Source organism: Molossus molossus, unplaced genomic scaffold, assembly GCF_014108415.1.
Source record: "Molossus molossus isolate mMolMol1 unplaced genomic scaffold, mMolMol1.p scaffold_m16_p_23, whole genome shotgun sequence".
Lineage (NCBI taxonomy): Eukaryota > Metazoa > Chordata > Mammalia > Chiroptera > Molossidae > Molossus > Molossus molossus.
The window spans coordinates 7880299-8155472 of record NW_023425359.1 but is presented as its reverse complement, the minus strand read 5'-3'; the positions used below and the strand labels follow the sequence as shown (position 1 = coordinate 8155472).

Sequence of the window (275174 nt, the reverse complement as noted above, 5' to 3'; positions counted from 1 at the left end):
GAGAGTCACAGGTTCGATTCTGGTCAAGGGCAGTACCTCTGCTGCAGTTCGGTCCCCGGCCCTGGTCAGGTGGTGTGGGAGGCAACCAGTTGATGTGTCCCTCTCACGTCGATGTTTCTCTCTCTCTCCCTCCCTCTCTGTCTGAAGGTAAATGGAAAAATATCCTCAGGTGGGGATTAATAAAAAGGGGGGACTTACTAAGAAAATGGGGGGTGGGCTGCAGGAGCGGCACCTACTTCACCCCACACTTTTCTCTCCAGGCAGCACAAAGTGCTGAACTCGTGGGTGGGAACATTTGTCAAAACACGGGGCGGGGGGTGTGGAGGTCTGACAGCATGTGTGGCAGGGTAACAGTGCAGAACACACGGTTTTGAAACTCAGCGACTGAGACCTGCATGTCCAACTTGAAAAAAAATTATGTACACACACACACACACGCACATACACACATGACATGCACAATTAGGGCGTTAGTAGAGGAGACCTTAAAAGTTCCGAGTTTACCAAAGCAAGCATAATTTCATTCACTTATTCACCAATTCACTGTGCATTGAACATGTGCTATGTTCCAGGCACTGAGGAGACACTGGTAAAGAAGACAGGTGTGGCCCTGTCCCGGGCACGCTTATACAGAACAGAAGACAAACCAGAGCTTGGAATAAAAAGTCTTTAATTTTGATGGTCCGATTTACTAATTTATTTTGTTTCTTGTGTTTTTGGTGTCATATCTAAGACACTCTTGCTTAATCCAAGGTCACAAAGATTTGGCTTCCGTAACTTTAGCCCTTACCTTGAGATTTATGATCCTTTCGAGTTAATTTTTGCATGTGGTTTGAGGCAGGGGTCCAACTTCATTCTTTTGCATGTGAGTATCCAGTTTTCCCAGCACCGTTTGTTGAAAAGACATTCTTTCCTCCATGGGCACGTTTGTCGAAAATCAAATGACTTTACATGACAGAAGCCAATTCAATTAGAGTGATGAACCCCAAGTGAGGCAAGTGACACATGCGACCTGGGTTTAGGACAAATGCCTATCTCAAGGGGTTGCCCTGGGGGCCTCGGATGTGTGAGGCTCATTCTAAGAACCTTACAGACATGTCTCTTGTCAGCCTCAGAGCAATCCCGAGGGTGAGTACTGTTACTCTCTCCTACAGAGGGGGAAACTGAGGCACCGGGAAGTTAAGCATTTGGGGAAGGCCACTCAGCTGGTGAGAGGCAGAAGCCAGGAATCAAGCCCAGCAGTTCAGCTCCCAAGGTCGAGCTCCCTCCCACCACCCTAGGTCAGGAGCTTAGCACAGTCCCTGCCATATCTCAAGCTTTCAAAAATGTACCTGTTATTTGTAAAATGGTTTAAGGTTTAAGATACATATGTGCAAGGGCAGCTTTATAAACTGTGAAGTGCTGTTCACCTGTGTCATCAGGATCCTGCAGGACATAGGACCAGGGCTGCTGAGTTTCTCACTGGCCATACCTGTGACATGACCAAGGACTTCTGGTGGAGGGTTCTGCTGGCACAGAAGTGTTACCTGAAGGGACATATTTCGGGTTCAACCTGAAGCCAGCTGCAATGCACACAGAATAGAGCAGGTTGGTTGCTTTAAGGCCCCTCGATCTCTCGGGAAATGACTTTCCAGGCTGCAGAGTCTCTGTGGACAGGGTATTGTTCTCATCCTGATGGTCAGGAAACAAAGCCGCTCTGAACAGCAGAGGCAGATAATTACTGCCCTCCCGAGAGAAGCCAGCAAGAGGGCAGAGAGGAACGCTGGTTTGCTTCCTTCCGACTGAGGCCGATGCACATAATAAATCTGCTTTCGATGAGGAGGTGGTGGGGACCCAACATAAGCTCCAGTGTGAACTCCCCCGGGCACTGTGGTTGTAGCTCAGACCCCACAGAACACATGCCCCGCCACCCCGTGGCCCCTGATGCCTCTTCACAATGTTCAGCCGTGCCAGGAAGAGGGAAGCCAGCCCCAAAAAGGGGCCTTTTTCATAAGACACTTGTTTTCTATCACTGCTACAACCAGTGCCACAGACTTGGTGGCTGGATAATACGAGCACGTCGTCCTCCGTTTCTGGAGGTCAGAAGTCTGACGTGGGTCTCAAGTCACGGTGTCGCTGGGCTGCCTGTGCCTTCTTGGGGCTCTGTGGGAGGTGCACCCCCTTCGAGGCTGCCTGTGTCCCTCGGCTCCTGTTCCCTTCTGCAATGACACCAGTCCCACCTTGGCTCCCATCGTCACACCGCCCTCTCTGACTCTGACCCCTGCTTTCTCCCCGCAGGCCTCCTGTGACCACATTGGTCCATCCAGATTGTCCAGGGTCACCTCCTTAACTCGAGGTCCTTGCCTTAGTCGCATCCACAGCCATACCCTTTTGCCATCTAGGGTAGCAGGACAGATTCTGGAGACTAGTACGTGGACACCTTTGGGGGCCATTATTCTGCCTACTGCATCATTGTAGCCTTTCTTGCTTCCGAGGGAACAGGTAGGGAGCCCAGTTTGCTTGTCCCGATCTGAGGCGAGAGCGGAAAGGCGGTGCAAGGACCCTGGCCTCACCGGTCACATCACAGTGACGGCGTCTGGGAGTGACCGCTGACGGCTGTGCACCTCACGCCCCGCGAGGCTGTGCAAGGGTCAGCACGTTGATCCTCACAGCACTTCGCACATATTTTTCTTAGTTTATTGACAAGAAAGTGGAGCCTTAGAAGGGAACTCCCCAAGCTCTCACATGCCGTCTGTGGCCCAGGTGTCAGTGGGGTCACATGGTCCACTAAGACCCAGACAAGGTCTGGGACCCTCGCTCCCCCTGTGGAAACCCAGCATTGTCCCCTCACACCTCAAGAATGGAGATGGTTGCTGTTGTTTTTAATCCTCACCCAAGGATACTTTTCCATTTTTATTTTCAGACAGAGTGGGAGGAGGACAGGGAGAGAAGCATCAATGTGAGAGAGACACATTGACTGGTTGCCTCCTGCACAACCTCTACCAGGGGGACTGAACTGCAACTGAGGTGCGTGTCCTTGACCGGAATTGAACCCGTGACTCTCTGGTGGATGGCCACACCATTATTTCCTAGCTCTGCCTGCCAAGAGGACCTAGAAGCAAGGACACCCCGGTGCCAGTGAGCACCCCCAGTGCCCAGATCTTGGCTTCTAAATATCGTTCTCCTAGAAGGGACCAGAGCTCCGTGGAGAAACGGTTGGTCCTGTGGGCGAGAAGACAGGGAAGCGTCCGCGAACAGGTGCTGGGCGGGTCCATGGAAGCCACTGGAGAGTTTCTCATGGCCAGAGCCAGAGCGAGTTGAGCAACAAAATGAATAACACAGCATTGGATAATAACCCACATATATAAACACATGTAAATCCACAGTGGTGCCAGGGGTGAATTATTTATGTATGGATAAGTAAATAAAGGGGTGGGCAGGGCAGCTCCCCCTTACAAAGGATTCCAAACAGTATGAAAACCAGGGGTGGAGCCTGATCCCCTCCTTTAAGATCTAAGCCTGTGCTCCAGCCCTGGCCGGTTTGGCTCAGCGGTTAGAGCGTCGGCCTGTGGTCCGGAGAGACCCGGGTTCGGTTCCCGCTAAGGGCATGTACCTCGGTTGCAGTTTGTCCCCGGCCCTGGTTGGTCATGTGGGTGGCAGCCACTCGATGTGTCCCTTTCACATCGATGTTTCTCCCTCTCTCTCCCTCTCACTCTATCTGAACAAAAAAAAATGGAAAAAAAAAAATGTCCTCGGGTAAGCCTGTGCTCCAAAGAGTATTGTAGGAAAGTGAAAAATAAAACTTAGAGTGGAGAGAACTGGCAGACCCCTTGGCCACGTGATGAGGGTTAATGTCACCACGGGTGCCTTGCCGACCCCATGGGTCCCTCCGTACGTTGATGAGATTGGCACTTGGCCTCGTCAATATTTTTCTAAAATCCCAGAACCCCAGTCTGATCATGAGAACAACATCGAGAAACCCAAATTGAGAAACCGTCTACAAAATACCTGACTGGTACTCCTCAAAACTGTCAAGGTTACGTAAAACAAGAACTGACTCAGAAACTGTCACAGACTAGAGACTAAGAAAACGTGGTGAGCCCTGGCCGGTTTGGCTCCGCGGTTAGAGCGTTGGCCTGTGGTCCAGAGAGACCCGGGTTCGGCTCTCGCTAAGGGCACATACCTCGGTTGCGGTTTTTCCCCGGCCCTGATTGGGGTTGTGTGGGTGGCAGCCAGTCAATGTGTCTCTCTCACACTGATGATTCTCTCTCTCTTCCTCCCTCTCTCCCTCCCGCTCTCTCTGAAGATAAATGCAAAAATGTCCTTGGGTGAGGATTTTAAAAAAAAGCATGGTGACTCGCCCTGGCTGGTGTTGCTCAGTGGTTAGAGCATCCGCCTGTGCACTGAAGGGTCAGGGGTTTAATTCCAGGTCAAAGACACTTACCTGGGTTGCAGGTTCGGTCCCTGGCCCTGGTCAGGGCATGTGCCAGAAGACAAACAATATGAGTCTCTCTCACATCAGTTTCTCTCTTACTCACTCACTTTTTCCCCCCTCCTTCCCTACCTTCCCCCCTCCTTCCCTACCTTCCCCCCTCTCTGAAAAATAAATGGAAAAAATATCCTTGGGTGAGGATCAACAAACAAAACAAACAAAAAGCACATGGTGGCTGCATGCGGCCTCCTGGATGGGCTCCTAGAACAGACGGGGGCATTCGGGGGAAACAGGTGGTGCCCAGTCGCAGCTGGATTCAGTCCCTAGTCACACACCAAGGTGGCGACCGCACCGGTGATGTAGTACCGACAACAGGGGGGCGGGGGGCGGATATATGAAAGCTCTATGTCCTACCATTGCAACTTCTCTGCAAACCTAAACTTTTTCCAAAATAAGTGTTAATTTCTTTAAAAGCTCTAGCTGAGCTTTTAAATACTAATATCTCCTTAATGCATTCACACACGTGTGTCACACTTACCCTGTTCAAGGCGCTGTTGTGGGGCCGCGCCAGTGGTAACTCCTGACTCACATCGGACTCCAGCCTGGCCTGGGCTTTCTCTCTGTTCTCACCGCATCACCCAAAGCTGCTCTCAACCCTGCCTTGATCGTCACAAAAAAACTCTTCTAAACAAAAACACACGTACACAAAACCTGGGTGTGTACAGCTGACTCGACTGGAAATTTAGAGGAATGGAGAGTTCCTCCATTTCTGAGCTGAGCAGCAGCCGTCCCACGTTTAAATCAGTCTCTGGGCGTCTGTGCACGGAGCTGGGGGGGCGCATGTCGAGGAGGTTCGCCCCTCCTTCTGCTCACTGCCTGCTTCCCAGTCCCTGGGAGCGGGGAGAAGTCTCTCACCACTGACTGTCACAGTGCACACACTGGCCTGAGCCTGAGGTCCCTCACTTGGCAGGGTGCAAAGGGACAGCCAGGCACACGAGAAAGGCCCTGAATTAACTCTCTCCAGAGGCCAGGCCTCTGCCAACCACAGAGGATGCCAGAGCTTTGGGTGGAATCTGCAAGATCTGCCACAGGCCAACATGCACGCAAGAGCCTAGTGTGCCCAGGAGCCATGAGTGCTAACCCCAGGGCAAGAGGGGCCCTGGAGGTAACTATTGTGCTTCTTACGTTACAGCTGCAGAAGGGAAGGCCCCGAGAGGGGAGCACAGAGTCATGGAAGGACTGTCCCCAAGTCAGGTCAGCCTGGAGCAACAGCAGAGGCGGGCGCACCCAAGAGTTGTGAGAGCAGGCAACAGGATTGGCCTGGCAGTGCCCACTTTGGGGAAAGGCGCTGTTAAGACCATGACACCGCACGGATGTGTCGCGGGTAGGAAAGGGGACGGTCCCTCCAGCACAGCAGACTCTGTTTTTCCTGCAGCTTCTCGGGAATTGGCCTCCGGTGAGCGGCTCTCTGTGCGTGGGCTCGAAGCGAGGCTGGAGTGCCCACAGCGAAGGTCCCATCTCGTGCAGAACCCAGAGTGTGGCAAACTGAGTGAGTCCACGTCCGAAGAAGATAAGACTCGAAGAAGCTACGAGTGCTTTTTCAGATTCCGTCTATGGATCTGATAACGTCTAGCTCGCTGACATTTTTAGGCCCAGCTCTTTTTAGATTTGCTCATGCACAATTTATTCTTTGCAGCTCGTGAAGCGGAAGAAGCCTGGGAATAAAGTCAGAGACAAAGATTAATAAAGCTCTTTGCCTAGTAAAATAATAATAATGGTGATGAAGAACTCACAGCCGATCTGCTCAGCAGGCCGGGCGTGGCTCTCAGTCCCCCTAGAGGCGGGGCAGGCCGGCTCCCCCTGGCTGCAGGCAGAGGAGGGGGCCCACCTCCTCTTCTCAGGTGCCTGGAGATGCCTGCCTGTCCCTTCCCATCACCTTGGTGGCAAAGCTGCACAGCCTCTGTCCTCCCACCAGTCACCCCAGTGGTGTTGGGGCAGAGAGAAGACAGCACAGAGCCCACCTGGCCCCCGGGCAGGCCTCCAGGGCAGTGTGGTTCCAATTTCCAAAATTAACTCTCCTTGTAGAGTTAGGGCATTAACTGCCCCAGTAAACATGCCCATATGTTACCAGGGAGAGAACGCAATTAAGCCCCCGTCAGCCATGAACTAGGTTAATTTACAGAACAGAAATGAGCCGCTGGGGTGGGGGGGTGCGGGGGGGCAGCTGAGCAGGGCAGGCCCATGTGTGGGCTCAGGGCAGTTAAGAGACAGCAAGAGAGGCACCAGAAGACCAAAGGCAGCTTCTTCGCTGTGCCTAGAGGAGGCGATGGGCCTGCCCTCTCTGACGTCTGCCCAAGTTCAGGTTCGGGGACAAGTTCGCTTTGCAGCCGGGATTGGGTCCCACCCTCTGAGGCTCACCCATGGCTGCCGGAGTCCCTGGGACCTAATAATACACACAAATCAGAGCGCAGGCTGCAGGCCCTGGCCTTGCAAGGAGAGGCAGCGAGCTGGCACCGGCCCAGCCTGTCCCCGCCGGCCTTGCCCTAGGGCAGCAGGGTGTCTGGCCCCAGAGCCGGAGGCGCCCTGCCTGGTGTGCCAGCGGCACCCTATATCGAGAGGATGAGCGTGCCGGGGGGAATGGCAGGCATGTGGCCCAGCTGTCACGGAGAGCCCAGCCCAGAAAGGCTGCTCTGTGCCCACATCCTTCTTTTGCTCCAGGCTGCAGAGCCAGCAGCAGAACAGCGCCCAGCCTCCCCGGGCTCTCGGTCTCCATGCTCACGGCCCCGGGAACGGACACGAGGCCCAGAGAGTGAGTGGAGGCCACGTGGAAGACAGAGAAATTAGAAAGCTGCCCAAGGAGCTGGGCTCTGTCCTCATGTGACTCTGAGCGGGGTCGAGGAGGAAAAGGCCCCTTCGTGTTTTCCCCACCACCTCCCCCGACAATCCACGACTCCGGAGAAAGTCACACGCCGCAGACACGGGCTGCTCGATGCAACAGTAGCTTGGGATGAACGCTCAGCCTTGTTTTCTAAATCTGTAAAATGGTAATACTCCTAGATTTTCTCTTGAGCTGACTGCTCTTTGGCGACAGAGGACGATCCCCTCTAGCCCGGCCAGCAGGCAGTCCCTAGCCAGCCCCTGTGGAAGGAAACCAGGTGGGAGCCACATTATTGGGGGGGGGGTGGCCACTGTTCTCAGGGAGCACCTGAGATTGACGAGACCCAAGTCAGGCATTTACAGCCTGAGGAAATGTCCCAGCAGGTCAAGGCCAGGCTGCCCTCGACCCTGGGCTGGCACCCTGCCTTCTGCCTGGGGCCAAGGACAGGCACGCACAGGCTCTGCTCGGGAAAGACAAGCAGTGGAAGACACCTGGCAGGGAAATGGAGGCCTACAGCGAGGGGTGAGCTCCCTGGCAGGTTGGAGCCAGCGGCGCTGAGAGCAATGTGGATGAGAGAGGGGCCATGGGCTCCTGTCACAGAGCTCAGACGGGGTGGGGACAGCATGTGCACCGAGCCTGGCTGGCCCTTGTTCTTCCCTGGCAGCGTCTGGGTGCTCTTGTCTCTCCCCCAGGGCCCACCAGAGTCACCGTTGGCTTTCCAGTTTGAGTTTAAAGCTATGCTTACTTGTCCAAGGAGAAAAGGGAAAAAAAATCTGTCTGCTTGTCAGTGTCCCTCTGCTTCCATCTAGGGTCAGGCAGAGTGTGTGAAGGAGTGGACAGCTGCCTGTCCTGGGAGTCCCCAGAAAGGAGAACCCCGGGCCAGTGGCCAGGTGCCTTCCTGTAGGCACGACCCTCGGGCATGCAGAGCCTGGCTGGCCCAGCAGCTCAGCCTCTCTGGCCGCAGCCCCGGGCCCTGGGTGACCGGGGTCTTGTTTGGAACGTGGGGATTCTTCCCCAGGATAGACCAGGGCTGCTCGTGTCTCTTCTCCAGCAGGCTCAGGAGCGGGGAGACAGCAGCAGGGCAGGTGTCCACCCTGGGGCCACAGGGGACACGTTAGCTCTCGCTGTCCACCCCCAGAAAGCACACCCAGGTCCCCCTCTTCAGAGTACCCCAAAGGCACCAGGATTGACTTAATCAACATTCACCCTTTGATTTGACACAAACCAGCCAACGTCAGGAGCCAGCACCCGAACAGCGGCCTCCTGTCTGGATGCACCAAAAGCCAAGTTGTTGCGAAAACAGGACATTGGAGGAGGAATGTCACCTTGGAGATTATTCATGATGTCAGCTTCTTCCAGGTGTGGTGCTGAACCCCAGAGGGGTTCAAAGGCATGTGGCAGAACACCTCTTGACCCCTGCCAGTGACCTTGGAAAGGCTGTGTACCTATGCACCCATCACAAATCAGGGGGGGGCAGTGCTCTCGTCACAACCCCGCAAGTGGAAACAGCAGGTCTGCAGCTCGTCCCCATAGCGCACAGGGAGCAGTGTCTCTGGCCAGTCTGACATCACTGTCCTCCACCCCCTCGCAGAGGAGGAAACATTCTCAAAGGCAGCAAACCATTTGCACAAGGTAACAGGGCTTGTGGGATGGCGGCCCGGCTCTTACATTTCTGTCTGACCATCCATTGGCTGCTCCACTCCGAATGCCAGTGGCCTGGTCACACTCAAGTGCCTATTAACACAGCTTCCTCGAGCCCCTCCTGCAGTTGCCACCACCCTCGGGGCCAAAGCCCAGGCGCTTCTGGCTGCCGCTCTGCTCAGGCCCAGTGGCTACTGCTGGGGGGGTGGGGGGCTGGCAGCTCTCCACACCCCGTGCAGCTGGCCCGCCTGGTTATTGAAAAGATCTCCCAGTAAGAGAGAGGATGACTGTATAATTCCTACTTAGACTTCTAAATGATGCCCTCGGTCCTCATCCTCTGCCATCAGATTCTCTTCCACAGTTGGGAGGCTTATTGAACGAGTCAGATTTAAGCAGGCGCTGGTATAAAAATAGAGGCAGGCAGTGGGAGTTGGCACCGTGACTCACCGGGTGGCAGGCAGGCAGCCTGGCTGGCAGACAGCTGCGGCCTCCTCCCTCCCCCCTCCCCTCCTTCTCCTCTACCCCCATCTCCTTTACCTCCTCCCCTTCCCCCTCAGCAGCTACCCCTTTCCTCCCTTCTACCCCTCCTCTGCCCCTTCCCCTCCTCCGTCCTGCCCTCCCTTCCCAGCCCTGCGCACAGGTCCTCAGAGCAGAGGCAGGGAACAGGGTAGAGCACACTATGGAGGCAGGTTGCTCCAAGGCTCCTGTACCAGTTCCGATTCCCCTGCAGCAGTGCCTGAGGGGGAAATGCCCAGATAGCACAAACCCTCCTTCTCCAGGCTGCTGTGCCTTTTGCACGGAGAACACTGCAGTCCTAATGAGCCTCCTCACCGTGGGAATGAGCTTCCAGGAAGTGAAAGGGCTGCAGCCCAAGCCACACCCACATCTCAGGACCCAGGCTGCACCCCATCTCAGGGCACAGGCTGCACCCCATCTCAGGGCACAGGCTGCACCCCATCTCAGGGCACAGGCTGCACCCCATCTCAGGGCACAGGCTGCACCCATCTCAGGACCCAGGCTGCACCCCATCTCAGGGCACAGGCTGCACCCATCTCAGGACCCAGGCTGCACCCCATCTCAGGGCCCAGGCTGCACCCATCTCAGAACCCAGGCTGCACCCCATCTCAGGGCACAGGCTGCACCCATCTCAGGACCCAGGCTGCACCCCATCTCAGGGCCCAGGCTGCACCCATCTCAGGACCCAGGCTGCACCCATCTCAGGGCCCAGGCTGCACCCATCTCAGGACCCAGGCTGCACCCCATCTCAGGGCACAGGCTGCACCCATCTCAGGATCCAGGCTGCACCCATCTCAGGGCACAGGCTGCACCCATCTCAGGGCCCAGGCTGCACCCATCTCAGGACCCAGGCTGCACCCCATCTCAGGGCACAGGCTGCACCCATCTCAGGACCCAGGTTGCACCCCCACCTCAGGACCCAGGCTGCACCCATCTCAGGACCCAGGCTGCACCCCCACCTCAGGACCCAGGCTGCACCCCATCTCAGGGCTTCCCCCCATCTCAGGATCCAGGCTGCACCCCCACCTCAGGGCCTAGGCTGTACCCCATCTCAAGGCCTAGGCTGTGTCCCTACCTCAGGACATAGGTCCCACACCTCCATACAGGGTCCAGGCTGCACCCCATCTCAGGGCCCAGCCTGCACCCACACCTCAGGACGTAGGTCCCACACCCCCATCTCAGGTCCAAGCTGCAACCTTATCTGAGGCCATAGGTCCCACACCTCCTCCACACAGGGTCCAGGCTGCACCCCATCTCAGGGCCCAGGCCTGCTCCGTCCTCCCACCAACCGTCCCTGGCTCCCACCCCAGCCATACTCCCAGGCTCCGGGCGCCCCAGGTTTCAGTGAGTATCTGAATGTGAGTCAGGGCCCAGAGAGCTGCCTGGAGCTCTCCCTCCTGCCCCACAATGCCAGCTCTCTGCACTCCCCCCCCCCCATTGCTTTTGAAATAAAAAATACATATACTCAGCAATGAAGGGTCTGCTCAGGCTGCCCCCCTCTGCATCCTCAAGCCCATCCCCCTCCTCTCTGCCACACCCACCTCCTTTCAGAACTTGGGACCCCACCTGGCCCTGCAGGAGCTGTTGCTTCCTAGCTGCCTGTTCAATCCTACTGACCCTTCAAAGGTCGACCTTCACTTGCTCAGACCACACCCCCGCCCCCAAGTGTCCCTTGGCTTGTTCAGTGCTACTACAGGCCATGCCCCAGCTTCACAGCCTGTGCCAAATTCACAGACTTACACTGATAGGTGTCGGTATTTGATGAATATCTGTCTGCCCCGAGATGCTGTCAACCGGAGTCCAGCTGAGACCCTGACTTTTCTGGCTCACCATTTTATCTCCTAGCCCGGGGCCGGACCAGAGCTGGAGCTCAGGAAATGTTTGCTGAAGACGTTGGCAAATTAGCTGGTGGCTGGAGGGTGTGCCAATAAGCAGGGCAGGAGTGAAGTGAAAATGAGCTAAAGAATAATCAAGTCAAGGTATTGGGTGTCAGGACTTCCCAGGCTGAGGAGGACAGCTCCCGCGGTGCCCTTGGGTAACCGGGAAGATGGGGGAGGGAGAACACGCCCCTGGCTGTGTCCTCCTGCACTGGAAGGAATCTGTTTGCCTGGCAGTGCCCTTTGGAAAAAATATAGCCACCCGGTGGGGGGCTGGGCCTGAGGTCGGCCAGCGAGGCTCACACGAAGCCCCTCTGAGAAGGCGGTGCAGGTGTAGGGTGGGCCTCACCCTCCCTGCCCAGGCGGTGCATCTTCCCACATGACTCTCCCTGTCATTTCAGAGGTGCTGCCATGCCCAGCTTTCAAGTTCCCGGCCTCCACTGCCTGGTGATGTTTACCGAGCTCCTCCCAAGGGAGACCGACCCAGACTGGCAGGCTCCTCCTTGGTGTCCCTGAGATCTGAGCACACATTCTGTCCGGGGCCTGGCTCTACCCCACGGCCCTGCTCTCCACCTGTCTGCTTGGAGCACTACAAGCCTGACACGAAATTGCAGGAGAACCCAGATTCCAGAGAACCTTCTGGAGACAGGAGTGACACGTACTAGGTGCTCTTTTCAAGCATTTACTGGCCGGGCCGGTGTGGCTCAGTGGATTGAGCATCATCCCATGGACTGAGAGGGCCTGCTGGATTCCCAGTCAGGGCACATGCGGGGCTGTGGGCTCGATCTGAACACGTGCAGGAAGCAGCCGATTAATGTTTCTCTCTCTCTCTATCCCTTCCTCTCTCTCGAAAACAAATATCAATAAAAACATATTTTAAAGCATTTACTGGAGAAGTTCAAGTACAGGCAAGTTATTCCATCTAGTTCCTCGTGGTGCCTGCAATAGAAGAGATGTTCAGGAAGTAGGTGTGGATGAGCGGGCAGGATGAGGGACAGAAAGAGAGAGTGTTGAGCGCTCTCGCTCAGGAAGGGCAGACGTCAGGTGGACCCTTTGCAGAACTTAGCAGACCACTTGGGCATGGACTCTTCGGTGGTCCTGCAGCCTCACCTCCTAGCTGACCCCTTGCCCTGCACAGTGAGCTGCCTCGGAACAAGCCGTCCTTCATCTCTCGTGTTTTCCCACTGAGAACACTCACTGTCAGAGAAACGGGACCGGCAACATGTGGGTCTTCCCCTTTGTGTCAGAGATGGAAATCCAACATCATCAGCAGGATCAGGGCTAGAACTCAGTCTCTGGAGACCAGAGATTTTCTTCCCCGCTGTCCGCCAGGTTCGCGCAGGACTCCCCTGGAGCTCAGAGCAGACAAAAGAAAAATGAAAGCTGAGCCTGGCTGGTGTGGCTCAGTGGTTGAGCATCGACCCTGCACCAAGAGGTCGCCGGTCTGATTCCCGGTCAGGGCACATGCCCAGGTTGTGGGCCAAATCCCCAGTGGCGGGCACGCAGGAGGTGGCCAATCAATGTTCTCTCTCATTGATGTTTCTCTCTCTCTTTCTCAAATCAATAAACAAAATAAAGTTGAGCTCCTCTCAGCCAGTGTCACCTGGGGATCACACAGGACACAGCCATCCTCTGACCCACTGCCCACACGCAGAAGCTCCTCCACCCATCTCAGAACCCCAGCCTCTGGTCACAGCAGGGTCACAAAAGGAGGGTATGCCCAGACTCGTCCCTGCCGCCACTGAAATACCATTCAGGGCTGCTGGGATAGTAGGGCCTTTTCTTTTGTTTATTTTTTTATTGTTCACTTTAATATTCTTAATATTAACATAAAATGTATTTCTTGGGAGGAAAAAAGGTTGCAAGAAATATTAAAGTATAAAAAAGGCAGAAAAAATATCACTTGCCACCCTACCCCAAAGCTGTCGTGGTGACTTACCGCTTTAACCTACTCATTTTGTCCCTTTTCCCCTTCATGTTTTTATTTTTCACAGTCAGCCAACCCCTGGTGACACATGGCATCGGGCTGCAAGGGCTCCAGGCACCTCTGCCTCCCAGCTGGTGTCCTGTCATCCTCCGGAGCACTTCGGACCCCAGGAAAATACAGCAGCTTTAAAAAAAAAAAGGCAGCAGAATATTGAGCAAAATTCCTTGAGCCCATATGCGAGATTTGAGCTGTTTTTCAGGAGAGGCTAAAGCCAACGCCTGAGAAGTAAGAAATGTCGAGTTCCATTTTTAGGGAATATGACAGACTAAATTCCCCGAATCAACACTCCTGGAGAAAGCAGCTAAAAAAGCCAGATAAAGTACTTTACATATCTTACAAGCACTGAAGAGTTGACGAGACAGAAAAAATCACTGGGCCGGAGTCTAAGGGAAACCCGAGTGCGGGGTTCTAGAAACAGCTCTTGGCTCGGAGAGTGTTTGTTTATCTTTCCTTGCTCGTGAGTGTAACAGCTTTGTGAAGCCTGGGCCTCCCGACAGGAAGCTGGAACCTGAGGGTTACACCACAGGTGAGCCAGGAGTGACCCCGACCCCACACTGTCACTCAAATATCTGGGAGGTGCCGGTTTCTGGGGAACTGGAAACACACACTGAGTCCTCCCATGTCTGTGCCGTTCAAATGCATATCGCCTGGGGGACCAAGAGACCTTGGGCTGTGAATGTCCCTGAAGATCATCTCAAATGAGTAGTGTCCTAGGAGATCCCTGGCAGGAGCAAATACAAACACTTTCGGAAGAGAGTCACCTTTATTCTAAGTGTCTGACAAGTCATTCTTCAAGGACAGTGAGTGTGACAACCGGGTACACGTGGACAAGGTCCCGTAAGAACCATTACAGCCGGTAGAAAAACAAACCCCAAGCTTCAGATACTGGAGTGTTACATTCCTGTTACTGAAAACTCTGTGCTCTTCTACGGAGTAAGAGGCAGACTAACAAACATCCACAGAGAACTGTACAAGATAGGACCTAGTTGATTTTGAAAAAGAATGAAACGGAATTGCTAAAAACTTATAAAAGTGAAACATTCAGTAACACAAATGTAAAACTGAACAAAAGGGTTTAACAGTAGATTAAGTTAAAGAAAGAAGTTCTAAACTAAAAAAAACAAAACAAAACGAAACAACCCCCTATTAGAGGACATTACCCACAATGCAATTCAGATAAGTCTTCTAAAATGAAAAATACCACCACTACCCATTTTTTCAATGTAGAAGATATTAAAATCTCTGACATTATATTTTTTGTTTGCAATTTTTCTTTTGATTTAAATGTACATAAAATGAAATACACAAATCTTAATTGTACAGGCACTGAATTTGATCTTTGTAACACACTCTTTTATCAAGATATAGACTATTTCTATCACCCCAAAAAGTTCCCTCATGTCACTTCCCAATCTCCACCCCCACTCCCCAGAGACACCCACAGCTCTGTTTTTTTCTTATACCACAGAATAGTTTTCTATTCTAGAATATCATATAAGTGGACTATTACAGATACAGCAGTGCCCCTCATCTGTGGAGTGTGTTCCAAAACCTCCAGTGGACGCCTGGAGCCTTGGATAACACTGAACCCTATATATACGTGCTATGTTTTTTCCTATACGTGCACACCTCTGGTAAAGTTTAATTTATAAAGTAGGCACACAAGCGATGAATAATAATAACTAATAATAAAATAGAACAAGTGTAACAATATACTGTAATAAAAGTTATGTAAATGTAGTCCCTCTTTTTCAAAACATCTTCTCATACCGCATTCACTCTTCTTGCAGTGATGGAGGTAAAGCGAGGGGAGGGATGTAGGCATTGTAGCATAGCACTAGGCTACTATAAGGATTACCTGAACACTAGACTGTGTTATAGAGATCGTTGATCTCATAACCAGGGTAGCTACAGAGTGACTAATGGGCAGGTAGCATATACAGCTTGGCTACAGCAGGTAGTGTACACAGCAGGTGGATAGCATATACCACTGGACAAAGGGATGGTTCATGTCCAGGCAAGATGGAGCAGGCTGGCATGAGATTTTATCACTCTAATCAGATGGTGCACGACTTAACACTTATGAATTGTTTATTTGTGGGATTTTTCATGTAATATTTTCAGACCACAGTTGACTGAGAGTAACTGAAACCATGGAGGATGAAACCTTGGATAAAGGAGACAACTGTATATGCCTCTGTGTACATTTTATTTCCCTCAGCGAGATCCACCCATGTTGTGTGTATCTGTAGTTTGCTCCTTTTTATTACCAAATAGTATTCTATTGTATGGCTACATGAAGTTTGCTTATCCGCTTTGCTACTGATGGGTATCTAAGTTGTCTCAAGTTTTTACTATTATGAACGAAGTTGCTACTAGCATTTTTGTACAAGTCCTTTTCTGGACATGTTTTAATCTTAGTGGGCAAATTCCTAGGAATGGAATTATCAGATAGTAGAGCAGGTGTATATTTAGTTTTATAACAAATTGCTCAAATTAAAAAGACTGATAATACTAAATGTTGGCAAGCAACTGGAACTCTCATACTCTGAGTGGGGATATAAACTGGTACACCACTTTGAAAAACATTTCACAGATTCTTGTAACAGTACATATATAGTAGTATCTAATTGTTTTGTGTGGTTTTTTTTGTTTGTTTGTTTTTGCACCTGTCTGATGATTAAGACATTAAGCACTTTTTCATGTACTTATCTTTTTTTTATTGTGGTAATATATGCATAACACAAAATATGTCCTTTTAACCATCTTCAAGTGTACAATTCTGTGGCATTAAGTACATCACATTATTGTACAGCCGTCACCACTGTCCATCTCCAGAACTTTTTCATCTTCTCCAACTAAGACTCTGCAAAACAAACAAACAAACAAACAAACAAAAACACCTAATTCTATTAATACATATGAGAACCAGCAACATCATCCTTGCACCTTTCAAAATCTTTCTTTTGTTCACTTATCACCCCAGACACTGTTCAATATCAGGAAAAGCCATGTGGAAATTGATAAGGGGTAAGAAACTGATGCCCTGGCCAGTTTGGCTTAGCAGTTAAAGTGTCAGCTCCTGAATTGAAGGATCTTGGGTTCAATTCCTGGTTCAGGGCATGTACCCAGGTTGCAGGTTTGATCCCTGGCCCCAATCAGGGTCATGAGGGATGCAACCAATCAATGTGTCTCTCTCACATTGATTTTTCTCTCTCTCTCTCCTTCCCTCCCCTCCTTCCACTCTATCTAAAAATCAATAGGAAAATATCCTTGGGTGAGGATTAACAGAAAGAAAGAAAGAAAGAAAAGAAAGAAAGAAAGAAAGAAAGAAAGAAAGAAAGAAAGAAAGAAAGAAAGAAGAGAAAGAGAGAGAGGGAGAGAGAAGGGAGGGAGGGAGGGAGGGAGGGAGGGAGGGAGGGAGGGAGGGAGGGAGGGAAAAAGACAGGAAAGAAAGGAAGAAAGAAACTGATAAGGGGAGGGTTGTGGTCAATCAGGGGATCAGAGGGCTCAGGGCTCCTTCTTCAGTGATGGGCCCTCTAGCTTTCACCCCCAGTGACCCCCCCAAATGCTCTTTGTCCACATGCAGCTACCCTGATACCACCACTGGAGGTTGCAGCCCATGGCCTGCTTGGGAGAATGGCTCTGGTTGGCTATGAGCACACGGCGGACCTGGACCCTGCATGTCCCCACTGTGCTGCCTACTCACTAGAGAACCATCAAAGCCAGACTTTCTCGGCTTCCCGCTGAGAGCCACAGTTGGGCACGGATGGTCAGCTTGTGGCAATTCCTCAAAAGGACTATGACATAACAACACTGCTAAGGTGGATGCTTCAAAGGACAGTGCAGGGCAGAAAGAAAATAAAAGTGACAGAAATGAGACAAAAAGGAAAGGGAGGGAAGCAGGCAGGTAGCTGGCCACCCCAGTGCCCACATGGGCCGCGCCAGTGTATGCCATGAGCCCATTTCCACCTCCAGTCCTCAGGGCTGGGCACTCCGAGTGACAGGTGCAGGGCAGGCCTCCTTGAACACAGTGAGGGATACGTTCTCCCATAAGGATCAGTGTCTGGAACCTATCCAGCCCTGCCAGGAAACAATGCTGGGCCGGAGGGGAGCCAGCCTCATAGCAGCCAGCGGCTGACCAGGCCGAAACAGTGGCGATGTCCACAGTATCTGATGGTCCACGGTCCACCTGGGCCCTGCCTGCCTCACAGCCAGCAGCTCCTACGAGCTCTGTGGTCATCAGAGTCAAGGCACAAACGCCTGGTGATGGAGGGCACAGTGACAGCAAACTGCTGAGGACAGAACCAAACCAGCCTTCTCTCTGCGCCCTGCACTTAGTAGATGGGCAGGAAAATATTTCATTAACCCCTTGTGAGTTCTCCTGGAGTTGGGGTGTAAGGTCAGGGGACAGATGCAGCGGAGAGGAACCCCGACATTGAAAGCGGCAGTTGACAGTAGACATGTTGAGGTATTAGATCAGGGTGTGCAGAGATGTAGCTAAAGCCTTCAACTACATGTTTCCATTGTTTTTGCTGGCGTGTAGCTTATGGTCAAAGACTAGGACAGTATATTAGTCACGTGCTAGAGGTTTGCCTGTAAAGCAAGTTCCAGAAAAAAGAAGTGTTTAAAACTACACTTTGCTTGAGATAATAGAAAAAGGTAGCTAATTAAACACAACATAATGATAGCTTAAACAAAGCAATGGTCACAAGGTAGTTATTTTTTCTGTCTTTTGATTTAAAGATAACATCATGGGTGCACAATTTTGAGATATTTTGTAGAATTTGGGTTTTTCAATCTGATTTGATCAACCAACCACTGTGAGGAAGACAATAGACAAGATGATGTCAGGAAATGAATTAATCAGACTAAAGAAAACCACTGAAGCATGCATAAGAACTAACCAATCAGCTTCTCCAGTGACCCCCAAGCCCTACCCTCGGTCTTTGCCTTTAAAAACCCTTGATGAAAACCCATGGGGGAATTCAGATTTTGAGCTCTAGCTCTCTGTTTTCCTGACTCCACACTCTACCAATAAAATGCTTTCATTTATTCACTGCAGGGTTTGGCTTTACTGTGGGTCAAGTGGGTGGACACCCTTATTTCGTAACAATATTCCGAGGTCTAATTCTACCTGCCAAGGGTTTATACGATAGAAGCCAAGGGTGTACCAGGTCGCCGAACCTTTCATTTCCCACCCAACCCCAACCCCTCCTCTTAATCCTAGTACATTATCTCTTCCCATTTTCTCCTTCCTTCCTTCCTTCTTTAACTGGACACCAGTTACCTAGATTTGGTAGCAGAAATGGTGGAATGAGCTTCTGTGAGAAGGAGCAGTTAGATCCCTGATGAACCTGCTGCAAGTCTAAGGACGCACACCATGGTCAGTGGGGGACATTCTTGTTGCTTTTAATTCTCTCACAACCCCAAAACTGATTCTGTGAGATGGCTTTTCAGTGGGGGATGAGCTATAACATTATTCCTTCTAGTGCCAAGCCACCCAGAGCCGTCTTTTTCCTCACTACTGAGAAAACTCTTACAGCTGCTGGAAATTGTGATTTCTCCCCACACCCAGCACAGATACATGCATGTGTTCTAGATATCTATTTTTAAAAGATTAATTTTTTAGTGCACCACACCAAAAATCCTCTTTCAGGCCTAATATCCATGATACAACGTACTAAATACTAAATAAGAGAGCGGGAAAGATAGAGAACACTGATAAAATGCGGTGCTTGTTTCTTTTCAGAGAAGGAAATTTATATCTGGTACATTTCCAATGACACCACACAATTCATAATTTTTTCATGTTTTCAGTAAAAGAGTAATATCAGAGGTGATAGCCAGAAAATGCTACCAGATTATATCGAAAACTGTCAGTTCTAAAATATCATGAATCATTTAAAGTTATGATCATGGGAGAACTGGGTCATTACCTTCTTACATACTTTACTTAGATCCTAATTAAGTGACACGTAGTTTGGGTTTAAAAATGTTTAAAATGAATGTTAGCTAACTCCTTTAGTTCTGACATTTTCCCAGGGGCTGGGTGTACGAACTATTCAGGCTGTGTGTATACGAACTATTCAGGCTGTGTGTATACGTGTTGTGCTTGCTCAGATAGGCCAATGCATGTTTATTATCAGCAATAAAAGCCGAGTCCTCTGATAGACTAGAATTTAGCCCATTTTTAACCTTTATCCTCTCTGAGTGGAGCAAGATTACATGGTTTTCCATGGACATGGGATCATATACTTGTTTTATTAAAATCTTAAATTCTACTGAATGATTGATTTTTTTGGTGTCTGGATTTGGCAGTATTCACAGATTTCAGCTTTTCAGTAGGCCATAAAGAGGGAGGGGAGGGAATAAACATAACTGTGTGACATAACGTAGCTGGATTGTTCTTCTACTCAAACTTATTTCCAAAGGAGTTTATTACTTTCTTTGAGTCAGAATCTATTTTATTTAGGGACCACTGCTCTTGGAAATCTTGACTAGGAAACATTAAGCTTTTTTTTTTTTTTTACTCCTCACCCGAGGACATTTTTCCATTTTTTATTCAGATAGAGTGGGAGGGAAAGAGGAAGAGAGAGAGAGAGAGAGAGAGAGAGAGAGAGAGAGAGAGAGATCGACGTGAAAGGGGCACATGGAGTGGCCGCCACCCGCATGACCCAACCAGGGCCGGGGACAAACTGCAACCGAGGTACATGCCCTTAGCGGGAACCAAACCCGGGTCTCCGTGGACCGCAGGCTGACGCTCTAATCGCTGAGCCAAACCTGGCTAAGCTTTTTTTTTAAAACACAGATTTTGTGTGCTCCCATAAAAAGTCTCTCTGTTACTGACAAACCTCAGAGGGATGGAGGGTGGGAGGGTGGGAAGAGCTAAGCCAAAGAATTTATATGCATATTTGCACAACTAGGCTGGGAAGGCAGGAGAGGGGTGGGAGGGGGAAGGAGGGGGCCAATGGAGGAAAACGGAGGACATCTGTAATACTTTCAACAATAAAAAAAAGTCACTCTGTTAATATATTTTGTGCCTTTAAAACATGGCGTTGGGGGAGCCCTTCTCCCTTCTTTACTCTTCTCCTAGACACTGCCTCGCTGGACCGCTCGCCAGTGCCGCCCCGCCCAGCACTTGCTGTCCTGTCAATAGCGCTCCAGTGGCCCTTGCTCCCCACTCCCGTCTCGGGGCGCCGCTCTCCCAGCCCCGCACGCAGAGCGCTTCTTCACGCCACCATCGCCTGGCACGGAGCAAAGACTTCCCCGTTGGGAAGGGAAGCGACTGTCTTCACTCACAACCGAAAACTGGTTCGTTAACGTAGAACACAACGCCTTCGGTCTGAGCGCCCCGGATTCCGCGGGGAACGGGCCCTGTACCGAGACGCCGGAGGTGCGCGGAGCAGAGCTCGGTGGGCGGAGCAGAGCTCGGTGGGCGGAGCAGAGCTCTGCGGGCGGCGCTCGGGCTCAGCACCACGGTCAGCGCCCCGGCCGGGCGAGCGGAGTCGCGGCCGCGGCCGGGGGCGCGCGAGGCGAAAGGAAGGACGCCTGGGCTGTCCCGAGCCGGGCCGGCCCGACGCGCTGCCAGGGTTTGGGGATGGATGGGATCCAGAGGGGAAATCGTGACCACGGGGAGACCTAACGAAGGTCTTGCAAGGAGCGCACTTAGTATTGTGGAAAGTGACGTCAGAAAAGCGGTCCCCTCTTGTTCCCCTGCCCCCCCCCCCCCCCCCCCGCTCCCCACCCTGGCAAAGGAACACAACAAAGGACTTGACGCAGCATAACAGAATGGCTGAGTTTAATGCTTCAAGTTTTCCTTTTCCTTCCACAGGGCTTTGTTTTAAAAATAACAAAATGAGGTAAATAAGTTACTGTATGTACACGTTATAAACACTGTGTCGATTTGCGGCGGCAGCAGCGGAAGTTGCTGGGAAGTTGCTGCGCGGTGGCTCGAGGTCAGCCGCCTGCCACTGGAGCAGATTTGTCGTCCTGAGGAGAGTTGGCACGCTGTGGGGACGCGGGGTCTAGAAGCATTTGCGGTGGACGATGGAGGGGCCGGCCTCGTCGTACTCCTGCTTGGTGATCCACATCTGCTGGAAGGTGGACAGCGAGGCCAGGATGGAGCCGCCGATCCACACGGAGTACTTGCGCTCGGGAGGGGCGATGATCTGCAAAGACACCGCGTCAGGTGGGGGCGGCCCGCGGCCCGGGGCCCGCTCGCGGGCAGGGGCACGGGCGGCCACCCACCTTGATCTTCATGGTGCTGGGAGCCAGCGCCGTGATCTCCTTCTGCATGCGGTCAGCGATACCCGGGTACATAGTGGTGCCCCCAGACATGACGTTGTTTGCGTACAGGTCCTTCCTGATGTCGATGTCACACTTCATGATGCTGTTGTAGGTGGTCTCATGGATGCCCGCCGACTCCATACCTGGGGACCACGGGCGGGGGAGCGTCAGCAGGTGCGGGGGTGTGGGCTGCGGCGCTGCGGGACGGGCGGGGACGGGCGGGGACGGGCGGGGACCGGCGGGGCTCACCGATGAAGGAGGGCTGGAAGAGCGTCTCCGGGCAGCGGAAGCGCTCGTTGCCGATGGTGATGACCTGCCCGTCAGGCAGTTCGTAGCTCTTTTCCAGGGAGGAGGAGGAGGCGGCCGTCGCCATCTCGTTCTCGAAGTCCAGGGCCACGTAGCACAGCTTCTCCTTGATGTCACGCACGATCTCGCGCTCAGCTGCGGGGGGCAGGGGCCAGAGGGGAGCCTTCGACTCGAGGTTCCGGGGCCGGAGCGCCGCCCCGCCCGCCCAGGGGGCCCGGTCGCCGCGCACCTGTGGTCACGAAGGAGTAGCCACGCTCGGTGAGAATCTTCATCAGGTAGTCGGTGAGGTCACGGCCAGCCAGGTCCAGACGCATGATGGCGTGAGGCAGGGCGTAGCCCTCATAGATGGGCACGTTGTGGGTGACGCCATCGCCAGAGTCCAGCACGATGCCTGCACGGGAGCCGGGCGGGGAGTGAGCGGCCTCTCCACCCCGCGCGGGCGGGCGCAGCAGGACGGCCCCTGGGGAGGAGCGAGGCCGGCCGGGGCGCTCGGGCTGCGAGCCGGCGCGCATTGGGGGACAGGAAGGGGCTCAGCCTCGGGCGGGCTGTGTGGCTTCGCGGGCACTCACCGGTGGTACGGCCGGAGGCATAGAGGGACAGCACAGCCTGGATGGCCACGTACATGGCGGGCACGTTGAAGGTCTCAAACATGATCTGGGTCATCTTCTCGCGGTTGGCCTTGGGGTTGAGGGGGGCCTCGGTGAGCAGGGTAGGATGCTCCTCGGGGGCCACGCGGAGCTCGTTGTAGAAGGTGTGGTGCCAGATCTTCTCCATGTCGTCCCAGTTGGTGATGATGCCGTGCTCAATGGGGTATTTCAGGGTCAGGATACCTCTCTTGCTCTGAGCCTCGTCGCCCACGTAGGAATCTTTCTGCCCCATACCCACCATGACGCCCTGCGGAGTGGAGACATCGAACACTGTTACCTCGGTTCAGGGCGGTGCGCGGATGGGCTACGCGAAGACCCTGGCCCGGCCTCCTCCACAGAGGCGCAGCCTGACCTGGTGGCGAGGGCGGCCCACGATGGATGGGAACACGGCCCTAGGGGCGTCGTCGCCGGCAAAGCCGGCTTTCACCAGGCCGGAGCCATTGTCGCACACGAGGGCGGTGGTCTCGTCTTCGTCGCACATGGTGTTTGGTTTCTGCAGGGACAGAAAGGCCGTGGTGATGCACGGCGCGTCAGATCAGGAAGCCCCGCGGCCCGAGTGCCCTTCATCCCACGGGACCTATGGACACCCCCAGCCTCTCCACCGCACGCATCGACCTAGAGGACCGGCCGGAAGGGTGGTCTCTAGCGTCGCTCCCCCGGCTCGGGGCTGCTCTGAGCCTGGGAGAAAAACATGGGGTCATGGAGACCACACTGAGAATTTCTCCACCCCGGGAACCTTGGGACACAGTGTCCCCAGAGACCACTGTGCCTTCGCGGCAGGCCACCTGCTGCAAAAGCCAGGCGCTAGTGCCCACCCTCTCCGTGCCCGCGGTGGTGGCCTCACCTAGCGAGAGTAAGGCTTGAGATACCCACTCATACCCACTAGCTGGGCGAGTGTGAGGATGGAAGGAGCTTGTGGGAAGGGCCTGAAGCACCATCCGAGAAGGAACGGCTTATTCTGAAGCCCCACGACATTCCAGACTCACGACAGAGGCACCCCTTCTCCTGATGGCAGCCCAGGGAGTAATGGCCCTTGCTGCCCCTTGGCTCTGGAGCTGGGCTGGAAATTGCTTTTGGGACTACTAAAACAAAATCGTCTATATACCTGGGCACATACTAAATGCCAGGTAGAGCAGCCCAAATGGGGGATGAATTTAGAGAAATGTCCAAAGGCCAGTAGTCTCGTGTCTCCTCCTTAAGGAGCGTGTGGCTCTGGGGACCAAAGCGCAGGGCGCAATCTTGAGGCTGATCAAGTGAGTCAGTTGGGTCCTGTCCCCCTGTCCCCTTCCTACTCCTGCCCTACCTGGGCTGGTGGCTACACCTGCTGCTCTCCGGTTTGGGCCCTGGTCGCCACGGGAGGGAAGCGAGGCTTCTCTCGGCGCTGTCGCTGTGGTGGCCGATTGTAACCCCGCTGAGGTTTTATATAGCCCGCGGGCACTCCCCCTGCGCCGTCCCACAGGAATGTCGCTCCCCTTCTCGAGCCATATTTGGGTGTTGGGCACTAGAGACCCCTCCCCCCGGCCGGTTCGTGGCCTGGGCCCCCGCCCGGGTCCCTACATTGACCAAAGAAGGAGCGGCCTGGCCTGGGCCCAGGTAACGCGGGCCGGGCCGTATATGGAGTGTCTCCCCGGCTGGTCGGCCCCTCCCGACCCAGCCCAGTTCCCCGCCGGAGGGGATAGGGTGGAGCGAGGGTCACTGCTTGCGCCTGTGGCTAGGCTGTGCGCCTGCGCTCCCGGGCTGCACCTGTCCGAAAGGCCTCCCCACCCCGTCCACCCTGCGCGCAGTGGGCGCTCTGGACAGCAACTCGTACATTTTACCCACTTCGGTTCTTTACTCAGACCCCAAATCCTCCTTTGCAACTACTGGGACCAGGGCCATGTCCAAAGGGGGGCCTGAGGGGACGAGAGAAGCTGTCACACCTGGCGTCACAGGAAGGGAAGGAAGGAGACCCCTCCCCCAGGGAACTTCATCCTCCACGTCCACCCCTGAGCTCCCAATCCAGAGGGCTTGATCCAAGTTGTCCCCCACCCCCACCACTGAGAGGGCCACCGACGGTGGCGGGAGGGCTCGCAGCTGTCCCGGGACAGACAACTGGCAGCGGGCAGCGAGGGCGAGGAGGAGGCGCGGGGCTCCCGGGGACAAGTCCAGGCAGTGGCTCTGGCAGCTCCTGGCACAAAGCCAGAGCACCCAGAGCTGTCCGCCTGGGTGATGCGCAGTCCGCTCAGGGGTTCATGAAGAAAGTGATCTTACGGGATGTTATCTTCCTCACAGACTGAGCAGCCCCAGGGTGTTGTGGGCCCAGCTGGGTGCCTCACCCCCACAGCCTTGATGGGCCCACTAGGAGTGCCCTCCTGGGGCTCAAAGGGGGAGGGAGGGTCACAGCCCAGGACCTAGAGGTGCGTGCTCTTACTAGATGAAACCCTGCAAGTCTGTTCTCTCAATAAAGAGGACAAGGACATTGCACTGTAGGGCAGGTGGCAGTTTTCCTTCTGCAAAGGCTGAACAAACTCATCTTTATATTTAGAGGATGATGCTCGCCAAGGCCAGGCTGTTTCACAGTCCACCTTGGAGTCACCATCTACCAGAGCCTGCTGCAGCACTTCTATTTATACCACTGATACATGGACTCTGCCTTTCAATATTCCTAGGATTTGGATCTACGTACGGTAAGGTGGAGAGGGGGTCACAGGACGTTATTCAGTCAGTACCTCTCTCACGTGTTCCCCCTCCCCAGGACAAGAAGAGTTCTAACCTTGCTGCAGAGGCACAAGGAGACACGGTTTTCTGTGGTGAACTCAGTGACATGCTTTCAGGGGTACATCAGTGATGTGGTGCAAGCCAGAATGAAATCATTCATTTTTCTGATGTGCTTAAGTGTTCCCAAAATAGCTGCGATTCCCATTTGGTAGTGGAACTCAGCAACTGGGACAGGTGTGGCTCTCCTGGGGATATGAAAGCATGTGACCCTCCTCTGTAGCCACATCAGGTGGCATTTCCTAAAAATGATCTAAGTCAATCAAAGAACAAGTTGGGTTAGTGAGTTTAAGAGGCCATCAGTTAAATGCTACTATGGTTTCATATTTAGCCTTGAGATAGATAGATGATAGATAGATAGAGATATAATTTTTAATTGATTTTAGAGAGAGAGAGGAAGAGAAAGAGCGCTAGAGACAGGTGTGTTGTTCCCCTTACCTGTGTGTTCACTGACTGAGGCCCTGGCCAGGGATGGAACCATAGCCTTGGCATAGCAGAACCCCATGCTCTAACCAACTGAGCTACCCAGCCAGGCTGATATTTAGCCTTTTCAGTTATTTTAGAGAACAAGTGACTAATTGACAGAATCACATTTCATTTTTAATGCCTGTGTCCTGCTGTGTCAGTGGGTAGTGGACATGAGCGGGAAAAAGGGGGTGGTGGTGGAAGGGGGGGATAGCTTCAATTTTGGCCTTAAAGGTTGGAAGAAATGTGCTGTAATTCATGAAATACCAACAATCTGTTGACATTTTAAAGGGAAACGGGGCTGTCTGGCCAGTGTGGCTCAGTGGTTGAGCATCGACCCATGCACCAAGTGGTCACCGGTTCGATTCCCGGTCAGGGCACATGCCCAGGTTGTGGGCCAAATCCCCAGCGGGGAGCGTGCAGGAGGCGGCCAATCAATGTTCTCTCTCATCGATGTTTCTATCTCTCTCTCTCCCTCTCACGTCCTCTCTTTGTAAAATCAATAAAGGAAAAAAAATTATTAATAAAAAAATCAAGGGGAATGGGGCCAATATTTTCCAAAACTCTTGCTTAGGGCAACTCCTCTCTCCTATAGCAAGCTTTTCTAAGTTCAGAGTCCATTAAATTGAACATACATCGAAAGCTGGGAATAAACAACACTCATAGCTAAGAGAGGTCTGCTAGGACAGCACCCCTCAGGAAGACGGGGCCTGAGAACACAGGTCCAGGCTTCTGCTCTCTGCCCGCAGTCGGGGCTGGCTTATAGTCTCCGGCTGGTCACTGTGGGGCTGCTCAGTCCCACTCTGGTCTTGTTGAATTCTCAGTGGCTTAGGGAACAGACCTAAGAGCAGGTGGAAAGCCATCTCTACGCACGTACAGCTTCGGGGAGCACGCCCGTGCTGTGCTCTCACTGGAGTGAGTGGGCACGACCTGCAGAGCCTTGAACTCACATCGGCAAGGTCAGCATGGAGGGTTTGCCTGACAGCTCCTGCTTCTGTTTGCAGCCTCGGGTCTTGAGGACTCCAAAGGGGCCTTTTGCTACCAGCCAGCCAGTGTGCTCACACCTCCCTTCTCTCTGGCCTTGTGCCTCCTGTGCCTCGTCTGTAGACCGGATCTTGCTTAGTCTAAGCTTTCTTTCACCTATCGAGTTACACAGGACTTTGTAAAACACTTTACATGTTTCACGTTGTCACAGTTACACTTTTACTGCCCCGAGGCAAATAAGTCTATTCGTTCCAGTTTGGGAAATAAGAAAACCAAGGTTCAGTGAGTTCAACATGCCCCAGGTCCGCAGCAGCGAGGAAGGCTGTTTGGGCGCCCCACCCTTTCACGAGTGGTCAGAACCAGGCAATGCCTGCTTTCTCTCTCACTTCGATCTTCCCAACACTTGGTACAGCTCTGGAAACACAGCCCCTCGAAGGATCTTTTCCAGTGGTTGCAGGCGTCCTGAAATGAAGTCATGGCTTCATCTGCGACTCTCATCGATCAGCTCAGAGAGAATAGGGAGGGGGGCTGGCTGGCAACTGAACAAGGGAATAAATGAAAGAAACAGACTCATTCTCCATACAAGCCCCACATCTAAAATGTCAGGTAAACCCCCCCCCCCCCCCCGTCAGTAGAGGGCTTCCATCTTTTCTTTTCTTTTAATCCTCACCTGAGGACATTTTTCCATTTCTTGTTCAGATAGAGCGGGAGGGAGAGAGAGAGAGAGAGAGAAACATCGACGTGAAAGGGACACATCGAGTGGCTGCCACCTGCAGGACCCAACCAGGGCCGGGGACAAACTGCAACCGAGGTACGTGCCCCCAGCAGGAACCGAACCCGGGTCTCCCTGGACCGCAGGCCAATGTTCTAACCGTTGAGCCAAACCGGCCAGGGCTAGGGCTTCCACTTTCTACTGGTGAAGTTCTCACTCTGGCCTTCCTCTGCCTGAGCATCTCTAAGGGCCCGATGATGCCTTTGGAGCTGCCCCCACCCCACCCCCCTTTTTTTTTTTATCCTCACCCGAGGACATTTTTTGATATTTTGTTCAGATAGAGTGGGAGGGAGAGAGAGAGAAACATCGACGCGAAAGCGACACATCGAGTGGTTGCCACCCGCACGACCCAACCAGGGCCGGGGACAAACTGCAACCAAGGTACGTGCCCTTAGCGGGAACCGAACCCGGGTCTCTCCGGACCGCAGGCCGACGCTCTAACCGCTGTGCCAAACCGGCCAGGGCCCCACCCCCCCTTTTTATACTCAGTATAATAAACTGGTTAAAAGTTTGCACTTTGGAGTACAGCATCTGGGTGTACCTCCCCTCTGACTGGCTGTGACCTTGGACAAGTCACTTCCAGAAAGACTCAGCATTTTCAACTAAGGATACCACCTATTCCTTAAAACTGATTGAAGATTAAAACTAGGTAGGTGTCTGAGACACAAGAAACACTCAGTAAATGAAAGGACACAGCATCTTTCTTCTGTATTTGGAGGGGCTGAGAGGTTAGCAAAGCACAGTAAACTTATTAGATCTGTCCTGGCCGGTCTTGCTCAGTGGTTGTAGCGTTGGTCCGTGCACCAGTCTTGGGCTCAATTCCAGTCAAGAGAGTCAAGGGGGTCAAGGGCATGTACCTCAGTTGCAGTTTAGTCCCCGGCCCTAGTCTGGGTCATGTGGGAGGCAACCAGTGGATGCATCTCTCTCACATTGATGTTTCCCCCTTTCTCCCTCCTTCCCCCACTCCCATTCTGTCTGAAGATAAAAGAAAAATCATCCTCGGGTGAGGAATAAAAACAACCTTATTAGATCTGTTCACCAAATGTACATCAACATCACAAATGACAGGGAAGAATTTATCTAATTTTAAATGTATTTGGGCCCTGGCCGTTTTGGCTCAGCGGTTAGAGCGTTGGCCTGCGGTCCAGAGAGACCCGGGTTCAGTTCCCACTAAGGGCATGTACCTCAGTTGCAGTTTGTCCCTGGCCCTGGTTGGTCATGCGGGTGGCAGCCACTCGATGTGTCTCTTTCACATCGATGCTTCTCTCTCTCTCTCCCTCCTACTCTATCTGAACAAAATATGGAAAAATGTCTTCGGGTGAGGATTAAAAAAAAAAAAATGTATTTGGAGTACACAAAGATTTTTGTACACAGATTTATCAGAGTATTATTTAAAATAGAAAAAAACCAAAACCCCAAACCATTAGCCTAAGTGTTTTAAGACTGATATGGAGAAGGGGGGAAATGCTCAGTAATGGTACAGCCACGTGGTCAAGTGTCATGCAGTCATTAAAACATTGTCTTGAAAAAAATCTTAGGCATTACAATGACTAGTGGCCCCAAAAGGCCATGGTACATAAAGATATACAGTATATTTGTGGTATTAAACTTTGAAGGGGGGGGGGGGCAGAGTGAAGAGGAAAACATCATCTACAAAGGTTCCTGAGGAGAAATGGTAACGTAAAAAGGTTGAGAAACACAAATATGTTTTGTTCAACATTTCGCTGTAACATCGATGAGATGCCATAGGAACCTCCCTATGTTTCTATCAGTGAGTCTGTGGTAAAATTGGTTTCTTTACACGTTGTTTCACTGCAGATTTAAGAACCGGTCCACAGTAAGTGAGGACTCACTGTACTAGGTTAAGGACACGCAGAAATGCTTCCAGTATCTCCCATCAAAAGAAGCAGGTCACAGCATATAACAGTATACATAGTCCAAAACATCCTAAGATATATATATTTAAACCTCACCTGAGGACATTTTTCCATTTTTTGTTCAGATAGAGCGGGAAGGAGAGGAAGAGAGAGAGAGAGAGAGAAACATCGACGTGAAAGGGACACATCGAGTGGCTGCCACCCGCATGACCAACCAGGGCCAGGGACAAACTGCAACCAAGGTACATGCCCTTAGTGGGAACCGAACCCGGGTCTCTCTGGACCACAGGCTGACGCTCTAACCGCTGAGCCTAACCGGCCAGGACCTAGGATATATTTTAAAATGGCAACTGAAGTTATTTCTGGCTGGTGGAATTTATAGGGGTTTTCTTCCATACACTTAAAAACCTAGGTTTAATATTTTCTTTTTTTTTTTTTTTTATCCTCACCCGAGGACATTTTTCCATTTTTTGTTCAGGTAGAGTGGGAGGGAGAGAGAGGAACAGAGAGAGAGAAACATCGATGTGAAGGGACACATCGAGTGGCTGCCACCCGCACGACCAACCAGGGCCGGGGACAAACTGCAACCGAGGTACGTGCCCTTAGCGGGAACCGAACCCGGGTCTCTCTGGACCGCAGGTTGACGCTCTAACCGCTGAGCCAAACCGGCCAGGGCTAGGTTTAATATTTTCTACAGTCTTTTTTTTTTTAATGAGACTTACACAAGATTGATTTCTTAAAATGTACTTTGGTATTTAATGAGATTTACATCAGAAGACGTAAAGCTGTTTTCTCTTCAGGTATTTTCCCAATACAATGTCCAGGAATAAGTAGGTGTGGCTCAACTATCTAAATATACACATATTTGCAGTCCCATGTCCCTGGGGTGTGGTTTTCCTGCCACTGGAGTTGCTGGAGAAGACAATCCACCTCCAAGGACGCTCAGCTGCACACCCGATTCCTACCGGGCCCCAGGACGTGAGACCATGATGCTTCAGGAAAACTATGATCAAGACCCCAAAGTAAACAAGAACACAACCCAGTTGTTTTTTTTAAAATCCTCACCCGAGGATATTTTTCTATTTACTTTCAGACAGAGTGGTAGGGAGGGAGGAAAGGAGGAGGAATGGGGGAGGGGAGAAGAGAGAGAGAGAGAAACACTGATGTGAGAGACACATTGACTGGTTGCCTACCACACAACACTGACCAGGACCGGAACCGAACCGCAACCAAGGTACATGCCCTTGACCGGAATCAAACTCTAGACTCTGGTCCTCAGGCTGACACTCTAACTGCTGAGCCAAACTGGCCAGGGCCACAACCCAGTTTTTGAAAGCTTTCTTCAGAAACAAAATGCCTACGACAGAGAGTATCAGCAGCCTTCATTTCACTAGGGGCTCCAGCAAGTCTCTTGCTGTACATCTCAAGTTCTGCCTTAATCTTCCACAGTCACCAGCTCACAAAGCCTGCTACTCACTATCAAAAACACAGCCTTGCCCTGGCCGGTTGGCTCAGTTGGTTAGACCATCATTCCATACACCAAAAGGTTGCAGGTTCAAATTCCCATCAAGGCACATACCTAGACTGTGATTCGATCCCTGATCAGAAGCAGCCAATGGATGTTTCTCTCACATCCATGTTTCTCTCTCTCCTTCTTCCTCTCTCTCTAAAAATCAATAAACACGTATTCTCAGGTGGGGATTAAAAATAAATAAAAGAAAACACAGCCTTACCCGTTGCCTTAGTCACAGCCACAAACTGTCTCTTAGAACAGCATTCAGACGGGAATGGGAAAAAAGACCTTTTCCAAGTTAGGACAGTTTCTTTCCTTAGAAAATATACTCACCTTTATAGCATCTTTATAACTTGTCATTATCAATTATTCAATTTAAATAAAAAATCAATAATCCTTTGATAAAGGCTATGTTGTGGAACAAAGTTGAAAAGTTTAGAGGAAAAATATTATTCAAAATTTCAGTCCTAATTTCACGATTACTGCTAGTTCTTACCCGCCATCTGACAAGTCCCTCTTCCTACCTTCTCTAGGCCCCCTTCCTGTATCCTCACCTGGACCCTGACACTGTCCCAGCACACTAGCCACACACAGAGACAGCAGGCCACTGACACCCTTCGCTTGTTCACGTGAACGGCTCCATTCACCGTTCTTGTGACCCTCCGAAGCTGGACCTGCAGCTGGAGGAGCCGGCACGAAGGCGCACGTGCGAAGCCGGGACTGGACTCTTCACCGTATGTACCTTCTGACCCTTGCTGCTGCTGGGGCAAGTGCGCGGCTGCCCCTTCGGTGGGGCTGAAGAGTGACCATGCCAGCCACTCGCTGCCCCAGCTCTGATCTCCACGTAAAGCCAGACAAAAACGAGTGACAACCTTGGTCAAGACCAAGAGGCTTTGAGGGTCACTACTTTTCAGTTAAATCAGTTGTCATATTTTAAAAATCTAGAATGGTTTCTAGCATCACACACGCTTTCTATTAGCTAGACAGACTGTGGTCAAACTAGAATTCAGTGTAAACCATCCTAAAAACACATGCAGCTGACTGAATCCCGATACTAACTGGTTATAACTAATACTATAAAGAAAGCCACAAATGTTTTATCCACTAAAATACTTTCATTAATACTCTTATCTGGACGTTTAGTTTTCCCAATGAATGAATCAGTTACCAGGCTCACAAGAATTGGCCCACTCTGTTTTGTCCTTTAGTCCTACTTTATTTATAAGCCAGCAAAACTTGACACTTATTAGATCTTTCCAACTAGACACCAAACACTCCAGATTCTCTTCGGTGCATAGTATCCAGAGTCACAGCAGTTTCAGAGACAATCTGGTGCAATTACAGAAACTGAAGCCTACAAGTAATATGGCCATACAAGTAGTCAGAGCCAGGACAAGAACTCCAGAACCCTGGATGTAGCGACAGGAAAAATAATGGGTAGAAACTACGGAAACAATAAATTTCAGATGGAAAAAAGGAGAGAAAATATGTCATTAAAAACCAAAACTGTAGTCACACAGTTATTTTGTAGTAGCTTCCAAATAAAGTACAAAAAACTCATGAAAACACATTATAAAACTGTACAAACTGCTAGATGTGTGAGGCCTGACATCTTTATAAGAATATACATTTCAACAACAATGACCATTTTTAGAAGAAGTTACACTTGTCCCTGTACATAATATTCATAATTTGCTTTCAGAACAAACTCAAAGTAAGGGCTGGACCTGAAGCCTTCCAGCTGCTCTGCTTGCAGCAGGTCCTTCGCCTCTGGTAGGTATTCACTGAGCTGGATGCCTGCGGATGCAAACACAGAAAGTCATTTTTATTTTCATGAAACTCAAATGAATTAGGATGATTGATGATAAAAGCACCTGTGCTTCTATTTAAATTGTAATGTCACTGTGCTATTGGGAAATACTGTTTTAAATTCCTTCCATCTGTCAAACACATTTGCAAGTATAACCATATGACATTCTTAGAAGAGGCTGCTTGAGTGTTTTCCCCCCTAGTGGTCAAAATAGCCAATCTATTTAAAGTCTTTTCATTTTTTTCCACAGCTTAAGCCATTCCTCCAATGGGAAAGTTGTTTGTTTGTATGTACTTTTAAATTAATAATCATCTGAAAACAAGTATTTCAAACAGTTAGATATTCTCCTATTTGGGAAATAACTTAGTAGAAATACTTTCATGAAAGCTGGTACAGTATCTCCAAAAACATTCAACTTTAAATCTAAAGTTGGTAGGCAGGAGAATCATTTCTTCGTCAGCCCTCTATAGAGCCAGGAAGCCAGTGAGCACCGATTAAATGGGTTGTTTAAACTGAGATCTGGGTAGTTATAGGAGAGTATGTACATTTTTCTTCATCTGATTAAAAAAAGGGGGGGGGGGATTTTAACAAGACAATATTTTATAATTTGTTACATTACCATAAGGTCCTCAAAATCTTATCTTTTAATACTTTCAAAGTGCTTAGCACTTTTTTTCTACTTGTTATACAATAAAAATCTGTATTAATAATTATTATGAGGCTAAATCCAAATTACTTATATACATTTATTACCATTAACACTTTCAATAAAGCTGTTTTCTCTATAATACAGTATTACACTTGTAAAAATATCACACAAGACTTTTGTAAGACCTCAATTATAAAATGCTGGTGACTAATTAGAAAATCTTTAAACTCCATGTAATGACATGTACATTTTGTTCTGTAAGTATAACATACTTCAATAACATGTAAAAACAAACCAAAAAGCTCCATGTGAATAATTGAACTACATCTGCAGGATGAATTCTTGCACAGGCTGAAGTAATTATCAGACTGATAGGAATATGAAATACAATTTGAGGTTATCTACATCTCTCTACCTTCAGAATGTGTCCTTCAAAAACATTTACTATTGTACAGGGAAGTCATCTTTTCAAAAAGTTAAAAAATAAATGTCCTTCCCTGGCTGGTTTGGCTCAGCGGTGGAGCATCAGCCTGCAGACCAATGAGTCACGGGTTTGATTCCAGCCAAAGGCATCAGTTGCGGTTCGTCCCCAGCCCTGGTCAGGGTCATGTGGGAGGGACAGTCAATGTGTCCCTCTCATGTTGATGGTTCTCTCCTTTCTCTCCTTCCCTCCCACTCTGTCCAAAGATAAACAGAAAAATATCCTCGGGTGAGGATTTAAATAAATAAATAAAATAAATGAATGAATGAATGAATGAATGAATGAATGAATGAATGAATGTCCTTGCCCTGGCCAATGTGGCTCAGTTGGTTGGATGTGGTCATGTGCACCAAAAGGTTGCCAGTGTGATTCCTGGTCAGGGCATAAGCCTGGGTTTTGGGGTTGGTCCCCAGTAGAGGGTGTGCGGGAGACAGCTGATTGATGTTTCTCTCTCACATCGATGTTTCTCTCTCTCCCGCTCTCTCTTTCTCTCTAAAAATCAATAAAAAATCTAAAAAACAACAAAAAAATGTCCTTGGCTTGTTACAAATATATATAAAATAGTTTCTGCCCTTTGGTCAAAATTTAGTAACTCTTTTTTGTACAATTCTAACTTTCATTCCTGATCCCTTCCCATCCATGACTTATCTCAGAATAGCAAAAGCTGCAAAGTTACCTTTAACTAGCACTAAATGCTTAGACACAATTCAGTTCTGTGGTACTTCTATGAGAACTAACTTCACATGGAAAGCATTTGGGTCCTAATGCTTTCTCATCATCTATTAGGCTCAAATGGACAATCTTTCCACAGTACAGAGAAATCATACCCATCCAGTTATTTCTTCAAGGTTTAACCTTTGTGTTATTTGCTCATCTTTGAAAATAAAAGCTCTCATGAAATCTACTGTCAATGTAGGGTGATTAAGTATCAATTTTTCATAAATAAAAGTCCAGTTCTATTCTGAGCAAGTCCCAAGTAATCTAGTCACAGAATTGCATTTCCATTTAGTTACAAAAGGAGATTCAAAATCTGAAACATATGCTAAGAGATCAATGTAGAGAGACTCTAAAGTAGAAGTTTCTAGAACACAAACAATGAATTTGCTGCTCTTTAACTTCAAAATATTGGTTGGTGGTTAGTCCCACGGTACTTCTCTGAGGGTCCCCCTTCATTTCCCTTGGTTAAGCCAGTGATTCTACAATGGAGGACTATTGAACAGAATCCATTACAGAGACGTTGGGGCTATGAATCTGCAAAACAGTTCTAAACATTCAAAGAACAAATGTTTACTGAGTGGTTACTATGTACCAGGCACTGCGTTGGGCATATTTTATGTAGATTAAATAATGTGTATTGTAGACATAAGTATAAAAATTTTCCAAATGTGTGCAAATATCAGCAAGATGAATAAAATGCCCATCCAATTAGAACTGCTGAATTTACAATAGTTTTTTCATTGTGTATTTTTTCCAGTTGGTATTAAAGGGAGTATCCTTAATTTGAAAAGATTGGTAAACACTAAATTGGCATACTGCCTGGATTTAACATCATATATTTTGATCTAGTAATTCTATAATAAATATGAACCACACTTGTTTTTATGTATAAAACATGCAAAATCTTTCACCTCTGGTCTAACAATATCCAAATGTTAAGCTCTTAATAATATATACATATAAAAAAGGTTAAAGTAAGTATCCTCTAATTCATCTTTCCCAAGAATAAGCATTTTATCCATAAAAGCATCTTCATCTATTTGTGTCTTGAACAGGAAATGGATTTTGCTTACTGTTTTAGGTATAAGACAAATGTAAAACATAATTCCTTCTTGTTTCTTTTTATTTTGTTCCTAAAGTGAATTTAAGAGTGTCAATGTGCAAAATGGGTTTGCAGAAATAACATTTTATAATTTGTTCTTAAGCAAAACATAGTCAGTTTAGTAGAAGATATACCAAAAAACTTTATATCTAATTTCAAGTTTTCAATCTTCACAAGAGTTAACTGAAAAATTAAAGGAAATGGTTACTTCTATCATATAGATTTTCAGTGTCACAACCAAGATCTGCACCCATCCCTGGTCCATCGTGTATCAGCACGGCATCCTTACTCAGGGCAGTCACTGGGACCCACGTGGATGGAATGGAGACTTCACCTTGATACATGATCCCCCAATTGGAGAGGAAGGAAAAAAGCCCTTCCTTAATTTTAAACAAACCTGGATTTGACACCTTTGCAAATCCCTGTTATTCTAAAATTTCTAAAACTGAGGAGCAATGCTGTCATTTCCAGTATTAACAAATCACTCACCATCTTTTAAAAGTTTCTGTAAGATTTTCACAAATATGCTGTCTTTAGATACTTCAATTGGATCATCTTTACCATCTGAACTGGACCAGCTAGAAAACAAAATCCATATAAGGGGAAATGAAACCACGATATATCTGAAAAATGACTTCTGTTTGCTACTGTGGCGGTGTTGTGACAGTGGGGCTTAGGCACAGCAAACCTCGAGCTCTGTGATACGGTTTCAAATTTAAACATTTAAACAAGGGAGCCTTAAATGTTGACTATACCTATAGTCTTTATATTACATATAAGGTGCTACATGGAGGTAGCTATTCATATAACCATTATGTATTTGATGTCAAAACCAAGTAGTGAGTGAGGTATCTTTCCCAAGGAATTTCTATACCGAAGTAATAAACCTAATAAGAACCCCAAAGTATGATCTTTCAGAGCACAGGTAATAGTTACAATATGTTATAACATGTTCTGTTTTTCATAAAAGTAAAATCAGGTAACCAGTGCCTGGTATGTAAGTTTGCTTTATCTAGTTGAGATTATCTACTACTGAAATTCCAACACACAGAACCACTGCTTTGCAGTAATCAATAGATTTATCCCACATGCTAAACAAAAAGCCAGAAATTCTAGTCAAATGACAGCATATTTAATCATGCTTTGGAAGGAGAATCAAGTAGGCAGAGCTAGATGCTTCAAAGGGTGACCCCAATACCAAATTTAACAACAATTTTAACTATTTGGGAGTGATCAGAAGAAGAAATACTTTAGTAAAAATAGTTCTACTGCAATTTCTCAACACCGTAGCAAAAAAGAAAACTGTGAGTGGGGAAGGCTTTTAGCACCCAAGTCATGCTCTCTTTAAAATTCTTTTCCTGTAAACAATCCATCCCTACAACTGGTTATTCTTAGTCTTTCTCTGGCACCATCTAACACCACCATTCCTGTAGATAAAAACCCTCCCCTCTGCAAGGAGGAGATGAATGTGAACAGCAGGTCTCCATAACCTAGAGGAGGGCAATAACCCTCAAGTTGTAATTAAACTTTTATTAAAAAAAAAAAAAAAGTAGCCTCAGGTCTTCTATGGCAGAACTGGCCACACTTCTGTGAAAATAAGAAACATGTATTTCGGTGCAAATGACAGTTGAAACATTAAAATAAAAAATAGTGGTCCTAAGTCCTAAAGTTATTCCTTATTTATTGAATGAAAAATTTAGTATTACTAATGAAACCACTAAATTTTTCATACTATATTAGTATATGTTATAATATAATTACGTTACAAAACTATTTGATGTATGATATAATATTCCTAAAGAGTACTTTTCCAAAACCTTATTTTAGATCCATGCTATGAGAACTTACTTATCTCTCTGAAGAGCTTTGCAAAGGATTTCCAGTTTCAGATCATTTATATTTATATCTTCCTCCTTCACAGCAAAAAAAAAAATCCTCATTAAGTTCTGATTTGAAAAAATGCATCCTTAAATTTAAGTTATGTCAACTCCTAATTCTGCACAATCATTGCTTTGATTCATAATTTTTAAAAATTTCCCTTTCTTTAAAACATTAACACTACACAGAACAGTAAGCCAATTAACTTTTGAATTAGTTTCTGATTATTCTTTGATAATCTGATTTTATCAGAAACCTTGAAGTTTTGAACAAGGTAATGTAAAAGCCCAAACGTTGTATTCTTAAAAATATTTTTTTCTTTTAAAATTAAATTTATTGGGGTAACATTAGTTAATAAGATTACATAGGTTCCAAGTGTACATTTCTATATGATACATGATCTGTATGACACATTGTGTGCCCACCATCCAAAGTCAAGTTTTCCATCACCATGTATTTGACCTCCTTTACCCTTTACAACCCCCTCGCCCACACCACCTTTTCCTCTGGTATACACCATACTGTTGCCTATACATGTCTTTGTTTGTCTTGTTCATTTGTTGCTTTCAGTTTCATATCCCACATGAGTGAAATCATATGGATTTTTACTTTTTCCATCTGACTTATTTCACTTAGCATATTATTCTCAAGATCCATCCATGCTGTTCCAAATGGCTGCTTTTAAAATCTACCAAACTACTCTCAATCACAAGGCCAACTACTTTTGTATTGTAAAATTTTCATTACAATCTTTTTTTCCGAAGGCTGAGAAACAGTTTTTCTTAGAATAAATACTACCAAGAATAAATTAATAAAGCAACATAAATTGAGGAACTAATAATGACTTAATAAATGAAAGAGAAAAAATATCTCAGGACTTTGAAAAGCATTTTTTATTTGTGCAAAGGAAAAGGACATCGGGGAATGTGTGAGATCAGAAAACGAAAAATCTCCCGATGACAGCTTTCCAAAGAGCTGTACATAGCAATCCAAGATTCAGGGCAGCTTAACCAGACAGGTGTTTTCCCATTTTCATGACTGGCTACCTGAGGTGTATTCAGTTCTACAGAAATCCCTACATAAACTTGAAACTTGTCTGTAATCATATCAAATGACTTTACTTACCTCATCAATGTATTCCAGCAAGTCCAAAGCCTTCTTGAAATCATATTCATTAGCTCTTTTGTTTTCTTCACAGACATATAGCTACGGCAAATTAAAGTAAGGTTGAGGACTAGCTTAAGTAAAGATACAAGCAACACTAGAAAAATTTTTGGAGAAAAGAAGTCATTGTCTTTCAAGTAAGTTATAGGTATCTTTATAGTAAAGAAGAGTGTCACATTTACAAAGCATACTCCATCTACCTCACAGTAAACTATTTTTTAAATATGTATATGTTTAATCAGTAATTAATTCAACTAATTTGGTATATATACTTTTAAAATGTCAATAAATTCATATTTTTTGGTTCAAGGCAATATACACATTTCAGCATTCTTTAATGCATACTCTTTGCAATTAATTGCTGCCCCTACATTTTATTTTACTTATTTACTTATTTATTTATTTTAATCTTCACCCAAGGATATTTTTCGATTTATCTTCAGAGAGAGCGGGGGGGGGGGGGTGGAGAGAGAGTCAAAGAGAAACATTGATGTGAAAGAGACACATTGATTGGTTGCCACCCACATGACCCCAGCTGGGGCTGGGAACAAACCACAACCAAGCTACATGCCTTTGGCCAGAATCGAAAGCAGGTCTGCAGGCTTATGCTCTAACCGCTGAGCCAAACCGGCCAGGGCCTACCCCTGCATTTTTAAAGCTGGCTATAATGCTTGAAGCATTATAAAGTTGCCCTTCCAAATAGTTTTAAAAATTGAGATCTATCATAAAGCAGGCAGTTGGTCTATAGTTCACTTAACAGATAAGAAAGCATATAGCAACATACTACCAACAGTTATCCCTGGTTGGTTAGATCATAGCTGACTATATACTCATTTCTGTATTCTGCAAATTTCCTGTGACTTTATAATCAGAAAAACACTGGCCTTATTAAAAATATCAATTTGAATTTTTCCTATCATTTTTATAACAAATTTCATTTTTAGATATTATATATACTCCTTTGACAGCAAATACTCAAACCATTTCAGAAAAGAAAGCTATTTACTCATTTTTTTTGTCTTACAAAACTTAAAACACTTTATTTCATTGTTTCTGAACATCCTTTTTTCTCCACAATGTTAACATCTCTGAACTTGAAATGTGGTATTAAAACTGATGGTGCATTTGTAAAATACAGAGTAAAACTGGGACTACTTTTTCCTTCTTACTGATACATAAAATAATGGTGAGTCATACAAATAACGGCATCTTTGATTTTTAAATTAAATATGCTGCATCAGGAGAGGCAGTTGTGTTGTGAGCTCAATTATAAGAAATCTGTTACTGCCCTGACCAGTTTGGCTCAGCGGTTAGAGCATTGGCACACAGACCTAAGGGTTTTGGGTTTGATTTCCTGGTTGGGGACATGTGCCAGGGTTGTGGGTTCCATCCCTGGCCACAGTCAGGGTCGTGTGGGAGGCAACCAATTAATGTGTCTCTCTCACATAGATGTTTCTCTCTCCCTCTCTCCCTCCCTCCCTTCCATCCTAGCTAAAAATCAATAGAAAAATATCCTCAGGTGAGAATTAACAACAACAAAAAAGAAATCTGTGCCCTGACCGGTTTGGCTCAGCGGTTGGAGCGTCGGCCTGCGGTACAGAGAGACACGGGTTTGGTTCCTGCTAAGGGCACGTACCTTGGTTGCAGTTTGTCCCCGGCCCTGGTTGGTCGTGCGGGTGGCAGCCACTCGATGTGTCCCTTCACATCGATGTTTCTCTCTCTTCCTCTCTCTCTCTCCCGCTCTATCTGAACAAAAAATGGAAAAATGTCCTCGAGTGAGGATAAAAAAAAAAGGAAGAAAAAAAAAAGGAAATGTTACTAATAATAGCTAAAATATTAATGTTTTTTAATTTCTTCCTTTCTTTTTAATAACAGAGCAAATTCAAGGTAATCCTATAACATAATTCTTACATTTGAAATGCTTTCTTAAAAGGGAAAAAAGAAAAATAGAGGTGAAGCTACAAGTGTACATAACGACAGAACTATCTAGGCAGCCCACAACCAGTGATGCCCTTAGGCATGGGTTATGTTGCAGAGGAAAGGGGTGAGGATGGCAGTTACAAGCTATTAAATCCAGGTCCTTAAACCACTTTTCTTACAGGAGAGCCTGAAATTATCTCATGGTACATATCTGTCCTGTACTAAAAAAGTAATGTGTAACTAATTCCTCCTGTTCACATGGATAAGCATCTTTAGGAATAGATGGAGATCCACAGGGAGTCGGAGGCTTGTCCACTGCTTTCTGCTAACTGCTGTCCTGCTCCCAAGCAGCTTCTAACAACTTACTCCAGGGGAAAGTTACCAGGTAACAGGAAGTAGAAAGATGCCTACTGTTAGAAACCATACTACATGGCCCAAGAAACCTTGAGATTGTTTGGAGACGAAGAAATGGTACAAGGATTCGAAAAGCACATACACTGATGAGCTGCGGGGCAGTCAGAACTGGCATTGCACTGAGGCTTAGCTGTTTCTCCGCTAGCAGCTGTTCAGGCAGGGTCTCCTGGTGCAGTAGAAAGCGCTCCTGTTCAGCCATTTCTAAAATTCAAAATGAGAGGGGGTGGGGAGGGGAGTAAACGTTTATGTTTTTCTCTGTTATAAAACATCTGAATTTAAAAAGAAAGGGAGTATCTCTAAAGATAATCTCATTACTATTCAATGATCTTAGAGTGTTTTAATTCTACTTATTCTTGATTCCTGATTATGTTAAAACATATTCATGGCTTGATCCAAGTCATGTAAATTATCACAGCAACCAGAACTAGTTAAAAGGAAAGAGGAGAGGTAAGGAAATGCATCTTACTGCTTAAAGAAGTGGTAGAGAAATGGCTGTTTCGTGAGGCACAGCCCCTAAATCTGGGATCTCTCAGTCCCATTTTATGGTAACTTTTAAGTGCTTCTTCCCATCAGAGTTTCTAGTTAATTTCAATCACTAAGGGAAATGATCTATTAAAAGCCACCATAAGTCCAGCCAGTGTGGCTCTGTTGGTTGAGCATTGTCCTGTGCACCAGGAGGTTGCCGGTTCGATTCTAGGCCAGGCACATGCCCAGGTTGTAGGCTCAATCTCCAGTAGGGGGCATGCAGGAGGTACCCGATCAATGGTTCTCTTCCATCAATGTTTCTCTTTCCCTTTCCCATCCTCTCTCGGAAATCAATAAAAATATACTTAAAAAATAAAATTAAGTAAAAGCTACCATGAGTATATTACAGGAAAAATAAGACCTGGATGATTATGTGGCAAACTTCTTAACTAGCAATGGTAATCTCTAGAGGATAAGGTGACATGAACTATACAGGCTGCAGCCCCATAACCTGGCTTTGCCCATGAAAATGTGCTGGATTGTAGAAAAACAGAGTTGAGAACTGCTATGTAGCCTCAAAAACACAGCAGTCAAAGCAAAATGGAGTAACCAAAGCACAAATATACTCATTCAAATATTGGCCTTATTCCACAAGATCCCAATTTTGTAAAAAATTAAAACATTTTTGTTCAATTTCCATACTGAGAAAAACAGACTGAGAAAATAAAAAAACAGTAAAAGAAAACTTACACATTTCTGTAAGAAATTATTTATAAAACCAGAAATAAAGTCATTTTTAAAAACTTATTTCTTATGATTAGACACACTGTGGTAATTAGTCTGTAGGAAATTATTGAGACCTGACAACATTTCCATTGTGTTTAAGAGAGCAAAGCTAAGAAGCCATGAAATGCAAAACAATGACCAGAGTTCCAATAACATCAGGAAGAAAAAATGAGAAAGAATAAAGACTTGTGTTAAAATATTTTGATTAGCCCTGGTAGGTCTGGCTCAGCGGTTAGAGCGTCAGCCCTCGGACCAATGAGTCGCAGGTTCGATTCCAGTCAAGGGTATGTACCTTGGTTGCAGTTCGTCCCCAGTCCTGGTCGGGTGGTACAGGAGGCAATCAGTTGATGTGGCTCTATCACATCAATGTTTCTCTGTCTCTCTCTCTCTCTCTCCTTCCCTCCCTCCCACTCTATCTGATGATAAACAGAAAAGTATGCTTGGGTGAGGAATAAAAAAAAACATGATCTACTTCTGGCGGTCAGGCTAATACATGGCTGCACTCGGTTGTCATGCCCTTAGGCTCTGATCTAAGACAGCTTCCTGTCTTTTTGTTTTTGTCTTTCATGTTGCTGACTGGGCTGACTATACCGTAAAATGCCCCACAATTGCGATATATATATAATTGTTCCCTTGAGATGGGATTCAGGTTGAACAATTTTGGCAAGAATACACACAGGTGGTGTTACATATTACCAACTTATATCACTCCAGAAAGTATGTGATATGAATCTGTCTCACTGTTGGTGACGGTATCAGTTGGATCTGTGCAATAAGACTCTAAAAACATGAGGATATGCTCTTCCCCTAACCCCTATATTCAATGGTCCTAGCATGCTTTGATGACCCTATTCACCATGGTTGCAAAATGGTGACTTCCCCAGTCAATCATTCTTTCTATATTAATTAGTTGGCATTCTTTTTTGGCAAAGAAGCATTTTACTGACCCCTCCTCTTCTAGGTATCACTGTGGATTTATGAATTTTTCTTTCTTAAAACTGAAAAATCCTTTACCATCATTGTTTTGTTTTTTTCTTATCCTCACCCGAGGATATTTTTCCATTTTTTGCACAGATAGAATGGGAGGGAGAGAGAGGAAGGTAGAGTGAGAAACATCGACGTGAAGGGACACATCGAGTGGCCGCCACCCGCACGACCAACCAGGGCCGGGGACAAACTGCAACCTAAGTACGTGCCCTTAGCGGGAACCGAACCCGGGTCTCTCCGGACCGCAGGCCGACACTCTAACCGCTGAGCCAAACTGGCCAGGGCTACCATCATTCTTTATGGTATTTAAATTATCCCCAGATTTGGCCAGACCGGTGGGAGCTATTGTGTTGTTTGACATCTGAACATTAACCTTGCTTTCTGGCCCAACAGGACGTCCCAAGATCATTTCTTCAATAAAACATACTTCCTTTCAGTGAGAAATGGTAGTCAGAAACCAAACTACAGAAATAGGTTCATGCTCCTGGGGTGTCATGGCTTTTAGGTCTTTTCAGTTAATAGAGCCAACCAATTTTTAAATAATCATGATTCCATTTTATATTTCTAATTCAAATGCAATAATACAGGATTCGTCCCTCTATCTTTATATCTCCCTTCTTCTTGATTTAAAAAAAAAACAATATATTCGATCCTTTTCTCAATCTACAGTACACACAAAATAGTTTCACAATTATGATACCAAAAAGTTTTGAACTCGAAACCAAGAACTTCAGAAGGACCACTACCTACAACAAACCCCAGAGTAAGGGTGAAGATTTCTTTGCAGCTCATCTTAGAATATGAGTCACGAAGGGTGTAATCAGAGCACTTTGTTCAAATCATCTGAATGTATTCTTTAGGAATTCTTTAAAATACAAATTACTTTTTTCTAAAAAAAGAATCCCAAGTATATAACTAAATTATGATCTAAGGACACTGAACAGGAAGCACGGGTCCTATTTCTAACAGATTCCATTAAATGATATAGAAACATATCATAAGAGTGACTGATTTGTACATATTCTTGTTCAAATTCTCTTTTACCTTCAATTTTTTCCTGTAGTATATCTTCTGAAAAATCTGAAGCCAATGCTGCCAATTTACTCAAGCCAAGAAGGGTTTTTTTCTTTGCAAAGTAACGAGTTTCCATATTTGCCAAACCCAGAAGTGTTGCATGAGCCTTTAATAAACAAAATATGAAAACTGTGGTAAGATCCCAGTTACTAATTCAAGTTGAAATAAATGTTAAGTACAACTCACACTTCTCCCCCTAAGTTACATCAGTGAAAGATCAAATCTGTATTAGCAAATCTAAAAGCTGATGAGTACCATATATATGGAAAAGTAATTTCACAATATCAACCACCCACACAAATTATCGTGAAAAGAGACATGTATAAAGCATGTACTCTTAACAATTATATATTCACTTCAACATCCTGTCAAGAATTTTCAAATTAATTTGTGGACTACTTTTATTCATAATTTGAACATTTTTATTATAAGAAAATACTCATTACAAAAAAAAGGTTGAGCCCTGGCCGGTTTGGCTCAGCGGTTAGAGTGTCAGCCTGCAGTCCAGAGAGACCCGGGTTCGGTTCCCGCTAAGGGCATGTACCTTGGTTGCAGTTTGTCCCCGGCCCTGGTTGGGTCGTGCGGGTGGCAGCCACTCGATGTGTCCCTTTCACATCGATGTTTCTTTCTCTCTCTCTCCCTCCCCACTCTATCTGAATGAAAAATGTCCTCGGGTGAGGATAAAAAAATAAATAATAATAAAAAAAAAAAAAGGTTGAGTGTCATCTACATGTTAATCAAATTTTTGTGCTTTATTTTACTGCAATAGTCATCAAATCATAATGGACTACATTTTTTTTTTATTTTTTATCCTCACCCGAGGATATTTTTTTCCATTTTTTGTACAGATAGAGTGGGAGGGAGAGAGAGGAAGGGAGAGAGAGAGAGAAACATCGACGTGAAGGGACACATCGAGTGGCTGCCACCCGCACAACCAACCAGGGCCGGGGACAAACTGCAACCGAAGTACGCGCCCTTAGCGGGAACCGAACCCGGGTCTCTCCAGACCGCAGGCCGACGCTCTAACCGCTGAGCCAAACTGGCCAGGGCATGGACTACATTTTTTAATTGAGATATTAGAAGCAATGGCAACACTATCATAAATCAAAAATATTTAAATTATGTGAAAGACAAAGATACACATTTAAAATAATTTATAAGTAGTATTGTAATTACTGAAAACTAAAATAAAACCAACTAAAAATAAAGTTACCTATAACTGTTCCATATAACTGAATCCTTACCTTTTCTAATTCTTGGCTGTTAATTTCATGTAACCAGCTGAGATGTTCATGAGCTTGCAAAAAATCCGCCAACTGTCCGTGTTGAGCAATGGGCTGAGATAATAATTTGCCTCTCTTTCCTTTCTCCAGATACCAACGGAAGAGAAAGTCTGAAAAATTCTATAAATAACACAGCCAAGAATCCAATGCTATTTAGTAATACAGTTTTTAAAAATATATTTCTGATAATAATATATTAAATTTCTCCCAAAGGTCTTAGACTCCAGAATAGAAATCTTGTTTTAGTTTTTTGTTTTATCCTCACCCGAGGACATTCTTGCACTTATCTTCAGATACAGCAGGAGAAAGAGAGGGAGAAAGAGAAAGAGAGAAATACTGATATGAGAGAGACACATAGACTGGTCGCCACCCACAAGGCCCCAACCAGCGCCAGGGACAAACCACAACCGAGGCATGTGCCCTTAGTGGAAACCGAACCCAGAACTCTCTGGTCTGCAAGCCAATGCTCTAACTGCTGAGCCAAATCGGCCAGGGCTAGAAATCTTGTTTTAAACACTAATTTCCTGTTTTATAGGGTCCTAAAAAAATCACCTTATTGAATCACCTCATTTGACAAATGAAGACATTCAGATTCAGAAAGATCTTCTTGCTCAGAATCAGACAGAATCTAGATGTCCATTGTCCAAAATGGCAGACATGGTCACATATAGTTGCTTAAACTTAATTACAATTTTAAAATTCAGTTCATCGGTCACACTAGCCATATTTCAAGTGCTTGATGGCCACATGTGGCTAGAAGACTTCTTTTGGACAGCACATATAAGCCACATTTCCATTGTTGCAGAAAGTTACAGTGGACAGTCCCAAGACTTTTGTTTCAGAATAAAAGATTTCCAAGGTAGAACTCTGTGAGAAATGGCCATGTGGGATGGCATGAAAAATCAGACCGTAGAGAGGCCCAAACAACCAGTGAGCGAGTTTTCCCTGCAGGATATTTGCTGAATGCTGGGGTGGTACAGGACAATGGGCTGGAAAGGAAGACGAAAATGTCCTGCAGTCTCATAGTATTTAACAGAGATTTTCCCTAAAGGGGGAATTCTACAATGAACAAACACATCAGTCCCACAAGACTTTTGAAACCAGAATTGAAATAAATGTAACAAAAGCTGTAGCCGAACCCTGGCCCACCTCTGTTCTTGAGAAACTGAATGATCTGCTTCTCCTCTTATCTGTCTTCCAGGGGGAAAAACGGTATTGAGTTTCATCTTTATGGTTCTTTTATACACAATGTCCAAAATACAATAAAAAAATCACAAGACATCAGCAGAAAAATATGACCACTAAGCAGGCAACAGAAGCAGACCTAGGAATGATCAGATCTGTAGTACAAAAGGACTTTAAAATAACTACTAAAGCCCGGCTGGTGTGGCTCAGTGGTTGAGTGTCGACCCAGGCACCAAGAGGTCGCCGGTTTAATTCCTGGTCAGGGCACATGCCCAGGTTGTAGGCCAAATCCCCAGTGGGGGGCATGCAGGAGGCAGCCAATTGATGTTCTCTCTCATCAATGTTTCTCTCTCTCTAAAAATCAATAAAGAAAAAAAATTTTTTTAAATAAAATAACTACTAAAGAAAATTTTTTAAAAAAAGCAAAAATGGACGAAAATGTCAACAGGAAACTAGAATTCACAAAAAGAAAAAAAAAATGAACACAAAATAATTTATTTCAGCACTACTGTGAAATACTAGATAAGCCATGTCCAACAATTAGGGACTGATCAAATAAGACATGCTTATATCCAGCCTGCGAAATTATAAAACTATCAAAAATGTAGAATATTTGATGTTATGGACAAATGTCTATGACGTATTAAGTAAAATAAGGAGTTTACAAAACACGTTTGTCTGTAATGATATACAGTAAAAAGACTAGAAGAATATAAACCAAATGTTTTAAAGGGTCCTCTCTGGTTAGTGGAATTTATAAGCGATTTTCTTAATCCTCTTTTTGTTTATAGGGGTTTTCTGAATTTTATATGTCACTTTTATAGTAAGAAAAAATTCAGTTTTTACATAAAAATCAAATGACTGAATAAACTGGTTTTATTATTTTTAAAATTTTTATTTAGTTTTTTGGTTAATCCTCACCCAAGTATATTTTTCCATTTAGTTTTAGATAGAGTGGAAGGGAAGGAAGGAGAGGAGAGAGAGCGAAACATCAATGTGAGAGAGACACATTGATTAGTTGCTTCCCACATGACCCTGACTGGGACCAGGGACTCAAACTCAAAACCCAGGTATGTGCCCTTGACTGGGAATTGAACCCCAGACCCCTCAGTCTGTGGGCCGACACTTGAACTGCTGAGCCAAACTAGCCAGGGCTGAACAAACTGGTTTTATTTATTTATTTATTTTTTATTTTTTTCATCCTCACCCAAGGACATTTTTCCATTTTTTTGTTCAGATAGAATGGGAGGGAGAGAGAGAGAGAGAGAAACATTGACGTAAAAGGGACACATCGAGTGGTTGCCACCTGCACTACCCAACCAGGGCCGGGGACAAACTGCAACCAAGGTACATGCCCTTAGCGGGAATTAAACCTAGGTCTCTCTGGACCGCAGGCCGATGCTCTAACCGCTGAGCCAAACTGGCCAGGGCAAACTGGTTTTAAAGAGCAATTTAAACTCATCTATACAGTGTCATATTGGGAACTTTTTTCAAAAAAGAGAAAGCATGATTTCAAACAAGGTAAACACAACAATCTTAGGTGTATGGAAATCTGAAAAGTATCATCCTATGCTCCCACAATCTTCTATTCAAAAATTTAAAACTCTACCAATATACCTAAGTAAAATTTTCAGTAATGTTTATATATAAAGAATCGTCTACCAATTTACAAAGAAACATAAAATATAAATTGATATCTAAGGTAACCACAATAAGACAGTATCATCTTCCAAAAACCCCACATAAGACCGGAAGTGGCAAAGCCTTAACACAGGAGCCTACGCCCCAGCGTCTGTTACCTGGTCAGCAAACTGGGTCATGTAGTGCTGGAGTCTGGTCTGGTTGTTAGTCTGCTCACACATTTGAACTAAGATATCAAAGTCACAGTATTTTTCTGCTAACGAAGCAGCCCATGAGTACTGGCCTAGTGTGACTGTGGAAATGAAACCAGATGGAAAAAAAATCTTGTTAATGAAAACTTAAGATGGAATAAAAAATATTACTTGCAATTTTACCCTTATTCATATTATATACTAAAAATAATTAATGGAATAGAAACCTTTCCAGTTACTGGCATTTGACTTCAGAATCTATATAAAATCATTAAGGATGCAAATTCAGTCTCTTGGTTCATCACCACCTACCTCAGGTGCTATTCCCTTCCTCCACATACTACCAAAGCAAGCTACTTCTCCCAATCCTAATGAAAACAAGGTTGAATAAATGAACACAGAAAGCTGTACATATTTGCTTTAAGTTCTTCGCACAGTCAGATTAATGATATTATACTGAATACACTGCAGTAATGATCTGACTCCTTCACCTGTTCTGCAAATTCAGAGACCCATAGCCTTAGCTAAATACCACACACTTACGAAGTGGAGATAAGAGATCTGATCTTTTCTGTACATATTCAATTTCCAGATTGTTAAATCTTTCTTGATGGCTGGATCTGTCCAGAGACTTAAGCTGACAAGCATAACCATCCAGGAAGCAATCAATCAGTGCAACCAGCTGCTCTGTCAGAATGTTTCGAAGGTTGCTGTCTGCCTGAGGATAAACCATTTTCAGGATAATCCCATGCTGGCGTAGTATTGCTGTTCGGACGCCAGCAGGACCACTTGTTGCTGTGAAATCACACAAAATAATATGGTAAGTAAGGGTTCCAAAATAGCCAGGGGAAAGGACAACCATCTAAAAATTGTATCACTTCATCACTGCTGGAAAAATAAATCAAATAGGAGTTCGGCTGACCCCTCTTGTCCTGCTCAGACTCCATCTTCTCTATGTAGACTTCCTCAACAAAGCCAGAAAAACGCAATCCTGCCTTCCTTCCTTCTAAACTCCTTTCGTGCTAGTCAACTTACTTTCTTGTATTGAGTCAATATAAAATACAGGGCAAGGGCCTGCTTCTATGAATAACTATATGCATTAAAACCTAGTAGATGTATAATAAGTACTGGTTCAATAAATAAATTAAAGAGACCCATAAATTCTTCCAAGGGAATGAAGTAACTTTCATAAGAATTGCTCCTTTAGGAGACGGCACTTAAAAGTTCTTTTTCATTTCATTTACACATCTGCATTGATACAGCTTCCAAAAATAATGGCTCTTTAGAATATATTTTGAATAACTAGTAGTAAGTCAAGTATATTTGGGCTCAGTGTTTGCAACCTCACCTGTCCATGGAATATATTCAGGTTCTTTCCCTCGTGAGTCTTCTCTTCTATACAAGGAGTTTCTATTTTGTCGATAATGACTAGCAGCTTGCAGCATGTCCTGGAAAAAAACGAAATGCATTATCATATCATATGCAGAAAGTGACGAATCCCAGTATTTCTAAAGGTAATCTGAAACATAAAACATGAAACATCAAAAAACACTCAACATAAGTTTGTGAGCTAACTTTTTGGTTCTTTTTTCATTTGAAGTTTAACTCCGTAATATAACTTCAATTTTGGAAAACTATAGTAATCAAAGTAAAAAAACTGTTATTATAAAGTATATTAGCTAAAATTAAATGTAACATTTAAATCAATAAGTAGTGAACTTTTGAGTAATTAAAAAGTAAACTTATTTAGACGGTTACATTAACATTAATACATTTGTAATGATATATATATAGATATAGAATAGATATCTATACCCTTCTCTAAAGAAAAGGTTTACTCTACCAAACAGAACTTAGAATTATAGAAACTTTTAATATGCACATGGCAAATATTCAAAACAGTTGCTCAATGATTGATAAAAGGGTATTTTTCAATTTTTTTTTTAATTAACAAATGGCAAAACTCTTATAAATGAATGGTGACACAGAGTAGGGATACAGAAACCACTTTCTCTTTTATCCACACCCGAGGCTTTGATTTGCTAAAATCTTCACCGTATTTTGGTACCTTGAGAATGTTGTTCACATTGATCACTGCCTCAGCCCATTCAACTGATTCCATAGATGTATCCTTTAAGACTTGCTCCTCATATTCCAGTAAACACTCACAGATAGTATCTATCTGGGATACCTGAGGGAGTAGAGAGAAGTCAACCACATATAACAAAAATTATGGTAATGGGCAACAATTACAACTACCTAGAATCTACTCAACGGGCTTGTTTCATCACGTCACACCCTCAGCTCATTAATCAGAAAAGAACAGCTAATGGTGAAAACAGATTAAAAAAAAAAAAATCAAGAAAAGTTCAAATATCCTGACCTTTAAAAGTTACAGTGCTCAAACAACTAAGTCTTATAAACAAGTACATTCTGAACTACTACCAGATAGATTTTTCATTTAAATATAAAGTACAATCAGCTCTTTGTAGCTGCAGGTTCTGTATCTATGGAATCCAAAATATTTGGGGGGGAAATGTTACACTGTCAATGACATGCGCTATGCATTTAGGCCTACCATGGTTGCATATACAGACTTGTGTTTTTTCTTGTCATTATTCCTAAACAATAATAGTGTAATTATTTACATAGGACTAGGTATTATAAATAATTATATTAAATTATCTAGAGATGATTTAAAGTATACAGGAGGATGTGCACAGGTTATAAGCAAATACTATGCCATTTTATATAAAGAACTTCAGCATCTGTGAATTTTGGTATTGGGGAAAGGTTTCTGATACCAATCCCCTGCAGATACCAAGGGACAGCTAAAACTGAAATATTTTTTATTATAGCTATTAGTGCTCAATGCCACCTTTAAGTAGTATTAGGTTACAAATGATGTCATGTTACAGTGTGAAACACCCAACTAATGAATTAACTAATAAATTAAAATAATGACCCAAACCAAAGAACTTATATGCATGTATGCATAACCAATGGACATAGACAAAATGCTTGCAGGGTGGGGGTGGAATAGGGAGGAAGGAGGGTGTCTGGGGGGAAAAAAAGAAACATCAGTAACAAAAATAAATTAAACAAATTAATAAACTTGCTAATTTCTTTGAATTCATCTTCTTTAGACATAACAGAAATGTCTATAAAGTAGCAATAGCTATATAGAAAATAACTAACTAAACACATAACTTCGAATTGTTCTTTTTTTTGGTTATTAATTAGCACATGAAGGTAATGGTGCACTGAACCACTTATTTCCCGTTTCAGCTCACAGTTATGTTTTTCCCCTTTATTTATTAAGTGGATATTAGTATTTAGAGTTTACATAGCACTGGGCACTCAAGAGAGTTAAGAAAGAGAAATCAGATTTGTTGCCCTCAAGGAGCTTACAAAATAGTTCACAGAACAAAACACACACAGACACATGATGTGGCCCAAATAAAACCATCTGTCTTGCAAATCTGTTCTTCTTTGCATTTCTGATGTCAGTCCAAGGCATCCTAAGGACCCTAGCAAGAAACCTTTGGCATGTTCAATTTGTAAGATTAAACTTACCTTTTTTACACTCTTAATGGAAAATGATAATGAAAGCGTGTATGATTTAATAGGCAGATAATCATATAAAAGCAGATAAAATGCCCAAACACTCACTAACCACCCTTATCACCAGTTATGTACACAGTAGTCTCAAATACTGCTCATATGCTATACCAGTATGTTCTTTCCTTAAGCAGTTACCTTTGCTATACAGAGCCAGACTGGCGATAAAGTGGAGAGTACACCCTCAGGCAGATTCTGTATTATTTTACTTCCTATCAGGGCTGCCAGATCATGTCTCCCCTATACAGCCCACCAATCAGAGATTGATTTGGGTTAACCTGCTCTTCTCTTAAAATGCTAATACTTGTTGGTAAGTAATTTGCATTCCCAAGTGAATGGAGTAAAGAGAAAGAAGATTATTTATACATGTATCTGTCATTCTATTCAGGCATATCCTCTTTCCAGCTTTCTTTTTATTATGGTTCTGCCACATGGGAGGACCTTCAGAACCACACCCAAAGGGAGCTGAAGACCAGTAACCTTCATGAGAAATTAAGATCAATGGTGATGTGATATAAACATTCTTCCAATATTACCATTTCCACAGGGAACATTCTTTTGAGGAATCAATCTTTTTTAGTTTCATTCTACCATATTCTTAAGGTATTACTCATGAATTATTAATCCAACTGATAACTTCTTGACCCTTCCTTTTTTTCCCAGTTAACTGGAAAACATACATATACTACATTAACGAGTATGCTTTGTACTTTGATTCAAATGCAGAAAAAGGAACCAGGCTCTTGCTCAAGTCTTTCAAATAATTTGTCATTAATTATTTTTTTTAAAGTCTTTGTTTTACCATGAAAAATTACGTATAAATAAGACAAAAAAGAATGAAAAAATAAACAGTTTGACTGGTTAGATCATAAAATTTGAGGTGAATTATTTTTCTTTCTTTCATTCAGATTTTCGGCATATTTCCTAGTTTGAAATACAAAACAAAGTGCTTTGCCTTACATTCCTTAGAAAAACAACTAACAAATGGTATGAAGACAAGGCACTCATTAAACTAAATACACTTATGGCCCGGCCAGTGTGGCTCTGTGGTTGAGCGTCGACCCAGGAACCAGGAAGTCGCTGGTTCAATTCCTGATCAGTGCACAAGCCTAGATTTGGGCCCGATCCCGAGTGGCGGGTGTGCAGGAGATGGCCAATCGATGTTCTTTCTCATTGATGTTTCTACCTCTCTCTCCCCCTCCCTTCCTCTCTCAAAAAATCAATCAATCAATCAATCAATACATTTATGGAATCAACACGAAACCTGAACATAGTTCAGAGTCTTAAGTTTTTTTTAAGTTACAGTACATCAAATATTAAGAAAAAAGAGACTTCTTGGCACAGACTGTTAGATGCTAGCTTACAGCTAAACTGTAGGAGGAAGAACATAAAATTAGAGGCACCAAAAGACTTAAAAGTTCCCCAAATACAGAAAACAATTCCAAATTTCACAAAACTGGGGGAAGCACTAGCACTGTTTCTGAAACCAGATAATGCCAGAAAGGGAGAAGGGGACAGGCCTAGTTAAGGACTGCAGGGGCAACATACTGGCATGCCCAAAGTGGGTGCACTTAGTGCTGCCTCAGAACCAGGCTCTGTCGTCTGTTACCACAGTCAGACTCTCAGTGTTAACATCTTCCAAGGAGAGAGTCAAACCTCCCCATCATTCTCCAGGTTGGGAGGCATCCCCAAGTACGAGAGCTATGTACTACAATGTTCAGCTGCCACCAGCCAGCCAGCATCTTGATCTTTTCTCCCTCCGAAGTTTACAGGTTTTTCTTTTTCTCTGAAAATAAATCTGATTTTAAAAATTAGGTGTACAGCAGAATCCTAGCAGGCAGCTGAGGAGAGTTTAGTGAAGGGTCTGTTTAAAAATGCATGGGCAGGAGTGAGGGGACCAACAAGGGACTGTACAGCACACAGGGCTTTCAACAGGGGAAGCCACTGTGAAGCCCAGGCCTGCAGAGGCACCAGGAGGGAGCAGTTACTGGAAATGCAGAGAGAGCAGCCAGCTAGGAGCCTTGGTCTGAGAGGGCAGAACAAACTGAGGTGGAAGCAGGAAGCTGGGGGAATAACCACTCCAACCTCTGATAGGAAGCTAAAGGCAAGGGAGCCCCCTGGCAAGGTGCCCTCCCAGGGAAGAGTCAAAAGTGGATTTGGAGACAAAGGAAAACATCTAGCACAGGATAGGGAGGACTTCTTAGTCAATTCTGAAAGCATTAGGAAAGTGATAAATGAGTGATACTTTTTGAGTGATAATTTACCCAAAAATATCAAGTCCAATTTATTTATTTATTTATTTATTTATTTATTTTTTTTTCAAGTCCAATTTAAAATTTCAGTGAGATCTTTTGTCCTTAATCTTTTCCCTGCTTGGGGTATGAACAGTATGTAAATAGCACAGCTCTATGAAGTCATATTAAGAGAAGAAAGAAGACATGTCTTACCTCTCTAAAAAAGATGTCTGCGGGGGTTAGGCTGGATGGGATGTCACAGTCCCTTTTGTTTAAAGCAATCAATATTGCTGTGTTCACGAGGTCAGACAGCCGTGAATGGTGGTTCTTGAGAACAATAGCAGCTGACAACTTTTCTGCATGCTCACAGAGCAACAGTCGAGTTGCCATGGGCATCCCTCTTACTGGAAAAGTGCGTAGACGTCCAAATAGGCCAACCTTGCGAAGTGACAAACACACATATTCTTGGAAGGCATTTACAGTAACACACAAAATAATGCAGTCCCATTTCCAACAGAATCAATGGGGTACAGAGCCACTGCCCTAACTCTGCCCCAGAAAGTACCTCCAGCTGTCTCTCCTTTTGGCTATTTCTAACACAAGCACACACAATTCAGCCAGTACCACTAACACCTGTAAGAAATACAGACATTCCAGTTCTAAGATTAGGGTTACTCCAGAGTTCCTGTCCACTACTGTTGTCTTTACCTATCTTATTTCTCAAGTTATTGTTTCTGGTTATCAAAATGGTAAATCGCTCTTTCCTATCTGTACCCATTAACTCCCCTAGATTCCAGACCTTTGTGGGCTATTAACTTAGCAGTATCCATCTTCAACAACTGATTTCCAGAACCCTAAAGCCAGTGGGTGTGGGTATGTGGGTGTGTGGGGGGGAGTGAGAGAGTCTCCAATCCTTTGCATCTCCTTCCCCTGATGATTGCTTGATGCTCAGTTCTGGTATGTTACCAGGCTGTAAGAGTTTTTCTAAGCTTTCTTTGACAAAGCATTGCAATAACTTAAACTACAAGAAGCCAAGAGACAGACTTAAATAATAAAAACTCTTCTACATTTTCAGTATAGCCATTTCATTAATAAATGGCCTAATTCCTTATATAGTTTATTTTAAATACAGAAAAGTACACAGAAAACAAAAATAATCCAAATCCCCAAAGAATTCCTACTGACATGAGTAATAAATGTGTATGGCTAGAAAATTTAATGGTACAGAGAAGTAAAAGTCTCCAGTCCCCAGCTCAATTTTCTCCCTACAGTAATTGTAATTAAATTTTCTTCATAACTCTATATGCTTTCATATTATTTCTATGTCAGACGTTATCTTTTTAAAACACAAGAAGAGTCATACTATTATGTACTGTTCTGTTCCTTATGTTGATAGCATCCTATTTTTTCATAATACATTTAGATACTCATTTTTAATGCTATGAAATATTTCAATGAATCAACCTGGTTTAATAACCTGGTCAATGGCTGTTTTGAAATAAGAGTTATACGTTCTTCCCTGATCTGAACCCACTCCCCAGTTCCCTCAGATCCTGCAGGCGTAGTGTGACATGGGGGCCCCTGGCTGCCCATGACATCTCCTCCGTGTCCAGTGAAGGAGAGCCACACGAGGACATCACTCCAGCACAGGAGGAAGAAGATCCCGTGAACTCCCTGCTTCTGCAGACTCTGTGTGAGGACACAGGCTGCCCTCAATACCAGGAAGCTAGAGACGCAATACTGTCCCGTGGCACCAACAGTATCTCCCATCCCTCTGGAGTGAAGCCACAGCACTGCTGCTGCTGAGTTTGGCAAAAAGAAAGGAAGCGACTTATAGTTCCTAATTATTAATGTAAATTCCTCAGTGAAATAAGCTCTAAATATTAAAAGTTATACAAAGGGTAGCCAAAAAGGGATTTCAGATGATCACCTTGAGGCGAACATTACTAGCAACAACTGTGTGGCTCCCTTAGGGTCTCTGGAGCCCCGGGAGGCTGTGAGAGAGATGCCCAAGTGCTCGTGTCCACCGCTCTCTCACCTCTGATCAATGAGCATCCTCACTGTGGCATGTCAGGGTCACAAACTCCTCCCCTCCCAGAATACACCCCTTCTGCCTGATTTTGCCATTCCTCCCACTAAGAGGTAGAATCAATTTATCAATCCCTTCTGTCTGGGCTGGCCTTATGGCTTGCTTTGACCAATGTCACTCTGGTGGAAGTGACATTATATGATATCTGAGGGGAGACATTAAGAGACCTACAGCTTCTAAGATCATGCCCTTGGAGTGCTGCTCTGAGACCCAAGAAGCAGTCCAGCCTGAAGTGGAAGGAGAAACTCAGCGGAGAACAACCAAGTGGCCCCAGCTGACAGCCAGCACCAGCTGCCAGTCAGGACACAAGCTTGGGACCTTCCAGCTCAGCCACCTTAACTGTAGCACAAGGAATGGTCCCAGGGGAATCAGCAGAAGAATCGCCCAGCCCACAGAATTGTTGTAATTCACCTGCATTTTGGAGTGGTTTGTTATGTATTAACAGTTAATATTAACTAATAGTTAATACTCATACACTTTACTAATTAAACAATTAAATCAGGAGAAAATGTATTTTTTTTTCAATTAATCTGGAACCCACCTAAAACACTAGAAAAGAGATGAGCAGAGTTCTCTTGTCAAGACAACGAGAGCAGAAAGGAGCCAATCAAACATTACAAACCAAGCAGAATACGGAACTAGGAAAAATGAAGATATTTCTGAAACCATCTAAAACTGCACCATCCAATAAAGTAGCCAATATCCATCAAAGTGGAGATTTAAATGTAAGTCAATTAAAATTAAATTATAAAAAAATTACTCTGTTGCATCAGTCACATTTAAAGTGCTCAGCAGTAAACAGTGAGCTACCATACTGAACAGCAGACACAGAACATTCTTGTCACCACAGAAAGTTCTACTGGCAGCACAGACTATAATCTCTTTAACATGAAGGTATTACTAATTTTGGAAAAAATAAGCACAAATGAGATTAAGTTCACTCATCTGGACACGTGCATAAGAGCCACTACTGATGGCAAAATGGGTGCTTCTGTGTAACAATTCTGTCTAGCAGCAAAAACATTTTCTAATTTTATTTTAGGCTCAATATAAATGAAAATTTGATTCTAATGGCACTTCAAAATTAAAAATCTACAGATAGAAATCCTATTTTTATCACCTCATTGTTCTTCACTGTCTTTTTAATAATACAAATCTACTCATGAAAACCTAATTTTTATATAAAAGCACAGAGGAAGTCAATGAAAGGCAGGATATCATAGAATGTTACAAGAAAGACTAAAATAACACTTCTGCTGAAATACACTATTTTTCTACTTTTTATTTATTTTTCAATGCAGCTTTTACTCTTGGAGTAATAGGCCTCCATGCAGCCCTGGACTGACTGACTTTTAAGTCAGAGAAAAAATGTAAAATACCAATCATGCTCCCCCTACCAACAAAACATCTCTCCCACTGTCCTGGGACAGCAAAGCAAGTGTCCTGGGTCCCTATTCACAGTGACTAGGATGCTTACTTGGTGAATAAAGTCCATGAGGAAAGAATGGGCTTTCATCTTGTCTTCTAGTTGGTGAAGAATAATCAGTGATGTGTTGCTAAACCCAGGTGCTTCTGTTGAAACACAATAACAAAACTTAAAACACATAACATACTAGCTTTATAGTAATTACTGCTGTTAAAATAAAAAGTTAACCCCGGCCGGTTTGGTTCACTGGATAAGTATCGACCAATGCACCAAGAGGTCATCGGTTCGATTCCTGGTCAGGACACATGCCCAGGTTGTGGGCCAAATCCCAGGCGGGGGCCATGCAGGAGGTGGCCAATTGATGTTCTCTCTCATAGATGCTTCTCTCTCTCTCTCCCTTCCTCTCTCTCTAAAATCAATAAAGAAAAAAAATTTTAAGAAATAAAATGTTAAGAAAAATCTATATAAAAGGAAAACATCACCCAAGAGTTTCAAAAAGGTTAGTGGTTCTCAACCTTCCTAATGCTGTGACCCTTTAATACAGTTCCTCATGTTGTGGTGATCCCCAACCATAAAATTATTTTTGTTGCTACTTCATAACTGTCATTTTGCTACTGTTATGTCTTAGGCGACCCCTGTGAAAGGGTTGTTCGACCCCCCAAAGGGGTCGCGACCTACAGGTTGAGAACCGCTGGAGAGAGTTTGATACAATTCATACCATACTTATTCAAAACACAAAATACGTTACTACTAGCTTAATCATTTATTTTATATCATTCTAAGCTTGCCGGCTCAAAAGGAATAGTCAAAGAAAGAAGGTAAACACTGCTTTCTCCTAAATCTCTAATGAGTCTTAGCAAACTTGCTAAGTACAAAATTAGGGAGAGAATTAGATGTTTGAAACAGTTTCCTGGTACCTGGGAACCCCCAGAGTGCCGAGAGCTGCGGGCAGACGTGTCAGATGGACAGTCCCCAGGGCAGGCTGAAAAGCATCAGGCAGAAACACATGATGTGCCCACTCTACATGCTGGGACTTGTTGCTCACTGCCGCTTATAGGGAAATGTACAGTTTCTGTTTGTCAAATACAGCGATTATGCCAAAATTATCACTTAATTTGGGGGTCAGTGAGTGCCAGCTGCTACCTAAGACACCAGTTTCCTTTCAGAAACAAAATGTTGAGGCAGCTACAGGGCTAATTAATCATCTTCAGCTAGAACAAGTAGACTTGCCCCAGTGTTCCCTCGGTTTCTATTCTATCACGTAGATATGTTTGGAAACTTCTCAAATTCTACCATAAGAAAAGTTACAACCTTTTTAAAAGTACCAAATTACTATTATTGTCTCAGGACTTTAAAAATATGTTTTGAGAGACACTTTAACAAAAGAACCAGAATGTTCTTCTCAAAACATATCATTCCATAATATTAAAATTAGGATGTTCTTACCCTCAGGGACAGACTCTGCCCATCGTGGATCAGAGGCTGGGTAGTCATCCACCAGGTCCACACTGATTTGGGCAACAGCTCTGTCTAATTCAGAATCGGAATCCAAATCCGAGTGAGAGGAAAACAGTTCATCAACCATCATTTGAGCATGACCCAAATCTTTTCTGAAATAAAATTGGAAAACAAAAGTATTAAAGGCCGCAAAACATTTTCAATACTCACCATGAAAAAGTTAATCGTGACATTAAACTTGTATATTTTAGCCCAAAGTTACTTTTTTCTCCCCAAACAAATTCCTTTTAATAACATTTATTTAAAAGGAACAACTCTTATGCATTTGGTAATTCAACAAATATATGTTGAGCCCTGCCGGTGTTGCTCAGTGGTTCGAGGGTCGGTCCTTGCACTGAAGGGTTGCAGGTTCCATTCCCAGTCAAGGGCATGCACCTGAGTTGCAGGTTCAATCCCTGGCCCCAGTTGGGCTGTGTGCAGGAGGCAACCAATCCATGTGTCTCTCACATCGATGTCTCCGTCTCTCTCTCTCTTTCTCTCTCCCTCCCTCTCTCTCCAAAAATAAATGGAAAAATATCCTCCGGTGAGGGTTAAACAAATAATAAATAAAATAAATAAAAAAACAGTCCAAGACTTCACAAAGTCTAGTGTCATGAGGAATCCAACAATTAAACAAAAAGTTACACATACACTATGGCTGGGGAAGAACAGAGGGGAAACAAAACCACCAGAGGGCAAGAAAACTGAAGGCAGCCTCCACTCGTCGCACTTGCAGGGAGGACGAGACACACAGGTCTGAGAGGGAAAGATACATGCAGTAACTGCTGCAACTAGTGTACGAGGACTCCCACATCTCTGCCCTGCACAAATAAATGGGCTCTAGCACTTGTCACTGGAACGGGGGTAGAGAACGAGTAGCCTGGAGCAGACAGGTGCGGTGTTGGACACGCTGGAACCAGGGTGCCTGTGAAACACAGAGCTGCTTTTCCACATTCTTCCTTTGTGTGTGCAGGGCCCAGAGCATGGAAGAGCTGTGCTTCTTCAGCAAATGAAGCCACGGAAGGAGAAATGATCGTGCAGGGAGTAGAGAGAGAAAAAAATGGGAGACAAGAGCAAATCATCCACCAGACAACTTTTCAGGTAGTGTAGCTAGAAAAAGGAACAAAGAGAAGGGGTGGGAGCTCAAAGGCGGACACAGAGACTAACCTTTTGGAAAAAATGGCAGAGTAAATATGATTAATGGCTGATGAGGAGCCAGCACGAGAAAGGTCAAAGATATAGAAGAGGAAAAACTGGGAGAGTACAGTCTCAAGAGAAGCAGGAAACGGTGACATTCAAAACAAAGACAAAAAGCACCTCTTCTCACTTTACAGGGAAGGAAAGAGAGAAAGTGTTTGGATGCAGGTGAGTTCGTAGGTAGCTAAGCAAGGGGAGTTGTTCTCTGCAGGTTTCTGTTATCTTTGAAGTAGGAAACTGAGTCATCTGCTAAGGACGGGAGAGCGGGTAAAGAAGTGGCAAAGTGCAGACTGGAAAAGGTTTGAAATGGTCTCTTGGTAGAACAGGAGATAAAGCTGCCTAGAGTAACAGAAAAATTGCTTAAAAGTGTTAAAGACTGGGTTGAAGCTGGAAACCTAGTTGTGCTATAAGTTATGGGAAAACAAAGTTGACTATGGCAAGATCAATCAATAATTAACTATTTTAATCAAAAGAATAAGTTTCTTAAACTCTCAGAAACAAAAGATTTTCTATTTATAATGAGTTATAATAAAAACCAAAATAATACAAAAATTAACTTCAAAGAAACCATGCGTTAAAAATAGTAATATTGCCCTGGCCAGTTTGGCTCAGCGGTTAGAGCGTTGGCCTGTGGTTTGGAGAGACCCGGGTTCGGTTCCCGCTAAGGGCATGTACTTCGGTTGCAGTTTGTCCCCGGCCCTGGTTGGGTCATGTGGGTGGTGACCACTCGATGTGTCCCTTTCACATCGATGTTTCTCTCTCTCTCTCTCTCTCTCCCCCTCCCACTCTATCTGAACAAAATATCGAAAAATGTCCTCGGGTGAGGATAAAAAAAAAAAAAGTAACATTGCCTTAGCAAAAAACTAAATAGATAATACTCTTTAGAGGGCTATCAATCAATTTTGACTCCCAGGGAGCATTTGGCAATGTCTGAAGATAATTTTGGTTGTCACAAGTTGGGGGAAGGATGCTACTAATGCATCAGGGAGGAAAAGGCCAGAGACGCTGCTAACACTGTACTATCACAGGATAGCCCCACGACAAAAAAATCACCTGTCCTCAAATGTCAACAGTGACAAGGCTGAAAATCCTGCCTTAAGGTACCACAATTCCATCTGTGAAGCATCTCTTTTTTTTTTTGGTACATGCCCCTAGCGGGAACCGAACCTGGGACTCTCTGGTCCGCAAGCCAATATTCCAACCACTGAGCCAAACCGCCAGGGCTAATTCTTTAACTCTATTGGCTGACACTACCCTAGAAATGATTACTTATTTTTATTTTATTTTTTATCCTCACCCAAGGATATTTTTCGATATTTTGTTCAGACAGAGTGGGAGGAAGAGAGAGAAACATCGACGTGAAAGGGACACATCAAGTGGTTGCCACCTGCACGACCCACCCAGGGCCGGGGAGAAACTGCAACTGAAGTACATGCCCTTAGCAGGAACCGAACCTGGGTCTCTCTGGACCACAGGCCGACGCTCCAACTGCTGAGCCAAACTGGCTAGGGCCAGAAATGATTACTTATCACCCTCACAATACTTCAAGCATTCTAAAAAGGGTAAGTCAAAAGTATAGCTATGCTAGAGGCCCAATAATACTGTTCCCAAGGTTACTAGACTCTCAGGACTTAAGGACAGGAATCCCTTTTCGTGCTTAATAATCTTCTCCTGTAAACCATTTAGAAACTACTACACTGAGTTGAACAATGTTCCCTTCAAAATACATGTCCACCCAAAACCTCAGAATGTGATCCTTTTGGAAATAAGGTTTTTGCAGATATGATTAGTTATACTGGATTAGGGTGGGCCTAATGACTGGTGTCATCATTAGGAGGACATACAGGGAAAGCCGTGTGACAGTTGAGACGACTTATGGAATGATGCATCCATAAGCCAAGGAATGCCAATGACTGCCAGCAACCACCAGGCAAGCAAAGAGTCTTCCACAGAGCCTTTGGAAGGAGCACGACCCTGCCGGCACTGATTTCAGACTGCAGCCTCCAGAACCATGACAGAATAAATCCCCACCACCCAGTTTGTAATTTGTTACAGCAGCCACAGGAAACCAATACAATGACTATGGTGACTTGCTCCATTATATTTAAATTTTGAGATGCCACAAATCTGACAGAATTATTAATTAAAGGAAAACTTGTGCAAGATAAAATCATGGTATTTTAATCCAAATCTTGACAGGAAGATCGAACACCAAGCAACAGAACAAGATTAAAAGAATGCTATTTAAAAACAGAACCAAAAACTTCATTATCTAATGATGTCTTCTCCTGGACAAGAAACTAAGCTCAGCAGCTCTTTTGGTGGCACAGAATTTTAAGTCTAACTGTATCCCTTCCATGAGAGTGAGCCACTATGAGTAGGATTACAGATTGTGAGCTGAGAACTGGGGAACATGGAGGTAGCAAACCCTGACTATTTCTTCAAATCAAAGATCTGCTAGAGAAACTAATGAGCCTTCATGCATTCGAACTGCCACCCCACTCAATACTTTGCAAAGGAAGAAACAGAATTCCAGAAATGTTAATGGATCTGTCCAAAGCCTCACACAGCTAATTAGGGGCAGAGCAAGGACTGAATCACAATTTTCCCAAGTGTTTATTCAAATGTGAATTTACTACGCCTTTCGAAGAAGGTACCAGAAGAGATGATATGCAGAATATGTGTCTAGGACTAGCTGAAATGACCGAATTCATCTTAAAACCACAAGTCGTAGGTCAGACTAAGTACCACAGACTTAACGCAGTTATTCCCCTCCCTGTGTGTGCCCTCCCTATGACGTGCTCAGGCCAATGGGATATTAGCAGATGTGACCCAAGCTGACCCAAGCAGAGACCCAAAGAGTGCTTGTGCACTGAGGCTTACTCTCTTGCCACTTCTGGAACCCTGTGATATAAACAAGAGCAGGAGATCCTGCCAATGGGGAGAAGCCACACGAAGCAGATCGAGTTGATCATTCACCGCCCCCAAAATGTGAGTAAGTCTAGCTGGGACAGCTGGCAACTGACCACACACGGGACCAGTAAAACAGCCACCTAAGCCCAATCCCAAAGAGCCAGACCACAGAATCATGAGCTACATATTAAATAAGCCACTAAGTCCTGTGGTGATTTTGTACACAGCAAAACCCAACTAATAGGCCAAGTCTAATTCCTTCATCACACTGATAAAATGTTGTATTTGCCTTAACATTATACATAAAAGATGCCTACAAGCTGTCTTAATAATCATGAAGTGGAGAGGCTATATTACATCCTGTGTGCCCCCAGCCTAGCTGGAACCCTCTTGTGACTCCCAAGTTCAGAGTAACAGTTTATTAAAGAGCTGAAGTTTAAAAAACCATTTTCTCCTCAATGACATCATTCCTCCAACTCACTCCCACCAGTCAATAAATAAGTAGCATGTCAGAAAAATGTGTCCTCAGACTTAAGCTATAATTTAGAAAACGTGTTATACCTGCAGTATTGCAGAAAAGCAGCTTTTAGCAATCTGGTTTTATCTTCCTGGGCTATGGTTTCAGTCTTTGTAAAGGTCTCAAAAACCATACTCTGTAAAACAACAAACTATAATTTAGAGGTGAAGGTATCAGAATATTTTTAATTATTGGACTAAAAACTGGGCCCACATATGATAGCAACAACACAGGTACACCAGCTGTTTACCATACTTTCTATACCAATGGCTTATATACATAAAACATTTATTGAAACAAGATAAAATGAACCAAATGATCAACCAAAGTCCTATAGAAAAGGTATATATAATTGAGGGATTAGATTGTGAGTAAAATTATTTGGGGATTTCACCATAATGAACACAACCCTTTTATGGGTTTGCTCTTATAACTCATCACAATGTATATTACTAAGCATAATGGCTGATTTCAAGCTTAAACAGAGATTTGAAAATTTTAAAGAAATGGAATACTATAAGATAGCTTCAGAACATCAGCAGTATCACAAAATCCACGATTACAAAATTTAAAAATCATTACTTTTTGTTGAAACTGTACCAAATCACTTCAGTTTTGAATTATAAAAATAGTCTAAATATTTCACATACTACTCAAATGGAAATGATCCCAAACAGTATTATTTATAGTCTCCTGTAAAAGAATGATAAAAATCTTACAGGTCAGGAGAGTTCAGGTTTCAAGATGACAGAACAATAAAATTGATGATTTTTACCCAACTCTCCCTCTCAAAAACCATCCCAAAATAACAAGAAAAAGAAGCACAACCACCAAACATCTGTGATTTGACCCACAACACATGAAGACAGAAACCAGAAGAAGGAATGGCAAATGACAGAGCAGAGGGGAGACAAGGCCGCCCTCTGTCTGTGGTGCAGGGACAGGTCCTGAGGAAGGCTGAGGCCCAGGAAAAGGAAAGTACATGCAGAGCTTCCACAGATTGGACTGTGGGAAAACTACTGACAGGCACCTACAGCACCGCTGCAGTGCGTGGGAAGATTCAGCCAAAGTAAGCAAGCAAATATAAGCCAGTCCATTCCACACTCCAGAATCACATGACATCGTACAATAAAGGAAATGTAATCAGTATATCACTTGACTCATTGAACGGTAGAGCATATTCATATTGTCACTGTAATGGAAAATAAAAACTATACTGGGATGATAAAGACAGAGAAAGAAAGGTAAGTTACCCCAAATCCTCATCTTCTATAATAGAAAATCAGTGGATGTCTAAAACAGATGAATTCGGAGACAGCAATATGAGCATATTACTTAGAAATATAGAAAAAAATACCAGAAGAAACAGCTAAAAACACTTAAAAGTAGTTGCTTCTGTCAAACAGAAGGGGATGAGAGAGATAAAAGAACTAATGTTTTCATCACAACTCTTAAAACTATCTGACTTTTGAAAACATTTGTGGGAAATAGTCTGATAAAATTTTTAAAATCATATAGAACCACATTACCTCATTGCCTGGTCCAGCAATTGAAGATGCTAAAGAATCTTCAAGGTCCTCTGCTAATATGGACACATTTTCCCTTGAACTAATAGCCACCAATCCACTGTTCCGAGAGAAAAGGACAGGAATACCACCACAGGAACCAGCTCCTAAAATACTGTCCCCTGAAAGACAGAGAAATACACAATCAATTATACAGAGCCTGCTGCTATTTGAAGTAGCAGACTCTGTGTCCTTCAACTTTAGGACAATAAAAACTAGCCTTGTAAGACAGTAGTTGAATAAGCAAAAAGTAAAATTATTCATTCTGTAAAATTCAAAATAATAACTTTTGCAGTCCAATGGGGTCCTTTATCCAATTCTGCCTTGACTTACTGAGTAAGCCAATGGAGAGGGGGGTCTAAGTCTGCTCAATGCCTTAATACCATCCTGCCCACCCACGGTCAAGGCTCTCGTGCTGCGACTGTAAAATCTAGGTTCCAGCTTGTTGCCTCACCTGGATTCAGCACTCTGCTTCACCCCTCTAGAAAAATATCCTGATTAAACCATCTGCTTGGCTTTTTTCACTCCTGTATGCCCCACCCCATGTGTCCAACACCTGAGATTCTTCTTATCCAGGGGTCTGGATACACTTACTTAAAGAACAACTCAGAATAAGTCACGCTTACTAGCTAGGAATAAGGAATTCTTGGCGTTGCTTCTTTCCTTCTAGGCCTCTTGTGGAGAAAATGTTACTATATTTTTGCCCCCAATTATGAGTTTGGGAATTCTACTACCCTGTTGGTTTTTCAGTAGGGTTGTGACTTCAGCTATTATAGGTGTATGGTAGAGAATGTCTCAATAACACTTAGAGGTATCGTGCTTAAAGCAACACTTACAGAAAAAGAACAAAGACTAAGAATGACTAGTGAGTTCAGTTATCTTACTTTCTACAACTGCCACTGTACCTTGCGTATTAAAGACAAGCTTCTCCTGAGGAGGAGAAAACTTCCCGGTCCCTGTGGAGCACACGAAGACGGCACTTTCATTGTACAGATAGGCGGCCTGATTTGAAAAGTTTGGGACCATCAACCGACACATAATCAACTCTTCAGACTGAAAAGCAAATTTAAAATTATATTTAATGAGAACTGTAATAAAAAGCTTATCTGTATGATTTTATAATTCCTATTTTTGTACAACACCACCTCATAACAATGATAAAATAATTCAATGACTGTTCTTATGAAAACCTAAACACAACCCTATTTTATAAGATGACTTATAAAATAGGACAGAATATGTTTTATAATAAATATTAATTAGAGAAGTTCATTTGTTGAGCTGCAAATAATTAGCCAATTTTAAAAACATTTCCATGGTGATAAGATTTTTAACTAGAAGCCTATCAACAAATGTGAGAAAGAAAACAAAAGAACTAATTCATTATATTATTTATTTTAGAATTAGTAAATACTTTATAAATGACTCCTGATAAACATTTTGGTTCTTACTTCACTATCAAGATATCATGTACAGTAAAACCTCGATATAACAGTCTAATTTGGGTAAGGGGGAGTCCGTGAAAGCCGAAAGTCCCATTACATAATAAAGTAGGTTTTCTCAATGCATATGTTAAAAAATTGACAAATTAGTTAGTTCACCTATTTTTACTTATATAGACACATTTGTGTAATTAGAATTAAGTATGTATGAAAAGTTTAATTTCACAGAAAAGTTTTCTATATGCATTAATTTTAAATGTATACTGAATAGGTCTAGTAAATGTGTGAAATGTGTGCATTCACTAGTCACCGTGAGGAAAAAAACAAATAAAAACGGCTGGGACGTGGCTTACCGCACCTGGGAGCACCAGCCAGCACACATTAAAACTGCTGCAGAAAGTCACACCAATTACGGAGGGCAATGTGGTGTGATCTTGTGCTAAACATTCCCCGAACACTGTTTTTGAGTGGTGATTCTTGAATTGAAAAATGTAAACTATAGACTGGCCGGTGTGGCTCAGTGGTTGAGTGTGGACCCATGCACCAAGAGGTTGCTGGTTTGATTCCCAGTCAGGGTACATGCCCAGGTGGTGGGCCAAATCCCCAGTGCGGGGCATGCAGGAGGAGGTGGCCAACTGAGGTTTTCTCATTGATGTTTCTCTCTCTCCCTTCCTGTCTCTCTCAAATCAAAAAAGAAAACAAAATTTTTTTAATGTAGACTATAGTTGTAGATATGTAATACTTATTTATGTCAGCAAAATTACTACAGTGTTTTTTCCCAACATATGGCCTATTCGCTAAAATTTTTTAAAATAACAGTGAATTAACAACAACAAAATAACCTGTTAATTTAATTATAATCAAATCTTGGTTAAAAGCATTTTAAAATTAATAAGGTGTTAATTTTCATATGACATACAGACCAGAAATCTTGTCTGTTAATCTGAAGTCCATTAAATAGAAGTCTGCAAAATCAAGGGTTTACTGTACAAGAAAACTGAGTTAATTTGTTCACATATAAACTCAGAAGCAGAAATAGAAATAATACCTAATTACAGTTGACCTTTGAACAACATGGGTTTGAACTGCATGGGTCCACTTATATGCAATTTTTTCCATATTGCTGTGTAGCAATTGCATGGCTACCATAAAGCAATCATATTATTGCTTCTTTGTTAACAATGCATGAATCATTATACCTGCCCATAAACATAATTTTTCATTTTTGATGTCTTATGTTAGGAACACGTATAAAAACATCTAGTGTTTTGTAGTACATAAGACAATACTGATGTACGAAATAACATAAACACAATTCATTGTAACAGACAAATTTTCAATATTGATATATAGTACTGTTAAATATATTTTCTCTTATGATTTCTTAACATTTTCTTTTCTGAAGCTTACTTTATTGTACAAATACAGTATATAATACATATAACTTACAAAATGTGTGTTAATTGACTGTTTATATTACCAGTAAGACTTCTAGTCAACAGCAGTTTATTAGTAGTTAAGTTTTTTAGAAGTCAATAGTTATATGTAAATTTGCGACAGGGGTGTGTGTGTGTGTGTGTGTGTGTGTGTGTGTCAGTGCTCCTTGCCCCTGAATTGTTCAAAGGTCAATTGTAAATTAGCAAATGCTAAAAATAATTTGTTATTAAAGAAGCAATTTTACAAACAAAACATTAAAAGTGGGATCTTATCGTTTTCTATTAATTCCCCAATTGTATTCATTGTACCTGTTTGCACTGTCTGAAAATTTTAACACTGGGCATGTTTTTCTTGCATAATCAGAATACATGTTATGGTTTATTGAAATAAAAGAACAAATCAGAAGATTTCCTTACAGTATTCAGTTTAACAAGTTATATTAAGAATAAAGATTTAACAGAATTAGTACTACACAAGGTTAAATGAAATGAACTTACAACTGTTAAGGTTTTTCCTTATGAACATCAGTTATTAAACAATATGTCCAAATAGTATTAAGAAACTTAAAATTAGAGATCTTTTCATCATTTACAAGAACTTGGTTAAGTATCTAATGCCTACAAAAATAATCCTACTCTAAGCAGAAATGGAGTATTTCTATAATATACAGGGCTCAAAACCAAACCCTAATTCTTATCAGGTTTCTTCCTTATTTTTCATTCTGCATTTCACCATCAATATTTTCTTTCTACTCAATAAGGAAATGAGAAACTCTTCACAGAGCCAGGTGAGAAGAAACAAAGTGCTTGCTGTCAGTTGCTTCAACTCCCATTTCTCTTTAGCTAAAGCTGAGCAAAGGAACAAGTCTGAGATGGCTAATAAAAAGAAATCTCTAAAAAGTGTCTATTTGAAAATACATCCAAGCCCTGCAGATGAATCTTTCAAAGAATTTGACCCTGCAATGGTTAGGGAAAGAAAGCTCAGCATGTTATTATCACTTTGTGATTTAACTGAGATAGAAAGCTTACCTGAAAAGGTGGATTATACTGAGTGACTTCTACAGTTACTGCATCTGACATTTGGCAGCCATTATCTTCTACTGTTATCAGAGAGTAATAGGTGAGACACGGACTATCTGCTGGATGCCATGCTGCTGCCAAAACCAGGAGCCCATCACTAATCAATGCAAAAGAAAGATCAACAGTCTCTGGAAAACAGCCTGGAAGTTCCTTATAAACATACCCTTACCATCTGACCTAGCAATCCCACTCCTAGATATTTACCCAAGAAATATGACGCTGGGGTTTACACAAAAATCTGTGTGTAAATGTTTATTTGCTATCTTTATTTTTTAAATCTTCATGTTTTAAATATTTGACAAATTTTTACATGAGTACATATAAGGTACTACATTTTAAGATTTTAAAAATCTAAATTTTACATCTAAAATGAAAGTCTCTGAGCTTTGTATCAGTAATAATAATCTAATAAAAGACTTTATAAGCCTGTTCACAGAAAATATAAGCCTAGGTTGCAGCTCTGGTCAGAATGAGCAACCAATCAGTGAGTATCAGTGAGCATCAGGAAGATAAACACTGTTTTTAAAAAGCAGAAATCCGTCCAGATACAGAACACTCTGTAGGGTTCACCAGACCTGGAGGACATAGAAAGTGATGAATGGATAACTTGGAGTAAAGGTGGAGAGGAGGGTCAGAAAGAGAATGAGTGCTGAGTCTCACAGACTCATACGAATCTTGTTGGCTGCCAACACTGGGGGAGAGGAGCCCTGGGTCTGACCCGATTGAGTAATTCCTAAGTATGTTTCTCTTCTACCTTCTCAAACTATGTCTCCATTCTGAAAAATGTGAAAAATGTCATCATGTGCCCACAGTGAGCTGTGTCCAGTAGCAGTTCTAAATTTCTGAAAGTCTTACAATAAATAAAAGCTGGTAAACTGTATTTAATTAAACTGTTTATGGAAATTAAATATATACTATTATTTTTACTTCTTTGATAGTTTCTATAAGGTTTTCAGAAACTATAAAGAAGGATCCTACTGATAGCCTGAGACAGAAAAATTATACAGGACTGCAATATCCTTCCAAAAAACAAACAGATTTGTTCCACTACACTAAATTACTCTAAAACACATAAAAACCATCCTTAAATTCTGGGAAGTTTTGTTTTGAAGGCATACAAGCTACATATTTGCACTCATTATGAACTTCCACATTACATATGGTTTTTAAGTTTCTTTTTTTTTTAACCCTCACCAGAGAATACTTTTCTATTTCTCATCAGACAGAGTGGGAGGGAGAGGAAGACAGGGAGAGAGAGAGGAAGAGAGAGAGACACATTGACTGGCTGCCTCCTGCACAACCCAACCAGGGCCGCAGAAGAACCACAACCGAGGTACGTGCTCTTGACCCAAATCGAACCCAAAACTCTTTTGGTCTGCAAGCCAACGCTCTAACTACGGAGCCAAACCGGCCAGGGCTGGTTTTTAAGTTTCACATCACTTTTGGTTTTAAAGCTAAGTAATAATGTGGGATAAATTTGCTTTCCCAGACTAAACTGGGATCTTAAGCACCACTTAAGAGTTGTTTCTAAGAGGAAATTCACCCTGAGTACAAACCATGCTGGAGTGCTAACTTGTCCTGCTAAGAAAAAAACCTCATCCTGGCCAAGCCGGTGTGGCTCAGTGGTTGAGCATCAAGTCGCCAGTTGGATTCCTGATCAGGGCACATGCCCAGGTTGTGGGCCCAATCCCCATTGGGGGGCATGCGGGAGTCGGCCAACTGATGTTCTCCCTCATCGACGTTTCTATTTCTCCCTCTCCCTTCCTCTCTCTCTTAAAAAAAAAAAAGCAATAAATAAAAAGAAATTTAAAAAAGAAAAAACTTTACACTGTCCTTCCTTTACTCAATAAAGCCACAAACATAGGCTTACTCTCTAAGGCTCCTTTGGCAACAGAAAAGGGGCTGGAGAAGTGTTCCTGGTATCTCCACTGAGAGGAGCAAGGTGACAATATGAGCCCCCAGCAGTGGGAAAGGCATCTCTCAGCAGTGAGAGCAGAGAAGATGCATCTCTAACCAGGGCAGACACTAATGAAAGAATACACAGCTGAAGGTTAAGAACTGTTTATATCTCTCAAATGAACTAACATCTCTAGATAAAGAACACAAACAGATTTAGTAAGGCATAATAGTATGGTAAGATTAGCATCAGAAGAAGATATAGCAAGATTGTTCACCATTTTATAATAAACATCAATCTATTTTCCAAACAACTACCTATCTTCTTTATGACTAATTGCTTACCAGTTTTGCTTCAAATCCAAATACCGAATGTTGACCCCTTCTTTAATAGCTTCATAGTTACTTTCAGATCCCTATATGAAAACAATAGTACAAGCTCTTGAGTATGAGAATCATTTTTCACCTCTGCATCCCCCAGCACCTACAAAGTGCCTATCCACAGCAGCTCAAATAGTTACTGAATAAAATATACATTTAAAAAAATTTTAAGTAGCCCTGGACAGTTTGGCTCAGCGGTTGAGCGTCAGCCTGCGGATCAGAGTCCCGGGTTCGGTTCCTGCTAGGGGCACGTACCACAAAAAAAAAAAAAAAAAAAAAAAAAAAAGTAAATCACTGACTTGCAATATTTCTAGAGATTAAATACTCAATTTCTGTTTATCTGATGGCTAAACACTATGTTTGTATATTACATTAAAATATTTTCTTAAAACAAGTGAAGGAACAAACATTTTCATGTAACCATAAATGTGAACTGGAAATGGATATTACTGTTTCTTACCCAAATAGCATCAGTGATGTTTTCCTTCAGGGCTCTATTTATATCCCAACTACATATCTGTTTTTCTGAAGACTCATCTAATTCCCACTTGCTGATGTTTGAACTTGTCAGGCTATAAAAACTTGAGGTCTCTCTATCCCAAAGGACACTTGAAAGCTGTATGGAGAGGGAAGAAAAGTCAAGTTGTTAGATTAAGTTCTAATGTTAATAATAATTTTTCTGAAATTCAAATTGCATACATTTTATGATACTTGATTAGTATTCCTAGAAGAATTCTTCATTTAGGATTCAAAGGAAGGAATGATCCTGAAACAGACCTTGCAAACAAGGCAGGATTTCCACAGGCAGAAATGTAAAGGCAGAAGGCCCACGAAGAGCAGACTTGGGAGGCGGGAAAATTAAAGGGTCTTCAGAAAACTAGCAGTCCTATTAAATTAGAATGCAGACTATAACCAGAAAAAAGGCAAAAATGAGGCTCAAATGAGAAATTAGGGACACACAGCAGAGAATGTAAATTTGTAAATCTAGTAAGCACAGGAGATACTATCAATGGCTTTTGAACAGAGCTGTTACAGGAAAATGAATCTAGTAGGTTAGTCAGGTGGTTGCCCACCTTTTTGATGAGTTTCACCTCATCCAGGAAGTGGCTGTCCGGAAAGTCAGAGATGAGGATCTGGCAGGGTAGAACCCAGGGCCTGCAGATCTAAAAGGGCCTGGTTCAGGTTATTCTCTATGGCCACCATGGATTTCATGGCGTCCTGAGTTTTACCCCACTCACTGTGGGAAAGGCTGCAGCTTGTCCTGGAAAAGTACTTGGCCAACACACAGGTTTTGCATCATTAAGAGATGTTCAGCGCCTTCACGATTCTCCCTAGCCAACTTGTGGAAAAAGTGGTCCACATCCTCCAGAGCCACCACGCTGTGGTAGAAACAGAAGCCCAGAGAGAGGTAGAGGTAGGAGGCCTACAGATGCAGGTTGACCAGGTGGCTGATGGCAGCCTCCACCTTGGTGGAATAATTCTAATGAACCTGGGAGCTCAATGTTGTTCAGCAATAAAGAGTTAAGGGCCCTGGCCGGTTTGGCTCAGCGGTTAGAGTGTCTGCCTGCGGTCTGGAGGGACCCGGGTTCGGTTTCCGCTAAGGGCATGTACTTCGGTTGCAGTTTGTCCCCGGCCCTGGTTGGTCGTGCGGGTGGCAGCCACTCGATGTGTCCCTTCACGTCGATATTTCTCTCTCTCTCTCTCCCTTCCTCTCTCTCCCTCCCACTCTATCTGTACAAAAAATGGAAAAATATCCTCGGGTGAGGATAAAAAAAAAAAAAAGAGTTAAGGTAAAAAATGGTGTTGGTGTTGACTGGTCTCAGAGGCTGAGGATGGCTGAGGTGGTTCTGAAGGTGGTGACTGGAAAAGAGGTCGGAGGGTGAAAAAAGGGGCATCCCTGCCTCTGTTTCGTCCGAACACTGTTGAAGCAAGAGACAGATCCGGGGACCGCAGAGGGCACTGCCTATACATGAGTGTTTTGAGTTAAAACCTGAAGTGTCTCCAATTCTCCTACACTGTGACTCCAGCCACTAATGGGATAGTGGCAAAGTGAGTAAACTGGACTGGCACCAAGAGCTTAGGGGAAATTTACCAAGCAAGAGGGCAGATTAGGGTATAACAATGGAAGCAGAAAGATGTGGGTGGAAATGAGACATGATAGAAGTCAAATCTACAGCACCTGGTAAATAACTCATATATTACAAAAGGTGAGAGAGAGAGAGAGAGACTCCCCTTACCTACCCCCACCCCCCTGCCAAGTCAAGGTTTTATACTTAGGTCACGGATAAAGTGACAGTGCCATTAACAGAAAAAGGTCAAAAGGGAAATGAGTTTTGTAGGTTCATGTGTAATCAACAGGAGCGAAAAGAGAGTATGAGCAATTTAAACATGTTAAGTTTTAGGTTCAAAGACCATTCAAGGAAGCAGAGAGCAACCTGAAATTAGAGGGAAAAGGCACAGTAAAAGGAAGATGTGCTTTCCACTGAAACAGGCCTGGGCATAAATCTGCCGGAGTAGTTCTGTAACCCTGGGAAGTTTACTTGGTCTCACTGAAGCCACTGTCATCTGCAAACTGGAGAGAAATCTCTTTACATTTTAGGTTGTGGTAAAATAACAACTATAGAGCACCCAAAAGAGTAGATGCTCCATAAACGTCAGCACCCATCATCCTCCCTTCACTGTTCTGGAGCTCGAGGAAGCCCAGCTGACAGATCTAGATTTGAGTCATCCACAGCAAGCTGGAATCACGGAAGTGGAGAATACACTTTGTTTAAGTCTAGAAAGCAAAATTAGCTTTTAAACACATTTATACTTTTATATACTAGTTTTTTTATTTTGTATTTTTGTTCATCTTCACTCAAGGATACTTTTCCATTGATTTTTTTTAAGAGTAGAAAGGAGGAAGGGAGAGAGAAAAACATCAATGTGAGAGAAATACATTGATTGGTTGCCTCCTGCATGACCCTGACTGGGACCGGGGATTACACCTGTAACCCAGGTACATGCCCTTGACTGGGAATCAAGCCCAAGACCCTTTGGTCCACGGGCCAACACTCTAACTGCTGAGCCAAACTGGCCAGGGCTATACACTAGTTCTAATTCAAAGAACGCACTTAATAAATAATCTGTGTGCCTTAAGAATATTAATGTTACAGGGTATGTGAGGGGGTTAGTATAAACTCACTTGATCATCTTAATAAAAATGTTTCACTAAAAAGATCAAGGTTTTATTTCATGTACACTACTGTACATACAGAGGCAACACTAACTTCATAGGAAACTTCCAACTTACTGATTTCACCTAAGAAACAAGCGTATAAAACCAAGTTATTTTAGCCCAGCTAGTGTGGCTCAGTGGTTGAGTGTTGACCCATGCACCAAAAAGGTCACTGGTTCGATTCCCGGTCAGGACACATGCTCAGGTTGTGGGCCCGATCCCCAGTGGGGGGCATGCAGGAGGCGGCCAATCAATGTTCTTCTCTCTTATCGATGTTTCTCTCTCTCTCTCTCCCTCTCCCTAAAATCCAAAAAGGGAAAAAAATAAAAAAACCAACCAAGTTATTTTATCAACTTACTATGAGATCACTACTAGGAGACAGAATTCCCAAAAGAGAAGAAACCTTCCGACCAATCCCTGAAAGCACGCCTTGCCCTTGAGGCAGGATGCGCTGATGAATCTTTCCTAAGTTTTCAGGCGTCAGCCGAATCAGTTGGCTTCCCGTTGAGGACAAAATAAAACTTCCTCCCTGTGAACGAATATTGTGAAATTAATCAATTAAGCATCTAAGATAAAGAAAATTAACACAAAATGCTTCAACACAAAGAAAAATCATCTATAACGTAAAATAAATTTAAGAGAATAAAAAGGAACAATATTAAAATAATTTACTTATGAATCCATTCACTTAACATTATTAATTCTACATAGAAAAACTTTTGTTGCAGTTCTGCTTTTTTAATTGAGTATTTTTTTCTAATTTTGAAATTGCAGGTTCACCATATTGCAGTTCAACAAATTGGGCATCAGATTTTATTTCTTTGGTAAACCTGCAGAGTATACATTAGCAAACCATTCTTTATAGTATCTAAGAGTTTTTAAGTCACTCTTGTAAAATGTTCCTGAAAGAAATGAATACCAGTAGCTACTGTCCAGCACTGATATTTCAGAGCCCTATGAGAAGTGCTTTCCTTTTTCTAACTGTTCAAATCACAGACCCTTACTTCTTTCTTGTCTCTCTGATCATTCCCTGGCCTACATGGTCTATTCAAAACCCTGAATTTTTAGTCATTCAAATCCCACTTCCAAGCCACATCATAGCTTTGCAATAAATATGAAAGAATATCCATTGTATACCTGCACTGCTGTTAGGAAATTGTAGGTCTTATCACTTCCCAAATCTACGGAAGTCTCTGTGTAGGTGTCTTCACCAGCAAGACTTGGCCAATAACGAATGGATCCTTCTCTGGTGGCAACCATTACAGCAACAGACTGAAAAAAAGATCATAACACTTAGCAATCACAATAAAAGGACCCAATAACTGGGAATCTGATGAAACCGGTATTAAAAACCAGAGCAATTTCCCTGGCAGGTGTAGCTCAGGAGTTAGAACATGAGCCCTGGAACCAAAGGGCTGTGGGTTTGATTCCCAGTCAAGGGCAAGTACCTGGGTTGCAGGTTCAATCTCCAGCCCCAGTCTGGGTCATGTGGGAGACGACCAATCGATGTGTCTCACATCGATGTTTCTCTCCCAACCTCCTCCTCTCCCTTCCACTCTATCAAAAAAAAAACTGAATGGAAAAATATCCTCAGGTGAGGATTAACCAAAAAATAAACAAATAAAAATTATCATACAGTAAAAGTGACTTATGAATTTTAACACTTGTATAGACCCATGTTCACTACCACCACACAATAAGGACACAGAACAGTTCTATGAACCTCAAAATTCCCTAAACCCCTTCCTTTATAGTAAGGCTGTTCACCCCCAATCCTAACTTCTGACAACCACTGTTTCCATCATTATAGTCTAAACCTTCCCTGGATGTCAAACAAATAAAATCATATAGAATGCAATCTTTTGACACTGGCTTACCTCACTAGCATAATGTATATGAGATTCATCCAAGCTGTTGCATGTGTCAATAGTTCGTTCTTTTTACGGCTGAGTAGTATTCCATTCGATGGCTGAATCAGTTTGTTTATCCATTTACTTGCTAATAGACATGTGAGTTGTTTCCACCTTTGGCTATTGTAAAGAAAGCTGCTGCTATGACATATATATTTTGTTTTTTCTGTGTGTGAACAGAAGTTTTAATTGCTCTAAGGTAAATAGCCAGGAATGGATTTGCCAGGTCATATGGTTAAGTTTATTTTAACCTTGTAAAACAGTGAAAATCAAGTGGTTTTACCATTTTCAAATTCCCACCAACAATGTATGAGTTCCAGGTGCTACACATCCATGTCAGCACTTGGGAGTGTCAATACTTTTTTATTTTAGCCATTGTAACAAGTGTGTAGCAGTATTTTATTGTTGTTTTGATTTGCATTTCCCGAATGGCTAATAATGTTAACATCTCCTCAGGTCCGCAGGTGCTTATTTGACATCCTTTATATCGTCTTTGATAAAACATCTGTTCAAGTCCTAGCCATTTTGAAATTGGCTTGTTTCCTTATTAAGCCTCGAGAGTTCTTTTTATGTTTTGGATACAAGTATTTTGTTGGATATTTGATTTACAAATGTTTTCTCCCTGTCTTTGCTTGTCTCTTTATTTTCTTGTATCTTTGGCAGAGCCAAGATTTAATTCTGATGAAGTCCATTTTTACGAATCATTTATGATTCCAAGAAATCACAAATTGGCGCTTTCAAAAAACTCCTCTCCTAACCCCAGGTCATACTGATGTTCTCCTACAAGTTTTGTACTTTACATTTAGATTTATGATCCAGTTTGAATTAATCTTTGTATACGGTATGAAGTTCAGGGAGAAATTCATTTTTTTGCATAACGATGACCCATGGTTCCAACACCATTTACTGAAAAGACCATCATTATTCCACTGGATTGCTTTTGTATCTCTGTTAAAGATCTAAGGGCCACGTTTTTGTGGGTATCTATCTATTCTCTTCTGTCCCACTGCCCTATATGTCTGTCTCTTTGCTAACACCAGTGTCTTAATTCCTATAACTTTAAAGTTATGTCTCAGAATTCGGTCAGGTGATCCCTCCAACTTCAGAACTCTCTTATTTGGGGGGAAAAAGTATTTCAATAAGCATTTAAGTCACCTACCTGAGTAGAATGTGCTTCACCTGAGGCAGCAGAGTAAGAGAGAGCCACCAAGTCCGCGCTCCACTGGAAACCACTGGGTGGCAGCTGAAGTTCTTTGCAAACAGATAACTACAAAATAAAGCCAAACAAAAGACCTTTCACAACAAATCCAATTTTTTGAAAATGCATCTGACTTCACTCTTTCCTTTCTCTGCATATTTTACATTCTGATTCATTGCTGAAAATACTCTACAAATATTCTTTCTTTACACAATTTTTAATCAGGCTTTCAATAATTTTAAAACAAAATTTCTTGAGAGATATAAAATCAGGAAAACTTAAGAGCTAGACCAGACTTGGAATATCAACTAGTCCAATCTTTTCTCTGACTGAAAAAAGTCTATTGGTTAAGAGAAGTATGTAGGCTTCCTATGGAATTTCCCCAATATATAATCCCATCTTGGTTATCTGACATTTAAAATTAGCTTGACGTGGTCTTGCTTAGCAGTTAGAAGTCAACCTGTAGACCAATGAGTCATGGGTTTGATTCCAGTCAAGGGCACGTACCTCGGTTGCGGTTCGTCCCAGGCCCTGGTTGGGTTGTGCGGGAGGCAACCAGTCAAGGTGGCTCTATCACATTGATGTTTCTCTCTGTCTCTCCCTCCCTCCCACTCTATCTGATGATAAATACAAAAATATCCTTGGGTGAGGAAATAAATAAATAAATAAATAAAATAATTAGCATGACATCCTGGACAGTTTGGCTCAGTGGTTGAACATCAGCCCTCAGTCCAAAGGGTAGTGGGTTTGATTCCCCTTCAAGGGCATATATCTGAGTTGTAGGTTCAATCCCTGGCCCTGGTTCTCATGCAGGAGGCAACCAATCGATACGTCTCTCTCACATCGATGTTTCTCTTTCTCTCTCTCTCTCTCAATATGTCTCTCTCTCTCTCCCTCCCTTCCACTCTATTTAAAACTCAATGGAGAAATATCCTTGGGTAAGGATTAAATAAAAATAAAATAAAATTAGCATGACTACAGAGTAATTATCCTAAGTTGTCTAGAAAATTTCATATACTCAGCTGAATATCAGGCTCCCTCTGCTAACTCATCAAGCCCCACAGGACCTCTCCCACATATGCTCCTAACTACAAATACTGTTTTCTAGGCCGCAGCAGGACAGAGGCCAATAGACGTGAAAAGTTTGGGTAAGCAGGAGTCCCGAGTTCCAACAGAACAATGGCCCAATGAATAATAAGTGGTGCAAGAGAGTATGCCTGATCTGGAACAGTCAGAAAAAGCGGGTGCTGAGGCCAAGTTACTACACATACAAACGGAAACTGAAAGTTAAACTAGCTTCAGCAAAAAGTGGTATTATTTTTCCTATTTTATTAAGTGTCATTAAGTAAATTCAGTGAAAGACAGTCCTCCTTTGAAATAAACAAACAGTTCATTAGTTTATATGGATGGTATTTAGTCTTAGACTTCATTAAGCAGACTGATTAGCATGATATTCATGAAAAATTTCAATATCTCTAATTTTAGTAAATGTAAATGACATGGACCTTGTTTAAAAATCATTAAAGGAGAGAGACTTTCTTCCCAATACACAAATGTGTATGCATGCTCAGTATTTCATATCACTATGAAAATGCAAATCTATTAATTCAGACTGTCCTCCCAACAACTTTGAAAATTGAGGGTAAAAATTAAGAGCTCTAAGCTCTATCTCCTTTTATCTCTTTAAACAGTCATTACCTTAGAAATAGGTGACAGAGCAATCTTCCAAATAATGAGTTTGTCTTTGCAGATCAGACAAGCCCATCCACCTTCATCTATGTGAACAGTCAGCTGATCATCATCTAAATAAAAATATCAGAGACATAGTTCATCTTAGCATATGAAGAACTGTTAAAATTTCCTTATACCAAGATCATCTTATTTTTTAAAAATGTTTTTATTGATTTTAAGAGAGAGAAGGGAGAAAAAGAGAGAGATATAAACATCAATCAGTTGCCTCCTGTATGCCCCAAACTGGGGATCAAGCCTACAACCCCAGCATGTGCCCTGGCCGGGAATAAACTCCTGTACTATTTGTTAGTAACACAGCCTGGTGGCATGAACCAGGAGTATGTTAAAAGGTTTTAAAAGCGCTGGCCTTTGTGGCTCATTTGGCTGGGCATCATCCTGTGCACCGAAGGGTTGCTAGTTTGATTCTGGTCAGGGAACATGCCCAGGTTTTGGGCTTGATCCCCCATAGAGGTCTGCTTTCACATCGATGTTTCTCTTTCTTTCTCCCTCTCCCTGCCTCTCTCTCTAATCAATAAAAATTATTTTAAAAAGAAAATGGCTTTAACATATGATATATACTATATAAATTTTTAGAGAAAAAAATATGTACTATATATACTTAAAACAGAAAGAGTACATGGCAGAGGTTAGCAGAAGTTTAATTGTCTGAAAACAACTGTACCTGAAACTCCCAAGGACTTATAGTCAAAATGTGCAAGTTCAAGTTGATGAGAAATGTTCCTTCTTCTAGAACAGAGTACTTTAAACTTTTCTGACTATCATTCACAGTATAAGTACATTTTACATCATAATGAATTCACAAATAATTTAAATAAAACAAAACTTAACACTTTGAGATGCACTCTGATATTCTGCAATCTATTTTATTTATTTTTTTAAATGCTGGTTATAAACCACTAAACTGATTTCATTCACCACCTACAGTTTGAAAAACAACATTCCAGAAAATCACAAAGATCTAGAATTAAATTCTTAATAAAAATGACTCATGCGCCCTGGCCGGTTTGGCTCAGAGGTTAGAGCGTCGGCCTGCGGTCTGAAGAGACCCGGGTTCGGTTCCCGCTAAGGGCACGTACCTCGGTTGCAGTTTGTCCCCGGCCCTGGTTGGTCGTGCGGGTGGCAGCCACTCGATGTGTCCCTTCACGTCGATGTTTCTCTCCTCTCTCTCTGTTCCTCTCTCTCCCTCCTACTCTACCTGAACAAAAAATGGAAAAATGTCCTCAGGTGAGGATAAAAAAAAAAAATGACTCATGCAAATCACTAAGGATGCTCTGAATTTTGCTCTTCCAATCAGCCTGGTTTTACTGTGAAAAACCAAAGAGGTTACTGCTTTCTCCCTAGGTAAAGGTATATCAGAGAAAGCACAAATTTCAATCTCCATGCTAGAATTAGGCTTCATTTGAATTGCTAATAGAGGCAAACTGAAAATGACACCCACCTTCAGCCAACGTTAGGGCTTCCATGATTTTAACGGGAAGAGAGGATCCAAACGTTTTCACATCATAGTTCATAGCTTCAGTTATGGAATGATGTGGGAACATTCGTGTAGGTGTTCCTCTAAAGAAAAGAGACCATATTACTTCACCATAACTTAAATTTTCCATTACCCTAATTTTTATGTATATATTTTCACAATTAAGAGAAGAGCTTTGATCAACAAGAAATTATGAGGTGGAATGGTGAAAAGAAACTCTGGCTCATGTATTCGGTGTAATTAAATGTATTTGTCATTTTAAAAAGACTGACAGGCCCCGCCAGTGTGACTCAGTGGACTGAGAATTGACCCATGGACTGAGAGGTCCTGGTTCGATTCCGGTCAGGGCACATGCCCGGACTGTGGGTTTGATCCCAGGTGGGGGTGTGCAGGAGACAGCTGATCAATGTGTCTATCTCTCTCTTTCCCTTCATCTCTCTCTAAAAAACAACAGAAACACTTTTTTTTTTTTTTAAGACTAAATAAAGAGGACTAACTGAATTTAGAAAAATTTGGCCTCAGACTTTTCAACTCTAATTTTTGGATGCATGCACCATTCATTTAAGCTCTTTAAAACTTGGCTTCCTTAGCTGTGAAATAAAGAAGGTTGGACTAGGCCTGGCCAGTTTTGCTCAGCGGTTAGTACGGTGGCCCGTAAATCAAAGAGTCATGGGTTTGATTCTGGTCAAGGGCACCTACCTCAGTTGCAGTTCGATCCCTGGCCCTGGTCAGGCTTGTGTGGGAGGCAATCAGTGATGTCACATCAATGTTTCTCTCTCTCTCTCTCTACCCCCCACCCACCCAACTTTGACTAAAGATATCCTTCGGTAAAGATTTTTTAAAAAAGGTTGGACTAGATCAGTGTTTTTTCAAACTGTGGGTAATTTTGAGGGTCTCAATCAATCAACATTTTAAAAAACAAAACAGAATATAAAACAGAGTTTATCATGTGTTGTGGTGAAAGAAGTTTTACAAACTTTACACTGTAATTTCCTTAAGATCTTGTCACCACTAGAATCACAAGAATTGACCAGATCTGAATAATCAAGCAAGAAATTAAATGGGTCAATGAGTATCTACTGTTACCTGGTCTTCAATACAGTAGATACAGCAGTAGAAATTATATTTTCTTCTCACTTTCATTTTAACATTCAGAAAAATAATGTAAAGATACCAGTTTAAATGTTATTCTATCTCTTACCACATGAGGATTAAATGAGGAGACGCAAATACAGAGTGGTCGAGAGCTTTGTTTACCAACGGAGTATTATAACAAAGGTCTTTCCTTAAATGATCACCAGAAGGTAAGAAGAATTTGTTTTTAAAAAAACCACATTAAATAAAGTATGACTTTTATTCTGTCTTTTCTAAATGGGGAGAGGAAACACTAACAATATCAGCACTTTGGAGAGCACTTTTCAAAAAGCCAATGTCAAGGATACTATGTATTCTGTAAAAAATCATTTCTCCTTTAAAGTACTGCAAAATTTCACTTGAAACTAATACAAAATAATATTGAATGTAAACTGTAACTGAAAAATTAAGTTAAAAAATAAAATACCGCAAAATTTCATAGATAAATTTTATTATAAGATCAAGACCCAATATTACCATTTTCCTAAAGGCGAAAATTCATTTTTGATAGAGGAATTCAAAGGAAACTATTCACAAACATGTTATCTTCTCCTAAAGTTCTCGATTAATTATGAAAGGGGGAGTGGTGTGGACCAGTGATGCAGACTGGAGAGCCAAGTTTTTATTTGACAACAAAACTATTCTTATCTTCCTGCTTATGGAAAGCCTTTCCCTAGTAATGTAGCTACAAGTTAACTTCCGTAACTAAAAGCGCTTTGTAATTCCAATCAGCAGATATTAACTGTAGTTAGTATGTTAGGTGTTACGTGATGATTCTCCAGGGTTGGAGGTCCCCATTCCCACCATCACTGTGTATCATCGCCGTGGCATTTCATCTGGACTCCTCTGGCCTCAGTGAAGCCGACTCAGAGCGGGTATTACCAGATCACAGGGGTAGCAAGAGGGAGGAAGGTAACCCCTGATTCAAATCCAGTTTGTTCGTCACCTCTATACAAAGATAACTCCATGAAAAGTGCAAAGCGAAAACTCAATAAACTAAAGTGATGCAGAAATAACCGGCAAGGGTAGCGAAAGTCTGTTTTCCCAATACTTGGGCCTCCGCCTACGCCGCCTCAGGTTCCGGGGGCTCTGGAGACACCACCCTATCAGGTCCGCCGAGGCCCCTACGCCTGTGAGTCGCCAGACCCAACCCGGGACGAAAACTTACCGCGAGCTCAGCGAGCTACGCCGACCGACCGGAGAGAAGAGAACCGGGGAGTTGACTGCAGACCCCAGGGCCAGACCCTTCCTACTTGTCGCCCGCGGCGTGGAGCCCGCCCCGACTCCGCCCAGCGGGCCCCTCCGGGTTCCAGACATCGGGGTCCGCGGAGAGGAGACGGCCGGGAACATGACGGAAAGGAAAAGCCACAGAAAGCGCGTGGGTTCCGGCCGTGGGGCTGAAGCGCAACCCGCGCGCGAAGCTTGAACACTCAAGGGGCGGGAGGGCGCGCCGTAAATACGTCAAAGCGCAGCGCCGCGGGGCGGGGCCGGGGCCACCGGGATGGGAAGGAGGACGCGCGGTGTTGACGTCTAGGCGCTGCGTGGAGCCGCGGGCGAAGTTCAGGCGGCGGACGCTGGGTGCGGAGAGCGTCCTGGTGCTGGCCGCGGCCCGGAGCGGCGGGGGACCCGGACTTACGGAGTGAAACTGGAAAGCCAGATGCCATGCTCCACGCGGGGGGCGGGGCTGGTCCTCCCGCAGCTGGAACGCAAGCCTCTCCACGCGCCGCTCTTTCCTGAGCCCCTTGGGAAATGTAAAGTGTGTTCCCTGGTTTGAGATGAAAAGGGAGAAAAACCGGAAAGCCGACACCGGTTTCCCTCCCAGTGTTGTATTTGTTCTTCTCTAGGTTTGTCATTCTCCCATTCAACTCCGCACAGGTTCGTTCACGGTAGTTACAGGTCCATCTCTAATCCAGATCTTGCTCAAAAACCGCAGGCTCGCCCTGGCCGGTTTGGCTCAGCGGTTAGAGCATCGGCCTGCGGTCTGGAGAGACTCCGGTTCGGTTCCCGCTAAGGGCACGTACCTGGGTTGCAGTTTGTCCCCGGCCCTGGTTGGAATCGTGCGGGTGGCCAACCACTGGATGTGTCCCTTTCGCATCGATGTTTCTCTCTCTCTCTCTCTCCTCCCACTCTATCTGAACAAAAATGGAAAAAATGTCCTGGGGTGAGGATAAAAAAAGAAAATAAATAAATAAATAAATAAACAAAAAACCGCAGGCTCCTAACAGCTCCCTGATGGACACTCACCTGAAGATCCTGTAGACTCCTCATAATACACTGCTCAAAAGCTGGATTCGTTTTTTCCATTAGTACCCTTGTCCTACTACTACGTCTGTCCCTATTGGTAAAACTGGCTAGTCGCCCAAGGCAAAAAGGAAAACTAGAGTCATTCCTCACAACTGCCTCCACTGTAACATCCCGGCACATTGTAAATCCTGAGTATCTCTACTCTGCGTAGTCAGCTTGCTCAGTCCTTCACACTGCCGACATAACGAACTAAGGTAAACCTGAAGCTGCCCTTGGGCTTGGAAATGCTCTGGTGGCTGACCATTGCCCATAGGTGATTTGCTAAGGTCTTTTGTGATTTCACTCTGGCTGGTTTTGCTGTCACTACCTTCCACCACTAGCCACTTTTGCTCCACATTCCAAGAAAACAAATAAACATATCCCCCCTCTAATGCCTTTGCACATGTTTCTCCCGGAATGCCCTCCCTCCCTTGTTGCCCTCAACATCAAGTTTTACCTCAAGTGTCTACCTCAAGCATCAAGTCTCACATCAGTACTGCCTGCTCAGTGAAGCCTTTTGAAAGATTAGATATGGCCCAGCCGGTGTGGGCTCGGTGATTGAGCGTTGACCCATGCACCAAGAGGTCACCGGTTAGATTCCTGGTCAGGGCACATGCCCAGGTTGTGGGCCCAATCCCCCCAGTCGGGGGCATGCAGGAGGCAGCCAATCCATGTTCTCTCTCATGGATGTTTCTATCTTTTTCTCCCTCTCCCCTTCTCTCTAAAATCAACAAAGAAAAAAATATTTTTTTAAAGAAAGATTAGATAGGCCATTATTTTTTTACCCCTCTGCTCTTGTGTGTAGGCCATTTATATATATATTTTTACCCTGCATAGACACAGTTTATGTAAATGCCTCTCATGGAGCTACTTTTAAATGTCTTAACAGCAGGGATAGTAGCTGTTATTGTGTACATACCATAATGTGTACACAGTAAAGGTTCAGTAAATACAAGGTGAGGCAAAAGTAGGTTTATAGTTGTGAGTACACAAAACAGAGTTTATTCTTGTATTATATATTCATTAATTATTGTATTATTATCCATACAAACAACTGCAAACCTACTTTTGCCCTCCCTGTATTTGTTAAAATAAGGGAATCGTTAAGTAAACCCTGGCATATCCATGTGGGAGGACACAGTGTATCAGTTGTTGACATTTTCCCAGGAAGCCATTCTTTTGTGTATATTAACAGCATCTGGGGAGTTACCGTGTGAAGGTTATATAGGCAAACTGCTTTACCCCTTCCCTCGCCTAGGTTTGTAACCCAGCTTTGCAGTTTGAGTGTTACAGCTCTTACAGCCCAGTGTGTTTCTTCTTCCTTGTTTCATTTTTATTTCGGGGCCGGGGTGGGGGAGTGGTTGAGATGAGAAATGGAGAGCAGTCATGTCTGAGAAGGCATTGCTGGGATAAATTTGTTCTTGGGCTTTGTTGAATTGGTTAGTGGTTTGCCCACCTTTAAGTTATAAAAGCTGCTGTCTGCCAACCCCTTTAAGCAGAAATGTCCCTGGAGATTGAAGGATCGTGAGTAAACAGCACTATGTCATTCATTCATTATGAATTTATAGAGTACCTACAATGTGCCAGGCTGTTTGATAAATGTTAAAGTTTATAACTGTAAACAAAACAGACATGGGCCCTAAACTCATGGAGGTCACAGACCAATGAGAAAGACAGACACTGAACAAATGAGCAAAAACAAGTATAAACTACCGACTGAGAAGTGTGCTATGAAAGAGCAGCGTGTATGATCATTAACTGGGGGTACCTAATTTTGGAGGGAGATCTACAAAGGCCTCTGGGAGAAAAGGATGGTTAAACTGAGGCATGAAGCATGAGTTAGCCAGACAAAGAATAGGAGGGAGATTGTTTTAAGCAGAGGCTCCTCAGGCAAAGGTCCTGAAGCAGCAAAGAGCTTGCTGCATTCCAGGGACTTTAAACAAACCAACCAACCTCAAATGACTAAAAGTATTGGAAATTAAAGAAATAAGGAGGGACTAATGAAGGGCTTTGCTGGTTCTATCAAACAAGATCCTAGAGGAAATAGCGCCCTCAAGCTGGAGTTAAAGGAAGTTTAATAAAGGAATATTAGGGATAGTGTAGAACCGACTCCTAGCAACAAATGGGCCAAGAAAGGGTCACCAGAATCTGAGAAAAAGGGCCACATACTAGAGTTGTGGCCTCGCATCTAGAGGTGAGGGAGGAGGACACTAGTGCAGTCCACGGAGGTCAGCCTCCTGGAGGAGGTAGTGAGTGGAATGGAAGCTCCTCGGGACATATGCTTAGAGCATCACCAGCGCTTCTTTTTTTTTAATCCTCACCCGAGGACATTTTTTTGGCCGGACCGCAGGCGGATGCTCTAACCGCTGAACCAAACCGGCCAGGGCCACTCTCACCACTTCTATTCGACACAGTACTGGAAGCCCTAGCTAGAGAAGTCAGGCAAGAGAAAGAAATAAAAAGCATAAGCACAAGAACAGGCAATGGAATAGAACAGAGAACCCAGAAATTGACCCAAAACATTATGCTCAATTAATATTCGACGAAGGTGGCAAGAGCATACAGTGGAGTAAGAACAGCCTCTTTAATAAATGGTATTGGGAAAATTGGACAGCTACATGCAAAAAAATAAAACTACACCATCAACTTACACCATACACACGAATAAACTCAAAATGGATAAAAGACTTAAATGTGACTTGTGAATCCATCAAAATCCTAGAAGAAAATGTAGGCAACAAAATTTCAGACATCATATGCAGCAGAATTTTCACTGATACATCACCTAAAGCAACAGAAACAAAGGAGAAAATGAACACATGGGACTACATCAAACTAAAAAGCTTCTGCACAGCAAAAGATACAATCATCAAAATGGAAAGGCTACCCACTGTATGGGAGAGCATCACTGCCAGTAATACATCAGATAAGGGGTTAATTTCCAATATATATAGAGGGCTCATACAGCTCAACAAAAGGAAGACAAAGAATCCAATTAAAAAATGGGCAGAGGAACTAAACAGACACCTCTCCAAACAGGATTTTATAAACTTAAAACCAAAGGCAAGTACCTAGGAGAGAGTTGAGAGGAGTGGCTGGGGGCGGGGGGGGGGGGGCAGTGGGAGGTGGCTTTGGCTCTGCAGGGCGAGGCCTGGGAGCGCAGGGACGCTCCAGGTGGCTGCCTCCGTAGGGGGGGAAGGGCGGGGGAGCTGTGGGATGGACTGCAGCGGACAGCGAGTGGAGTCAGGGAGGACCCACTGCCCTGGGAGCTCCCTGAGCCCGGTCCGCGAAGAAGAGTCAGGCGGGCAGCAGGCGCTCTCCCTGTGAAGAAAAAAATTATTTAAAAAAAAAACAAAACCAAAGGCAAGAGAAATAAAAGCAAAAATAAATGAACACGACTACATCACAATAAAGAGCTTCTGCTCAGCCAAAGATACCATCAACAAAACAAAAAGGCAACCTACCAAACGGGAGAAGATATTTGCAAATAATACCTACAATAAGGGGCTAATATCCAAAATACATAAAGAACTCATACAATTTAACAACAAAATCCTACTTAAAGAAATGGGCAGAGGACCTGAACACTTTTCCCAAGAATACATACAAACGGCCAAGAGATATATGAAAAGATGCTCAACTTCACTAGCTATAAGGGAAATAAAATTAAAACCACAATGTGATATATCTCACACCCATTACAATGGCTATTCTAAATAAGAGGAGAAACAGCAAGTATTGGAGAGGATGTGGAGAAAAAGGAACCCTCATTCACGTCCAGTGGGAATGTAAACTAGTACAGACACTAGGCAATGAATGAACCAACTCCTATACACAGACAACGAAGGGTGGTTGCTAGAGGCAAAGGGGGGCGAAGGGAGGGTGAAAAGGGTAAAGGGGGTGAAGTTTATGGTGACTGAGGGAGACTAGCTTTGGGTGGTGAGCACACAATGCAATACATAGGTGAGGTATTAGAGAATTGCACACTTGTAACTTACATAATGCTGTTAATCAGTGTCACGCCAATACATTTAATAAAAAATAGCAAAAACAAGAAGTGACAGACACAGATAAAGTTCACTATAAATTTTAATCCAAGATATAAATGTTACCTTAAAGATACACTGAACATCTTGTATTAGAAAATAAAATATAACGACTACATTCAATTTTGTAAATACTATGGCACAAAGATTTCCCTCAGGTCCAACTTTGTCGTTGTGTTCTGTTTGCTTTCTATGAACCACACCATAATAGCAAACTGTGTAAAGACTACAAGTAAAGTTTATTAAAATGATGGTCATGATGTACTGTTTGCTAATTCAAATAACACAGTTCATTTATTCATTTTATTCATTAATAAATTCCCTTATGTAGAATGAAATATATTACTCCGTGCTTATCATGAAATAGTAGTTTCTTCTTCCAGTATAACCAGGGAACTAATGATTATTTAGTACAGGAGAAAACTTCAATTTTAATTATGTCAACATATTTACTTCTTAGGTGTGACATCATCAATGCAGAAAAAGCACTCTTTCTTGAGGCAATAGCAAATTAACAGTACTGATATGAAATATGGCAAATCTAATGGTTGTCAGCATTGCTTTAAGGATTTTTAAGCAACCTGGCTGGTGTGGCTCAGTTGGTTGAGTGTCATCCTATACACCAAGAGGTCACCGGTTCAATTCCCAGTCAGGGCACATGCCCAGGTTTCGGTCTCAGTCACCAGCGAGGGGTGTGCAGGAGGCAGCCAATTGATGTTTCTATCTCTCGTCAATGTTTCTCTCTCTCCCTTCCCCTTCCTCTCTCTCTAAAATCAATAAACATATTTTACAAAAAGAATTTTGAGGCATTTAGGTGACTAAAACTATAATCATAAAAGAAAAAAGGTTATTAATGTCCTCTTTTCAGAAGACTGACAAGTTCTTAAGGTTTCTTGATATTTTGTAGAATAACAAGAACTTCTAAACTTTCTTCAAATGTTTTAAAGTTGAAAATTAGTTATATTATTCAGATTTTAGCCTCATTTAATAAAATTTCAAAAGTATTTAAATAAGTGATAAACGGTTGTAAAATTTGGTTTTAAGAATTATAAATTTTTAAAATATAATTTTCAAAACATGCCTGAGACAACATAATGTAAAATTCATTTACATCTTTCTTGATAATGCCTGGCAGTTCACACCTTACTTCCCACAGCACTCATAGAAAGAAATATGTAAATAACGAAAATAGAAGCTTTCCTAGCCAAATATGGGGCTTCTTCTTCTCCTTTTAAAACTCACCGGGCTCTCATGTGCCAAAATGTGAAAAACCACACACATCCAAACACAGTCTCATCCCAGAGGGACAGAGACTCCTAAACTCTCACACCTCTGAAGACACAGGAGATGGAGAATGTCAAGGTTCCCTTCTCACCATGTGATATTAACTATTTCTGTATGTATAATGCTCAGGTTCACTTCACAAGAGTACAAGGATAAAATAAACAGTTAGATTTTCATCTTCTATTACGCCTCCTAGTAATATTCAACCCAAAGTGGGTAGAATAGTACCAAGAGAATTATAGTGATTGGCAAACTGGCCTAAAATAATTAGGCCTTTTAATTTATAATTCCCTTTTAAAAGTTGTCATTCGACAATAGCTTCAATCTATAACAGCAGGTTAAAAAAATGAGGTGCTATGCTATATTAAAGTATTCCAAGATAAAATAAAGTACAAAACCTGAAAATAACTTCAGTGCTATAGACATTTAGAAAGTTATAATTATTAAAACCCTGAATAAAAAGGTCTTGAGAACAACTTTATCTCAAAACAATAGTTTATATACTTTGGGAAAAATAGGCATATTTCAAATAATTTGAAGTACGATTTACAGATGCCACACCATCTTTAAGAAATTCCCCCCCTGCAATGGTGTTTTGCTTTAAAGTCTCTCATATTCAATTTGCCAGTAGTTGCTTCTTTATGCTGAAACAAAACTTTGTTTGTTCATTAATTTCCTGTATAGCCCATCTGGTTTTGCAAGCAGTTCTTCATGTTTCCCACATTCGATAATTTTTCCTTGGTCGAGAACAGCCACCATATTAGCATTCTTGATGGTAGAGAGGCGATGGGCAATAATTAACACCATTCTTCCTTCCATTAGTCGATCTAGAGCTTCTTGTACCAGGTACTCATTCTCAGCATCCAGTGCACTAAACAGGAAAACCACGTGAGAAAGCAGAGACGTCAGTGCCATACTGTGTGCTCATGTATTTCCTGGTACCCTCACCGTGGCCCTTCGTTAGCAGTGCATTTTCACTATGATCAAAACTGTAACTTCTTGGGTATACTATATGTCTTTTATATCCTAAAGGCATTATTAAAAAAGAAGCTTGGGACTCTAACCTTCCACGAACCACTGCACATAAGTAGAAAAGAATCTGCACAGTAGCTCGTTAAAGCAATTAGGGATTCATCACAAATGTGTCTGAATTGGAAATACAACCCTCAACTCAAGGCTCAGCCTGTCCACTGCCTCACAACTGTCATTATTAATTTAGACTTAGTCATTTTTAAGTGGGGGGGGGGGAGGGTAGGTTCAGCTGTAACACTTTGCAGTACAGAAAAATAAGTCTTTGGTAAAGGAAGAGTTTCGTTTAATATAATTACATGTAGTATTAAGATATCCTCACCTGGTTGCTTCGTCAAGAAGAAGAATTTTGGGATTCTGAAGAAGAAAAAGTATTAAAAAGAAAACATAATTTTATTAGAAAAACACAAACTCTCAGTAATTAAAAGAAATGAATTTTATATGTACTATACATGATACAACATGAATGAACCTTGAAAACATTCTGCTAAATGAATAAGTCAGACACAAAAGCTACATGTTGTATGACCCCATTTATAGGAAATGTCCAGAGTAGGCATGTCTATAGAGAGACGAAGTAGATTAGTGGTTACTTGGGGCTGGGTTCATGGGGAAATAAGGGAGATGAATATGTGTGACTGCTAAAGGGTATAGAGTTTCTTTTAGGGGTGATAAAAATGTTCTACAATTAATTATGGTGATGTATACACAACACTGAATACACTAAAACTCACTGAATTATACACTTTTAATGGGTGAATTGTATAGTATGTAATTTATGTCACAACAAAATTGCTACAAAAGCCCAGCCAGTGTGGCTCAGTTGGTTGAGCATCGACTCATACACCAAATGGTTGCCAGTTCGATTCCCTATCAGGGCACATGCCCAGGTTTTGGGCCAAATCCCCAGTGGGGGGCATGCAGGAGGCAGCCAATCAATGTTCTCTCTCATTGATGTTTCTACCTCTCCCTCCCTCTCCCTTCCTCTCTCTCTAAATCAATAAAGAAACACACACACACACACACACACACACACACTGCTACAAAAAAGGAAAACCACAAACTCATAAATGTCTGAAATAAGCACATAAATGGAAGAGTTAGAGATTACTTTAAGCTACATCACAGTAATCACTGGACTGGACATTGTTCATAGTGCAGTTTTATCCTGCTGGCCAATCAACTACCAGTATGAAGTGGGATCTAAAGTGAGTAAGACAGAGTCTAGACTCTCAAGGTCCTGCTTATATAGTTAGGAGTATCACATAAAACAGAAAAAAATAAGAGTAAGCTGATATATATATAACACATTAAATTCTAGGTTTGTCTAGGAGTCTATCAGAAGAAATGAACACATGTCCACACAAAAACTTTTACACCATTCATTGACAGCAGTGCTATTCACAAAGGCCCCAAACTGGAAACAACCAAATGTTCGTCAACTGGTGAATGGTAAACAAATCGTGGGCTAGCCACACGAAGGACTTCTACTCAGCAACAGAAAGGGATGAAGTTCCGAGATAGGCTACAACATGAAGGAACCTGAAAAACACTATGCTAGGAAAAGAGGCCAGATGCCAAAGGCCATGTCTCATCTGATTCCACTGGTCTGCAGTGTCCAGAAAGGCCAACCTAGACAGAGAGCAGATTGGTGGCAGCCAGAGGCTGGGGCTGGGAATGGGGAAAGGCTATTGGCCCAAGGGTTGTTTTTTAAGGGTGATAGAAATGTTCTTTAAAAAAATATCTTTTTTGTTTTGATTGTGTGATGGTCGGATAACAATAAATTTATTTAAAGTTACTGTAAGTACATTTAAAATAGGTGAACTTTATGGTATGTAAGTTATACTTCAATAAAGTTTTTTATACCCCTAAGAAAATCACCTATAAATCTGAGGAGATCAGTTAAATAACACAGGGAAAGACTATCATTTCCCAAAGAATACAATGTCTGACTTTCAGCTGAAATGGCTTCTTTCTCTCCTCTTAGAAGTTTTGTACAAGTATTTCAAGTCTGTATTAGTCACGGATTATACAAGTTAGCACACTTGTACTGTTTTGATATTTTGATATAATCACTGTTTCACTCATCAGACTGTATGATTTTCTCGCTCTGTCAACACTAGCACAGTACTGGCCTCCTAACGCCCAAGAAATACTTGTTAAATTTGGACAACACACACTCAGTGGAACTCCGTATCTTTCTTTCACCAGAACTGTCAACCATGTATCTATCCTCACCCTCCGAAGAAAAAAATAAATTTCAAGTTACAAGGTCTCTAATTAAAAACCACACCAAGAAACCCCAGCCAAGTGGCTTTGGGCTTACCTTAAGCAGAGCACGGGCGATTGCAATCCGCTGTTTCTGCCCACCTGACAACGACAATATATTTTTTTAAATTGAGAGCTGTAACAAAAATTCTCGGTACCAGGCTTTTCTGATAAGCCAGGTGGCGATTTGAAGGAAGCTCGTTCCAGTCGGTTATAGCTAAGATAGATGGTAGAACAGAAACCTAGTTTTAAGTATACTGCCTCCTCATTAACTTCCCAATTAATAATAACAATTATCATCAGAGCTAACATTAATTGAGGTGTACCTATGTACCAGGCATTTTCTAAGTGCATCACACATATTATCTCATTTAATCTTTAAGAATCCTACGAAGTAGGTCCTATTACTATTCCCTTTTTGCTAATGAAAAACTGGGGCACAAGGGAAGCTGTCCAGGCCTCACAGTCGGCGTGCGGCAGAGCCCAGGTCTGATCCTGCGGAGGGAAGGGCTAGCAAGGAAACCAGAAGCTGGGACATCCACGGGTTTCTGAGCAGTGGGCGGGAGCAAAGGGCCCAGTGGGCTGGGCCTGGGCACTGCACTGCCCCACTGGAGCACCGCTCCTGACTCCTTCCTCTCGTGCTGATCTCCCCTTCTCCGGCCAGGGAAGACTGTACACACAGTGGTTTGTGTGCATGCATGACACTGGGGGCAACGCATAGAGTAAACCACGCTAATCCCTTTGCAGAACCCAAATTCTACTAAAAGCAAGAGAACAAACTGGGAGTGGGAGTAGGGGAAATGCAGACAGGACAGGAGGCGAACAGCAGAAAGTCTGTGATAATTCCCCTCACTCATCTTTGTCTCACACCTGCCTCCTCCTTTCCTCCAGGGGACACTACTCCTAAGTGACACTGGTCAAGTCTCAGAGAGCAGCACTCAGGGCTCACGCCTCCCGACTTGCTTCATTACAGAAAGCTCAATCTCATCTTTGGTGATGAAAACATTCCTTTTTGGTTGATTTTATTGGCCAAAAATACTTATTAATAGTAATTGCTGGACATTACATCATTTCATCTAAAGGAAGTTCACCATTTATAGCTGAAATGTGTGGTGCTGCCTACAGGTGACCTCCACCCGGCACCCCAGTGGTTCACTTTACACGGCAACGTGTAATTCTAGTCCTGGAACTTCCAAATCTAACAAAAACACCTTTCATCTACTGCCGATCGTTTTAAAAGGCCACACACGATAAATTTAAAACATTTTGTGTTAATTTTCTGTGAAAAGCTTAATGTCAAAAAGGACTATTGCTCTGGTCCTGCCTGGTAGCCTTCATGCATGGAGGCATCCATCCATCCCTGCTAGGACACTTCCACTGACAAAGCTTGTTGTCATGGAAGGGAGCACGTTTCAGTATCTGTAATGAATAAAACACCTGTATTTAACCAGATAAAAATGTATTTCCCTTTAAGTTCTACTCTGCCCACTTCTGCATGCTAAAGCAATAGAAAATAGGTTTTCTCTTTCCTTCTGGACAGGCTGGCACCCACAATGTAACACAGTGCGCCAGATGTGCGCTGACATCACAGAACAGCGACTGTGCCTCGCACCGTGGTCCTCCATTCGCCTGGGTCAGGGCACAGCAACCTACACCATGAGCCAGACCTGGGCAAGGACCTGTTTGTGCATGGCCCTCGAGCTAATATTGCCTTTTACATTTTACTCGGTGGTTTAAAAAAACCAACAAAGAATACTATGTGACAGATGCCGCATAAAACCTAAGGTATTTATTTATTCTCTGGCCCTTTATTGAAAAAGTTTGTTGATCACCGGTATAACATGTACAGTGAAGAATGAGGAAGAAAGAATTCTTTCCATTTCAATTCGGTTCCTGTATCTCTGCCTCCCTGTATCTCTGTCTTATGTTCTGCAGTTTTCAAGGATCTCAAGTTGCAAAACACATCTTTTCCCAGGTGAGAACAAAGCTGCCGCAGCTGAGTACTACTCAGTGAGACACTCAGTGGGAATTTGGGGTAAAAACGGAAGGAAACTGAGGAGCTGTCCACATGCAAAAGAGGTTTTGGAAAGTGGAAGGTCTAATTTCATGCCTCTAAAGACAAAGCCCAATTGAAAAGCAATGTTGCAGCGTGAGGTGTTTGGAGACTCCGCGGAGCAGGAGTTTCCCTACAGCGCAGTGACAGCAGGTACCTGAAAGGAGAACGCCCTTCTCTCCGACCACGGTGTGGAGCCCTTGGGGGAAACTTCGGATGAAAGCAGTTGCGTTGGCTACTTCAGCTACTTTCTCTACCTCCTCGGCGGTCACTGAGGAAGGGTTGTCTGCACCATAAGCAATGTTCTCAGCAATTGAGCAAGAAAACAAAATTGGTTCCTACAAATTGGAAATGAAACATATTTATTGCAAATTTCAAAACAGACTTCGCACGTGTCTAATAAACACAGTGGGGCTTTTTTCGTGCAGCACTTGTAGCTAAGAAACGATTAAATTGCTCCCAAAGAATATATGCTCTCTTCTTGGTTCCACTTCTTCTTTGGGTATTACCATAAACAAGACTGATTTTATCACCTGTAGTTCCCACACCAGAGAAAAGGAGATTCCACAGCAGGTGCCTGCATGGCTCCTGGCACACAGTAGGCACTTCGTAAATGCAAGTTCCCTTTCCTTGGGAATTGTGGGTACTGGAAGACCACAAGCCCATCTGCATTTTCCATCTGCCTGCCTTCCACTGAGGACATTACTTTTTGAAATATACATAAACTAGATGAACATGACATTTTGACAGAACTCTGTGGAATGGTCCTAAAAAGGAAATAAGCTTCCAGCTTCTTTTCTGCATTCCATAATAATATGCACTGCTGATATCCTTATGCTACCGAGCAACCCTCATCACTGCCCCACCTGCCCCTCACCCAGTGGACAGGGCTAAGGACAAGGTCTGCGGGGAAGCTCCTTAGAAGCAGAGGCTCAGGTTTGTCTGCTGTGCACACAGCCTGGTAATGAAAATATAAACAGCTGTGCCAAATTTCCCTGCACCAAGCGGTCTTATGAAAACAGCCTCATCAAAGTGACCACATTACATTAATGTGCTGCCTGGAAACCTCTTGCAAGGGGACCCTGGCTCTTTCTTCGCACAGACTTGGTCGCTTTTAGCAAAACCCTTTATGGCCAACAGTAGACTGTGGCTGGTAATAAAAATGGGAATTGGGGAAGAGGCAGGAGAAGCTAAAAAGCTAGTTTTCTCCCCATCTTCTAGATGATCTGCATTACAAATTCATATCAGCCCCAGCTTTTGATAAAAAGTCCATGCTTCAGTGGGTTAAAGCATTTGAGGTTGTGAGAAATGGCACTGTTTAAAGACCTAAACTATCTGCCATGTGAGACTAGTTTAATACATCTGGGAAAATGCCACTCCTTCTCTTTTGAGAGATTTAAGACCGAGCAAACAGCGAATGACAAAAGCAACTTTAAAAGACAGTACAATAAAAATAAAACCCCTTCTCCTACCTGACTCACTGTCCCAATCTTGGATCTCAGCCAGACTGGATTTAGCTGGCGGATATCACGACCGTCGAGACTGATCGTTCCTTATAGAGAGAAAATGAAAAGTTGCTGAGTGCCTGGGGGCCAATGACTAATGTAAACACAGAAAGGCTCTGATGGGAAAATTCTAGACTCAGTTTCTAAAAGATTGAAAGTATACTCAAAATCTCCAATCGAAACCCAACATATCTCATGGAGTTTCAGAGCTGAAGGGCTTTATGGATCAGCTGTGTTTGCTGTCCCTGCGGTGGTTAGCCAACTGGCCCAGTGAGCTCACCCAGAGGCTGCGGGGAGCTTCCCAGAGTCCCCGGAGTGTCTTGGGGCACCACGGTAAGAAGCACCTGTGTAAAGCTTTGGTTCAGACGAGACTTATGTGGGAGAGGTGCGGCCATGAGGTGTCCACTTGCACAAACATTGGCAGAGGTGACACCACTTTGAAGCTGGCATCATGACAGTGGCCACCAAATTCCGTAGCTTCCTAAACATGACACCAGCAACTACCTTAAAGGCCTGGTTTTGCAGTGAAGTTCTGGGAAATGTCCTGGAAGTTCAACCCTACAGTGATTTTTGAGCTGTTTTACTACTTCTTAAAATATCCCTTCTTGCATAAACTTAGTTGGAGAGACTTTGTTATCTAAAACTAAGAATCTGATGGATACTGTGGCAGAGCTTTTAAATAACGAGATGTAACTCTGACCTTGGCTAACAGAATTAATTCTACACATTAAGGGAACTCGACAGTGCTGGGTGATGATGACGACGTGACTCAGTAAGAAACGCCATCCCTTCGGTTAGGGGTGCATAATTATACAAGCCAGCTATAAACTCTCACAAGCTGGCAGAAACCTGAGGTCTTTGACTTAAAAAGCACACGTGCTCTATACACAACACAAGGCAGGGATTAGAGCATGGTTTCTTTCCTCCTTGATTTATTCACCATGATGAAGAGACTAGAGCAGCAGTATTCTGACTTTATTTACACAACCTAACTAGGAATTTTCTAAACTCAGAATTTTATAGCGAGTGGAGAGTACAAGACAGTGGTTCCAGGGGCAAACGGTGCAGTGACATCCCTTACACACGGCCGGTGATTCCGTGCAGCAGGATCTGCAAGTCAAAAAGATGATCTGGCACGTAACCAGCTCTCACACTGCTTTAAACAAACAAACAAAAATACAGGTACAAAGACCACAAGGCAGACTCTTCTTAAATTCATGATTTGATTTTTACTAACCGTTGTTTCCTTGCTGAAAAACATCCTTTTCTCAATTCAAAATTAAATCAGTACATGTAGAATATCTACTCCAGGTTCTGATATGAAGAAGGATATAAACCTTGTAACTATCTGTGGTGATGGATGTAAACTCGACACAGTGTGATCATTTTGCAATATATACAATTATCAAATTATATGTTGTATATCTGAAATATATGTCAATCATATCTCAATAAAAAGGATATAACAAAGTAAAATAATGTATTCTTTGCTTTAAAAGACGCTACAGTTCGTTAAACATAAAATAAAAACCAGAATGAGAAAAATTCATTAAGAACATCCTTTCTTTCTAAAGAAGCTTCTTTGGAACAGTCACAGAGGAGGACATTACTGAGCGACAGATACTGTCTGCACAAGCTCAGCAGCGGGCCGAGGGGCACTTACTCCACGGTGCTGGTAGCTGTCGAGCAGCCCCTGCCCCTCTCCCGGGAGGGGCCACCAGCAGAACCCTGTGCGGGAGGTGAGGGGGAAGAATTCAGGCAGTCACTCAGGACTTGAAGAGGTCTGACAGAAATACACAAAATGCCTGAGGGCCTTCGGTATGGGCTGCCCTAACCCTACAAGTGACAGCTTTGTCAAAGGAGGTCTCTTCTGGGAACAAACCCTCTGGTATTCAGAACTCTCACACTATAACTCTCCGCATAATTTTATCCTGGTTCAGGGCACACGAGTAAGAAGAGCTCAGGACAGCCCTTCTGCCCTACAGTGCGGTGAACCACTCACCAGAAATGGGGTCGTACAGCCTCAGCAGGAGGGAAACCGCTGTTGATTTGCCAGAACCACTTGGGCCAACCAGTGCAGTGACAGACCCTGACGGGATGGAAAGGCTGAAATCCTGGAATATGGGCACCTCGGGGCGAGCAGGATATGTGAAATGCACGTTCTTAAACTCCAAAGCACCCTGGAAGCTTTTTTCATCCAAGATGAGCCCCTCTGAAACATAAGATGGAATACTAATTACTTAACGCGCACATCAAAGTCACAGCTGAACTCAGTTCCCACTTGTCTGACTGCAGACACAGCTGGCCCCACGGCGCTGGTCCTGGAGGTCCTGGAGTCGGAGCTCTTCCTGGGCAAGTCGGAAGGGGCCTCCGTGCTCACCCTGAGCCTGCTCTGCTCGCCCTCTATCCGAGGTCTGTGCGAGTCATCTCGATGGATTCTCACAGCCCCAGCTCACCTGACGGGACACTGTGGCCTTGCCCTGGGGTTTGAGAGAACAATGACAGGCATGTGGGCATTTCACAGCAGCCAGGGAGCCAGAGGGGATCAAGGTCTATGCTGTCCTGGTATTACCCTGGGCTCATCTGTTCCAGCCTGTGTCACTGGGGAATACGGGTGTGTGCTAACAGTGTCCTAGAGTCAGGGAGGGACTGGGAGTGGCTAAGGAGACACTTCTGCGCCCTGAGGACTGGCTGCCAAGGAAGCAGCTAATAAGAGATGTCTCTAGCCCTGGCCAGTTTGGCCCAGCGGTTAAAGCGTCGACCTGTGGTCCTGAGAGACCCGGGTTCGGTTCCCGCTAAGGGCGCGTACCTCGGTTGCAGTTTGTCCCCGGCCCTGGTCGGTCGTGCGGGTGGCAGCCACTCGATGTGTCCCTTTCACATCGATGTTTCTCTCTCTCTCTCTCTCTGTTCCTCTCTCTCCCTCCCACTCTACCTGAACAAAAAAAAAAAAATGGGAAAATGTCCTCGTGTGAGGATAAAAAAAAAAAATAGATGTCTCTAGACAACTAGCACCAGCATTCCTCACTCCACCCCAAAAGCCAAGAAATTTAGAGGCTTTTTTGTTTTGTTTTAATCCTTAACCCAAAGTATTTTCCATTGATTTTCAGGTAGAGTGGAAGGGAAGGAGGGAGGGGGAACGAGGAGGAGGGAGAGAGAGAGAAACATCTATGTGAGAGATTGGTTGCCCCTAATCAGGGCCGGGTATGAACTGCAACTGAGATACATGCCCTTGACTGGAATCAAACCCGAGACTCTTTGGTCCTCAGGCCGAGGCTCTAACCGCTGAGCCAAACTGACCAGGGCTAGAAGCTTTTATATGTGTGATGACTCTTCCTTTCCTCCTGTCCCCCCCCCCCCCACACACACACAAAATCACTAAGGAAAGCAAATCTGGTGGACTGTCAGGGCCCTTCCTATGGGCATGCCTGGGCAGTAAGTCACCTGAGGGGAGGTTAATACTGGGTGGCACACCATGTGGTCGGCCCCCGAGCTTTCAGGGACATCCCTGCGCCCTCCAACACTTGTCCTTCCTCTCTTACACCCGCCCCTCTAATGACCCTTGTCCACAGCCCCATTTGTTGAATCCCAGCATAAAAGCACACACACACGTCAGACTCACCGTCGAAAGGAAGCTCGGGCTTTCTCTCCAGGAGCTCCCAGAGGCGTGCCCCGGCACCCAGGCCCTTCATCAGCTCCGAGTAGAATGAGCTCAGCCCTGAGGACGAGAAGCCAACATCCACCACTGCACCAGGAGCCAGCCTCTGCTACTCCCATCCCGGGGGAGAGGTAACACTTGCTTTCAACAGAAAACCTGTTACTTTCCACAAAGGATTTGAGGCCGCTACCTGCGAGTCCATGTTCAGAATTCCCTGGGTCTCTTACCCTTATTTTCCTTCAGCTTCTCCTCCTCCAATTTCACTGATTTCTAATAAGGATTTAATGGCTGATCGGGGCATTTACAAATACATACAGCCATAGTAATCAACCACTGAATTAAAATCACGATGTTACAGAGAAAATTCTACCTCGCCAAAAACATAGCAATATAAATAAAATGCAATGCTTATCATAAATTTGAAAGAAAAATAAAATATCCCAATATTCATTTTTAAATTCATATACACACACATAAATCAAACCTCCCTTTCAGGCACTCAAAAATTTAACTTTTACTAGGCTGGAAACTGAACAGAAACTTGGAAATGTTAAATATTCCAACGATCTCTTTCTTAGTCACTTCCATCCCATCCAGTAGATTTTTTGTTTTGTTCTGTTGAGGATTTCCTTTGCTGTGCAGAAACTTTTGATTTGATGTAGTCCCATTTGTTTATTTTCTCTTGTTTCCTTTGTCCAGGGAGACAAATCCAAAAAAAAAAAAAAGATTGCTAAGACTGATATCGAAGAGAGTTTACTGCCTTTGTTTTCTTCTAGGAGTTTTATGGTTTCAGGTCATATATTTAAGTCTTTAATATATTTTGAGTTTATTTTTATATATGAGAAAAGGGAGTGGTCCAGCCCGGCCTGTGTGGCTCAGTGGCTGAGCATCGACCCATGCACCAAGAGGTCACTGGTTTGATTCCCAGTCAGGGCACATGCCCAGGTTGTGGGCCAAATCCCCAGTTGGGGGCATGCAGGAAGTGGTTAATTGATGATCTCTCTCATCGATGTTTCTGTCTCTCTCTCCCTCTCTCTCTCTAAAGTCAATAAAGAAAAAAAATTTTTTTTAATAAATAAAAGGGAGTGGTCCGCTTTCTTTTCTTTCTTTCTTTTTTTTTTTGCATGTATCTATCCAGTTTTCCCAACACCATTTATTGATAAAACAGTATATTCTTGTCTCCCATGTTGTAGATCAATTAACCATACGATCGTGGGTTTATTTCTGGGCTTTCTGAATTGAATAAACACTTCATACAGACATACAGATGGCCAACAAACATGAAAAGATGCTCAACATCACTAATTATCAGAAAAATGCAAATCAAAACCACAATGAGATATCACGTCATACCTGTCAGAATGGCTATTATAAAAAAGTCAACAAATAATAAGTGTTGGACAGGATGTGAAGAAATGGGAACTTGTGTGCACTGTTGGTGGGACTGTGAAATGGTGTAGCCATTACGGAAAACAGTATGAAGGATCCGAAAAAATTTAAAAATAGAACTACCATATGACCCAGCACTTCTACTCTGGACATTTATCCAAAGAAAATAAAAACACTAATTTGAAAAGATAAATGCACCTCTATATTCACTGCAGCATTATTTGCAATAGCAAAGATATGGAAGTAACCTAGGTGTCCATCAATAGATAAAGGGAAAAATAAGATGTGGCATATATACACAATGGAATATTATTCAGCCATAAAAAATGAAATCTTATCATTTGTGACAACATGAATGAACTAGAGGGTATTAATATAAGGGAAGTAAGTCAGACAGAGAAAGACAAATACTACATGAGTTCACTTACATGTGAAATAAAGAAACCCCAGAAACAGATTCGGAGATACAAAGGAAAAATGATGGTTGTTAAAGGTGGGTAGGGGGATGGGTAAAAAAGATGAAGGAAAATAAGAGGCACAAACTTCCAGTTATAAATAAGTCATGAGGATGTAATATACAGCACAGGGAATACAGTCAATAATATTGTAATAACTTCGTTTGATGACAGATAGTTTACCAGACACCTTGTGGTGATCACAACACAAGTTATATAAATGCAGAATCACTACGGTGAACACCTGAAACTAATATAATATTGTAAGTTAACTATACTTTAATAAAAAATAAAGTCACCTTTGAACTAATTCATATTTAAATAATGACTTGATTAATGACTTAAACTCTCAAGTACCACTGGTCCTTGTCAACTGCCATAACATATAACACTGTCTCTCCATAAGGATGCTGAAAAAAATGCAATTCAAATATTTTTTCTAAGGTATAATTTGTGCATGCATTTGTATATGTTTGTGTAAGATGCAGTGAATTAAAACTTCCAGGTTGTATTAAAAGTGCATTGGTGGTACGTATACACAATGGAGTACTATGCAGCTGTAAGAAAGAAAGATCTCTTATCCTTTGAGACGACATGGCGGGACCTGGAAAGTATTATCCTAAGCGAAACAAGCCAAACAGAGAAAGACAAGTTTCATATGATCTCACTTATTTGTGGAATATAATGAACATAACAGTCTGTGGAATGGGGTAGTCCCAAAGACATGGAAGTGGGGTACAGACTGACAATCCCCAGAAGAGAGGGTGGTGGAGGAGAGATAAACCACAGAACTTATATGCATGTATGCATGAACAATGGACATGGACAACACAGCTGGGGACAGGGTGGGGAGGGGGAATCAATGGGGGGAAAAGGAGAAACATCTGTAACAAAACTAAATAAATTAATTCATTTAAAAAAAGTGCATTGGGACCCTGGCCAGTTTAGCTCAGTGGTTAGAGCGTGGGCCCGCAGCAGAATCATGGGTTCAATGCCAGTCAGGACACATACTTCAGTTGTGGTTTGGTCCAAAATCCTGGTCGGGACTGAGCGGGAGGCAACCAATTGATGTGTCTCTCTCACATCCATCGCCCCCCTTCCCTGTTTCCCACTTCAGCTGAAGATAAATGGAAAAATATCCTCGGGTGAGGATTACAAAAAAAAAGTGCATTGGGAAGAAATAGGTTCAGGTAAATATTGCCAACTGATCTTTGACATATGGTCAAAGGCAATTCAGTGGAGCAAGGATTGTCTTTTCATCAAATGGTACTGAGCAACTGAACATCCACATGCGAAAAATTAATCTAGACACAGACAGTACACCCTTCACAAAAATTAACTCGAAATAGCCTTGGCTGGTTTGGTTCAGCGGTCAGAGCGGCTGCCTGCGAAGCAAAGGATCTCGGGTTCGATTCCTAGTCAAGGGCACATACCTGGGTTGCAGGTTTGATCCTCAGCCCCACTTGGAGTTGTGCAGGAGGCAACCAATCAGTGTATCTCCTCTCACATCAATGTTTCTCCCCCCCCCCATTCCCTTCCACTCTAAAAATAATCAATGGAAAAATATCCTCGGGTGAGGATTAACAATAACAAAAAAATGAATTACAGACCTAAATGCAAATGAAAAATGATATATAAAAGATGTATAGATGGCCAATAGCATATGAAATAACATGTCATTATGTAATCACAAATGAAAACAATGAGATACCACGACACATCTCTTAGAATGGCATAAATCCAAAACTCTGGCTGTGGAGGTTGTGGGACAATAGGAACCCTCGTTCACTGTCAATGGGTAAGTAAAATGGTACAGCCATTTTGAAAGACAATTTGGGAGTTTCTTACAATATTAAACGTACTCTTACCATCCAATCCAGCAATTTCACTCCTTTGTATTTACGCAAAGGAGTTGAAAACTCATGTTCATACAAAAATCTGCATGTGAATGTTTATAGCAATTTTATTCATAATTGCCAAAACATGGGAGCAACTAAGATGACCTTCAGTAGGTGAATGGATAAATAAATCATGGTACACCAGACAATGAAATATTATTCATTGCTAAAAAAAAAAAAAGAGCTCTCAAGCCATGAAAAGACATGGAGGAACCTTAAATGTACATTACTAAATGAAAGAAGCCAATCTGAAAAGGCAGATTCCACCTATGTGACATTATGAAAAAGGCAAAACTATGTAGATAGTAAAAAGATCAGCCCAGCCGGTGTGGCTCAGTGGTTGACCATCGACCCATGCACTAAGAGGTCGCCAGTTCGATTCCCAGTCAGGGCACATGCCCAGGTTGTGGGCCAGATCCCCAGTGGGGAGCATGCAGGAGGCAGCCAATCCATGTTCTCTCTCATCGATGTTTCTATATCCCTCTCCTCTCTCTCTAAAATCAATAAAGAAAAAAAAATTTTTTTAAAATCAGTGGTTGTTCAACACAGTGAAGAGTTTAGACTCTCAAAAACAAAATGGCCCTGGATAAACAAAATGTGGTCTAGCCATACAATGAACTTTGAAAACATTATGCTAAGTGGAAGAAGCCAAACACACAAAGCCACACGTTATGTGATTTCATTTATATGAAATATCTGGAATAATTACACAGAGACAGGAAACAAACTGTGGTTGCTAGGGTCTATGGGAGGGCGGGGTATGGAGACAGACTGATTAATGAGCATTAATTTTAAGATGGTGAAACTATTATGGAACTAAATTGAGGTGGTAGTTGCACACGTTGTGAATGCAGTAAATACCACTGAACTGTTAATTTTCAAATGGTTAATGTTAAGTTGTGTGAATTTCACCTCAATAAAAAAGTAAGTAAATAAGAAAAAAATCACTGGGATTCAGTAGAAAGATGTGAGAACATTCCTTAGTGTAAAATAAACAAGGATACTTTTTGTCAAACAGCACTTTCCGACCCTCTTTCAGCAGAAAGTGTATTATTAGAACTTGTTTTTAGTTGTTGTTTTAGTGCTGTTCTAAGCAGAAACCAATATTTTTTTTTAAATCTTATTTATTTATTGGTTGTCGATCCATTTCAAAAGTACTTTCAACAGTGAGCTTCACAAAAGCAGTTAAAATCCAACTCAACCTGCTGAACTAAATCCCGGCAGCCTCAGGTTCTCGGCTGGGAAACGCGGGGAAGCGGGGGGAGGAGCCCTGACAGGTCTGTCCATCTTGGCTTTTCCTCCCTCGCCCGTGACAGCTGTTACCCAAGACAGTTGACAGGGCTGTGGGAGAGCCTGTGACTAACAAAGTCAAGTTACCCCAAAGTCTTGTACACAGGCCAAGCCTCCGTAGCACCTTCAGCAACAGGGGAGGTAACTGACTCCTGGTGGACTAGAACTACTCCAACCTATTTCTGCGCAAGTCACAGTTGTGAACTTGTCAGGACAAAAAGTAGGGCAGTGTAACACCCAAGACCAGAGGTAGTTACTATCAGGTGAGGTCGTATGGAAAAAGGGGGGCAGGGGAAAGAGGACGGTCTAAGAAAGAACAGGTCAACCAGGGCAGAAAACGTGAGCTCAGTGGAGACCAGGGAGGCAAGCTGACTGTGGTCAAGACGGAATGTAAACGGAAAGGCTACAGACAGGGGAAGTGCGGGCAGGCAACCCCACTCTGAGGTGGGACAGAGACTTTAAGGAACATGACTCATGGGCGTGCGACCCTACAGCCCAGCGGACAAAGAGGAAAGAACATCACTACTGTCACTGGATGCCCCCGACTGCCTCTCAAATCACTCAGCAACCTGAAATGTTTTCCTGTGTTCTTGAACCCCGCCAGCAGAACTGAAATGCTACTTGTAGGGGTCTCTGGAAATCAGTCCAGAAAATACCCACACTTGCCTGCAGATGTCTAAGGAACAGCCTCTGCCTTTAACCAGTAGACACCAAATTCTGGACACAAAAATCTCACGCTGAGGTGGAGTACTCAAATTCTATTAATCAGACCTCGGGCTATTTTTTTTTTTTTTATCCTCACCCGAGGACATTTTTCCATTTTTTGTTCAGGTAGAGTGGGAGGGAGAGAGAGGAAGAGAGAGAGAGAGAAACATCGACGTGAAAGGGACACATCGAGTGGCTGCCACCCACACGATCAACCAGGGCCGGGGACAAACTGCAACCGAGGTATGTGCCTTTAGCGGGAACCAAACCCGGGTCTCTCTGGACCGTAGGCCGACGCTCTAACCGCTGAGCCAAACCGGCCAGGGCAGACCTCAGGCTATTTATCTAACCTTTCCACCTTGGTTTTCAAAGAAAGAAAGGAAAACAAAAAGCAGGAAATCAGTTGTCCCTTGTTGGCTGGTGATGCAGGAAAGGTACAGAATAGAAAGCTTCACAGACTTTACACAGTGCCCTCCCTTCACCCAGGAATGAACAATGAAAGCTGAACTCAGAGATTCTTGACAAAAGCAAATAGCTCTGCTTCATGCACATTCTAATTTGTATTTTTTGGTTGTTCATTAGTTTTGAACAAGGTTGACTCTGTACAAAAGAAAGTTTATTCCCCAGTGATTGGCCAAACATTAAACAATCCCTACCATAGGACTGTGGTTTCCTGTGCACACCTGTTCAGCACTGTCCTTCCTCCTCCCTACATTCATTCTATGAGCCAAGTGAACAAGTTTTGCAGTTAGGAAATACTGCCCCTGAGTGACCCTGCGCTCAGTGAGTGACAAGTGACCTCCCCAAATCCTAAACTTCCCAACCAAGCCACTGCTTGCCTACGCAGGAGTCACACTCATATCTTTATTTTTTCTTTTAAAGTTACGCTGGAATAACATTCTAGGAAACGGTGTTTTCAGGTGAAGTTATCTGCTGAGAGGGAGTGATATGAAAGTTAAGTTTTCATTTCAGAGCCTGGAATCTGATTTTCCATTTGTAACTCCCCAAGCCTATTGAAAGTATATACCTCCAATGCTCAGTCCAACCCAGAAAGCATACATTAGGAAGGAAGAGAGTTCACCCACTGTCATGTGGGCACTGCCCATCAGCAGCCCTCCTTTGTACAGGACAGAAAGCACAATCAGGTTCCCGGAGAGCCCAGTCTGTCAAATGAAGAAAACACAGAAGTGAGGTAGGAACCAAAGATCCAAAATGCAAAGACTTAATAACATGGTCAATAGTTTTCTTTCTGCATTTAACTATTACAGCAAGATTTTTCCAAAATATTATGTTTTCATCTAAATTTCAAATAAATACTTTAAAAAACATTATAATATTGAAATAAATAATCTCATCAACATAGACACCTAGGAGCATCAGATTCCTATTTTACTCTATCAGTTTGCAAAGGAAAAAAGGTAATATTAAAGATTCCTTCCCTAACTGGAGACAATGAATACGCGCTAGAACACGTGTTTATATATCCTAATATGATGCACTGGGCAAAGACTGGACTGAGAAGTTGGAGTCTGGGATCTCTGATCCACCTTGACCCGTGTTAGATGTGTGGTCCCAGTAAGTGCTGCCGTCTCTGGGCTTGTTTCCTTATCTGTTGGATCACCTCTCAAGTTCTTTCCCATTTGAACATATTATGAATTTGCCCTCATGGTGATTTTCTAGTTCAGTGTCCTATTTGAGTTCATTGTGATCAATGTGGTCAGTTTTTTTATACTTCCTTCTTGAAATGCGCTGAGGTCATTCTGGCTAGCTCTCAGCAGGCCTCAGACTGCCTGCGTCGGGAGACGTGGAGAGTCTGCCACCGCGCAGACGGCTGGCCCACGCGGGGCTTCCGCCGCAGGTCTGCAGTGGAGCTGAGAGTCTGCCACCCTGACCAGCTCCCGGGCGCAGCTGACGTGGCTCGTCAGGATCACACTGGGAATCAGTGCCTGATGCCATCCCGTTTGGTCGCACTACCCATGGCCTTTTCTTTAATTACATTTACTTGCCTTCTTTCCATTTACTTATTTTAAGGCAGTTCTTAGTCCTGAGGTAGAATAGAACCATTTTCTATTTCAGAGTCACAGAACAAAAACCTCTCCATCATAACATCCAATCCACCCTTTCCACTCTTTCCACAATGATGCACTTACCGCTCCGAAGAAGCCAGCCCGAGCAAATGCCTCTTTCCTCGCTAACTGCATCACAAAGTCCACTTTGCTGGCATATTTCTCTATTTCAGTCGTTTCTTTCCCAAAAGCTCGAACAGTTCTTATATTTCCAATACGTTCCTCAGCTAGCTGAGAGAATAACAAAAACATTTTAGGGGGGGGGCAAGATCACATTTAAAGATTTCTAGAAGCACAATTAAAAAGTGGTTCTCATTTTTTTGTTGTTGTTGTTAATCCTCACTGGAGGATATTTTTTCCATTAACTTTTTTAGAGAGAGTAGAAGGAAGGGAGAGAGAGAGAGAAATAGAGAAACATCAATGTGAGAGAGACACATCGGTCGGTTGTCTCCTGCACAACTGGATTGAACCTGCAACCCAGGTATGTGCCCATGACTGGGAATCGAACCCAAGATCTCTGGTGTGTGAGCCAACACTCTGTAACTATGCACCACACCTGCCAGGCCTGGTTCTCATTTTATCAATGGAAGTTGCTTGTAATACATGACTGAGTCAAAAATAGGTTGCAAAGGAGACTATACAGAACAATCGTATTTTTGGAAACCTAGATCTATACATATACACATCTTACATAGAGGTAGAAAGAGAAACAGGAGGGTAGGTAACTAGATACAGAAATGTATCTTTCTGCAGAGAAAAAGATACATAAAAAGGACAGGATTATGTATATATTTTTTTCTGTTTATATTTTCAAATAGAAACATACATGGTTTTTGTAATATAAAAATATAACATTTATTTTTTAAAAAGACAACATTAGACATTATTGCAAAGCTACTCTTACTAATTAATGAAGAACAGAGTGTCATCCAGAAAGTGTTTTGAAGATATAATTAGCCTTTTTGTTTTACAAGGAATAGTGATGCAAAGAAGTAAGAAGTCCATACAGCCGTGGCAGGTATGGCTCAGCGGTTAGAGTGTTGGCCCGCAGTCCAGGGTTCAGTTCCTGCTAAGGGCACGTACCTCGGTTGCAGTTTGTCCCCAGCCCCAGTTGGGGTAGTGTGGGTGGCAACCAGTCAATGTGTCTCTCTCACATTGATGTTTCTCTCTCTCTTCCCCCCTCTCTCCCTCTCACTCTATCTAAAGATGAATGCAAAAATGTCCTCAGGTGAGGATAAAAAAAAAAAAAAATAAGTCCATACAATGTTCAGTGAAGTTGGATCTACTGGGACACGTGGGTAGTAATTCAGTCTAGAAGGCAGAGTATTTTAGGTATCTAGGATCTTGGGGTCTAATGTAAGGAAACCTGAGTACTTTTTGAAAAGCCTAAACACATTTCTTAGGGTCTTGCCCCCTTGTGCCTTGGCTCTGAGCTCATTCAGTGGGGACCATGCCAGGGAAGGGCCTTTACCTGAGTGGCCTGTGCCAGGGAATCCTGAGTGACTTTGGTTAGTTTCCGTAGATATCGTCCATAAATCACAGCAAGGATGGACACTGGAGGCACCACACTCAAAACAAAAGTGGCCAGATGAGGTGAGACAAAAAACTGTCAAAAACAAAAGCCAAAAGGTGTTTGTTACACAGAGGAGCAAGACATTCTCAATACCTACTGTAGCTGTGTGTGTTTCAATAAACAGGCAGTCTCGAAGGTGCTATCTCAACACTGAACATCCTGTATTGGTGGAACTTTTCAGACACCTTCAGTCTTCATAAATCCCCTGAATATTCGGCATGCCACACAGGAGTCATGTGGTCAAGAGCTGCTGAAGAGTGTGGAGACAGCGTGCCCTCCATGCCAGACCACTGCTGCTCCACCGCTGCTCCACTACCTGAGACCATGCCGCACACAGAGGGGAGGCCCGTTCTGCTCACGCTGCCCTGACCACACCTGGGACTCTGTGCTCAAGTCTGGATCATCTTGAGGACACTGAACAACCAGAGTAATGTGTCCCATGGAGACGACCAAGACAGCAAAGAGAACAAAAAGCCCTGCATCGTGTGACGGAAAGGTGAAAGACGGCGGGAGGACATAACCAGCGGAGGAAGAGCTCCGGCGGTCCCCGTGGCTCAGTGGACTGGAGCACGGTGGGTCTGAACTCAGCACAAGGAGACAGCCCTCACGGCTGGAGCTGCACATCCTAGAAGTAATGTGGTGGATGTTCCTGTCAACCCTGCAATTTGGTGACTGTATTTTAAATGGTACTAGCATCTCTTCAGCAAAGTGTTAAAATCTGCCAAATCTCACTTAAACAGAAAATAGTATAATCAGAACAAGGCTCTCCTAAAATGCTGAGAAAAAGTTGCAGACTGAAGTGTAAAGTAATGGACAGAACAACCAATCCTTATCTCATCCAACAACTGAAGCAAACACTTCCAGGCGCCTGGGAGAGAAATGACCCGCACAGGCTCATCCAAGGGGAGAGGGGAGGTGGGAGTTAGAGAATAAGCAGCAGGTGAAAGAGAGAGGAAATAACTTCAGATGTAATGTGGTCTTAGAAGAGCAAGGGCACCAGGCACTGAGGCAGGAATGACCCACCCTGAGCAGGTGAGTCCAGCAGGGCACTGGGAGGATGGTCACCACAAGGAGGCAGTGTAGAGGCAGTGAGGTGATCAGGGCGGGTTCACAGTTCTGGGACCCGGATGCACCTAAGCTCGAGTGAACCAAGTGCATGGGGCATTCTCTACAGTGGGGCAGGAACGTCCACTGGAGTTCCCAGGACCTGAGTGGACTGCCTTAGAACCACCTACCTCCCTTGCTCTGGTTCCTTGCTTAGTAATAACCTTCTGAAGACTAACACAGGGTCCTGTCACCACAAAGAAGAGCTGGAGTCGCAGGACCACACAGCTTAACGCTGAGAAGGAAGACCCCGTATCTCAATCACTACACTGGCAGTGTGACACAGACGTCACTAGGTTCTCGTGAATAGGGTCACTGTAATCAGAGCTGTGTACGAGAAACACAGCATACTTCTGTTCCTCCGGAGCGGAAGACCAGGTCCGAGGTGATGCCACCTCCCAAGGCCCTGTTATGGGCTGAATGTTTAGGTTTCCCCGGAATTCATATGCTGAAGCCCTAATCCCAGCATGGCTCTATTTGGAGATGAGGCTTCTAAGAAAGTAATTAAGGTAAAATGAGGTTTTAATGGTGGGGTCCTGATCCAATAAGATTAGTGTCATTATAAGAAGAGACCCCAGAAAGCCTGCTCTCTCCACACAAGCACCAAAGAAATGCCATGTGAGCACGCAGCAAGAGGGCAGCCTTCTAGAAGCCAAGAAAAGAGGCCTCAGAATGAACCTACTTTGCCAACAGCATAATCTTGGGACTTCCAGCCTCCAGAATTATGAGAAATGAAATCTCTGAGCCATCTAGTCTGTGGTACTTTGTCATTCTGGCCTGAGCTAAGACAGGCCCGTTCTGGTTAGCCATCTGAACCATCCTTAACTGTTACAAAGAGAGGTTCCCGACTCTTTCTGAGCCCAGAACTAGTGATATTTAGAAATGATGCTTTAGTACAGGAGGGGTCTTCTTCCAGAGCTTTGCTTCTCTCTTGGCTGAGAAAATATGAGATTTCAAAGCTGTTTTTCACTCTCTAAGTCAGATTGACAGGCTCACTCTGGCAACACATCATTCTACTACATGGACGGTGAAAACCCAAGCTGATGCACGGGTGAGAAAGGATCAGTCACAGTCCTCTGTCTAGGAGTCTAGAACTGCACTGTCTAAAATGATGGCCTCATGTGCCTGTTGAGCACTTGAAATGCGGTCAGTGTGATTGAGAAACTGAATTTTTCATTTTATTTAGTTTTAACTAATTAAAATTAAAATTTAAGAACCAATGCTCCATTTCTATCCAGTCACTGGTAAAGTTTTAGGTATGTCTGAAAAACCTGGTATATCAATCTACTTTTTCAACTGCAGATGTTATGAAATCTGAATAGAGATCAAATATTTCCAATGCAAATTTAGCATCGATTGAGACATTTCATAAGTATAAAATACACACTGGATTTTGCAATCTTAATATGAAAAAATGATATAAAATAAGTGATTAACAATTTTATATTAACTACATGTTGAGCTGATAATAAATAAATAAAACTATTATTACAAGTAATCTCATCTTTCTTTCTGCTCTTTAAAATGTGGCTACTAGAAAATTTTAAATTACATATGTGGTTTGCATCATGTTTCTACTGGCCAGCAGCGCAGGTCTGAGGAGGACATCGCCTGGAGAAGGGAGGCAGGAGACAGGGCGGTGCTCCAGCCGTCCAATCAGGACAGCAACAAAGGCCATGGGAGTGGAGAGAGCGCCCCTCATAGGGAGACAGACACACCTCGGTGTACAGGAGAATGGAACTGACCTTCCTTCCTACAAGAGGAGGACAGGAAGTGATCCCTTGGCTTGTCAAGATAGCAGGGCAGCTGCACTGCCTTTGGGGGAGGGGGTGTAACGCCGTCTTTCTCTAACCCACTGCTCAGCACCCGGAGGGTTCCTTCCACCTGTTGCTCTTTTCTGCCTTGGTACATTCTAGGAAAACGCAGGCAACAGTGTAATCTTTTCTAAATGCAATGGTCCATCCTCCAGATAAGACTGCGTTCTGGTGAAATGTCGGTGCAAGAGGCCATCTGGAAAGAAGCGATCTCTGTGTTCCTACAGGCCCTCGGAGGCACTCTTGGCTAAGTGGTGAGAACAGCTCGCCCTAAGCTCATCTCATGCATGAGGCTGGTGCAGGCAAGCCCTGACCAGAATGTATCAATGGAAGCCTGGCTGACATACCATCATGCCAATACCGACAGAGGCCTGGGCCCCGGCCCTGAGCCCATCCGAGAGGTTTTCAGTGACCGAGCGCCCCAGCAGCGCAGTGTCTGAGGAGAGGCGGTTAATCAATTCCCCTGTGCGAGTCTTGTCAAAGAAGGCAACTTCCTGCCTCAGAACGGAGGAGAATAACGAAGCTCTCAGCCTGTTCACAATGCGCTGACCTGCAAAAGCAAACAGGAACAGGGTGAGCTTGGGTCCAGACTCCTCACACACAGCAGCTTGGCCGATGTCATCAGCGCTGCAGCCTCGGGGACACATCTGCTGCCCTATGATCCCTGGGGGACAGACTCACCTGAGCCCTGGCAGATGGACAGGAAGCTCAAGTAATGAGCGTTCATTTTCTCTTAGTAACTGCACACTGTGGATGCTGAGGAGAGGCTCCGGTGATAATATAACTACAACGTGACTGAGAGAGTCTTCAAAAGTATTATTTACAAAGAAGTTTTACTACATTAACTGCTCCAAAGCTAATTGTGTCCTTCCTTGGCAACCCTTTTCTGTACTGAACTTTCAAATGGCAACAACTGGTTAATTATCTACTGAGTATTTATTTTATTAGCTAAATGGCAAGCAACCGACTTCGAGTCGGGCGTCGGGGACTCTGTCATTACCGTAGAAGTCACGGGCCTGTTAACAGCCTGGCTTGATATGGACATACTGTCAAGTCACCATCCAGCTCCTACTGAGGGGAACACAAGCCTGGAGCAGCTCCCAGAGAGGGCCCACCGCTCCTGCCTCGCGATGGAGGCCTTGTTTTCAAACCTCCTGGAGAACAGACCGAGCAACTTCCCTCACAGCTCAACTCCTGTCCACGTCAAAGGAGGACCGAGGAGAGAGCACGAGATCTGAAACAATTCACAGCTCCAACACCAGGCCAGGTCCCCACCGCATGTGATGCAGAAGAGAGGAAAAGACCGGGGCCCGCAGCCCATGACACCCACACGGAGACCTGCTCGCCCAGGAGGGGCACGCTCACCTGAAGTTTGCATGAGGTAGACACGAACAGCGTTGGCTGCAGCACCACACAAGAACACGCCGCTGAGCGCCAGGCAGAGGCGGGTCAAGCTGCTGCTGTAGTCCACAGTGGGGTTTGTATAAATGACGTCAATGATCTTCCCCAGGAAGAAGGGAGCAGACATGGTGATGACGCTGGACACGGCTAGGAACCCCACCGCAGCTAGAAAACACAGGCAGCTCTCAGGGTCGCTGGCACTTCAGCAAAGGGGCAGGGCACTGAGACTTTCCTCCCTTAGCTCCCAGATCCTGGACTAAGAACCAAATGGGTTGTAGGGCCAGAACAAGTAGGGTGACTGTAGGGAGGGACAGACCATACCCAACACCCAGATAAATAGCTGTTTGCATTACCCTGATCCGACAGCTCCTCCTTGCCAGGAATAACAGAGATAACTACAAAAATCCATCTGGCCTTTCTTCCTGCCTCTTTTTTTTTTAAACTTTTTAAAAAATATGTTTTTATTGACTTGAGAGAGAGACAGACAGACATCAATCTGCTGCCTCCTGTACGCACCCTGACCTGGGCATGTGCCTGACTGGTAATCAGACTGGTAGCCTTTCAGTGCACAGGATGACACTCAGCCAACTGAGCCACACTGCCCAGGGCCCTTCCTGCTTCTTCATCTGGGTGTTAATCTCAGAAGAGATTTTTCTCTACATTCATGCCATACATTGTTCATTCCTTGGCATCTAACCGTATCTTAGCTTATAGATCAAATTATGTAGGTAAAGCTCTTGATTACGTCTAGTATTTCAAAACACTTTAAATAAACTTTGGCAAGCAGTAACTGGCATTCATTACACAAGTGATATGTCCTTTCTTACTTCCCCTTTGGGGAATAAAGCACCGGAATAATCAGTCTGACATGAAAATAAGTAAGAACATAGTTGTTCTCACACCTAAGAAATAAAGGGGATAGCGTCTTATCAAAAAAGAAAATATGGAGAGTATCCAATTAGGAACAACACGTATCACAGATAACTGCAATTATAATAAAAGGAAAACAACTAAACTACAAAGAGATACCATCTTCATTTACTGGACTGGTCAGGGTCAGAGTTTGATAACACACCACGTCAGTGAAGCTATAAGAGCAGGTGCTTACACTGTTACTGGGAGTGCAAAGGGTACCGTCGCACTCGGTAGTGATTTGATCATCTAGGTCAAAATGTAAATGCATGTTGCCTTTGACCTAGCAATTCCACCTGTATGAATTTAACTTATACACTCCCATGTGTGTATGCAAAATTGTACATTCAAGGATTTTCCTTACAGCATTGCTTATCCAGCAAAAGATTCAAAATATCCTAAACAGGCATCAATGCAGAACAAGTTAAATCACTCGTGGATCATTTATTTTACAAATATTATGCAATCATTAAAGAGAATAAGGCAACTCTATAGGTACTGACATGCGCAATCCACCAAGACATACTGTTAAGTGAAAAAAGTCAAGCACACTGATGTTAACATTTGAGGGGCTTTTCTGCTTGCTTTTTCTTTTCTTCTTCTTATTATATTTTATAAATTACCTCAGCTTTATTTACTTTTTTCTTAGAGATAAAAATATCAATGTGAGAAAGACACATCGATTGGTTGCCTCCTGCGCGACCCCTAACCAGCCCTTGACCGGAAATCAAACCTTCAACCCTTTGGTCTGCGGAGCAATGCTCTAACCGCTGAGCCAAAGTGGCCAGGGCTCTACGTGGTTTTTCAAATCTACATACAGAACATCCCGAGAGAGTAGCATGAAGCAGGGAACACAGGTCCCTTCTGAAAAGTGTGATACTGGGTGACTGGGGCCAGGTATGTGCCACTGTGTACATTTTGAGTTTGGTTATTAGTGCCACCACTGGAGAGTCAATGGTCGGTGAGGTTTAGGGGAACACTACTTGGACTGAGCCCCCAGAGATGGGAGTTCCCAACACCTTGCAAACAGCAGTTGCTTCTCTATTTGTTGTGCCTAATGCTAACACGTCATTTAAAGGTATTACTTTTATGTAACCTTAATAAAAACACTATAGAGCCCTGGCCGGTTTGGCTCAGTGGTTAGAGCGTCGGCCTGCCGTCCAGAGAGATTCGGGTTTGGTTCCCGCTAAGGGCATGTACCTCGGTTGCAGTTTGTCCCCAGTCCTAGTTGGGTCGTGCGAGTGGCAGCCACTCAATGTGTCCCTTTCACGTCGATGTTTCTCTCTCTCTCTTCCTCTCTCTCCCACTCTATCTGAACAAAAAATGGAAAAATGTCCTCGGGTGAGGATTTAAAAAACCAACCAAAAACCCACTATAGAGTAAATTCAGTGCCAATTGGTTACTTGGTTGGCAAATGGAGCTCTGGGGGAAATGTGAACCTTCTGAGTAGGGGACAGTTCACACGATGGCTCACCTCCTCAAGATCGCCTTCATCCTCAAGATCAAGCCTGCTCTGCTGACCTTCTTGAAAATACAGATGCCCGACACTGCCTGCCTCCCTCCCTCTCCACCCTTCCCCTGGCACTGCCCACCTCCGGGCACCCTGTGTTCTATTTGCTCATAGTCTCTCTCCCTCAGAACATGGAATATCTGTGTCTGTTTTGTTCACTGCTGCAGCCCACTGCCCGAGGGACAGGCACATGGTGAGAGCTCAATAAATATTTGTTAAATGAATAAATAAATTGAACTTTGACAAAGGAGGCATAAAAGTGTATCAGATCAAAGTTCTTCAACAGCCTGAATAGGAATGTAAGGTCTGGGGGCTCAGAAAGTACACATCAAAATGACTCCTTTGCACAGAGCCAGAACATCCATGGACCTGGCTTAAAATCCCATAATCACAACTTAACTAAATAACGTAAACCTGGCCAAGGGCCATTTTGTTTCAAGAGCCAGGGTCTTGTTTTCGAATGCCAAGAAGATCTGCAAGTCCAAAGGGCAGGGAAGCATTCTGAGCTCTGCAGACACAATCACGAGCATGCTCCAGAAATGGGTGTCCTACTGAACTAGGGGCCGATCTGAAGGCCTTGGGTTCCACCTGTCATTGGAAATCAACCTTTCTAGTCTGTTTCAAAAGTGTAATGTATGTGAAATGCTATAAAGGTCCACCCCTCCCACCTTCCTCTAGTTTGAAATCAAAATTATGATTCCAAAAGAAGAATCAGTATGCCATGAATGACATGGCCCACGATTTCGATTCTGAACACCAGTTCTCACACAGTAGTGATAATAATCACAAAGAGGAAGAAACTTAGCTACTTCAAACTCATTCCAGGATATCCCCTCACTCTTTATCTTTTTTATTTTCCATTTAATTTTTAAAAAGCTTAACAGCTTGGCCCTGGCCAGTTTGGCTCAGCGGTTAGAGCATCAGCCTACGGTCCACAGAGACCCGGGTTCGGTTCCCGCTATTCACATCGATGTTTCTCTCTCTCTCTCTTCCTCTCTCTCCTTCCAGCTCTATCTGAATAAAAAAAAAAAAAAGGTTAACAGCTTGTTTTATTGCTGTTTGCCTCTTTTCTCCTACAAGTTGAATGTAGACAAAGGTAAAACAGAAGACGTGTTCAGCTTTTCGTGGCTCTTGTTCATTAAGGTTTTATCATGTATCACTGTCTGTGATATTAATGAATAATTTAAACTTGCATCACTACTATTTCAGATCTCTCTCTAAACTCGACATGCTGAGCATCCTGCAACCCTGAAACTCTTCTCCATCTTTTCTCCGAGGTTAAGCCTCTGGCTTACTGCTATCCTGTAACAGATCTTGGCAACTTACGTTATCTGTCTCTTGACAGATAAACTATCTTTCTGTCACCCTCATTCTACTGACTCGTGGCATTTGGTGAAAGAAAGAGGAAAGAAATCCTCAAATGTAGACTGCTGGGAGGGAGCTTGTGGAAGGACGAGGTCTGGGGTGGAGGAGGACGCCTTAAAGCATGTCCATGGTGTAGAGCTTTTGACAAGTCATCTACTACTCAGGTACAGCTACCCCTGCGGTCATTCAAGGACTAAAGACGCAGCACTAAGGGGTCCCCAGTACTATCTGAAGCATTTGATACACAATGTCTCTTTCAATCCTCCCAACAACCCTGCCATCATTCTGGGTTTGTTATTATTATTATTATGGGTGGGGAGAAACATCAATGTGAAAGAGACACATCGATTGGTTGCCTCTGACAAACTGCAACCGAGGTACGTGCCCTTGGCCAGAATCGAACCCGTGGCTCTTTGGTCGGCGGAACGATGCTCTAACCCCTAAGCCAAACCGGCCAGGGCCATTCTGGGTTTTTCAGAGAGGAAACTCAAGCACAGACAGGTGATGGAGCTGGCCCAAGGTCACCCAGTTCATGTAATGCAGAACCACATTCTGAGACAAAGCCGTCTTCCTCATCCTCCCACCTTCCAAACAGAGAAAACAGCAGGGGCCTAGCCTTCAGGGGCCTAGAGCAGGCCAGGGAGCAGAACGGCTGCAGGGTACACCTCAGGTGCGCAGGCAGGACTACTGAGAAAGGAGTGGAGAGGTAGCCGGTTCTAGATCATACAGCAGAGCAGGGACCTTGCAGCAAGGCAGGCTCAGAAGGGTTGAAGTTGTGGAGTGATTCCGACAGGTCTGCATTTTAAATAATCCACTCTGGCTGCATGCAGAGTGAAAGGAGAGGACTGGAGGCCAGCACAGCAGCAGACAGACAGACAGACAGTAAACACTGTTCCGGGCAGGTGAGAGGAGAACTAGGGTGGGAGCAAAGAGGATAAGGAAGGTGTCAAGGACTGTAGATATGTTTAAGAACTAGACTCTACAGGACCTGACGAAGGATTTGGAGGGCTATTTCTGAAGTTGGGGCTGACAGGGTCAACACCTTAACTGCCACCTAGCCGTTCGACCTAAGTCACTCAACCTCTCCGTGCTTCAAATTCTTCATCTGTAAAATGGAGATGAAAATAGCTCTGGTCCAGCCAGTGTGGCTCAGTGGTTGAGTGTCAACCCATGCACCAAGAGGTCACTGGTTCGATACCAGGTCAGGGCACATGCCCAGGTTGTGGGCCAGATCCCCAGTGAGGAGCATGCGGGAGGCGACCAATCAATGTTCTCTCTCTCATCGATGTTTCTATCTCTCCCTCTCCCTTCCTCTCTTTCTAAAAATTAATAAAGGAAAAAAAAAACAACAGCTCTGCCATAGAAATGTTGTGAGCAGTAAATTAAATACACATGTAAAGAATCTGGCACAGCACCCAGTATCTAGTAAACAATAAATATTAACTTTTATCTTTATTACTGTGGTCATTGCAAGAAGTCAAGAATGACCATGTGTCTGGCGTCAGCACAGGGGTCACACACAGCGGTCCCACTCTCTGCGAGAAGGGACAGTAGAGGAAAGGCAGCTTCAGGTTTTTATCATGTTACATTTTGGGGTGTCTAGATATTTTTGTGGATACAGGTGGCAACAAAGGAGCAGAGGAGGCATGCCACTTAGAGGCTGAAGTGAAGGAACCTGGCACCTAGACTGGACAGGGAAGGAAGTGAGGACATGAGAGGCTGAGAGACTAGCAGGGTTCTGAACTCTGCTGAGGTTTCAGGAAACTTCTCAGGTTCATGTTGTTCAGCAGAACCAAGATGAGCCCTGGCGGGTCTGGTGCAAGGTCGAACTGTTAGTGCTCAAGAGTTGTAATTTAAAATATTCTAGTTGTTGCCCTGGCCGGTTTGGCTCGGTGGTTAGAGTGTTGGCCCGCAAAGCAAAGAGTCAAGGGTTCAATTCTGATCAAGGGCATGTACCTTGGTTGCAGTTTGGTCCCCAGCTCTGGTCGGGTCATGCAGGAGGCAACCAATTGATGTGTTTCTCTCACATCGATGTTTCTCTCTCTCTCTCCCCTTCCCTTCCTCTCACTCTATATGAAGATAAATGGAAAAAATATTCTCGGTGAGGATTAAAAAAAATAATAAAATAAAACAAAATTTTCTAGTTGCCACATTAAAAAGAGTAAAAAGAACAGGTAAAATTAATTTTAGTTAATACATTTTATTTGACCCAATATATCCAAAATATTAATCAACGTGTAATCAAGATATTTTACTTTTTTCTTAGTCAGTCCTTTCCAAACCTGATGTGTATCTTACACTTAAGTCAGTGCCGACTAGCACCTTTCACAGACAGAGTGCTCATGTTTCTCTGAAACACGGCATTTCCACAGCAAACAGACCGGCTTGCCCGAGCAGTCTCCACGTCAAAGGCTCAGCCTCACCGTCCTTGTCACAACGTCGGCCCCGAACTGGGCTTCAGGACAGTTGCTCTGAGCATCACTCATCCTCTCCTTGCTCACTGGATCCATGGGTGCATACTCCACTGATTTGGTCACTTCATGTTCTAGCTCCATGAAATACAACCACACATTCAGTAAAAGCTCCTGGTGGCCATTGGGTTCCAAGAACGGTCCTAATCTGAAGCCACACAAGTCCTTATCAGGAATTTCAATGCGAGGTGCCCTCCTAAGTCCTTCACAGAGGCCCCGAGTGAACATGTCAGGGTGGGGGGACAGATGTGTGTCTAGGAACCTACCTGGGGAGGGTGGGGAAGGCAGCAGCCTCTGCCCACAGGCCCACCATACAAAGAACTTCCAGGTTGGCAGCACCATGACAACCTCACAGGACCCGAAGGGCCCACAGCTCACTCCAAAGGCCCAATTTTATGCACACTGTTCCTGCCTGACTCACTGGGATGATTAGAGCCCGAGCAACCTCTTCTATCTGCCAGGTGCAGCAAGAGGGCTCTGACCAATTACTTCTTATCCCATCAGTCCACATGGGCCCCTAAGAAGCCCCTGTATCTTTTAAGACTCCTTTTGCCACGGTGATAAAATAAAGACTTATCAGTGGGAAAAGACTGGAGAGCGACTTTGTAGGTCACAGCTGTAGAAAGATAGCTGCAAATTCCTACACAGGGTGTGATGTGCGGAGGAGGAGCAGAGGGGCTGGGAATGGAAATAATGTAACACTTCTCTGCACACGTCTGTGAACACTTCAGACAGTAGGCCCCGTTTTTAAGTTTCTGATACAAATTACTTAAGATCAAAGTTTTCTAGTCACGTAGTTCAGGTGGCATATTCATAAATCGCTGCAAACAGCTGAAAATATTATTCAAGTGCATAGCTTAATTTTTGAAAAATATTTGTTTAATATTTGTTTCTATCAAAATTAATAAATTAACATTGGAATTCCTTCTCTAATTCAGCTTTCTTTGGTTTCTTGATTAAAAAATAAGCACACACACACAGCTGATCTTTATCTCTAACACTTTAAAGAGATGTGCCATCATCTGGGGCTGTTCTTATAATGGTAAATTACAAATTAATGATGACCCCCTCATTTCCTCTTAATCCCACTAATGCCAACATCCAGACTGGCTTCAATATATCATATATAATGTCATCATATATATAAAGTCATCATATATAATGACTTCTGAGAAAATCATATGTCCTAATAAGGGTTTTTCATCAGATTTCCTCATAAGATACAATATGTATTTATTACCTGTTTAAAAAGTTTTTAAAAATTAGTGTACAACCCCAGACTTATTTCCTCAAATTTTATGTTCATAATTATTCAATGTGGTTTATCAAAATAGCTCCCCTTCTTAAAATAAAAGGAGGTACAGCTCTTGCTTTGTTTAAGGCTGTCTTCTCAACATACCAGCATGGTAGGACATGTGGGGACATGGTAAGAGGGGGTGCGGAGACAATGGTCATGAGAGAGACAGGGCTGGGCTACCCAGGAAGGCCAAGCATGTGCGGGCACCAGAAAAGCCTGACACCTAAACCCTTCCTGACATTTAATATTTCAGAAACAAACAAAACAAAACTGAGTTTCCATACACTTACTCTGAGTTGAATGCAGAAAGGTGGACACACCCTATAGAGCTCAAGGTCTCTGAATGTCGGCTTCAATCTGGGCCTGGTCCTACTATCATTTATTCCCTCATCTAAGGTACTCTGAGCCCCTCTCTGTGCCACACACACTGAGAACTAGAGAGGAAAAGAGGAATCAGACACAGCCCCTCTCTCAAGCAGCTCAGTCCATGAGAGCTCCTACTTTCAATTTTTTCCTTTGAAAGAAAAAGGGATCTTAATTTCCATCAAAATCTGCATACAACCAAAGGATGAAATAATTCTCTTTATACTTCAGTGATACCAAGAATCCCCCTAAGCTTTGTCAGTGAGAGGTAAAATGTTCCCACTATAACCGCCCCCTCCACAGCACCAACCTGCTCACATCACAAACCACTGTCTAGGAGCATCCTTTCTAAGGCAATGGTTTTGTAGCAAAGAATGTGGGATTCTCACTGGTTTCAGATGTTGCACTGAGAGAGCCTCACAGGCCTTCTTTGCAAGCCTTCATCACAGATGCACTTTTATCTCTAGTCATTAGATTATTTCATTAGTGTTTCTCCCCCCACACTAAGCTGGAAGCCCAACAGAAGCAGAAACCATGTTTCTTTCTGCTCACCAATGGAACCCCAGGGCCCAGCACACAATTAAAGAAATGAAGATTTAGAGAAGCCTGAAAAACTTGCATTTAAACATTTCTCTAATTATGGCTAAAAATGAGGAGCTATAGAAAACTGTCTGTTTATCTGGATTTTGTTTCTAAAAACGTTTTCTTTTAAAAATTATTTATTTACTTGGGTTATGATCTAGTTTCTCAAAACTTCTGGAGTTCACAGATCAGTACTCTGGGCCAGGACTGATTACTCTGAAAAGAGCAAAGTAACTTTCTCCTTACCACTCAGGGAGACCAAAACACCGAGACAAATCTGCAAGGTTTTGATTGTTTTGCTTCACACAGCAAAACTATTGACTTAATAAACTTGTCTAAAGTAAATAATGTTTTTTAAATTAATATAAATGCCAAATACCAGAAAAGTATATTTTTGGCTGGAGATCATTTCTAAAAGTAAGAGCTGGGGGAAAAACAAAAACCAAAACCCAGCCGATTCAGAGAATGCCGGCAGAGTCAAAGAGGAACAGACCCAAACTGCGAAAGAGATACTGTTCCCCTTTGACAATGTGTGTCAAGCTAATAAAACAAACATAAAATGACTCTTCAAACAGGTGCCCAGCTGACCTGAAAGGCTCGACAACTCTGAGTTGAGCGCTGCGTCCAGCGCGTCCTGCACTTGTCGGGACAACCCCCCGGGGGAAAGGCCATGCCTGTCCTCCTCTCTGCTGCCCCCGCAGTGTCCCTTCTCTGTGGCCCCGGAACCACGCGCTTTGGAAGGTGTGCTGGCTGGCAGAGGGGAAGGAAGAGGACGGGAAGGGCCCCTACCTGCCAACCTCCAGCGCTCAGGATACGCCAGCCCCAGGAGCTTCTGGGCCTCCGAGCGCCCGGCCGCCGCGGGGCGCAGCCGTGAGTCGTCTTTAGGGGCCGCCGCGGCCGCAGGCAATGCCCGCTCGCGCCGCCAGGCCTGTCCCCCTGCGCGGGCGGCGACGGCTGGTCCGCCAGGGAGCACGGCGCTCGGGAGCCGAGGGCCGCCGGGGGGCCGCGTCCACAGCCCCAGGAGCCGCGCAAGGCCCGCTCCGCCGCCGGGGCCGCCGGGGCCGCCGGGACCCCCAGGACCCCCGCCCTGGCAGCTGCTTGTCCAGCGGTGCGGGCTTCGCGCGGCTCCCGCAACCCCGAGGAGCCCTGGCCCCGCGCCCCAAAGCCGTGGCGGCCCCAGGTCGGTCGGCTGCGGCCAGGACACTGGTGCGCGGGCGGCAGGTGTCCATGCACAGGCGAGCGGGCCCCGCCTCACGAGCAGCCACAGCGGCCAGGCAGGGGGCCCGCGCATGGCGCCGCGTCCGAGCCGTGTGCCTGAGCCCGACCGGCCCGGCGCGCACGGAGCCCGAGGACCCTCCGGGCCCGGCCAAGCGGAGGGCGTGCACTCGACACCGCCCGCTGCCCCGCCCGCTGTCACCCGGCGTCACTCGCTTCATCAGGCCGGCGCCCACGCGCCTGCCCCGGCCGCGCCTCTCGGGCCGCACCACGCCCTCCAGAGAGCCCCCACGGGCCTCGGACGTCCTCCTCGTGGCGCCCCCCGCTGGGCAGTCGAGCGCCCCGCACGCCGTGCGCTGTCAGGAACCCAGCCGAGGGAAGCGGTGAGCACCGCTGCGCCTGCGCGCTGGAGCAAAGGGAGCTTTTTCGCGCTTTTCAGTCCCCTCCGGCCAGAACCTGGAAGCGGCGCGAGCCCTTTCTCACGCCGGTGGACTGGGCGGAGCGCGCAGACGCGATCACACGATGCCCGGCACAAGGATGTGGCGGCGGGACCGCGAGCTGGACGGGGCGTGCGACACGCCTGTGGCCCCAGAGGCTCCAGCGGGTATGGGTCCCGTCACCCCCCGCCCCGTCTCCGTGCCGAGCACAGGGCTGGGGCGCAGGAACACTGTTGGAGAGAACACCGCTGCGGGTCAGTTCAGTTCTGAAAGGCGTTGTGGAGGAGGTGGTTGGCGAAGACTGACAGATAACTTTGAGAAGGGGTAGAGATCATTTTATAACGTGAGCTGAAGTGCAAAAGTTACATGTATTTGAGGCACTCCGGCTGCTCAGAATGGAGGCCAATCTGAGCGCAATGTGTTTTAATACACGTGCCGGGAAAGCTGGAGGTACGGGTCTTGAAACCCATCAGGGCACAAGGAGACCTGGTGGAGGCATCTGTAAGCCGAGGGATGGTCAGGGGACCAGCCTGATTCTTAAAGAGTCGTGGTTGAGGACGGTGGACAGCTTTTTGTTGACTGGTAAGTATTTTTCAGGGCCGAGACTAGGGCGAGGCTAGTGAGAGGCACTTGCTTCAACTGCAAAATTTATGGATTCAGAGAAGAAGGCAAATACCCTCAATAATCAAGATAAATATTTTAGTGCAATATTTTTAAAAATAAAAATTAATGGAAAAAATGCATGATGAGCAATATATCAGACTTTCCAATTGGACCCTCTCCTGCGCTTGCACGACTCTGTCTCTTTTCTCACCCTAATCTCGGCCCTGAAAACCTTACTTACAAAGATAGGCAGTTAGCAGCTGGCCTAGTTGCCAACTTGGTTTTTTTTAAATTTTTGCATTAAAATATTACTTACTTGATTACTGAGACATTTTAGGACCTCCTTAAGTTTTGCCCCCAGGAGAGTACCTTACTTACCTCACCCTACTTGGGGACCTGGGAGGTAAGGACTGTAGAATTTTTGAGGGGAAGTACTGATAATAGTGTGGAATCAAACTGTAGTCTAAATGTTCTCGTGAAGTGAGCAGGAGGCATACCATCTTCTAAATTCCAACTTCTTAGACCCTGGCAGGCATGGAGTCCCCCCAAGTTGACCACACCTAGGTTAGAGTCTAAACTCTAGAATGCAGGGTATAGATGAAAATCGACACGACTGGTTTGTGAGTAGGCATGTCCCTTCTGGGAAAGATTTTGTTAGGTGACTTCTGAAAGGAAGGGAGATAGTACCTCATACCCCACACGGTGCATCCTGATGCCTGTCTCCCTGTTGAGCCCAGCAGAAGCAATATGGAAGAATGCCATTCTCTTGGTTGGAGAGAAAGTAACACTTTTAATTCAAATGTAACCTTACATTCTCTTTCCCACTTTCTAGAAAACTGTTGCTGCTGCAAGGTCTGGGGAAGGCAGGATTGTTTGCTTTCTGCCTTCCCAGGAATGACGTCCACCAGGCTTTTTCAGCCAGTTCTCTCTGGGTCAACAGAAAAATAACTCGAGCGTAGCTAATTAACAAATAAAACTCTCTGCGTTGTTTGCATTTATAAAAATTAGTCAGATAATCATCTGAAAATAACTATCCCCAGCAAAATGGTCACGTTTAAAAAAGTCCCAGCTAGCTATCATGTAATCTATGAGGCAAGAATTATTTTCTACCATAAAATATAAAGAAACTGTCCATAGCTCTTTACAATACACAATGGGGAATAAATATTGGCAGAAGGATCATCTGGACTTATGTAGTCATCCTACCAAAAAAAAAAAAAATGACCTCCACTAAATAGATATCATTGGAAGAGGTCATAGTAATGAAAAGCAATAACATATATTCCTACTTGAAAATAAGGATAACTTCTTACTGTCTTTAGAAATTAGGATAAAATTCCTTGACCACTGAAAAGAGCAAGAAATGCTCTAAGGTGTGTTTGGGGAAGAAAGAGACAAAGCACTTAGATATAAGTGGATTAATAGCAGAAAATACTACAGCAAAGCAAAGAAAGGGTGCATGCTAATTCTGAGACAACAAGCAAAAATTCAAATCCTGTCCCAGGAAAGACAGAAAGGGCTCTCGGTGGAGGTGTGATTGTACCTATCAGTAAAATCTGGCCCTCAGTGAATAGACATTTAATAGGTTTAGTGGCCAGCAGGTGTCAAATTCCAAAAGGAGTCCTTTCCACTGACACTTGAGAGCAGTTGGGATTACTTCAAGAACTGTTCCACCTGTGCGTTCTTGTCCCTCTCAAAGGGTGACAAGGGAGCTCATAAAAACAGCAAGAGGAGACCCATGGAACACAATAGCACAAGAAGCAAACAAGTCTCCCTGGCCTGCAGTCTGTGTGATCTGACTGGGGAGTGGGGTGTCATTGGACCCGTCTTAGTACATTTTTTTTTCTTTTAACTCAAGCTTGCAGCTCTTGCTGTCAAGTGCCAGGTGGCAGGGCGATGGCTGAAGGTGGAGCTTGCAGACAGTGAAGCACAAACCAGGAGCAGTGCTCTGTATATTCCTCTGAAATCCATCGAAGCTTTAGGTAACTTCACTGTGTGCTCACAGTGATTGCTGAAGCTGTAACTTTATTACCTAGAAATGTGACACAGGTCAGCTGAATGCAGCGGTTGCAGAAGGTTTGGCATCCTTGGCTTTTTTACATCCCCCCCCCCACACACACACACACCTCTCTTTCTCTCTCTCTCTCTCTCTCTCTCTCTCCCCCCCTCCCACACACCTTCTCCCAAAAGATTCTAGAGCAAGGTTGTATAGTTTGAATTGTGTCCTCACAAAAAGATATATACAGGGTAGGGCAAAAGTAAGTTGTTCATATGGAAAATAATACAGTAATAAATAATAATACAAGAATAAACTCTGTTTCGTGTGCTTACAACTGTAAACCTACCTTTGCCCCACTCTGTATATGTTGAAATCCTAACCCCACAGTACCTCAGCATGTGACTTTATTTGGAAATAAGACAAAGCTGCCCTGACTGGTTTGGCTCAGTGGTTAAAGCATCAGCCCATGGATGGAAGGGTCTTGGGTTCGATTCCCAGTCAAGGGCACATACCTGGGTTGCAGGTTTGATCCTGGCCCCCATTAGGGTTGTGTGGGAGGCAACCAATCAGTGTGTCTCTCGCATTAATGTTTAATGTTTCTCTCTCTCTCTCTCTCTCTCTCTCTCTCTCTCACTCTCTCTCTCTCCTCCTCCTCCTCCTCCTCCTCCTCTCCCCCCCCTCCTTCCCTTCCACTCTGCCTAAAAATCAATAGAAAAATATCCTCGAATGAGGATGAACAACAACAACACAAAGAGACAAAACCGTACTGGAGGAGAGTAGGGTATCATTATGAGAAGATGGCTGTGGGAAATTAGACACACACAGGGAAAATGCTTTGTGATGATGAAGGCGGAGATGGAGGCCATGCAACCAGCTAAGGAATATTACTTCGAGCCAAGGGGTGCCGAAGCTGGCCAACAGATCATCAGGGCTACCAGGGCAATGCTACACGCACCAATGTGGAACCATAGCCTATGAGGTACAATGCAAAATGGCAAGTTGCACAACTGTGTGTATAGTGTGGAATTTTTGTGTAAAAAATACTTTCACCTTCACTTCATATATTCACAGAATATATTTAAAAGGATTCAAAAGGAACAGTGGTTGTCTCTGGGGAATAGTGAATAAGAGTAGGTGTCCTTTTGTAACTTGGATTTTCACCATCTATTCAAAAATAAGTTATAGTTATGATTAAAATTAAGAAGACAATGAAAGAAAGCCTGCATAGAAAACAAAAGGTACCAAAGGATTACATAAAAGAAAAATATGCTTGGCAAGTTTGTTCAAATTTTAAAGAAGAAATAGTTTCCATGGTATATAAACTGTTCTGAAGCATAGAGAAAGATAGACTTCTTAGTTCATTTTACGATATTCATTAATCCTGATATTCATGTTTAACAAAGATAGCCTTGAAAATGAAACACAAATATCAACATATAATGGAAAAACTCTTAATAAAACAATAGCAAATTATATCTAGCAGATTACTTAAAAAACATTATTACTGCAGTTTCTCATTTGCTGTGGGCATGACCACAATAGTTTCCCACTAGGTTTTCTTTCTGCTACGTTGGTAGCATTCAGCCTATTGGGAACATTTTCTCTTTTTTCTTTTTTTATCCTCACCCGGATTGCATTTCAGATAGAGCAGGAGGGAGAGAAGGAGGAAGAGAGAGAGAGAGAGAGAAACATCGATGTGAGAGACACTTCGACTGGCTGCCACCCACACAACCCCCACCGGGGCCGGGGACAAACTGCAACTGAGGTACGTGCCGTTAACGGGAACCAAACCTGGGTCTTTCTGGACTGCAGGCCAACGCTCCAACCGCTGAGCCAAACCGGCCAGGGCTGGGAACATTTTCTTAACCTTTATTTTCATTGTCTAGTTGAGCACTCTCCAATATAAATATAACACAAGTTATGTATGATTTTGTAATAGCCATTGGTAATCAATGAGATTTTACTTAGTTGCCTTAGATTTCTGGAGTCTTGCAGATGTCCTCCGTCCATTAGGTTGCTAGTGACCAGATAGTTTGTGATCATATGATCATCTATATCCCTGTTATATAGGACTGACTGAAATGACAATTGGATTGAGCAAAAAAAGGGATTAAGAATCCAAGTTGGGAGAAACCAAGACAGTGTGTGGGAGGACTCAGAACATGTGACATTCCTTAAATAAAAATTTATTAACTTAAAAAAATTATTATTAAACTAACATGATAAAAATAGAACTGTCACAGTATACAATGCACTGCCCTGATAAAGAACATGTACATCAAGTCATTAGCTAACATCATAATTAATAGTGAGACACTAGACACATTCTTATCTAAAACAGAAATAAGACGAGGATGCCGGTATTCATTGTGGTTGTTACACAGTGCATCGCAGATCCTAGCCGATGGAAGAAACAACAAAGAAAAATGAGGTGTAGTCATCAGCAAGAACATGGGAAAATTATCAGTGCAGATGATATTCTTGTCTACCTAAAAAAAAACAAAACAAGAGTCAAGTGAAAAAATAATGAATAAGAGAATTCTCTAAGGTAGTTGAATCCAAAACTGATGAAAACAATAGTGTCTCTGTATATGAAGGTAAAGAAGTAACGAATAGACTGCCAAAAAAAAAAAAAAAATGGCATTAATAATTGTAATAAAAATATCCCTGGCCCTGGCCAGTTTGGCTCAGTAGTTGGAGCGTCAGCCTGCAGACTGGAGAGTCCTGGGTCGGTTCCTGCTAAGGGCATGAACCAAAAAATAATAATAATAATTTTCCCTGGTCAGTTTGGCTCAGTGGTAGAGCGTCCGCCCGCAGACCAATAGGTCACAGGTTCAATTCCAGTCAAGGGCATGTACCTCAGTTGCAATTCATCCCCGGCCCTGGTCGGGGTCATGTGGGAGGCAACCAGTCGATGTGTCCCTCTCACATCGATATTTCTCTCTCCCTTTCTCCCTCTATCTCCTTCCCACTCTATCTTCAGAAAAATAGAAAAATAACCTCAGGTGAGGATTAAAAAAAAAAAAAACTATTAAAAAATAATTGTAGGGGACGGACTTCTGGTCAAGATGGAGGCGTAGGTAAACGCGATATCGCATCCTCTCACAACCACATCAAAGTTACAACTAAACTACAGAACAACCATCATTCAGAACTGCCTGAAATCAAGCTGAATGGAAGTCCTACAACTATGGGATTAAAGCAGCAGCCACATCCAGACTGGTAGGAGGGCGGAGGCTGACGGGCTGGTCCCACACCCACGTGTGGCGGATAAAATCAGGAGGACACCTCGGCTGGGAAGGTCCTCTCTGAGGACTGAGGGGTCCCCATCCCACACCAGGTGCCCCGCTCAAGGTTCCAGTGCCAGGAAGAGAATCCCCATCACTTCTGGCTGGAAAAACCAGCGGGAACGGAGGCTCAGGGAGGCTGACCTGGCTGGAGCCCCAGGCAGCTTTCTAAGGGGCCGGCTCATGGACTTATCGGACTCTCTCCCTCTAAGCTCGGAGGGGAGGCAGCTCGAGGGGCGCCAGAGACATACAGGGAAGAACTGAGCTGTTTGGCACTGGAGCGAGGGCTGGAGAGGGGGCTTTTGTGGGGACAAATGTGCTGTAAGAGGCCTTTGTTCCTTTGGTGAGCCCTTCCCGGGGGCGGCAGACAGAAGCCATATCTGGGACGCCAGCAACCTGGCTCACACTGGTATCCCCGCCCTGGTGACTCCCTGAGGCCCCGCCCTGCCCCACCCAACTTTCAGGCCCACCCAAGCTGTTGCCACTTGCTCAACCACAGGATTGGCCTGTCTTGGATCCTGCTTCTGGTTTTCCTAAATTCTTTCAAACAATTAGCATCTGGACTCAGCTAGTCCCATACCTCTTGTTAAATAATACATAGAAACAAACACAGGGAGGCAGCCAAAATGAGGAGACAAAGAAACAGGTCCCAAATGAAAGAACAGACAAAACCCCAGGAAAAGAACTAAGCGAAATGCAGATAAGCAACCTAACAGATGCTGAGTTCAAAATACTGCTTATAAGGATGCTCAATGAACTTAGTGAGAAGCTCAGTGAACTTAGTGAGGGCCTCAAGAGCATAAAAAAGGATCAGTCAGAAATGAAGGATGCACAGTCAAAAATGAAGGAGGCACTAATTGAAATAAAGAATAATTTACACAGATTCAGTAGTAGAGTAGGTAAAGCCAAGAAGCAAACCATCGATTTGGAATATAAGGAAGCAAAAAACACCCAATCAGAACAGCAAAAAGAAAAAAAAAAAATCAAAAAAATGAGGATAGTGTAAGGAGCCTCTGGGACAACTTCAAGCATGCCAACATTTGCATCTTGGGGGTGCCAGAAGGAGAAGAGAGAGAACGAGAAATCGAAAACCTATTTGAAACAATAATGGCAGAAAACTTCCCTAACTTGGTGAAGGAAACAAACATACATGTCCAGGAAGCACAGAGAATCCCAAACAAGATGAACCCCAAGAGGCCCACACCAAGACACATCATCATCAAAATGCAAAAGGTTCAAGACAAAGAGAATCTTAAAAGCAGCAAGAGAAAAGCAGTTAGTTACCTACAGGAGTTCCCATTAGACTGTCAGCTGATTTATCAAAAGAAACTTTGCAGGCCAGAAGGGAGTGGCAAGAAATATTCAGAGTGATGAAACGCAAGAACCTACAACCAAGATTACTCTATCCTGCAAAGCTGTCATTTAGAATCTAGAATCAATGGCCATATAAAGAGTTTCCCAGACAAGGAAAAGCTAAAGGAGTTCATCACCACCAGACCATTATTATATGAAATGTGGAAGGGTCTTCTTGAAGAAAAAGATAAAAAATAAGAACAAACAAAATGGCAATGAATACATAGCTGTCAACAAATGAATCTACAAACAAAATGAACAATCAGAACAGAAACATTCTCATAGATACAGAGAACATTTTGTTGGTTGCCAGATGGGAGGGGGGATGGGGGAATGGGTGGAAAAGGTGAATGAATTAAAAAGTACAAATTGGTTGCTAGACTGACAAACCTCAAAGGGAAGGGGGGTTGGGGAATGGGAAGAAATAAACCAAAGAACTTATATGCATATATGCATAACCAATGGACACAGACAACAGTGTGGGAAAAGGCAGAAGGGGGGCGGGAGTGGGGAGGAGGGGGTCAATGGGGGAAAAATAAGGAACATCTGTAATACATTCAACAATAAAGATATAATTTTAGCCCTGGCCGGTTTGGTTCAGCGGTTAGAGCGTCCGCCTGCGGTCCAGAGAGACCCGGGTTCGGTTCCCGCTAAGGGCATGTACCTCGGTTGCAGTTTGTCCCCGGCCCTGGTTGGTGGTGCGGGTGGCGGCCACTCGATGTGCCCCTTTCACATCAATGTTTCCCTCTCTCTCCCTCTCTCTCCCTCCCACTCTATCTGTACAAAAAATGGAAAAATGTCCTTGGGTGAGGATAAAAAAAAAAAAAAGATATAATTTTAAAAATAATTGTAATAAAAATATAAAATACCCTTTGTTAACCAGTGTTACCCAACAAATTCAAAAAAAGAAAATTATATATATATATATACATATATATATATATACATATATATATATGTATATATATAGTGCCTAGGAATCAAATTAAAAAGAAGGTACAAGACAAATGTGAACATAATAATAAAACTTGACTGAGAGAGAAATAAGACTCACAAAAAAGTGAAAATAAAATATTTTTCTGAAAAAAACTCTGGATGTGAAGAACACTTAATAACAACAACAATAATAATATAATGATGATGTAATTATGTTTCTTAATATGTAACAGGTTCTATGTTAAGTACTTTATATACAGAATTTTAAAATTTTTTTTGTTTTGTTTTAATTTTTAAATTTTTGTTTTGTTTTTCTTTATTGATTTTAGAGAGAGAGGAAGGGAGAAGGAGAGATAGAAACATCGATGAGAGAACATTGATTGGCTGCCTCCTGCACGGCCTCCTGGGCATGTGCCTGACCAGGAATCGAACTGGCAACGTCTTGGTGCATGGGTCAATGCTCAACCAGTGAGTCACACCAGCTGGGTTGGTTTTGTTCTTAAACAAACGGAGAAGCTGAAGTCCAGAGTTGTGAAGCAGTTTGCCCAAGACCACATAAATTGTAGGTGGCAGATCAGGATTTGAATTCTGGCAGTTTCCAGAGTATATGCCTAACATCCTAGTCAGTTCCTTCATATTGATTTATAAATCTAACATAATTCCAGATAAGCACTCAAAGGTTGTGTGTTTCTAACTTACTGAAGTCTAGAATCTAAGAAAATAAAGAAGCCCTGGGAATGTCTGGTAACTGTGGCCAATGAAATATGATACTTCCATACATGTTCCCAAACTATATGAAGTAACAGAAAGAATACATAAAACCACACAGGTTTCACACCTTCAACATAATTACAAACCTCAAATTACCAGTAAATGGAAAAATAAATAGTTTGTACCAGAGCTATCTTTGTAGCTTCTGGGTCTTTGAACAGAAAAAGTTTGAAAAAAGAAAGGCGGGGAAAATGGAGAAAGGGGGTCTAAAATTCACCTAAGATCACAAGAGAGAGAAGAAAACCATGTAAATATGTTTTATGTTTGTTTGTTTTATATAAACGAGTTCTAGTGGATTAAAATACTGACTGCAGGGAAGTAACTAAAAAATGAGCATGACTCAAAGTAATTGCCCTAAAAAAGGGAAAAAGAGAAGAGGGAAATATTGCAAAAAGAAAGGAGAACTGGTTTTTTTGTTTTTTGTTTTTTTTTTTGGAGATTTGGTGTTACAGAGAAAAAGAAGGAAGAAGAAATTTAGGATCCTGCAAGGACCAAAATCAAAGATTATATAATACTTTTCCACTCTCATCAAAAAGAAAGCCATCCATTAAATAAATTGCACTTTAATACTCTGACCAAAGAGGGCACTCTTGAACTATCGGTCTTGTTACCTAACGCCAAACCACCAAGCACTATTCATAGAATGCATGGAGAGTTTTCATCAACATGAAACTATTATAACTAGGAAACAGAAAAGGAAAATAAAAACATTTCAGATGACAGAAATTTCTTCCCTGACCCTGGCCAATTTTTCTCAGTGGTTAGAGCACTGGCCCTCGGACCAAAGGGTCTCAGGTTCGATTCCCAGTTAAGGACATGTACCTGGGTTGCAGGTTTGATCCCTGGCCCTGGTCAGGGTCGTTCAGGAGGCAACCAATTGATGTGTCTCTCTCACACCGAGGTTTCTCTCTTTCCCTCCCTTCATTCCACTCCATCTAAAAATCAGGGGGGAAATATCCTCAGGTGAGGATGAACAAAACAAACAAAAATTCCTTCCACCAAAATGAACACAAAGCAGAAGAAAATTGTTACGCAACACACAAAATTAAATTAAATCTTTCCGAAAAAGCATTGGGGATATGAAAAACACCTTAAATCAGAAATTAATAAACTAAGCACCAATTAGATTAAAAAAAAATAAAAAAAAAAAAGGAAATGAGTTGATTAAATTCAAGAAAGAAATGGAAGAAAAAAAATCATCTCAGACTTGAAGGCTAAATGATAAAGTACCTGAGAAAGAAGAGTTTCAAATAAAAACTTTAGGTGCTGGCCGGTTGCTCAGCGGTTAGAGCGTCGGCCCGCAGACCAATGAGCCGCGGGTTTGATTCTGGCCGGAGGCATGTACCCGGTTGCAGTTCTTCCTCATCCCTTGTCGGGTCCTGCGGGAGGCAACCAGTCGATGTGGCTCTATCACATTGATGTGTCTCTCTCTCTCCCTCCCTCTCACTCTATCTGATGATAAATAGAAATGTATCCTCAGGTGAGAAATAAAAATAAACAAAAATTTAAAAAATGTAATAAGCAGCATTGAAAAGAGGCAGGAAAACAATTAGAATAAAAATGAGAAAAAGAAATAAATACAAAGGACCGGAGAGTAAGGGGATAAATGGAAGATAGGTAAAGAAGGTCTAAAATTATTATAATTGGAGAAGCAAATCAAAGCAATAGACCAGAACTAATACGTCAACCTATATTCCAAGAAAACATTCCAAAAATAAAAAAGTCTGAATCTACTATTTAAAGAACCCATAGCTACTTGAGAAAATCGACACAGAAGGATCAATTCTAAAACATATAGTAAAATGATTAAACTTTAAAGATAAAGGAAAAATTCTCAAAGTCTCTGGGTAAAAAAAAAAAAATCAAATAACTTGTAAGGGTAAGACAGTGAGCCTTCAGCTTTCACACTTCCAAAAGTAACACACAAAGTAAGGTAACTAAAAGGAAAAAAAAAAAAAACAGAAGAAAGTGTGAACTAAAGATTTTTTAAAACTAGCCAAACTGTCTATATTAGTTTCCTAAGGCTATCATAACAAATTACTACAAACTCACCCTGGCCTGTTTGGCTCAGCGGTTAGAGCGGTGGCCCATGGACCGAAAGGTCACAGGTATGATTCCATTCCTGTGGGAGGTCACATTAACATTTACCTCTCTCCTTCTGTTCCTTCCACTCTCAAAAAAAAAATCAGCGGAAAAATATCCTCAGGTGAGGATTAACACACACAAAAATTCACTTTAATTTTGTCTCCCACAGGCCTTACAACATTTTTTGAGCAGAGGTAATCTTCCCTTGTTCCTGGAAGAAAAGTCAGTTAGGCGCAAGGTTTTTCTACTTGTTTTAGGTAACAGGCAGTTCTAACTTGGCACCTAATCTCCCCTCCCTCAGTGGGGATCGGGGCATGTGACTAGTTCTCCACCACTTCTCCGTCTTGCCCCGGCCTCTCCAGTCTTGCTACACGCACATTCCCTGAAGTGCTGGAGAATGAGAAGAAAGAGACAGGGAATAGGAAAGCTCTTTAGGGACTGGTTGGGTCTTCAGGCTGGGCAGATACTGGGAACTGACCAATGAGTCACAGCTTCCTCAGAGAGTCCTGTGCTGAAGACCCTGGTTCCCCTGGTCCAGGCTGATGCATTTCCATTTGGGAGGTTCACTAGGTCCTCTTTCCTCAACCCCTAGAAATCAGCATTGGCCCCCAGTGGATTGCAACTGGGTCCTTTCCGGCCTTGCAGAGTGCCTGTGGGACTCAAGATAACCACAAGAGAGCTCGCTGTCTCTGGCATGTCCCACATCTAGTCCGCAGGAAGCGCTTATCCATCCCCACCCTAACTCTGGGAGTGCAGGCTGGTCCCAATGCAGCCACCTTCACCTTGGGCACACAGCCCACTTTAGCTCCTTACGAGTCAGGTGCTGTCCTTTGTCTCCAGTTGCAGGCCATGCATTCCCGGCTCAGTAACGGCCAGGCCATATACTCCAGAATGAAAGGCGGTGCTGGGGAAATAGTTTACCCTTCTATTGAAGAAACATGATTCACTTGAGAGTTTATCATGATATATCTTGTGATAAGATGGAGAGAAATAATGGTGGTATTTACTTTAGAATTTCCTTGTACATGTCTCATTATTTTTTGTGTATGCATGGTCATACACATATTTGCAACATGGGTAAAACTTATGTGATATAACCTTTAGGAAGAGACCCTAGTCACCAGCTGGGGTGTAAGAAAAAGCTAATATAGAGGCTGGAAATATGGACTTGAGTTCCTGCTGTGTCAGTTGACAGCTTTGAGACCAACTAAATTGCTTACATTTCTTTGCGTTTCGATTTCCTCATCTGCAAAAATGGGTGTAATACCTCTCACAGTGGGTTTGAATTAGTAGCAGAGTCCTCCCAGAATGTAGGCAGCTCCTTGTTCCAGCATGCAAAACCTGTGAATTTGAGCAAATCTGTAACTTGCCTTCTTTAATTTCCTGTTAGTCATAAACTTCATAGATTTAGTAGGTGATGAAACACAATGGACATTTGTCGCCTTTGAACATAAAACCTTTATAGTGTCAAGATTATGGGCTAGTGGTTTTTCTGCAAGACTGGCCTACAGAAGGTGGTTCTTTCGGGTTTGGGAAGCCAAAAGTTTCCGGAGGACGGAAGAAGGAAGAGGGAAGCGAGTCCATAATCATAGGGAGATCCAAGGTGATCTTACAGTTTTCAACAAGTTAAAAATATGACTCTTAGATATATAATGAACACATCCAAGATTTTATTCAACTCAGTAATTAATGGAGGAACCAGTAAGAATTCAAGGAATAGAGATTTATATGAGGAAAGCCAAAATGAATTGGCTAATAGATTCAAAACTGGTTAATGTCTTACAGGGCAATGAAATTGCAACCTCTGAGGTTATTGTTTTTATCTGACAGAAATCTATGTGTGAAAGAGCTTCACAGTATCTGGGCTTTAATGAAGTAAATAAAGTCAATGTGATGCGTTCCTCTGAATGACTCAGTTATGCTCGGTGTAAACCGAATTGGCATGCCACCCACCTTTTTCCCTTTTGTGTCAGTTGGGAAGCAGACGCTGATTGCAAGCGGGCTCCTGGGAGAATTTGGGTAGAATAGTGCTCCCCCAAGACGGGTTGAAGTCCTAACTCCTGGTACCTGTGAATGTGACCTTATTTGAAAATAGGGTCTTTGCAAATGTAATTAAGATGTAAATTGAGAAGAGATCATACTGGATTCAGGTGCTCGAGAGAAGAGACACAGGAGACAATGCCATGGTCATGGTGGAAGCAAAGACCGGCCTGGTGCAGCTACAAGCTAAGGCTCATCAAGGGTTGCCAGAGCCACCAAAGCTAGAGAGGCATGGAGCTGATTTCCTCCTAGAGCCTTCAGAGAGAGCACGGCTCTACGGACATCTCGACTGCAGACTTCGAGCCTCCAGAACGGGGACAATAAATTGCTGTGTGTTAAGCCAACCAGTTTGCGGTATTCTGTAATGGTGGCCCTGGGAGACTAATACTGCGGGTCACGTTTGTGAAAGGTATGAGAGAGGAAGGAATTTGATCAGGGCAAGCTTGCAGATAGCAATGCAGGCCTGTCACGTGAGGAAGAAAAGGAGGAAGGAAGCAGGATTGGGCAGGAAGAGCCTTAGAGGATGATCTACATCTGATAAAATCTTCGTCAACTCAGTGGGAGTTTCACAAGCAAGATTGTCCGTTAGAGAAGTCTCAGTTTGGGCGAACATGGTCATGACCAGTCATTTGCTGGGGGCTGAGCATGGCCTCAGATCGAAAGCTGAGATGGATTTGAGAGACACTGTGGCTAGAGGCTTCCAGCTAACTGTCCTGCTTACAACTGAATGACAAGTTGGTTCTTCCTTTCCCTCCCTCCCTCCCTCCCTCCCTCCCTCCCTCCCTTTTAAAATGTTTTTTATTGATTTTAGAGAGAGAGGAAGGGAGGAGAGAGAAAGAGAGAGGGAGAAAACATCAGTTGGTTGCCTCCTATATGCACCCCGACCAGGGATTGAAACCACAACCTGGGTATGTGCCCTGACTGGAAATTGAACTGGTGACCCTCTGGTGCATGGAATGACGCTCAACCAACTAAGCCACACCAGCCGGCAATGGCAAGTTCTTTCTTGGAGGGAGGTCCAAGTGCGTGCGTCCTGGCAGCCCAGTCTGTCCCCTGCACCACAGGCTGCATCCTGTACACTGTTTGGGGAGAAGCTCCTCCAGGTGCCTGTGTATGTTCATCCCATGGGGCACCTGAAACAGGGAGTTCAGTGGGATGACCTACAGTTCATCACTGCTGTTGACCTCAGCACCACAACTCATACACACTGGCTCCCTCCTCCACTATCCTAAATTCCTCTTGCCCCTAACTGTCACTTCTGCTAGTCTTGGTGGCTGACTTGGTGGTGTAATCCCAACCCTCATGTCTTAGGGGTCTGATCCTCTGGTAACCATAACCTCCTCAGGTCAGGGTTGCTGCACTTGTGAATGGTCACAGCTGGGAATGGAGTATCAACAGGTGCTCAAGTGGACCACCAAGTGACCATTACCCTCACTGTGGGATAGCAGCTCTGCCTCCTCCTGATGCTCAGAGCCAATTACTCCTGCCAAGATGAGGACTCATTTCTTTGATCTTTTTTTAAACTTCTTTTTAAAGAAGTCCCTTTAACATTTCTTGTAATACTGGTTCGGTGGTGATTAACTCCTTTAGCTTTGTCTTCTCTCAGAAGCTCCTTTTCATCCTTTGATTCAAAATTATAGCTTTGCTGGGTAATCTTGGTTGTAGGTCCTTGCTTTTCATCACTTTGAATATTTCTTGCCAATCTCTTCTGGCCTGAAATGTTTCTGTTGAGAAATCAGCTGACAGTCTTATGGGAGCTCCCTTGTTGGTAATTAACTGCTTTTCTCTTGCTGCTGTTAAGATTCTCTCTTTGTCTTTAACTTTTGGCATTTTAATTATGATGTGTCTTGGTGTGGGCCTCTTTGGGTTCACTTGTTTGGGACTCTCTACGTTCCTGGAATTGTATGTCTATTTCCTTCACAAGGTTAGGGAAGTTTCTATCATTTCTTTGAATAGGTTTTCAATTTCTTGCTTTCTTCCTTCCTTTGGTATCCCTATGATGCAAACATTGGTATGCTTAATGTTGTCCCAGAGGCCCCTTAAACTATTTTTAAAAATTATTTTCTTTTTTTGCTCTTATTGAGTGTTTTCTGCTACCTTGATTTCCAAATTGTTGAGTTGATCCTCTGCTTCATCTAATCTACTGTTGATTCTCTCTAATGTATTCTTCACTTTGGTTTTTATATTCTTCATTTTGACTGGTTCTTTTTTTCTTTTCTATCTCCATTTTTATCTTTCCTATCTCTGTTAAAGTTTTCACTGAATTCATCCACTTTTCACCTAAGTACATTGAGCATCCTAATAAAGTGTTTTGAACTCTGCATCTTGTAGATTGTTTCTCTCTCTCTCTCTCTCTTTTAAAGTTTTGTCCTGCTCTTTCATTTGGGACATGTTTCTTTGTCTCCCCATTTTGGCTGGCTCCTTGTGTTTGTTTCCATGTATTAGGTAGATCTGCTACATCTCTCAGTGTTGGCAAAGTAATTTTATGTAGTAGGTGTCTTGTGGGGCTCAGTGGCACAATCTCCCTTGTCACCTGAGTTGGGTGCTCCAGGGATATCCTTTATGTGGGTTGTGTTTACCTCCTGATATAGATGACCCTTGATTGCTGTTTCGACATCAATGCAAGTGATTGACCCTCAGGCTGACTTGCAGGAATGGTGAAGCACAGTGGACAAGCTGTTGTGTGGGGGCTGACCCCACAAAGCTGGGCTTGCTTAGTGGGCTCTGATGCCTGCCAAGTTTGTTCTTTAGGTGTGTCAGTTGTGTAGCTGGTAGGGTGGTGCTCTAGTGTGGTCTGAAGTGATTACCAGGTGTTTTGTTTCTGGGGCCCCTTGAGAGGCTCTGGTGCAGGCCAAGGTCAGATGCTGCCTGTGCCTGGCCCAGGGCCACTGGTAGGAGCCACACAGTGGTCTGCAGTGAGTTGCTGCTTATGCTGGGCTTGGAGGTGCCCGAGAGAGGCCGTGAACCGAGGCTGGCTGCCACTAGTGCTGGGCTTGGGGCTGCTTAGCAAGAGGTATGGGACATGCTAAGACCAGGCACGGCTTGTTTGGGGGATAAACTTCTGAAAAATTTTAGGAAAGCCCACTTTGAGGATGAAAGCCAGCCACGGGTGAGAAACAACTGCTGAAAAATGTTCCTGTGTGGTTGAGTTAGGTGGGGTCTCAAGGAATCACTCGGGTGGGGTGAACAGTTTTAGCTATTTAAGTCTAAAAGTGCTTTAAATAAACAAAATGAAACAGAACATCCAAGTGACAAGACAGCATGTTCTTCATTTGATAACAGTTTAAAAAAATGGAACATAAAATAATGGTGCCTCCTATAATCAATGAGTCTTAGATTCAGTAGAACCCAGTATGTTTGCATACTAGCTCATGGTGTAGAAAATATTTTTCACTGTCGGTTGAGGTCTAAAAGTTTGAAATCCCATGCTTTAGGAACTTTCATTAAAACAAAACAAAACAAACAGGCAAACACAAGTCTTTCTTGATTCTGTGGGTCTCCATCTCTGTCCCCCTCCCCCCCCCATCTCCTTCCCACTTCCTCATCAACTTTCACTCTTTTAGAAACACTGTAAGCAATGGTAGAAGACTTCTTTGTACGATAAACGAGCAGCTCTGGAGGGCAAACAGGTACCAGCCCAGGCACCCCAGCATCCCTTCCCCATCAGGAGCCTCCTTTACCCCATTTTGTCATCTTTGGACACATACTAAAATATATAGTTAGTTGGGTTTGATTTGAATTCTAAATGGAATCATTCTGTAAGAATAATTTGTGTTTCTTTCTCTTCACTCAACACTGAATGCCCTGGCCAGTTTGGCTCAGTGGTTGAGCGTTGGCCTGCGGACCAGAGAGCCCCAGGTTCGGTTCCCATTAGGGGCACATACCACAAAACAAAACAAAACAAAAAACACTGAAAGCCCCTCCTTATTTAAAAAGCATAGAAGCTGCTGCAAAACTATAACTCTTTTTGTTGTTATTGTTAATCCTCACCCGAGGATATTTTTCCATCGACTTTCAGGTAGAGTGGAAGGGAGGGAGGGACAGTGAATGAGAAACATCAATGTGAGAAAGACACAGTGATTGGTTGCCTCCTGAAAAACTCCTACAGGGGCCGGGGATCGAACCTGCAACCCAGGTACGTGCCCTTGACTGGGAATTGAACCTGCGACTCTATGCTGTAACCGCTGAGCCAAACCAACGAGGGCAACACTGTTATTCCTTGGAGCATTTGAGATCTCGCTCTCCCAGCATATGTTGTCAGTTTGGCTCAAGTAAACAAAAAAATTCTCAACAAAACACAAGGTACATCCATGCCATTGCTTGTAGCTCTAATCTGTCCATTTTTCTTTCAGGGTTTACCACCATGTGACTATTTAATAATGTATGTATCCTTTCACGCACGTTTCTTTGTTTCCAGCTTCGGGAAATTATGGACATTGTTGCCATGGAGTTTTGTATCTGTACCCATGAGTTTCTGGACCCTGGGGTGGGGTTGCTGGTAATATGCATGTTTCTTTCTCTCTGCTGTGTAGCACAGCAGTGCCTCTCAGTACAGGCCCCAGGTTTACATTCTCACCCGTGGAGGAGGGTCCTGATGCAGCAACACTTGACTTTGTTGTTGGTCTGACCTGGGTGTAAGGGTGTCCCATTGTTTTAAGTTTGCATTTCCCCAAGTAATACCAGGGTGAGTCATTTTTCATTTGTTTGTTGGCCATTTGGATTTTTGTGAAATGTTTCCTTTTAATACTTTTGCCCTTTCCCCCCCATCGACTCACTGATTTGTGGTTCTTCGTCTATTTTAGAAGTCTGCAGTCTGCTAGCCACTAGTCTCATGCAGTTATTTAAACTTAAGTGAACAAAATTTTAAAAATTCAGTTCCAGTTACATTATCCAATTGCAAAGGCTCAGTAGCTACATCTGGCTGGCAGCTACCTTACCGACAGCGGAGAACTACAGAGCAGCCCCTCCCCACGGCACTGGCCACAGGACAGCACAGACCAGGGGACACGGCCGCACAGCCCGAGTGCACAGCGCTGCTCTGCACACAACGTCACCAGCATCACTCATGTGCCACCAGTGTCTTCTCACATTCACAGCCTGCCGTCACTTTCTTCCGTGGCCCTGTTGATGAATGGATGCTTTTGAATCGAATCTCCCTTTTGGCCAGGGCTTTTTGTTTTGTGGGAAATTTCTTCCTATCCAAGGTCACGAGGATATATATATATATATATATATATATATATATATATATATTTTATCCTCACCCGAGGATATTTTTCTATCTTCAGGTAGAGAGAGAGGGAGAGAAAGGGAGAGAGAGAAAAACATCACCGTGAGAGGGACACATCAACTGGTTGCTTCCCGCATGACCTTGACCAGGGCCAGGGACGAACCACAACCTAGGTATTTGCCCTTGGTTGGAATCGAACCCAGGACTCATTGGTCCGCGGCCGAGGCTCTGCCACTGAGCCAAACCGGCCAGGGCATGAGGATCTTCTTTTAAATGGTTTCTACGTCTGCCTTCCACAATGAGGACTCGCCTTACCTGAAATTTATTTTTGTGTAGAGTGAGGTAGGGGTCCGATTTTACTCTTCTCCCCTGGCTAGCCTGTTGTCTTAGCACTGTTGTAAAAAGTCTGTCCTTCCATTGCCATGTGTCGCCTGTCATAAATGAAATGTCCCGGTTTGTTTACTTTCCACTTTTCAGTCCCATCAGTGCATTTCCCAATCCACCGCTCACGCAGAAGGGCGGTGCTCAGCCTGGGGCCACCTCCCCTCGTTCCGTGCTGTTCTCTAGCGCCCTCTTGCTCGGGTTCTCGGTACATCAGCACCGCTGACCAGCCCTCTTGGAAGGGCGTTCTCCTCCTGGCTCCTGGGGCAGTGCCCTTGCCTGTTTTTCTCTGTTGGCTGCTTCTCCTTTCTGGGGGTAGTCTAGAAGTCACATCTCCTCTCACTCTATGTTCTCAACCTTGGTAATCACATCCATTTGCAAGGCTTCTAATTCCAATGACATGCCAATGACTCTCGCCCATGTCAGGGACAGTGCGGTGACTGGCAGACCTGATCCAAACTGGAGAGGTTTGCTGCAGCTTCTAGACACCCCCTGTCCCCCCGTGCTCTGGAGAGTGAGGAATAGAACTCATACACTCGCACTAGACATGAACTAGGGTGTCGCCCTCACTGCTGTCAGCAGTCCCCACACAATCATGGGCAAAGCCAGCCCGTGATAAACCCACCAAGCGAGGGAGCAGCGTAGAAGCACAGAACAGAGGAGGACCCTTAGTGCATCACACGTGAAACCCACCTGACTCTAGACTTTCTTCCGTGAACCAGTAACGGTCTCCATTTTTCAAACCACTTGGGAGTCAGATTTCTGTCCCTAGTGGCATAGAGTCATCACTGTAATGAACACCACCCCCCCATTAGCATGCCAGCGCAGACCTCTCTTCTGAGCTGCAGGAGTGTCCATCCAAATGCCCACCCAACACCTCTCGCTTGGTTCTCTCAAAAGCACTTCAACCTTAAAAGGAGCAATACTGAACTCTTGATCTCCCCTCCAAGCCTCTTCTTCCTCTAGTATTTTCATCACAATACACGGCAACCTACCCACTGAATTGTTCATCACAGAAACGTGTGGGTCATCTATGATTTCCTTCCTCTTTCCTCCCCCACCCAACCCAATATGAAGGCCAGCCAGCCCCACCTCTAAAACAGTCAAAGATTTGTCCACTTCTCTTCATTTCCATCGTGGCCAGTCTACCCTGGATGACTCCCCTGCAGTGATCTTAACTAGTCTCCGCACTCTCGCACACTTCCTAGGTTCCTTACAGCGGCCAGTGATTAAAAAAAAAAAAAAAAAAAAAAAATCAGTAATTATTTCATTTTCTATACTGTAGCAGTTAAAAGAATAAACTATGAAGTGGGGCAGATGGACTAATTATCTATGCTATTCAAGGAATCACTACAAACTTTAATGGCTTAAAAGAACATTTACTGTCTCCCAGTTTCTGAGTTGGGAATCCAGGCAGACTTCCTGGAGGCCTGTATCTCAGGGTCAATCAGGAGGCTACAACCGAGATGTCAGCCGGGGCTGCAGTCTTATCTGAAGGCCTGACGGGGGCAGGATCTGCAGCCAGGCTCATTCGGGCGGTTGTTGGCCGGCCTCAGGTCCTCACAGGCTGTTGGCTGGAGGTCACTTTCAGTTCACGGCCCCAGGGGCCACTCTATAAAGCAGCTCACCATATGGCAACTGGCTTCCATCATTCAGCTGTGCCCCGCTGTCGTTGGCACAGACTGGGTTCAGTACATTTTGCTTAGTTATCCTAACGCTGAAATGGAATTCCAGTTGTAAGTGTGGTGTCTAGGTCCTTTTGCCCAGGATATCAAGGTGGGGATCACTTCCCTGTTCTAAACCCTTCAATGACTTCTCTGACCTAGGATAAAAGTCAAACTCTGGACAGCGTCCAGAGTCCTGCCAATTACCCAAACCCCTGTCATGCTGTTCTGTTCTTACACTGCTCAGAAGTCCCACTGGACTTCTCTAAGTGTACAGGTTCTTCCCTGTGGGGGTCTGGACCATTCTTTCCCGAACTCTGCCTGGCTAACTCCAGGTCTCAGCTTAATTATTATTTCTTCAAGGAAATCCTCTTCGAATGCTGACTCTAAATTAGATCCCTAGGGACCCAGACTGGGTAGCTCAGTTGGTTTGAGTGTTGTCCCAATATGCCAAGCTTGTGGATTTGATCCCTGGTCAGGGCACATACAAGGATCAACCAATGAATGCATAAATGAGCACAACAACACATCGATGTTTCTCTCTCCCTTCCTCTCTGTCTCTAAAATCAATATACAAAATAAATAAATAAGACCCCTGGGTATATTCTTCCATAGCATCCAGTATGACACTATTGTTCGAAATTATATATTCATGGTATTAATATTTGCCTCCCTCTCTAAATTATAAACTCAATCCATGGACTCTTTCAGTTTTGCTTATCACTGTATTTTTATTTTTTTTATTTTTTTCCCTTTACTGATTTTAGAGAAAGAGGAAGTGAGAGGGAGAGAGAGATAGAAACATCCATGAGAGGGAACATCAACTGGCCGCCTCCTGTATGGCCCCCACTGGGGATCGGGCCCATAACCTGGGCATGTGTCCTGGCCGGAAATCGAACCAGTGACCTCTTGGGTTGATGCTCAACCACTGAGCCACACCGCCGGACTTACCACTGTATTACACCTACTAACACAATGTATGAGAGTCATACTAGACACTCACATATTTAATGTAAAAATACTTCTTTTTAGGCATTTTAGACAATCATACAAAAGTATCCAAGTTGTCCTTTAATAGGTCAAATTGACCAGGAACACTTGTGTTTCTTAAATTCTATAAATGAAGATTTTGTTTACCACAAAGCAGTTTCAGAGTCATCTGCCTTCTATGTAGGTGTCAATAATATGAATTTTTGGTGTGGACTGGGCATAGATTTAATGGACACTTTTCTAAAACATGCAACTGAAAGCAAAGTTGAAGTACAGACTAAGTTTTTAATCCATATACTTAAATACCAATCTGGGCAACAGCAAAATGAGAAGCCTACATACTCAAATATTTTTTATACAACCAAGACATTTTTAATACACGAATAAAACAAATAAAAAGCTAGTAATCACATCCTTAGAAGCTGGACCTTGAATTTAAAAACTCAAAATTGTTTCCTGTTTCATCTCTATCCATTACTTTCCTTTATCATAATTTTCTTTCTTTGTTTTGGCCAGTCTACTGCTAAATTAAAATTACAGTCAGATTTTCTGAGCCTGTCAGCCTAAAAAATTTCAGCTGTCCCCCTCCCACCCCACCTTATATACATCACAGAGATTTATTATTGTGGTTCAAAATAACTGAATATTCTAAAGTTTCTTTATTCCAAAAAAATAAATTATATAGCTTTTCCAGGGTTTAGGTATTTCAGATACAAAATGGTAATATCACCAGTCCTGCCCACATCATGGAATTGCTCTGAAGATGAAATTAAACAATGCAAGAGAGCAACCTGAAGAGGGTAGCCATGTTCTTTGCGCACCCTTGTGGACAGAAACACACATACACACCCCTTACAATAGTTCTAAGAGTTTGGAGAAGTTGAGGGGGGCATTCTATAAAGTTCAATTATCCCACATTAAAATTAGCTCACAAAAGAAAATAAAGGCCAAGCACGCAGATCATTAAGAGCTTCAACTGCAATCACAAAGTATATACATGATCGACAATGTGGAGACTGACCAACCTAATACATTTCTGTGTTTAATCAAAGAGATTCTGCATTAAAGTCAAACACAAAACCTTCCAAATCAGCAATATTTCCACTTCTGAGAATGACTCAGTCCAATTTATGAATTTCATCATTTTTAGCAACATACCGTACAATCTAACTTAAGAATTCACTTATTAGAGATAAGAACACATTTGAATTCTAGGCTTTTCCATGTGGAAGGTGATGCTGTCTGGCTAAGTTGCCAAAGGATCCTTCTTACAATGTCTCAAATATATATTTTTATCTATAAGACAAATTTTCTATTATTTAGCACCTTAGGCTCAAGTAAAAAAGTTTTTGGCACAGAATTCTAGAGTCTTCTATTTAATTTCCTGATAATTCTGGTGTCCTTGCCAGAGAATTATGTATCAAAGTACATTTTAAAAATTCTGGCATCATTTAAATCTTTGAATGAGTCCATTATCTATAATTGTTCAATAAATAGTTTGAGTTAATTAAATAACAAGTTCTTAGGCCCCTCAGCAATTTCATAATGGGGTCTTTAAAGAAAACCAGAAGTAGAATCTTACCAAATAACTCTAGATGCAAAATATATGTTGTCTCTGGTCAGCAACTGGTAATCTTGGCTGTATAAACAGTATTAAATGCTATCAATAATCCACGTGAATGCCTAGGGAATCATGATTCAAGGTAAGCTGAACAGAATACAAAAGCAGATAGAATGCACCTCCTTTGGGGCTAGTCTGGCCTACAGAACGGGCTACTACCCTGGAGAGAGGGGCGCTGCATGTCAGCGCAGGACAAGCCACACACCCACCTCTCCTCACAGCTTAAATGAGATGCCAACACTTTTTTTGGAAACTAAATACATTTTAATAGAAAACAAAATACAAAATAACTCTTTTCAGAAGACAGAAATATTTAATCCTTTTCCACAAATTAGAACTTGCCTTATCCCCATAGTTTTTATATGCGTGCATACGTACTCACAATTTGTTTCACAAAGTGTTCATTAAACTGCTATTGCAATGCAGGAGGTGGGAGTGGGTGATCTCAAGGAGAAAAAGACCGAAAAAGCCACACCTCGGAATAAATGCTCATTTGGAAATCCAACATGTTCTAATTCTACCTTTTGACTTATCGCCTCAAATCGTTTTCATTTCATGTGACACTGTCCTTTCCGGGATGGCCTGCTCACAGAAGTGCAGCCACGAGTCTCCTTTCCACCATCACTGCAAGAGCCCACGACTTCCTCAGTCATGTCCACCCGCTTCTAGAAACATGTCAGCGGAGTGACCAACCTGTCACCCAGAAATTTTCCCTTCCTCACAATACACTGTGCTACCAAATTCTCTGAATTCCCTGAACCTCAAAATTCCAAGTATCACAGCCAGTGCCAGGAGTCAAACCTGAAAGATGAGAGCAGAGAAGGCCCCTCTGCCAGTGCTAGGTTTCCCCTTCTCAATAATAACAATAATTACTATAATTATAATAATAATAAAAAATCCTGTTCTCTGCAATCACAGGAAAGAAAAAGACCTTTTCCAGGATGATTCTTGCCCCCTTTCCTCATCCCTACCCCTGCTTTCCTACACCAGGAAAGATGCCCTTCTGCCCAGCAACTGATGACACGCGGCCCTGCGGGGCCCCTCCTCCCGAGCCCTCTGCGGCCATCCTCGGGCCGGTGCAGCACCGGCCAAGTCAGCAGCATCATGGTTTCACAAAAGGGAAAATGAGACAGACACGAAGGTGCTCGCTCGCGTGAGGACACAGTGGCATCTTTGTAAGAACTGGCCACCTGACCTCCAGAGCATCTCACTTCTTGATATCAGGTCCTCTAATCACCACCTGTCCTCCCCCACCGTCCTCGACACTTGGGGGCTGAGTGAAGGGGTGATGTGCTCAAGATGTCCGCACAGGACGAGGGGAGAAGCGGGGAGTCTTTCACAGTCAGTCAGTGATTGAATCGTAAGACTTGCAACCTGGAGCCCTCCACTCCACTGCCCCAGTCTGTTACAGCCAAGGTAAAAATCAATGTTCCTGATTTTCCTGTGTGATTCCAGTCACGAGGAGGAGGTTGCAGGCCATGAACTGCACACTCAGGACGTTGCTCATCTGCCCGGTGTACATGCCCACGAGCTCGCCCGAGGAGCCGTCGGCCGCGGCGCTGCAGTAGCTGTTCCTGATGTCCCAGACGCGCACGGAGTTGTCCATGGACGCAGAGGCGATCAGGCTGCTGTCTGGGCTGAAGGTGAGGCTGGTGATGTTGTCTGTGTGGCCTCTCAGTTCTTTGTAAAGGGTGCCAGAGGCCAAGTCCCATAGCTTCAACCGCTGGTCCTCGCCCGCTGACGCCAAGTACTTACCGTTGGGGGAAAAGGCGAGGGAGAGCACAGGGCCCCGGTGGCCGGTGAAGAGCCTCACTGAGCTGCCCTGCTGCGCGCTCCACAGCCGGACAGTCTTGTCGGTGGAGCCTGTGGCTAAGTAGTTTGAATTCGGGTGGAATTTGACACAGTCCACATCTGCCAGGTGTCCAGCATATATTCTCAGTGGGTACGTCCGATCAAATGACCACAGCCTTGCGGTGCGGTCATGGGACCCGCTGGCGAAGTACAGGCTATATGGGCTAATGTCCAGGTCCCACACAGGGTAGGCATGTCCTTGATACAACACAGTGTTGGTGAAACTCCCGAGGTCCCAGTACCTAATGGACATGTCTTCGGAACAAGAGAGCAACCCTGAGCTGTCTGCGAGGAACCTCGTGCTGTACACTGGTCCACAGTGTCCCCGCAGGGTCTTCATCTCCGTGCCCGCAGCGTCATCCTCATCATCCTGGGAATGTCAGGGGGTGCAAAGGGGACACATATAAGAAACATGTTTAGTGGTCTGCATGGAAAACAAAATCTCCAGGGCTGGGGGAGACACTGCCTGGGAAACAGCATCTACCCAGGAAATGGCAGTGATCTTGCTCTTAAGGGCGACCCAGGGAACAGCTCATCGCTGCGTAACTGAATAAAAAGTCCCTTACAGCTTACGAACTGCTTTCCTTAAATTCATTTTGCAGCCAAGAATATGTCAACTCGAAAGACACAGAAACGCAAGGCTATTTATTGAGTAATGACTGTGGCTCTGACTCTGAGGGTGAGGAGAACCGATTTCAAAGCTGATTAAAGGCAGCCTATGGTGACTTTCATTGTTAATACTACCTGCCATTTCAAAATATTTCCTTTTGAATTTATGTTCAGTTCTCAGATTCTTTTACTCTAGGGCACGTCAGGGTTTGCTGCGCCCGTTTCCAGGGGACGAAGATCAATCCCGACACCCTCACCGCTCCCACGCCTGGGGCAGAGGTGGTCTCAATTCATGGTTAATCAAGAACCACTGTAGGAAGGTAGCCAAACAAAACTGGACATACCAGAGCAGTAAGCCAGAAAGGTGCAGTTGTCAATAAATTACATTCACAGCCCCATGATCAGGCATAAGCTGGTGGTGTCCAAAAAGAAATAAAGATGTAGTTTTAAAACTGAGACTTTCTCGATGGTCTCAAACATTTTCCCAAAGTAACAAAACGAGGTCTGGATTCAGAACTGCTTTAAAGCCAAGTGACTTCTGTGATTCTTGGCAATAATTCCTGTGTGTGCGGACAGATGAGAAGACAGCTATGTGCGCGTGGTACTGGGGGAGAAAGTCCCCTTCCTCGCCCTATTCCCCACAAGTACACTGTTCAAAATCCACTTTCCCTTCACCCTCTTACAGGCAAGCTCCTTAACACGACAGCCGTCTCTACCCTGGAATTCACACATTAAAACGAGTTTTCCTTAAACACTAGAAGAATGAGGAGTAGGAGGAAGATTCTTAAACCAATTGCCTTTGTTGGCAGAGAAATACATATCTGTGTGAGCTGTAGGCTTTTGTATAGGAAAGGGGCATCCTTTTTTTTTTTTTTTTATCCTCACCCGAGGATATTTTTCCATTTTCTGCACAGAGTGGGAGGGAGAGAGAAGAAGGGAGAGAGAGAGAGAAACATCGACGTGAAGGGACACATCGAGTGGCTGCCACCTGCACGACAAACCAGGGCCGGGGACAAACTGCAACCGAAGTACGTGCCCTTAGCGGGAACCGAACCCGGGTCTCTCCGGACCGCAGGCCGACGCTCTAACCACTGAGCCAAACCGGCCAGGGCAGAAAGGGGCATCCTTTTAACTTCTATTTGAAAACCATTAAATTAAAGTAAAACAAATGCCTCCAATGTGGACATATTTGAGAGAACTTTAAGAGAAAATAAACATGGATGTCCATGAATATTCAAAATGACTATTTCAGACACTCAACATTAAAAATATATTAGCATTTGGGAGCTGAAGGTTCTACTGAGTGTTACCAAGAATATTAGTGTGTTCCTTTCCAAAGAGTAAAATTTCAAGAATGACTTACTGCTCTGCACCAGAAAGTTTGTGTAAAAACTGTGGGAGCAAAGAATGACCCTGGACAGATAGGATTATAGGGTAGCGGTGGAGGCTTGAGCGGTTTTCGTTGGGAAGCAGGGGGTTATGGGAGCAGCACTGCCCCTTAGTGGGGACCTAGATGGCTCGGAGATGGGCAGGGTGCACCGGGGGCAAGCTGGCACTTTCCAAGGCCTTGATGTCAGACTGCTGTCCTGAGCCTGGGGACAGGTGCCTGGTTGAGTCTATAGAGAAGAAATGGGAATACTAGAATGTACCCGCTGGCTGTCACTGTCTGCTTTTTGCCAGGACCACAACTTAAATTAATAGCCTCGTTTTCTTCTGTAGCTCCACTCAGTCCTCAGCACAGACAAGATGGAACCCCGAACAAGCAGCTAACTCACACATGCCAGCCCTGCAGTCTCTCTGCCTTCTCATCTAACAGGACTACACTCCAAAACTCCTACAGCAGACTGAACCCCCACAGAAATGGGCATGCAACCCAAAGAGGAATTTTTTTTTTTTTATCCTCACCCAAGGACATTTCTCCATTTTTTGTTCAGGTAGAGTGGGAGGGAGAGAGAGGAACAGAAAGAGAGAGAGAAACATCGATGTGAAAGGAACACATCGAGTGGCTGCCACCCGCACAACCGACCAGGGCCGGGGACAAACTGCAACCGAGGTACGTGCCCTTAGCGGGAACCGAAACCGGGTCTCTCAGGACCGCAGGCCGACGCTCTAACCGCTGAGCCAAACCGGCCAGGGCCCAAAGAGGAATTTTTAATACATAAAGTAGACTTGTGTAATAATAAACTGTGAAGTGTACATTACAAAAGATGCGTGAGTCCTGGCTCAGAGGTGAGAGCGTCACTTCGTGGACCATGGAGTCACAGGTCTGACTCCGATCAAGGGCATGTACCTTGGTTGTGAGTTGATCCCCGGCCCTGGTTGGGGTCATATGGGAGGCAACCAATGAGCGTGTCTCTCTCACATCAATCTCTCACTCCCTTCCACTCTATCTGAAAATCAATGAAAAAAATACCCTCAAGTAAGGATTAAAAAATGCATTAAATAGAAATTTAAAAAGAATAAAAAAAAGGAACATACACAGATCTTTAGATATTGTTGCACCCCTGCGCTGTAGTTTGCTGACCCCTGTTGTCAATCATGTGGTCCCTGAAATCTCAGACTAGTTATGATGTCTACTCCTGGACAGGGTGTTCCAAGTGCCTCAGCTCCCCACTCCATTCTTTCCCAGATCAGGAGTACTTTGGGGTGGGGGTGGGGATGGGGGTGGCCTGGAAGTTAGCCTTGGGCTATTCTCCAATTAGCTGCAAGTGAACAGAAAGAAATTGATTGTGGCTGGGTTTGGGAATGGGTTAAGATCTGGAGGCAAACAAGGGGCTGCCATCTACATTAGAGACAACAGGCGCCTGAACTAGACCAGAAGTGGTGGGTAGGGCTGGCGTGAATGTACATGCACTCTAGGTGTGAAATACACCATATTGCCAATACTTAGGGCAAAGAGAATGTACCAGCTTTCATGAATGTTTTATATTGCTTACATGTTAAGTGATAATATATCTGCCATATTAGATTAAGTAACAAACATTATTAAAATCAATTTTGACCATTTCTTTTTAACTCTTTTTAATGTGGCTACCAGAAAAACCTAAGTTACATATATGGCTCACATTATAATCCCACTGGTCAACAAAGCTCTAAATGACATTTTATATATGAATCACACAACTGAATATTATCGACAACACTGAATTCTTTACTTTTCAAACACAAACATGACCAGAGTGGGGCAAGAATGACTAGACATTAAATTCAGGTGATGTATTGTTAGGCTAAGGGGGTGGGTGGCTGGCAGTGATGAGGGCAGGTGTGTACAAAAACTGAAAAGAGCAAGTCCTTGACTTGGTATCTGGTTTGGCCATGTTGCTCACATAGTGAAGATACGCAGCTTCCAAGCAACAAGGATAAAAGCTGGACTCGCTTCTAGCTCTACCTGTGTACAGGGGAGAAGTGCAGGCCCCTGCTCCACTGAGTGGCTGAAGGAGGGGCTACTGGCCCCAGGGCGAGGAGGTACTGCTATGCCAATGAATAGACTCTCAAAGGCTAATCTAGATGGATTATCTTCAAACTGGAGATAACAGAAGCTATAGGGCAGAGTTGTAAATCCAGTTTTATTTGGCAAAATTAATAGATTTTTATGCTTACATAAAACCTTTTGGTTAGTTTAATTTTTTAAAACCAAGATATAATTAACATATTATTAAATTCACTCCTTTAAAGTATATAATTCAATGGTTTTTAGCATCTTCACAGAGATGTGCAACTAGCACCACTATCTAGGCACAGAACATTTTCATGGCGTGGAAAATAAACCTGTACCCATGAGCAATCACTCCCCATTCCGCTGTCCCCAGCCGACAAGAACTGATCTGCTCCGTCTCCACCGACATGCCTATTCTGGATATTCCTATGAATGGAATCATACGATGTGGTCCTGTGTGGCTGGCTTCTTTTCCTAGCATGATGTTTACAAGGTCCATCCACCTTATAGCATTATGATTTATCATGTATCTTCATTTCTTTTCATGGCTGATACACCACATTTTGTGTATCTGTTAATCAGCTGATGGCCACTTGGGTTGTTTTCATTTTTTGGCTGTTACAAATAATGCCTCTATAAACATTCGTGTACAAGTTTTTGTGTGGACACACATTTTCAATTCTCTTGGTCATGTATCTAGAAATGGAATTGCTGGGTCTGATCACTGTTTTGAATGCCTACAGTTAAAATATTTTATCCACTAATCTGTGCAAGTTACTGCTTCACACAGATGAGAGCAGACTGAACGGCTTCGGTCTGCACGGCGCTTGCTTTCTTCCTACCATCTCCTGGTGCAGGTGGCTTCACCCTTCACTCTGACCTGTTTGCCTTCCCAGATATGTGAGTTTGTGGCCTTTGCATTAGGATTTTAATTGTGACTTCTTCAAGGAAAAAAGAAAGTCTGAATTCTCACTGAAGTAACATTAAAAACCAACTTCCAGAACTAATTTTTACCTTGCTTTCCCACAAAATGCTTCTTGACAGAAACCACAAAGAAAACTTCCCTAAGTGGCTGTGACAAAATGGGTATAGAAATCCCAAATAGGAAACCCCTCAAAAACAGAACAGGAGGATCTCAACTTTAGTTCTCAAGTTTAAATGAAATTTGTTTTCAAGGAAAGCAGAGGCTAGAATCTTCACTACTTTCACTATGGATAATGACGAACTGACCAGACGAAACAACTGACTGCCCCCAGATGTCCTGTGTTCTCTTCGAGCTGGGGCACTCCACCACCCTGCCACCCGAGACTCCTCCTCCCTGCAGCCCCACTAGCCCAGTGACGGAGCTCGTGTGTGATCCACCCACCGCGTTTCTCTCCACGGTCACTACCCCAGTTTGGCCCGATCCCCCCGTGACAGCGGCACCATGTAGCTCCCGGTTTCACCCTTCCCAACTCCAGCCATGTTTAATTTCCTTCAATTTCTGGAATTCATCATGTTATTCTTCACTTCTGGGTCTTCACACACATGCCAATCGAGGCCTGGAAACCTTCACAGAACACATCATAGAGCCAGAGGAGAATCTTAACATTTTTAATTTTAGTCTAATGCTTTTTCCATCCTTGTATCTATCTTTGTCTTTGCTCTCTTCCTTTATATTAATTTTTAATGCCTAGAATATTCCCAAACTTAGTATCATCAAAGCTAATCAGTCAGTAGAAATATATATTTTTTTGCATTTACAGAAAATGACAGTAAATTAGGGCAGTTTCCCTCAGTTGTATGTGAAGACCCTCCAAGAGGCTAGAACTGCCTCTAAGGAAAAGAGAAATTCGTTAATTCAATACATGTGCAACAAAATATTTTAGAGGGTACTATAAATTCTAGAAATCAAAGTTTGCACATTGGAATTTAAACTCTCTACGCATCATAACAAACTAATTATATTGTCTCAGTTGAAAAAATTCAAAGGATATACTACTAACTGGAAGGTGACTAAGAAAACAGGAATTTAAAAAAAAAGCTCAATTCGTGCATCCAAATATTCTTAATATCCTATCAGCAACTGGAAATTAACTCAAAAACTTCCTTAAAGTTTCAACCCTATACAAAGACTTTTCCATCTAAAACAAGTTGAGGCACAGCTACCTGAATTTCAGTGATGTGACAAAAATATCCTAGCTCTCAGCTTTTGTGGGGCCACTCTCAGCGATGGTTAACTCTGAAGTTCAATTTATATCTCCCTGCACCCACATCTTTCCTAAGCCAGTGACCCTCAGTGACCCGGACCGCAGGTCACTCGGCCACCTCTTTCAACGGCCATGCCCAAACAGAGCAAAGTAGATTGCTACATCGACTGATAGATGAAACGTCAGCTCTACTTGTGCGTACTTTTCAGGACAGGGTTAGGAACAGCCTGGGGCGCAGGAAGCCAGAGCACTCGCACTGTCTCAGGAAGGCTGACACCACCTGCTGGCGGTGGGTGCACAGACACCAGGCGCCTTGTTTATGCTGAGACTGGAAAACGGTGCACTGTTTATCACAATTTAAAATTTCGACCCAGGAATTTTACTTGTAATTGCTCAAATTTGCACAAATGCACGTGCTCATGCACTTACTGTAAATCTCAACATTAACTAAAGGCCTTTAATTAGACATAGCAATGTTATCCACATTACAGGTAGTGGTCAATTCTGACCATGCATTAGTAATGCTCAGTTAATGCTGTTAAAAATAGCTTTACTCTTTTCCGAGGTCAGGCATGAGCAGAGTTCAACGACTATAGGTTACACAGCATTGCTTTGGCTTTGCTATAGAATGAGGAGATAAAGAAGTCCATTCTCCATGAGATCAGTGATGTCTGGAAAGAATATTCTAAGCAAATTAGAAAGGCAGATGTAGGGAAGAAAAAATGACATTCATACCTCCTCTTCCAGAATATCACAAGCCAAATGGATGCGAGACACGTCTACTTGATGGGGTTCTGATTTTAGCTTCTTGGATCGTAAACTCCATAGTTTTATACAGGAGTTGTCAAACCCAGCAGCGAGCAGCTTGCTGTCTGGGGAGATTTCTGCAGTGTTCAACAGCTGCTCTGTGTTATAGAAGGCATAGAAACAGATGGTGGTGAGGGAGGGCGGGCCATCCTTGACGCGCTTTATGCTCTCCTGCAAGACCTCCAGGGCAGCCTCGTTCTGCAGAATCGGGGCTGGCATGTCAGTGGGCTCTAAGCCGTTGCCCTCACTTCGTGAGGAGCTGCCGCTGGCATAGAGTTGGTAATCTGTTCTCTTGGCAGGCTGCACATCAAGATGGATATGCAAGGTGAGGACTTTGCACAGGGCGGTGTTGTTGTCACTTTGGAGGTAGCGGATAAGGTAGTTGTAGCTGTCTTCTTGGAGACGAACCACGTACTTATTATCTAGGAATGCTCGAAGCTTTAAGTTAGACAGGATGTCTTGCATGGTTTGAGTGGTCTGTAGCTGCTCAATGACATCCTTCTGGCTAGCGTTCTGGAGAAACATTCCATGGAAGCGACTATAAAAACTTTCTGCTGTGCTCTTGGGACTGTTCTGGACCAGGTTGAGATGGAGGTAGACAAAGAGAGGATAGAGGAGAGGCATCACTTCATGGCTATGCTGGGAATCAGAATCTATAATGAAAAAAAGTGAGGGCTTTATAATCAGCATAATCTCAAAGAATAATGTGACCCTCCTGGGAGCCCACCGTCATATAAAACTTTCTTGTCAGGACCCTATTTTCTGAGACTAGTGACTAAAATATAAACCCAACAAAGAATTCTGGAAATTCAAAGTCCAAGCCCTTTAACTGAAGAAGGGGCTCTGAGGTCCAGTGAACTTGGTGGTGAAGTTGGCCACAGATCAGCAGTTTGATACCCAGAGAGAGTAACTGCCTTTCTGAAGTTCTCACAATTCCTTAGCTTCAACCCAGACCTTCAAGGTTCAATATTTTCCCCAATACATTAGTGTTTCTCAAGTTGGGTACATCAAATTCTGAAGGTCTGCAGATGTATTCTTGGGAGACTATGAGTTCTTCTCAGAAACTTTATAACTTGATAATAGTAAAAAAACAATGACTGCAAATATAATCAGAATTATCTGGACGCCCATTTAGCAGTAAGTACTGACATATGATTTTAGTGCTCTATTTCGTTTTGTGGTTACTTTTGGCATCCATCACCTAGGAAAGTACTTATTTTAATGTCTGGCTACCCAGGCTGGCATGTCCTAACGCTAAGATGACAACTTTCATTCATATTGTCCCATATCTGTCAGTGACTCATTTTGATTTTGTTGGTTAAAACTTCTGTTTTGCAGTGATCAGTTACAAATCAGACATTTTCATGTCATCGTTAAGCCTCAACCATGTACCAATTTGAGACTTTAACACCATGAAACTATGTAACAAAGAATGTTCAAAAAGTATACAGCTTTCATAGCCATGGGCTAATGGGAAGAGCACAGGTTTATCTGACACCTCAGTACGTGACACGCAGCAGGGCCGTTGCAGGGCACAGCGCCTCAGGGAAGCCGAGGCCTGGGTCCCAGCCATCGGCACCATCCCCATGCACATGGAGGGCAAACCAGTTCTGGCAAGTCTATCATCACACTCACTCACTGTCAACTTGCACATTATTGCTTTTGTGGTTTTTGCTTATAGTTTATTTATGAAAGTTTAGGTTTCATACAGAAATATAGTAAGCATAAGTTTTTATATCTAGTGTAATGTTTGCACATACTTAAATAAATTAACAAGGCATGGCTCAAGAGTCAGGTACACTGCATTAGGAACCCTGCCTTCCTAATTAGATGACAAACATACCAGCATGCTATCTCTGCTTCATACCCCATTTCACTTTATCACAGGTGAATTGCATAACATGCATTTTAGAATAGGAGTGTCCCTACTTAAGTACATATTTAGAAGATGAACTTAAATTATGATTCCTCTGAACTGAAAGTTAGGACTGTCACCCGGCCACTTTGGGCTCCTTATGCATCTGAATCAACAGGTAAAGAAGGGGGCTACTGTGCTGGCTGGGGTGACTGATCCTGATTGCCACGGGAAAATTGGACTGCTAGTTCCACAACAGAGGCAAGGAAGAGTATGTCTGGAACACAGGATGGCTGTAGGGTGTTTCTTAGCATTAACGTGCCCCGTGGTTAAGGTCAATGGAAACTACAGCTCAGTCCAGGCAGGACTAGTTGTGGTCCAGCCCTTTCAGGAAAGAAGGCTGGGTCACCTACCAGATAAAACCAGGACCAGCTGAGGTGCTTGCTGACGCAGAGATCCAGAATGGATAGTGGAAGAAAGTGGTTAAATGCAAATATCTTTGTTTTTCCTCCCTCTTACCCCTTATCATGTAACATAAGTCATACTGACTTTATGTTATAGCATTCAAATATTGTTAACTTTACACCACAGTATTTAAGTAAGGGGAGATCAAAAGAAAAGTAAGGCCCTGGCTGGTTTGGCTCAGCGGTTAGAGTGTTGGCCTGCGGTCCAGAGAGACCTGGGTTCAGTTCCCGCTGAGGGCACGTACCTCAGTTGCAGTTTGTCCCCAGTCCTGATTGGGTTGTGCGGGTGGCAACCACTTGATGTATCCCTTACATATCGATGTTTCTCCCTCCCCACCCCCGCTCTATCTGAACAAAAAGTGGAGAAATGTCCTCAAGTGAGGACAAAAAAAAAAGAGTAAGCATCACCCAAGGACTTTACTTAGTGCATTTTCAGTTGTGCTCTGGAGAGTTGTATTATATTAGGTGAAATTATAACCTTGTTAATCGTCTTCACTTGAAGATTAAGTGTGGTTTAAGGAGATGGATGTGGGTGCCAAGCTGACAGGGGGTGGGCCTTGTAATGGTTAATTTTATGTCAACTTGGCCGGGCCACAGTGCCCAGATACTTGGTCAAACATTGTTCTAGATGTCTCTGTGAAAGTGTCTTATTATTATTTTTTAGATAAGATTAACATCAAAATCAGCAGTCTTTGAGTAAATCAGATTACCCTCCATCATAATGTCACTGGGGCTCATCCACTCAGTTGAAGGCCTTAAGAGAACAGGGGATTCTGCTGCCCCCTCCCACCCATTGCCTGGACCTCCAGCCTGCTGGCCAGCCCTGCAGATTTTGGACCTGCTAGCCTGCACAATTGCACGAGCCAATTCCTTAAACTACATTTCTCTACATATACATCCTGTTGATTCTATTTCTCTGGAGAACACTGACTAACACAGATTTTGATATTTCTTTTCTTTTTCTTTTTTAAAAAATATATTTTTAGTGAAATGTTAGAGATGAAGGCAGAGGGGAGAGACAGAGAAACATTCATGAGAGAGAAACATCAAATGGCTGCCGCTTGCATACCCCATACTGGAGATCGAGCCCACAACCCGGGCATGTGCCCTGATTAAAAATCAAACTGGTGACCTCTTGGTGCATGGGATGATGCTCAACCACTGAGCCACTCCAGCCAGGCTGATATTTCTTTAAATTATTGTAATTCTTTAGAAGATCTCTGAAAAATTTCTTTCCCAAAATACTAGTAAAAAACGAAAAGAAAAAAAAAGATTCCACCCTTACCAATTAGACTTCCTATATATTCCAACCACCCTTACCAATTAGACTTCCTATATATTCCAACCACCCTTACCAATTAGACTTCCTATATATTCCATTGGGATGAAGGGTTGTTTCCAATTTTTTAAAATCTTAGTTTTAAAATGAGAGGCATTTTAACTTGGTACATTTAGGGAAAAAACCTAGCCATCAAGTAACAGGGATGCACTGCTTTACAAGTTCCTGAAATTCACTGTTGTTTCAGCTCATAGTTTTAAAACTGCCTAATTTTCTCTCTTGTCTGAAGAGAACAGCATGTTAGGCATACAATACACTTCAATCAACATATTGCATCTGTGAACAAGGTGAAACTCACGAGTCTTAACTCTCACTCTGACTCTGTTCCCTTGCAGTCGCAGCACACACAGTACACTTTACCAAACGTGTACTTGCTTCAAGCATGTATTTTTTTCTAATAACGTAGTAACACATCCTCTGAAAAATGTGCTTTTTCTTCCTTCCACCCATCTATCCACTGAATATGTAATGAAATGTCTACTTGGCACTCCACTCTGCTGCTGGTAAACATGAGAAAAATGAAGTTTTTCATAGAGTTTGCAGAACTTCGTAGTGAAAAGGACAGGAAGCTAAACAAAAACAGCTTGTCAGCCCTCATTCTCCTTCACTTCTCTGTAGGGTTGGACTCCACTGACCACAACATCCCTGTCCTTTTCGCTGAAATACCTACCACAGCACCTGGCTTGAGCCTTAGAATTAACACTGAGTGTGTGCCAGCCTCCTATGAGCCAGACACTGTACATTCATAGTGGTCTTACTACTGTTCAATATACTTCACCCCTCTCACCAGAGCCTGACACATTCTCAGCTCTTCTTCCTCCTTCACTCCTGTCTTGGAGATTTTACCTTGGTTAATTTAAATAATCAAGACCTTGCTTGCCCTGGCCGGTTTGGCTCAGCAGTTGGAGCATTGGCCTGCGGACCAGAGAGACCTGGGTTTAGTTCCCGCTAGGTGCACGTAGCAAAAAAAAAAGACCTTGCTTTCCACAACACTGTCATTCTGGTCCTTATTCACCTCACTTCTCAAGTACTGCAGGGACTTTAGGCTGGCTTCCTAGTCACCCCTCTTACAAACTGTTTTCACACTAACAGTCATGCCAATGATTGCCTTCATCATGCAAGATAAGGTTTAGACTGCAGCGCGTCTGCCTTTATCTCCAATCTGAAAGCCCATTCTCAATATAGCCAGTACCTTCACTGTTCCTGCACAAACAATGCCATCTTGGCCATCCTGCACTTTTGCTCACATCTTACCAGGTGTACCCCAAGTCCTCCTCCTCCTCCTCTTGCACACTTTGCTGAAATCCAACCCATTTTCCAAGTGCTAACTTAAATCCTCCTCCTACTCAGTGAGGCCTTCTCAGACTGCCTCCATCTAAGTCACTGTCTCCTTTCGTTCCGATGCCACGCCTCTCTGTACGACACTCAGCTGCCGATTTCACACTGGTCTGTGAAAACACTTCTCCTAGGTTCAAATTTAAATTTGATGTAAAGACTTTTACTTTTAGACCTCTTATGTTAGGATTAGCTTCTAATTTAGATGAATAACTATGTTATACTTTATCCTGCTGCTCAGGAAATACTTGTACATTTGATTTGGTTGACCGCTCTTCAGAGACCTGAGGGTAGAGAAAAGTGTTCCAGGAAAAGCAGTCTGTAAGGAAAAACACATATTCACCCCTTCCAAATAATCTGTGACCAATGGATTCAAGAATTAAATTGTGTAGAACATAACACACAACTTTTCTCAGTTTTGAAACAAGACACAAAATTGCAAAGAAAAAGTCTGACACATTACAATGCACTGAAATAGAAAGTTCTGGGCAGGGGAAACTAAGATATTAAAGAAGGGGCCAGATGTTAGGAAAAACACTGCACCGTCAAATACAAGGGATGGACAGCTATTCCACTTTAACAGTTCTTGCAAATATTTAAGAAAAACATCAAGAGCCCAAAAGATAAATATGAACAGAAAACTTTGCGTCAAGACAAATTGCATTAGTGATCAATATACTTCACTGTAATATCTAGCCTGGTATGTAGTCAGTGCTGAACATGAATGCAGGCTGAATGAAAGAGAGAAAGCCTAAAAGGGGCAGGGCCTCTGTCGCCTCCCTGGTTCTAAGCCAGCTTCCCTACCACTAGAACAGTGAGAGAATCCCTCATGGAGACATAATACTCATTTTTTAAAAACCAACTAAATTAGCTCAGCTGGTATGGCTCAGTGGTTGAGCATGGACCCATGCACCAAGAGGTCTCTGGTTTGATTCCCAATCAGGGCACATGCCCAGGTTGTGGGCCCAATTCCCAGTGGGGGGCATGTAGGAGGCAGCCAGTTGATTTTCTCTCTCATTGATGTTTCAATCTCTCTCTCCCTCTCCCTTCCTCTCTCTCTAAAATTCAATAAAGGAAAAAAATTAAAAATAAATTGCTTTAAACTCATTATGATAAAAAATAAAAATAAAAACCAAGGAAATTACTTCTCTAAGAACTGATTTAAAAATTTAAAAACTGCTTAAAGCCTTAAAAACCAATGTCAATGATTAAAAATAACTCATTAGCTCCAAGTTCTTGCTTACCTCTGAATGAAATCCTTCTTATAAATTCAATTTTTCTTTTTTTATCCTTAGTGGAGATGGAAAGCAGCTGATCACTGTTCTGAGATATTTAACATTCATAGGATGTGAGGATCTTAATGGAATTTCCTTCTTTCCAGTTAAACATAATAGACTTTTTATTAAACCTTTAATCTTTATGATTTTTTTTTTCATTTTCGTAACTATTTAACAGATTAGTCTCTACTTATGAATTTCATCGCTCCACAACCATGAGACTGGTAAGATAACCCTCTCTAGGGTTTTATTTTGTTACTTTTATCTCCTGTAACATTTTGACCATTTTCCCCAACCACAGAATACAGGAAAAGTAGATTCTTTCCTTTAAAATACTAACCATTATGATAGCCAAGTAAAATAAGGACAACTCTAAGTGTGTGTAAAATGAGGTATATACTATTTTGGTTTACACCTTATATACATCTTTACCATTAAAAATTATTAATCCTAGGATTATTCAAACAAGGAAAGAAAAATAAAACAACTTCAAAGTGTTTTTATTATAATTTCCCACTAACCAACACATGGTAATTACCTTCAATCCTTTGAGGGCACAGAATGTTTTGTATTTCTTATACCTCAAGTTGTTTCATATAAAGAAAGTACTCAACGAAATAGCCAGAATCAACATGTTCTCTCTTATTGCAATCATCTTTCCAAGATTAAAATGCTAACCAGTCATCTTAGGACTAGATGAAATTGGTTTCCCCACTGAAATGCCTTCTTCACTGCACATAAGAGGAAGGCCCCAGAGAAGCTAAGTGACCCCACTTTCTTAAGCGAATAATTTAAACAGCCACACAGCGCTCTAGTGATTCTGTGATTAAGTGGCCGTTCCACCGCCCACAAACAGATCTAAACTACAGTTTCTAATGTTTTGTCTTACTGATTCATGAAACTATTGTTTTTCACTTTTGGAAATCAGTAGAAGGACCATTTTGACATGGACTATATAATCAGTGATATCAATGTACATTTCAAACACGCTGCATCTAAACGTGTTTCTCTACATGGCTGATTTCGCTTCACTTATTCGACACAGGTCACAGTCACTGTGAAGGCCACGGATAAAATGGTGCACGAAATATCCCGAGCCCCAGCCCTCGCAAATTTTAACTTTGTCTTCTAACTCTCAGAAATCCCAACAGACCAGAAGTTTGAGGCAAGTACTGTGTTAAACTACCTTTGACTCTCTAGTACCTAACACCACACCTGGAATGTAACAGGTTCTGGGGGAAATCTGCATTTCTCTTTCTTAATAAGAAAAGGCTCCTAGTGCTGTGTACTTACCGGTGAGAAAATTCCGCAGTCGTCCAAACTGCACTTCATATTGCTGGGGCTCTGCCTGACAAGGGGCTGCAGACACTATGTTGGCACAACCAGATTCGGACTGGACTAAGGAGGAAAAGATACACAGATGGGGATGGGAAAGAGAGTTATTAACCTAACATGTGGCAGGACAGATGAGAGAGGGTATTGAATCTGCATCAATAGCAACTGACATTTCAGTAGATTTTCAAGGTATGTCGGGCCTCTGGTTCAACATGCCAGACTGATGACACATGTCTCACTTCTCTCCCTCCCGATACCCAATAAAATGACAGCAGAAGATGGAAAAGGTATACATCACAGAATAAGTCGGTTGAATGAGAGGGTAGGTCTGTAAATTCATGAGAGACTGATCCTGGGGCGTCTGACCACATGCTCGACGTTCGACAGCAATGAGCCTTGGTGTGGGTCTATTTTCAATCATGGTGCTGGGCATTTAGTGGGCCCTTTCAACCTGGAAATTCATGTCTTTCAGTTCTGAACAATTTTCTTGAATCATTTTGTTGACCCTTTCCTGTCCTCTCTTTCTGCCACTCCTACTATTCCAAGGTCAGACTTCTTGAACTGACCCTTCAGTCTTCTTTCCCACCTTCCATCTGTCCTTCTGCTCTCCTTTCTGGGAGGCTTCTTCAACTCTCCTCCCTTCCGATCTTCCTGTTCTACTCCTATGTATTTAAATGTATATTCCTTTTGTTCTAAGAATGTTCTTTCTTTTTAAGAGTAGCATTCTCTCTTGTTTCAAGGCTATCAATGATAGTATTTTTGAAGTTCTCATCTCTCTGCTGTTTGCTTCCTTCAAGTTGCCATACACTGTTTCTTTCCATTTCTAGTTTTCACAGTGAGATCAGCTTCTTCCAGGGCCTGACAGCCCCTAGCTGTCAACACCACAGAGCGGATGGAACTCTGTGCATGTGCTTATCACCTGAGATGACCTGGATGAGGCCACTTCCCAAAGTCAAGGTCTTCAGGTCTTTGCTCTTGGGCAGGTCAGACTCACCAGGGAAGAATCTTTGAATTGCCCTCTGGGAGAATAAGGTGCCTGGCTACTAGTGTTCCGAGCAGAGGAATAGGGGAAAGAAGGCTGGAGTCTCAATGTTCAGTATATTCCCTGGCCGGTTTGGCTCAGTGGTTAGAGCGTCAGGCCGCAGACCAGAGTCTCGGGGTATGGTTCCCGCTAAGGGCACGTACCTCGGTTGCAGTTCGTCCTGGGCCCCGGTTGGGGTTATGTGGGTGGCAACCACTTGATGTGTCCCTTTCACATTGATGTTTCTCTTTCTCTCTTCCTCTCGCCCTATCTTAGGATAAATGCAAAAATGTCCCCAGGCGAGGATTAAAAAAAAAAAAAAAATCAGTATATGAACAGATACTTAATCTCCAGCCTGTAAGTTTATGCTTTTTAAAAAGAAAAACACAATTCCTTACCCTTTGTGCACGGGGAGGGGAGCACTGGGGCTGAGAGAAGCCATCTTTAATAAAAGTCTGGATGAAACATGAACACATTTCAGAAGATGGAACATGGATGCAGGAACGGAAATGAACATAGCAGGACTGAGGAAGCCATAACATAAAGGGAACACAGAACACAGATGAGAAGCCCTTGAACTCTACTAGAACCCAGACAGACAGCGGAGGCAGGAAGACATGCTGGAAGGCTGTGCACAAAGAACAGAACCCCTCCTCTCCTTCATGTTGTCCCCACGTGAGCCAGTCAGTCACCAGGTCCTCTCCCTCCTCCCTCCCTCCTCCTCCTCTCCTCCTCTCCTCCTCTCCTCCCCTCCCTTCTCCCTCTCTCCTCCTCCTCTCCTCTCCTCTCCTCTCCTCTCCTCTCCTCTCCTCTCCTCTCCTCTCCTCTCCTCTCCTCTCCTCTCCTCTCCTCTCCTCTCCTCTCCTCTCCTCACTTCTCACTGGACGGCACTGTGGCCTTCTAACTGGCTCCCGTGCTTTGACTCTGGGCCAGAGTGACCTTTCTAACACTCATACTGGATACTTTAGCTACCCTCCTCCAACCTGCCCCCCCGCCCTCCAGTCAACAACTCAATTCATGACTCCTTCGACTACTGACTGACCCCTGGCTATACGACTATATGCCAGGAACCACAAGACCTTTTGGGAAGCCTTCCTTGACCTGGCAGGCTAGTTTAATGACCATTTTCTTTGTTCCTACAAAACCCAAGGCACCGCCCTACACAGAACTTACTACTGTACACCTTCTGTAATGGGCAGCTGTATCTGCCTCATTTCCCAATGGTAAAGTTAAGCTCCCCAGGAGCAGAGATAAAATCTCAGTGATCTCTAGAACTTTTCAGCACGGCCTACAGCAGATGTCCAATACCCTCTGCTGAATGAAGACATACGTACTCAGACTACTCGGCTAACAGAAAGACCTAGACAACATCTTATGATACTCACACTCCTTGTTTCTCGCATTTCCTGGTGGTTCTCCAGGGACAACAACTCTCCCAGTAAGCCATATCTAACAAGACAGCACAGAAGAGGGAAGTTCTGGAAGTCTGCTCAACAGTGCTGGCTCCGAATTCCCAGCCGCAACAGCTCAGAATTCCTGGCCCGGGTTCTAGGAACACAGGGCAGCAGGACACTGTCAATGCACATGGAAGGCTGGGATGGCAAGTTTAGACGGAGTTACCCGGCCCTGTAAATCAGCTGTCCTACTGGAAGCCGCAGGGCATTCATGAATCTATCCCAAGCCCCTCACCTGGCCCTATTCTTGTCCAGGGTGACCCAGTGGAGTCTGAAGGAAAGAAAGAAGGGGGTGGGGGCGCTTTAATGCTGAAGGATAAGTAGGCAGATGCCTGATGGAGCTTCCTCCTCTGTCTCTGAAGGGTCAGGAACCACTCTCTCTTTTTTTTATCCTCACCCAAGGACATTTTTTCCCCCATTTTTTGTTCAAATAGAGAGAGAGAGAGAGGAAGAGAGAGAAACATCAACGTGAAAGGGACACATCAAGTGGCTGCCACCCGCATGACCAACCAGGGCCGGGGACAAACTGCACCGAGGTACGTGCCCTTAGTGGGAACCGAACCCGGGTCTCTCTGGACCGCAGGCCGACGCTCTAACCGCTGAGCCAAACTGGCCAGGGCAGGAACCACTCCTTTGAGGACACCCTCAAGTTTTCCCTGTCCCATCTCTCTTTTCTGTAGCCATGGCAATACACCTTTAAAACATAAAGGGTCTGGATCCTTGATTTTAAAGGCACCAAGAAAAGAGGAAGCCGAGGCAGCTGTTGCTACCAACACGAAGGCTGGAAGCACGAGATGACGCAGGTCGCGAGAGGGACTTAGGAAGCAGAAGGAAGTACAGGACAGAGAGAAGGGTCCGGTGCGATCAGACGAGAGGAGCTAGGGCTGGGCTGGAGAGAGCGATGCTAACTCAAGCTCCACACTTACCTACTGATGTAGTTCATAATAACCCTGAACGCACTACAGTGAATGTTTTTCCAAAATTTTCAGTACACAAATTCAATGTAAGAAAATTATATCCACATAAATAGCTGAACTCACAAAACAACTAAGTAACAATTATTTTTCACTCCAGATGAATTCAAGACAAATTTTAAAAAATCCAATTTTGAAAGAAAAAATAAAACCTAAAAATTTAAAAAATCTCAGAAACATATGCATGTTGCCAATACTTCCAACCACTGATCCCAAAGTACTCATTCACCAGGCAAACCTGCGGCACGGGCGAGACTCTGGGCTGCAGGGGAAGCATGTGGGTGGGAGGGCAGAGACCCTGGCAGTCTCACAGGATAACAGTTACGGAGGGAAACATTGCACATAACATCAGGTACAGACAAAATCAGTCAGCATTCGGAGGAAGGGCAGATTACGACAGGAGGTTTTTAGAAGTGGCATTTGAGCATGGCTTCGAAGGACAGACAGCATCTCGGAGGCCCGTGCCCATCCCTTGGTTCTGCCCACGGAGGCTGCTGGATAGTGCGCCCTCTCTGGGGCCACCCCCAGGAGAAAGTCGTGGCTCAGGGACCCTGACACGCGCTCTTGGCTCCAGCTCGCCCGGCAGCAGTCCCCACGCCTACCTGTGAGGTTGGCCGCCATCTCCTCAGCAGTCTGGGACAGCCGCAGTCCTTGCTTCAGGGGACCGTCCGAGTCCACGTATTGCCGGCGTTTGAGGTAACAGGACACTGCCATCTGAATCTGCTCGGTGCGCACTCGTTTCATGACCTTGGGGGGCGGGGACCACAGAACACAGAACTGTAAGAGGTCTGGGAGATCATCCAATCCAACTGGGACATCACACTCACAAAAATCAAGAGTAGATCAGACTAGCCAAGTGAATAGTTAAGAGGAAAATGAAGTTCCTTAATTACCAGCCTGGTGCTCCCTTCCATTCTATTTTCCAATGTCAATACAGCCAACGTCAATTATGGAAAACAGGAGCATCACACATAACGAGCCCCACAGATCACCCCCAACTTCATTTGATGCCAAGATTTCCATCGGCCCCATTGAACTTTTCATTAGAGATGCTATCAAAGCACAAATAAGACCAGTTGAATTCCAGGGCCTTTAATTTCTCCTGCCTACTCCGTGAGACAGGTGTTAATTAGCAGTGACCAGCCAAAGCAGCAGGCAGGAGGCAGCACAAAATCAAAGACCTGAAAAGTTTGGAAACTGGGTGAACAGATGCCGAGAAAGCGAGAGGTCACTAACGGGTCAAGTGAGGCTGCGCTTTCCCTAACAGCCAGGACGGGCGCCGGCGCGGAGGGCAGGGTCAGCGCACGTGTTTCCATTCCAGTCACACTGTTACCGCTTCCATCCTTATTTATAACTGCAAGTGCAGAAAAGCATCAAAACTGTGAGAGGGTGTATGTGTTAGAATACGTGTCATGAATTCTTGTAAGAAAGGAAAAGAAAATGGTAAGAAGCATTCAATAGGGATAAATTATTTTTGATAATTCAAGCTAATCTGAGGGTTCCCCCCCCCAAACAACTATTTTCCTTGATTACTATATTTATTATCAAGAATGACAGAAGCCCTGGCTGGTGTGGCTCACTTGGCTGGAGCATCATCCTGTGCACTGGAGGGGCACATGTCTAGGTTGTGGGTTCCATCCTTGGTCGGGCATGGACGGGAGGCAACCAATTGATGCTTCTTTCTTTCTCTCTCCCTTCTCCCTCTCTGAAATCAGTGAAAGCATATCCTCGGGCAAAGACTGGAAAAAAAAGAAACAAACAGAATGGGATGACAGGAATCCCCAATATTACTAAGGGCCTCAAACAGAATACTGCAGTCCAGATGACCTTTCTAGGTTCACTTCTGTCGTGTGAAAATATTTTCCCCTTTAAGGTGAAAATACGGTTTCCATTTTGGAATGCATGCAGTATTATCCACGTGCATGTGATTGTCCCCAGCAAGGTAACATTCTTAAATCAAGAGTTCCCAATTTGGGGTGTGTGTGTGTGTGTGTGTAATATCTGTTTTTGATCACTTTATTTGGACCTATTTAAATTTTCAGTTTCAGTTACTTGCATTGGCCTCCTTTGTGATTTCCTCCATTCTTTTTAAAGATTTAATCCCCACCTTTCCAGAAATCTATTTTTTCTTTAAACCTTTAAAAAATACATATATATCTGGCCCAGCAAGTGTGGCCCAGTGGACTAGGTGTCGTCCCATGGACTGAGAGGTCTTTGTTCGATTCCCAGTCAGGGCACATGTCCAGGTTTCAGGCTCAATCCCCAGTGGGGGGGGTGTGCAGGAAGCAGCTGGTCAGTTTCTCTCTCACATCGATGTTTCTCTCTCTCTCCTTTCCTCTCTAAAAAAATCAATAAAAACATATTTAAAAAAAATATATATATATATCTGCATCTAATTTTTATGCATCTGCAATTTCTTAGGAAGTATGATGACAAACCAAACAAACATCTACCTAGATATTGTGGCAAACAAACTGTTCCCAAATCACCTGTAAATGATCTTTCTGACATGATTTGTGGGAGCCCCATTAAAACACCCTGCAGACCTACTTTTCAATTCCCTGAAAGTCATTCAAGAGAGCACACATTGAAGGCTGGACACACACACACACACAGTGTTAGGATGTCATAGATATGTTATTTTAAATGATGTGTATATAAAGATTATATTATCTATGCATTTCATTTCTGGATTACCAAAGAGAGTATAAAAGAGTTCCTTAAGTGGAGGGACACTGGGTCTGATCTGGTTGAGATTCAGTGATACAATAAAGCATATTAGTAAATTTCCCAATATGAATCATCTTTTCACTATGCATTTGCCCCACTTGGTTATGGTATATTAGTCTTCCACTGTATTGACAACTTACATGATGATTATTTTTTAAATCCTCAACTGAGGATGTGTTTTTATTGATTTTTAGAGAGAGAGGTAGGGAGAAAGAGCGAAATCGATCAGTTGCCTCCTGTGTGTGCCCTGCCCACGAATCAAACCTGCAACCATTATGGAGAGCAGATGATGCACCAACCAACTGAGCAACCTGGCCAGGGCTTAGATTATTTTCAGTACAGATTATTTAATTGCTAATATAAGAATCGTTACTTTGAGAGTGATGATCCCTGCTCTAAACATTCATTTGTTCATCAATGAAGACAGATAATTGTTTCTTTGTGGTCACTAATAAGCATTTCAGTTCCCATTTGACTATACCAGTAATCCTCCATGGTTCTCTAACCTGGCTACACATAAGAATCTTGGGGTGTGTGTGTGTGTGTGTGTGTGTGTGAATAATTTTAGGCCCAAGACTCTGAATCAATGTTATGTTTAGAGAAAAAACAATTATATGCATACAGAGACTACGACAGTTCTTCCCTTTCCCAGTTTGGCCCAAAGTCAGGACTAGTCAATCCACTAGCTTTGTTCCTCCCCACCCCTGCGTCCCCAGCTAAAGCTGCTTCTAATCTAACTTCAAGAGCTTAGTCTCCAAACTCTTCCAAAGCAGCCCGATTCCTCTTATTTTAGCTGAGACTAAAACTTTTCCAGATTTCCTACTGCCAATCTCTTGTTGCCATGTGAATGTATCTTGTGTCAATATGTGTCCCTTAGTGTTCCAAATAAGATGGGAGTGAGATGACCTCTCTAATGAAAAAACCCCAAGCACATGAAAGCCAGGAGAATTTACAAAGAAAGAACAGACACAGTGTCCTCAAGGTGGGACAATGTGTATGTGTCTGAGGAGGAGGGAGGCAGGACAGTCACAAAAGAGCAAACCGAAACAAGTGACCATGAATGACAGTACAAACTGGCCATATTTGGGATTGCTAGAAACTAGATCGTATCAAATTTGCCCAAATCAGCGGCCTCAAACAACAGATTCTCTGGATCTAAGCCATCATCTAAAACAAGGGACGCTCCCTGATGCTGGGAGGTGAGCCAACTGCAGGACCAAGGACGTTCAGGGCAGGAATGCTGGCATTAACTGTCTTTTGTAACCACATGCATCTAAAATCAGTAATTAGTGAAATAAGTAATTAGTGAAGAGTCCTGTAGAGGGCACCTGGAATGGATGGGTCACCCTGAGAGAGGGGCCCGAGAGAGGGCCTGTGCGGGGAAGGGTTGAGGTCCCAGTGCCACGGGGTCAGCTCACTGGCTTTTGCTCTGGAGTCCTAGGTGGCTGAGAATCTATGGAGCTGCCCGAGAAGAAGTCCTCTAGGGTGTAAAGTGGCCCTACAGGGACACTCACAGCTCCGGTCACCTGAGCCACGCCCGTGAAGGCTGTTTTTCCCCAGCAGTTTGTTCAGACTCTACAGGACCTCAAATTTCACATGGGAAACCCCACCTCTGAGGCCAGCAAGACCCACCACAGTCAGCCTCCCATTTTACCTAGGATGGCCGAAGTGAGGATCCTTTGATGCTTCTAAACCAATCTTTTGCACGCACAATTAGAAAAAGGCAGCTGTAAGACTTCCGGTCAAGATGCGGGAAGGTAACTGCAGCCTCCCTCCTCCCACAGCCACACCAGAATGAACTAAACCACAGAACAAACATCCTTCTGAGCGTCCTGACTTCAGGCAGAGTGGAAGTCCTACGACTACGGAATTAAAGCAGCAGCCACATGGAGACTGGTAGGAGGGGCGGAGGCGGACGGGCTGGTCCCGCACCCAAGTGTGGTGGGTAAAAATCAGGACACCTGGCTGGGAAGGGTCTCCCTGAGGTGTGAGGGGTCCCCCTCCCACACCAGGCGCCCTGCTCAGGGTTCCAGCGCCAGGAAGAGAATCCCCATCACGTCAGGCTGTAAAACCAGCAGAAACTGAGGCTGAGGGAGGCTGAGGCTGCTGGAGACCCAGTAGCTACTCTTAAAGGGCCCACACACAAACTTACTCAGACTTGCTCCTTCTAAGCTTGGAGGGGAGGCAGCTTGAAAGGTACCAGAGACATACAAGGAAGAAATGAGTTGGTTGGCCTCTGGATGAGGACTGGAGAGGCAGCTCTCTTCCAGACAGAAGTGCTGGTGGGGACAGACCGGCTGGTGGAGGCTGTTGTTCCTTTGGTGAGCCCCTCCCCCACAAGGCCAGCAGACAGACACCATATATGGGATTCCAGCAACCTGGCTCAAACTGTTTGCCCCGCCCTAATGATTCCCTGAGGCCCCGCCCCACCCAACTTTCAGGCCCACCCAAGCTGTTTTCAGTAGCTTTACCATAGGATTGGCCTGTCTTGGATCCTGCTTCAGATTTTCCTAAAATCTCTCAAACAAGCAGCATCTGGCCACAGGGAGCCCCAAACCTCTCTCCAAGTGACCCCAGGCCTGGCACTAGAAGCAGCCAGCCTTGGTTCACAGCTTGGCGTCGCCTGAGCACCTCCAAGACCAGCACAAGAAGCAGCCATTGGCAGACTACTTTGTAGTTTATGCCCGGTGGCCCCGATAGAACACAGGCAGTGGCTGACCTTGCCCCAGAGCCAGCACACCCAGCAGACAACTTCAGACCACTTTGAAGCACCACCATCCCACCACCTCCACAAGGAATAAACTCAGTGGGTACCAGAGCCCTGCTGAAGTAAGTCTTGCTCTATGTGGTGGGCCCCTGAAGAGCTGATCATCCAAGGGAGTCAGAGGTCAGTGGGCGCAGCCAGTCCTTGCAGCTGATCAGCCTGAGTAGAACCCCCATTGACGTGCCAAAAGCAATCAAGACTCACAAAGAAACAGGTCCCAAATGAAAGAACAGAACAAAACTCCAGGAAAAAAACTAAATATAATGGAGATAAGCAATCTAACATATGCAGAGTTAAAAATACTGCTTATAAGGATGCTCAATGAACTTAGTAAGGGCCTCAAGAGCATAATAAAGGACCAGTCAGATATGAAGAATGCACTAACTGAAACAAAGAATAATTTACAGGGAATCAGTAGTAGAGTAGGTGAAGCCAAGAAGCAAACCATAGATTTGGAATATAAGGAGGCAAAAAACACCCAATCAAACCAGCAAAAAGAAAAAAAGAATCCAAAAAATGGGGGTAGTATAAGGACCCTGTGGGTCAACAGCATCATAGGAGTGCCAGTAGGAGAAGAGAGAGAGCAATAAACTGAAAACCTATTTGAAAAAATAATGACAGAAAACTTCCCTAACTTGGTGAAGGAAACAGATACAAGTCCAGGTAGCACAGAGCGTCCCAAACAAGATGAATCCAAGGAGGTCCACACCAAGACCCATCATCATCAAAATGCCAAAGGTTAAAGACAAAGAGAAAATCTTAAAAGCAGCAGGAGAAAAGTAGTTCGTTATCTACAAAAGAGTTCCATAAGACTGTCAGCTGATTTCTCAAAAGAAACTTTGCAGGCCAGAAAGGAGTGGCAAGAAATATTCAGAGTGATGAAAAGCAATGACCTGTAATACATGCAACAATAAAGTTAAAAAAAAAAAAAAAAGAAGAAAAAGAAAAAGCCAGCTTTAAAATTAGGTAGAACAAATGGAAAACCTATTTAATTGGTCTCTTGAAGCTTCAAAAGAGGATTTAGCCCTGGCCGGTTTGGGTCAGTGGTTATAGCGTAGGTCTGGGGACCAATGAGTCACAGGTTTGATTCTGGCCAAGGGTACGTACCACTGCTGCAGTTCGTCCCTGCGGGATGCAGCCGGTGAATGTTTCTTTCAATTCGATGTTTCTCTCTCTCTCTCTCTCTCTCTCTCTCTCCCTCCCTCCCTCCCACGCTATCTGAAGATAAATGGAAAAATATCCTCAGGTGAGGATTAAAAAATAAAAGAGGATTTAGATAAATGGATCAACCTATGATATCCTTTAGGTGTCAACCCAATTCTCTGAGGTTTTAAAAATGGCTGTCCTTACTTTAAAAGGGGGAAGGTCATTTGGAATTTGACTTGTCAAGGACAGATGCAGATTGTAAATGCCCCCAGAGCAAAACTTGTATCTAATTGTTGTTTTAGAAACCAGCGAGTTTCCACCAAGCTTTGACAGAATCACTTTACGAAAATGCCAAGTTGGTAACTGCTTTCTTTCACAGCGAGCTCCCAGGAGACAAAAACCTTAAAGATCATTTGACTACTACCTGGAGATTTTGTTTATTGGAAAGGACATCAAATAAAAGACATTCTCCAAACTCGATGGAAGGGACCCAACCATGAATGGGTGTCTACCCCTATCTATGGACATCAATAACTCTAGGCTGAGAGGCCACCAACACCAGGTAGAAGTTATGCTAAGATATCAACAAGGCCAGTATACTTATGGATTGACAATGCACTCAGAATCCATTCTGCTTGTCTTTACCTGTCTACTAATAATTAGTCATAATAATAGTTATACTTGTCCTTTGGGTTTTTCTGTATAGTTCAACTATTTATGATTACTGAACATATATACCTGTTAATGCCCTTTTCATGACTTATGTAAATGTAATACTCCATGCCAAACACAGAAAAATGAGCCAGAAGGCAACACCTGGATCATAATAGTTCACAGGATAGAAATGACCCAGAGTTATTCACCCTGTCCCTGCAATGAAAGCTCTGAGAGCTTACTGCATTCCACTTACCTGCTCTTCCCATTTTGAAAAAAATTCAGCCTCAAATCAGGTCCCATGTTACAGTATTGCCCCATCCCCAGTGGTCAGTAAGATGACGTGGACACTGAGGTATCCTAGGAATGAGCCTTCCCGGTGCTGTCATACATTCTGTCTGACCAAAGTGTTGGTCATCAATGTGCCCTTCAGATTAATTTTTGACCAAAACGGGGAACTGTGGATGGGGGAAAAAATGGACTTCCTAGAGGGATTTTGTCAATAATTCCTAACTGGGAAGGTCATGGTGGGTCATCATGCCCCAGGCCGATAACTTCATCAGTGAAAGGTTTTAAGCCAATTCGGTCCATTGTTCTTCTGCATCTAGGTTAACACACTCTTGGAACACCAGAAGTGATACCCCCAGAAGGGGGCATTAACCCTCCAGAGAGCACAAAATCTTAACAATCCTGTAATCCTGATCCCCACCTTGCCTTCTCCCACCTCCATGTCCTCTGCCTTAGTTTCCTCCTTAATTCCTAATGCACAAAAGAAGCTGCTAAACTGTTCTTCTTAGGAGCATCTGAGACCTTGTTTCCCAGCATGTGTTGTCAGTTTGGCTCAAATAAACTCATAAAAACTCTAAAGAAAAAAGAACTCTGCAGAGAAGTCAGTTCCCCTCCCCCAACTGATTTCCACAGTAATAATATCCATAAATGGACACACGAAAATTCTTAAAATAGACCTGTCTTTTGAGAGACTCAGACATGAGACTAATACTGCAATTTTAAGTTACCTGCTTAGCTTTTCAAATTACAAATCTTTTAAATTTAAACTGAGTTTGGATATAATTATATCTTTGTTACAATTTCAGGATTTTCCATAATTTTCATTTTACATAAATTATTTTTACTTTTTAAGGTAAAAAGAGATGATCACATACCTTTTCTCTTTATGTCGCATTATTAGTATTTCTGGAATTTAAAATGAGAATTCTGACACAATATGTATCTCTCATGTATCAATAGTTGATTACGGAAAACTAATACTTCAACAAAGTTGCTATATAAAATAAGGACAAGATTCTTTTCCTGTTTCATAGTAACAACTATGCAGGAAAAACCACAGCTACACGCATAACATTTAACTACAGAAGTATGGGGATGCAAAGACACATGGGAACCAGGCACATTTTTAAAATGATGATACTATGGGACTATAGCTGAATAACTCTCTTAACCTCTTCCCTGCATCCTAACTCCACCTGTTTATGTTCAAATGTATATGTAATGGTTGGTAAAGGGGTGCTTGGAGAGACACCTCCAGCCCACCACTTCAGTGTCTGAGTACTACACAACTCCATGAAATGCCAATAAGAGTACTCTATGGACAGCACCCGCTGGATATAAGGTGGCAGTTTTGAGTGTGGATGAGTTTAAAATAGATCCAGCAAAACTCCCCATCACCATCCTTGAATCAGCCCCCATCTAAGTATACTGATTGGTAGCTAAGTTTTGTTGTTGTTTTTTAAAGTAAATGTAGTTTTTCCATTGTAAATTTATGCTTGAGAACAGACTAAAATTATTTTGTATTTTTTGTTAAATGAGATGTCATGTAAAGTACCTATGAGGCACTAAAATATTAGTTCTCTACTTTTTACTTGCAGTAGTCTAACTGGCTGTAATAGCTATCAAAAGGTCATTCTAAATAGGACCCAAAAGTCTAAGCTTTTGCATTAATCATAATGATAAAGGGTATTCAATTAGCTTGTGAAAATATAAATCATGGAAGAAAAATAAGTGAGCCATACTACTCTCAGCTTCAGTCATACCTCATATAATTTTAAAATTATGATGGCCTTTTATATTCAATCTTCACTCAGACACAGAATGACATGGATACATGTGTCTTAAGGTATAAATGGCACATGAACAAGGCTCAGAGTTGGGGGCTCAGGATGCAATGTAGAATCTGAAAGGTGTTTTTCTTTGGGGAGGGAACAGGAATCATACAACCAGGCGGACAGATGCCACTAGAAATTGATTTTCTCCAGCATCAACTGGGACCTCTGGACTTCTGGATATCCCAGAAGTAAAGGCTTCTTGCCAGCCCTGGCCAGTTTGGCTCAGTGGTTAGAGCGCTGGCCCACGGACCAAATCGTCATGCGTTCGATTCTGGTCAAGGGCATGTAGTACCTCAGTGGCAATTTGATTCTCGGCTTGGTTTGGGGTCATGCAGGAGGCAACCAATCTGTGTGTCTCTCTCACATTGATGTTTGACTGTCTGTCTGTCTGTCTCCCTCCCTCCCACCCTCCCTCCCTTGCTCCCTCCCTCGCTCCCTCCCTCCCTTGCTCCCTCTCTATCTGAAAATCAATGGAAAATGTCCTCGGGTGAAGATCTTAAAAAAAAGGCTTCTGGCCAACTCCTTTCTGTCCCTACAGCTTCCCACCCTAGCCATTCCAAGCATGCACTGTCCTTACCCAGCCAGCTGAGCCTGTTTCCTACTTCAGTGGGCTATTTGCTAAGACGAGATTCCTCAGCTAACAGTCACTTTTCCACACTATGCTGCATGCCTCTTTCCTTGAAATGTCCTTTCTCAGTTGCTCCCCCTTCCATTCTTGGTCTGATTCTCATTCTTCACATTCCCTACATCACTGCACTATCACCAAGACGCACTCAGTCTCTAGTCAGATCACCTTCCCGACCTCGGGTCTAAAAGACATTTCTCCCTGGATGGCGCAAACATCTAAAATTCATGTGCTCAGATTTATGTTTCTTTAAAACCTCTTCTGTCTCATAGTTGTCCTTTGGTACCATCACCTACCACTGAAGCAAAGAAGATTCTTTTCTCTCTCTGTCTCAGTTTGAACAGACCACCAACTCCTCTGTCCCACACAGGACTCTGCTGGAGCCACTGCTGCTTCGCCATCACTGCTGCACAGTCCCTTCTCGGCCGGGCCACCCCAGCAGCCTCCCACCTCTATGCACCTCAAACCACCCTTCAGAACGCAGCCAGGGTGAAGAGATCTGAATTTCAGTCCCAAGCTTAAAATCTACCTCCACCCACAACGCAGGCTGGCCACTCCTGCTGTCATCATTCTTTAGTTCCCCAGACAGATGGAGAGTTCCCTGGGACAGGCCCTTTCTTCTGTTTGAAACTCACATTGAAAATGAAGTGAGTGTTATCTAGCTTTTGTTTGGAACTGACAATTTACTTTAAGCTCATGATTTCTCTAGATTTTTAAGAACCAAAAAGTCACAAATACTTGATTCCTACTGTAATGCTGTTTTACAGCACAGAAAAAGCGTTTCTATACAAAACCTCATTAACATAAAAGAGTACAGATGACTTACAAATGGACATCTATGTTTAATTTACTATGTTGTGACTTCATAAAGAAATCCCGTGTTTGCTCTATTTGCAAACATCACTGTAGACAGAAAAAACAGGATGTTTTACTCTCAGAGCATAAGGGAGAATGTCTTCCTATGTTTATCATTCTCCCTGAAACCAAGTTCAAATGCAGCAAGTGAGGATTCACAGATCCTTTAATAACATTAAAATGTGTGTGTGTGTGTGTGTTTGAGGGGGGAGGAACAATCTTCAATTTTTCATAGTAGTGACCAGTGTGAATTTCTGCAATGATAAAACTGTTCTAGGTCTACACTATCAGTATGTAGCCATGAACCACAAAGTGCTATTACAACCAAAGAACTGAATTTTTAATTTTAATTACATTAAACTTAAGTAACCACATTTGGCCCATGGTTACTGTATTGGACAGCACAGTTCTGGGCATGGCATTACTTTGTGAAATGATGCATCAGCACCTTAGCTTACAAATGTAAACTCATATAATTTTTTGTTTTTGTTTTTTAATCCTCACCAGAGGATATTTTTCCCTTTATCTTCAGACAGAGTGGGAGGGAGGGGGATAGAGAGAGAAACATCGATATGAGAGAGACACATCGACTGGGTGCCTCCTGCACAACCCTGACCAGGGACAAAACCCAAGCGAGGTACATGCCCTTGACTGGAATTGAACCCAAGACTCACTGGTCTGTGGGCCGACGCTCTAACTACTGAGCCAAACCGGCCAGGGCAGCTTAAAAAACAAAACAAAAACCTTTTACTGTTTTTTTTTTTTGAGAGAGAGAGGAAAGGAGAGAGAGGTAGAAACATCGATATGAGAGAAAAACATTGATTGGCTGCCTCCTGTATGCCCCCCACTGGGGATGGAGCCTGCAACCCAGGCATGTGCCCTGATCGGGAATCAAACCCGGACCTCAGTCCATGGAACAATGCTCAATCCACTGGGCCATACTGGCCAGGCTAACTCACAAAGTTTTGCAAAACACTTCTGATTATAAAAAATAAAAAATAAATAAATAAAATAAATTTACCAATTTACTTTTTGCTTTAAAAAAAACAAAAAAAAAACTTCTGATTACTAAATTACCAAATCTCCATATGCTAATATTTTGTTAATTAAAAAAAAAAGAGTTACCTTTATTATTAGCAAACACTGTAGGGTTACTAAGATACAGATACATTTCAATACATCTTCCCAGAAGGATACATTAGATTGCTAAACAAAGAATTATGAATAGAAAAGTTCTCTGTAGTGTTTTCTAAATCTCGCCAGTATACATTTTTTTTTTTAATACTCATCAGGATAAAAAATGCATTTTTGCATTATCTTTAGGCAGAGCAGAAGGGTAAAAGGGAGGAAGAGAGAGAGAGAGAGAAACATTGATGTGAGAGAGACACATCGAGTGGCTGCCACCCACACGACCCCAACCAGGGCTCGGGACAAACTGCAACCGAGGTAAGTGCCCTTAGTGGGAACAAACCTGAGTCTCTCTGGACCATGGGATGACGCTCTAACCACTGAATCAAAATGGCCAGGGCAGTACACATTCTTTAAACCTCCTTAAAGTTAAAAAATGAGAAAGGAAAGGGGAATTTGCTTCAGCAGAGCAACTGAGCAGCAGTTAATTTCTGTAAAATGTAAAAAAGGCATGCTCAAAGCTAAGACAACCTTACCTTCCAATGAGAAAATTAAAAAAAAAATCTTCCAAAAAATCTTTTCAGGTTTTAGAGCTTTTCTTTTCCTTAAAAAAAAAGAAAAGAAAAAAGTTTTTATAGATTTCAGAGAGAAGAAGGGAGAGGGAGAGGGAGAGGGAGAGGGAGAGGGAGAGGGAGAGAGATAGAAATACCAACTGACTGCCTCCTGCACCCACCTACTGGGGATCAGGCCCAAAACCCAGGCATGTGCCCTGACGGAATCGAACCAGTGACCTCCTGGTGCATGGGTCGACACTCAACCAACTGAGCCACACTGGTGGGTCAAAAGAAAATCTGTTTAACTTAAATGAAACAAACAAACAAACTACTTTTATGACTGTAGATAAAATACCTAAATGTCTGCTTATAATCTTTAACTTATTAATTTACATATATGTATTTAAAAGTATATAACATAAGGCAACATGTATATTAATTCATGAAATAATTTTACTCCAACTAATCACCTACATCTTCAACATCAGTCTCTGTGGTCACTTGAGCCACTCTGAATCATCAAATTCCATTTTCCAGAGCACATACATCACCTTTGCATCTACCAAATCAGCTATAACAGAGCATTTCTTAAATCCACATATGATGCTCTCAATGGGAATCTCAACCCAAGCCATCAATACCCATTCAGGTGGGCACGACCTTTTTCATTCATCACTAACTGAATTGATTGATTGTATAAATACCCCAAACTGGCATTGACTGAGGTTGTTTTAGCCCAATATGTATTTCTCAAACAGCATCTTGTCGTTGGAAATAGAGTAACTGAGAAAGTGCCCTGTAACAGGAGAGACTTAAACCATGTGGCGATGCCTCTTTCCAGAGAGATAATTGTCTTATAACCAGGCATGTACAACATATACATGAAGATAATTTTTAAGAGGGAAGATTGCCTGAAATGATCTAAGGGTCTCTCTCTCTCTCTTTTTTGTTTTTGGTTAATCCTCACCAGAGGATATTTTTCCATTGACTTTTAGAGAGTGTGGGAAGGTGGCAGGGAAAGAGAAATACCGACTAGAGAGAGACACATGCACTGTTGCCTCCTGCCCGACCTGGACCGGAGCTGGGGATGAAACATGCAACCCAGGTACATGCCCTTGACCGGAATGGAACCCAAGACCTTTGGTCTGAGAGCTGACGCTCTAACTAACCACTGAGCAAAACTGGCAACGGTGATCTAAGGGATTCTTCATGCCTTCTACAAGGGCTATCTAAGCTTTCTTTCTTTTTTCAATCCTCACCTGAGGATATTTTTTCTATTTATCTTCAGCTAGAATGGGAGGGGGAGAAAGGGAGAGAGAGAGAAACATCAACATGATTGAGACACATTGACCGGTTGCCTCCTGCACTACCTGACCAGGGCAACTGAGGTACGTGCCCTTTGCCAGAATCGAACCCACAACTCACTGGTCCGCAGGCTGATGCTCTACCGCTGAGCCACACTGGCCAAGGCTAAGCTTTCGTATTTGGATTCACATGTCTGTCTCCGCCAGGCAGGCAGCCATTTCCCTCAGGAGCCACAGGCAGACACGAAGCTGCCAGGGCAAGCAGAGGGCCCTTCTCTACTTTCAGTCCAGACCCTTCAGCTGCAGGCACCGTTTTCCCAGAACGCTAACCTGATGTCATCTCTGCTCATCTTAAAAACTTGCTACTGCTGCCCTGGCCAGTTTGGCTCAGCAGTTAGAGCGTCGGCCCTTGGACCAGAGTCTTGAGTTTGATTCTAGTCAAGGGCATGTACCTCGGTTGTGGTTCGGTCCCAGACCTGGTCGTGGTCATGCAGGAGGCAACCAATCAACATGTCTCTCTCACATAGATGATTCTCTCTCTACCTCCCTCCCTTTCACTCTGTTTGAAAATAAATGGAAAAATATCATTGGCTGAGGATTAACCTGTTAACCGAGCGGGACGTATAAATACGTCAAACGTTGCATACAATGAAAAGAGAATTCCCCGGTTAACAGGTTAAGAAAACAAAACAAAAATTTTTCTACTGCTTCCACCAGTGTGGAGGATTAAAAAAACACCTCCATCTCCATTGTGTCATTTCAAGGTTCCTCTAGTCCACCTGTGTTAACCCAGCTGGTGGGTACCACCCACCTTCTCACTCCAGAGGCTCTGCTCAGGCTCCCCCATTCACCAAAGGCATCCACAACTGGCCTACCCATGCTTCACAGCTCAGTTCAGCTGAGCCATCTCTTCCTTCCAAAAGCTTCCTTGAATATGGCCCCCTCCACCCACTGAATCCAGGGCAAACCTCTATCATAGTCCTCACCACACTATCATTCTGTTTCCTACATTACTACTACTAATACCTAACGCTTACTGAGGGTACACTACTGGTAAGGAACGGTTCTAAGTGCCTCTTGGTTTTTTTTTTTTTCCATCCTCACCCGAGAACATTTTTTCATTTTGTTCGGATAGAGCGGGGACACACACACACACACATTGATGTGAAAGGGACATACTGAGTAGCTGCCTTCTGCATTGAACCTGCAATTCACTGGTCTGCGGGTTGATGCTCTAACCGCTAAGCCAAACGGGCCAGGGCCTAAGTGCCTCTTCTTTATGCTTCACGATTCTATGACCTAGGTACCATTCTTCAGATGGCAAAAGTGAGGCCCAAAGAAATCAGACAATGTGCCCAAGGTTCCATAGTACCTAAATAGAAACTCATGCCACCAGGTTGTAGGATCTGAGCTCTCACCCTTGAGTGTCTGCTGCTCAAAGGTCCTACATTAGACCAGGGGCTTTTGTGGTATACAACAGTGAAGGGTTATCAGATGCTTGTGAGCAGAGTGATCAGAACTGTCTCTACCTGAGAAGCTGTCTGTCACATGAGAGGCTGGAAATGACTTCTAGTACCATCCACTGAGTAATGCTGATTTAACAGAGGATACCCTTCCAGCTAGAGCTATCATCAAACACAAAACCCCTACCTTTTCTCTAGACATGTCCTTCATAGGTTTGCAAAAATACCCCCAAACACCCCAAAATACAAAAAGTTTCTGAGTAGTTAAGTGAGACCTCTACCTAGTTTCAGGGTGAAAGAGGTACACACATCTCACATTCAGAGGCAGGAGCAATAAAATCGTTCCAACAGACGCCAATCTGACTTACTGTTGATCACAAAGAAAACCGCTTAAGGCAAGTCCATGTTTTGGTTTTCTGGTTTAACAATGATTTTCAAGGCGGAAAGAATTTGTAATTCATAAAGAAAATCAAAGTTAGTGTGCTTCACATTTTACACAAAAAATGTAGGCCTACAAGGGATGTTGAAGGCATTTTGACACAAAGGAAATTATAATAACTAAGTTAATATTTACAGAGTGCTTCCTATCTGTCAGGCATTTTCACATACATTATTCCTTTCTTTGGTAGCCTTTACAAGCTCCACCTAAATGATCAGTCATCACTCCATTTTACAGAAGAGGAAACTAAGGCTCACAGAGGTTACACAGAGTTACATGATTTCCACCTCCAGTCTCTGTAGTTACCAAGTCCCCATCCACTACGCGAAGTTTCTCCGAGTATAAAGGTGTGGCAAACTCCCCTTTCTACTCTCATTTTCAAGCAGGGCCATGGCCAAGGCTAGGAAACGCGCGGCGTCCTTCCCCCACCCCGCACCTCAGGTGTACGACACACTTGTATCTCCTAACAGAAGGCTAACTCCGCCCTTACTGTTCCTCCCAGCACAGCACCCAAATGCTCCTTAGCGGGAATTACCATTCCAAGATTTCAATCTGCAAGGTCAGAGTTTGGCTAATTCAAGACGAGCGCCGCATGGGATTGGCAGACTTACCTTTTGATCCTAGAATCATACGTGCTGCGAGATCTACATTATAAGGACACTTTCACAACTGATGGGAGAACTGCATAAAGCTTTCCTGTGCTCCACTTCCGCTAAGTCTAAAATGACACCACTATTCTCACCATCAACTCACTTCGGATCAACGCCTTACCTAATACATGTTCAAAAGCCTCGGGGACCGCGAGTGCCGCCGAAGCGCCCAACTCCTCCAAGGCTGTCATGAGTTAAACCCCCTCAAAGGCATCCTTGCAGGGTGGTATTTGCCAGCAACAACTACTCTTAACTCGAGAGCTCCCCTGTCACCAGCAAAGGTCGATCTCACATCCATCCGCCCACCATCACCATGTGCGAAGTTTAATCTTGAGTTCGGCCAAAAGACATTTCCTTTTTCCTTAAACGAAAAAGAGATCTGGACCGGTGCCCCTGCCTGGCTGCCCAGCGCTCAGGACCCCTTCCCGGCGGGTGCCCCGGAGCCGCCCCGGCAGGACCCACCTCGAGCAGGAACGCAGAGCCCCTCCAGGTGTAGCCGCCGACTGCAGGCCACGCCGCCCGCGGCCGCCTGGGACTCGCAGGCCGAGGGCGGAGGCGCGGCCGCCGCGCCCGCGCACAGCCGGCCCCGCCCGCCCCGCCCGCCCCGCCCCCACCGCCCCGCCGGCGGGAGCTGCGGCGCGCGCCCCGCCTAGGCCTCGCCGCGCGCCGCCGCCGCCCGCGCTCCCTCCCTCCCGGCCCCCGCCGCCCGCGCGCTCTCGGCTCGCGACCCCCTCCCCGACTCTCCCCGCCCGCGCAGCCCGCACTCACTGAACATCCCAGGCGGCTCCGGCTCCTCCCGCCGCCGCCGCCTCCGGGATAGGGTTGCTTCCGCCTCCGTCGTCTCTGCTGCAGGGTCTCGTCCCGACGGCCGGCTCAGCCGGGCCCCCGCGCCCCGCGCCCCGCCGCCCCCGCCGCGGCTCTGGGCGGCCGCTCCATGACTGACTGACACGGAGCGGGCCGCGGGCTGGGCCGCTCGGGCCTCCAACGCGCAACCGTCTCCACCAATGAGCAAGGCGCCTCGGCGCTCTGCTGGCGATGCCTGGCGTGCGCGCCGCCCCGCCCCGCCGCGCCGCCGCCGTCGGGCGGAAGGAGCCCGGGGGCCGGTCCCACGTGGTGGGCAGCCCGGGAGCCCCGACTAGCCGCCGCCGCGCTCCGCCCCCGCCCGCGGGCCCTATCCCGGCCGGGCCTCCGAGTGAGCTCCCTAACCTGGGGACTGCCTTCCGTCCTCGCCCGCTGCGCGGGGCCTTACGTGAGCCCCTCACCTGGGGACCGCATTCCGGTTGGCCCCTACCGGGATCGGCCTGGAGGTGAGCACCTAAGCTGGGGACGGCCCTCCATCCCCGCCCGCGGCCCCTACCCAGAGTGAACCGGGAGGCTGAGCTGGTTACCCGGGGCTACCCTCCGCCCCCGGCCCGGGCCCTCCCTGGGTTACGCGCTGGGCGAGAGCCCTCGAGGCTCGCTCCTTCGAGGTTCAGAGAGTAGCCGCGTTAGCAGCTTCTGCGTGAGGAATAACGGGGCTTTGCCGTCCGCTTTGGGCTGTTCCCACCCCTTGCTCAGACCGCTGGGGACCACCCAGAGCGGCCGTGGGTAGATTCCGGGAGGGTACCTTGGCGTCTTTGTAGCCAGTTCTGCAAACACTTTTTAAATACGTTGTAGCAGTGGCGATGGCTACAAACATATTGAACTTACAAGTTAAGTAACTAGTTGGTAGGTATTGGATATTTAGACAAAACAGGAAGATGACAGCGCTTGACTGTTCCCTGTTCTCTGTAGTAGAGTGAAGGATACCTTGCTCAGTGTGAGTGTGCTCCCGGTGTTTGCTCATTCCCTATATAGTTACCTGTTGAGAGCAAGTTCTGAAGGTAGGTCTTTGTTAAGGGCCCATAGATTTAAAAAGTGCAAATGATCCAGCTAGAAATTATAATTATTTTAATTTTAATCCTTGCCTGAGGATATTCCTCCTCCCCCTCCGATTTTGAGAGAGAGTGGAAGGGAGGGGAGGAGGCGAGGGGGTGGGAGGTGGAGAACGAGAAAGAAACATAGATGTGAAAGAGACACATGGATTGGTTACTTCCCACACATGCCCTGAAAGGGACCAGGGACTGGACCCGCAACCCAGACGTGCTCTTGACTGGGAATTGAACCCGCGACCCTTTGGTGCATAGGGCCCACGCTGTAACCATTGAACACACTGGCCAGGGCCAACTGAAAATTCTTTAGGTTTGACAGTTTTATATTAGAATCATAGGACTGCGATTTTTTTTGGTGTTTCTGTTGTCCTAGTTTGTTTTTACTTATGATAATTTTATTTTGGTATCATGAAAAAGTTTCTCTTGAAGAATTGACATATACTTTCATGTAATGAAAATGGCTTAACCAGAAATGTTTCCTGTTTTTACTACGACTTTTAGGAAACTCAAAACTACATTTACATTAGTTACATAGAATTATAGGAAGCTGGTGTATTTGTTTTCCTTTTATGTTCATGATTTTATAGTATTCTATATTCACAGTCTTAGTTGTGTAGCTATATTTTGTAGAGTCTTTTTGAAAGCAGTATGTCTTTGTAAATTTATACATTAACAAATAAAGTTATAGTGGGAAGTTACTGTTGCAGCTGAAATAAAGTACTTTCACTAGGACTGGGTTTATGCTATTTTTCCTTTCCACTTGAGGAATATTACTTTCTGTAAATACTGCTCGTTTCGCTACTTTAACTACTTAATGGAGCTGTTTCTAATACATAATACATAGTATATTTTAGGATATTTGTATAGAAACCTAATTTTTCAACCTAGAACCACAAATAATTTGAACACTTTGGGTTTTGCTCAGTTTAATTCATGCACGTTCACTTTTGAGGATGTGATGTTTGATTATAGCAGGAATACCCATACCTATGTGTGCAATCTATCTTCTGCCTATGTTTATCTGAATTTTCCCCAGAAAATTCCTGTGTCCTAGCAATTTATGTACAGATTTATGCCCAACAATTTTGTTGATGTGTTTTAATTCATTAAAGGAATACATATATACATATATATTATGTAGACTATATGATATGGAATGATCATTTTCTGGTGGCTGTTGAGTTTGACTTGAATATATTTCTTCCATTGTGTTATATTGTAGATAAAGTACAGCAATGGCTGCAGTTTATTCTGGCATTTCCCTTAAGCTTAAAAGCAAGACAACTTCCTGGGAAGATAAACTGAAGCTGGCTCACTTTGCTTGGATTTCCCACCAGTGTGTTCTTCCAAATAAAGAACAAGTAAGTTTAACACGAAACTTACATTTTTATAACCTAATATAATTATAATTTATGTAGATTGCATGTTGACATTTAGTAACAATTTTAAAAGATTAGAGAAAAAGTTGGGGAAGGAAACATGATTAGAAGGTAATTTCTGAAAAAAAAGTAATAATTAGGTCGGGTGTTCCATTAACAAGCTTTTTCTCTTGCAGAACTTCAGTTAGCATCTCTTTTATGTTTGGAAACCTGTTATATTCCCAATTAAGTGTATGCATCAGTGAACAAATTGGGAATTAGGTTACAGAAGTTAGGTTATGAGTGTGTTGGTCGCTCCATTTATTTATAAATCCAAAGTGACATTTCATATGCAACTGCTTGTTGGAGCTTTGTTAAACATCTTTGGAATTTGTTGAGTTGAAGGTTAGGAAGTAGGAAAGCTTTAGTATTTGTATTAAGTCATTCTAGGAACGGATTAGGGACCAAGAAAGCCATTGCTCTTTGCTAACATTTCTCAATCTTATTTGGCTAAGTGTATTTGGATGAGCTCATGAAATTGGGTTCAAGAACATATATATATATATATATATATATATATATATATATATACACACACACACACACACACACACACACACTGGTATTAACGAAGACAGCACAAAATGTGTCAAAGACAGATTACATCTGTTAAAATGATGAGGTGTAGTATGTAGAACACTAGCATATCTAGTAGTTTCTAAAACTGGCTGTACCTGACATTCTTGGCAGCTTGACAGTCACCTGGCAAGTGCTATACAGGGTGAGACAAAGGGGAAGTTATGACAGGCATTTAAAATTTTTTCTCAATTATAGTTGACATTAAGTATTATTTAATACTAGTTTCAGGTGTACATCATAGTGGTTAGACAATCATATAATTTACAAAGTGACCCCCCTTTGATATTTCAAGTATCTACCTGGCACCATACATAATTATTACAATATTATTGACTTTATTTTCTATGCTGTAGTTTGCATCCCCATGACTATTCTGTAACTACCAATTTGTACTTTTTTAAAAAAAAGTATTTTTTCTTTATTGATTTTAGAGAAAGGAAGGGAGAGAGAGAGAAATAGAAACGTTGATGAGCGAGAATATCTATTGGCTGCCTCCTGCATGCCCCCCACTGGGGATTGGGCCCACAACTTGGGCATATGCCCTGATTGGGAATCGAACTGCAACCTCTTGGTGCACAGGTCGACTCAACCAGTGAGCCACACCGGCGGGGCTCAATTCGTACTTCTTAATACCTTCACCTTTTCTACCTAGTTTCTTAGAACCCTAAACCCCTTCCCCTCTGGCAACCATCAGTGTGTTCTCTATGAGTCGGTTTTTTCGTTTATTTTGTTCGTTATATTCTGCATATAAGTGAATCCATATGGTATATGCCTTTCTCTGTCTGACTTATTTCACTTAGTATAATACCATCTAGGTCCATCCATGCTGTCACAAATAGTAAGATTTCATTCTTTTTTTCTGATCATGGCAGGCGTTTTGATCAAGCTCTCTGCTCCCCTTATTTTGAGAGATTTTTTCCTTTTAGCATCTGTCACTGTTCAAACTGTTATCGATAGTTCTGGTATTGTGAACTGAGGCCTAATCACCTTTTCTCAAGTTTATGAATAAGGAAACATGTCACAATGATGGCAATTACATATGTCCAGCTTTTCATAAAGCACTTGTGCCGTATTTTACAGAAGACTGTCTCTGTTCTAGATGAGGTACGTAGATGTAGAGGTTAAGCTACATGGGAAGCCAGAACACAAACCCCTGTGTTCTAACTCTGCCTTTTCGCTTCATTTTTGTAGCTCTTCTGAGCAATTGTTGTTGTGCTTCTAACTTTAGACATTTAGCTAACTATATAGAGAAGCTAGAAGAAACTGTTAGAGTTTTACTTGAAACTTTTTATTGGCCTCAAAAGAAGACAAAATTATTTTTATTCTTTCATCATAAACATTTGAAGGTATGAAGACATTTGGTAATGTACTATTACCAAAGGCGTTATAAAGGAGAATGTGCTCCCTGACAATTGGATTTGGTTGTACATGGAATGTCTCTGTAATATGTTCAGTGGTTTCATTTCTTGGTAAATAAATTCATTTATTTTCAGACTCTATTTCATCCAACTTTAGGTATTACTTGATTGGGCGAGACAGTCATTAGTTGCGTTTTATAAGAAAAAACTTGAATTGAAGGAAGACATTGTTGAAAGGCTTTGGATCTATATAGATAACATTCTGCATAGCAAAAAACTGCAGAACCTCCTCAAGAATGGAAAGACTATTAACCTCCAGATTTCCCTTGTCAAGGTAAGAGTTTGTTGTGTTCTCCTGTGTGTGTTATGTGCCTCTCTGTTGATTTCCTGGCAGTGCTGGAGGCTTATTTGTTTTAGGGTTAATTATCAAGATGCAGGAAATATCAGAGTAGGGGAGAAGGAAATACTATTAGAATTATAATGATGATTCGTATTTATTGAATGAGTCTTGTATACTTTATATTGTGCTAAGTACTTTGTTATTTAATACTCAAGAAAAGCTTAGAGCTATTTCATGAAGTGGTTGTTGATGACCTGTTTAATTGGAAAAGATTGCTAGCAAATGATGCGACTTTGTGATGCCTGCCCCCTCCCACCCCCCAAACCTTTCTGTTGACCTGAAGGGAGATCAAAGACCAGAATCTGGATAGGAATTTCCTCAAAATTCTTGACTGAAAGTAATTTTGAAGTCTCAGATGAGACTGAATATTTGGAAATACTCTGAGAATAGCTGATGACAATAAAAAGCACTAATAATGAGCACTTTGTGTGTGCCAGGCTCCAAGAAGTTAAGTAACTTGCTGACAGCCACACAGCTGGTAAGTGGCACAGACTGCCTGACTGCAAAGCGTGTGCTCTTCATGGTCACACCGCATGGCCCCATGTGTGCAGGAAGAAAGAGGAAACCAATAAAGGCTGCTAACAGAAGAATTAAGTAGTTGAGCTGCTTGATGCTGCACAGGCTGTAGTGGTTCTTAAAATTATGTTCTAACTTGTATGTCACTTTTTAGAATAACAGAATGAAGAGCACTGAAGTGGGTTATTCTGAGTGGTCCTTTGGGAGAATGGGAAGAAAATCTTACAACGTCTCCATATGTTTTTAAAAAGTCATATTTTAATATGTGTGCTTTATAATTACATAAAATATTAATTCTGAGTACAGGTATTCAGTGTATAAATAAATTATTCTTATTTTGGTATAAATATGGGAAAGGTGTTATAGATGAGTCGTGTGATCAGAAATATTTAGAGATCACTGTAGCAGTGCATTGGCTTTTAAGAATTTGACATTTTTGTTTCAGCTTTTCCAGAGCCAGCAGTTACTTGAAAGAAATTAATCACACCTGTCATTGGGCTACTGACAATTTAGCACCTAGGGTAAATTTGATTCCCAGATGCTGTAATGCTGGGAGTAAGTCACTTAGCCTATGAGTGAATTTTGGAATCTGCCCAGCCTTCATAATTTCTGGGGTTTGTGGATTTCAGAATTTTGAAAGCAGTATATTCTGGGTTTGCTGCATACTACATAATAACTGAAAACATTTTTTCCCCTCTTTTTTTTGGTTAAATGCGCCCCAACTGGGGCTCAAACCTTCGACCCAGGTTTATGCCCTTGACCGGGAATCGAACCCTCTGACCATTGAGCCAAACTGGCCAGGGCTTTCTTTTCTCTTTTGAGAGTGCCTTTTGCTTTGGCTTTAAAAATAGAAGCAGTATAATGGACTACAAAAATGTTATTTGGATTACAGGATCACAACCAAAGACCACTTTTCATGGACCTGTAGTATCTAAGCTGAATTGCAGGTTTAGGATCTTTGGAGTTTATGCTTATAAAATCCAGCTCTTTAAAAAGCGACAGCCAGATTTACTAAGACACTGCTCTGCTCCCTTTTACGAATTTATATTGGTAGGTGAAGGATGTGTGAGGGAAGTTCACGTAGATGTGATAATGTGGTGTTCTCATCAAGATGAAGGCAAGGAGTGAGTTGATTGATTCTGTTGTATTTTTTTGTGTATATGTGTAGGTTTAGGGTCAGTAATGCGTTTTCTTTCTTTCTTGATGCCCAGATCATAAATGAGAGAATAGCCGAGTTCTCTCTTTCTGGATCCCAAAGAAACATCTGTGCCGTGCTCAGCTGCTGCCAGGGCATCCTCTCGACGCCTGCCCTTGCTGTCATCTACACGGCCAGACAGGAGCTGATGGTGGCCTTGCTGAGCCAGCTGTGCCGGTCAGCCTGCAGGAAGCCAGAAGGAGCTGTGGTGGCCCTGTTATTCGAGGTCATTCATTTGGCCCTTGGCCATTACCTCTTGATCCAACAGCAGCAGGTCAACCCAAGGCGTGCCTTTGGAGAGGTGACTGGGCATCTGCTCCAGCCCTGCCTGGTCCTAAGGCACCTACTCTCGGGGGGCACGTGGACACAGGCCGGCCAGGGCCAGCTGCGACAGGCGCTGAGCCGAGACCTTAGGAGTCAGATTGAGGCCATGCTTCGAGGTGGAGCTTTTCAGCCCGAGCTGCTCTCCTCCTACAAAGAGGAGCTCTTGGACCAGCAGCAGGATGACACAAAGATGGGGGCCATGAAGACTCTTCTGGCTCCCATGGACACTGTGATTGCCAGGCTGGTGGATGCTGGCTACTGCGAACCACCCCTTCATGCTGCTGTCGTGGCCAACTCTGTGGCCTTGCTGTACAAACTCTTTCTAGATTCATACCTCAAGGAGGGGAATCAGCTTCTCTGCTTCCAGGTGCTTCCCAGGCTGTTTGGCTGCTTGAGGATTTCCCACCTGCAGGAGGAGCAGCTGCAAGCCCTGTCCACATCGGACTGGACCACAGAACTGCTGGTTGTGGAGCAGCTGCTAAACTCCGTGGCAAACAACAACATCTACAACATCGCGGCCGACAGGATCCGGCACGGAGAGGCTCAGTTCTGCTTCTACCGCCGTGTGGCCGAGCTGCTGATAAACCATTCACAGGCCTCGGTGCCAGCCTGGTTCCGCTGCCTCAAGGTGTTGATGTCTCTGAATCATTTGATCCTGGAGCCAGACCTGGATGACTTGTTGGCCTCAGCATGGATTGATGCAGATGTAATAGAGTTTCGAACCAAAAAGGCCCAGGAGGCCCTTGTTCACACTCTGTTCCAGACGTATGTTAAACTCCGACAAGTGCCACAATTGTTTGAGGAGATTTTGGGGGTGATCTGCCGTCCGGCTGCTGAAGCGCTGAGGCAGCCAGTGCTGGCCGCGGGCCCCTCCACGGTGCTCTGTGAGTGCCTCCTGGAGTTGCCTCTAAGTCAAATCTTGGACACATGGTCCCTTGTGCTGGAGAAGTTCCAGTCTTTGGTCTTGCCTTATTTGCAGGGCGATGCTGACATGGCCTTGAAGGCGCTGTCCCTGAGCTCAGTGCTGCACTGCGTCATGTTCAATATGAGGAGCCTGGACAGCAGCTCACCTCTGCCCGTCATCAGACGGATGCAGGGCACAATGGAGAGGATGCTCCGAGAGCTCGTAAAGCCCCTGCTGGACCTTCTGTTGGAGCCCCCGGGCCCAGAGCTGGAGCTGTGGCTGCAGAAGGTCAGTGACTCTGCGCTGCTGCTCTCTCACACCTGGGCCCAGGTTGACACCATGCTCAGTTTAAACTGTAGCCAGTATCACGCTGTGTCTGGGGCCTTCACAGGTGTTTCTCTGGAGATCTCGAACCTTCCTTTGTTGCTCCCAGGTGTAGAAACACACCATTGGAAGAAGATTGAAGAGATTACAGTGCAGTTCCACTCACTAGGCAGGTATTGCTTAGAACAGCTCTACCTGCAGAAAATGAAAAGGACTCTAATGCAAACCAGTTTCCATTCTGAAGAAGCCCTCCAAACTTTGAGGGGTGATGCTGCCTACATTCTTGGTTCTGGCAGAGAAAGCTTGAGTAGGGGGACGACGGCTTCCTGGGATGGCCAGGCTGGGACAGTGAGTGATGTCACGTACCCTGTGGCACACTGGCACTTGATTGTGTCGCATCTCACAATCTTGGTGTCCTATCTTGGTCCAGATGATGTGAGATACCTGGCTGGTATCCTCTTGAGCACTTTGCCAATGAATAAAGCCCAGGAAGGCTCAGCAGACGAAGAGCCGAACTTTACACTTGAAAAAATATCTGAGGCCTTGCTTCACAGCCCTCTCTTCCCAGAAATGCAGTCCCTTTACTCTGCTTTCTTAATGTGCCTAACTGAGAGGTGTACTAGCATTCTGCGTTCCGGGGCCCACAGTGACCTGAGGCTTCTCAGTCAGCAGCTGCCCTGGCTTTTTGAAAAGGACCCCATGGGTGTGGCTCATTGGGAAACCAGATTTGCCAAAGTTGGACCTGAAGGTACAGAACCAAGAGGAGAAATTGCCCAGAACTTATTATCCTTGGTCAAGAGTGACTTCCCCATTGAGCTGGAGGAAGAGCAGCTGGAGAGCATCCTGGGGCTTCTGGAAGTCGTTTCTACTCTACAGTTGGACAGCCTCATGGCTCCCTATCACGTACACTGCTTCCTTCTATTGCTGTCCTTGGCTATCACCAAGCTGGGGAGCTCTTGCTCCTCCTCACTGACCCTAAAGTTTCTGATGACTTGCTACAGGCTTCTTGGTTACCTGCAAAGAGGGAGAAGTGCCCGCTCAGTGCTCAAGGTCATGTACGTCAGTGATATTTTTGAAATCATGCTGACCTCATTGTTCAGGGCCAGTAGTGGGTTTCTTATTGATGGGGATGACCCCTCTTGGTTGGAACTCCTCCAAGTAATGGGGACATTCTTAGAACAGCTAATGCAGATGCTTGTCCAGATGAAGCTCAGCTTGGTGCTCAATTTTGGGAAAATTATTGCGTTCCTCTCAAGGTGCAGAGTGTATACTGAAGCAACTTCAGGCAAACAGCTGAAGAATCAGAATCCTCTGGGCCGGCAGCTCCTTCTGGTGTCTTTGACCAAGTTGTGCCAAGTCCTGGGGCCTTTTGTCAGGGAGCGGAAGCAGCAGCACGAGGCTCCCGAGGCGCTGCCGGGGCTGTTGCAGCAGGCGGTGCTGCAGACGGGCGCCGAGCTCCAGCTCTGCGTGGCTCCCGGGGCGCGGGGCCGCCTGCCCCCCACCTTCATCTCATCAGCCAGCACGCTGCTGGAGGCAGACGTGGGCCAGCACTCCAGGCCCCAGGGGACAGAGATTTCTCAAGGGACGGACAACATGCAGCTCGCCCACCGTGCCCTGTACCAGAGGGTTTACTCTCAAGTGCTGGCGGAGCTGCCGGCTCTAGCAGGAGACACGCAGTCTTTCCAGGCAGCTGTGCGGTTTTTAACTCTCTTCTTTTTGGCCCCAGAACTACACCCCAAGAAGGATTCTGTTTTTACCTCCGTGTTTCATTCTGTGAGAAAAGTTCTCGCAGGTAAGGTGTTTTCTTTCGCGCTAATTCTGTGCCCTAGAGCTTTTGGTAAAACTAGTGAAACATCCTGCAAGGTGAGTTGCAGCCCCTCCCCTTTTAGGAACAGGTGTTCATTTCAAAAGGTGCACCCCGTGAGTGGTGAGAAACTCCCCTCCCCAGGCATTCCTTCCCAGTCTGCACTCTGCACAGTTCGGCCGTCACCCCCAGTTTCTCTGTGTCTGACACACATGGTCGCCTTCTAGGGTTGTTGTTTAGCACCTTGGTTTTTCACTGACTTTGGAGATAGTACTAGTTTGTAGTTTTTTGTTTTTTTTTTTATCCTCACCCGAGGATATTTTTTCATTTTTTGTACAGATAGAGTGGGAGGGAGAGAGAGGAAGGGAGAGAGAGAGAGAAACATCGACGTGAAGGGACACATCGAGTGGCTGCCACCCGCACGACCAACCAGGGCCGGGGACAAACTGCAACCGAAGCACGTACCCTTAGCGGGAACTGAACCCAGGTCTCTCCGGACCGCAGGCCGACGCTCTAACCGCTGAGTCAAACTGGCCAGGGCTAGTTTGTAGTTTTGAAATTTCTACTTCTCTTTCCAGCTTTTATCTGTCCTGGCCCTGGGTGGTCACTATAGATCATTGCATTCTTATTAGTAGGCTCTTTGCATCAGATCCACAGTGCCAGCCATTGGCCTAAGAAATATACAGAATGTGCCAACTTTTGAAAAATGACAAGGACTTAATTTATAGGGAACCTCATAAAATCCCTTGGGGGCAGGACTTTGACCCCCTAGGGTTCAGCGTAGTGCCAGCCATCAAGCACCACAGTGTCATCGAGGTGTCTTAGTGGGATGTCACAAGGCTGCAGAGCCAGCCAGTGTCTTCATGTGTGAGGATCCCATGTGCTGTCTCCTAGGTCAAAGGTTAATGGGCCAGATTTCATCCCTAACTGTTTCAGATAGCACATGTCACCCCTGCAGCTGGTGCGTGTTTCTTTTCGTTTTGGTTGTTACTGGGGAGTGACTGGGCTGGTCAGTTAGGATATTTTGAGGTGAGGTTGGGTGACGGTCAGTCAAGCCTGACCCTCAGAACGCATGCCAACGTGTCTGCTTCCCAGTGGAGAAGCTGTGATGGGTGAGGAGGAGCCAAGTCGAGCTCCAATACGAAAGTGTTACATGTAGGAGGCAAAGTGCCTGGTCGCCTGGGCCTGCGTCAGAACTGAAGTGTTGAGGCCCGAGTCGCACGCTGTGGGCCCCTCTCTGTGGCCTTTCTGTCTCTGCCCCGAGTGTGGGTCGTCAGAGAGGCTTCGGTGGAACATGCTGTCTTACTGTCGGCGACTCTCAGGGATTGATGTTCACTTTCTTAATGGAGGCTAAAATTTAGTCTTTTATTAACACCCATTACGGTGTTCTAAATGAACGTCCTAAGAAATGGCAGCAGGTGGTCTGAGCCCTGGCCCTGTGCCCCTTTGTGAAACAGAATACTGAGTCCTCCTGTGCCCCTCCAAGTTGAGTGTTGAGGTGGTCTCTAAGTCCTAAGTGTGTTCCTGGACTTGTGGTACCTCAGACCTCAGGGACAGCTCCAGTCAGGGCTGTCCAAGGACAGAGCCAGCCACCCCACTGCCCCTCAGAGCACGGCCTGGGCATCCCCTCGGGTCCAGGCCTCACACCTGAGCTGCTAGGGACCAGAATGTGAGAGGTCTGGAAGAAATGCCAAGTGAGGAGAAGCCCAAGGTTTCGGGCAGGGAGAGGGCCAAAGGAAGGGCCATCTTTGTCCTTGAGTTACTCAGCTATTTCACTCAAAAGAGTGACAGTAGAACCCTGGCCGGTGTGGCTCAGTTGGTTGAGTGTCGTCTCAGGCACCGAGAGCTCACTGGTTCGATTCCTGGTCAGGGCACATGCCCAGGTTGCAGTATGGGATGTGCAGGAGGCAGCCAATCGGAACTCTCTTCGAAGTTTCTATTTCTTCCTTTACCCTCCTCTCGCTAAAATCAATAAAAAATATATATTAAAAAAAATGACAGTGGACTAGACTACCTTAATTCAGTTACAGAAACTATCACTTTTAAAGATGCTTGCTATATATGTGGATCTATATCCTTTTTGGAGATGAAGTGTTAACTTGGATCTATCTGAATAATTAAGTAAATAGACATTTACACAAATCACAGAAGTGTCAGGATGATGCAATGCTGTGAAGTGAACCAGACTGTGGGACTAGAGATTGAGAGGGTGCATGCGGGCTGAGTGTTTGTAAGCAGTGGCCTTGGAGGCCAGGAGGCCAGGTGGCCAGGTGGAGATGGGGGTGCGCTAGCACCGAACCTTCCGTGTCGTCCTCACTCTGCACGACCAGCCACAGCAATCGGTGCTGTTGTGCCCATTTCACTGGTGAGGGAATTGAGGCTGAGAGGTCATGAGTCTGGGATCTTATAGCTTATAGGTGACTGGGACCCAGATCTCTCAAAACCGTTGGTCCGTCTGCTCTCACTGCTGTACTTAGTAAGAAAAGATTGGGATATAGCAGGTGCCTGGCAATGTGTGATAGTCTGATGGCTGAAACATGGCTGAAAAGATAAGCTGAGGTCAGATTGTAAAGGGCCTTGGATGTCCCAACTTCAGGCTCTGTTATGAAACCATGGACCTGGGGACCAAGGGACATTAGGAGGCTTTCCTGCCTTGTGTGAGAGACAACTGGATGGCCACAACACAGTTGTGGAAGCTTTAGGGTTCTTTTCATCTGTTCAACATGCCCATCTGTTTAAGCGTACCAGTGCACCCTGTGACCCTGCTGGTTTTACAAAAGAATTTGAGGAAAGTAAGAGACTGTGAAGAAAGGAACAGCCACCTGTCTGCCATGGTCCTGGCTAAGCACGGCCGAGCACCTGCAGGCTCCCCTCGGCACTGTGTACGAGGCGTCGCGCTGCATTTCCATCCCCCGAACGGTGGCTTCGTGGCTGTGCACGCTTCATGATGTGGCTGCTGTAATTTATTTTGCCTCCCCTTGTCTGTCCCGTCTTCCACGCAGATCCTGCAGTTCCAGCCCAGGTACTTCGGGATATCGAGCCTCACTTGGGAGCCTTGTTCACCCACATGTTAGAGGTCGGGACGACAGAGGACTTCAGGACGATGATGCGGTGTGTCCTCCAAGGACTGGGTGTCAGGAACGCGTGGAAAGCAGAGCCGCCGGTGGGTCGCTGCTTCCTCCCTTGTCTGGCAGGCGTGTGAATGACATTAGCTCAAATGGGAAAATGTAAGATGCCATGTCACCCCAAAACCAACACAGAAACCAAGAGAGATTCGAGGCACAGAGGGAGCTTACGGAGGCAGCTCTGGCTTCTGGAGGCCCGGGCCCTCCGTATAAGGAGACTTTGTTTCAAAGGGGAACTTTCTCCAGTTACATTTTTGTTCTTGTTACATTACATACTAAATGTCACTTACTCAAAAAAGACACATAAAAATGTTAAATTCTGCTCATCCTTTTCTTAGGACCTTCCCCATCACACTTTGAAAATTTGTACTGATTTGGTTAGTAGTGATCCCATTTGAGAATCACTCAGGTCCACAAGCTGCCCTTCAGCCCTGTGCACCTTGGTGCATTTGCTGGTTGCTGATAAAGTCCCGCACGGCATTTGGTGTCCTGGATTGGAGCCTCTGCATGGGGCCCACACTGGCATTCAGTCCTCTAGTGGCCCCGGGCACTGGGCTGGTCAGATGTCCTCTTTCGCACAGGAGGAAGAAGGCCACGGGGCCAGGGTTACAGGCTTGGTTCTCTGGTTCTGTCTAAACTTTCTCTGTCGCACAAGTGGTTTCTTGACTCTTGATTATAATGATAGGAATCGGGCTTTGATTTGGGTGGGAGGGAGCTGGAGCGTTACTTTGGATTAGAATGGGGCAGCAGAGAGAACTCAGTCTCCTGGGCCGGGGCCAGCTCCTCTGTGCCATCGCAAGACTGCCTAGCCCTGGAGGTTTTTGCTGTGTGTCTGCAGCGTGATCGGGCCTTAGCTTTGCGAAGGCCTCTGGGCTTCCCTTCAGCAAGCCGAGGAAGTACAAGCCATACATTTCTATACCAGCTAGTTGGATAGTCAGAGCAGATTCTCGGAGGAATTGGTGAGACTCGAGCCCAGCATTAGAGATGAGGAGGATTTGGGTCAGGTGGCCTGAAATGGGGGCACATTGCTAAGGAGATGAGGAGGGTGGTGTGGGCACAGCCCAGTGAGCAGAGCATGTGTGTGTGAGAGAAGGTGGGGGCAGGGAGGTTCCAGCAGGCAGGCCTCGGTGTGTGGGTACATCCCACAGCAGCGTGGGAGGGGCCGGGCGGCCGACGGTGGTGGGGAGCCAGAGAGGGAAAGAGGAAGCAAGGGGCAGAGCCGGAATCTGGGCTGCGGGTTTGCAGTGTTAGGGGAGGAAGAAGAGGCTGGTGCGAGGCTGCAATTGATGACGTGAAATGCCCAGCATAGGGTCAGCATGGGCACTCAGTCAAGTTAGTTTCTTTCCCACGGAGTTCCCTTCTCATGGTTTAAAACCATCACCTGTAAGCACAGCACCTAATCCAGTGTTTACCTGGTCATGTTTCTTTCTGGCCCCTCCTTTTAGCCATGAGCACTCACCGTTCTTGCCCTGGTCAGTTGCAGCCAGCCTTGCCCCAGCACTGTCTTGACAAGATGGGATCTGTGTTTAATCACTGTGCCCGTCTGTGGCCTTTCACTTCACTGTCCTGACACTTACACATGTTTGGTTTAGTGAGATGCTATTGAATGCATCTACTTGCTCAGTTCTGCTCATCGTATTCATTCATTCCCTGTTTGGTGACATAAAGAGCATCACTCTCAGGACTTCACCCAGCCAGGTCTCCCCAGGCCCCTGACACCTAGGTTCTAATGGGCTCTGCTCTGTGACTCGAGCACCAGTGACTGGCTTCTTCCCAAGGTGGACTTCTGCGAGGGGGGCTGTTTCTGCTAACTCTTTCCTCTTTTTCCCTAGGCCATTTCGTCGGCTGTCACATGGATCAAGTTGCTACTGAACTGCTCACTCAGTGGGGAGAAAGCAAGTCTCTTCTGGGGTGTGTGCCCCCAGATAGTCACGGCTCTGACTGTGAGTGTCCCGCCTCGTCCCCCTCTTCCTGTCCGCACAGGGCAGGGGTTGGCTTCTGCCCTTCTCCGGTGTTACACAGAGTTCCAGGGGGCTGAAGATGGCTGTAAGCAGGGTCCTCTTCGTCCCTGTGTGTCCTGTCTTTTGTCTGTCTGCACACGTCAGGGTCATTGCAGAAGCCTTTTTCTTTCTGGGTGACTGTGTTGGTTTTAATGGCATTAACATCCAGGAGGTCACACATTAGTTCTGGTTAGTCACTGCTGCCATGGGCGAAGGGCTGCTGCCTCATGGCTGGGCTGTGACCCTCAGATGGGCAGCGATGGAAGGAATGTGGTGACCGAGGAGACTTCTGTGGAGGCCTGTACAGATGAGATGAGAGGAATTCTAGAGCTTTCTTTGCCCCACAAAATGTTGTGGTCAGTTTAGTGTATTCATTCATTGTAGGGTGTGTGTGTGATTAAAGTCTAATATAGTGAGAAAAAAGTGGCTTTATAGACTGGGAGAGCAATGCTGCAGGTAGATTATTGTTATAATCCCACCTGGTGACTGCACAGTGATCACAGGACTTTGTTTTACTAGAACAAGTGCTGACTTCAGCTTGGGACTGTCTCAGTGTTTCTGTCCTCTGACGTCTGGCATCAGTACTGTACTTTGGTGCAAAAGAACATCTATTTTCTTACCATCCTTATCAGCCTCACGCTCAGCTTGTGCTAACTGAGAGAATTGCCCTGTGTTAGCATATTCATAGGGCCGAGGGTCTAAAGAACAGACTTTCTGTTCTCTCCTTCTTCTGTTATGTTGCTCTGTTGTTTTCCTGGGAATCTGCACGTTAGTAGACGAATCCCATCTCTGCCTAGTGTGTGTGTATGGGGGGGAGTCGGAGAAGAGGGGCCAGTGGCTTGTGAGTGGTGTTGGCCGTGTGCGTGTAGGTCTGTGGTGATAGAAGCTCGGCTGGAAAGGGCTTGGCTAACCCTAAGCGGGACCGCGCGAAGCTAGCACAGCAGAGCACCCGGAGAAAGACCGGCACTGTGAGAGACAGGCCCCACGAGGCCTTGGCCGAGGTGCCGCTCCAGGTGGCTCCCGAGGGAGGAGGGCTGCAGGTGCCTCACCTCGAGTCTGTCCTCCTTGTGCTCTAGACCAGTAATGGAGTATCGTGACCTAGAGTCGATTGTTTGGAAAGGTGATGCATGAAGTTTAGCTGTAGTCATGTAGAACTAATGATCTGTGCAGGGAAATACTGTTATGTGTGTCTGCTGAGAGGTTTCCTTGTTTTGATAAATTGGATGAATCAACTCTGATGAGAAATTACTGCTCACACAGATGAATCCAGCAAACTGTGTGGCCCAAAACAGCCAAGTCCACAGTGGTCACCCTTGGAGATGGGACACTGGTTTCCTTGTTACTTCAGAATGCCCACTGGCCACATCGGTGCATTCGGGAGTTTGGGCATTTTTCTGTCACTTCAATTCTTACCTCTGTCTGCTTCAGGTTTTGTGTTATTTCTTTTAGAACCACCTTCATTTTCTTTCCTTTATTCCTTCTTGTCCTGTAGCTGCGAAACCGAGAGGCTTGTCAGGAGCAGCCTGTGCCCTTGGCGGTGGTCGAGCCCGTCTTGGACGTCCTGGCTGCACTGCTGCGGCACGGGGAGGAGGTCATCAGCAACCCTCACCACGTCAGCCTGGCCTTCAGCATCCTGCTGACCGTGCCCTTGGACCACCTGAAGGCGCCCGCCTACGGGAGCGTCTTCTCGCGGGTGCACAACGTGCTCTTCTCAATCCTGCAGTGTCACCCGAAGGTGAGGAGGACCAGGCGCCAGGCAGCCTCTCCTTTGTTAGCAGGGTGATTTTGCCTTCAGAAAAGCAGCAGTGAAACGTCACTGTTGCAGGATAATAAAAATGATTAGTTAAGTAAACCACTGGTTCCCGTAATTTCCAGGGCCAGAGTGGTTTCTCAAGCACAGAAATGCTTCACCTTCCCATCGCGCTGTTGGAGTGAGTTCATCTTTGTTGGATCTGACACTGAACAATGTAACAGTGTTTGTGTTCTCGCTATTTAAGGAAGCTCGTTAGAAATTACTCCATTTTTGCAGATCACATTTTTAAATATCACTCACTCGCCTAGCTTCTTGGGTATATAATTCAAATGGGTGTGGAGAGTGAGGCATGCTGAGTTCCAGTTAGTATGCTGCCTTTCCAATCAAACCGGCACTAGATAGAAATGCCGCATAGAAAAGATTCCAGTTCAGCCAACATTTATTGAGCACTTGCTGTGTGTCTCATTTCACCTCTGCAGCAAGTTGAAGCAGTAGGTGGTAATCCCATTTTACTGATAAACAGGCTCAGAGCTGCCAAGTGATTTGACCAATATTGTCCAGCTAAGTCTGTCTTAGGTTTAAGACTGGATTTCTCTGATCAGTGTCAGCTCTGTACATGGGATGCTTGGGACTCATAAACAAGGTGGACCTCTGCCCACAGACACATTCACATAGTTTTAAGCGTTTTAATGATCTGAGGTTAGAGACCTGCCAGCAATGCAGTTTTTAAAACATTTGTTCTCTGGCAAACTAAGCACTCATGATCCTGGGCCTCACTCCAGTGCCTTCCCCATTTAGCAGTTGCCTTTGGCCCTGCCTGTCTTGTCCGCATCTTTGTTATTGCATCTCCCTGCAGATTGTCAGAGTTTTATGTGACCGTTCAGTGTAAATGCAATAGCAATCAATTACAGGCTGAAATTGCAGGTCCTGCAAAAGACGCAGGATTTCATGCAGCCACGGAAAGTCATGTCAGCCATGTGAATCTGCAAAACCAATAACAAATACCATTGAGCAGAAGTAGATTGTTTAGTGAGAGAGTTGACATGGTGTTGCAGTTAGGGATGACATGACTAATAATTGCTCACCCTCATATTGCCTGTGGGATAAAGAGAGGGAAGGGGGGCCCCGTGTGGTGCATGGTCAGTGTTGGCAGTGTGTAAAGTAGGTACAAGTTGATAAAAACACCAGGCTAGAATCTGTTGAGGTAAATCTAAAGGGGATGGATGATGTGAAGTGAGCCCAAGGCCCAGGCAGAGCACCCAGGAGAATGATGAGCAGCTGGTGCTATTCTAAACACTTCACATGTTGTAACAATTTAATTCTCATTACCGATTAGTAATCTTATTTTGCAGATGTGGAAACAGGCACAGAAAGGTTGGGTGATTTGTCCAAGATCACGTGTTAAACCAGGGTGGCAGCTCAGAGAGTCTGGCTCTGGATTTGTGTGCTTTTAGTTCTATGATAGCAGAGGATTAACAGATCCACGGAGGAGCTGATGAAGCTCTGGAATACTTTTGCAAAAATGATCTCTTACTGAACACACTGCAAAAGTTTATACTTTGATGGAAAGAATGTGATGTTATGTTACCAAGAATTTGGTTGGATAAATTATACCAAAGAAAAGAATTCCAACGCTGGATTTATTGTTTGTTCACTCTAAGAACTAGAGCAGTGCTGTCTGGTAGGACCTTTCAGCGGTGGTGGACATGTCCTGCATTTGTGTTGTCCAGCAGGGTAACCACTGGCCACTTGTGTCTTGACCAATTGAAATGTGATCTAGGAACAATATGACTTGGAACTGATTTTAACTTTAATAAGTAGCCACATGTGGCTTGTTTGTAGTTGCTTTATTGGATAGTGGGGGTTTTGATCATGATTTAAGGATGATTGAGTATAAAATAAGCATGTTTTATATTTTTAATATCGTTTTTCAAGATAAAGTCCCAGCCAGCCCTTTTTATCACTAAAACATGAGAAGTTTTGATCCTTATTTTAAATAGATTTGCTTTTTGTAATCTTTTTTCCAGTGCCAGTTTTATTTAAATACATTGGCTATTTTCCTTTTATTGTTTATTTCTGCCTACTTCCAGAATACACTAGTAATAGCTTATAGTAAAAGACACAGATTCAGCACATTCTAAACTAGGCTTGCTCCGTTAGATTCCTAACATTATGCAGCATGGAAGCCCTACCTTAGGCCTTCAGTGTTAGGGTCAAGGTGGATGAGCAATTTCCCTGGGAGGTCCAGGCAGAAGGAAGTCACCTGTTTTGAGCCTCTCCTGATAGGTGAGGTTAAGAAGGAAATAAGGTGAGCTCCTTTATTTATTTACTTAAAAAATTTTTTTTCTTCCTTTATTGATTTTTAAGAGAGAGAGGAAATGAGAGATAGAAACATCGATGAGAGACAACATTGATTGGCCACCTTCTGCATGCCCCCCACTGGGGATTGGACCCACAACCTGGGCATGTGTCCTGACCTGGAATTGAACCGGCGACCTCTTGGTGCATGGGTCAGCGCTCAACCACTGAGCCACACGGGCCGGACAAAGATGAGCTCCTTTAAAGAGAAGTTGAAATAAACAGTTACTTTCATACTTTTATTTTCTGTTGTCTGTTTTTGTTACAGGTAATGCTGAAAGCCATCCCTTCTTTCTTGAACTGTTTCAATAGGTTGGTGTCTTCAGTGATGCATGAAGGACGGCAAAAAGATAAAGGTAATTCTGAGTCACAGTATAAGCTGCATGAGTTCAGATGTGTTTATCTTGCAGTGTCTCTGGCCATATACTTTAGTGAAAAGAAAACCACCCAGTTGAGTTTAAGTCAGAGAAATATTCTCAGATCATCAAATGAATACGGAAAACAAGTTTTTAAAAAAATTTCAAACTGTCACACTTTTTTACTATGTCTAGAATAGTGAATACATTTGCTGTCTCCTAATTGAAATAGTTCTTTTTCTGGGGAAAAAAAATGGTATCTAGATTCAGGAAGTATTTGCTCTAGTATAAAGGGGATTTAAAAGCGACTATAGCCCCAGTCTTGGCCTTGAGGACTTCACATTTTAATGGGAAAGGAAGCAGCAGTTGTAGAGCGGCCTCATCTGTGCAGGGGACGAGTCCCTCCCGGAACTCACCGTGCAGCCCCGTCTCGGCCAAGTTCTCTTTGTTTACCCATGAAGCAAGTCGCCATATGGCAGTCGCATAAATTATATATACAGCTTGTTTTCCACCCTTGAAGTTTGTTGATTCCTGCTAGATTTTTAATTTGGGGATTGATTCTTATTAATGAAAAATGCGCACTACAAAGTGAGACTGTCTATATTGCGCTTTCTCTAATTTGCATGGCATGGACCAGCCTCGTGCGCTGCAGTGTGCAAAGCACAAGGATAGGGTGTGTGACGGCAGCCCTGGGAATCAGAGGAAGGGTTTTAAGTCAAGCTGGTGTCAGGGAGGACACCAGTGGTTCTGGGCCGATTAGAAATAAAGTCAAATCTCCCTTTTCGAATGTCTCCCATCTCAAACACTTCGCTTCTCGACCTGACAGCCCTTTCGTGCTGACACCTGTATGGTCACTCATGCGTCGCTTGGGATGGAGGAGAGAGTGCATGAGTAGGAGGCAGTTTACCGCCAAACCTCACGTTGTTAACATCTCAGGAAATTGAGTATTTTCATGTGTTTTTTTTGGTTTGTTGCTGCTTATTATTATTGAATTTCTATTTTTTTACTGTATATCTCATTTCCTTTTTGCTAGATTTTAATTTGCATTTCTGTCCTTTTTGTTTTTAAAGTGTTTATAGATTAAACAGTATATTTAGACATGTGCTGTATATAAGAAAGGTTAAAACAGAATCATTTTGGGGGTCTGGGACAGATTCATTGAATTTACATTCTTTCTGATGGGAAAAAATGCTTCAGTTTTCAGTGTTCTAGAATGCTCACCTTCTAGAACAAATGAAGTTCGAGAAGCGAGATTCCACTGTACATGAGTGGTATGCACCTTCTCCCCCGCCAGTGTGAATCAGTTCAATAGGTTCAGACTTGTAGATTTAAGGTATAACTGCTTAACCCAATAGACTTTTGAGGAAAGAGAAAAGGTATAGTCAACACTGCACTATAATTCCCTCCTCCTGGTGCGGGGATTAGTCAGGGATTACACAGTTAGGTATTTGGCTTTCTCCCTTGCCTGGTGCAGAGGATACCTCCATGTAATACTGTGAATATATTTAGGAGCAGGATTGGGGAACAGGTTCCAGGCCCCACGCTAGCCTTGGTCAGCTGGTGGGGCCAACTACAGTTCCGTGTCGAGGCCTCTAAGGTCAGGTCTGAGCTCAGCAAGAAGCAGTCCCTGCCCCAGCTCGTGAGGCTGCCTGGGCAGGACATGGGAAGCAGCAGTGTGGGGGAGCCTGGTCCCAGCCTCACCAAGCAGTGGAGCAAACCTGGTCACACGCTGCCACAGGCGTGTTCTACGTGCAGTTGAACGTGTGTCCTTTGTTCCGAGGGAGCGTGGGGCACATTGTGCAGCTGGGCCCTGTGCTGCGTGGCTCTGCTGCCTCTGTGTCGGTGCCGCTCAGTCACTCCAATCTGCCGAGACAGTTCCCGGACATGTTCGTGGCCTGAGTAGAATTTTAACTATCTACTCTCTTGGTTGGTATCTAAAGCACTCTTTAATGACCACACATTCAATCTGGCATCATGCTGTGAAGTGCATGTGTGTGTTGAGCAGTCTCCAAAGAGAAGAAATGGTATATATTCCATATCAAAATGCCCCACTAGGGTGCATTGCCTGTTCAGATATCCAGTGAATGTTAGCAGTTTACATAATTTCATGAAATTACATCGATCTAGAAAAATTGCACATATATAAGATGTTTGTATGCATAATAAAGGTCTTAAAAAGACATTGTACATTCTAAAAGTCAAGGTTATTAAGGCATAATGTATGAGTAACTAACTGCATGCATTTGACGTATACAGTTTGATGCCCTTTGATAGGTGACTCCGTGCAGAAACCCCCGCCACAGTCAAAACAAACGTTTGCGTCATCCTCTCAAGAGTCTTCTTGTAGTGCGTTCCCCACTCTGGCGCCGGCGCCAGGCGACCGCTGGTCTGTGTTTGCCACTGTAATCTGTTTGCATTTTCTAGACTTTTATGAAAATGGGTATATCACTCTGGTGAATGAAGACAGCAGGGCAGGTGCTCTGGCCTGTGGCCTCTGTTGTGGAAGCCTGGGGGAGCTGCTTTAACCTGGGCTGTGAATAACATTTTAGGATTCTTGATTTCTTTATCGGTTCAAGTTCTTGAGTGGGATTTGTGAAGAAGGGTCTGGATGGCCCTGTCACCTTAAGGTGAAAAAACGAGGAATCAGAAATAAATCTGGGAAGCCCTGGCCAGTGTGTCTCAGCTGGTTGGACGTTATCCTGTGTGCCGGGAGGTTTCTAGTTCAATTTCCTGTCAAGGGCATATACCCAGATTGCGGGCTCAGTCCCCAGTGTGTGTGTGTGTGTGTGTGTGTGTGTGTGTGTGTGAGGTGTGGGGGGTGTGGAGGGTGTTTGGGGGGGCTGTATGTCGGGGGGGGGTGTGGGGGAGTGTGCAGAAGGCAGCTGATCAGTGTTGTGCTCTCCAGTCGATGTTTCTCTCTCCCTCTTCCTTTCTTTCTAAAAATCAATGAACTATTCTTTAAAAAGAAAAAAAAAAGAAAACTGGGAAGACAGTAATGATAATTGAGTTGCGTGTGTGTGTTTGTGTGTGTGCATATACACACACACATATATATGCCTATAAAAGAAAAATCTACACAGCTACCCTGTATTTCATCCTAAAAATCTTGATTACTCTCTATAGACTTAGACAACCACGCACTCTTGAGTGTTTTAACTGTTCTTCCCTTTGTTGTTCAGCTAAATATTTGGACACATCGTCTCTCCCTCGTTCTGTCTGTAAAATAAGCTAATTAAAGAGTGGGAAAAATGGAAGGTCTGAGTAATTTGGGGCTATAGTAAAAGTATAAAATTAGAAGAATTAAAGCACATGGGTTTGAACTAATGGGTTTGGAAACACTTTGCTTGTGTAGGAAGCACAGACGACCTGCCGGTGTTCCTGGAGTGTGCCCGCCTGGTGGAGAGGATGTATAGCCACATCGCAGCCCAGGCTGAAGAGTTCACGGTGTTCTCCCCCTTCATGGTGGCCCAGTATGTGGCGGAGGTGCAGAAGGTAAGCCGAGTTCACTGCCACTCACCAAGTGCTTCTGTTTGGAGTCCTTTGTAGCCAGACTTCTCAACCAAAGCGGCAAGAGCAAATTTGGGCCTGCTCATCCTCTGCTGTGGCAGGGTGTCCTGCATGTCCCCCGGTGTGGACCAGTACCCCTGCAGGACTGTGGAGGATGGCTCTGCTCATCCTCTGCTGTGGCAGGGTGTCCTGCACGTCCTCCAGTGTGGGGCAGCCCCCTGCAGGGCTGTGGAGGATGGCTCTGCTCATCCTCTGCTGTGGCAGGGTGTCCTGCACGTCCCCTGGTGTGGGGCAGCCCCCTGCAGGGCTGTGGAGGATGGCTGTGCTCATCCTCTGCTGTGACAGGGTGTCCTGCATGTCCCCCGGTGTGGGGCAGCACCTGCAGGACTGTGGAGGATGGCTCTGCTCATCCTCTGCTGTGGCAGGGTGTCCTGCATGTCCCCCGGTGTGGGGCAGCCCCTGCAGGACTGTGGAGGATGGCTCTGCTCATCCTCTGCTGTGGCAGGGTGTCCTGCACGTCTCCCAGTGTGGGGCAGCCCCCTGCAGGGCTGTGGAGGATGGGATGAAGTGGCATTCCAAGGACCGCAGTGCTGGTAACTATTAGGTCTCCTTCTTGCCCAGCATGAACCTCAGGGTCTGTTTTGGCTGGTCTCTTGGGTAATCAGGGAGATGAAATGCTCTCTAGGTTCAAGAACAGCAGCTCTCATAGGACCGGGCTTATTGGCGACTAGAAAGAGGCATCCTGGGCCCCTCGGCTGCAGGAGTTCTTGGATCTGTGCTCCCGGGGTCTGCTGTGCATGTGACTCAGCTGCTCTCAGACCCTCAAAGTGGGTGACGTGCTGGAGATCCCAGCAGAACAAGGTTAAAACCACTGGTAAACTGGGACGTTAGAGATGCTGCGTTTTGCAGGGGCCATTAGATCGCACGGACGTCCTCACAGACCCTGGCGTGGCATCAGCTTTCCTCCGACCCTGCTGCGGGAGGGGTCTGTCACCACTAAACAATTTTCAGACCAACCGGCCCTGCTCACTTGGGCCAGTGGAGATGCCTGTCGTGGCTGGGCAGTTGGCCGGTGAGGGACAGGGGATACGTCAGGACCCTTCATAGCATCCTTTGAAGGAGACGTGGACTTGGCGTTTGGTTTCCTTGGAGTTATTTAGCATTTTTATAGACTCTTGATACTTTCCAAGCACTCAAGTCAGTAATATGTAAGTGTCTGCGGAAGGAAAAGCTGGCTTAACTCTCTGTTTCACTGAACAATAAAATGAGACAGTGATATTACTTAACTAAGGGCCAAGAAGGGAGGCAATGATTTGAACCCTTAAGTCATTAATTATTACTCTGAGATTTACTTTATGAAAAGTCTCTGGTTTCCTGGCCTCATTATTTGTGTCTAATTTATGCTTATCAGTTATTTTTTAAATTTCAGTCTTGAAAGCCAAGGCCTTGGGAATTATCTAAGGCTGTAGTACCCCAGAATCCCTTGGCAGCAGAGTCTGTGCTTTATCTTCGTTTGTTTTTCAATGTAGTAATGCAGAAAATATTCCATATGCATTAGAGGCTTCTACTGAGAGAGCTGTGAATCTCTCTAGACCAGAAAGACATTTTTAAGATTAATTACTACTAGATAGTGAGTAGAGCGAAGTAACCCTCCTTTGTGTTCTCCTCGTATTTCTGTGGAGGGGGTGTTGGTGAAGGTCTGTCTGTAGTTGGAGCAGATGACTGGGTGGGACCGTGTTATTCAGAAGCAGCAGTGACTCCTGCCGATCTTGGTCCCTCCATGCAGTGATGTGTCACCGTGGAGACGAGGCAGGAAATTCCTTTATGGTCACTTTTCTCTTTACCTGTAGATCAGATTTACAGCTATTCCTCCACGATCACTTAGACTCGCAGAGATGGGGAACGTCCAGCCCGCAGGCCATATGAGGCCCTGGAAATCAATACCAGCTAACATCACACGCCTCTCCAGATTAGCCTCACCAAATACAGCAGGCTCATTTTTAAGTTGATAATTGTGTGTGGCCCAAAAGTGATGTTATAAACATCCAAATGGCCCTTGGCAGAGAAAAGGTTCCCCACCCCTGGTAGAGTAATAGTTTGTGCTGCTCATCCTGCCCAAGGTTCTTTGGAGCTACTCAGAGACGTTTTTATTTACTGGCCAGTGATCTTAGTGTTGTAGAAATTGACTGTTTTCTCTTGTTTAATAAATAAGTTTCCTGAAACATAAAGATGAGATAGTCATGTGGGTTCAAAGCCGCTGGCCTCCTGTGGCCTGCCAGAGCTCTCTGCCCTGGGCCGCCCTGATGACACCGTCCGTGCAAAGGAACTGCAGCGAGCGTGGCCTCAGGTCTGCCACTGCGGCAGTGGAATGATTTGTTCAGTGTGTGATGACTGAATGAATGAATGAGCGGTCAACTTAAAAATCCTCACCCCACTGGTAAGATTAAGGATTTCTTTTGTTTTTCAATTGTCTTGTTTGTTTTATTTTTTCTTTTTCTCCCTAATGGCTCTCTGTGAAATCCACAGACAAGGCAGTGTACCTTCCGTCCCTGAGTGTTCTTATTCATGAAACAGTACAATTTTTTTTTTTTAATCCTCACCCAAGGACATTTTTCTATTTTATGTTCAGATAGAGTGGAGGGAGAGAGAGGGAGAGAGAGAGAGAAACATCGATGTGAAAGGGACACATCGAGTGGCTGCCACCCGCACAACCCAACCAGGGCCGGGGACAAACTGCAACTGAGGTACGTGCCCTTAGCGGGAACCGAACCTGGGTCTCTACAGACCACAGGCCAACACTCTAACCGCTGAGCCAAACTGGCCAGGGTAAAACAGTACGATTTAAGATGATCTTGTCACAAGTTTTGTGAACTATCATGTGAAAATGACCATGACTTTGAAGAAGAGCATCCTTTAATGACAGACACAAATGGCCTTTTTAGGAATCTGCCTCCCAGTGGTTGCCTTGGCGACTCAAAACTCCTCCCCATGAATGAGATACGTCTTCGTGGGAAGCTGTGGTTTGCAGAGAGGCATTGTGGTTTGCAGGTGACCTCATCAGGACTTAGTAAAGAATCAGCCACATCGCAGGCCTCTCGGCTGGGACCGTCCCAATGCTGTTTGTTTTCCGCTGGGCATTCAGACTCCGCTCAGCTCCAGGCTCAGCTGAGACCTGAGTAGCTGCAGCAGATGCGAGTGGGGCCTCCTCGCCTCTTGTCTGCTGTCAGTCCGAATCTCCGATCTGACAGTTTGTGCACGATTGTCAGTGTAGCCAAGTTGGAGCTGGACTGTCCATGCACCTGCCGTGCTCCAGATTTTAGGTAACAGAGTCTCAGGAAAGAAATTGGTCCCTTTAGGCACAGGCCAATCTAACCATTGTGAAGCAGTTAGGAATTGAGGACCCATTGTACTACTGTTGATGGAAATAAAAATACCCATTAAGTGGCAATCAAATCACATGTGATCCTGGGTGGTCTCATGTGATCCAGTTGCTAATGTAGGTGTGGCAGTGACCTGTTTGGAGTGTCGGAGCCTGCCCCTCCCCTCCTGTTCACCTGCCCCGGGGGCAGGTGGGCTCTCACCTTGGCAAACATTGCTTCCAGGTGCTGGCAGCTTTTACTGTGAGTTTTAAATGTAACGAGTTCAGTTTTTCAATGCCCCTGGTAGACACACAGGCATTGTGTGTTTATGTATGCGGCGCTACCCCTTTGATGTTTTATTCCAGGTTTTTGTTCACTTGAGTTGGCTTCTATTTCCCCAAAATATAAACTTTTAAGATGTGAATATTCATTCTGTCAGTCGTATGTAAAAAAACACTTTAAAAGGAATATCTTTTCTCAAGTTGGAGGCAGACGTTGAAATTCCTTGTCAGGGCTTCCCAGGCCTGGCCTCTGCCTGAGCGCTCACAGAGGCGGTGTCCCTCCCCAGGTCACCCTGATCCCGGCGGTGAAAGGCCATCTGCAGGAGGGCATCTACCTCATCCTAGACCTCTGCATCGAGCCGGACATCCAGTTCCTGCGGGCCTCGCTGCCGCCAGGGGTCCGAGATGTCTTTAAGGAGCTGCACAGCGACTACGTGAAGTACCACAGGGCGAGGCACGAGGGCGAGAAGAGGTACGCCGCCTGAGGCGCCCCCCGTGGTCTGCTGACCCGGCGAGTGGAGGACTGCAGATGTTGTCACGACGGGAAATACATGCAAGTCCTCTTGGGATTGTCTAATAGTCATACTGGATTTTACAGCCATGTTTTCAACACTGAGTATTTTTTTAACATATCTTTTTATGAAATACGTATTGCCATAGAATCCTAAAAATACACCTTAGAATGAGGTGAATTCAGTAAAATAAATTGCTGCGCCTCTCTTGGGCCTTTCCAAATGTGGTTCTTGCCTCAATCCCTCTCTCTGCCAGGAACTATGTGGACTTTATTTTCTTACTTCAGGTACAGGGCTATATAATTAAGTACTATTTAAATATCGCTGCCTGTTATATTTCTCAAGTAACATGGGAAGTGTTGAAATGCCACTTTTCTGAGTTGACCTTCTGATGGAGCCGGGGAAGCAGAGTCGGCTGCTCTGGGCACGGAGCGCCCTTTGCACAGGTTGGTGCTGGTGAGGGTGGGCCTCCTCCCGCCTGTCTTCCCTCTCCTGTCCCTCTTCCCCCTCCCACGTGTCTTCCCTCTCCTGTCCCTCTTCCCCCTCCCACGTGTCTTCCCTCTCCTGTCCCTCTTCCCCCTCCCACGTGTCTTCCCCCTCCCGCCCGTCGTCCTGGGCAGCTCTGGATTTGCTTCAGCATGCGTCCTCTGTTCAGTCCAGGAGTGCTCTAATGACTGTGTGCTTGCTACCTAAGCAGTGGCTTTCATTACAGCAGCCTCAGAAAATAGAACTGAAAAGAAAAAAATGTTATTGATTTATTTATTTAAAGGGAAAATAAATTAAAAACATTCAGTTCCACCTACCTACTCAGCCTCTGTGCTCCTTGGTCTGCGTCTGCGTTGTTTTCGTCCCTTTGCTGTATGTATACATGGAAGTGACTATGTAGTCGTCAAGTTGGATCATAAATGCAATTTTGTTTATTTGTTCTAGTTACCTTTTTGTCCTGTGTAAAAGTTCAAGAACGTCTTTGGGTCTATAAAGGCATTTGACATACTTTTTAGTGGCTGCATAGTATTCCATTGAACAGATGTAGCTGTTTCATTTAATGAATTCCCCATGGTTAGATGACAGGATCTTTCCAAATTTCCTTCTACAGATGGTGCTTGCAGTTGAATCTTCCTTCTATCTTGATTTCCATAAGATGAAGTCCCATAAGTTGTATTGCTGGTCAGAAAATCCTATCAGTTCTTAAGGATTTATATAAATATTGCCAGCTTACCCTTCAGAAAGTATACTAATTTATTTTCCTACTAGTGAGTCAACAACTGTAATATTACTGATTTTGTTTTATGCTTCCTTGATGGCAGAATATTACTTGGTTTTGAATTTCTTTCATTATTAAATTACACATTATTTTCTTTTTTCTTTTTTTAATCCTCACCCGAGGACATTTTTCCATTTTTTGTTCAGGTAGAGTGGGAGGGAGAGAGAGGAACAGAGAGAGAGAAACATCGACGTGAAAGGGACACATCGAGTGGCTGCCACCCGCACGACTGACCAGAGCCGGGGACAAACTGCAACCGAGGTACGCGCCCTTAGCGGGAACCGAACCCGGGTCTCTCAGGACCGCAGGCCGACGCTTTAACCGCTGAGCCAAACTGCCAGGGCTACACATTATTTTCTTAAAAATTTTTTTTTCCTTTATTGATTTTATAGAGAGGGAGAGAGAGAAAAAAGATCGAGGAGAGAGAACATCGATTGGCTGCCTCCTACATGCCTCCAACTGGGGATATTGGGCCCACAACCTGGGCATGTGTCCTGACTGGGAATCGAACCGGTGACCTCTTGGTACATGGGTCGATGCTCTACCACTGCGCCACACTGGCCGGACCATTATTTTATTTTATTTTTTTAATCCTCACCTGAGGACATTTTTTTTTTTTTGCATTTATCTTTAGATAGAGCGGGGGGGGGGGGGGGGGAGAGAGAAACATTAGTGTGAGAGAGACACAGCGATTGGCTGCCTCCTGCACTCATCCTGACTGGGGCCAGGGATCAAACCTGCAACCCAGGCACGTGCCCTTGACCAGAAATCAAACCCGAGACCCTTCAGTCTGCAGGCCAACCCTCTAACGCTGAGCCAAACTGGTTAGGGCTACACATTTTTTTTTTTTATTTACCATTTTTCTTATATAAATTATGTTTCTTATCTAATGTTATTCTGTTTCTTAATTGGGATATTTGGGGTTTTTCTTACTATCTGTGGAATTCGTATTGGAATTCTTATCACACCCCCTTTTTAAAAATATATTTTATTGATTATTTATTTATAGCCTCACTCGAGAACACTTTTTCATTTTTTGTTCTGAGTGGGAGGCAGAGAGAAGAAGAGAGGGAGAGAGAAACATTGACGTGAAAGGGACACATCGAGTGGCTGCTACCCACACGGCCCTGACCCAACCAGGGCCGGCGACAAACTGCAACCAAGGTACGTGCCCTTAGCGGGAACCGAACCCAGTCTCTCTGGACTGCAGGCCGATGCTCTACCGCTGAGCCAGGGTTATTTTATTGATTTTTTAGAGAAAGAGGAAAGGAGAGAGAGATAGAAACATCGATGTGAGAACGATACATGCATTGGCTGCCTCCTGCACGCCCCCTCCCGGGGATGGAGCCCGCAACCCAGGCATGTGCCCTGACCGGGAATCGAAACGGGACCTCAGTCACACCTGCCAGGCTCACCACACCCATTTTTTAGCCAAAATGTCAACTTAAGTTATTTGAAGGATCATCTCTAAACAAAAGGCTTTTTTAAAAAACACTTTTTCAAGCACATGAGCCCATGTGTTTGGAGCAAGTAATATAAAATGGATTTTTTTGGCTACCTAAGAGAAGTAGCCCATTTTTCATGCCACAGATTTGATGTCATGAGCTGGGAGAGAGGGCTGCTCGGCCTGCTACGTGTTCTGTCCGTCCTTCCCTGTGGGCACAGCATGTGTGTAGACGCTCTGAGCTCTGGTAGCCAGAAGTGGATTCAGGTGGTCTGGCGTCATTTTTTTTGCTTAATACTCTGTATTGGCAAACTTTCGAGTCTGTGTTGAATTTCCCACAGGATCCTCTAAGAGGTTGATAACATTGTTTCTTGTTCACACCTGGAGATGGTATATGGGAGTAAGCAGGTGACCTTTCAAGGACACAGGCTGTAAACAAAGATGGAATCAAAATCCTTATTTCTGCTTCTACCCTTTTGGTCCCGTGCTCAGACAAGACGGTCACTGCTCTCAGGGGCCCTCATGGAACCCCCCACCCCCCATTTTTCCTCTGCTTGAGGTTCACGAAGGCTGGAGGTTAGCAGTAATTTGTTTCCCCTACTTTTGGAATATTCCTGGGTTGCCGACAAACATGGAGTCATTCCTCAGGTGTCCTGATGGTGGCACTGCAGGGCCACCGCCAAGGCCCGGGGCTGCTTGGAAAAGGGAGCCGGCAGGGTGTCTTCAGAGCAGTGGGAGCTGGGAGCCTGTCAGCTCCTGTCCCTCCGCAGTGTCCCCTCCGGAGAAGGGCTGTTCCAGTTTCCTCCTCGTCACTGCGTTTGAACTCGAAACCTTCCTCCGGAGAGAATCGTTCTCAACTCTATTTTGTTCACTAATGGGGAAAAGAAGACATTTTTCTCCGTGGGTATAACGCTGTGTTCATTTTCATTTTGTTAGAGTGGGACTGACGGTAGAGAGAGTTGGCCTGGACAGAACAGGGGACAGAAGTGACAGTGAAAGACGGCTTGAGCAGGGCCCCTCCGACCCGCCTGGCACCAGATCGCACACCGGAGGCCCTGTTCCTTCGTCTGACACGAGGCCTCGCCGCCTCTGTGCTGGGCCGGGCTGGGCCGCGTGGAGCCTCCTTCTGGCAGGGACATGGGTAGTGAGCCCGCAGTGACACGAGCACGTCATCCCAGATGCTGGTCAGGTGCAGGGGCTGGGCGCACCTGCCTGAAGGGTAAGGACTGATCCCTGGGGACACCAGCTGTTCTAGGGAAGGGAGAGAAAAAGGAGCCGAAGGCAAGAAAGAAAGTTGAAGATACCGGGGACCCTAGAGACAGAAGATTCGGAAAAACCAGGTGAGCCAACAAGCAGAGCTGCCTAGAGGTGGAGAGCACGGACCAGCGGCCGAAGTGGGTGGTTAACGTGGATCCCGTTCTGTTCAGAGACAGTTTGCATGGGAGGGTGACCAAGAGGAGGGGTGGACGACAGGTGAGGCTGCCCCTATGTGGTTGCCAGTCCAGATGAGGGGCTGGGGCGCTTTGCGGGGAGAGCAGGGCTGATGTTCAAATTGTTTCGTTCTCCCCAACCTCTCCCTCTCCCTTCCCCCTCCGATGTCACTGGCTGCCTCTGCACGCCCCCTCTCACACCCCAGGTCCACTCTGAATCATCTCATCTAGTCCTGAGTGGGCAGCCGGCCAAGACGAACTGATCTGTCACATTCGTCTTCCAGAGCACCCCTCATGACCTCCCTGTCCTCCCTCCTTCCTCTTCCTCCTCTGGCCACCTGTCCACATGCTGTGATCGCCCGCCACCTGCCTTAAACACCTTCAAGGACCCTTTGTCTTCTAAGAACAAAGCCTCACCCTGGAACGCGAGGCTGCGTGTGTCCTGACGGTCCGTCTGCGGCCTCCGCACATGCTGCCGGTGAGCGCACGCTCTGTCCTCCCGCATTCGGACACCTGAGGGCAGTCATCTTGGTGCCCTTTCTCGGGGGTTCGTCACACTGTGGCCCCTGGCCAGGCAGGGACAGGGACACCGCCCACTGAGCTCTGGTAAATTCCAGACTATGCCAAGTTCTCGAAGTCTTCCCATGCTGGGCATTTGTAGAGTTAGGGTCAGAGAGGTCAGGTCCCAAAGGACCCACCAGAGCCTTTTTACACAAGGATTGTTTCCAAACTTTTTTCCCTTTAGCAGTGAACAGTTCTCCAAAGCAACATTTGATATAAAACATCAGCATTTTAGACAGATGAAAATAGGGGTACATGGTGGAAGTGCCCAGTTAACCTGGCATATTCCAACCCCTCCCCCACTACCTGGCTCTGAGCTTCCTCTAGGATCTGCCTTTCCTCCCTTACCCACCTATTCCCGCTCTGCACCCCCTTCCGGGCTCTGCCCGCCCTGCCCTCCCTCCGGGCCCTCTTGGACTACCAGGGGCTCGCTCTTCAGAGTTTTCCTTGGAAGTCTCTTCCTGAGAACCTGAAGCCTTCCCTGGGAACCCCAGCCTGCTGCCTTCTCCATCCTGGCCCCTTTCCTGCTCTGTTACTTTTTCTTCAGCATTGATTACTCTCAGTTTACCATGCAGTTCTCTTACTGATTGTGTCTGGTGCCCCTCTCCCAGTCGAAGTTAAACTCCACGCAAACAGGGACTTGTGAGCGGTTCACCCAGAACAGCGCCTGGCACACAGTAGGGCTCATTTCCTATTTGTGGAATGAAACCCCCAGTCAGCAGAGCATTTGAACACCAGCGTCCCACCCTCCTGGCTCCGTAAGTGCCAGTGAATGATACTTGAAAGACCAAGTGAAGGGTGAGGAGGTGTCCTGTGTGCAGCCCTGGGGCCTGATTCTGTGCCGGTGGCTGAAGCCCGGTATTGAAACGCATCGTCTTGCACTTCCTGCCCAGAGCTGACAGCTTTATCAAGTCTGTAGGTGGATGCTAGCACTGCACTGTTTTAGCTTCCCGATAGTCACAATTCTCAGATCCGTCATCCCTAATTCAGCTCATGTCAGGAGGGTGGCTCTTGCCCCAGAGGCTGAGCTTTTCAGAAGCTGGTGGGCACCTAGTTTTTGTTGTCATTTGGATGCGGGACCAGGCAGAGACAGCCGGGCCAGGTGGACACGGCGCGGAGGCTCCGGCCCCAGTCCTGCGGCTGCTTGGCTCGCAGTGCAGGGAATGCAGGGACGGGTGGCCCCCTTGGCAGCGGGAGCCCGGGGGAGCGGAGGAGCCGGAGTGGGCTGAAAGCGGCCAGCTCGTGTCTGTCCCCAGCACGGGGACAGGGCAGGGGTGCCAGGCCAACCTCAATGCCTACTTGCCTCTCAGGTTCTCTGGCTGGCATTTGATGCCACTGCTGGTTTTCTGTTGACAGGTTGTCAAAATGATTAGCATGTGTGTTCAAGGCAGGTGCGTTAGCTGTACGTTCAACAATTACTAATGGTTTCCTTCAGCCCCTTAAATGCATTCACCTCAGATGCAGGCCTGTGGCCAGGGGTTTCTTTCCTACTTACAGGAGGGGGGAGAACTCTCAAGGTTCCTTTTGAGGTGTCCAAAGCACAACCTTTCCTCCCTTCGGGTACCCAGGTTGGAGGCTGCTTATAGGAACCCTCCCAAATCCCAGGCGTTACATTTGTCCCCTGTGTGGGGGGCGGGCAGCAGGCGCAGTGACCTGCAGCAGAGCGGAGGGGCTGTGGTCTGAGACAATAGCCCTTCCTGGGCTTCTGGAGCACAGAAGGCTTTGCAATGAACCTTTTATCCTATTGAACAATGCCGATGTTTCTTGCTAAGACGCAGAGAACTGAGGTCGGATGTGGCTGGTCAGAAGCCAGAGCAGGGGGGGAGAAGCACCCCCTCCCGTCTCCAAATCCATCTGACAGCTGCCTCCACCCGTTTGGTTTGGGCTCTGTGCTATGCGGAGCCCCCTCTCCATGGCCAACTTGAGCACCCTGGAATCAGATGTGGGGTAGGTCCAAGGACGGGGGAAAAAAACATGCTTCTACCTAAAAACAACTTCTACCTTTCTCCTTAAGGCTGAGATTCTTAAAGGCCTTCAGAGGAGCCCAAACCCTCTGAGACCCCACGCCTCGGTCTGTGCGCAGTTTCTGAGGAGTGGACCAGGGGCTCCATTCCTCTGTCTTCGTCCAGGCTCCCTGGAAAGCAGAGTGGGAGCCGCAGGTGCAGTAATCTTTTCTCATGTGGTCCAATCCAGGCACTGGGAGCGAGGGACACAGGCTGGGAGGCAGAGACGAGGGGCCAATAGGAGGGCGTGCTGCACCCTCTGCGCTGCACCTGCAACATTTGGGGGTCAGGTAAGGGCTGGGAGGAGGCCTCCACCCAGGGAAGTGGAGGGGCTGCCGGAGATCAAACCCCACACGCAGCTGCAAGGAGACGGAGCAGCAGGGGGAAAGCAGGAGCTGATACAGAGTCCCCAGCCACCCCGCCAGCCTCAGGACTGCTGCGTGCGGCTGTGACGTTCCCACACTGCCCGGCAGTTGCTGGCTGAGGGACAGGTGGGCCTGCCCCTGACCTAGCTCTCTGTGTACCAGGGACCTGCACCCGCCCAGAGCAGGTGCCTTTCCTATTAGCTCTGGAGAACTTCCACTCACCCGCTTTTCCAAAGAAACCAATGAGGTCACTCACGCCACCCATGCTGCCATGCCGTGACCCAGCCAGGACATCTTGGAGGGTAGTTCAGACACCTCTTCATGAGCGGGGTCACTGCTCAGCCCCCCCCGCCTGAGGTTTGTTCCAGACCTTGTTTCTTGGAGGCAGGCGGTGTGGCCTGGGATTTCCTGAGCCTGCTCAGACACGGGATGTGGCCCCGGGGTCTCCCCCTTCCTGCTGGCTCCCTCAGCTCACTTCCTCCTTCGTCGGTGCCCCCCGCCCGCCTCAGGGGCAGGGCTGCCTCTGGGTGACAGGGCCCTTGGGCACCGGCCACAGTTCTTTGGCAAACAAGTACATCTCGTATGGGATGGACAGCTTCTGTATTTTTATTTTTAGCTTATGAAACTACATATGCGTGCTTTCGAGTAGCAAACATTTAGTAACTTTTACTACAGCAGGAGGCACTTCCTAACCGAGGCGCAGGGGAGGGACTTCATTTCGCGTTTCACTTTCTCTCTGTGACATGGAGGTGACGAGTCTTTACCCCAGAGTGGCCTGCCCCTTAAACAGGATACCGGATTTTAAAAAATTAATTTTTTGCTTTGTTTATTACAGATGTCCCTCCCTTTCCCCCGTTGACACCCTCCTCCCTGCTCCCCCATTTCACTGTGGATTTTATTTATTTAAGAATGTTTTTTTCTTTATTCTAGAGAGAGAGGAAGGGAGAGGGAGAGAGAGACAGAAACAGCTATGAGAGAGAACATCGACTGGCCGCCTCTTGCATGCCCCCCACTGGGGATCAGGCCCCCAACCTGGGCACATGCCCTGACCGAGAATCGAACTAGTGACCTCCGGGTGTATGGGTCGATGCTCAACCACTGAGCCACACCGGCTGGGTTCACTGTGGATTTTAAAGGGCTTCACCCAATACCAGCACAGAGAAGGTGGTAACTGGCGAATGGTCTTCCGTACCAGCCCTCCCTCCCCTCCCCCAGCTCTGGATGGCGTCCCATCCTGCCCTGCAGCGGTAGGAGGACTGCCGCGATTGTGCTGCCAGCTCTACCCCCTACGCTTCCCGGCCCCACTTTCCGTCCGGACCACCCCTCACAGACTTGTGGGAGAAGCAAGTACTACACGAAGAGCACTTAGAGTCTGGCCTCTGAGATTATCATTCTTAAATAGCCTCTGAGATTATCATTCTTACTATTCTATAACCAATGAGAGGGAAGTGAGTTGAAATTCCACCTCGCTTAAGAGCCAGTAGTATTGGAGAAAATCCTCCTAGTTATCAGAGACGTTGGAGAAGACAGCACCGGGCTGGGCCTGTGAGTGGGTCAGCGCCCGTGGCTGCAGTCACTGTGGGTGGTCCGGCCGTCGGGGTCCTGATGAAGGCTCTCCTTTCTCTAAGTTTACATCCCCCTGCCTCTGGGTCCGCAGAATAAGGATCGTGCTAATGAAGGCCTAGACATGGCTTTTCTGAACTATACTTCTTTCTTTTGAATGCTGAGGATGCTTATACTTTCGTGATTCAGAACCTGGACTCTGCATCAGACACACTCGATTCAAATCTCACTTGACTTTCATTCAACTGTCCGTGTGGCTTTGTGCAAGTCACCGAACCTTCCTGTTCCATGGCTTCCCTGTCAGGAAAAGTGGGACAGTAGTGACACCCACCTTGTGTGTGTGTGATCATGTATGAGACTTTGTATGGCCCCTGGAGGGGAATAAGTGCTATTATTATAAGTTCAAAAAAACTTGACCTTTTTATTGTAAAACATTTCAAAATTATAGAAAGATTGAAAATATAACACAACAAGCACCCATATACTCTGCACCTAGATTCAAAAAGTATAAATCTTTGACATATTTGCTCGTCATCAACCTATCACTATCTATCTGTGAAATTTTGGGTAATAGAGTGTGACAGGAAGTTGCATACATCCTAAAAACTTCCCTCTGCTCCTCGTAATAAGGACACTCTCCTACATAGCCACACTGCTGTTCTCACACATAAGAAACATCAAAGTAATTTCGTAAGATTATCTAATGCCCTGTCTCTTTAAATTTTTCCAGTTGTCCCAAGAAGACTTGCCTGGTGCCAAAGCATCACTCCAAGGGTTACTTACTGAGTTCAGAGAGGGAGGGAGGGAGCTTCACTCAGAGATGTGGCCATATTAACAAGAGCATGATGTCGCTAAGTGTGGTCTGCTCACATGCCACCACCTAGGGATATTGCGGCCAGAATGCTTGCCCGTAACCTACCAAGCCTTTAGATTTGTGCTGTTCAGTATGGTGATCATTAGCCAGCCAGAGTGGCTATTGAGTCCTTGAAATGTGGCCAGTCCCAGCTGAGATATGCTCAAAGTATAAACTATGTCCCAAGTTTTGAAGACTTAGTATTGAGGAAACAATGTAAAATATTTTATTAATAATTTTATTTTATCTTTATTTTTGTTTTTTTTAATCCTCACCCAAGGACTTTCTTCCATATTTTGTTCAGATAGAGTGGGAGGGAAAGAGAGAGAGAGAGAGAAACATCGATGTGAAAGGGACACATCGAGTGGTTGCCACCCGCACAACCCAACCAGGGCCGGGGACAAACTGCAACCGCCGAGGTACATGCCCTTAGCGGGAACCGAACCCGGGTCTCTCCGGACCTCAGGCCGACGCTCTAACCGCTGAGCCAAACCGGCCAGGGCTTTATCAATAATTTTAAATTATTGATTGTTTTACAATCATAGGATTTTAGAGTTAAATAAAGTATGTGATTAAAACTCCACCTGTTTTTAAATTTTTAAAAATGTGTCTACTAAAATATTAAAAATTATATATGCGGCACACAGCATATTTCTATTGGACAGAGCTGCCCTAGACCTAATGTTCAAAGAGAGGCAAGGACTCGCGGAACAGGATAAACGACATTACGAGGACATAAGCTGATAAAACCAGAAAATTTGGACATTCTAACAATCTCTCCAAACAGTTAATGTCATGAAAGAAAGAAAAAGGTGAAGGGATCTTTCTAGATTAAGTGACTGCAGAGAGAAAACAAGCAATACTTGAACCTGGATCCTTAACAAAGGTAACCAAACATCTCCCCGCTCCATCACCAAATAAAAAGTTATAAGGGGCAATCTTCGAAGCTGTAGTTACTGAAGATAAGTGAGAAGCCGATGGTGAAGGGCAGCTGTCCATGTGATGAGGACCATCCAGGTGGCTTAAGGCTGTTATGAGATGTGGCTCTTGTGGAGGTTTCCATGGAAATTAGGATGCTGACATTTTAAGATGTCACTCTAGGTGATCAGAAGCTATCCCTCCCATCTCCTTGGCACAAGAAGGACATTTCTGTTGAGAGATCACATGGTGTGAAGATGAGATTTGGTTGGTTTTCTTTGTGAACACTGACCTGGCAAGAATCAGAAGCTGGTTTATAGCAGAACCAGCAAGACAAACAATCCAATTAAAAAATGGGCAGAGGACTGAATAGACACCTCTCCAAAGTAGACATACAAATGGACAAGGGACATATGAAAAAATGCTCAACGTCTCTAATCATCAGAGAGATGCAAATTAAGACAACAATTAGGAATCATACACAACGGAATTTCACACAAGCCTTGACTATTTTTTTTTATCCTCACCCGAGGACATTTTTTTTTGCATTTAACTTCAGATAGAGTGGGAGGTAGAGAGGGGGAAGAGAGAGAGAAACATCAATGTGAGAGAGACACATCGACTGGTTGCCACCCACATGGCCCCAGTTGTGGTTGCTGGACAAACTGCAACCGAGGTACATGCCCTGATGGGAACCGAACCCGGGACTCTCTGGTCCACAGGCTGACACTCTAACCACTGAGCCAGACTAGCCAGGGCAAGCCTTGACCTTCTTAGTCATTGCTCTCTTTGTGGTCTTTGCCCTTGGGACATTAGATTTAGTTGGTATCCTTAGCTTTGGGCAACAAAGGATACATTAACAAAGAAGGGAAAAAGAAACCTTTCATGGTTTCTAAAACGGACACAGTTCTACTGGAATCAAAATACCCTGGGAGGTGGCTGGAGGCTGATGATGCTACTCTGAGGGTCCTCAGGTGTCTTGTTTATATTTGCTGCCTCCTGGAAACAGCTCACTTTGTCTGAGCTTTGAAATTATTTCTGCTCTATTTCGTTTTAGAAACATCTAAAAACCAACTGGTAGAGGTGAGTTTTATGCCAGCTCTGAGCCTTTCTCCATCCAAATCACACATTTATTGAGAATAGCTATGTCTATAATTTCCACAGAACATGAAAAGATTACTTAAGAAAATTGATAGGCAGGGCCCTAGTACCTTTGATTATCTTTACAATGTGTTTCTGATTCGGGCTCTTTGTACAGTTTCATGATTGTTTCCATTGTAGCATGTTGGCAAGAGATCTGTTCCTTTTTTCTCCCCTGGTATATGAATCTCAAATCAGAGATGTTAAATCAGAAATACTGGGATGGTCTTACTTTCCAGTGCCAGGGAAAAGGCATTTGGGGATTTCTGTGCTTAATGCCCTGACTTCCTGTGGCGCTTGGTGGCTTCAGTAGCACTCCGTCGCACATGAATAGCTGTGGGGACAGGTTCTGCCTCCGCGTTGCACCTGCTTGCTGGCAGGCAGTTAGTCTGGTGTGCACATGCGTATTTAAGCTATGAGGCCAACAGTGTCAGGCTAAGCTTCTGTTGCCTAGAGACATGCCTGTGATAGAAACGCCGAGGGGACACTAGCTGGCTACCCGCAGGGGCAGGGCTCACAGCCGGGCAGGCCCCCAGCACAGGGGGCCTATGTTCTGGTGACATGCATTCACTTAGCAGTTTCGGAAACTTCACTGTATCAGTGAGCCCAGCATCAGAGTGAACTCACAATGTCATGGTCACCAAACTTGAAAGAGGTTCACAATGGACAAGACCCAGGGACAGGGCTACCACATTTAATCTACTAACGAAGGCACCAAGCTCCACCCAGTTTCAGGTCCCTGGGAAGCTGGCTCATTGTCTGGTAGGATGATGCTTGTGTGAAGGGAGCTGCATGGCCCCGAAGGGCACCTCACAGGGGCTTTCAGTGCCGATCCTCTGCGCTTCCAGTGCTAAGAAGCCCACCCTGCTCGGACTGACACGCATGGCTTTCCAGTCCCTCCTCTGCGCCTGCGCCCAGGCTGACGCTCTAGTTCCAAGTGGTTCCGTGCCTGCGGTGACACACCTGCTGAAGGTCATGGGCCACCAGAGCTGTGCTCATTTACCCAGAAGTCTAGCTGCAGCTCTCCACCTCGGTCTTCCCTTAGAATCATGTGGAAATGAGAGAGAATGAGAGAGAGCTGTAATTTGCAAATTGCAAAAAAGAAAAAAATTCACAAACCCCCATATTTTAACTTTTATGGGTCCCAGAGTACCCAGAAAACTCCTTATGAATGATGCTGACACCCCTGGGATCGATCTGCTCTCTGCCCCCAGTGTCTGTCCCCTGCGCCACAGTAACACATTTTACCTGGTATGTAGCCACTGACCGTGACAGTTGCACTTCCTGACCTCCCTCCTGTGGCCACGTGGCTGGTGCGACATGAGCTGGACCAGTGAGTGCATTTTTACACTCCTTCCCTAAAGGAAGGGAAGTGGCTTTTTCTCCTGCTGATGAGTGTGCAGCCACCTTGGGCCATGCAGAAGGCAAATACCTGGGGGACAGGCGATGACCGGGGAAGGGTGCTACACCTTGAGTGCTACACGGCTGAGACAGAGCTTGATCTCAGCTCAGACACCCAGTGTGCCCACTCGCCCTGGCAGCAGGCAGCGCTGTGGTCCATTGTGACACGTGACTGCTCTGGGCTGATGCTTGCGCCACCTTTTGTCCCGACCGCCCCCTGGTGCAGCCACGTTTGGGACGAGCTCCTCAGCCACTGGGTGTCCCACAGGGGCCTGGCCTCTTGTTCCAGGGTCCTTCTTGCAGTGGGGCGAGGAGCTTGGGAGCAGGCGGCTTTGGCTCGGCTGCCTCACTGTCCATGCAAGGAGCAAACTGACCAAATCAAAAAGGCTTTTGTTGCTTCGGCAGAACGTGCCAGGCCTTGGGCTTTGCCTGTGCCCTGTGCCCTGAAAAGGATTCAGTCTGGATTGGCGGCCGCTGCTTGGAAGAAGCCCTCCCGGAGAGCAGACAGACCCCCACAGCCACCCCGAGCAGGGCAGCAGGGGAACCCACTGAATCCTCGAGCCCTGAGATTTCAGCCTTGATTTTCCCTGCAGCATAGCTTCACCTAACCGAACAGCACACTGATGCTTCATGGAACGAATCGCCGCAGCTGAGCCGCCTTGCAGTCCAGATGTGGGTACAAGAGAACTGCAATTCTGTCCTGCTTGGGCCTCGGCTATTTTTGTTTCTTATCACGGCCAGCTCATCTTATATCCTAATGAACAGCAAAGAGTTTTGACATTGTGTTTGAGAACTATGCAATAGTAAGTGGTCAGTAAATGTCTATTAACGGAACAAGGCCAGGGGAGAGCTGGGTGATCTGTTTCTATTCCAAAACAGAGTGTATCATTCTGGTGGCCAGAAGCCCTCTGTTTGACATATTCACTGACTCTCTCTCTTGAGTCATGCTGGATTAACACAGACAAATTCTTCAATACATGAATAAATGAATGAATGGTCTGTCCACCTCTCCTTCCCTTCACCCATAAATCCTTCACCCGTCCATTCGTCCATCCACCCACTCGTCCATTCATCCACCCACCAATCCATCCACCCATCCACCATCCATTCTTCCGTCCATCCATCCATCCGTCCATCCGTCCACCCTTCCACCCACCCGTCCATCCATCCATCCATCCATCCATCCATCCATCCATCCATCCATCCACGCATCCATCCATCCATCCATCCATCCATCCATCCATCCATCCATCCACCCGTCTGTCCGTCCATCCACCCATCCCCGTCCATCCGTCCATCCACCCACCCATCCACCCATCCACCCATCCATCCATCCATCCATCCATCCATCCATCCATCCATCCATCCATCCACCCTATCCATCCATCCGTCTGTCCATTCGTTCGTTCGTCCGTCCGTCCGTCCATCCATCTGTCCATCTGTTCATCCGTCCATCCATTCACCCGCCCATCCATCCATTTGTCCATCCACCCACCCATTCATCCATCCATCCACCCATCCATTCATTTATCCACTCATCCATCCATTCATCCACCTACCCACCCACCCACCTACCCATCTATCCATCCATCCATCCATCCATCCATCCATTCATCCATCCATCCATCCATCCATCCGTTCGTCCGTCCGTCCATCCACCCATCCCTGTCCATTCGTCCATCCATCCATCCATCCATCCATCCATCCATCCACCCTATCCATCCATCCGTCTGTCCATTCGTTCGTCCGTCCGTCCGTCCATCCATCTGTCCGTCTGTTCATCCATCCATCCATTCACCCGCCCATCCATCCATTTGTCCATCCACCCACCCATTCATCCATCCATCCATCCATCCATCCATCCATCCATCCATTCATCCACCTACCCACCCATCCATCCATCCATCCATCCATCCATCCATCCATCCATCCACTCATCTATCCATCCACTCATCCAAATGGAAAAAAATGATCTGCCCTCATGCTGCTTATTTTCTTACTAGTAAGGTAGTTAGAGAAATTGAAAACCTTAATCTCTGATCTCATTTCCCAGATCCCATTCTGTTACATTGTTTTCCCTCAGCGGCATATAGTCTTCTATATTTTGGTTGCAACTGTGTTTGTATTCACAACTCCCTGATACTGTACTCCATGCCTTGATTAAAACTTAGGAGTCCCAAATATCCTCATTCTCACATATATAGGCACTCTTTTGGGTCTTTTTACAGATAGTTATGGTCTTTTAGTATATCTTATTATTAGCTTTATTTGTTTATTATGTATTTATTTATTATTACCCAGAAGGTAACTTTATTACCAAGTTTTGGGGGCCATTGACTTCTGTGTCTACAGGATATTCATTCATTCTTTCAAAGGAATTCATTCATTCTTTTAACAAATACTTCTTGAGCAGCAATGATGTGCTATACTCTTCATACTTGGGGTACAACAGTGAAGAAGTAGACACGTCTGCCCTCACGGAGCTTCCCTCCAGTGATGCAATGAGCATCAGTGTGCCATTCAGCTGTGATGGCAAAGCCATATGGGAATGAGGCTATAAGAAAAAGGAAGAGTATTTTGACCAAATGATTTTAATTCTAGTTGGTACTGAAATTGAACCATTCCTCTAAAATCAGCATCATACCTTGAACATCAATATATAATTTCTTTACCATATGTCCCAGCAGTAAAAGTGTTTTTTAAGAGTGGATACAGGTCCAACTTGGCTGGCTGATTCCCAGTCGGAACACATGCCCAGGCTGTGGGCCCGATCCCCAGTTGGGGGCATGCAGGAGGCGGCCAATCGATGTTCTCTCTCATCCATGTTTCTATCTTTCTCTCCTTCTCCCTTCCTCTCTCTCTAAAATCAATTAAAAAAAATTCTTTAAAAAAAAAAAAAGTGGATAGAGGTCCACATTTTTCTTGAGTGAACTTCTTCTGGTTCCTGGAATTAGTTTTATAGACATTAATCCTTTTTCCTAATTAATAATCATCCCATTATTTTTCTCATTGAGATTTGCACTCAATACACCCAACTTTGCGGAGCCCTTGGATCTTAGCCACCATTAGTTTTGATCTGTGTTATGAAAACCACTTTATGGGCAAAAACTATCACAGATAATTCTCACGTGAATTTAATAGTTTTACTTTTACATTGGAATCCAGAAATGCTTTTTGACGAGCCAAATTGTAAATTCTTTACTTTATGGCAGTAGGCATATTAGTTTTTCGTTCCATTCCTGACTTAAATGGAAACGTCTGATTATTTTGTTCTCTCTATGAAGCTGCATGCTGACTACCACCGGGCTGGCATTCCAAGTAATATTTTATTTGACATCTTCATATATTTTGATGTACGTTCTACTAATACTTCTACTTCACCAATTCCACCTCATTCCAAGGTCGTTTTATTCTCCTCGCTTTCTTTCGATACCCAATAAAACCTTCATTTATAAGGTACTTTATCTCCATTGTAAAGGAGAGGGGAAAGTCTCTCAGCGGTTTTGTATTGCGTGATCATAGCTATGCTTCAAAGGGACTGCCTCACTTACTTCTATCTGTACTCCGATTGCAGACACTGGTTATTGTTTATTACATGATTGTAATGTTTTTCTATTTACAATTAAACAGTAAGCATCACTGTTTTTATTTTCAAAACAGTTGAGGGAACACAAATCAGCACTGGCATATAAATTTGTATTTCACATTGTTCTTAAAGTAATTTTCATTGGATTTTGTATATTAATAGTTAAAATAATATTCATGAGATAATACAGATCCAAACCAAATTATGCCATGTAGGTAGAGTGACCATCCATCGAAGTAACTATTTCTTGTAACCAGTTCTTATTTCCTTAATTTTAATCCCCATCTCTCTGGGGCTATGATTTTAATCAGCAACATAGACTTTCTGCACTCCAGGTTCATCTCGAAGATCAAAACTCAGACTCCTGTATAATTCTTATTCAAATATGTATGGAGGAGTCCCTGAAGGAAGTGCGATCCATGTACACACATGCACACACATGCGTACACACACACAAACACACACACCCCTTGGTTCTAAACCAGTTCTTCTGGCTGTGTATTAGACTACATTACTTTGGCCTTACAAGCATTTCCTAAACTCACATGTTCTTCGGTTTTATGCCGAATGCAATGAAGTACAGGAACTGCAAGTGTCTGATTTATAAAACTTGTCATTGTATTTGTTGTAAAGATGTTGTCAGGACTTTATTTATGATATCACACAGTATTACTGTCATTGTGAAGACACATGGGTAAAATTCTCAGTATCAGATACATGTGGACTATCTTAAATTTGTTTTTATCTTAAGGATGTTGTGACTCTACCAGGAATCTTTAACCGTTTGGGTTCATTCTTGGCTTCCAGTCCTGACAATATGGGATATCTCATCCTCGAGGATAATCAGGCTCCGTAGCACACAGAGAAGCTGACACGAAAGATTGAGAGAGAGATTCATGCATTCATTCCTTGGTTCCCTCGAGGACCAGCTGTACTCCTGTTAGATCCCTCCACGTCCTAAATAACAAACATCAGCCTTTGGCTCGAGTTAGCTTATTTTCCGCGACCAAACGGCCCCGGCTTCAGCAGTCCCAAGTCACTTTCACCCCGGGCCCTTCAGATAACGTTTTCTCTCTCTTTCCACTTTTGTTATCTAGTCTGTGGGCATGAAGGAGACCCTGCTGAGCTGCAGAGAGTTCCTGCTCCAGCTCTCGTGCAGGACGGCCTCGGAGCCCTTGCCCTGGTTTCCCCTCTGGAGGGGAGCAGCGTCTGGGGGTGATGAGGGCAGTCACACAGCAGCTGCGGATTGGCCACTGGATAACTTGCCACAGAGACTGTCATTAATTGAAAAGTGTTGCTATTAGTTCTTTAAATGTTTGGTAGAACTCACCAGTGGAGCTGTCTGGCCTTGGGCTTTTGTTTGTTGAGAGGCTTTGATTTCTGATTCAATCTCCTTACTATTAATTGGTCTGTTCATATTTTATGTTTCTTCATGAGCCAGTCTTGGTAAGTTGCATGTTTCTAGGAATTGATCCATGTCTTCTAGGTTGTCCAATCTGTTGGCATAGAATTATTCATAGTAGTGTCTTATAACCCTTTGTATTTCTATGTCATCTGTTGTAATGTCTCCTCTTTTCTCTCTGGTTTTATTTGTTTGAATCCTTTCTTTTTTTCTTGATTAGTCTTTTTTATTTTTTCTTTATATTGATTTTTAGAGAGAGAGGAAGGGAGAGGGAGAGATAGAAACATTGATGAGAGAGAACATTGGCCGCCCCCTGCATTGACCCCCCTCCAACACACACACACTGAGGATTGGGCCCCCAAACTGGGCATGTGCACTGACCAGGAATCAAACCAGCTACCTCTTGGTGCATGTTCAGCCACTGAGTCAAACCAGCCAGTCTTGATTAGTCTTTATCTTCCATCTTGGTAAGTCTTTGTTCTTTATTTTTGTTCTTTTAAAACACTAGCTCTTAGTTTTATTAATCTTTTCTATTATCATTTTAGTCTTGATTTTATTTGTTTTTGTTCTGATCTTTGTTATTTCCTTCTACTAACTTTGGGCTTCACTTGTTTTTCTTTTTTTCTAGTTTCTTTTTTTTATTAATTAATTTTTGTTACAGATGTTTCTCCTTTTCCCCCCACTGATTCCCCTCTCCCCCTCCCTAGTTTCTTAAGGTGTAAAGTTAGGTAGTTTATTTGAGAGCTTCCTTGATTGGTGATGAACTATATTGCTATGAATTTCTATCTTAGAACTGCTTCAGTTGCATCCCATAAATTTTGGTATGTTGTATTTTCATTTTCATTTGTCTCAGGTTTTGTTTTTTTGTTTTGTTCTCTTTTGATTTTTCTTTGACCCATTTTTTTTGTTCAGTAGCATGTTGTTTAACCTCCACTTATTTATAAATTTTTCAGTTTTCTTGTGATTTCTGGTTTTATACCACTGTGGTTAGAAAAGACATGTGATATAATCTCAGTCTTCTTAAATTTATTAAGACTTGTTTTGTGGCCTAACATATGATCTATTCTGGAGAATGTTCTGTGTGTGCTAGGAAAGAATGTGTATTCTGCTTCTTTTTGATGAAATGTTCTTATATGTCTATTAAGTCATATGTTAAATCAAACATGTCATTTATTTTTATTTTTATTTTTTTTATCCTCACCCGAGGATATTTTTCCATTTTTTGTACAGATAGAGTGGGAGGGAGAGAGAGTGAGAAACATTGACGTGAAGGGACACATCGAGTGGCTGCCACCCGCACGACCAACCAGGGCCGGGGACAAACTGCAACCGAGGTACGTGCCCTTAGCGGGAACCGAACCCGGGTCTCTCCGGACCTCAGGCCGACGCTCTAACCGCTGAGCCAAACTGGCCAGGGCTCAAACATGTCATTTAAGGCCAATGTTTCCATATTAATTTTCTGTCTGGATCATCTCTCCATTGTTGAAAGTGGGATATTGAATTCCTCTTCTATTACTGTATTGCTATCTATTTCTCCCTTTAGGTCAGTTAATATTTGTTTATATACTCAGGTGCTACTACATTGAATTCATAAATAATTACAAATGTTACATTCTCTTATTGGATTGACCCAGGACCTTTTTTTTAAAAAAGCTATACATTTCTAAAAAAATGTATAGTCTGACATTTTTCAAACTATACAGTCAGTGTGAATTTGGGCTGCAAACCCACAGTTTGATATGAGAAGTATCATATGGTTATGAATTCTAGGATAGATAGTTCTTTTCCTCCCCGTACATCCAGGGCCAACCTGAGTTAGCATTTTCCTCACAGTATGTTGTAGTTCAGAAGGGTTTACTTCTGATTCACCTTTGCATTGAGATTATAGCCCTTGGGATCCTAGCATAGTGGGGGTGTTTCCTAGCACATTCCCCACCTTGGGCAGGCCAGGTCTTCGTCTCCTGTGTCTTGTGGTCCCTCGAGGATGTAAACCCACTGGTTTGACAAATGCTTTCAAGGTGAAACCGGTTTCAGTTCCTCATCTACCTCTTTAGTTCTCACTTTCTTGAGTTGTTGCCCTTTAAATATTACTTAATTTCTCCCTATATTTATTGTGTTTAAAAGTTGTGTTATGTGCCCTGGCTGGTTTGGCTCAGTGGGTAGAGCGTCGGCCTGCAGTCCAGAGAGACCTGGGTTTGGTTCCTGCTAAGGGCACGTACCTCGGTTGTGGTTTGTCCCTGGCCCTGGTTGGTCGTGCGGTGGCAGCCACTTGATGTGTCCCTTTCACGTCGATGTTTCTCTCTCTCTCTCTCTCCCTCCCACTCTATCTAAACAAAAAATGGAAAAATATCCTTGGGTGAGGATAAAAAAACGTTGTGCCATGTGTCACCCAACACTAACCCTATTTTACAGTGGAACCTGAAAGTAAGGTTGTAGGGATCGAGTCAAGGTAGGTGATCTGCTATATTTAAAAAAGCAACAGATTTCTTCTCTAGAGAGCTGTGGATTAAGATAGTTTTTAAAAATGTGGTTCTTTATTATTCTCATCATGACTGCTTATGTAAAACCACAAGGTCCCGTGGCTAATCAGACCTACTGAATCCAAGTATTTGGGGCGGAGCCCAAGAATGTTCACATTTAACAAATAAGGTCGATCAATTTGAGGTACGCTCTTATGAGCATCACTCCACTATTTCGTCTATAAAATGAAATAATTTTCACGTAACCTCATTGGAGTATGGAGGAGATTAACTAATGCAAGATTATAAAGTTGTTTAAAAGAATGCTAAAAATTACTATTCTAGGAGGGCACCAGCAAAAAGTCATTAAACTACACTGGAAATCTATTAAAGCCCTTAAATGGACTTGACTGAAGGAATTAGTCAATAAATTACAAGGTAACAGAAGCTCAGGTTTAATGTATGCTGCAGTGACTTCCCAGCGGAGCGTTGAACTTAAATCAATTCATCATGGTTTTTCCAGTTAAGTAGCAAAATGTTTGTAACTTTTGAGAGAAGAAAAAGCACCAGATTTTTTTTCAGGTATTAATGAGTAGAAAAATCTAGGCCTTTTCAAATGAGATGACAATTCTTTCATTTTTATTAGTTAATAAAAATAAATTATTTATTCTTTTTTTAAAATTAATTTATTTTTGTTACAGATGTTTCTCCTTTTTTTCCCCTTTGATACGCTCCTCCCCATCCCCCACCCCATTCCCAGCTTTGTTGTCCATGTCCATCAGTTAGGCATACATGTATATAAGTTCTGTGGTTTATCTCTTCTCTCCCTCTCTCCCCCTCTTCTGAGGGTTGTCAGTCTGTACCCTACTTCTACGTCTCTGGGTCTACCCTGTTCCTCAGACTGTTATGTTCATTATATTCCACAAATAAGTGAGATCATGTGATATTTGTCTTTCTCTGCTTGGTTTATTTCACTTAGGATAATATTCTCCAGATAATATTCTTCCCCCCCCCTCCATGTCATCTCAAAGGATAAGAGATCTTTCTTTCTTACAGCTGCATAGTACTCCATTGTCTATATGTACCACTGCTTTTTTATCCATTCGTCTACTGATGGACACTTGGGCTGTTTCCAGATCTTAGCTATTGTAAATAGTGCTGCTATGAACATAGGGGTACATATATTCTTTCTGATTGGTATTTCAGGCTTCTTAGGGTATATTCCTAGAAGTGGAATCACTGGGTCAAATGGCAATTCAATTTTTAATTTTTTAAGGAAACACCATATTGTTTTCCATAGTGGCTGCACCAGTCTGCATTCCCACCAGCAGTGTACTAGTGTCCCCTTTTCTCCACACCCTTACCAAAATAAATGATTTATTCTTAAATTTAAATTAATTCTTTAATTTTAAAAAAATTTTTCTTCTATTGATGTCTAAGTAAATTTTGTACACTCTTCTTTTTCCGTATATTTAAAAACATATATATCACACTAAGGGATCTAAATTAAAGGTGGTGCCTGATACTTACTTCCAAACATTCCCAGATTCCCCAGGTGAATGACCCTACCATGACATTTTCAGGAATGCTGGGAGGTTGATGTCATTTTCTTGTGCCCGCATTTCTCCTTTTTTTTTTTTTTTTTTTTATTCTCACCCGAGGACATTTTTCCATTTTTTGCACAGACAGAGTGGGAGGGAGAGAGAGGAAGAGAGAGAGAGGGAAACATCGATGTGAAAGGGACACATCGAGTGGCTGCCACCCGCACGACCAACCAGGGCCAGGGACAAACTGCAACCAAGGTACATGCCCTTAGCGGGAACCGAACCCGGGTCTCTCCGGACTGCAGGCCGATGCTCTAACCGCTGAGCCAAACCGGCCAGGGCTGCCCTCATTTCTCTAAATGACAGGTAGTTAATCCAGTTTATAAAGAAGAAGACAGGACACTCTTTAATTTGTTTACGGAAGCTTAAGGACTCGCTTTCATTCCACCGTACTAATGAGAAGTATTGCTGTGGACTAAGGGCCAGCAAATGGATCAGTTGCTGGGGGTGGACAGACTTCTCCCGGAGAAACAAAGATGTTAAAATTCTTTTGTGAACACTCCTTTGCTGGTGCTCCTGAACCCTTCTCTTTCTTCCCTCTCATGGGACATGGTGATAAGGGATAGCCAGGCTGTCTTTTCACCAGGGAAGAAATATCTCTTCTCATGTTCTTTATTTCTTTGTTGGTATTCTGCCTAGTTGTTTTATCCGTTATTGAATGTAGGTTATTGAACTCTTCAACTGTTGTTGAATTGTCAATTTCTCCTTTCAATTCTATAAGTTTTCCTTTAAGTATTTGAGGGCTTTCTTATTAGGTGCATACAGGTTTAAAATTGCTATATCTTTCTGATGGATTGTAAGATGTTCTTTTTTTTTTTTTTTTTTTTTTTTATCCTCACCCGAGGACATTTTTCCATTTTTTGTTCAGGTAGAGTGGGAGGGACAGAGAGAGAGAGAAAAACATCGATGTGAAAGGAACACATCGAGTGGCTGCCACCCGCACAACTGACCAGGGCCGGGGACAAACTGCAACCGAGGTACGTGCCCTTAGCGGGAACCGAACCTGGGTCCCTCAGGACCGCAGGCCGATGCTCTAACCGCTGAGCCAAACCGGCCAGGGCAGATGTTCTTTTCTTATAGTAACAATTTTTGTCTTAGACTATTTTGTCTGCATAGCTACTCCTTTTTGGGTACTACCTGTATGTTGCATCTTTTTCATCCTGTACTTTCTTTTTTTGATTTTAATTTATTTTTTATTTTCTTTGTATTGCTTTTAAAGAGAGAGGCAGGGAGAGGGAGAGAGATAGAGACATCGCTGAGAGATAACATTAATAGGCTGCCTGCTGCATGCCCCCCACTGGGGATTAGGCCCACAATTTGAGCATGTGCCCTGACCGGGAATTGAACCAGTGTCCTCTTGGTGCATGGGTTGATGCTCAACCACTGAGCCACACCAGCTGGGCTCATCCTTGTACTTTCAACCTATTGTGTCTTAACTCTAAAGTGTGCCTTTTATAGACAGCATACATAGTTGAACTGTAGTTTTTTAAAACTATGCTGCTAATCATTTCTACCTTCAGTTGTTTAGTTCATTTACATTTAGAGTAATAACTGATGAGGTAGGATTTACATCTGCCATTTTGCTATTTGTTTTTGCTATTTTTATGTCTTTTTTTTGTTCTCTTCATTTGTGACTGCTTTCTTTTTAGTTAGGTATTTTCTAACATATTCTTATTCCCTTGTTGTATCTTTACTATATTTTAAATTATTTTCTTAGTGGTTTCCCTGGAGATTACAATTAACATCTTAATTTAAAACCATATGGTTCAGATTAAAACTAGCTTAATTTAAATAATAAACAAAAACTTTGCTCTGATATAACTCTGTGTCCTTCCTCTCCTCTGTACTATTATTGCAATGCAAATGACAACCTTATCTAATGCAAGTCTATAAACACAGTTTTATAATTATTGTTTTATGCAGTTGTCTTTTAAATCAGATAGAAAACAGTTACAAACAAAATACATGTTTACATGTTTAGTTACTATTATTAGTGTTCCTTACTCTCTCACGTAAATTCAGGTTACTGTCTAGTGTCCTTTCATGTCAGCCTGAAAGACTCCCTTAGCTGGTGGGACTTAGTCCCACTGGACACTGGCCTGAGATCTGCAGAATCTCTAGGCACCTCCAGCTGAACTAGCCTTCCAGCTTCTCTCTGCTCTCCATCGCAAGATGGGAGCAATCCAAGATCACAACCAGAAGCATAAGAAAAAGGGGCACTATGAGAAAGCAGTACATCTCTTTTGGCAATAGTGCAGGTCAGTAACCTTGTTTGCAAATAACCAGGTGAATTCCAATGAGCTGTTGATACGGGAAAGTACACGCCTCTAGTATCCATCACGAGGATCTGAGCTGTCCATCTGCACAGCTGCGAAGGGAGGCCTCCTGTTTTACCTACAATGCTTCAGGTCTTCTCATTTAAAAACACACCATTTACTTATCCTGCCAAGTGTAAACCACGCTCATTTACATTAGTGAGGATTTTCAGTGCCTCTGGGTCCCTTGCTGGTGTCTCTCAAGACAGCTGCTCCTCACATTAGCTTGGCTGTGATATGCTTCCAAGCAAAAGGAGCATCTCCACAGAAACAGATGTTAACATCCCGGGGCACAGTGTGCCCTCTCCAAATCTGCATTTGTGCTGTCAGTTGGGGAATTGCACAGAATGACAATGGAAAAAAGTTATAATGGGAATGAGGGATGGGGAAGAAACAGGCTCATTAATTAATGGCTCCAGAAGGGAAAATGGGGTCTCTCAGCTCACATAAGCTGCGTGAACTCCAGTAAGGTTAATCATTTTCTATGCCAGCCCCACAGTAGCTTTCATCTGAGAAGGTGGCAGTGAATGAGTCTCAATTAGCCAACTCGACCTAATCTCATAGTCAGTTACACACAGGACGTCACCTGGTTTATTCTCAGTTCCTCTGGAAGGGACACTCACACACACACACACACACACACACACACACACACACACACCCTGAACCTGGGAAGAGACTGGAAGGTGCAGCAGGAAGGCAATGTTCCTGTTGTCACTAAAACGTTGGCTGGAGCCTGGCTTAAGGCAGCCACTAGTGGGTGAGGGTTGGTAGCTGCCTCAGGCTCTCTGCTGAGAGGCAGACTCAGAGATGGAGCCTTGAGGGGGTCCTGGGGGAGTGTGGGAGGCAGAAGGGGGAGTTGAACTGTGATGCAGCACTAACAAAGGCCTGAACTCATCGCACAGAGACTCTGAAACTGGGGCCACCCTCTGAGTTTTCTTAAAATGAGGTCAGGGTCTGGCCTTTGGACCCCACAGGATGAGGAGGTGCCACCTGGGTGCTTGGCACGTCCTACATATAAGGGCAGTCCTCAGGTGGGGCTCTCAGCAGCCAATCTCCTGACCTTGAAACTGGCGGTCGAACCTGGGGGGCACCATGGCCTCTGTCACAGGGCTGTGGCCTCTTTAAATAAACCAGACAGGTGTGAATGTGGGCAATTACCTTACCACCTTACCACCTACCACCTTACCACCTTACTACCTAACCACCTTACCGCCTACCACCTACCACCTTACCACCTACCACCTTACCACCTACCTCCTTACCACCTACCACCTACCACCTTACCACCTACCACCTACCGCCTTACCACCTTACCACCTACCACCTTACCACCTACCACCTTACTACCTAACCACCTTACCGCCTACCACCTACCACCTTACCACCTACCACCTTACCACCTACCACCTACCACCTTACCACCTACCACCTTACCACCTTACCACCTTACCACCTACCACCTTACCACCTTAGTACCTAACCACCTTACCGCCTACCACCTACCACCTTACCACCTTACCACCTACCTCCTTACCACCTACCACCTACCACCTTACCACCTACCACCTACCGCCTTACCACCTTACCACCTACCACCTTACCACCTACCACCTTACCACCTTACCACCTACCACTTACCACCTACCACCTTACCACCTTACCACCTACCACCTTACCACCTACCACCTACCACCTTACCACCTACCACCTTACCTTACCACCTACCACCTTACCACCTACCACCTTACCACCTACCACCTTACTACCTACCACCTTACCACCTTACCACCTACCACCTTACCACCTACCACCTTACCACCTTAGTACCTAACCACCTTACTGCCTACCACCTACCACCTTACCACCTACCACCTACCACCTTACCACCTACCACCTACCACTTACCACCTACCACCTACCACTTACCACCTACCACCTACCACCTTACCACCTACCACCTACCACCTTACCACCTTACCACCTTACCACCTACCACCTTACCACCTACCACCTTACCACCTACCACCTACCACCTTACCTTACCACCTACCACCTTACCACCTTACCACCTACCACCTTACCACCTACCACCTTACTACCTACCACCTTACCACCTTACCACCTACCACCTTACCACCTTACCCGCTGCTAGTTTTCCTCCCAGCTGAGTTTAGAAAGTGGTCCTGGCAACATAACGAGGCACATATAGAGATTCTGATGGTAACTGTTCACAGAGGCAGGGCATGAAAGAAGGACTCTGTTCTCCAGAGAAGAGGGACCTGAAACCAACGGGCTCAGCACAACGTCTGAAGCCCACACCCTACCTATGGGGCTAAATGAATAAGCAAAGGCATCTGAGTGTCGGAAGCAACTGACCCAGAACTAGTCTGGGACAGAGCTAGGACTCCAGGTCTTCTTAAACGTAAGAACAGTCAGTATTTCAGCAACTCCGCAATCCTACCTCGAAATGTGTGATTTTTTGAAAGAGTAAGGACACATTTGTAAATGTTAGCTTTCTGTGATATGCTCACTTTGCTTTCCCCCAGATTTAGTGAGATGTAATTGACATATAACATTGTGTAAGTTTAAGGGGTGCAGTGTGATGATTTGATGTGAAAGTATATTATGAACTTATTTCCACAACTTTTTTTTTTAAATCCTCACCAGAGGACATTTTTGCATTTATTTTCAGATAGAGCAGGAGGGAGAGTGGGAGGAAGAGAGAGAGAGAAACATCGATGTGAGAGAAACACATCGAGTGGCTGCCTCTCACATGACCCCAACCAGGGCCAGGGACAAACTGCAACCGAGGTACGTGCCCTAAGTGGGAACCGAACCCGGGACTCTCTGGTCCACGGGCCGGCGCTCTAACCGCTGAGCCACACCAACCAGGGCTTATTTCCACAATGTTGATGTCACTTCCTGCCATTATAATTTGTTGTTGTTGTGAGAACATCTGAGATCTACTCTTAGAGATTTTCCCGTATACAATGCAGCACTGCTAACTGTAGTCACCCTGTACGTTAGGTCACCATAACTTAGTCCTCTTATCGCTGGAAGTTTGGACATTTTGACCAACATCTCCCTATATCCCCCACTTTTCAGCCCCTGGCAACCACCAATCTACTCTGTTTTTGAATTTGAGTTTTTTAGATTCCACGTGTAAGTGAGATCATACAGTATGTCTTTCTCTGTCTGACTTATTTCACTTCCCATAATGCCCTTAATGCCCAATCATATTGTTGCACTCACAGTATAGCTGAATGTGTGTGTGTGTGTGTGTGTGTGTGTGTGTGTGTGTGTTTAGCTCACATTTTAATCCACTTAGGTTGTTTCCATGTCTTGGCTGTTGTTAATAAATCTGCAGTAAACACTGGGGTATAGATATGTCTTCAAGACATTGACTTTATTTCCTTTGGATAAATACCCATAAGTAGAATGATGGTTCTATTTTTAATTTCTTGAGGAATCTCAATACTGTTTTCCATAATGGCTGCACCAATTTACATTCCCACCAAAACTTGCTTTTTGTCTTTTTGGTAATAGTGATAGGGCTTCTTTTACATTCATCTCAAACTACAAGCCGAGAACGACTGACCACCCGAGGGATTTCTGGGCCCACGTGTGGCCTGGAAAATCAGAGTTAACCGAGAGACAAAGCAGTTGAGGTCCATTCCCATTTCCTATTCCCAAGACCAGGATGAGGGATTCTTTCATGTCCCTGCTTGTTTTGCATGGCACAGAGCCCTGCCTGCCGTGGGGGGTGAGGAACCCCCTGGGTAGGTCTCCCAGTTTGGAGAGGGAAGCACAGGCGCTGGAGGAATGGCCCTGGGCCTTGGGTGGAGTCCTGGGCCAGCACGCATGACAGCCCAGTGAGTGCCAGTCAACGCCAGGCAGCCACGGAAACTGCACCAAGCCCACATCTCATCTCCAGTCTCCCCCTCATCCATGTTCCCAGCCTGTCCCCGCCCTTCTCCTCCTCCCTGGGTTCCTGGGCTTCTCCCCGAGCGCCAGCACCCAGAGCCGACCCTGGTGCGGTGCACAGCGGCGCCTTGACAGACGTTTGTGGGTGAATGCATGTTGGTCCCAGAGCCTCAGGGTTGGCCCTGGAGAGGGGACAAGATCATCTCAATCTTTCCTGTTTATATTCCGCCTGTGGCCAACCTGACTTTGCTCCGCAGCTGATGTTGGCATAAATTTTTCTCCATAAAAACACCTCATGCCACTGCCACAATTTATGACCACGCTCTCTATGCATTCTAGCAGGGGCAGGGGAGACCGTGGGCAGGGCTGTTCGCAGGCACCAAGGCGTCCTGCTGACAGGGTGAGACGTCCGAGGATAGCTGAGGCAGGGTAGCCAGGTCCTCTGCGGAGCTTCTCTCTGGGCTGCGGCCCTTTAGCCTGCGGGGGCTCTTTCCGCAGCCTTTTCCATTGCTGTGGACAGACTGGGAAGGTTCGCAGTGGCCTTGGCCCCTGCTTCTCCCTTTGAGAAACAAGCGATGCAGAAAGGCTGGGGGAGAACTGATCTTTCCCATCAGTGGAGGGGTTGGAGAAGATGAAGGGGGATGAAGCATGACTCATGCAACTTCTTCTCCAGGGCTTCCCACAGGGAGCAAAGCTACGTGTAGAGAATTGCATATGCACCTGCACACATGTCCACACACACTATACATAAAGGTATCACTGTGGTCAGCAAACACACATAAGCACTTGGGAAGGGAGCCAAACTGAAAAAACAGAGACTAGGGCAGACGCCAGCAACCTCAGCAACTGGGGGTCTCACCCATCTCCTCTATTAATTGTGGTGCTGACTTAAGTAAGGCTGTTGACTTATGTGTTCCAGTCCCTAAGCGAAGTGGCAAAGAACAATACTGACCCAGCTCAGAGGGGTACCGGGAGGTCAACTGACATCTTCAGAAGGCCCATCGTCACTGGAGTGCTAGGTGGTCGAGGGGGGTTATTTTCCTTAGAAACTGGATGACTGTTCATGAGCACTCCCTGCACCCCACCTCCCTCAGGCCTCCCTGGATTCTGCTGGGCTTTGGGGTGAGGCTTCTGGAATGTGTAAAATGGAAATGTCCTGGGCCCCAAATGTTCTTTGCAAATAGCACTGGTTTGGTGCGACGAAGGCACCCCAGCAGTGTGTGCCTGCTGGTGAAATGTTACAGAACAGAAATGGCATTTGGGTGTGAAACCAAATGGACTTTCCAAAGCGGTGGGGGTGGGAGAGGAACTAACATTTAGTGAGTGCCAAGTGCTGGGAACACTTTTTACCCAATGTGAGTCGGACAGGTATTTAGGTCTGTTAAAAAGTCAGTTTAGCCCTGGCCGGTTTGGCTCAGTGGTTTGAGCGTTGACCTGCGGTCCAGAGAGACCTGGGTTCGGTTCCCGCTAAGGGCATGTACCTCGGTTGCAGTTTGTCCCCGGCCCTGGATGGTCATGCAGGTGGCAGCCACTCGATGTGTCCCTTTCACGTCGATGCTTCTCTCTCTTTCTCTCTCTCCCTCCCACTCTAACTGAACAAAAAATGGAAAAAAAAAGGATTAAAAAAAAAAAGTCAGTTTAGCCCTGACTGGTTTGGTTCAGTGGTTAGAGTGTTGGTCCGAGGACCAAAGAGTCACAGGTTCGATTCTGGTCAAGAGCACGTACCTCGGTTGTGGTTTGGTGCCCAGTCCTTGTCGGGGTCGTGCAGGAGGCAGCCAATTGATATGTCTCTCACGCTGATGTCTCTCTCTCTCCCTCCCTCCCACTCTATTGAGAATGGATGGGAAAATATCCTCTGGTGAGGATTAAAAAAAAAAAAAAGTCAGTTGAAAAGGGGAATCATGCAAAGTGATATACTCAGAACTTAAACATTTTACTTTAACTTCAAACATGAATGTGATTTAAGGCTGAGACCCCTTCTTTGAAGATGGTGCCTGACCGACGTTCCAAATCATTATTCTTGCAGAAACCGCACCTGTGATCCATTATCTAAGATTTCCAGTTTAGAATCCTTTCAAGTGGAACAAAGTCTTAAAGGTATGTGGAAGCACAGGGTTTCTAGACTTTTCTGTTTCCCCCCTCCACAGGAGTCTCAGGTGCATGTAATCTGAGAGTAATTTATTTTAACAACTTGCCTTTCTGGAGACTTTCCAAGGCATTCAAGTTATCTTTCATAGAAACAATAATGTTCGTTCTTTTTGCACTCATATTTCATAGATTTAAGTAATATTTAGTTAAATGACATTATTATAGTATAAATACAACTAACGAGCAGGTTTGATAACAGATGTAGCTGATTCTGAACCGTCTCCGACTCCGCTGGCAGGCTAGTGTCGGGGAAGGGCTCGTGGGCTGCGAGCCAGCTGCTGGCCTCCGCCAGGGGGCTTCGGGCAGGAAGAAAGAGATGGTCAACGGGCGAGCTGGTGGAGGGGAAATTGGGTAAGAGAGCTTCTATATCTTGCTGACTCTCTCTCAGCTAATCCTGTGGTCGCCCCATTAGTCTGCGACTACCGTCTGTCTGTATTTTGTAGGTGCAGTATTTGAAGTCAGCAGAGCTTGGATATTTCACCCGGCAGATTCGGGATTTTATTTTTTTATTTTTTTATTTTTTTATTTTTTTAATCCTCACCCGAGGATATTTTTCCATTTTTTGTACAGATAGAGTGGGAGGGAGAGAGAGGAAGGGAGAGAGAGAGAGAAACATCGACGTGAAGGGACACATCGAGTGGCTGCCACCCGCACGACCAACCAGGGCCGGGGACAAACCGCAACCGAAGTACGTGCCCTTAGCGGGAACCGAACCCGGGTCTGTCCGGACCGCAGGCCGACGCTCTAACCGCTGAGCCAAACTGGCCAGGGCTGGATTCGGGATTTTAATGCGTTTCTGTTTTTCCCTACGTGGGGCTCCCACTGAGGACTAAGTTGCTTCGGGAACTGGTTTCTTCACCTGTTTTATTGAGTAATTTAACAACTATGCACGCAAAACCATATTGCTTTCTTTATCTTAAATCTAATTAAATCTGGTCTTCAGCATTGCAATCAGGATGGCAAGAAATGTAACCTCCGTCGTGTTTTGGACTCCTCAGCCTGGGATTTTAAAAAGAAGCTAGGGGTTTACGTATTTATCTGAATTGAGCAGGCCTGATCCTTCAATATATTGGCTGCTCCTTCTGTCAGTGGTTCTCAATGAGTGACCCCAGACCAGCCGCAGCGCCACCTGGGCACGTGTGGGACATGCAGGCTCCACCCCCAGCCTATTGAATCTGAAGCTCTGAGCCAGTGGTCTGTGCTTGACAAGCCCTTAGTGGCTCTGATACTGGCAGGTAAATTCTGACATCATACATGACGATGAGGTTTGAGAGCTACTGGTCTCTATGATTGATTGATTGATTCATTCTTCAACAAATACCTCCTGAGCGTCTGCTATGTGTCAGGGGCTGGTGATAAAGTGGTGAATGCAGAGAGGGCACCTGCCCTCCTGGACCCTACATTTTGGTGATGGGCCTGACTCCCTGCCATGGCCCAGCTCAGCTACTGCCTCTCTGACAGCCGGCTCAGTCCAAATGTGCACCGCTTTGTCGACTTTGATGGCTTTTCATTATATCGATATGCGTTACATTATGTTTATTGGAGATGTTGTGCTTAATAGTGAACCTATTGTTGAACATTTGGGTGATTGCCAATTTTTTTCCTCTTAGGAACAAGGTTGTTACGTGGAGACATGGTAATACTCAAGCTGGCTTTGTTAAACACTAGGAAGCAGCAGGAATAAACAGGAAATAGTTAAATGTTTTTCCCAACCACTGTGCTCTAAGTCCCCCCTTTCTTTACACCAGCAACATTTTCGGCTAATCCCGTCAGTTTCCAGTCACTTCAGTTATTCAAACTCCAGGCTTAGGTCTGATTTCAGTCCGAGCTCGTCCCCTTCCCCCTGCGCCGTAGGAGGGAGAGGATATGGCTGCACTCTGACTTCTCCCTGCAGCGTCTTAGAAGGAGGCTGTATTTGGAGGTACGGCCTTGGGACTGCTCTCTCAACTCCCACCCATTTTCAAGACCCAATCCTGTGGTGTTGGGGACTGGAAGAGGAAGAAAGGCAGAGATCTCATGAGCCTGACATAGGAGTGGCCTTTCTTGGCAGATGGCTGCCAGGCATCGTCTTGTCTCTGGTCTCTTCTATCCTCTGGACGCCCTACATGGGGGCACGGGAACTAGGTTGCTCCCTTCTGATTCGGAGCTGCCTCCGGAGCTGGGAGAGGATGCGAAGGATCTTCCCCTTGACCACTCTCACAGCCTTTACCCCTCTGCCTCCAGCTGCCCTGTAAGCTTTGGGCCTCTCAGATTTCCAGAGGAGAAGAAAATGCCTTTATGAGACTCAGGATGGCCACACCTGCCAGGGCCACAGGGCCAGCTGTCCCAATACTTCTCTTATGACTCTCCATTTCTGTGGCTGCATCACTGCGGGTCCGATGGTTCACAGCTCAGCAAGGACCCAGCCGGGAGAGACGGTGTTCTCTCCTTCAGGCGGGTACCCTCAGGCTCTACAAGGTCCCCCTCCCCAGCAGGGCTTTATGCTAGGGGGAGCCTCTTGAATATAAACCTTGGGCTTCTCCTCAGGCTTCCAACTTTCACTCTCCCCCTTGACAATGGTTTCGTCACATGGGCCAGTGACGAGGCAGATGGGTGCAAGTTGGCATGATGGTAGGGAAGAATAGGGCTAACCTGGCTGTCTCGTTTTTTAATTTTTAACTTCTTTCTTTATTGATATTAGAGAGAGGAAGGGAGAGAGAGAGAAACATCGATGAGAAAGAACTTCAATTGGCCGTCTCCTGCATGCACCCCACTGGGGATCAGGCCCACAGCCTGGGCATGTGCCCTGACCGGGAGTCGAACTGATAACCTCTTGGTGCATGGGTCCAGGCTCAACCACTGAGCCAGACCAGCTGGGCCTGACTGTCTCTTAACAAGGAAGTGCTGGCTCCAATTTTCTGACATCTTTTTTTTAGAATATGGACTACTTAGAGCCTGTTGTTTTCAGCTATAAGTTTTAGTGCCAATTCTAGAACAATAGTTCTAGTGCTCATTCATGTATTGTTCAACTCTCAACTCCCTACTGACGTTCTGTCTACTTGTTCTATCAATTACTGAGTGAGGGGATCTGCAATTGTCTATTTCCCCTTTCAATTCTGGCAGTTTTGCTTTATTTATTATTATTATTATTTTTTGAAGCTTGTTTTTAGGTGCTTATATATCTAGAATTGTTATGTCTTCCTGATGAATCAACCCCTTTATCAGTATAACATGTCCTTCTTCATTCCTGGTAGTATTTCTTTTTCTGAGACCTACTTTTCTGATATTAATAGAGCTACTACAGCATTTTGGGGGGGGGGGGAGGGTAGTGTTTATATGGTTTATCTTTTCCCATTCTTTTATTTCTAACCTACTTGTGAATGAATATCTTGTGGACTGCATATAATTCGGTTTTGGTTTTTAAATTTAGTCTGGTAATATCTGCCTTTTGATAGTAGTGTTTAGATTCTATAATATAATTATTGATATGGTTGGGATTAAATCAACTATGTTGCTATTTGTTTTCTTTTTATCCCATATTGTTCCTTTTCTACTTTTATTTTTTGGTAATAATTGGTTATATTTTTAGGATTCTATTTTATCTCCACTATTGGCTTATTAGTTTCTCCTCGGTTTTGTTTTTAATTGTTGCTCTAAGGATTAAAATATGCATTTTTGACCTATGACAGCTTATGTTCAAATAATCTACTACTTTCAGTATAGTATGAGAAACTAACAATAGTTTACTTTCATTTTCTCCTTCCTACCCTTTATGCTGTTGTTTTAATAGATTTTACTTTTACATATATTGGACTCCCATAATTTATTATTATTTTGCTTTAAATAGCCATCATCTTTTAATGAAATTAAAAATAAGAAAAATGTCTATTTTTACCTACGTATCAGCATTTTCTTTTGGTATTTTTAATTTTTTTGTGTAGATCCAAGTTCCATCTGGCTTCCTTCCGCCTGAAGTTCATGAAGAATCACATTTCTTGTACTGCATTTGCTGCTGAGAAACCCTTTTAGCTTTTGCTCCTCTGAAAGTCCTTCACTTTAGTTTTGCCCTGGGCATGGAATTCTAGGTTAATGGTTTTTATTCTTCTAGCACTTAGAAGATATCACTTCATTGGCTTCAGGCTTACACAATTTCTGACAAGAAATTTTTCGTAATTCATAACTTTATTCCTTTATCGGTACTCTGACTTTTTTCTCTACTTTAAAGACTTTTTTCTTTATCACAGCTTTTCATCAATTTGATTATAATGTACCTTGGTATTGTGTTTATTGTGCTGATTGGGTTTTGTTCAGCTTCTTGGATCTGCGGGGTAACAGTTTTCATCAGTTTTGGGGGAAATTCTAGACATTATTTCTTCAGGTTTTTTTTTTTTTTTCCTATCCTTTTTCTCTTTCTTCTTTGGATTCTACATAGACATAGATATATAAATAGAAATAGATATAGATTTTAATCCTCACCCGAGGATATTTTTCTATTGATTTTTAGACAGAGTGGGAGGGAAAGAGAGAGAGAGAGAGAAAGAGAAACTTTGATGTGAGAGAGACACATTGATTGGCTGCCTCCCACACAATCCGCACCAGGGCCGGGAATTGAACTGCAAACGAGGTACATTGAATCAAACTCACGACTCTTTGGTCCGCAGGTCGATGCTCCAAGTGCTGAGCCAAACCAGCCAGGGTGGATTCTACTTATATTTACGCTACCATTTAATAGTGTCCTACAGATCACCAAGGCTCTTTTCATTTCCTTTCATCTTTTTTCCCCCCCCATTGTGTTTCATTTTGAAATCAAGTTAATTGATCTCTTCTGGGATGTCTAATTTGTTAGTTCTACTCAGTAAAATTTTTATTTTAGGTGTGTTTCTCATTTGCTTTTTTACTTTTTTTCTTATGCTCACATTTTTTGAGTCTCTCTGAGATATCACACATTTATAATATTTGTTTAATGTTTTGTTGATAATTTCATCTATTATTTGTGGTCTTTTTCTATTGACTGATTTTTCTGTTGGTTATGTGTCACATTTTTCTCTTTCTTGGAAGTCTAGTAGTTTTTTGTGTGGAAACGTTATGAATTTATTTAAGCCAAACAGAGCTATGCTAGGGAACAAGATCTCAAATGCTCCCTAGTAATTTTTTGTTGTATGTAGGACATTACATTTTATTTCATTCTTGAATGCTAGTATTTTATTTTTTAAAGTGTGTTAGAGTTTAAAATACAGGTGAACAAGTTACTTGTGGGTTAGTTTGGCCCTTCCAAAGCTTGTTTTTAAGCCCTTATAGAGTAGCTCTAGAGTAGTCTTTGTTCTGAAATGAATTTAGTCCCATTTCTAAGGTGTGAGCCTTTCTGGGGTCCGTGCTGAATGGCCCATATATTTGGTGAGGTCTCTGCGCTCTGGCTGGTGGGTACTCAAATGATTCCCAGCCCTGTGTGAGCTCCGTGGCCCAAAGCTCCTGGTAATTGTTCTTTCCTCGGAAGTTACACTTGTTTCTCGCCCTGCTTTGTGGGGTTGTATCCTCAGCATGTGCAGATTGGATTTTCAGTCAGGGCCTCAAGGGCCCTAGCCAGACTTCCGGGACTCTCTCTGTGCAGCTCCGCAGTCTGTCCTCCGTCCTAACTGCCTTGGCCTCCTGAACTCTGACCTCGGTCATCTCGGTTGGATGTGACAGCCAGGATCTGGTTCTCTCCCTGAACTGCAGTTCAGAAGTTGCCTTTGGGTAGAAAGCCCAGAGGATTTTTAATTCGATTCGCTTGTTTCCCTGCGGTCAGGAATCACAGTCCTGTACTACCCTCTGTCCATCGTCTGGAGTGGCTAGAAAAAGTCTCTTTTGATGACAACTAAAAAAGACTATAAAGATTTGATGTGTTAAGTTCATGGGACTTAGTGAGTGTGGGGTAAAGCAAAGTCACAACCACGTGTTTAACAGGAAGAGCTTATAGTGGGAGGCAGACAGGCTGCCCTGCTGAGGTGATGCCCAGTAGCCAGATCTACAAGGGGCTGGATCATGGGTCCCTAAACGCTAATGCAAAGAGGAACCATTTGGGTGTTAGTAAAAAGGGCAGATTCTAGGTCTCCTATAAGAAATCCTAATTCAGAAGACTAGGGTCAGAACTTATCATTTACTTAAAAAATTTTTTTTTTATTTTAGAGAAAGAGGAAGGGAAAGGGAGAGAGAGATAGAAACATTGACGGGAGAGAACATCAATTGGTCGCCTCCCGCATGCCCCCCCCTGGGGATTTGGCCCACAACCTGGGCATGTGTCCTGACCGGGAATCGAACCAGCGATCTCTCGGTGCATGGGTCGACGCTCAACCACTGAGCCACACTGGCCGGACATCATTTACATTTTAAACAGGTGCCCTAGAGTGACTTTGATGCAGGTGGTCTGTGGATCATTCTTAGAGAAATACCAACTAAAGGAAGCAGTTGGGATATTCTAATGTAAACCTATATAATTCCATCTCCAGCACACGTGCAATGTATGTGAGTAAAAGACTAGAAGAGGTGACAAGGACCAATGAGAAAGCCGTTGATCTGCAGGACTGGGCAAAGATCAAAGGAGAAAGGCGGGTGTGAGCAAGAGGGGATAGGTACCAGGTACCAGATTTGCTTTCCCTTGGCAGGTGCACCCCAGAATCAGGTGGCTGAAGGCCTCTAACAGGGAGAAGTGCAGACACAGGAGCTAGAGGAACCCTGAAGGAAGACCGCTGGAGTCACAGCAGAATGAAACCTTGCTTTGCTGGCTGAAACACCAACTACGAATACTGACCGAGAGAAACCCTTTGCCTCTGCAATGATCTGACCTTTTTCATGAAATACTCATCTTCCTCTCAGTGATCTCCCCGGGGACACGATTTTCACTTTGCAGAGATTCATGCTGTGCGGTTACATTGGCCGAGCAGCCTGAGTACTGTCCTGAAGAGCTCGGTGGGAACAGCGAGAGTGGCGATGATCTCTTCATCGCGGTTCCTAAAAGCACCATCTCAGCAAGAATTCAAGAATTCAGGTCAACCGAGTGCCGCTCAGAATCTTTTATTAATGTTCTCTTGAAATATCAACAGTGAGGAGTCAAATCTTCCTACTTTCTGTCCAAACCCACTAACTACCACTAGTGCTTGGAGCAAAGAGAGAAGCCTTTCAGCACAGACAAAGGAACTGCACAGGAGGCGTCCTTGGGGATAAAGAACAGGATCTGGTACATAGGCCCCTGCATGGCTTCTTCAGAGCAGGGTGTGCGCTTGGACCTGGGAGCAAGGACAGCACATCGGACTCTCACGTTAAGTAAATGACACCAAAGAAGATGAGAACAGAGGTAAAACAATGGGGAAATTTCCTCCTGGTTTATTTTATGATCTTTGGTGATCGAGGACATATCACAATGCTAGGAAGTGACCCTCTACAGAGGGCGCTTGCATCGAAGAGAGAAAATATCATATCAGTGGGGAACCAACCCGCTGTGTGGGGAGTCAAGAAATTATAACGTTGTAGTACTTGGCAATCACAGTTGCAAATAGTCAATCACAGCTGCATGGTGGGGTGTTCTCAGAGAGTCATGGAAATCTTCTTGCAGAGGGTTGAGAATTAAGGAGGAGACTTTATTAAATGAAAAACATTTCACGTTGTGGATAAGAAAAACTGTTTTCAGCTAATGTATACTTATTGAGCTTCCTCAGATTATTTATCTTCTCTCTCTATGAATTGTAGCAGCATTTCCCAACTGAGTTTTGCCTAATATTTACCCTTTGGGATATTCTATAGGAACAAATTTTCATGATCAACATTTGGGGGGACACTGCCTACAATATACTCCCTGTGGACACATGCAGAAGATTGTTCAAGATAAGGTGAAATACACAAAATTTACAAGTTTGGATTAAAAATGATAAAAGGAGAAAACATTATGAATGGTTATCTGTAGAGAAGGGAGGCAAGGGAAGAGGGAACACAGAAATTAAAGTTCTTTGAACATATCTTATTTTGTATATTTAAGTTTGGAATTATGTAAATGTTATGGAGAATTGTAAAACAAAGCTAAGTGAATTTAAAAAGCAATCTCTGAAAATTGAAACAGATGAGCCTGTTCCTAGGTGAGACATAGTTCTAAAAAAGAAACTATCCAAATTGACTTAAAACAAATAATCTGACTATGTATTTCTTTCTTTTTTTTTTTAATCCTCACCCGAGGACATTTTTCCATTTTATGTTCATATAGAGTGGGAGGGAAAGAGAGAGAGAGAAACACCGATGTGAAAGGGACACATCGAGTGGCTGCCACCTGCAAAACCCAACCAGGGCTGGGGACAAACTGCAACCAAGGTACGTGCCCTTAGCAGGAACCGAACCTGGGTCTCTCTGGACCGCAGGCTGATGCTCTAACCGCTGAGCCAAACCGGCCAGGGCCTGACTATGTATTTCTTGTGGGGGGTATATTCTAAGGCTCTTAATCAACCCAAACCAAACCATCCATCCAAACAAGAGAACTCCTAAGACATAAAATTGTTTTCAGCCATCACATTGTTGATGGTAGTATTGATGTCGTTTGGAGACTTTTGTGTGTGTTATTATAGAAAAAGTAATTATGCTAGTGGTGTTGAGAATGGAGATTGTTGGCCTGGTTGAAAGGAAATACAAATGTAAAATTGATGAGATTATGTGAAAACCCTGCACTCCTGAATTTGCATAAGAAATATCAGTATGAACACATAATGTATTTTATCCTCAAAAACACAATGCAACAAAACTAAACATATTTTTTTAGCTCTGTCCACTAAAAATGCCTTGAAACAATGACCAACCCAGCAACAGTAAGCAACCCTGCAAGCTAGATTTTGTTCTCTAAATGTCACTTACCACTAAAAGGAATCAGGACTCTAAAGAAATGGTTGCTTTCAGGTCTGGGGCACAAATAAGCCTGGAACTCTTGTCATATCAGAAAGAAAGTAAGCCATTAAATGCTACTAGAGTGGTGTCCAAAGGAATGAAGAATTAACCCGAATAAGTTCTCATTGATCAAAGATGAGACAAGCCCTGGCCGGTTTGGCTCAGCGGTTAGAGCGTCGGCCTGCGGTCCGGAGAGACCCGGGTTTGGTTCCCGCTAAGGGTGCGTACCTCGGTTGCAGTTTGTCCCCGGCCCTGGTTGGTCGTGCGGGTGGCAGCCACTCGATGTGTCCCTTCACGTTGATGTTTCTCTCTCTCTCTGTTCCTCTCTCTCCCTCCCACTCTATCTGTACAAAAAATGGAAAAATATCCTCGGGTGAGGATAAAAAAAAAAAAAGATGAGACAACTTCAGTATCAATAAGAACAGTAACAACAATGTTTAAATCTATAGGTTCATAATGATAGCAAGAAGAAAACACCTTCATAGGATATCTTTGGAGGGTTTTGAAGAAATATCTCATTATTTTGAAAACAAGTAAATTAAAGGAAAATGCAGAAGTCTCTTTTGTTTTTCTTGTTAGGTCTGTATCTCAGAGTACCCAAATAGTAGATAAAGGAAAAATTCTCTTTAAAGGAATCTGACTGAAAAATGAAGAAGAAATAGCAAACTTAAGATATCATCAGGCAGTGGTTATCAGTGAGTCATGACAGTACAGAGAAAGAGACCATCAGTCATCATATACCTCGTGATGAACCAGTCCTGCCAAAAAAGAAAAAATTAACCCACATCTGATCAAGGCTCTAGATATTATTACTGATTTATAAGAAATACACGTGACAGAGGAGCATGCTAAATGATATTACAGAGATATAATCAATACAGTCCAGACTGTGGAAAACTTTATGGGACAAATGAGACCCTGTAAAGACCCTTCAACAAATATGTTAAAGGAGAAAAAAAGAGATGGGGACTAAATTGTAGGTTAAAAGAGAGAGTCATAACAAGCAATTAGAATATGTACGTCTTATTATTATTCTGATGTTAATAAACTATAAATAAGGTCATAATCCAATCATAAAAAGTGGACCCTGACTATATTTGATATTAAGGAATTATTAACATTTTTAGGTTTGAGATATTAAAGAAAACAATTATTTGTTAACATTATTATTAGTAGCAGTAGTATTAAAGAGAAAAGTTGCATATTAAAAAAAATTGCTTATCTTTTAGGGCAAGGGTTGTCAAACTCTGGCCTGCGGGCCAAATCTGGCCCCCAGCTTGTGTAAATAAAGTTTATTGGGATACAGCAGTCCCTGTGTGACATGGGTCTGTGACTGCTTTCACGCTGCGGTGGTAGGTTTGAGGAGGGAAGGCAGAGACCTCATCAGGCCCTTTGCCTGTGGACCTGTTTCAGAGCTATTTATTGATCTGAATACAGACGGAATAATGTGCTACCTGGTGTGCGCTTCAGAACATCACAGGGACAGGAGCTGGGTGGTGATACAGATGCATCTGAATTGACCGGGTTGAATTTGGGGTTACAATTTTGGTTCATTATACCATTATCTCTACTTTTATGTATTTTTGACATTTTTCATAAAATATTTTTAAAATAAGGTAAATCTGTACTTACTGACATAAATATATTTTCATGATATATTGTTCAATGACTAAAGTAAGTCGTAAAGTAGTATGGCATCATTTCATTTGAGTAAAAAGAGTATACCTTTATGTTATATATAAGTATATGCAGAGAAATGTGTGAAATATTTATTTTAATTTTTTTCCCTTTATTGATTTTAGAGCGAGAGGAAATGAAAGAAAGAGAGAGAGATAGAAACATCAATGAGAGGGAACATCGATTGGCCACCTCCCGCATGTCCCCCACTGGGAACTGGGCCTACAGTCTGGGCATGTGTCCTGGCCGGGAATTGAACCGGCGACCTCTTGGTACATGGGTCGATGCTCAACCACTGAGCCATACCAGCCGGACGAAATGTGTGAAATATTGATGAGTGGGAGTGGCTATGGGCAGAATGGGAAATCTTTTTTTTTTTTTTCCACTTCATATAATAGTGTTTTTGATATTTTTCTTCAAACAGTAATTTTAAAAAGTAATGGACTATGTCACACGTTCCCTCCGTTTTTAATGGAATGCCAAATAAAATTGGTGACCAGCTCTTGAGAAAAGATTTTCCAAAGACATTTTCTTGCACATCTGTCTTATTTACTTCTTATGGGCCAGCATTTCGTGAACATCTTCTTTCTATTTCGTTTTTTAATCACTGTTGGGATTTGGGGACCTCACTTCAGACTTTTTTTGGTAATAATTCCTAGATATGTTATTGTTCAATCGCAGATATGAATGTAAGGCTTTTATTTCGTAATTCTAAATGGCCTCCGCTTAGTTGGTGTGTTTTCTTCGCCTTTCTCCCCACCCCCTCCCCTCTGGCACCATCAGCTTGTTCGTTGTATCTATGGGTCTGTATCTTTTTTATTTTAAGGAAAATCCCACATGACCAGTCCCACGTTTCCAAAGTCGAAGTCAGGACTCAACAGTCCGGCTTCCTTTGGAGCTGGTGAGTAACCTGAAACCCAGGTTCTGCCATTAGGCCCAGGGAAGGTGGAGGGGCCGGGCATGTGGCATGGCCACCAACGGGCCAGCGGGTCAGTGGAGGGTCAGCCTGTTCTCAGGCAGCTCCTCACACCCCATCAGCATGAGCTCGGAGCCCACCGCGTGGTGGGTGCTGCTGGGGGCCTGGCCAGGCCCTGCTGGAGCGGCCCTGCTGGGTGGTTGCCCCTGTTCGCGTTGGGAAGGCTGCAAGCCCCTCACATCCTGTAATAAATCCCTTTCTTTTAAAACAAGACTCAGTGGATACTTTTGTTTGCAACTGTGAATGCTGACTGATACTGCTGTATATGATTTCCATTTGGTTATAATAGCAGCTGCATAATGCCCTGTAAGAAGACGACAGTCCTATGAAGATCAGGATGTTAGGTCACTTGAGAACAACCTGTCTGAATAAGCTCAGTAATTCAGACAACTTTTGTAAGAGGAAGAAGAGGTGTCGTGTTATCTCAACTCATTTTTCCATCTTCAGCCTGTTTTCAGTCCTTTGATCCAGGACTGAATCTCCTATAAAACAGGATGAAAAGGTCACCCTGAGTACTGGACACCCAGTCCAGGAGGTAGCATCTTACTGAGAACAGCAATGGCAGTCACGTCCCCCAAGGCAGCACAAACTTTCTCAGAGACAGAAAACATAAAACTAATCTCTCCAAGGCCAGGGAGAGAAGCCTGCACCACCCCCTCATTCTCCAGGCTCTGGGGCGCAAGGCTAGTGTTCATGCAGGGACGTTTATTTGGCTTGAAGGAATTTCTTCAGATCCTGTCTTAACACTTTGTTGGTGGTGTTTAAATTCTAAAGTACCTTAGAATAATCCAGAAAAAAGTGCCTGGAATAATCTAGGAGTCTAAAATACCTGAACACCTCGGTTGAAAAGTTCTAACAAGCCCTGGCCAGTTTAGCTAAGCAGTTAGAGCATCAGCATGCAGTCCAGAGAGGCCCAGTTTCGGTTCCTGCTACGGGCACGTACTTTAGTTGCAGTTTGTCCCCGGCCCTGGTTGGATCATGCAGGTGGCAGCCACTTGATGTATCCCTTTCACGTTGATGTTTCTCTCTCTCCCTCCCACTCTATCTGAACAAAAAATGGAAAAATGTCCTCGGGTGAAGATAAAACAAACAAAGAAACAAACAAAAAAAAAACCAGGTACAATGAGGTACGTAAAGTACTAAATTGCATGGTAATAGATGTAGTAAAGGCTGAAACAGATCTGAAACAATGCTTCCTGAAGATGCGAGTGGAAGGCGTCTGCCCACACCGCCCACTCTCGGTGGCAGAGATCGTTCTAACTCAGGCCCACCTGGCCACGGGAACTAGGTCAATGTCAACGAAAGACCACACAGCCAGCATCAGAACCAAGGCTCCCGGCTCGAAGATCTCTCCTGTCACAGACGTGTCGGACATTCAACAGTTGCTCTTCGTGCTGGTTGGGAGGGGGAAGAGTTCCAGCTTCCTTTGACAAGAAAGTTAGATTTCCAACTTCCACATTTATTGACCCAAAGCGTGGGCAAGCTGGATTTGCCCGCTTACGTGAGCCAATGCCTTCGTCCACTGGGCAAGTTGCCCGGTGGCTGCCACTCCTGTCCGTTCGGCCCCAGCCCCAGGGGTGCCCTGAGGGAGCAGCCCCTCGGCCACTTCAGCCCTGCTCTGAGACTTTCTTCCCCTCAACGGAAACGTCCACGGGTTGGGCCGAGCAGATGGGCTGCACCCCGTGGGCTCCTCGGAGCCGGCACCGTCTTTCTGAGCTCTTCCCAGTTCTGAGTGTGTTCTCGCCCACCTAGATGCCTGCGTTACCAAAGGCCGTGCGGGGCCAGGAATACAGGGGGGAAGTGGGCTGACTCGTGTGGATAGGACTGAAAATGATGTGACTATTTTCAAAGTCTGTGGCTGAGGGTGCCCTGTTTTTCCCGAATAATTTTCACCTAAAAAATAGTGACAGCTAAAATCTCTCCCTGCTTTCAAGGTTCATACAGGGACTCTAATCAAAACCGTCCTCAGTCCACAGTCCGCCCTTCAGCTGATTAACTTTTTCAAAGCTACGTCCAAGGGCAATTCGAGACGTGGTGTTGGCATCGGCTGAGTGTCTGGAGCTGTCTCGGTTCCCCGAACGCGTGCAGAAGAAACTTCCATCCTGCAGGCTCCGAGGGTAAAAAATAAATTACCCGAATAGGACATGAAGAGGGATGGCCACGGAGCTGCCATCATGAGCTGGAAAGACCATCAGGAAACATGATGAAGTGGCTCCTACGAACAGGCTGATTTCTCTGAGCACATTGACTTTTCATGAGTTTTTATTATTCAGGAGCTTTAGAGTCGATCGATGGGCCGCCATCTGTCACGATGGCCAGGGTCTTCCCCGGGGAAGAGGGAGTCTCTCTCTTCGGAACCCGCGGAAGGATTTGGAGAGGAATGTGGTAGGAAACCAGGAAAGCATTTGCCTCCGAAGAGCTGGTACAAAGGCATTTTAATGAACTTCCCAGTGAGCCAAGATGAAATTTAGAAACTTACTGAGCTGAAACATCATGACCATCTATACAATGACCTTTGTTAGAACTTTATTTTTCTCTAGTCCTCACTGAGGACATTTTTCCATTTTTTTTTTTGTTCAGATAGAGTGGGAGGGAGAGAGAGAGAGGAAGAGAGAGAGAGAGAGAGAAACATCGACGTGAAAGGGACACATCGAGTGGCTGCCTCCCACACAACCCCAACCAGGGCCGGGGACAAAGTGCAACGGAGGTACGTGCCCTTAGCGGGAACCGAACCCTCTCTCTGGACCACGGGCCAACACTCTAACCGCTGAGCCAAACCGGCCAGGGCCCTGTTTTTGTTTTGTCTTGAGCTGGTCTAGAAGCCCCTTGAAAGAAAGGCTCACATCTTCGGACTCCCTGTTCTGTGTGGTGCCGGGTGCACACAGAGTAGGTGAGAAAATGCTCGGGGATTAAGGACAAGACTGTTGTCTTGCTCACATGTAACTACCCACTGGTGACCTAAAATGTCTTGTAGCTACTCCTCTGGACTCCGAGACAGCACAGACGTGGGGTGTCCACGGGCCTCGCTGAGAAAGCATGAATGTGAACCACGTAACACAACTTCCTCCCTCAGCTCACAAGATTGTCTTTTTAATTAGTTCAAGTTTGTAGGCTGCGTCGTAACAAGACGATGCAGGTTGGTTATAACGCGGTAATTTCTCTGTAGGCACAACTGTGATGTGTGAGTTACAGAAAGTGTGATTGCTCTGCGGATGCAGTTTCCCAGCGGCTGGCAGCAGCCCAGGCTGGCAAGAGCCACGGCTGTGCCCAGCCTGCTTCGAGAGGAGGTGGGCAGGCCCCGCAAGCTGCCAGGACCCCGCTGTCCCTCCCCTACCTACAAGCGAGGAGTAGATGCGATCGTTGGAACAACAGAGAGCCCCACTGAAGCTTGACATTTACTGGGCAGCAACATGGTACTGCGCTCAGGAGCGGGGATTCAGAACGGAGCAAGACGGATCCTGGAGATTTGAATCACTTAATGATTCAGGCTCAGTTGAGAGATTCGGTGGATGTTTGTCCATGTGACACACACACACACACACACACACACACACACACACACACACCCCAGTTACTCAGTCAGTCATCACAGGAGAAAGTGATGAGTGGCACTGACCCTGAGTTGGAAAGGGGAGATGCCACCAGTTCCTGGAATGGCAGGATTGATGTGGGATCTCCTTGAGGATGACTTGGCCATGGGCTAACAAACACAAAGATCTGCCTTGAAGATGGACAGTTAACTGGAGGGTCAGCACTTTTTTGTGCTTTCCTAAAGCAAAGCATCGTTGACCCTTTAGCTTCACCGGACGCACTTTCCAGAATGGCTCTGTGGAGACCTTCCCCACCCCAGCCTGCTATGCAGAATCCGAGGTCAGATCCCAGGGTTAAGGGACCGTGAAGTTCACCCATGTCAACTCCCCTTCTGACACTGGCATCGTCATCCTCACCACTTCTTGGCTACATTGTTGACATGGTTTTGGTCACTCAGGGCACGATGTCACCCGCTGTAGCTGGTTCCAACTTTGCTTGGCTCTGACAGTTGCAAAGTCCTTTCCTCATCGTAGGTCTGTTTCCTTGTGGTTTCCTCCGGCTCAGTGAATAGTGTGCCCCACAGTTGACATAGCCTCGGGATGTGCAGACACCCTCAGAGGTCTGCCTGTCAGGAAGGAGGAGAAGCAGAAGAAACGGTTACAGAGCCGACGGTGCACACAGGTCATCTCAGTCTCGCCTTTTCAGAAGAAGAGGTATTTCCGATTGAGCAACGGGGGGACTAGCATGAATGGGGCAGGGGCAGCACAGAGGGTTTGGAGAGGTAAATTTCCTTCATGCCCGGATGTGTGAGGACCTTGGAGGAAGCATCCATATTTAGATTCAGGCAAAGAAAGTGACACGAAAGATGGTCTTAGGAGCCAGGAGGCCATTACTGGTCAGTGTCTGGTGATAAAACAGTCACGAGGACGGGAAAAACCTTACATAGCCCAGAACCCTGACTTTGATATCAGGACTGCTACCCATTGTCCGGGAATGTCGCTGACTTCCCACGACAGGAGTAGTGGCCTTTGTGGTGCTCCCATTGGAACTCAAGTCCTGGGAGGGTGAGAGTCTTGATGTCTTATTCTCCAGTGTCCCCAGAGCCCAGCCCAGTGCCTGGCACCTAGTGGGCCCTTCACAGACAGCTGTCGAATAAGTGAATGAAAATCCACTGAGGAAACAGTATAATGCCCAGTGATCCTAAAGACTCTTAGATTTTTTAAAGGACTTACACTTTATTAATTACAAACTAAAGTACATCCTACCTATACCTCTAAGTCTACCAGAGCGATTAGAACTCTGTTCTTCCCATTAAACCTCCCCCCCTCCAAATCAAATCAATAGCCAGGGTCAATCCAGCATGGTCCCAGCTCCCCCAGCCCCTGTCAGATAAACAGTGAAGGCCCCTGTAACACATAGGACAGTCTCGGTCAGGTGTAGCCGTGTCCCGTCAACTTCTTTGTCCGCAGACCGTTATATGTACACAATGTTGTATTCTGCTATTTGGTAAAGGCGTCTAGCCTACCCTTTCACAGACCTGGAGGGAAAAGGCTGTGAAGTGCCAACAGGGTGTGTTGGGTCTCGGGTGCGTTTACTTGAGTTCTGAGTGGGTTCTTACATAATGATGATTTTCTCTGTGTTCACTAAGCCCCAAAATGAGCTCCAGGCCCCACTTGCTGGTGGAGCTGAGCCCTCTGATATAGGGGCTGCTTGGGTAGCGGTGGCCCAGGGACGGGACAGAACCATACTGAATAGTAAGAGAGAGACCGACTTACCAGCTGCAAAGTAACCTAGCTCACATCACTTAACTTCTCTGAGCTTCAGTTTCCTCGTCTATAAAAATGGAGGTTATTATAGTACTTTCTTCAGAAGGCTGCCGGGTTAAAGGAAGTGATGCATATGAAACACTAGCATGATATATATATATATATATATATATATATATATATATATATATATCACATACCTATAATACCCCATAATAATATAACAAATATAGAATGGGTCAAGTGCATTAGAAGCTATTTCTCACATAATTAGAGCCGGTGGTGCTTTCTGGTTGTTAGGAGTTCTGCTCCATACAGTGACTCAGGGATTCTGGCTCCTTTTGGTTTGTGCTTCCCCCACCCTCTAGAGCAGTGGTTCTCAACCTTCCTGATGCTGCAACCCTTTAATACAGTTCCTCATGTTGTGGTGACCCCCAACCATAAAATTATTTTCGTTGCTACTTCGTAACTGTAATTTTGCCACTGTGATGTCTTAGGCGACCCCTGTGAAAGGGTCGTTCGACCCCCAAAGGGATTGTGGTAGCTGGGATTAGACCAGGCTGCCTAGGAAAGAAGACTCTGGCTCGTGGTAATTTGAACACGTGGGAGGCTTACTTTTCAGTCACATGAAAGAGGTCTGGAGTCCAGCTGTCCAGACCCAGTAAGGGGGCCCCACAGCACCCAGGGACCTGCACTCCTTCCCTGCTGTTGCATCAACCCAGCCGGTGCCCTCAGGATCCAACGTGCAGCTTCAGCGTTAGACACCACACCCATTCCAGCCAGGAGGAAGGACAGAATGGGGAGGAGGGCACCTCTAAGGACATTCCCTGCAGCCCCTCACAACCCTTCTGCTGACACGTCACTGGCCAGAATTAACTTACATGGCCACACCTCCCCATTAGGAAGCGGACAAAGGCAGGCAGTCTTTTATTCTGGGCCCAGCCTGCCATGCCAGCTTTGGGGTTTTGTTCCTAGGAAAGAAAAGGAGACTGGAGGGCTAGGGGAATGCCCCGGCCTCCCCTTCCTGTCTGCAGGCTGCGGGGTCTCCTGGAAGAGCAAGGACCTCAGCCACCAGCACCTTCCCCAGGGACTCTGCGTGCTGCGCAGTCTGTTCCGTCAGCTCGAGATGTTGCTGACAAACTGAAGGACAAGTGTCTGCCCTTGGCAAAGCAGCCGTGGTGGAGGAGGAGCGGGAGAATGTGAATTCAGCGGGAGATGTGTGTTCAGAAAAGGGGACAATGGAAGATGTACAGCAGTCTCATCAGGCTGCTGGGTGGGATACAGAGCGTCCCTGCCTAGCCTCTCAGGCAGCCCTGCTTCTGCTCTCGGACACCCCCTTTGCCCCATGGGGGTTCTTTGTAGTCCCCTTTCTTCTGTGGCCCAAGGCTCTGCTCTTGGATCTTCACCTGCACAGGCTGTCGCCAGCCAGGTTGCGATTTCTTCAGAATGACATTTCTCTGCAAAACCTATAGTATTTTCATTTATCTTCTTCCAATTAGTTCTGTTTGTGAACAACCAACCAGAGATCTTGTCTGTACAGTCATTAAGCCTATTATTGTTTCTTACTTTTTGCTCTGCCCTCCAACTTGACGTCTCGGGTTTGAGGCCATCCGAGACAGTGGGCTTTGGCGTGAAGGTCAGTGTCCTTGTCAGCGGACTCACTACCTTTCTGTGGAGATCACCATGTCGTGTCCTCTAAATGGCTGCTTTCCGGCTACCACTTGTCATGCTTCTGTTGGGGGTGCCAAGGCAGGGGCTGCAGGCACAGTCCCCCCAACCCCAGCTTTGCTGTCTTCTTTTCCTTCTCTGCCCCAAGCCGGATGGATCACTCTGTCAAGCTCAGTCTCTCTCTCTCTCTCTCTCTCTCTCTCTTTCTCTCTCTCTCTCTCTCAGCAGGACTGGCTACGTAGATACCTGGACCCAGTGCAAAGTGAAAATGCAGGCTCTTTGCCCTGGCCGGTTTAGCTCAGTGGCTGGAGCATTGGTCTGCAGACTAGAGAGTCCCGGGTTTAGTTCCCACTAGGGGCACATACCCCCCACCACACACACACACACACAAAGAAAATTCAGGCTCCTTGTTCAAAACTTAAGAATTCCAAGATGGGGACAGCAAAGCAGGGGTCCTGCCCTTGGGCATCCTGCAGGGACTATGCGCTTGTGCCGCCAGAGACGTGACATCTGAAGGACGGTCCAGGGCAATGCAGAGCTGGCTGCTGCTTCACACCGAGGCCAGTCAGTGACCAGCGATGCCATGTGTGAGCCACACGCCAGCAACGGCTGCTGCTCTCTGCTCCTCCCACAGTTCGCAGGAGTCGCTCTGGTGGCCCACCCTCATGGAAACTACAGAGAAGGCATTCTGGGAAACGCAGTGTGGCCTGGGCAAGCTGGTCCATCACAAAGCCCCTGCAGTCACCACCTGCCAACATCCTGGCTTCTCCCCACCAATCCTGCTATGCCAGAACTTGGTGTGTGGTCTCTAACCCAAGGAACCACAGGTGACAGTTTTACCAAACTTTTCAGCTTACAATCTGTGTCCTTATCGTCTGTCACCTGACCTCTTCCGATGATAATTGTTGCATTTTAGGCTCAGTACTTTGTGGCATGCACTTCAGGGTATCCATTATTGGCCAGGTTGGGTCAAACGGAAGGTGACCTCAAACTCAAAATAATGGTGGTTTAAACAAGATTAAAGTTTCTGTTTCTGTCACATAGAGAATCTAGAGGTACACTCCAGGCTGATACGGTGGCTCCAAGGTCATCAGGGACCCAGACTCCTGCTATCTTGTTGTTCTGTCGTTCTAGCCTGGGTCTTCGTGGTATAAGATGGTTACTGAGCATCGGATTCTGTCCCCTTGCTGGAAGTCCCAGATAACACTCTGGTGACATCTCATTGGCTGGATTTAGCCACTCGATCCCTGTGGCTGCAAGCAGGCTGGGGAATGTCTTTCATTCTGGTTACATGTGCTGAGCTACATAATGGGATTCATTTACTGAAGAAGAGAATAAATACTGAGAGGCAACTAACTCAGTCTAGGAAGGAAGAGCAGCTCCTATCCAACTTAGCACCCCTTCCCCACGGCACAGGCGGGGCTTGCGCTGGGCAGAAAGAGCGTGCTCCTGGGGCTCAGGCTGCTGTGAATGGACCTGGATGTGCATCGTCCCGTCTCTCTGCCTCCTGGATCAGAGCCCCTGGATGTACATTTCAGCTTGAAGTCATGTGGGCTTGGGAAGTGTTGCAGGAAGAGCTGCTCCTATCAAACAACAAGTGCTGGCGAGGGTATAGAGAAAGGAAACTTTAGTGCACTGCTGGTGGGAATGCAGACTGGTACAGCTGCTATGGAAAACACTATGGTGTTTCCTCAAAAAATTAAAAATTGAATTGTCATTTGACCCAGTGATCCCACTTCTAGGAACATACACTAAGAAGCCTGAAATACCAGTGGGAAAGATTATATGTACCCCTGTAGCAGCACTATTTACAATAGCTAAGATCTGGAAACAGCCCAAGTGTCCATCAATAGATGAGTGGATAAAAAAACTGTGGTACAGCCCTGGCTGGTTTGGCTCAGCAGTTAGAGCATCGGCCTGCAGTCTGGAGAGACCCGGGTTCTGTTCCTGCTAAGGGCATATACCTTGGTTGCAGTTTGTCCCCGGCCCTGGTTGGTCGTGCGGGTGGCAGCCACTCGATGTATCCCTTTCACGTCGATGTTTCTCTCTCTCTCTTCCTCTCTCTCCCTCCCACTCTATCTGTACAAAAAATGGAAAAATGTCCTCGGGTGAGGATAAAAAACAAAACAAAACAAAAACAACAAAAAAAAACCTGTGGTACATGTACACAATGGAATACTATGCAGCTGCAAGAAAGAAAGATCTCTTATCCTTTAAGACTACATGGAGGGACCTGGAGAGTATTATCTTAAGTGAAACAAGCCAATCAGAGAAAGACACATATCACACAATTTCACTTATTTGTGGAATATAATGAACAAAACAAGCTGATGAACAAAATAGACCCAGAGACATAGTAGTAGGGTACAGACTGAAAAACCTTAGAAGAGGGGGATGTGGAGTGGAAGAGATAAACCAAAGAACTTATATGCACGTGTGTGTAACCATAGACATAGACAACAATGTTGGGGGAGGGGCGGGATTGGGAGGAGGGGGTCAATGGGGGGAAATGGAGAAACATCTGTAACACACAAAAAATTAAAAAAAAAAAGAGCTGCTCCTAGAAAACAGATGCTTTGCTGCAGGCCAATAGAAGCTGCTGGGGGGGGGGGGGGTAGAAAAGAGCTAGGCCAGGGGTCAGCAACGGGAGTATGTCTTCCATTCCATCTGAACACGAAGCCTGGCGTGAGGAAGGGTCGAAAGGGGCCTGCTGCTATGACAGGTGGGAGTCAGTGGGCCTGGTGCTCAGCCCTGCTCCTTCTTGTCCTCAGGGCAGCTCCTGACCGTCTCCCCCGAGCTCCTGGACTCTCTGGGGCCTTGATTGGACCAGCTATTCCAGCCCAGCGCCCTGGTTGCCGATGGAACCCTGAGGCCCAGGGAGGTTGTTACTTGGACAGAGCCGGCGGCAGGCCTGTCCTTGCTGGTGTATGTGTGGTGTCGGAGCTAATGAGGCTCAGTGGGGGCAGAGAGCTGAGACAGAGATTGCTGGGACATGGCCACACCTGACCCAGATGGTTCTGTGGGTTACAGAGGCCGTCACTGTTCATCTGACGGGGGCTGTGGGAGCTGGGATCGTGCTGGATTGACTCTGGTTATTGATTTCATTTTTGTGTGTGTGTGTGGTGGGGCGGCGGGGTAGTGGGAAGAGCAGATTTCTAATCCTGCTGGTAGACCTAGAGGTACAGGTAAGCTGTGCTTTAATCTGCAGTAAAGTAAGGAGAGGGGCATTGGGGGCTGGGTGAACAGCGGAAGGATTGAGAAGCTCAGATTGGTGGTTAGAAAACAGTCATGGGGATATAAAGTACAGCACAGGGGACAGAGTCAGTAATATGGTAATGATGTGGTGGGCACGGGAGATATCGGGGGATCACTTTGTAAAGTAGTGACTATCTGACCACTGTGCGGTACACTTGAAACTAATACATAATAATGTTGAATGTAAACTGCAATTGAAAAACTAAAAAACTTTAAAAAAGAATTCGCATGGGGAGAGAACTGTCTTGTTTAGAACAGCGTGATGTTAAGCAGTGAAGACAGAGGTGGAAGGAGGGCCGAGGCTGTGGCTCGTGGTCAGGCTGCCCTGGGCTGCCCCACCGCCTGCCTCTGCTGCTTTTTCTGCAGGACCCGGGCTCCTCTCTGCCTCTGCTCAGCTGGTTTTATTCTCTGCTTGTGGCTCACAGTGGCCGCTCGGCTTCTTTTGTCATTGTGACATTTTGGTTTTCCTTGGCTAATTGCTTCTATTCCTGAAGCATCTCTTCATTCAGATTCCCAAGAATGTGGTTGGATGCAACCAGCTTATCTTTTTAATTAGATCAAGGGTGGAAGGTCAGCCTAAAGAATTGTCACTGGGCTGGTGCCCGCTTGGACCTCTCAGCAATGGCCAACAGAGTGGGAGGGGCCACCTGGGAAAACAAGGCTCCCTGGGGGCTGCTGCTTTAGTAGCGGTCACAGGCAGGGCCAGCCTCCTTCCAGAGGGTGAATGGTCCCCATGTCTGCTATTTTAGCAGCTGGCCAGGCTGAAACTAGCATGCTATTGTCTAGTTTCAATTGTTTAGGAAATTGCCAGTCTTTCTGTGCACAGCCACACGGTAAATTCCTCCACTGCACATTTTTCTGATCGTTGACTTCCCCCGAAAGTGCTTTCTAAGCATCCGATTGCCTGTGGTGCCAGGGTCGCTGTTTTGCAGAGAGAATGAAAGGCTTTTGTGTGTTAGCAGGCAGACTGTCCTGAGAATACTGATCAGAGGACCCTTGCTCTGGCCAGACCCTGATTACCGTGTTGGTTGTTTCATAAAGCAGGGAGTCGAGAGCTCAGAATATGGGACAAGCATTAGGCAAAAGGACTTTCCCAGGTCCCTTTTAATTTCTACTCAACATAAGTCTGAGGAATCACCAGCTATTGGCCAAACTGGTTCCTCAGCCCTTTGCAGGTAAGTGTTCTTACTTTTGACTCAGGCACTGAATGGTGGAGACCCTCCAGCAGGAAGCTGGGTCTCAATGACAGGGCGGTCCATATTTTATCTCTGGGGGCATGAAGTGATCACCATTTCAAGCCTGGCCCCCTTTGTCAAAGCTGAGACGACTGTGCACGATGACACTGTGGTGAACTGAATTCGGATTCCCAACTGTCTGTGTCCTTCCCTGCAGCGGGTGTAGGGAGGGACCAAGGACATGTGAGCAGAAGGTGTGGGTCACTGCAGGGCAGACATCTTTAGAGGCAGGAGAGTTTGCCGAGTTCTCTGTGTCCTGCCCTGGGGACGCCATGTGGTGACACAGAACTTCTGTCGACCTCCATCCCTGAATCACTCCCGGGAATGAAACGGATTTGTTGTTTAAGCCACTGCCGTTTTTGTGTGGTTTGTAACCGCAGCATAACCCAACCTATCCACTGACATAACATCCACGCAGACGCACCTGCTCTCACTGAGATGCTCGGAGATGTCCCAGCTGTCTTCCAGAGATGCTGGACCATTTTCCATCCCCACCAGCAGTGTATTAGTGACGCAGCTTCTCTGCCTCCTAACTGGTGTTTTGGTGGTATCACTATTTTTTAAACATTATTCTGATAGGTGTGGAGTGATATCACATTGTAGTTTTAATTTGCACTTTCCTGATTGCTAATGATGTTGAATACCTTTTCATGTGCTTATTTGCCATCTACGTATCTTCTTTGGTGAAATGTGTCCTCATATTTTTGGTCATTTTTAAATTGATTTGTTTATTTTTTACTGTTGAGTTGGAGAGTTCTTTATCTACTGTAGATACTAGTTGTTAGATGTGTGGTTTGCAAACATTTTCTTTCAGGCTGTAGCTTGTCTTTTCATCCTCTTAACAGGGTCTTTCACAGAGCAGAAGTTTCATAATTTTGATGAAAAATTTTTTTAAATGATCAATTTTTCCTTTTGTGGGTCATGATTTTAGAGTCAAGTCTAAGAACTCGTTGTCTAGCCCCAGATCCTGAAGATTTTCTTCTAGTTTTCTCTACAGGTTGTAGGTTTTACATTTAAGTCTGGGATCTATTTTGAGTTCATTTTGTATAAGGTGTGAGACGTAGGTCAAGCTTCATCTTTTGCTTCGAGTCCACATGCTTGTGTGTCCACACCCTTTTTGAAAAGCCCATTCTTCCTCATTGAATTCCTTTGTACCTTTGTCAAAAATCAGGCGTGCACACTTTTCCAGGTCTGTTTGGGGTTCTCTGTTCTGTTCCGTTGATCTGTAAGTCTATCCTCCGCCAATACCACGGTCCTGCTTGCTCTAACTATGTATTATCATAAGTCTCGAAATTAGGTAGGCTGATTCTTCCAGCTTTATTCTTCTTTTTCAAAATTGTGTTAGCTATTCAGGCATGTTTGCCTTTCCATGTAAGGTTTTGAATCACCTTGTCTAGACTTACAAAAATCTTGCTGACATTTTGATAGGAATGATGATAAATTTGTATATCGATGTGGGGAGAACTGACATCTTTAGTATGTTGATTCTTCTAATCCATGAACACACTATTTCCATTTATTTAGATCTTTAAAAAAAAATTCTTTCATCAGCATTAGGTAGTTTTCAATATGCAAGTCCTATGCATGTTTTATTAGATTCACACCTAAGTGTTTCATTTAAAAAATTTTTAATTGAGGTAAAACACATGTAACTTAACATTTACCATTTTGAGTGTATAATTCACTGGCATCAAGTGTACTCACAACATTGTGCAACTATTACCACTGTCTATTTCATCTCAAACTGAAACTCTGTACCCATTAAACATTAACGCCCCGACTCTAATACACTGCTGGTGGGAATGCAGACTGGTGCAGCCGCTATGGAAAACAATATGGTGCTACCTCAAAAAATTAAAAATTGAACTTCCATTTGACCCAGTGATCCCACTGCTGGGAATATACCCTAAGAAGCCTGAAACACCAATCAGGAAGAATATATGTACCCCCATGTTCATAGCAGCACTATTTACAATAGCTAAGATCTGGAAACAGCCCAAGTGTCCACCAGTAGACGAATGGATAAAAAAGCTGTGGTACATATACACAATGGAGTACTATGCAGCGGTAAGAAAGAAAGATCTCTTATCCTTTGAGACGACATGGAGGGACCTGGAAAGTATTATCCTAAGTGAAAGAAGCCAAGCAGAAAAAGACAAATACCACATGATCTCACTTATATACGGAATATAATGAACATAACAGTCTGAGGAATACAGTAGACCCAGACACATGGAAGTAGGGCACAGACTGACATCCCTCAGAAGAGGGGATGGGGGGTGGGGGGGTGGGAAGAGATAAACCACAGAACTTATATGCATGTATGCATGACCAATGGACATGGACAACTAAACCGGGGACAGGGTGGAGGGGGGGTGGGGTAGGGAGTGCCAATGGGGTAAAAAGGTAAAATATCTGTAACAAAAAAATAAATAAAAATTCATAAAAAAAACAAAACAAAACAAAACATTAACTCCCCGTTTCCCCCCACCCCACCTCTGGCTTCCACCATCTAGTTTTCTGTTTCTATGAATTTGATGGCTCTAGTTACAGCGTGTAAGTGGAATCATACAGTATTTGTCCTTTTGTGATTGGCTTATTTCACTTAGCATGATATCAAGGTTTATCCCTGTTGTAATGTGTCAACACTCCTTTTTTTTAAGACTAAATAATATTCTATTGTATTATGGAATGTATCAAAACCACATTTTGTTTATTCATCCACTGATGGACACTTGAGTTGCTTCCACATTTTGGCTATTGTGAATAAGGTTGCTATGAATATGTGTGTACAAATATCTGTTTGAGTTCTTGCTTTCATTACTTTTGGTTATATACCCAGACGTGCAATTGCTGGAACATACGATAATGATTTTTGAGGAACCGCCAAACTATTTTCCACAGTGGCTACACCATTTCTTACCAGCAGTGCACGGGGGTTCCAGTTTATTCACATTTTTGCCAACACTTGTTCTTTTCTGTTTCGTTTTTAATAGCAGTCATCCTAATGGGTACGATATCTCATTGTGGTTTTAATTTGCATTTCCCTTGTGATGAAGTGTCTTGGGGTATCTTTTCGTGTGCTTATTGACCATTTGTATATCTTCTTGGAAGAAATGTTAGTTAAGTCAAGTCCTTTGCTCATGTTTAAATGTTTAAAAATCAGGTTATTTGTTGTTGAGTAATAGGATTTATTTAAATACACTGAATATTAACCCCTTATTAAATATATAATTTGCAAATATTTTCTCCCATTCAGAGGGTTGCCTTTTCATTTTTTTGTTGGTGTCATTTGATGCACAAATGTTTTAAAATTTGATGCAGTCCAGTTTACCTATTTTTTCTTTGTTGCCTGCACTTTTGATGTCATATCCAATAAATCACTGACAAATCCAATGTCATGAAGCTTCTAAGGGTTTTATGGTTTTAGCTCATACATTTACATTTATGATCCATTTTGAGTCTAACTTCATTTGTTTGCATATGGATGTTCAGTTTGTTGGAAAGACCGTTCTTTCTTCATTGAATGGTCTTGGCACCCTTGGTGAAAATCATTTGGCTATATAGGTGAGTTTATCTATGGACCCTTTATTCCATTCCATTGGTCTATCAGTCTGTCTTTATGCCAGTATCACACTGTTTTGATTACTGTAGCTTTGCAATAAGTTTTGAAGTGTAAGAACTCCAATTTTGTTTTTTTTAAAATTGTGCTCCTTGAGATTCCATATATATTTTGGGATGGTTTTATTTGTTTCTCTAATAATTGTCTTTGTAATATTGATAATGATCACATTGAATCTGTAGATCACCTTGGTTAGTGTTGTCATATCAACAATAGTAACGTCTTCCAATCCATGAACACTGTATATGTTTCCATTTATTTGCATTTTCTTTCGTTTCTGTCAGCAACATTTTGTAGTTTTCAGTGTTCAAGACTTTTGCTTTCTTGGTTAAGTTTATTCTTAAGTATTTTATTCTTTTTGGTGCTATTGGAAATAAAATTGTTTTCTGAATATCCTTTTCTGAATATTCATTGTTAATGTACAGAAATGCAACTGATTTTGTATCCTACCACTTTTTAAAATGTATTTATTTGTTCTAATAATTGTGTGTGTGTGTGTGTGTGTGTGTAATCTTCAAAGTTTTCTGTGTATAAGATCGGGTCATCTGTAGACAGATCATTTACTTCCTTGCTTTCTAATTTGGATGCGTTTTATTTATTTTTCTTGCCTAATTGCTGTGGAAGAAAATAATCTCCAGTTTAAATTATACACAGAAGATCTTCATGCTCTGAGGACGTCCCTGGTCAGTGATGTAGCCGCCTGGCTTTCACTGCCCCCCCCCCCCCCATGCCCACAGCGTGTGGGCTCCACGGGCTCACGCCACCTAATGCATTCACTTCCAGAGTGAGTCTCCCTCTTTGATTGACTTCCTGAAACTTCCATTCTCATGTAGATATTAGGACAAGAGTATGGGATTGAACCATTGACAGTAAACATGAACTGTTCAGTGGCCACTTCTGCTCACCAAAGACACTAGTGTTTTAAAGGAAGCCTTCTATTTGCCTAATGGAAGTTTCCCCAAAAGATGGAATTTCAGGCCAGGTGTCACACCTGGTCAGTGTGGAGATTTCCTGGTTGTCATCCAGGGAATGTTTGACTTTGGTATTATCTGAAAAGCATTTTATTCAGCTTCTTACTATTTCAATAAGTTATCTCCTAGGACCATTCCCCTGCGGGTATCTCCTATAGATCCCCAAGGCTTATAGCTTGCCCTGTTCTTGCTTTGTTCTTTAACCTATTCTTTGAATTGATTTGAGAAATTCTCCCAGGAACCATCTCTCTCCACATTTGCTTCCTATCCCTGAGGTCCAAACTTTGGCCCCAGATTGACCTTGTGCAAGTCCCATAGTAGCTGGAGTGGGGAGAGATAGGCCCTTGAATGAAAATGTGGGACCCCAGTGAGACCCTAGTCAGCCTCACTGACCCTCTCTTCACTTTTTTTTTTAAAAAATTGTTTTTTCCATTTTTTGTACAGATAGAGTGGGAGGGAGAGAGAGGAAGGGAGAGAGAGAGAGAAACATCGACGTGAAGGGACACATCGAGTGGCTGCCACCCACACAACCAACCAGGGCTGGGGACAAACTGCAACCGAAGTACGTGCCCTTAGCGGGAACCGAACCGGGGTCTCTCCGGACCGCAGGCCGACGCTCTAACCGCTGAGCCAAACTGGCCAGGGCCCTCTCTTCACTTTTAACTAAACTCCATGCATATGTTTGGTCTTCAGAATTTCTTGTCTAATTAACTTGGCTATTTGTTTACAACTTAAAAAAACAACAACCAAAGGAACTGTTGATTAATATTAATAGATATAAATATTAATATCAACCACTATTAAGCAGCTATTTGGTCCAGACACCATGCTAGATACCTGATTTCTTTTTAATATTTACATATATAGGTGAGTTATTAACCCTATTCTACTAATGAGAAACCAGGCATATTCAAGGTTTCTTGCCTAAGGTCACTGTGCTAAACATAGATAAATTGTGTTTGATTGACTCCAAATTCACACTCATTCCTTTAGATGCCTACCTTGGTCTTTTGCTCTGGTTGGAACTCAGGGAGCAAGAAGCAAGAGACAGACGCAGCTGGGAAAATCCTGACCTGAGTCATTTACTCTTCCCCGGAACTCTCACTAAGTTACCAACGATCCATATTTGGGTGGGTGTGATGCAAAATATGACTTTTTCATTCAATTTAACTGGCTGGTTATAAATTTAGCTATACAGCTTTATTTTTAAATGTTTCCCCTTTATGTAAATCAATTCTTTTTGTTTAACTTCGCAGCATTAAATTAAATTGTGCATTGCTAAGAGCTTTGAATTTTTCTGCAGGGAAAGTAATTCACAAATGCAAATTATTATGATTATCATTCCCTCCTCTGCTCCTGGCTCTCTGACCTTGGGTAAGTCATGCCGTATCTGTCTGCTCCCAGTTCTCCATCTAAGAAGTGGAGACAGTAGAGATTGCTCATTCAGGTTGGGACTTTAAAAAGAGAGGAAATGGTACCTTAGAAAACCTAACTCTTCTTATTAGGTTCCATCAGGATTAATATCAGCTATATGTAATTTCAAGTTCCCTGGACACAGAACATGATCATTATACCTTGGACAGTTCTGGGTGCTCTACTGATACTTAGAAATATTGATAAGGCTGAAAAAGGCAGTTAAGACACTGAATGCAGAAGCCAAGAACAATATATTTAGAGGGTGCAGGTTCACTGTGTGAACTTTTATGCGGGCGAATATTAACAACAGACCCTCAGATCTTTTACAATTACAGTCTCCTGGGAAGTCCTGTTACCATGCTCATTTTATAGTAGGAAAATTCTGAGCCCCAGGGTATGACAGCTACAGGCATCTTTCCGAGGCCGTGCAATGCCTTTGAAAACATCTGGCATTAATACTGCACTGTGGCAGCTGTGCCACGTGCTAGGAATATAATGCAGAGCAGAAAAAGAGGCACACTCTCAGTCCTCCGGGAGTTCAGTCTACTAAGGAGATAAACATTAATTAAAAACATTCAAAGCAAATATAGAATTACAATGTGACGGGTTACCAAAGGCAGTACAAGGAGCTGGGAGAGTATAAAATGGGGTGATTGACTTTATCCAGGACATGGGGAGCTTCCCTAAGGGGAGGGGATGGAGCTGAGATCTGAGGGAAGAAGAGCTTAGGCCGAGGGGGGGAGGGGTGGAGAACCCAGTCCCAGGCAGGGGAAGCAGCAGGCCCTCCGAGGTGGGAAAGGATATGCCTAGTTGGAGGGGCACAGCGTGCTCTGAGTGCAGAAAGCGAGGGGCACAGTGTGGGATGAGACCAGGCGGAAGGGGTCTGTTCCCCACAGGCACTGGACTCTCCGGGCCCTGTTAGAGATTTTGGTCTTTATTCTACTAACAATAGTTGTTAGTAGAATAAAGTGAGCTCCTGTGTGTGTGTGTGTAAAATGTGATGAGATTTATGTCCTGAAAAGATGACCATTCCACCACTGTGGGGTGGAGGAAGCCGTGTTGGCTGCAGGGACAGATGGGGGAGGTTTTCATAATAGTCCAGGCGAGCAATGGTTGCCACTTGGACCAGGGAGGTATATGTGTCAGTGGAGAGAAGTCAGCTGTTTCAAGAGCTGCTTAGGAGAAGTCAGCAGGACTTGGTTACAGGTTGAACATCCTTCCAATGGAAAGAAAGAAGGAAGGAGGGAAGGGGAAGGAGGGAAGGAAGGAAGGAGGGAAGGAAGGAGGGAAGGAAGGGAGGAAGGAAGGAGGGAAGGAAGGAAGGAAGGAAGGAAGGAAGGAAGGAAGGAAGGAAGGAAGGAAGGAAGAAGGGAGGAAGGAAGGAAGGAAGGAAGGAAGGAAGGAAGGAAGGAAGGAAGGAAGGAAGGAAGGAAGGAAGGAGGAAGGAAGGAAGGAGGGGAGGGAAGGAAGGATTCCCAAAGCACCTTCGGAGTTTTGGCCTGTACAGGAGGATGAACGGAATGGAAACCTAGGAGGAGGCTCGAGTTGAGCTGAAAGAACAAGTGTCACTTTGGACCTGTCACTTGGAGATGATACTTGTGTCAAATGGCAGCTGGTGGACAGGTGTGAGCTCAGAGCAGGGGCTAGAGAGGAAAACTCCTGAATCACCTACCTGCACCTTGGTGGTGACCGAAGCCCAAGCTGTGGATATAAGATAAGCTTCTATCTAATTCGAGTCCTATTTCCTGGCTTCAGTAGACACTTTAAAAGCCCATCTTTCTCGTCATATCTTTCCTGTTGTTTCATTGTGAGTGTGCGCGCGAAGACTTGTCTCCAGAACTCCTGTTCGGACTTGCAGATGGAGTTTAGTGAATCAAATTAATCTGCCATTGCTTAGCTTTTGGAAAGGAAAAGGAGAGGGTGGGTCAAAGAGGGGAGACAGGAGGAGAGGAGAGAGACTAGTGGGGGGAAAGGAATCTGATTCTCTTGGGGAAGGGACCGCATCACCTTAAGCAGGACATCAGTCTGTGTTTGCTAACTCTTTAGCTCTGGTCACACATAGAGTTGCCACTTCCTTCCAAGCTAATGGCTCCATATCCCTTAACATTGCTTCCTGACAATCTCAGGGAAGTGCTTCTCCCTGACCAATCTGCAGGTGTTCAGTGCCTGGGATGGCTTGGCCCATGTTGAGATCAGCATGTGCCTGGTGGGACAGGTTGGGACTGAGTCAGACAGACAGGTGACACGAACAAGGTGACAATATGGACCAATCTGATGGCTTGGCTTGGAAGGCGGGTGTGTGTGTGTGTGTGTGTGTGTGTGTGTGTGTAAGGAGCCCTCCCTGGAGCAGGTCACATGGGGTAAGAGGACAGACGAGGGAGAGAAATGGCCCGCAGAGTAGGAGAGTGTGACAGGAAGGAGATGGTCATCAGAAGGAGGGCTCAGGTGGCAGGGCTGTCGTTGACTCCAGGACTGATGGAGAGAGCAGGTGTTCACAAGGCTCCCTGTTGTGTGCCCAGGGAACATGGCCTTCCTGGTCTCAAGGGGCTGGGCTGGGCCTGGGCCTGGGGAAGGGGGCGCCTGGTTCCAGGGAGACAGTGGTGGCATCTCCTTTGGCTCATGATTAAAAGGAAATGCATGAAATGTTATCTTTACAAATGTGTGGTGCTTTGTTATTCTTTTTTACAAGCCTGTTACTCAGCAGACCTCCAAGTAGCATAAAAATCAGAAGTCCATATACTATGAAAGGCTGGTGGTAACTTCCCTACATTCCAGTGTTTTCACCAAGTTCATTTATTATCAACCTCTTCCTGCTGCAGTCCTCATGGAGGAACCTTTAAAGAACCGGCTGCTTGTGATGTTCCCGTTCTGAAATATTTATGTATGCAGAAAGCCAGAAAAAGCGTCGAGATGATTATCTATCGCCTTCGGCAGCTGGATGGAGTAGCCGAGAGTGGATTGAAATGACGTAAACCCCGTCTCCTAGCAGGTCACTGGGCTCTAATCTCACCTCAGCCTGGTGAGGAGCGACAGGTACATGAGGCAGCCAGAGTCCTGACTCCACTTACGCCTGCGGGCAGACAGGGAGCGTGTGTACATGTGATCAGAGCTGCTCTTCAAACCCTGTAGAGATGGGCATTCCCTCCCTTTATAGCAAGTCAAGGCTCTGAGGGCTCAGCACCCCAAGCCATGTAAAGATGTAGCTGCCAGGTGCTGGCTGGTGTGGCTCAGTTGGCCGGGCATCGTTCTGTGTACTGAAAGGTTGCAGGTCCAATGTTCCTAGTCAGGGCACATGCCTGGGTTGTCCCCAGCCCCCAGTGGGGAGCAAGCAGGGGGTAGCTAATGGGTGTTTCTCTCTCACATCACTGTTTCTCTCTTTCTTCCTCTCTCTTCTCCTCTCTCTAAAAATCACTAAAAAAAAATAAAAGGATGTAGCTGCCGAGATGGGAGTTGAGCTCAGATCTTCTGACCTGGAATCCTGTGCCCTTCTGTTCCCTCTCCGTCTGTTCTTTTTGTTTATTAATTATTCTCCTTAACCTTTTTCTATTGAAAGGATTTGAAATGTCTGAGAGATAAATATGACTACCTGAAATCGAATGACACAGAGTTTCTTGTTTTCTTTTCTCCCCAAAATGAGGGAGAAGGAGGACGGGTTCCTGCAAGCAGCCACCATCGGCATCACCCTGCCTCTGTCTGCGCATCTCTGCCTGCTGCCCGAGCTCCTGTGGCTGACCTTTCCCCAGATTAGATGCACGGGGCGTCCATGGGCGCCCCCCGGCCAGGCCCTGCGTGGTGCTCTCACAGTAGCCTTTATCTAATGTGTTAGATCCGATTATATAGGGGAAGTCTTTACTGAGATA

The 275174-nt window shown here is 44.7% G+C and overlaps 6 protein-coding genes and 1 non-coding gene across 12 annotated transcripts; 3 read left to right on the top strand and 4 right to left on the bottom strand.

Moving 5' to 3' along the window:
• Positions 1 to 21094: 21094 nt before the first annotated feature.
• ACTA1 (actin alpha 1, skeletal muscle) lies at positions 21095 to 23946 on the bottom strand. Its single transcript, XM_036277557.1, has 7 exons — positions 23856 to 23946; positions 22905 to 23045; positions 22475 to 22799; positions 22135 to 22296; positions 21849 to 22040; positions 21561 to 21742; positions 21095 to 21481 (listed from the first exon to the last, which is right to left on the bottom strand). Exons 2-7 carry the CDS (start codon positions 23031 to 23033, stop codon positions 21338 to 21340), a joined length of 1134 nt encoding a protein of 377 aa, XP_036133450.1. The 5' UTR covers positions 23034 to 23045; positions 23856 to 23946; the 3' UTR covers positions 21095 to 21337.
• Positions 23947 to 32427: 8481 nt separating this feature from the next.
• Positions 32428 to 84074, bottom strand: NUP133 (nucleoporin 133). Its single transcript, XM_036277518.1, has 26 exons — positions 83812 to 84074; positions 81474 to 81592; positions 79982 to 80085; positions 78245 to 78352; positions 76313 to 76447; positions 75534 to 75704; positions 72419 to 72574; positions 71923 to 71993; positions 69631 to 69778; positions 66629 to 66776; positions 65688 to 65845; positions 64203 to 64294; positions 59481 to 59644; positions 58086 to 58180; positions 54733 to 54957; positions 50733 to 50855; positions 50013 to 50112; positions 49208 to 49459; positions 48632 to 48765; positions 45609 to 45767; positions 44335 to 44470; positions 41135 to 41253; positions 38680 to 38760; positions 37525 to 37589; positions 36166 to 36254; positions 32428 to 32714 (listed from the first exon to the last, which is right to left on the bottom strand). The coding sequence occupies exons 1-26, from the start codon at positions 83991 to 83993 to the stop codon at positions 32578 to 32580; spliced, it is 3471 nt and encodes a 1156-aa protein (XP_036133411.1). The 5' UTR covers positions 83994 to 84074; the 3' UTR covers positions 32428 to 32577.
• A 5598-nt stretch (positions 84075 to 89672) lies between these two features.
• Positions 89673 to 124273, bottom strand: ABCB10 (ATP binding cassette subfamily B member 10). Its single transcript, XM_036277394.1, has 13 exons — positions 123751 to 124273; positions 114426 to 114626; positions 113408 to 113610; positions 110041 to 110175; positions 108654 to 108800; positions 107531 to 107666; positions 100731 to 100826; positions 99114 to 99323; positions 97079 to 97158; positions 95764 to 95944; positions 93612 to 93655; positions 91608 to 91642; positions 89673 to 91127 (listed from the first exon to the last, which is right to left on the bottom strand). The coding sequence occupies exons 1-13, from the start codon at positions 124250 to 124252 to the stop codon at positions 90896 to 90898; spliced, it is 2202 nt and encodes a 733-aa protein (XP_036133287.1). The 5' UTR covers positions 124253 to 124273; the 3' UTR covers positions 89673 to 90895.
• A 4423-nt stretch (positions 124274 to 128696) lies between these two features.
• LOC118640800 lies at positions 128697 to 128815 on the top strand. Its single transcript, XR_004961455.1, has one exon. It is a non-coding gene; the product is annotated as a small nucleolar RNA SNORA32 (small nucleolar RNA).
• Positions 128816 to 146268: 17453 nt separating this feature from the next.
• Positions 146269 to 184819, bottom strand: TAF5L (TATA-box binding protein associated factor 5 like). 6 transcript variants are annotated; one of them, XM_036277580.1, is made up of 5 exons: positions 184723 to 184819; positions 168122 to 168266; positions 164029 to 164133; positions 156394 to 157118; positions 146269 to 149794 (listed from the first exon to the last, which is right to left on the bottom strand). In XM_036277580.1, exons 2-5 carry the CDS (start codon positions 168261 to 168263, stop codon positions 148997 to 148999), a joined length of 1770 nt encoding a protein of 589 aa, XP_036133473.1. In that variant the 5' UTR covers positions 168264 to 168266; positions 184723 to 184819; the 3' UTR covers positions 146269 to 148996. The 6 variants fall into 6 exon arrangements, with proteins under 6 accessions (XP_036133473.1, XP_036133475.1, XP_036133474.1 ...); XM_036277582.1 differs by lacking the exon at positions 184723 to 184819 and adding an exon at positions 184417 to 184463; XM_036277581.1 differs by lacking the exon at positions 184723 to 184819 and adding an exon at positions 180081 to 180130.
• A 332-nt stretch (positions 184820 to 185151) lies between these two features.
• On the top strand, positions 185152 to 212074 carry URB2 (URB2 ribosome biogenesis homolog). The gene is made up of 10 exons (XM_036277694.1): positions 185152 to 185261; positions 187087 to 187225; positions 189377 to 189553; positions 191347 to 194674; positions 197689 to 197849; positions 199644 to 199754; positions 201304 to 201546; positions 204191 to 204278; positions 207631 to 207770; positions 211713 to 212074. The coding sequence occupies exons 2-10, from the start codon at positions 187100 to 187102 to the stop codon at positions 211908 to 211910; spliced, it is 4572 nt and encodes a 1523-aa protein (XP_036133587.1). The 5' UTR covers positions 185152 to 185261; positions 187087 to 187099; the 3' UTR covers positions 211911 to 212074.
• A 24077-nt stretch (positions 212075 to 236151) lies between these two features.
• Positions 236152 to 238416, top strand: LOC118640742 (repetitive proline-rich cell wall protein 1-like). Its single transcript, XM_036277757.1, has 2 exons — positions 236152 to 236188; positions 237383 to 238416. Exons 1-2 carry the CDS (start codon positions 236152 to 236154, stop codon positions 238414 to 238416), a joined length of 1071 nt encoding a protein of 356 aa, XP_036133650.1.
• Positions 238417 to 275174: the final 36758 nt, after the last annotated feature.

Coding starts and splice junctions, on each gene's coding strand:
- ACTA1 (XM_036277557.1), bottom strand. CDS start 23,033: ATGTGCGACGAAGACGAGACCACCGCCCTCGTGTGCGACAATGGCTCC. Junction 22,297..22,474: donor TGCCTCCGGCCGTACCACCG/GTGAGTGCCCGC, acceptor GCTCCCGTGCAG/GCATCGTGCTGGACTCTGGC. Junction 21,743..21,848: donor CTTCCAGCCCTCCTTCATCG/GTGAGCCCCGCC, acceptor CGTGGTCCCCAG/GTATGGAGTCGGCGGGCATC.
- NUP133 (XM_036277518.1), bottom strand. CDS start 83,993: ATGTTCCCGGCCGTCTCCTCTCCGCGGACCCCGATGTCTGGAACCCGG. Junction 50,113..50,732: donor ATGTGAACAACATTCTCAAG/GTACCAAAATAC, acceptor GTTTTTTTCCAG/GACATGCTGCAAGCTGCTAG. Junction 37,590..38,679: donor TGCTGGAATACATTGATGAG/GTAAGTAAAGTC, acceptor TTTGCTGTGAAG/GAGGAAGATATAAATATAAA.
- ABCB10 (XM_036277394.1), bottom strand. CDS start 124,252: ATGCGCGGGCCCCCTGCCTGGCCGCTGTGGCTGCTCGTGAGGCGGGGC. Junction 114,627..123,750: donor TGAGCGCTGGAGGTTGGCAG/GTAGGGGCCCTT, acceptor TGTGTTTTCTAG/CTGCGGTGGGGTTCCTAGCC. Junction 97,159..99,113: donor GCTGTACGACCCCATTTCTG/GTGAGTGGTTCA, acceptor TCTCTCTATAAG/GAACGATCAGTCTCGACGGT.
- TAF5L (XM_036277580.1), bottom strand. CDS start 168,263: ATGAAACGAGTGCGCACCGAGCAGATTCAGATGGCAGTGTCCTGTTAC. Junction 164,134..168,121: donor GATGGCGGCCAACCTCACAG/GTAGGCGTGGGG, acceptor TTTCCTCCTTAG/TCCAGTCCGAATCTGGTTGT. Junction 157,119..164,028: donor ACTGCGGAATTTTCTCACCG/GTAAGTACACAG, acceptor TTTTCATTATAG/ATTCTGATTCCCAGCATAGC.
- URB2 (XM_036277694.1), top strand. CDS start 187,100: ATGGCTGCAGTTTATTCTGGCATTTCCCTTAAGCTTAAAAGCAAGACA. Junction 187,226..189,376: donor TTCTTCCAAATAAAGAACAA/GTAAGTTTAACA, acceptor ATCCAACTTTAG/GTATTACTTGATTGGGCGAG. Junction 204,279..207,630: donor AGGACGGCAAAAAGATAAAG/GTAATTCTGAGT, acceptor TTGCTTGTGTAG/GAAGCACAGACGACCTGCCG.
- LOC118640742 (XM_036277757.1), top strand. CDS start 236,152: ATGAGAAAGCAGTACATCTCTTTTGGCAATAGTGCAG. Junction 236,189..237,382: donor CTCTTTTGGCAATAGTGCAG/GTCAGTAACCTT, acceptor TAAATAAACCAG/ACAGGTGTGAATGTGGGCAA.